This window comes from Callorhinchus milii, unplaced genomic scaffold (genome assembly GCF_018977255.1).
Source record: "Callorhinchus milii isolate IMCB2004 unplaced genomic scaffold, IMCB_Cmil_1.0 Scaffold2, whole genome shotgun sequence".
NCBI classification, from domain to species: Eukaryota; Metazoa; Chordata; class Chondrichthyes; order Chimaeriformes; family Callorhinchidae; genus Callorhinchus; species Callorhinchus milii.
In genome coordinates this window covers 43155903-43444260 of record NW_024704743.1, presented here as the reverse complement: position 1 = coordinate 43444260, position 288358 = coordinate 43155903, and the positions used below count along the sequence as shown (strand labels likewise).

The window sequence follows — 288358 nt, the reverse complement described above, 5'->3', positions numbered from 1 at the left end:
ATTGGGCATTCATGAGTAGGAGAGCAGTTATCACTGTGCTTTGGCAAAGCCGTCACAATCATTATTGTTTCTTGTCCTTTCCTACCATATTAGAATATGCAAATTAGCATACTTTGTAAAACAAATAGACTTTAAATAATATCAATTGGATCCTTGTATTAACTTTAAAATCTGAAATTAAAATTGGTCAGACAAGCCCTGGCATAATGTTCACTAAAGTACGCAATTAACTCAGTGGAACATTTTTAGTGAATGAACAAGTGCTTTTACAGCTATGTGATAGCCAGTTACAGTCCTATTATTGATCTCAGTATGACCTGAAACCAAATCAACATCAGCAGTCCATATTTACAATGTGAAACATTCTAAGCATTTAAATTATAATAACTTGGATGTTTGAATCCAGTGAAGCAGAGACTCCAGCAGAGAAGCCAAATCTATAGTTACCATAGACTGAAAGAGGTGTGAGGGTGATTCAAAACCTTCTACTGTTGCTCTATCCAGAATCACCACTAAGGAGACAATGTGAGCAGTGATGTCCTGGAGGTACACCCTTTGCTGCTTTTACTAGTTTAGATGATAGATTTCTCTGCAGCATTTCCATTGACTCCTGGAAAAAACAGCATAGCTGCGGTAATTGGCAGTGTTTGAAAAGGTACACTCTGCACATCACTAGTAATGCCGTCTGTCAATTTCTTTACATAGCCTTCAATTCCACTGGAGTTATGCAGCAAATGAATAGATCAGGAAAGTCTTTAACTAGCTGCTTTGCCAGGCATTGGCACAAGAATATTTTATTTATAAACAATATTTTATTTATAAACAATATTTTAAAAAATATTTGAAAAGTCATTCTAGTGGCTGGGAATGAAAAGATAGGAACCTTTTATTTATTTTAGAACGCAGCTCAAGATCACATTCTTATCACTACAGTACTTATCAATACAGCTTTACCTTTGGATTCATCTTAAGACTGTGCCACTTCTCTTCACCTCCTTGATAGCTCTCCTTGGCATGTAGACTATGTTTACCAGCTCTTTCCTGCAGTCCCAGCTCTTTCTTTTTGCTTGAGAAGATGCTCCCCACACAGTAACCTGAACAATCACTCGCTCCTGGCCATTACTGCAGGAATTCAGACCTGCTGAGCAACTTCAGAAAATCTACGCTTAGGATTTTGCTACCATTGCTGAAGCAAAATTCCTCCTTCCACATTTGTCAGTGCCCTGGTGCATTATATAAGGCCTGATCCTCTTGTTGAAACATTCATTATTGGTGTTTCTTAAAGCACTCCCCCTTTGGTATTTCTCTGGTATTTTAAGACCACCAAGATAAACTCAGTATTTCACTGCAATGCTGTTCTTTTGCTAAATTCTGTGTAGTTCTGCACTCACAAAAGCGTTCAGGTGCATTGACCTTTCTTTTGATTTTGCATCTTTGTTGCCTGGAATATGAATGGCTCCCATTTCCAAGTGCTCCCCTTAATGAACATAATCATTCCACCAACAAGAACAACAAAAAATGCCTTTAATACAACATAGACTTAATGTACTTATAAATCTGTCCTCTTTTTTCTATTAGATTAAGGTATTTGAGCAAATGCTGCAGTAAACAAACATTCCCATTAGCTGTCGTGTACCCTTAATTCTTCAGCCGTTAAATCTTGGAAATATTGATCAGGATAACATGGGTAATTCACCGATTTCCACTTAATATTTTGGATGAAATCCAATCATCCATATTAGGACATCCAAAGGTAGTAAACACGAGAATTACTGTGAGAACAGGGGGAGTGGGAGGCAGTTCAAGTTGTTTGGTCAGAATCAATGTTATGTTATAAACTGAAAGGCTCCTCGAGGCTGGTGAATAAAACATGGAACTAACTGAAAGGTTCTGTGGAATAAATCAGGTCAGTTGTTTGTGTGCAAAGAGCTGAGTGTGCAGTTAGCAAGGAATTGAGCAAAGTAAATGTTAAGGCACAAATGACTCATTGTTACTGGGTAACAGTTCCTTTAGGTTTGCAAAAGCCACAAGGAAACTTTGCTTTGTTTTTGAATCATAAGTTGAAAAGTTTAGTAAACTGATTATCGCAGCAACTTAGTAAAAAATATCACTGCATTTATTCCTCTCTTTTCATTAATTCCTTGTTTATTGTGCTTTGTTTGGTGGCACACGTAAACATGACTTAACTGCAGATTTTCTATGTTTCAGTTGTCCCCTTCATTGATTCATATCAGTATCTGAGGAGGGAGGGTTGTAGGAGATAATAACTTTTGCTATTAGTTATTATCCACTGTCCTTCAGGACCACATATTAAGACTGATAATAATAATCCCTGCATTTGATATAGCATCTTACCACATCTTCTAGACGTTTCAAAGCGCTTCACAGAATATACTGTAAAGTGAATTGACTGTATATTTTGTGGGCGAAACACGGCAGCCAATTGCGTACAGCAATGTCCCACAAACAGTCGTGATTGAGTGACCAAATTATTATTATTCTGTGAAACTCTGTTTAGTTTAGATACTCTAAAGCATGGTCATGTGTCAAACACTGGTTAACCAAAACAAAAAAAAATACCTCATGGGGTAGAGAATTCCACAAAAGGCTGTGGATGCTCAGTCCTTGAACATATTCAAAACTGAGGTTGATAGATTTCCAAAGGATAGAGGGCTTAAGGGATATGGCGATAGGGCAGATAAGTGGGATTAGGTTAGAAGATCAGCCATGATCTTATTAAATGATGGGGCAGGCTCGAAGGGCCAAATGGCCTACTCCTGCTCCCATGGTCTTATGGTCTTATATGGTCAAAGCAATACATGGTTCAATGCTAAGGCTCAAGTATCAATCTTTCAGTGATTCAAATTACTATACACTTTAAGCAAGATGACATCACTCTTCTAAAGTCAGATCAGAATTGATCAAATTCATATTCAGACACCACAACAAACCCTCCTTTATTGGGACAGTTGAAAGCTAAGCTGGTGCTGAATTTGGCTCTTCATACCAGCTTGCTGAATGTTCTCTGAAGCCATTAATATCTGAGATAATTGTGCGAAGAACCCCAAACAGGAAATTATTTCAATCCAATTCTGGTTTCAGATCAATGTACAAGAATGTTCTTCATCAAATCAAATTCCCCCAAGGAATTTTTTCAGAGGAACAGAATTCGAATGGAAAGTGGAAATCCTTCTGATGCCTATGAGTCATAAAAATTATGGATCTTCCGGGAGTATGTAAAATATGTGATCTCTGCCTCTCATGGGATTTGAAGAATGAGTCACATTCCCAGTGGTTGGACAGACTAAACACTTCATATGTACTACATGAATACATTTCAATCAATCTTAACCTCACATCCTCTCACCAAGAAAGCAACAACTTCATAAACATGAAGGAAAATCAGTGGTCTAATGATTAAAGTAGCAGAGAACAGAAACAAGTATCATTTGAAAATCTATACAAAGAAACAGAAGTTGCAATTTATTGATTCCAGTGATTAACAAATACTGTAGTTACGGTTGTAACAAAGTTGTCCTCAACACCCCTAGAAGAGGGAAAACATCATTGCTTCTGCTGCTAATCATTATTCAATGACCATGTAGGAAAGTATCTGTATCTACCAGCAGAAGTCACAGCTTTCGGGCGAGGAGAGAAGAACAAATATTGCTTTACACACAGTGAAAGGATTACACCTGACTCAAACAATAGTTCTATGGTTTACTTTAGAACTCAGAGCGGCACTGTGCATGGAAGAATCTAAAGCACCCAGTCCACACGCCAGTTTCACCCAGTTACAACAACAACAACGAATTACATCTGTATTACATCCCCCGCCCCAACCGCCCTACCATCGGTGGTCGGGCCTTCAGCCTCTCAGCCCCGAGACTCTGGAACTCCATCCCCCAGTGCCTTCGCCGCCTCCTCCCTTTCCTCCTTCAAGGCCGGTCTCAAGACCTTTCTCTTTGACCGTGCCTTCAGCTCCCCTCTCGACTCTCTACCCCCTCCTCGCTCCCTCCCTTCCCTCCCCTCACCCTGACCATTTCCCCCCTGCTCGGGTCCTGACCCAACTTTCCAGCGCCTTGGGACGTCCTCCCAACGTGAAAGGCGCTCTATAAATTAAATCTTGTTGTTGTTGTATAGCGCCTTTCACGTCGGGAGAACATCCCAAGGCACTGCACAGTCAAGGATTTGGACTCAAGCAGGGGCTTGGGATGGGGGTTGGTGGAGTGCTGGAGGGTAGGGGTGGGAGGGTAGCCGAATGCGTGGTCAAAGAGAAGGGTTTTGAGACGTGTTTTGAAGGAGGCAAGGGAGGGAGTGATACAAAGGGACTGTGGGATGGAGTTCCAAAGAATGGGGGAATAGGAGCTGAAGGCCTGACTGCTGATGGTTACATTCACCTCTTTGAGTTTCACAGCCTGAAGTCAGTGGAACGGGGGATGGTGTACAATCAACTATTCTTGTAAGCAGAATAAAAGGTTCTGAAGACTCTGTGTATATTAGTGATGAATTTATCTTTAAATACACATTAGACCCAATAACTAGGCCCACTAACTTTCCTATTCACTCGCTCTTATACCCTGTAGCGGATACCAGACACATCAACAACAACAACAACAACAACAACAACAACAACAACAACAAGATTCCATTTATAGAGCGCCTTTCACGTCAGGAGGACGTCCCAAGGCGCTGCACAGTTGGGTCATGACCCGAGCAGGGGGGAAATGGTCAGGGTGAGGGGAGGGAAGGGAGGGAGAGAGGAGGGGGAAATGGTCAGGGTGAGGGGAGGGAAGGGAGGGAGCGAGGAGGAGGAAGAGAGTCGAGAGGGGAGCTGAAGGCACGGTCAAAGAGAAAGGTTTTGAGACCGGCCTTGAAGGAGGAAAGGGAGGAAGCAAGGCGAAGGCACTGGGGGATGGAGTTCCAGAGCCTCGGGGCTGAGAGGCTGAAGGCCCGACCACCGATAGTAGGGCGGTTGGGGCGGGGGACGTGGAGCAGACCGGAGCCAGAGGAACGGAGGGTACGGGCAGGTAGGTAGGGGGATAGTAGGTTGGAGAGGTAGGAGGGAGCAAGGCCGTGAATGGCCTTGTAGGTGAGGATGAGGATCTTGAAATCAATCCTCTGGGGGATGGGGAGCCAGTGGAGGCGAGCGAGGGTGGGAGTGATGTGGTCCCGAAGCCTGGTGCGGGACAGTACACGAGCTGCAGAGTTCTGAATGACCTGCAGCTTGTGGAGGGAGGTGGCGGGAAGGCCGGCGAGGAGAGAGTTCCCATAGTCCAGCCTTGAGGTGACAAAGGCGTGAACCAGGGTTTCAGCAGCGTGAGGGGTGAGGTAGTGCCGTAATCTGGCGATATTCCGGAGGTGATGGAAGGCGGTGCCAGTTGTGGTGCGGATGTGAGGGAGAAAGGACAGCTCAGGGTCGAACAAAACGCCGAGGTTCCTGACTGGCTTTGAGAGGTGGAGAGTGCAGCCTTGGATGCTGATGGTGTCAGCGCCTGAGGTGCGGAGGCGCTGACGTGAGCCAATCAGGAGGGCCTCGGTTTTTTGCACGTTGAGCTGAAGAAAGTTGTCTCTCGTCCAGGACTCGATGTCGGACAGGCAGGCTGTCAGGACATCGGTGGTCGTGGAGTTGAGAGTAGAGGAGGAAAGGTAGAGTTGGGTGTCATCCGCATACATGTGGAAGTTAACCCCATGTTTGCGGATGATGTCACCAAGGGGGAGCATATAGAGGGTGAAGAGGAGGGGACCGAGGACAGAGCCCTGAGGGACACCACATGAGACAGTACGGGGGGTGGAGGAGAAGCCATTCGTTGAGACGAAGTGAAGACGGTGAGAAAGGTACGACCTAAACCATTCAAGGACAGTGCCTTGAAGGTTGAGGTGGGAGGACAAGCGGTGGAGTAGGATAGCGTGGTCGACCGTATCGAATGCTGCCGATAGGTCGAGGAGGACGAGGAGACAGAGGGAGCCCTGGTCACAGATGGTCAGGATATCATTGGTGACCTTGACCAGGGCAGTTTCTGTGCTATGAGCAGCACGGAAACCTGACTGAAGGGGTTCAAAAAGAGAATGGGTGGAGAGGAAAGAGCGCAGTTGGGAGGCGACAACTCTTTCCAAGACCTTGGAGAGAAAGGGGAGGTTGGAGATGGGCCGGTAGCTTGATAGCTGCGACGCATCAAGGGAGGGTTTTTTCAGGGTGGGCGTGATGATGGCAGTTTTTAATGGAATGGGGACAGAGCCAGAGGAGAGGGACAGGTTTATGATGTCAGTGATGTGTGGGCAAGAAAATGGAGCTGGGAGATAAGGAGTGGAGTGGGGATGGGGTCAAGGGAGCAGGTGGTTGGTTTTAGGGATAGGATGAGTTCAGTGACAGAGGGTGGGGAAACGGGTACGAAGGTGTGTAGGGGAGGATGGGTAGGAGTCGGAGTGTGGGAGGGAAGGGGTGGGTGGTGGGTGGAAGTTGGAGGGGAAGTGACCGCGGAGCGGATTCCCTTGATCTTGGATTCAAGGAAATCCAGCATCTCCTCGCAGTGAAGGTTGGAGGAGATGACCTGCGCGGGGTGGCGGGGGGGACGGAGGAGTCGGGATGTGGTGGAAAACAGTAGCCTGGGGTTGTTCTTCGCCTCCAGGATTATCCTGGAGTAGAAGGACGACTTGGCCGAGGCTAGAGTGGAGCGGTAAATTTTGAGGAGGTCCAGCCAGATTTGTCGGTGGACCGTTAAGCCGGATTTGACAAAGGTGCGCTCAGCAGCCCGCACCTGGCATTTCAGTGAGCGGAGGTGGGTGGTGTACCAGGGGGAGGAGCGGGAGTAGGAGACAGTGCGGGAAGTGATGGGGGCAAGAGTATCGAGTGTGGAGGAGAGGATATTGTGGAGGAGGGAGAGAGGAGAAGAGGGGTCGGTGAGGGTTGAAGGCCAGAGGGAGAGGAGTTCAGAGGACTCCAAGGCATCGGTTAGGGATTGTGGGGGTAACTTCTTCCAAGGGCGGTAGAAGATGGTGGTGGGTCTGGTGGAGGTGGGGAGGGGGTGGAGGTGGTGAAGGAGATGAAGTAGTGGTCGGAGATGGCCTTGTCGGTAATAGTGACATCCGAGACACTGAGGCCCCGGGTGATCACCAAATCGAGTGGGTGGCCGTGACTGTGAGTGGGGGAGTTTATGTGTAGGGAAAGGTTGAGTGAGGAGAGCAGGGAAGAGAAGTCTGTGGAGATGGAGCAGGAGGGGGTGAAGTGTAGGTTAAAGTCGCCCAGGATGATGAGGCGATCGGAGCAGAGGCAAAGAGATGTGAGGAGTGTTGAAATGTCAGAGATAAATCTATTAGTTCAACAACACATTGCCACATGTGTGAATTATTCCCATATTTAAAACAGTTTAATTTTCCACAAGAGCTGAACAAACCAGATCTTGTGCTTTCAAAAGCAATTCTATGTAATTTTAGCTGGTTAGACTTCAGCAATACCTCAATGCACACAAGCCTTGCTAACCTGTGCCAAATACTTTCGGAACTAGGTGAGTAATACAATATAAAAAATTACATTTGTACAGTGCTTTTCACATCAGGAGGATGTTCCAATGAGCAGGGTGCATCCCTCCAGGGAGAGAATGCACATTCCCTTCCAGTCACAGGGAAATTTCCGTTTATGGGCAGCATACATATGTGGAATTCTTAGTCTGGTTTAGATACTTGTAAGCATGATAATAGGTTTCTGCATGTGTCAGATACGGGAGATCAAAAAAAATCTTAATTCTTTAATCAAGCCATGAGCGCTCTGACAGTTATATAATAATAATAATAATAATCCTTGCATTTGCTATCGCGCTTTTCACGTCGGGAGGACGTCCCAAAGCACTGCACAGAACACACTGTAAAGTGAATTGACTGTATATTTGTGGGCGAACGCGGCAGCCAATTGCGCACAGCAATGTCCCACAAACAGTCGTGGATTGAAAATGACCAATTTATTATTGTTTTTGGAGGGATTATTATTAGGGTTGTGTGTGGAGTAAGAAAACTTGCCCAAGGTTTCGCCCTCTGCCTGGAATTGAACTCAGGTCTCTCGCTTGCAAAGCGAGTGCTCTAACCACTGAGCTACAGGACTCCAATATCCTACACTAATATCCTTGATTTATATGTTTCCTGTTTATTCATGCAGTGTCATGAGTTGAAATAGTGCATCCCAGAGCACACGTTCACTGTACCAGTTCCTTGTTTTGCATTTTGATTTAGTTCAAAACACCCTTTGTTCTGAAAAGAGCCCCTCAAATATTTTCTCGAGGATTATTTTCCAAATTCTGTATTTGGCTCATTTTGACAAAGAGCAATGTCTAGCTTCCTGTACCTAACATGCACATGCTAGAACTTAATCGTAATGACTTCCGTACTGTTCCACATGCAATCTTATGTTTTTCTAAGATTTCCTGCATCAAGAATCTGTGAAGGTTTTTGTTCATAACTGATTCATGTTGCTAGGATGACTTGACATTGCTTCCAGCAATGGAAGATTCGCAGTGTGAAGCAAGGTTTGAATTTTGAGCACCACAATTGTTCTCAAAGGGGCCTAAAGCAAGCTCTTAATCTTTTTTCCACACTTCTATTTCTCACTACTGTGCTGCTGTGGCAGCCATGGAGGCTATCACTGCACTGGTGCCTGGCTGTGGTGACTGATTGATTGATCCTTGCATTTGATATAGCACCTTTCATGCTGGGAACATGTATTATAGCAGATCACGGAATTTACTGTTTAAATTGTGACTCTGTCTTTCCAAATTATGTCATGGGTTGTTTAACGTTCACCTGAACAGGCAGTTGGGATCTTGGTTTAATGTCTCATCCAAAGAATAGCACCACCAAACGTGCAGTGCTCTCCCAGCACTGCATTCGATTGTCAGCATGGAATGTGAGGTCAAAGATTGCGTGGGGATTGAATCCAAAGCTGTCTGTCTCAGAGACGAGAGTGTTGCCCACTGAGCCAAGCTGACACCTGATGGTAGGATTGGCTAGAATGTTTGGTACTCAAAGTGTGCTTTTCCTTTCTGTCTCCAAGTCCTCCCCCTCCCCTTGAAATGCTGGGACTGATCCATCTGCTTCTGCTAATAAGGAACATTCTGTACGTATAATTATTGTGATCCACGGGAAACATTTCCCTTTGTTTATAATGCCCTTTGTAATCCAGTTCTGATTGCTGCATTTGTTTAATAAGAACATGTTTGACACATGGCTGAGCAAGAATGTTGCCTTTACAATTTCACACATGGGTACAGGCGTTTCTAATTACCATGGGCCTAGAGTGAAATCCAACATTGATGTCTCCAAAACCCAAGAGCACCTCCTGTCCGGAGATATCCAACATCTTGTCCTCATGGGCAGAAGGGCTCAGCTGCTTTCTCTTCTCGAAAGGACCTCCTCTTGTCATCCTCTTCTGGGCATTGTTTGCACATTTGGGCTTTGAATTGGTACAGGGAAGCCCATTTGTAGGAACTATAATAACAATGTTTCAAATGCTACAGCCAACTAGTCCACTCAGGTGTTTATACTCCACAAGAGCCCCTATCCCTACTCTCCCTTCCTATTCCCCTCTCCTGTACTCCTGTATTCCCTTCTCCCTCATGTGTGCGTTAAGTTTTCTCTTAAATGCATCAATGGCATATTTTGTAGTGTATTGTTTAGAGCACTTACCTCGCAAGAAAGAGGACCTGGGTTTGATTCCCGGGCAGGGTAAATCATTAGGCAAGTTTCCACATGCCAGTTTACCAGGCCATAAATTGGAACCTACTTGTCAGTTGATTGACGGATTGCTTTACGGGATAATAATCCCTTCAAAAAAAATGTTTTTTTAAAAATAATAATTTGGTCACTCAATTCACATCGACAAGACGGAATCCATACTCTTTGGCTCCGGTCAAAGTCTTCTTTCCTGCAGGTTCAAGTTCCTCAACCTCCCCGGGCTCTTCCTCAGACTCACCGAACCCGTGAGCAATTTAGGCATCAGGTCCGATCCACAGCTTTCCTTTCACCCCGACATCTGTTCCCTGACCAAGGCTACTTTTTTTCCACCTCCGCCACATTACCCACCTCCGCCCGTACCTCACACCGAAAGCAGCTGAAGCCCTCGTTCTCACTTCCCAGTTGGACTTTTCAATTGCCCTGCTCGCCAGTTTCCCCAGTTCCACCATACACAAAATTCAATTAATTCACAATGCCGCCACCCAGATAATAACCCGCACAAAAATCCGGACCCCCATCACACCAGTCGTCGCCAGGCTGCACTGGCTCCCAATTACTGAATGGCTTGACTTCAAGATCCTCCCACTCGTTTTCAAATCCCTTCATGCCCTCTCACCTTCCTACCTATCCGATTTGCTCACCCCACTCCACCACCTGCTGCCTCCTCTCGTCTGGCCCCGGCCTCCTGTTTGTCCCTCACCCCCTCCACTCCACCATCGGCAGTCGTGCCTTCAGCCACTACACCCCGAAGCTCTAGAACTGCCTCCCACAATCCCTCCACCTTGCCCCCTTTCTCCCCATTTTCAAATCCCACCCAAAGACCTTCCTTTTTGATCGTGCTTACGGTTACCTCCCCCCTCCCTCTCCGGCTGGCTCAGGGTCAAACTCCACCACTGTCAAGCACTCCGGGACACTGCCCCGCATGAAGGGCACTTTATAAATGTAAATTGTTACTGTTGTTAACTGTTTGTGGGACACTGCTGTTCGCAATTGGTGGCTATGTTTTGCCCGCATATGCAAGGATTATTATTATATATAAGTACAATACAAGAACTGTACCAGCAACGTGTTGCAGCTGTTCCCATTCTACATTGTCCAATATTTAATGTGTTTTTCTCAGTTACACACAGGATGCAAAATTCTGGATAATGGGATTCATACAATATAATCCCATAGCGCACAGAAATCATGACACTAACCTTGGCACTTTTTTCACTCATAAATAATGTGTCTGCCCATTTCTCCAGGCTTATGGATGATCTCTATGATGTGTCAGCTCTTGGCAGACCTTGGCCTAGTTTGATGGATGCATGGCATGCTGCCAATGCCAAAAAGCCATCCTTGACTTTTTAACAACACCTCTATCAGCACTTTAACTGCATTTTCAAAGGAGCCAATTTTTTTTTAGCAAAATGCACTGTATCTATACATTGTTATACGCCCGCTTGTTTCACGCTGGATTTATTCATTTTATCCCTGGCCTATTATTGTGAGCAGCTCAATGCTTTTTCTCCACCTGTGCATGTTAGATCCTAACGATCCAATGAAAATTAATCACCACCATCAAAACCACCTTATACCATTTTATTTATTCATACAAAGGGACACCATCAGATATGATGTGTGACTACATCTCCCGGTCCTGTTATCACGTGGATGAGCCACACAAAAACTGACACAAGGAAATAAATATAGTGGAATGCCACATTTGGCATAGCGCCTTTCACGTTGGGAGGATGCTTCATAAAGAGTTTCACAGGATAAACTGTAAAGTGCAGTGACTGCATCAGTTACCAGCATGAAGGATCATTTATTGCTTATAAATTGCTTAGAATGGAAAACGTAATAAGTTTAAAAATATATGCTTAGATTTTGTTTTGATTAAAATACAACTATTCAAACATATCTAAAACCACTATTAAGTAACCAAACACTGTGATATTTGCTGAAATTTATTGAAGAGTTACCTACTGAGAAAGATAATGTATGTTGTCAAGACAAAAGGCTCTAACCAAAGATTGCTTTATGACTTGATGCCCATGGTTGCATTGCACGAATCTTACAAAGAGACTGACACCTGGTAATTAATTTGAACGAATAATTGCAGCACATCATTCAACTTTTTCACCATCGTTGTTTAAAACTAAGACAAGCCAAAGCTGATTATTGATCCCCAGCCTATGTTCTCTGGAGGTGGACCAGCATATAATAAAATGGTTCTATTTGTAAAATGTTCATGTTAAACTAATTTTTACTACAACATATTATCATTGTTAGAATTTGTCAAGAGATCATAGTCTCCAGTAAATTGTATAAAAAAAACAACTTGGATTTATATAGCGCCCTCCATGCCAGACAACATCTCAGAGCGCTTAGACAGCGCTTGGGCAGAGTGCAAAAAATTTGGTGGAGTTTTGATCATCCCTTTTGCCAAGGGTTTTCTTGTAAATGGAATTAGTTCCTCTAAGAATTTATTGAGGCAAGAGCTCTGAGCACTCAAGCTGTGAAGACGGCAGAAGGTATGGGAGTACATCCACAGATAAATGTGGATGTACTCCCATACGTTCATCCCACAAATATGTGCAAGTACATCCCACAAATATGTTCAAGGTAGGTAAATATCTGGTGGTACATTTTGGCAAGGTAACATAGACTGGAAGTACAACAACAACAACAACAAAATTACATTTGTAAAGCATCTTTCACGTCGGGAGAACGTCCCAACTTGGGGAAGTATACCCCAAATGGCAACATTCTCAAAGTTGTGGGGCAGCAGCGGGGTCTGATGATGTGAGGTTACAGATATTTAAAAGAGCAATCGAACAACAACTTGCATTACATAGGGTAAACTCTCGATGCGGTGTTCAAAGAAGGAGTCAGACATAGAGCAAGGGAAAGGAAGCGAGGGAAGTGTGATAGACATGGTCGAAGAGGCAAGTTTTAATTTGGGATTTCCAGACAATAACAACAACAATAACAAATTGCAATTATACAACAGCTTTCACGTAGGGAGGATGTCCTCAGGCACCATAATGCCCTTTTTTCTGGTTCTGTAGATTCCTTTATAGAGTCTGGTCATTCTGATCCAATTCACCAGCATGTATGGTTTGGGGCTGTGCTGGGTCCAACAACAAGAGATGGGTTTTGTTCTGCAGCCTGTAAAACAACAACAGCAACAATAACAAAGACATTTGTATAGCGCCTTTCATGTAAGGAGGACATCCCAAGGCACTGGACAGTCAGGGATCCACACCTGACAGGTGGTTGGGACCAGAAAGGTGAAGGCCAAAGAGGGTAGGGATATTAGGGTGACAAAAGGCACAGTCAAAGGTGAGGATCTTGAGACAGGTGTTGAATGAGGCAAGGGAGGGAGAGAGGCAGAGGGACTGTGGGATGGAGTTCCAGAGGGTGGGGGCAGAGAGGCTGAAGGCCTGCCCATCAATGGTGGGGTGGGTAAGGCGGGGGAACGTGATGCAGGCCCTAGCCCACTGAGCAGAGGAAGCGGACAGGTTGGTAGGGGGTTAATAGATCACAGAGGTAGAGAGGAGCAAGGCTGTGGAAGGCTTTGAAGTTGAGGACCAGGATCTTCAACTGTATCTTCTAATTGATGGGAAGCCTTGGAGTTGGGCAAGGATGTGGGTGATAGGATCATGGAGCCTGGTTCACGAGAGGAAATGGGCTGCAAAGTTCTAGATGATCTGCAGCCTGTGGAGGGAGGAGTTGGGGAGGCCAACAAGCTGGAGTTTGCATAATCGAGCCTGGATGTGATGTACGTGTGTATGAGAGTCTCGCCATCCTATGGTGAAAGTCAGTGGCGAAGCAGACCAATGTTGTGTAGGTGGGGAAAGGTGGAGCGGGTCATAGCACAGATGTGGGTTAATGAAGGACGGTGAGGGTCGAACAGGATGCCAAGGTTCCGTATTGGCTCCATAACCGTTCACCAATAAGACACACAGTCACTACACCTCGCAGTAAATCCTGTGATGTGCTTTAAGAACTCTTCTCGACATAAAAGATGCTATACCAAATGTAAGGATGATTTATTACCATTATTATTATTGGGAGGAAATATGTTTCGTCGAACCCTGATTAACAGTAATCAGTGAGGTTCCACTAGTTTTTCAGCCATGTTTGCAACTGTGTTTTCCAGAATTTGGATGTGACTGAATGTTTTCAACTCCCTGTAGAGTAGAAGTGAATAAGCAACATCACAGTCAATCCTTCTTGACAGTTACTGACTTGGACTTCTCGGTACTAAATGGATCGCTTGTCATCCTACTGTCTGAATTGATTTGGCTCCTGCCTGCGTTACAAACTGAAAGCTAACAAATGTGTATATAACATTGTATTCTTCGGCAAGGCAAGCAACATCGGCTTCGATGACATCAGCTGGCCATTGATAAAGATGAGAATCAAAGTGGAGCTGACTGTAATATTCTGAAAAAGGCCAGCTCCAGAATTCACGTGTGACCCTGACAGTGCATCATTCTCACTCTGAGCAAGATAAAGGCAGAGTGGGTACCTACTAGGCATTAAGTGGGAAAGCACCACAAAGATCGGTAACTTCACAACAAGCGGAGAACAAGCTCCCCAACATCTTTCAACCTTTTTCTATGCATGTTTCTTTACTGTATAAATCAATATTCCGAGATGATGACTTGTACAAAAATGTTGTTCAGGGAGGAATTACATTTTTGAATTACTGTACAAACAAATTGACGTGCTTCAAAGCACGATAACAAGTTGACAACGTTCACTGAGTTGTGCAGGTGCTTGTCTTTCAGCTTTTCTGTAGTTCGGCTGGATCATGAGCAAATCATACGTATAGTTCAGAACGGGTCGTTGTGCTCATTTCAAACATTTTGGGATTGTTACATTAAACAAATATAATTATATAAACCCCAACACAGTGGATCATTCATTCAGCACCTCAATTTATACAAAAGAAAACTAAAGTTTTCTGTTCATAGCTTCTGATGTTTATAACAACATTAATAAGTCTTGCATTTCATAGAGTGCCTTTCACAGTGGGAAAATGTCTCAATAATTTTCACAGGATTTTACCATAAACTGTTGCGACTGTATATTTTTGCAGGCAAACGTGGTAGCCGGGAAAAATTCTGTTCTCTTTTCACGATGGGAGTTATATAAAAGTAACAATTGTGCTGGCATCTCCAGGTGGAAATAAGCAGTCCAATAACTCAATTCAATTCAACAGCAATATTAAAGATATGTACTATTGCCAGTAAATGCCAGTTCTGGTTACTATCGGCAAATTTGGTTTCAGGAGCAGCATAATGGAAAACTTGGTTACTTTTAACATTCTTCACACACATATATATATATTTTAAATCAGCTGCAGTTTTATCTTCCAACCATATAAGGCAAATGCCAGTTATTGACGTATTCATGGGCTGATGATTCTGATGCACTTTACTAACCCACTACCTCAGTGTGTTGTTCAATTCTAAATTGTTCTTTACACCACATATCCACAAGTGCCTTGACCCATTCAGCTTTTTCCCACCTTCACAACAGTGTTCAGCACCTTGGGATGTCCTTCCAACATGAAAGGCGTGATATAAATACAACGTATTATTGTTGTTGTCCATGTTTTACATGGGTTTTAAATCCTTCAGCAGCATTCATTTTTCAAGGGTTAAATAGCTGAATACTGAAGTGATTTTGGGGGGTTCAGCCAGGTGTCTGACACATGTGGAAACTATGAAATGATAAATTGAACATTTTTGAGAAAAGGACTTGAGAGGTGAATTTCCACTCCTGTCAACCTCACAATCAATATTGTCAATGTCTATCTGAACTCTACGCAAATGTTTGGGTCCAAAGCTACTTGAAGGGGCCATTGAGCAGAGCTGACCGAGGCACCATTAAACTTTCCAGGCCAGGGATATTTTATCTTATACAACTTCTGGAATCAAATATTGTCATATTTAAGGTAGGAAATGCTGAAAGGTAGATGAGCTACAAGTGAATCTCACACTCTGTCATAAATGGAATTTAAACACTATTGGTGCTGGGACTGAATTATGAAGTAAGCCTAATTTTTGACAACAGTGCAACTGGTTTAGAAATCAGTCTATTCCTTCTTTCAACTTCTTTGAGCTGTCCTGCTAACGTGAATGGCACGATATAAATGTAAATTGCAACCAAAATAATTGAGGGGATGAAGGGACTGGGCTATGAGGAGCGATCGATTTCTGTTACAAAATAATATCTTGGGATAAATATTTAGTTTTGGACATGACGTGTCAAGCGACTGCCAGGATGGTGGAAGGTGAACTGGATGGACCTTGTTCTTCTTTCGCCTCACAAATTCTTATGTGCTTATGTTCTTATGAGATAAGGTTGCTAATGCTAATTTTTGTGCACTGGACACCGACCACTGGGGACTATCCTTTAATGTGTTTTGTTCTGTAAAACAAACTACGACACCAGTATTGCTTTGTAGAACTGAAATAGTACAAATATGCAGGTTAATAACAATAGTAATCCTCACATTTGATATAGCACCTTATCACCTTGTTGAGACACGAGAAATAAGAACAGAAAATCTAAAACCTCTTCAAAAGAAGCAAATATTAATTTAAGTTTACCTATAATTCAGGGATCTGAGCCAGCTTCAGTGCTATAAGGACATATTTGGGGGAAAAAATAAGTATGAGCTGCCCAGAGACACTGAGAATAGCACAGTCTTAAATTATTTGGCAATGTACAATGAGTCACTAGGCTTTTTTGATTCCAATTTTCTGTATTGTACAAATGAATATGTAACACACATATTAAAAGGAGGAATTCAACACTCAAAAGTAGTTGCTAAAGATTCAATAGGGATTTGGTGGTGCAAACAAACCATGGATATTACTCACCTCATTATATCTAGTCATCAATAATCGGATCTCATGAGGACTTTTGTAGGATAATATTTTATTTCTTCATTAAAAGTAATAATTTCATCAGCATTCTGGAGTATTGTTTGCTCCAATCCTTAATAGGAAAGCTCAATAATGGCAGAAGCAAGTCTTGTAACAGAAATAAATCAATTCAAATGTCACTGACAATTAGAGCTTATGATCAATTCTGTCTTTTTCTGTTTTGGCTAAAATAATATTCATCATAACATTTCAAACCTGTCATCATTGCTCATTTTTAAAAATGTATTTTAGAATTTCTCATTGCACTTGTGTCTCTACCCACTTAGGGCTGAAACTATAACATATAAAAAGAAACAGTGGACCTCTGTTCATTGGGAACAATATGTTTCTTATGTATTCTTTAGCTATTCAATTGTCAGGCATATATAAAGAGAAAGTACAACAGTAATTAAACTAGAGGTTCTCACTGCTTGTTCAGGTGGTATCTGGAGATATTTTATTACAAATGAATCACTATGTCTCTTCTACATGTTACATTCAATATTATATTTCTCTGCAAACCACAGATGCACAAATAAAACATATACAGATGCTTTGGATCCTTTCAATTCCGTGTCAAGAGATTTTTACTGTTAGAATAGAGAGAATACTTATTCAACTTTGTTTTGACTTTGTCTCTGATGCTGAGTCAGATGGAACAGAAGAGGTAGAATAACATGCCCAGGGGAGTGGATCTGCTAGTCCACAATGATATTCCTGGACTAGTTTACCTCTGTGGTTCAAAGATACTTAAGAGAAATCGAGATTAGATGGTTTAGATACAGAGCTCTGGAGTGCAGCAGATAGATTCATATGAAGCAAGGTAACTAGTACTCACTTTGTTTGACGTGGACACTTCCTGAATAATAACTGGTGACGTCGAGGAGTAAGTCTTCTGTGATGAAGTGTATCAAGTAGGATAGCAATGTAATCACTGCTTCAATTCACAAAAAGGTGCATTACAAGAGCTTCCATTTGAATTATCTACAACAAAAGTGTTCCACATCCTGTGGTTTTCTCTCAGTGTTCTGGGAATAAGCAAATGCATCTATATTCTGTAAATCAGGGCATTCAGTAATAACAATAAAAAAAATTTTTGCATTTGATGTAGCACCATTTACTTTGGAAGGGCTTCTCAAACTGCTTCATAGGGTTTAATGTAAATTGTAGAGATTGTATATTTTGTAGGTGTGCATCAATTTGCACACAATAATGTCCCATACATAAGCATGAAGTGAATGACCAATTATTTTATCTAGGGACTGTTGGCCAGGACACCGAGAGAAATTCCCTTCTATTTCCAATAGTGCAACGGGATGTTTAATGTCCTCCTGAGCAGGAAGACGGGACCTTGGTTTAACATCTCACCCAAAGTTAAGCAACATATTCAATGGCAGCGTAAAGGTTGTCTCAGTTGCTAGTCCTCTCACCACTATGTTAGAATGCTGTAGGTTCAAGCTCCACAATGGAATTTGACCTGATAGTGTAGGCAAATGCTCCAGTCTGGTACTTTTTTATATACAATGATTGCACATAATCACAAGTATGATTGGAGATGATCCCACTGACTCAGGAGCAATTTTTATCCATTTATGTGAAACTACACTCCTGATCATATAAGTTGTCTTTCTTATGAAAACATTTTTTTCCTTTTTCCTAAGCTTCAATGAATCTCTGAACTAAGGTGACCTTGCACTCTTGTCCTGTAGTCTGTCTCATTAATCACTCACTGACCCATAGACACATAGCAAAAATCTTTAGAACATGTTAATAGCCTATTTATAAAAGGTGAGAACCGGCTGATGTGCAATCTATCCTCAATAGCATACACGTCTATAATGCGTTCCTAATGTGATGCCTGCCAGCCACCAATAATTTTTCCTTTCCTAAAGGTGCAATGATGTGTTGTAAAATAGAGCACCTATACTTAACTTTCCACTATACCCACATTACAGTTTATGTATATTACTGTTATGTGTCCAAGCATAAATGAATGCATAGCATCTTAAGTATTTAACTATCATCCACCTGCTTCTCTCTAGTTTACTTGCAAACATTTGAAACCGTTTTCATGTTTCGCAAATATTTGTCAATTATTTTACATAAATGGTTACTGGAGGATTAAGAAACATCATCAAACATCACCTCTATGCGCTAATGCAATCGTATTTATAGAAGAATGCACTACTTAGTTTTAGTAAAAATTAACAATAGCTCCCCTTGCAGGTTACGGTGTTAGACAACAGTATTGTGGAAAACTAATCAAATAGTGACATATGTCAAGAAATAAATAATTGACCTACACAATGTGTGAAGATTTTAATTAACTAAGCAATTTCAAGAGTACATTCAACAAATCCTATTAATTTTGAGGAAACGTTAGGAAAAATATCAATAAACAATAGGAGTGACACAGATTGCTTACTTGTTTCTAAGTGTGGTATTCATGGAAATATCTAATATTCTATGAACAATGCTTAATTTCAAGCAAAGATATTTTAGTTAGGAGCCATTCTAAACAAAAATCAACTTGCTATTAAGATTTGCCTGTTTGTCCTTGTTATTGGCCCCACAGTAGATCAAAGTAAATATTTTTAAAAGAAGTTTCTCTTTTATGGCAGAGATAGCTTCTATTCTTCAGAAAAATAATAATAAAAAATCTCTTTACATCAATGTATAAACTTGAGATTTTTTCACAACTTGTTCTTTGCTGCGAGGGTGAGTAAGACATATGAGGTATTTTTGGAAATGCTCTGGGCTTCCTGCCAAATCTAATCCTCGTCAATGTTCAGCAATGTATTCTCTGTCCTTGTGGGAGATGATCAGATTCTAAATCCACTCCAGTGTGTTTCAGGGACTGTGCCTTATCAGAAATCAATAACTACATTTCAGTTTCCACACAAAAGGACCTTCCCATTACTTGGAGATTATTGGTAATTAAATATTGCAAAATGCTGGAAAGATCATTTATAAAAGTAACCTTTTGAAACACTGCCTATTTTGAACTTATGTTTAACAGTCAGTAAATTATAGTACTCTATTCCAGTTTCATATTGCAATACATTGAACAATCTAAATATATAAATAGTCACTGCACCCACTATACCAAATAAAATAATTTTTAGTGTTATTTTTATCAGGGGCTGTCTCTATATGCCTTTAGCAGCTAAAGTTGTTCAGAGTGAGCCTAATCTGATTAGCCTTTTCAGTTTACTTCAATTCCTGTTGCTCTGATAATATGTGCGGGGGAGGGTGGCTTGGCCTGTTGCCACCATTTAATTTAAGAAGGTTTTGCTGACTGCAGGCCTGTTTATGTGTTGCTGATCCTTCTTCAAACCTTCCAAACCTAGCACAATGTGGACTCAACTTCACCTACTCCATTTATGCAAGTCCTGCATAAATATTCAGAGAGGGTATTAAATGTCCATGAAACTGGAAGTCGAGGCTAACACTATAATGCAGTACAGGGGTATTTCTGCATTGTCAGGTGTTGTCTTTCATATGTGACATTAAACCGGGGTCCAGTGAATAATCAAAACTTGAATTTATACAGTGCCCCTCACGCAGAGTAGCTTCCCAGAGCACTTGACAGTGATGGAGCACAACGCCGAGCAAGAGGGAGGTGACCGTAGGCACAGTCAAAGAGGAAAGTCTTCTACCCATTCAGGTGGATGTTAAACATCCATTAACTCTATTCGAAAACACAAGAAAGTTTATCTCTGAATTCTGGCCAACAATCCTCCAGATATTAAGGGTAAATCCTCAGAAGTACTTTGAGACATTTCAACGATGTGATAAGGCACTATTTTCCATGTACAAATTATTTACGGATAATTTAAGAACTCTTGTAAATCAAGGCAATACTGCAACACAAATGAAGTTGATCAATGAAACTTTAGGGTTTTACGGGCTTTCTGATTCATCACAGAAGAATAAGTGTAATTATTCAGGCCAACTGGCTCCATGATATAGTGCAGGTCAGATGTAGCTAAAAACAAAGTGAGGAAGATTTAAGCAGATGAAGGATAATGGCTTTGTAGGAATCCAGGCATTTTGCTAAATTCCTATGAAAAAAACAGAATTTGTCAACAGCATTTGCCAAAAACTGGCAAGTTAATTTTGTCTCATATGATTATTATTAATCTGGCTCATTTGGTAATACTCTCACCCCTGTGTCAGCTGATTGTGGATTCAAGACCCACTTTGGGACACTGAGATCACAACAGCAACAACACCAACTTGCATTTATATAACGCCCTTCACATGGGGTAGTGTCCTGGAGTGCTTTACAGTCTAAGCTGACATTCCACGGGATTGCTGCATTGTTGGAGGTGCTGTCCTTTGAAAGATGAGATATTAAACTGTGGCCCTATGTGACTGTTCAGTCAGCACAAATGAATAATAAAGAACCCATGGCATTATACAAAAAGAGAAGGGAATTTCTCCCAGTGTCCTGGCCAACAAACCACCCAATAGATTAATCATGGCTGTTTGTAGAACATTGCTATGCACAAATTGGCTGCCAAGTTTGCCCACAAATATACAGACACTATACTTTACAGCAACTAACTGTGAAGTGCTTTGAGATGTTTTGATGATAAAGGTACTATATCAAATGCAAGGATTAAAATTATTATTATTCCCAAAGGAATATGAATGATTATATGAACCTATTCTTTTAATCTCTAATAATCAATTATAAAGTGAGAGAAAGTTGTATCAAAGCATAGTAGCTCTGTTTCTTTTGGCATGTAATCTCTACCTTTTTTAATAAAAACAGTTTGCCAGCCCTGTGTGGTACTCCTGAGGAGGCCTGACATTTTGGGTCAAGTGGAGGTGCTGATTCTATCTCAAGTGATGTAAAAGATTGGCTGCCCTAAAAGAGTAGAGATCAGTCTCAACTTTCCTCCTTGAGTGTCTTAGTGAAGTGGACATTGATTAACTGAATTAGTGGCTGATATAGAAGAAGAAACATGTCAATCCCTGTTCTTAAGATCAGCCACTTTCTCATTCAGCTCACATTGATACCAATTAAATAAGAACTGAGACCTTTACTCGAATTGAAATGGCACTTGTTTCTCTGGTTACAGCACAGACACAAAAAAATCATATTCTCTCATAACAAGTGGGAGACTTTATAAGAGGCTTTGCTTTGGGAGCGTTGTTGCCTCTGAGTCAGAAGGTTGTGACTTCAAGCCACACGTTAAAACTTCAAACTCAGAGTCAAGGCTGACACTCCAGTACAATGAAGACCTAGGGGAGTGCTGCATTGTTTGTAGTGCTGTTCTTTGGATCAGACCTTAAATGAAGGTCTTGTCTGCCTGTTCAGGTGAATCTTAAAAATCCCATGGCACTACTAGAAAGAAAAGGAATTTCTCCCAGTGTCCTGGTCCAACAATTATGCTACATTATGCTATGATGTAGAGCACAGGTTACTTAAACAGGATAATTAAAGTAGCCATACATTTGGCCTTTGTATTCACATTGATATGAGAATTGATATATTTTCCAGTGGAATTTAGTTCATTACTTGCCTTTCTTTATACAAGTTCCTTCAATGGTGTGAAGCACTGTTAGGTTTTATAATGATTTCTCAGCATCAGTGTCACAATTACTTATGTAACAACACAAATAAAACTAGGCTCATAACAACGCTCACCTCCTGTGCTGCAAATTTATGTGTGAGGCAATTCCAGCAGGTAGGATACTATACAAATTTACATTTATTTCGCACCTTTCATGTCAGAAGGACGTCCCAATCACTTAATAATTTCTTGGCACTCGAGCTCATGATGGTAATTTAGGATGCTGGGAAAGAGAAAGGTGACTGAAAGATCAGTCAAAGTGTAGCCAAAGTGCAGTCAAGTCTTGAGACAGACCTTGAACGTGGTGAGTGAGGGAGCAATCTTCATAGGAGGTAAGACCTCTGAGTATCGTTTTATCTCTAGTCAATGGAGGACAACGTTCATGAGCGTCAGGGTGAAATGCGATCATTTTATGTGTTACCCTTCGAACATTTCAACGTGTCATTGTCCAAACTCTGACTTGATAATGACCAATTAAAGCTGTGTAAAGAGGCCCAGTTTGCTAGATTCCTCAAAGGGTAGGGCTGGTCACAGAAAGATATTACTTTCCTTGAACTGTGTGCCTTAGTGACAGTGGGTTGGCTGCTCATGAACCTACGCAAATGACTACAAAGTCAAATACGTAGGTTCATGAGCAGCCAAACCTGATGCAGAAATACTATCACACAGAGAGACTCAGTCCTTGGGCAGCTAACAGTGAGGTGCTTCAGAAATAGTGAATAAGAATTCAATGTATGTCTTTAATGACATGCAATGTGGAAAAGCTGACACAAACAGTCATTTCCCATAGGATCCATTCCAAATATTAGCAGTGGTCCTGAAAAGCACCGTCCCATCTCCAGACTCATGAAAAATTGGATGAGAAATATTTAATTAAATTTTTTAATGCTTGCATTTGATATAGCGCTTTTCATGTCGGGAGGACGTCCCAAAGGGCTTCACAGAACACACTGTAAAGTGAATTGACTGTATATTTGTGGGCGAACGCGGCAGCCAATTGCGCACAGCAATGTCCCACAAACAGTCGTAGATTGAAATTACCAATTTTATTATTGTTTTTGGTTTTAGAGGGATTATTATTAGGGTGTGGAGTAAGGAAACTTGCCCAAGGTTTCGCCCTGCCTGAAATTGATCTCAGGTCTCTCACTTGCAAAGCGAGTGCTCTAACCACTGAGCTACAGAACTCCACAGATTTCTTATCTGAAAAGACCAGTCACTGGCCCATGCATGAGGGATTCACATTGCAACGTTATACATTAACTCGATCTCAAGAGATAATACTTCCGACATGGTCTGGTGAACATCTCTGACACTTATGCCCACTGAATTGTTTCCCTTCACATCTCAGCGATCATTGGGACACGAGGAACGGTAACATTCAGGGCAACAGAATAAAGAACTTTGAAACGAATGATTAGAATGATAAATCAAGAATGTATTAAATAATGCTCCTTGTATTTGATATAGAGCCTTTCCTGTCAGTTGGATGTCTCAACCTCTTCACAGAATATACTGTAAAGTGGAGTGATGGTGTATTTTGTGGGCGAACGTGGCAGCCAATTTGTGCACAGGAATGTTTCACAAACAGCAAGGAAATGATTGATCTTTATTTTAATTTTGAGAGATTGTTGGCTAAGAGAAATTCCCTTCTCTTTCCAAATAACATTCACCTGAATAGGCAGATGGGATCTCGATTTAACATCCCATCCGAAGGACAGCATCTCCAACAACACAACTCATCCCCAGCAGTGCACTGTAGTGTCAGATCAGACCATATGAGTTTAGAGTCCAGATACGGGGCTTGAACGGGGTTTTCTGACTCAGAAGGCTATCAACTCAGCCAGGCTGACACACATCTCAGCCATTCCATTAAATTATTACTAAGCCACACCATTCCACTTTCCTACTTGTTTCCCAATACCTTGTAATAGTCCTCTGCTTCAAGCACCTATATAATTTGCCTTTAAAATAATTGATGGACTCTGCCTTTAACCAGCAGAAATTTCCACGTTCCAACCATTCTCTGCAAAAACAAGATTTTTCTAACCTCCCTTTTAATTCCTGTTGCAATCAGTTTAAGAGTTTAAATGTTTGCCCGCTCATTGCTAAGTTGCCAACCAGTGGAAATAACCTTGAAGTATTTACGTCATCATAATTTATCGTAAGCTTGCTGGTCTAAATTAGGCAATGATTGCCCATAGGCTCCCTAGTGTTGGTTCAAACAAGTAGGCACAGGATAAGGATAAGGTCCTCCAAATGTATGTGAAGATATTAAAAGTTTTATAACACTAATATATATGGGTCAGTATTTCCCACTGGTGGTGCTACTGGAGGCAGTATCTATAATGGTAAATCCATGTCACCAACAGGCAGGCACTTTTCTCTTAGTGCTGTTATTAGGATTCAGTCAACAGTGGGAGACTTTGCTTTGTCATTGGTGACAAAGATAAGGCCAGTGGGGGTTAGTCATGGCTCCGCCACTGCTAAACATTTCAGCTCTCAGTTGCTAGAACCATAATTATCGTCTGAAGTCCTCAACAAGATGCAAAATGTTTCATTACAAACCAAAATTTGTCGCACTGTTGAATAAATGTCCACATGCCTCCTGACATGAGACCAAATAAATGACACTATATTTAATTCCTGGGCAGTGTGACATCTTCCATGCTCAGTCTGCTCTCCTCTCGGCGTGGAGGAGGGCAAGGGGGGAAGGAGGATGACCAAAGGCAAAGAGAAGGGTCTGGGATGGGTCTTGAAGGAAATAAGGGAGGAAGCGAGGCGGAGGGACTGCGGGATGGAATTCCAGAGGGTGGGGGCAGAGTGGCTGAAGGCCTGCCCGCCAATGGTGGGGAAGGTGAGATGGGGGGCGTGAAGCAGGCCGGATCCCGCTGAGCGGAGGGAGTGGGCAAGTTGATAGGGGATTAGAGGTCACAGAAGTAAGGGGGAGCAAGGCCATGGAGGGCATTGAAGGTAAGAACCAGGATCTAGAACTGTATCCTCTGTGTGATGGGAAGCTATGGAGTCGAGCGAGGATAGGGGTGATAGGGTCACAGAGCCGGGTGCAGAAGAGGACACTGGCTGCAGAGTTCTGGATGATTTGCCCATGGAGGGAGGAGTTGGGGAAGACGTCAAGCAGAGAGTTTGCATGGTCGAGCCTGGATGTTATGAATGCGTGTACGAGGGATTTGGCGGCCTGTGATGTGAGACAGTGGAGGAGCCGCACAATGTTGCGGAGGTGGGGGAAGGCAGAGCAGATCATAACACAAATTTGGGGTAGAAAGGACAAGACAACCAGAAGACACCTGTTTGTTTTGCTCTTCCTTATAACACACAGTCTGAAATACTGGACTCAGACAATTGTATAGGAACAGGGTTTCTTTGTTGCTACCTTGCTCATCTAATATATCCATCATTATTTTAATGATTGTTTCAACCAAGAACAAATTATTGGATTAAATTGTGGGACTGAATCATTCATTTCCATAATTTAAAAATAAACATTCATGGCGACGTGAGAAAAGTCACCTTCACTATTTTTTTAAGGAATGGAGAATAATTACATCTGGCAGTAATAAGTTTTACATCACATTAATTTATATGATTAAGAAGATATCTGGACAGTATCCTGAGGAATTAATCAAAGTCTGAATTCAATCTTGCGAGCTAAATATTGACACTGAGGAGTGAATAATTACTCCATCTGTTCCATATGATTGTGCTTTAGCTGGGCTGTCTACTGTACTGAAGAAGCTTGTACAATTCCCAAGAGATTAGCCTATGATATGCTCTATGAAATAAATTGGCCCAGTGAGAGGAGATCTGGGTAGCAAGTCTTCTCAATCACAGGAGTAGGACGTGAACATAATGAATTATCTAAAGGTCAAGGCAGAGTCCTGTACGGGTTGTGGTTAAAACTCCTCTCACACAACTTTTGTCTTGAGTTTATACTCAATTACATTTAGATCTCTCCTGCTGGGTTATTGAAATAGATAATTAGGCCAATCATTGCGATAGAAGTTCACATCTTTTGAAGTTGTTTGTGGCTGGATTCATGTTACACAAATTAATAATTTAAATATTTAATAATCCTTGCATTTGATTTTTACACCATTAAAGCTGATAGAAGCTGCCAGAACAGGTTTCAGTCGCATTCCTTATCTATCACCTCATTAATGAAGAGACTAGAAATCTTCGGATCAATTTGCAATGTTTGGATAAGTTAATTAACACCTAGTTGTGATGATGGGTAAATACTACCCATAGTCAAATTGTTATTCGCCACGGTTTACATAAAGTGGTCCCATTTCTCTAACCTGGTGAGGATCATTTGTGAGGCAAAACTTGGAATATTGTGTTCAGTTTTGAGCTCCCTCTTTAAAAAGATATTGTTTTGAGAGGGGTCAGGCAGGGGTTCAGGAATTTAGACTTTCAGTTATGACGGGATTCATTGCATTTATGTTTTTCTCTTTGGCAAAAAGAAGATGGAATGCATCTGATTCTTGTCTGAAACCATGAGAGGACCGTCAAAAGACACAGATTAGAGCAATGGATATGAGTGCTCTTAGGTCACTTCACATGTTGATTTATCTTACACATAGGGTGGTGTGTAGGCTGTGATACACATGGGAATATCAGATATTCAGAATGGTAGGTTTCAACCGAGTATCTCACTGAGTCAAACAGCAACAAACTGTTTGGAGGCTCTGCAACCCACAGGACAAATTGGTTTGCTACTCCCTTCGCAACTTCAGGGCTCGCTGGTCAGTGGCATGCCTGTTGTGATGACAAATCCAAGTAACACATCATTTTGAAATGACAACAGAAACCACTCTGCCTTGTTATGAGATAGTGTAACATCTTAATGTCCTGCAAGTAGAGACATCCATCAGTGCCACCCATCACCTCACTGCTCTCTGATGAACTGGCTGTCGCATTTCCCTACAAAATACAGTTATTACATTTTACAGTATATCTTGTAAGTGTTTTTGAGATGTCCTAACATGAAAGATGCAATATCAAACACAAGAATTATTATTATTGTTGTTATTAATAATAATACTAATAATAGTAATAATGGAATGTGTATTATCTCTCTGGAGAAACAGTAGCCTCCTGATAGTCTCACCTGTGGTCATACAAAGTGAAGAGTTTGTCTAAAATCATCTTGGTTACTGTACTTATTTCAAACCTGTGCTGAAGAGTATCTTTAAGTTACAACAACAATAAAATTACATTTGTATATTGCCTTTCACATCAGGAGGACGTCCCAAGGCCCTGGACAGTCAGTGTTTTGGACTCAAGCTGGGGGTTGGGCTTGGGGAGGGTGGAGGGCGGGGGGGAAGCAAGGTGATCGAAAGCACGGCCGGTAGAAATGAGGAGTGATACATTTTCTAGACAAAAATGACTAATTTGATAAGTCTATTAGTTCTTCGACTACAGAAATTGGTCTTTTTTCCCAATCAAGTATTCAGCACGTTTCGGATAGTTTGAAACATTCACATTTTAGGTCTCTGAATTATATTCCCTCAGGATTCTGTGGTCAGTCAGATAAAGCTTTATATTAGAGTTTCATATCTTCATGGATGCAATTTATTGTGTTTTATCCTGGCTCAGTGGTACCATTCTTGCCTCTGAATCAGAAAGTTGTGGGTTCAAGCCCCGTATCTGGATTTGGAATCACACAGTCTAAGTTGACACTCCAATGCAGTGTTGGGTGGAAAGGTGCTGCCCTTCGTTAAACTCAAATTCCATCAGCCTGTTCAGGTGGATGTTAAAAATTCCATTGCACTAATCGAAAAGAGAAGGGAGTTTCTTCCATTGTCCTGGCCTATAAATCCCATAAATAAAATAAATTGGTCACTCACTCCATGTTTGTTTGTGGGACATTGCTGTGTGCAAATTTTCTGCCACATTTCACCCACAAATAGAGTCAATCCACTTTACAGTATATTCTGTGAAGCGCTTTGAGTCATCTTGATGTTGTGATAAGGTGCTATATCAAATTCAAGTATTATTATTATTTATTACAACCGGATCCTATGCAAACCCTCTGTAAATAGCTTTGCTGTGTAGCTATGAGTTTCCGAACTTTTCAGAAAATTGCTTAATTCTAAAAGTCCTTATCAGTAATGTCTCTGTAACCACATAAATCCAGTTAGATATAGTGTACTGGAGATGCCAGTATTATTACCTTGGTGCCTGGAGAGAGCCTGAGCTGTAGAAATTAATGGTTGCTGTCAACTTCATAGCCATGGTTAAGGCAGTTGCTTATCAGCACAGAGGATTAGTGAGCACATCACTACTGGGGCAAGAACAGCGCAGACACTGCTACTCATTACCTGTAGTGCCTTGTTGTTAGTGTTTGGTGTATGAGGTCACTGGAAAGTATAATCACTTCTCCCTCTGTTCTCTCTTGACTTCTGTAAGGTACTATTGACCAAAGTAAAGATTCCACTCATATGACATTGCTGAACTCAATATCAAGGTAGAAGAAATTAATTTTCAGCTTGGTGCCTTAACAGATTTCGATTTAAACTTGTGGAGCGTCACAACTTTGTATTGCAAGTTTGTCTGGCTTCAGCTTTACTTGAGTGATTTCCATAGACAGCTTTCTTTTAAAGTGAGCTATGATTTTCATCAGCAACCAGATGACTCCTCTTGAACCTGTTTGGAATGCACTGTTTTCCCACCAGTAAAATTGACAAGCCCAGAGCAGAGAAGTCACAAACAGGGATTTTGTTTCTCAATCTTATGTTTAGGAGATGCAAATTTCAATAGACTCACCACTTGGGCATTCCATCCCAATAAACATCTCTGGAATTTCCACGTATAGTTGATATGCATGGAATTCTCAGCTTGATTTGGATACTCTAAAGCATGGTGATGGGTTTCAGCATGCATCAGACGCCTAGTTGACCAAAAAAAACTCCAATTTAACCTCCACCTCTCCTAATCACCTCTCCTAATGTCTCCCCTCTTGTACCCCTTGACTCCTCTGTTCTTCGTGTAGATTTAGACTGATAAAATTCAAGAGTATCGACTTTTTACTCTAAGCGACGTTGCTTTTGTTTTCACTTTCTCTCTCTCTCTCTGGAACTTGCTGCATGAAGTGGGGCTGTTCCATTCCCTTACCAATCAAGCACTTGCAGTAGACAATTTTCACATGGTCAATCTTAACTCGTTCTTTGTAGGTAACAAACCATTCAAATTTAGGAGGCCTTTGTTCTGTGAACCTCAAGCTTATGAACTTTAAAAACCAATTTAATTTGTCAGAGGGTGGGTAGTGGACAACAATAAAAACTTGCATTTATATAATGCCTTCACATAGGACAATGTCTTGGAGCTCTTCACAGTGGCGGTTTGGAAACTGGATGGGGGAGGCAAGGTGACCATTGGTGCGATCGAGGGGAGGTTTTTAAGTAGAATTTAAAGATCAATAGAGAGTGGGGAAGGCAGAGGGATAGACGGGGAGTTCCAGAGGTTAGGGGCATAATAACTGAAGACTCGGCAACCGATGGTGCTGCAGAGGGGTTGGGGGACGTACAGCAGACCTGTGTTAGTGAGCAGTCAAAGCTATAGGGTGATATCACATTAGGGTGATAGGGAGGTGCTCGGATGGGAAGAGACCTGAGGGCAGGGCGAAACCTTGGGCAAGTTTCCTTACTCCACACGCCTAATAATAATCCCTCCAAAACCAAAAACAATAATAAAAATAATTGGTCATTTTCAATCTACGACTGTTTGTGGGACATTGCTGTGCGCAATTGGCTGCTGCGTTTGCCGACAAATATACAGTCAATTCACTTTACAGTGTGTTCTGTGAAGTGCTTTGGGACGTCCTCCCGACGTGAAAAGCGCTATATCAAATGCAAGTATTATTATTATTATGTGAGGATGAAGACCTTGAAGTCGATCCGTTTAAAGCAGGTAGCCAGTGAAGCCTGCTGAGGGTTGGGATGATGAATGTGCAGAGTTTGGTGCAGGGGAGTGGAGTTTGTAGTGTTTGGACCTTGTGGATGGTGGAACTGGAGAGCCAATGAGGATGCATTTGAGAAGTCAAGGCGAGAGATGACAAAAGTGTGATTCAGGTTTTCAGCGGCATTTGGTGTCAGGTAGCGGCTGAGGCAGGTAATGTGGTGAACGTGAAAGAAAGTAACCTTAGTGAGGGACCTAATGTGAGATAAGAAGGACTGTTTTTGTTGAAAATATATATTTATTTATAAATATAATATTTGTTACAACAGAAATCCCAAACAAACACAACGTACAACATTTTCTGTTACATTTTTTTCTCTTTCTCACCATACAAAAACATTCCGTTGTTTACGGTACATTCCTTCACTGCACACAGGCTGTGTACACATTTTTTGGGAGACTCCCTTTAAAACTGTCACTCCTGTGTGCATTACATCCATGTGCACGCTCACATACACCCTGATAAGCGCACTTTCCGCTTTCGGAATGCGCCCCGATGTGCACTGTACGCGCACATGTTTACCGTATATACATTTTCAGGACATGCTCTTTGTTTATATCTCGAGCGTCCTTCTGTATGTTTATACGGTTACCCTCACATTTATTTCAGCCCTAGTTTGGGATGCACTCGTGAGCTACCCAGTGAACGTGCCCTGAGTGCTTTGGGCAGGAGCGGTTCCTGGGAAAACCATTTTTAAAAAAAATATATGTATTTATTTATAAATATAATAGTTGGTACAACAGAAATCCAAATAAGAAGGACAGTTGAGAATCAAACTGGACCCTCATCACTTGACATTGTTTTTGACTACAGCCAAAATACTGTGATCACACTATTCCTGTTCACATCTTATTGTGAAAGGAACTTCAGAGATTGACCCTTTACATTTCAGCCTGAACATAGACAATTTGTTCCTTACCATTGTTCTTTTAGAGGTGTTTAAATAGTGTTTTAAATAGACATTTTTAAAAATCACCACAAATAACTCACTGCAAACAATAACTGGTTAGTTTAGTGTACTGCCATCCATCACCGAATAGTTGAGTTAATTGGTCTATTTTACTAATCCACTATGGCTATCTCTCATACAATGTGCAAAATGTCTAGAATACTGGAGATATGTTTGTTAACCATATTACACATAGAATTACATAAATTGTACGGCACAAAAACAGACCATTCAGCCCAATTTGTGTTTATAGTGTTTATACTTCACACAATGCCCCACTCCTCTTAATCCCCTCTGTTCCCTTCCCTTACATCTGGTGATTTGTTGAGACCCTTAAAAACAATGTTTTAGTAACAGCAAAATAATTATACAAGTGTAAGCTGTTAATGTTTGGTTACAATGTCATATATGGCAATTCTGGCCTATTTGTGTTATTTTTCCCGTGAAACCCCAGACATATTAACATCAAATAAACATCAAACACAGTTACAGTTACCAAAAAGCAGTTAATAAACAACATTCTTTAGAAATATGAAGCAAGGGAAGCAATGTTGATTTTTAGTGTTGAATTCAGCCTCCAGATGCTATTATAGTACACAACACTGGCAAAATCTACACTTTCAGAAATAAACAGGCTCAATATATAATGTGGGGCACTTTATCATTATTATAGCCTTATCATGAAGATTACAGTAGGTGATCTCTATTGATGAGCTGATTTACTATTGTAAAAAGCTTCCCTCAAGTTCATTTAATCATTTTGCTTAATGTCCTGTAGGAAGCAGAAATGACTGCCTAGCAAGTCTGCTCATACGAAAATCTTTTCCCTTCAGAGTGTGCAGCAAAACCCCTGGTTAAACGATAGAACTGCTGTCAGTTTTATCATGGCAGCCTATTAAAATCAATATTTTTTTTCAGAATACATCTAGCGCTAAACATGATGTTTCTGCACAAATAAATATTAGCCTCTGAGTGTGCTAAGTAGAGTTTCCTTGGCGCTGAGCTGGCTCCAAAAGTAATGTGCTTGGCAAAAGAATATCAGAATCGAGTCAATCCACTGTGGATGTCTCAGTAGTCTGTCTCCTGAGCTAGACAGGTTCGCAGTAATCCAGGGCACTGCTGAGGACAGACCAGCCAGCTGGGCTCATCAGCAGGGTTTAAAGGGGCAAATAGTCACTGGGAGCAGGGATTGTTCTCATTCAATTTATGTTAACCTTGTAAGCCAAAACCCTAATGGGTAAGGTGGTCCTAGTTGGACAAACTATTGTAGCTATGCAAATGTGGTTATTCACAATGCAATCTTAGCTGTAAAAGAGATCTCTCCGATAAGCTTTTAATAAAATAGTAACATGATATCCAGGGTGCAGCAGGATGAGTCTGCTTGTCTTCCGAACTCCCGGCTCCACAAGCTGCAGACTATTCAAAATTCTGCAGCTCGTGACCTCTCTCGCACTAGGCTCAGCTTTCCTTTTGCCTTCACTCGGCAGGCACTGGCCTGCTTCGAGTCTCTGACCCAGCTCATCCCACCATCGGTGATCGGGCTTTTAGTCTTTTTGCCCCAACTTTCTGGAACGCCATCCTGAATTGCTTTGCCTTGCCCCTTCCCTAGCCTCCTTCAAGGTACTTTTCAAGACCTTGCTCTTTGATCACACCTTTGGTCATCTTCCCACCTGCACCTTTACCTCCTTTGACCCCAATCCCATTGGCCCCCACCCATCTTGTATCCAACCCCCTGATTAGATGCACACCTTCAATTGTCCAACACCTTGGGAACTTCTCCTGACGTGAAAGGTGTTATATAAATGCAATTTGTTGTTGTTGTTATTATTGTTGTTGTTGTTAGGGTTTGTTAACCAATTCCCCATTAAGAAGGGCCTTGGATGGCACAGATCGTGGATTGAACTGAAGCTTACAGAAATGGAGATATTATTATTTATATTATTATTGTTTTTTTGAAAACCAATGGGTTTTCTGGTCATAGCCAAGGCTGCATTAGAAGCTAAATTGGACTCAGCATTCCTAAGGCAAGGGAGGTTAAAATCAGCTGGGTTTATTGGTCCTGGTCCCTCTCCAGGACCCACTACCAGTAAGTACATGTTTGTGGCAGCCGAACGAGGAGAGGTGAAGCTTGGCGATGACACTCTGCAGTCAAGTGGCTTGCCGACATTCACTTCTAAGGCTCACAGATAAACAAAGATCACTCGGGCTGGATACCACAGGGAATAAGGAACTCATGGATCTTCAACTCAGTGTAACTAGTAACAGAGGCATATTCCAATAGACACACATAAAAAAAGACCTTAGAAGGCTCCAATTAAATAACAAAGAAAGGCAGCTATCCATTTAACCAGCCCAACCCAGGGCTGTTAAAGAGCATTGGATTGGAGGGGAACTTGGAGGTGAGATGCTGGATAAAAACTTAGGAAGAGTTTGGCTTTACCAATTGTTGGATAAAATTATGTTGGACGGTTTTGTTATTTGTTATTGCTTTCTATCAAAGCTTCCTGAACTAAACAGCTTCAAAAACAGTCACCTTTAGACTTCCTTCTCTTCAGTCATCTTCAAGCCTGTTACAGCCAATAAATGTAAATGTTCATTGGTAATTTTACCAACCTTAGCAAGTTTACAATGAAAATTAGCCCATTCCACATTCACACCACTGAAGTTGGTAGATTTACTGGTCTGCAGTGAATAAAACTCTCTCCTGTCTATATATATATATATATATAAACATCCTCATGACATGAACGGTGCTAAATAAATGTAAATTGCATTGTATTGTATTATGCATCCCTTAGTAACGTGTTGCATTCAGGCTATTGTGTTTAATGATCGGGTTCAAAACATTTTCATGAAGATATATCAAAATAATGTTTTTATGTTAACTATTAGAATTATTTCATTCCCATTTTTAGTATTTTGGCTACAATACTATTTCATTCTTTAATAAATACGGTTTGACATGAATGGAAAGCATACGTATGAAATGTGTTTTGCCATTTGTACAGCCTATGTATTAAGTATTAAGTGTACCAGATCAAAAAGATAAGGAACCACTGTACAAGCTGCTACAAATTAAACTCAGCCAAATAGATTTTTTCTCATTTTAGGAAATATGCCTTTTTCATCAATTAGTATCAACGGGGAATAGATTTCATAGCTATTTTTCTAAGATATCTTGTGACGAATGCTCCTGCTGAGAAGTTTATCCATTGTAGAGTTATGTGAAGTTTCAGAGTTAATGGGAGCGATTACATGGCTGTAATTGTGTTGAAGGGTTTAAATGATCTCATAAACCACAGAGCAGTGCTTGAGCTGTGCATAACTATCATCTGAACCCTGAGATTGGATTACAACAGCATAATTATTTCTATTTAGCCATTACTTTTTCTAATGTGTACTGTGGAGTACAATTCAGGTTGCTTTATTCCAAAGTTGAACATATTTCTCTTGCTGGGAGAGCTTGTTATTGCCAGATGCTGGTGATGATGAGACTCTGAATCATTAATGGCCAAGGAAAGGGACACTAAACCTTAATGATTGTGATATAATCACTGCAAGGTTAGACTCTTGACCTCTGGAAGTAATTGCATGTTAATACAATTGTCAAATCAAATTGAAGAATGGCACACTAAACAAAAGATCAAGGACGCTCAGTTATTCTTCACAACAAGTAAATGTGGTAAAGGAGCTGGCCATAGTTGGGGGGGAAGAGGGGAACCTCCTCATGAGACAGCCATCAAGAACCCTTCCTTGTCAGCCTTCCCAACTCTTCCCTCCACAAGCTGCAGATCATCCAGAACTCTGCAGTTCGTGCCCTCTCGCGCACCAGGCTCCATGACCCTATCACCCCCAACTTCGCCCAGTTTCACTGGCTCCAGAGGATAGGTTCAAAATTATACATAGAATAATGTAGCACAGAAGGAGGCCATTCGGCCCATTGTGTCTGATTGTCTGTGTATTTGTGTGATTGTGAGTGTGTCTCTCTGTGTGTTTGTGAGTGCATATGTGTGTCTCTACGTGTGTGTGTATGTGCATGTCTCTATGTATATGTGAGTGTCTGAGACTGAGACTCAAGACTGAGATAGATTTCTTATTGCAAAAGGGATTAAGGGATATGGGGATAAGGAAGGGTCAGGTTATTAGCTGGAGTTAGATTAGAAGATCAGCCATGATTGAATGGCGGGGCAGGCTCGAAGGGCCGAATGGCCTACTCCTGCTCCTACATGTTATGCTATGTCTGTGTGAGCGTGTCTCTCTCTGTATGTGTGTCTGTTTGTGAGTGTCTCTGTGCGTGGCTGTGTGTCTCTCTCCTCTGTATGTATGTTTGTGAGTGTGTCTGCGTGTGTCTCCTATATGCATGTGTGTTTCTGAGTGTCTCTGTGTGTATGTGTGTCTCTCCCCTGTCTGTCTGTGTATGTATATCTCTGTGTCTATGAGCATCCACGTGTGTGTCTCGCTGAGAATGTGTGTCTCTCTCAGTGTCTGTGTGCGTCTCTCTCTCTCTCTGAGAATGTGTCTCTCTCTCTGGGTTTGTGTGGGGTGCCAGCCCTGAGAGGCAGGATGTGGTGAGCTCCTGTAGCCTCATTGGTGCCTCCCCACTGCACCAAAATAAAGGGCCACCCAGTTTATGTTAAAGAAGTCATTATTTTTTGCAACAATCTAATATGTGTTGTTTCCTTATGTTTAGCTTGTATAACTTAAGTGAAAAAATGTAGGTTGGCAGTAAAATGTACCTCAATAGCACCAATCAGCGCCACGCAATTTTCTGCAAAATTTGACAAACATTCCCATTAAATTTTCCATGAAATTGACAAATCTCCCCACAATTTTTGGCAAACATTTCTGCACTTTTCTGTTGGACCAGGTCATAAGGTTACTTACCATCAGGGCTTTGGCTTGCAGGAACAGAGTGAAGAATCCCTGCCGCCAGTGACTGGTCTGCCCCTCCAAATCCTGCAGATAAGCCAGGCTGGCTGGTCTGTCACTCAGTGCTCTGCAATACTGTGGACCTGTCTGGTTCAGGAACCGAGACCACCGAGACCACCACAGAAGTTAGATTTAATTTCAAAATTCCATTGCCAAGTACATCAGCTTGTGGTCAGTTCAGTTCCAGAGACCCTGCTTACCTCCTCTCCAAGCAGGGTAGTAACACAGTATTAAAGTAATGGGAGATCTCAATCAGTACTGATCTGAATGTCAAACCCTGTGTTTCCTCATGTCAGTAAATGTGTTTTATTCTGTCCTGAAGTAAACATCTGACAGTTAAGGTCTGACAGAATATTGGAAAACTGTCCTCAAAATGGCCTATGGGATTTGGGATTGTGATTTTATATTCACTTTAGGCAGAGAATACACATCTAACAGGACATACACCATCTATAGGGATACAACAACAACAACAAAATTACATTTGTATAGCGCCTTTCACGTTAGGAGGATGCCCCAAGGTGCTGGACAGTCAGTGCTTCGGACCTGAGCTGGGGGTCGGGGTGGGGGAGGGTGGAGGGCAGGGAGGGAAGCAGGGAGATTGAAAGCACGGTCGAAGAGGAGGGTCTTGAGATGGGTCTTGAAGGAGGTGAGGGAGGGGGCGAGGCAGAAGGATTGCGGGATGGAGTTCCAGAGGGTGGGGACAGAGTGGCTGAAGTCCTACCCTCCAATGGTGGGGCCAGCGAGGTGGCGGCCTTGAAGCAGGCCGGAGCCCACTGAGTGGAGGGAGCAGGCAGGATGGTAGGAGCTTAGGAGGTCGCAGAGGTAGGGGGGAACAATTCATGTCAAGCAAGAGCTACACCGCTAACAGGTGTCCACCTTCAGCAGAGAATACACAAATAAATGTACAGCAGGGTATACATAGCCAGGAGAGTATATACATTTAGCATGATATATACTTCTAGACTTTTTTCCTTGGGGTGGAGGTGGTGCGGGAGCAGTGTCTTCTTGGAGCTGAGCTGGCTGTAGACTGGCAAGGTGACATGCTTGGCAATGGAATGTCCAGATTGAGCAATCCTCTGTGGTGGTCTCAGTTGTCCTGTTCCTGGGCCAGGTTGGTCCACAATACTCCAGTGTTGCTAGAGTACACTGGTTAGTAGTAGTACAGTGGATACAGACTAGTACAGTAGTTATGTTGATGGAAGGAGGAGTCACAAAGCAAAATTAACTGCATGTTTCATACATATTTAGTTTTAATTGATTGCTTATCCTCCATTTTCAGTTGCAAAACTTCTTTATCTGAGTCACGTGCTTTTTTGAAATTTAAATCTCTTTGGAAAAGTAACATGAATTTGAAGAATATTGAAATTTTTAAAATATCTTGCAATTTACCTTTCACGTCCAGGTCATCGGGTTGCTGCTGACATTACTTCCAGCTTCTGCCAAAGACTAGCTGGCTTCCTGCACTTGTTCATGACATGCAACAGACTGGCCAGCCTATGTCAGAAACTGGAAATTAACTGTCCTTCTGGTAATCTCAGGACACAGGAGACCCATGTTATAAGCGATCTCACACTCTCACACGGCATCTTATATTGGGGTCAGCCATTTGAGCCAGCCAGCTGTACTCCTGCCCCAGAGATTTACTTTAATTTGCCACAATACTGGCTTGATTCAACATTAAAAGGCTGTGAATAAAGTGTAACTCCATACAACACGTGTCTACTACAAATACCATGAATAAACTAGGGATAAAGTATCCTATCAAAATCAATTTACCTCCATTTACTTCAGCCACAGTAGTGTGCATCAGGGATACTTTGGAGTAAAAGGTCCCAAGGCAAAAGAATTTACTTTTATTAAGCTTAGCCAAAACATCTGTATTAATAGGAAAATTCATAATTTTGAACTATGGCAATAATGCAGCGAGCCATGAATTCCTCAATGTATTCACTTTTAGAGTAAATGGGAAGCAAGAAGCCATTAACTGGTGCTTGAAGAATTATACAGTCTCCTGCAATTTATTGTAATCTCTCCTTACAATCCCTGCAGCCTCTCAAAGTTACATTAAAATGTTAACTTCACCAACAGATATGTGAAATTAAACATGAACTGAGGGACCCTCTGTGATGTTTTACTTGCTTGCACCTGTAAATGTACCTGGAATGCACAAGAAAATTGCACAATAGTCACAGACTGTAATTCAACCTTCCAAAAGATGGTTGCAGTGACTTTTCGAGAAAGTGTAACATTACAATGAGCACTGTAACCGAGAGACTAATTGAAAAGAAAAAGAAAATGTTGTTATAAAAATGCCATGCTACATGCACAATGGGAGAGACGTTTTAATGATCCACTTTTTTTTTGCAAACCAATCGTAATTCAACCCTTCTGTAAATCTAAGTGTAACTTTGAATTATTTTCGCATTACAAAGTTGCTGAGAGTGTAATAATGATAATAATACTTACAAGATACAGTGCCTTTCACGCCGAGAAGACATCTCAAAGCACTTTACAAGAAATACTGTAAAGTGGAGTGACTGTGTACCTGGTGAGATATTGCAAATCAGTAAGTATCTTTCGCCGTTTATTTTCCATTGAGGGAAACTGCACATGTTATGTTATCATTTTGCTACTTACACTAAACATGGTAACACAACTTGACTCAAGCACAAGTGGTTTCTAGACTGATCTGCCATTTCTCTAAAATGTCACCCACACTCAAAACATAGCTTGAGTAATGGTGACAGACTTTGGATAGTTCAGGGAAGGGCACAAATACAGCCTGACACAAAAATTGCATTTGATGATTTGCAACAAATAATCATTGTACTTCTGAGCTGGAATAATGTCTTCACAGACCAAACAAAATTAAATCGAATACAATACAATCAAAACCGACTGGGTGTATTCAAATGAAAGCTACTTAAATAAATCATGAGAGGAATTCTATGACATAAAAATCATCATACATGAGTATCAAAAGGGTGATGACCTGTATTGAAAGTTGCAACTGACTTCATTGTATCTTAGATAGATGGATCATAATAAATTTCCTCCAGTGAGGGAGGAACCGCAGTCTTAAAATGCCAGAGAAGTGAATAATGCATGTATTGAACATCATTCCATGACATCTTATATAATTTCCTTTCCATTATGCTGATTAATATTTCATGCATTTCAAAAATAATTTGTCATTTGAACTAGCTGTCTGAAACTGAACAGTCCATGTGTTCAGCTTTATTGTCTGGTTGAATCCCAATTTTATTGTCCAGGGTATGCAGACAGGATGTGTTGCATAAAGGATATCTTGTTGATGATGGTGAATTGCAGCCGTCTATCCGATGCATCATTAACATTGCAGTGACAAGTAATCTTTTGACAGACTTAGAAAACAAATTGGGTTAAATAGTCAGTGGTGAGATATTCTCATTATTTTAGGGCTCTGACATATGACACAACCTTAATTACATTTCTGACCGACAAATGTTATTTCCTACAAAACAACACTTTGATTGTCACATATGTGTAATGACAATTCTTTGGGCAGTGAAATTGACAGTCACTTAAATACAATCAGATTCTAATGTCAAATGTACCTACGTCATGTCTAAACCTCTTCAGTTCTTTTTGACCATGAATTTGTAATATTTTAAATGGTTGATATGTAGTTTGATAAATCAGACATTTCACGAGACGGGTAAAGTGCAGTATTATGAGTTTCTTGACTTTATGGCTACACTCCATGCTGCCAAGTCCATATGTGTTCACTTGATTGATCTCCAGACAATGTAGCATCACTTTTGTTTCACGTCCATAGCTGACAGGAATCTACGCCCGACTGATGAAAAACAGTCAGTCTGATTGGTAAACACAGCAAAATTAAATTCCTTTTATGTTTTTTTAACTTTTACTGTCCTTTGAAAAAAATTCCAAGAATAACATGGTGCAGAGCTGTAATGTAATGAAACCATGCTCAAGTCTTTGCAGCTGGGGGAGGAACTCAATATGGCCAAGACTGCAATCCCCAAGGTAGTGATTAGATAGAACATAAATGTTTTGCTGCAAAACTGGAGCTTCGGGGCTTTGTGAGAACAAAAATTAATCTGCCCAAAGCCAACAGCTCCATGAGGTCCACAGGCTATTGCTGTCATCTTTTGCACTGTTTGTGAAACCTTCTGTATCAAAAGAAAACACTGCTTTTCTTTTCAATTCTGCTCCGATTTCAATGGACATCTGGACAAAGTTTGGTGAATGGAAGGTGTATATTACAGAAAGTAACAGATAGATAACATAAAGCATTGCCTCTAATTTGCCCAAAGTTAGGATTCTCACAATTTACTTGCACAATATGTGCTTTACAAAATAACAAAATACTTTACAAAGTAACAAAATACTTTTACAGTATTACATTTGTAATATTTTCTCAATCCAAACTTTAGTCACTATCTTGGAGTGGTGCCAAGTGGAAGCAGGATAAAATATATATATTTTTGCAAGCTGAGTGCTGCTTTATACAATATATTCTACATATAAAATATTGGATGCATCATCTTGACTCAGTGGATTGCACTTTCACCAGTCAAGTGGCTTGATTTCAAGTCCAGTTTCAGGACTTGAACTTAAATAGTCTAAACTGACACTCCAGTACAGGGCTGGGATGTTTTGCATGTTGGAGGTGTCTTTTGGATGAGATGTCCTTTCTGCCTGTTCAAGTGGACTCCATGGCTGTTTGTGAGACATTGCTGTGCACAATTGGGCTACCACGTTCGCCTACCAATAAACAGTCACCGCACTTCACAGTAAAGTCCGTGAAGTACTTTGAGATTCCTTCCAATGTGATATCAAAACGATATACAAAATACAAAAATATTATTACAACACCAACATCAAGATTACATTTGTATAGCGCCTTTCACTTCGGGAGGACATCCCATGGTCAAAGAGGAGGGTCTTGAGGTGGGACTTGAAGGAAACTAAGGAGGGGGTGAGGCAGAGTGATTGGGGGATGGAATTCCAGAGGTTGGGGGCAGAGTGGCTGAAGGCTCTCCCACCAATGGTGGGGCGGGTGGGTCGGGGGACGTGGAGCAGGCCAGAGCCGGCTGAGCGGAGGAATCGAGTGGGTTGGTAGGGGGTTAGGAGGTCACAGAGGTAGGGTGGGGTGATGCCATGGAGTGCTTTGTAGGTGAGGACCAGGATTTTGAACTGGATCCTCTGAAGGATAGGGAGCCAATGGAGTCGGGCGAGAGTGGGGGAGATGCGGTCACGGAGTTTGATGCGGGAGAGGACACGGGCTGCAGAGTTCTGGATTATCTGCAGCCTGTGGAGGGAGGAGTTGGGAAAGCCGCAAGCAGGACGTTTGCATAGTTGAGCCTGGAGGTGATGAAGGGTGAACAAGAGTTTCAGTGGCCTGAGGGGTGAAGTAGTGGCGGAGTCAGGCGATGTTATGGAGGTGAGGGAGGCAGAGCAGGTCATGGCTTGAATGTGGGGGAGAAAAGACAGTTGAGGGTCGAACAAGACACCTCGGTTCCTGACTGGTTTGGTGAGTTGAAGTGCAACCATGGAGGTTGATGTTGCCACAGCCTGAGGTGCTGAGGCGCTGGCGCGAGCCAATCAGGAGGGCCTCAGTCTTGTTCACATTCAACTGTAGGAAATTTGCCCTCATCCAGGGTATTATTACTAATATTAGTTGATGTTAGCCAATAAACTATTGGTAGATACTTAAATGCAGCATCCTCTGTGTTTAAGTGAACAGAAAACTGCACTGTGTTTCAGCTGGAGGACTGTTAAGACCTGAAATCAGTCAATAATTGTCGATTATAGTGCCACAGTTTCTTAATGCCTCTGTTTCTGTGTGACTCAATTCAAATCTTTTATGAAAGATCACATTTTTACATTTCCAGAGATCTAAATGGTCCTATTGATCACAATTGTTTTGTGTAATGAACATTGTTTTTCACATGTTTCACTTATATTATGAATCTGGACCCAAGGAGGAGATAGTCTGGGTACAGACTACCAGGATGGATAAAGAAATTGCAATTAAAATGCAACAGAAAAAGGAGGCTTATGATAAATGACACAGTAGAGAATCAAATAAAATACAGAAAGCGCAGAGGAAAACTGAAAAATGGAATAAGAGAATCAAAGAGAGCGTATGATAAAAGATTAGCGGATAACATAAATGGAACACTAAGGATTTTTATAAACATATTAAGAGTAAAAGGATGATCAAAGGAAAGGTGGGGCCGATTATGGACTAAAATAGAAAGCTTATTCCGGAGGCAGGGGGCATGGCCGAGGTACTGAATGAGCTGCCAATATCACAGTAAAGGAGGAGGGGTACTGAAATTGGATAGGATAAAAATAGATAGAGGAGGTACTGAAAAGTGCTCAATGGAGAAAAGTCACCCAGTCTGGATAGTGAGGGAAGTTAGGGTGGAAATAACGGAAGCTCTGGCCACAATCTTTCAATCCTCTTTGGATATGGGAGTGGTGTTCAAAAAAGGGGAGAGGGATAAACCTGTTAACTACAGGACAGTCAGCCTAACATCAGTGGTAGGGAAACTTCTAGAGACCATTACCTGGGACAAAATTAATTTTCACTTGGAAAAATGTGTTAATAAAAGACAGCCAATGTGGATTTGTTAAAGGCAAATCGTGTCTAATTAACTTGATTGAGTTTTTCAATGAAATATTAGAGAGAGTTGAAGGCAGTGCAGCTGATATTGTGTATATGGACTTTCAAAAGGTGTTTTATAAAAAATGTCACATAATAGACTAGTTAGCAAAATTGAAGCCCATGAGATGAAGGGGACAGTAGCAGCATGGATCCAAAATTGGCTGGTAGACAGAAAGCAGAGGGTAGTGTTGAACGGTCGTTTTTCAGACCGGAAGGAAGTATATAGTAGTGTTCCTTAGCGGTCAGTATTAAAGCCACTTCTCTTTTGATATACATAAATGACTTGGACTTGGATATAGGGAACAACTTTTAAAATTTGCAGATGACACAAAACTTGGAAATGTAGTAAACAGTGAGGAGGATGGTAGCAAACTGTAGGAGGACATAAACAGACTGGTCAAATAGGCAGACACATGGCAGATGGAATTTAATGCAGAGAAGTGTGAAGTAATGCAATTTGGAAGGAGGAATGAGGAAAGGCAATATACAATAAATGGTACAATTTTAAATAATAATAATAATAATAATAATAATCCTTGCATTTGATATAGCGCTTTTCACGTCAGGAGGACGTCCCAAAGCGCTTCACAGAACACACTGTAAAGTGAATTGACTGTATATTTGTGGGCGAACGCGGCAGCCAATTGCGCACAGCAATGTCCCACAAACAGTCGTAGATTGAAAATGACCAATTTAATTATTGTTTTTGGTTTTTTGGAGGGATTATTATTAGGCGTGTGGAGTAAGGAAACTTGCCCAAGGTTTCGCCCTGCCTGGAATTGAACTCAGGTCTCTCACTTGCAAAGCTGGGGTGCAGAAGCAGAGAGACCTGGGGTTCACATGCACAAATCTTTGCAGGTGGCAGGAAAAGTTGACAAAGCAGTTAAAAAAGCAGATGGGATTCTTGGTTTTATAAATAGAGGCATAGAGTATAAGGGCAAGGAAGTTATGTTAATAATAATAATAATCTTTGCATTTGATGCAGCGCCTTATCACATTGTTGAGACGTCTCAAAATATTGAACCTTTAGAAATTGCTGGTTAGGCCTCAGCGAGAGTATTGTATCCCATTCTGGGCACCACACTTTAGGAAGGATATTAGAACTGGTGTAATGGGGGTATGGAGTTTAGTGCATGAGAGTATGCAGGCGGCAGAATCCCTGCCATAAGTCAGTCAGCTTTGGATCAGCTGGATCATGCTGATGGTGGAGTTGGGGAGATCGGCAATGAGGCTATTTGCTATCAAGATTGAAGCATTTTGAAACACCCACAATCTGGCAAATTGTTGCCGTCAATCTTAACTCTGAAGTTGGTTTTCTGTAGGTCTGAAAAGAACTTACAGAAAACCAGCTTCAAATTTAAGGCTGTATTTAAGAATTTAAGACGTTATCCAATCTTGGACTTATCTGCTATCAAGACTAGAATGATTCCCTTTCTGTAATATAGAGTAAATATATTAGAGAAATAAAACAAGTGTCATTGGAAGATGGCTCAAGTAAACTGAGAATCAGAGGCTGTTAGTCCTATGGTTCACAGGATTATAAAACATCTATGAATTAAATAGTATCTCTCTAAGAAAAACAGCTTCATCCAATTTAGGTGCACAGAGGGCTGCATGCAAACAATCAATTACTCCCAGTGCGGAAGAGAAGAGCCTTCCTTCAGATGTGTTATCTAGATCTTTGCATGAACGTAGCTGCTGCATGACTTGACGAAAAGATTTAGATCTGGAAGACTGACTTATGGCAGGGATGTTATCTGATGGACTCCAAAATAGTAACATTTACCTCAACAGAAAAAGCCTTGTTTCTGGTTCTCGAGAACTCCAGATCCTCAGATTAAACTGCCTATATATTGGGGTTCTAGAGGGCAGGGGCAGACTCGGTATATGGGAAATTGGAACATTTCTAAGTGCCCCTGTGAATGTCTTGGGATATTCAATCCTTGGGACATCCACACGATGTGAAAGGCTCTATACAAATGTAAAATGTTGTTATTGTGAATTCCTACCAATACTTATCATCCCATGGAGCCTAGTTTAGAAGTTTTCTAAGTTCATTTATAAATGCACGGATGTTTTACACTGTTGGTGCCCCCCATGAATCGATACCCCCACAAAACTACACCCACATTTTATTTGACAATGCCATGCCGTTTCCGGGAGCCAGTCTGCCACTGCAAGAGGTTTGAAATTAGAGCCAAACTGGAGACATGTCAAGCCTCTGCCACTTCTGTATTGCTTCAACATTATTACTATTATTATTTCTGGAATGCACTGTCAGTAATGCATGCTCAAACATCTGACTTCATTGCATAGGTAGTGTGATGCCATGTGCATGTTCAGAATCAGTAACATTGATTTTGAGATCTCTGCTACCCAAATAATGCTCACAGAGCTCAGGTGATGCACTTCAATGTGTGGCTTTTCCCCCTAGTTCTTCAAGATTTACTTGAGTAGCAGATGTTGCGAAAATACATTTCTAGCAGTTTTGTGAACACATAACGAATATCATCCAACTACTAGAATGATGGTGTCATTCATTCACATGTGTTGAACATACTTGGGTTTGATTTCTCTGGTGTTAACCTTTTCATTACAGAGTTGAATCCTTGTGTGTGGAGTCAAAGGGAGATCCAATTCCATAAAAGAGTTTTCCTAATTTTAGCACACAGAGAATCATCATATGTGGTGTCTTCAGAAACAGGCTGCCTCTGTATGCAATCTTGTAATACATCAGTGGGTGCCTTTCTCCTTAGCCTCATGACATTCTGTGATCTCATACAAATCCACAACCTGTCTCACACATTCATAGAATCATCGAATCTTACAGCATAGAAGGAGGCTATTCGGCCCATTGCGCCTGTGCCCGTTCTTTGAAAGAGCTATCCAACTAGTCCCATTCCCCCACTCTTACTCCATAGCCCTGTAATTGTTTTTATTTTTAAGTACCTATATCCAATTCCCATTCCTTATGATAACGGAAGCCTCAACAGTTCCTTCCTGATCAAACCATGAACCTCCAATGCATGTGATACACTTCCAGTGACTACCAGAAGCACCACCTTAAGAGCCATTGAAATCAGTGAGATCCTTCTGCAGTTCCCGGTCTCTATAGCTATCTGTTGATCAAGATTATGGTTAAAACATGTGCTCCTGACAGGGTTAGAAAAGTTAACCCTGTCTTCCTTTTGGTGCAATAAAAGTGCCCATCAGGTTAAGGACACATCTTCCACTTCTTCCCTTTGTAAGTGTCAGAGCTATATTGACAAATGTGACTGCGATATTGACAAATGTGACTGTGCACATAAATTGCCTTTTATTTCTTTTGTGATACCACACCAAAAATAAATTTAAAGCATTCCACTTGGGAAGAAAAGTATTTTGAAAACACTGCACATAGCAGTATGTGTGTAGGTCACATTGAGATAAAGCACTGGAAAAGATTTGTGTAAGCTATTCTTGTAATTCTTGTATGTTATTCTTGTAATTCCTACAAAATACACAAAAGAAGATGGCAAGCTTGACTTGTACCAAGGAAGCAGAAATTCTATTGTGGAGAGAGTATATTCTTTGTAATTGGAAGTCCTCTGTGTATAACTAAGAAAAATAAGACACTCAGACTTAACATTTCAGAACATTTAATCAGTCAGATTTAATTGCCTAATTTTCTGCTATTTGAATTTCACAGAGTACATAATTAGAAAGAGTGAAATCCTCAGTTTATTCCAGAAGTGAAGTCATTCTATCCCATCCTCAGTGGTGAAATTAACGGATTTAGGAAGATTTTCCAGAAGCATTAAATAAAATGAGTATTCCACCACATTTACCATGTGCATTTCTATTATACCAGATGTATGACCGTTCTTAAAATAAAATAGTTTATTTACAATAAAATGGTTCTTTCTGGAGTCATTGTTTCTATCAGAGCTCATCTTGGGTAGAAAGAGGAATTGATGCTTCCACTGAGGTCTACAATCGGGTTTGTGATTTGTGAATGTTATATTTTATCTTTATGCCACCTTATTTGGACTCACCAGCTAGTGGAAACAGTCTATCAACATCTACCTTATCAAATCCTTTCATAATCATATGTTCCGCTCTCCACTTTAGAATGAGAAGATAAATTGGAAAAGCCAATTGGAGCCTTATGTGGAGTACAAATGCTGAAATGGACACGTGAGGAATATTTTGTTTCTGTGATGCATTATTCTATGTAATTCTATGTTTTAAGTAGTCTATTATTGCAAATATTTAATTAAAAAATTACTAAATCAATATGAAAGATAGAATGAATAGCACCATGAAGATGTGAAAGAAAGCAAACACTGTAAAAATTGTACACTTTGATATTTAGGATTAGTAACCCAATTTACAGACTTACAGGTAGTGTGTTACAGTTTACCAAATTCCTCAACATGTATTGACCAATATCAAAGAAGAAGGAAAGGTATAACAACAAAAACAAGCAGAGAGAGCCAAAGAGTGTCTGGGTTGTTTGGGTTATCAGACAGACACTCTTCGCCTCTCTCTGGTGGGTTGTCTGTTCTGCACTATTAACATCTCTTCTCCCCAGTTTTGTTTCAACACCCACCCCACACCCACCCCTTTTGTTGTACAACCCCCCTTGTGTTTACGCCATTATTACCTCTTTAACCCATCAACTAACACATTATAATAATAATAATAATAATAATCCTTGCATTTGATATAGCGCTTTTCACGTCGGGAGGACATCCCAAAGCGCTTCACAGAACACACTGTAAAGTGAATTGACTGTATATTTGTGGGCGAACGCGGCAGCCAATTGCGCACAGCAATGTCCCACAAACAGTCGTAGATTGAAAATGACCAATTTAATTATTGTTTTTTTTTTTTTGAGGGATTATTATTAGGCGTGTGGAGTAAGGAAACTTGCCCAAGGTTTCGCCCTGCCTGGAATTGAACTCAGGTCTCTCACTTGCAAAGCGAGTGCTCTAACCACTGAGCTACAGGACTCCACAATTCTCTACATTGGCTTTTTTGTCTTCTTTATCATCCTTGTCCTGCCCCCCCCCTCTCAACTTGTCCTTAAAAGCCTCTCCCTCCCAACATACCCTAGTTCTGACGAAGGGCCGTGGACCTGAAACGTTGACTTACTTTCCTTTCTCCGTAGATGCTGCCTGACCTGTTGAGTTTTCCCAGCTCTCTCTGTTTTTGTTTCAGATTCCAGCATCTGCAGTATTTTATGTCTCNTTTTTTTGCATTTACATAGCACCCCTCATGCAGGGTAGCGTCCCAGAGTGCTTGACAGTGGCGAGCATGACGCCGAGCAGTGGAGAGAGGATGTGGGAGGGGGAGGGGTGGCCGTAGGCACAGTTGAAGAGAAAGGTCTTCAGGCATGACCTAAAGATGGGGAAGGAGGGCGCAAGGTGGAGGGATATTGGAAGAATGTTCCTGAGTTTCAGTGTGTAATGGCTGAAAGTACGGGCACTAATGGTGGAATGGAGGACACAAGACACTGGCAGGAGGCCGGAGCCAGTTGAGTGGCGGCATTGGCCAGTGGAGTGGGGATTAAGCAGGTCAGAGAAATTAATATGAAATTACAGAATCGATTGAGGATTAATTTCAAGATCCTCACACCCATCTTCAAATCTCCTCAGGGCTTGAAGGCATTTGAAGATGAATGTGAGATTCTTGAAATCGATCCTGGATCAATCCTATACTTTCATAGAATGTAAAATACTTTTGCCCTGTTGTGAATTTAAAACAATAGTTTAGAACTGTTCCACCTTGTAAAACTTTGGCTAATCTTAGCATTGAGGTCAGATAAACCCATCATTTTAGTTCCTTCCAGGAGGGAGCTACTCTGCTGATATCAGGTATAAATTCAGTCGTGCATGTAAGAAATAAAAATAGGAGCCACATGTACTGCATGGAAAGGACAGAATTTGCCAAGGGAGGGAAAGTGAAAAAGACCCAGGGGTATTAGTTGATTCATCGCTCATTGTGTTTAAACAGTTTTAGGCAGCAGTAAACAAGGAAAACAGGATGCTGAGCTATTTTGCTAAATCTATTGAATTCAGATTTCCAGAAGTCATGCTCAGGTCACATCTGGAGTAATGGATATATTTCTTGTGATTCCAGTATGAAGTATTGCCCAAGCCATAACTGCAGTGCAGAGGAGAGCAATGAGGATGATCCCAGTATTATTATTGGCACACTGCACCTTACTAAATCAGCACGGAAACTTGGTGTTTTATTCAACTCTCAATTGTTCTTTAAACCACATATCCATGCCTTGACCTGTTTAGCTTTTCTCCACTTTTGCAACATTTCCCACCTCTGCCATTGCCTCTCCCCTAGGGCAGCTGAGACCCTTATCAATGGTTTAACAACTTCAGGCTGGATTATGCTCGTTGGTCTTCTCATTATTTCCTTCCACAAGCTGCAGACTATTCAAAATTCTGCTGCTGCATCCTCTACCATGCCAGGGTTTGTGAGCCTATCATCCTCATCCTTGTCTGAATACACTGGCTCCCATCCTCCAAAGGATTGAGTTTAAGTTTCTTGTCCTCACTTTTAAAGCCCTCCATTGCCCCACCTTTCTTTCTGACCTTCTAAAACCTTACCAACCCACCCTTTCCCTCTGCTTTGTAGGCAATGGCCTGCTTCACATCCCCCAGGATGCCTGTCCCAATATCAGTGGTCGTGCCTTTAGCCTTTATGTCCCCATCCTCTGGAACTCCATCCCTGAATCCCTTCACCTTGTCCCTTCTCCAGCCTCCTTCAAGGTCCATCATCTCAAGACCGCACCCCTCTTTGACCACACCACCGTTGGCCCCCACACTTCTTGTATCCAGCCCCCAGGCGAGTGAAAACCCTTGATTCTCCAGTGCCTTAAGAGTAGGCTCCAAACGTTCCTCCAATTGCCTTGTGGATAACCCTCATGCCCTGTACCATTAAACCCTAAGAACAGAAAGATGCAGATTTGCTCCCCAATTGGTGATGAATTAGCTGATTTCCACAGACAACAGTTGAATCAATTGGAACACTGCAAATGGCCTTCATACTCTTACACCACAAAGGAAAGAGAAAATAGCTTGGTTGCTACTCCTTTTTATTATCTTTCTGGAAAGCATATATGTTTTTGTGGCAGTCTAGAGGGAACAGTATCAATTATGATATGCACCCGCCCCTACGATGGTAATATCACACTTGTCCCTAGCCTGACCCTTTAATAGAGACCATTTAGCCAAGGGTCTGGAGTGATGCTGGTGTCAGTGGACACTTCCCTATTTGGTGTCCACAGGAGAGGAGAAAGGAGGAACCGGCAGAAGAATTAGAAATAACACATTGTTAAACATTTAAAATTAGAGACTAATTAAAAAAATAATGAATTACATTAATCAATTAATTTAACATTGATTATAAATACAATACAATTTGCATTTATGTAATGCCTTTCACAAGGGAGGACATCTGAAAGAGCTCCAAACCGCTAAATTTACCAAATTGAACATATTAGAGTTTTGCCCACATCAATGAAATAAACATTGAGCACAGAGCAGAATAAGCCTTTAGAACTCCCTTTATTTGCCGCTGTTGTTATCCAAGCGAGTGAGTTTCCCTCCTCCGACTTTATTCGCAATTGAATGACACATTAATTTTGTATGGAATTATTATACATACCTAGTGAACTGTACACATTCCCTGCAAAGCATTATAACTTACACAGGTGTCATTCCTTTTTATAGCAACTCAGTTGCCTGCTGTCATTATTTCTTTTTGTGGAAAGAGGGATACTTAATGAGACAACGCTCTTGAAAGCAACAGAATAGATGATTGCATTGCAGTATGAATATAAGATACTTAACCTTCACTGTGATCCTTAAAGTAGTTCTAACCCAAAAGCTCACCTGATCCAGCACCTCAGGAAGTACTCCTGACATGAAAGGCACTATATAAATGCAATTTGTTGTTGTTGGATACAATGCATTTGCATACTGTGCCGCAAACTACACAATACAATATGATTTATGTTTATATAACACCTTTCAGTTGGAAGAATGTTCCAGAGAACATTTACCATGCTGGATGGGCAACCAAACTAAAGGTGGGAGCCGAGGGGAAGGGAAAGATGACCAAAAGAGTGGTCAGAGAGATATGGTTTAAAATCCCAACCACTGGTTGATGTGCACAATACCAAGGTAATGTAAAATGTCCAGTGAACAGGTGAGTGGGGAGGCTTCCACAAGTTTGAATTCTCTTCACACCAATTGATCACATAGCAGCACTGGTCAATAATCCGAGATCCCTAAGCACTTACTCTCTCACCTTGATCTTAAAACAGAAGGTTATTTTCTTCTATCATATTTGTAAGGCGACTCTAAACTCCTGCTGTTTATTTGAATTCCCATTGAATTAAACGTATATCCATCACCCAACATAAGAAATCACTAAGCAATTATAGCATTTTGATATGACACATCGCAGGTTTTGTATTGCCTAGAAATATAGCAGATAGAAGGTACTTCATGAAATTGGAAAATAAGAGTTTCAAAATACTGTATCATGCAACGTCTATGCTATTGCCTTTTGTTGCCAGAGTTGTAAAATTTGTTTGCTGATTTTACGATGTCCATTCCTTCTAAGGGATTTTTAAAAAAAAAAAATCTTCAAATATTACAGATACATGTTATTATCATCACAAAGGAATGTCAGGGAAACTCTGTTTGAATATGCTGAATACATACCAGACAAAAATAAAGAAAATTGCAAAAATATATGTAAAGATTGTACTCTAGCCCAAAGCATTTAGCAATAAATAAGTAATAAATAATCCTTGTATACGATTGAGTACCTGGAATGTTGAAAACCTTCAAAGTGATTCACAGGGAATTGTTTTCAAGTGTGGTCACTGTATTTGTTGGCAAATGCAACAGCTAATTTATTTAGTCTCAACCAGACCATGGAACATGAGTATTCAATACTCAGTATAAAATGTTTTTTTAAAAGGAAATCTAATGGAAGTTCCAATGAACTGCACATATGGGCTGGAGATTGCTACAAATGACTTTTTTTTCAATTCGATCCTCTGAGGGATGGGGAGACAGTGAAGCAGGACAAGAATGTGGGTGATAGGGTCACGGAACTTGGTGTGGGAAAGGACATGAGCTGCAGAGTTCTGAGTAATATGTAGTTTGTGAAGGAAAGAGTTGGGAAGTTCGGAGAGCAGGGCGTTAGCGTAGTCAAGCCTGCATGAATGAGCCTAATAATAATAATAATAATAACCCTTGCATTTGATATAGCGCTTTTCACGTCTTCTAGACGTCTCAAAGCACTTCGCAGAATATACTGTAAAGTGAATTGACTGTAAATTTGTGGGCGAAATTCGGCAGCCAAATGCGCACAGCAGTGTCCCACAAACAGTCGTGGTTTGAAGTGACCAATTTATTATTTTTTTATTTTCTTGAGGGATTATTATCAGGCGTGTGGAGTAAGAAAACTTGCCCAAGGTTTCACCCTGCCGGGAATCAAACCCAGGTCTCTCGCTTGCAAAGCGAGTGCTCTCACCACTGAGTCACAGAACTCCGGGAAGGACTAAGGGTAGCGGCAGTGGTGGAGGTGGGCATAGGAACATAGGAAAAGGAGGAGGCCATTCAGCCCTTCGAGCCTGTTCCGCCATTTAATTAGATTATGGCTGATCTGTACCTCAACTAATCCTTTCAATTCTAATTTCTCGCTTTCTCCCCATATCCCTTAATACTCTGATCTACCAAAAATCTATCAACCTCACTCTTGAAGGTGTGGATGAATCCAGCATCTATGGGCTTTTAGGGGAGAGAATTCCAGATTTCTATCACCCTTTGAGTGAAAAAATGCTTCCTGATTTCACTCTTAAATGGCCTGGTTCTAATTTTAAGACTCTGTCCTCTTGTTCTGGATTCCCCCATCAAAGGTAATAGCTTCTCTGTATCTATCCCATCAAACCCCTTAAATCTTAAATACCTCAATCAAATCACCCCTCAACCTTCGAAACTCAAGGCAATACAATCCAAGTTTACGCAGCCTTTTCTCGTAATTTAACCCTTTTAGGTCTGGTAACATTCTGGTGAACCTGCGCTGCATCCCCTCCGGGGCTAATATATCTTTCCTGGGGTGTGGTACCCAAAACTGAACGCAGTACTGCAGATAGGGTCTGACTAATGCTCTGTACAGGCAATGCTGTGATGGTTGGGAGAAGGTAGAATGAGACATGGCATGGATGCAGGGTTTAAAGTACAGTTGAGGGTCGAACAGGGGACACAAATGATCCATACTGGCTTGGTGAGGTGACAATTGCATCCATGAATAGTGATGCTGTCAGCACCTGAGGTGAGGAGGCGCTGATGGGACCCAAGCAGGAAGACCTCCTTCTTGTCGACGTTCAACTGGAGGAGGTTGATGCCCTAATTGGGACTTTAATTTTGAACTTACAACATTCGTTAACAAGTTTGTGAAAACATTTCAAAGAAATTATGATTATAAATGTGGACAAAGTATGTATTATCTTAAAGATTAAACAAGTTAATTATCATTGGGTATTTGCACTTGTAAACCAGAACAGATTGTAGATTGGATTGCCTGAAATTTCAGTCATAAATTGGAAGTTGCAAAGAACACAGTAATTTACAATTTGGGAATGCAAATTATGAACAATAATTATCACACAAATGTCTTTCTCCTCATCGGTGATCTGTACAAGGAACAAATCATTTCTTTTAACTAAAGAATAAAAATTGTTAAGAGCAGAAAATTGGAAATAAAACAAAGTCAACCAAATAAAGAAGCAAAGAGATGATAGAAGTAATAAAATATGTAAATAAAGATTTTCTTTTACTTGAGCAAAATATATTTATTATATTACTGAGAGAATAAATATAGCCTTCAGCTCTGTACCGTATTTTGAAATGTGTTTATTACAACAATCTGCAGCTGAATGATTATTATATATCTTTGTAAATAAAGTGCTAATTTATAACACCCCATGTGAGCCTGACCAGCTAACTGAAAACTATTGGAGTCAGTTCAGATCATTCAGCTGTAACTGAATCCAACTTGCCGTATATTTTTTAAAAGTTTAATCAACCACAATGTCATTACAAGTAATTCTTCTCATTATGTATGCTGCACCTTCTGGTGAGGGAAGTGGTGCAGGGGGTAGGTTTTGGTACAGCTTTGCATGGATGCATCGAAATTGTAAGTTCTGGTCACTCAAAGATTTCCACTATAAAGATGATAAGTGGATAAAAACTCAGAATATAAATCATGTTTGATATAAAGCACAATAATGGCTGTTTGTGGGACACTATGGTGTACAAATTAGCTGCCAGAAAATACAGTAAAATCACTTTACAGTAAATCCTGTGAAGCACTTTAAATCACCTCAGCGACATGATAAGGCACTCTATCAGATGCAAGGATTATTACTATTATGATCAGTATAATTTACACCGGGCAAGCATTAATCACTAAGAGTGGAGAAATAGAAATACATATTTGGCTTAGATGTGGTGAAAATTAGGTTTTTGGGAGCAACAATGTGGAAACTTTTCAGAGTATCCTAGCGTTAAAAATGATATCTGTCACTGTCAATGAAAAGTAGCATTCTATCAGTCAAGCATATTTTGAGTCACATAGTGTTGTGGACATTTATCCATGTAACAGCATTTCAGCCATTGCTTGTTATTTTCCTTGACTTGCTATAAATTTCAGCATGCTTCATTTCCTTATTCAGCTGACATTTCATCTTCATTTAAGTAAAGTATTGAACGGTCATAGCAAGGACAGTCTCTGAGGGAATATCTTGTCTTCCTTGCCAAGCGAGAGTGAGGAAGCTTTGAACAAGTACGTCAGTCAGCAAAAAAACATAATGTCTAGTCAGTGAAAGTGGCAGGTTACAACAAACATGACCTTTCACTAGTAACTCTCCAGTGCCACACTGTCACCTTCAGGGAGAAGTTTCCACGATAAAAAATGGAAGGCCTCTGATACAGCAGGAGAGCATCAGAATGTTGTCTGGAACATGTAAAATTGTTAGACTTTGCAAATCAGATCCATTCACAGTTCCATTATGGCACTTTGATAAATAGTGTCTCATGTTTATGGCAGTGATCAAATGTGATAACGTCTTTTTATAAAGAAATATAGGATCCCAAGGGTACTTAGATTTCAAAAGAGTGTTATCTGTAGTAAAATAGGACATATATTTTCCACTGACATTTGAAAGCCTTCTGTGACTTGTATCTTCATATTCAATCTAACTAACAGCATAGAGATATCAGCAAGCCAGGCAATTTCAAGGTTTAACTGAGCCTAGAATAAACCAAGGTTTTACGGTAACAAATTTATAACCACAAATAGAGCCAAACCATTCAACAAGAACAGAACGATGAATCTTTGTAATTGAGAGGTTACTGATGAGGAGAATGATGACAATGAAGAAGTTGAGACGAAAGATCAGATCTCGCCAACAGGGTGTTCCCCTGTGGATTTCACTTGCCTTGTTGTACTTTCCTGTCTGCTCCAAGATGTCCTTTCATTGCGGGAAAGATGTACAAATTTATTTGGATTATATGTAATAATAATAATAATCCTTGCATTTGATATAGCGCTTTTCACGTCGGGAGGACGTCCCAAAGCGCTTCACAGAACACACTGTAAAGTGAATTGACTGTATATTTGTGGGCGAACGCGGCAGCCAATTGCGCACAGCAATGTCCCACAAACAGTCGTACATTGAAAATGACCAATTTATTATTGTTTTGGGTTTTTGGAGGGATTATTATTAGGCGTGTGGAGTAAGGAAACTTGCCCAAGGTTTCGAGCTGCCTGAAATTGATCTCAGGTCTCTGACTTGCAAAGCGAGTGCTCTAACCATTGAACTACAGGACTCCACTGGATCCATAAGTATTTGAAATCTTGGGATCAATTTAGTGTTACAGTCAATGTTCAGATATACTGGAGAAAGACGTTGATGTGGATTGGCTGCTGATTAACGGAGTATCAGCATGCCACTAAACAAACACTCAAAGAATCTGCCAATTCTCTCACTAGCGCTAAATTATTTGGTGCCGCAGATACGGCCATAAAGTGAATGGTCAATTTTTTGTTGGCCAGGACACAAGCAGAAACTTCCTTCTCTTTTCAAATAGTGCAATAAGATCTTTTAACATCTGCCTGAATAGGCAGATGGGACCCCAGTTTAACATCTCATCCGAAGGAAGGCACCTCCAACAATGCAATGCTTTCTGAGTACTGCATCAGTGTGTCAGCCTAGACAGTGAGTTCAAAGTATTGACTTGAGGCTTGAACTCACAACCAACCTTCTGACTCAGGACAACACCTTGTTCTTGATTTTGAGTCTGGCAGCATCTAAAGGGATATGTTGCTGAAGTCCATTGCTCTATCAGTTCTATGGCAGTGTTGCAGAGTTGGCATTCTCAGCAGTGTTGTTGAGACTCACTGAGTGGAGGTCAGGTCATTCCCACTGGACAGATGAGGCAATCTTAGCCAAAGTCACCCGGGAAGACTCTCTTGATCACCTCCTGGTGATTAACTCAAAAAGCTGTGGCAGAGGCTCAGGAGCAGGATGTTTGAAGTTGTGGAGCAAAAGAAGGAGTCTGGTACTTCGGAGTCACTAACCCTCACCTTTTCATTTGTACCCTGCCACGTTTGCAGTAATTACAGATTTTATGTCAGTTCAACAGAGGATCTATATAGTACAGCTGTGAATGAGAAGAAGGCAAACAGCTGTTTATTGTTGCAGTGGAGGGTGAACTTTAATATTCGGGCTTTGTGTAAGGATGTTGAGCTGCTGGTTCAATGTCCCAAATGAGTGGGGTGCAGGTACTGGACACACTGCTGTTACTGTGCTCTCGGAGCTGCTCTCTGCAGTTAGTCTTGTTGTCTTGAACTGACAGTTTCAGGTACATGGAGGAGTTGCGGAATGCCTTCCTGTGAACATTTTTAGTGTTTTACTTGATGAATCAGGAGTGAAACAAAAAAGATATGAATGAGGAGCCACTGACCATCCAGGTTATCACACTTATCACTTCTGTTTGACTTTAGAAATCTACATGTATAATTTGCATCATTTTTGTAAACTCAGAAAAGTGAAGAAAACCATCAACAGGCTGTCAGGTGGTATCAGTAAGTCACAGTGAGACAGTAACTATGGGAACCTAAGCAAGTGATCCTGCACTTGCCAGTGGACACTGCTGTGATAAACTGAGGTAATTAACAGGCAATTACGCAAATGTATGTTTGTCATGCTTCTCATATGGAAGCCAGTCGTTGGCTGTCTATTTAATGACTCCGAATATGAGGCTAATTCGCATATCTTAGATGTACCTGGTTTAGCAGGTTTAATATGTGACATTGCTGCAATGTAAAATTCATCAAAATAAGAAGTTGGGATGTTGCGTTAACAGCAATGCGAGAGAGGTCTCCTTGCTGATATCAGCGGGTCACATGGTGTTCTTGACCATTTACACTTAGGGGAGGAAGCGTGGAAGCGATCATAGTTTATTTGGGTGTAATTAGAAGTAAATCTGTCTTAATGGATATAAAGTAATAGATGCTGAGAAGACACAGAGGCATGGCTCCAGAGGAAAGGTGATTGACTGCTGGCAGTGATACTGTTGTACATTAAATAAGACACTTTTTCTCTGACAAACAATACTCCTAGGCTCTGGAGAAGTTGAAGTGGTGTTTGGCGATATACGTACCACTGCAAACCTGGGATAGCAGTGACAGAGGGATGCCACAATAAGGTTGGGCAGAGCCGGGACTAGCCCGCCCGTGCAACTGCTCCCTGTAGAAAAAGTGAACAGAACCTCGGCAGGGATCCTGAGGTGACGGGGTGGGAACTGGTTGGGTATGCAGTGTATGTATATGGGTTTGCGTTTGCGAGGTTTCCACATGTATTTTTCGATAAACGTGCGCGTACGGTGCACATCGGGGCTCTGTCCGAAGTCAGCAAGTGTGCCTTATCAGGGTGTGCGTGGGCGCACACATGGATGCTGTGCACACAGGGATGATTCCCAACTGTCTTAAAGGGAGCGTCCCAAAAAAAACGTGTGGACAACCTGTGTGTTGTGAACCTGTCCACGCTCCCCACGAAGAGGGAGGGTTAGGGAGGGGTTTACAAGACCCCATTTGTAACTGCAAAGGATTGGCAGAACCGTGAAGCAGGAAAGCCTTGGTCCCTTCACCAAAGTGGAGTGTGCAGAGACATCACCCCCTCCCCGCCATCGCCACGAGGGCCGGGTCTGTTGCATTCGGTAACATGTTGAGTTTTCTTTTCCGTAACGGGTTTGATACTGTCTAAAGGGTGCATAAATATTATCCTTTGGGTAGATGCATGTTCCACACTGGAGACCTAAGGAAATTAGGACTACATTGTGACTACTGGTAATAACACACAAACAAATTCCATTTATGCAGCACATTTCACATCAGGAGAACATCCCAATCTGCTGGACAGTGAAGGGCTTGCACCCGAGCTGGGGGTTGGATGCGGGGGTCAAGTAGGTGGGGTGGGAAGATGACCAATAGTGCAGTCAAAGAGGAAGGTCTTCAAACGGACCTCGAAAGAGGCAATGTGCGAGGGATAGAGTGGGGGCAGAAAGGCTAAAGGCCCGGCCACCGATAGTGGGTGGGGGACACAAAGCAGAGGTTGACAGGAAGATCAGAACCAGAATGTCATCTGATAATCATAACAAATAATAGAATCTTTACATTTGATATTGTAGCTATAATGTAAAAATGTCTTAACATATTTCACAGGGAATTTCTGTAAAATATAGTGACTGTTTACTTGTAGACAAAAATGGCAGCCAATTTGTGTGCAGCAATGTCGTAAAGTGAATGATCAATTTTATCAGGAGGATTGTTGCCCAGGACAGGGGGAGAAAGTCTCTTCTCTTTTCAAATAATGTCATTGGATCTTTAATGTCCACCTTAGCAATCAGACTGGAACTTAGTTTAACATCTCATCTTATGTTTTGGTTTCTCTCGGGTTCCAGCTTGGAGCACATGTGCATGAAATGGATGATGTCATTATATGGTACACACAGTGGCATGAAGATGTCACTATAGCCACATGAGTGAAACAGAAGCTGGGAATATTGTAAATGTTGGGGTGGTACTTAGAAGGGTGGCCTATTTCCAGTCCCTCAACTCATGTGGCATTCTTCCTTCTACTGCATGTGCAAGCTGAGTTGGAAGAACTCAGAGAAATGCCCACAGTAGATGATAATAATAAGAATAATATATAGAATCCTTGCATTTAATATAGCACCTTATCATGTCTTCGAGACATTTCAAAGTGGTTCACAGAATATACTGTAAAGTGAATTGACTGTTTATTTTGTGGATGAAACGCGGCAGCCAATTGTGCACAGCAATGTCCCACAAATAGTTTGGAGTTAGCGACAAAATTACTATTTATTTTAAAAAAATTTGAAGGAATTATTACCCCCAGAAAAGCGATCTGCCAATTGACTAACAACCGACTTCCAACTTCCTACTTATTACTGCTAGGTAAACAGAGGCGTGTGGAGTAAGGAAACTTGCCTAATGTTTCGCCCTGCCTGGGAATTAAACCTAGGTCCTCTTGCTTGCGAGGGGAGTGCTCTAACCAACACATAATAGGACTCAATAGGATTCTGTTTATGGTAATCACGATACCATAATTAGATGTATGACAAGTCTATTCAGTGCTCAAGCAACTCAAGGGGTTAATGTTCAGTGCTGTTCTTCCAAATTATTGTGCAAAATGTTAACATAATGTAAATTTAGAAATTGTGTAAATACCACAACAGCTATCTTTTGTGTTATTCAACACGAGACCATGTTTTAATGAAGGGTTCGCAGGAATTTCAAATCAGAATAACAAGCAAAACCGATTGTTTTAATTATTTCTACTCTCCTGCCTCTCATCGCAAACCACCACCCCCCACCTCCAGTAAATTGTCAATTCCGTGCTTTTGTTATTTCAGTTTTCATTGTAACTGGAGTGAAACCACAGAGCATCTATCACCAAGGGCAGCAGTGACAGCTGCTGCAAAACAGGGGAAATTGCTTAAACTGGAGAGCACACATAAACTATATAAAAGGGTACATAGAAAGAGCAGGGATTGGAATTGGAGTAGTTAGCTCCAGTGGAGTTGCTGCTAGCACTAGGACAGATTTGATGGGGTGCATAGTCTCCTTCTGTGCTGTGTTATCCATGATTCTAGATACACATTGATAGATAAGATAAAGCACCCACTAAAATCTCCCAGAATGGTTTACTGGCAATCCATCAGTCAACTGCCCCAAACCATCATAAATGCAAATCTGTTTGCTTTTCCTTTGTTCCTTTATTGCTGTGCTCTTAAAAGTGGCCTATTCACTTATCTTCAGAGTTGACTGACAGCCTGGCTCAGTTGGTAGCATTCTTGACCCTGAGTCAAAAGGTTGCGAAATCAAGTGGTATTATCAGGACTTCATCAGGAGCTCATAATCTGGGCTGACACTTCAATGCAGTGCTGGGGATATGCTGCATTGTCAGAGATGCTGTGGTTTGGATGAGAAATTAAACTGAGGTCTCATCTGACAATTCTGGTGAGAATTAAATATCCCATGGCTAATTTTAAAAGAGAAGGGAATTCTCTTAGTGTCCTTATCAAAATTGATCATTCACTTCATGGCTGTTTGTGGGCCATTGCTGTGCACAAATTGGCTGCCTCCTTCAACTACAATTACAGTCACTACACTTTACAGTAAATTATGTGAAGCACTTTGACAACATGATAAGGCGCTATACAGAAATAAAGAATTATTGTGCTTTTGGTTTCTAATGTTTTGGTTTCTTTCACCAGCTATAAGCAGACATTGGAGCTCTATGGTTTTTATATTTGTGGTTTATTTGATCATGTTACCATGTTATGAAAAAACTGAAGAACTACTGTAAAAACAACTTTTTTCCCCAATAGCTGTTTTAAATACAGTATTGAGATCCTCAGTATTGTTCGAATGTAATGATTAGGATGTGAAATCTATTTATGTGCATTGAACCTTGTGAAACATGCAGCAGCGGTCTGATAGATTTTATCCTTTGAAACATAATAAATAATAATAACTTGCATTTGATATAGCGCTTTTCACGTCCTCTAGACGTCTCAATGCGCTTCACAGAATATGCTGTAAAGTGAATTGACTGTATATTTGTGGGCGAAACGCGGCAGCCAATTGTGCACAGCAGTGACCCATAAACAGTTGTGGATTGAGAATGACCAATATATTATTGTTTTTGGTTTTGGAGGGATTATTATGAGGCGTGTGGAGTAAGGAAACTTGCCCAAGGTTTCGCCCTGCTTGGAATTGAACCCAGGTCTCTCGCTTGCAAAGCGAGTGCTCTAACCACTGAGCTACAGGACTCCACATGAGTCTGGTAAGAGCATTGTTAGTATTTAGCAGCGATGTTCTAAAAGGTTATATGCCTGCCACCTGTGGAGGTACAATAGTGATACAAGTAAGATGGAGTAATAAATTAAGAGTATTACACATTTGCAAAGTTACAACATTGAAGTCTATTTGCTTAAATGTAATTTCTTATTGATACAAACATCCAGAAAAAAACCTAGAGAGGAAGATGGAACAGAAACATATGCCTGCGAGTTCCCTGTCTCAGCAAAACTCTGTTCGAAAATATCAAAAAAAAACTTATTAGAACACTGGAAACAAAATCAGTCTGACTTACCTAATTATACCAAGTGCATTTTGTTTCAAAACTACATTTTTATTTGTGTTTAAAATTGCTTTGCAAATTCATTCCGAACCATGTCTGATAGAGACCAGAAGGATACTACCAACAAGTTAAAACTGTGCAATACAATGCTGCTCTTACCTTCTCTCTTTCTACAATTTGTAACTTTTATTCATTGACCTGAATACCAGTGTTAGTTGCATCAAATGGCCAATGTGAGGGAATTGTGCATCTGTCTTTTGTGCACGACATTAATAGCCCAAGGCAGATTGCTGGGCTGTATTTTCAATCCCCAAATGCTCAAACTGTTGGCTCTCAGTGCAAACCCATATGAACTGTACCGAATGGTATGACTGGAAGAGAGAAATTGGTGCGTATTTTACTTTAGTGGCTTCAGGTGACATGCAGATTAAATTATAGCTCGATACTCATTTACTGCCACTTTTCGGTTTCATAATATGTACTTCAGATTCAATAAAATGAGAACAATGCTAATTCAAGTTAATAGCAGTGCTGGAATTATATTGACTGAAGATGAGAGGCTTTTGTGGTGTCAGCAAACCTGAGTAGTATTGAAGCGTGACTCACTGCAGGCTGTGACAAGTAGATTATTTTTCATTTGTGACCATAAATAGATCACTCTTCAAACACTAATAACACTGTGGTTTGGCTATTGTAATGTTGTTCCCCTTGGTATACTCTGAAATTTGTAATCATTCCCTTTGTGTGCTTTAATTCTCAGTTTTAAACATTAATCAGCACTTGTTGCATTTTATGCATTGTGTTATTTCTGATCTATTGTTCTAATGGGAGTAATGAACTGAAAGCTCATACATTTAGACTGGCTAGACTAGGCTCATACCCAAACAGTCCCTAACGTAGTAAAAACCTTTTATGTACGCACATTTTGTTCATTAATGCTTAATATGTAAGGAAATTATGAATATGTGATCTGATAGAGATCTTTGAAATTATGAGGGGTTTTGACAGAGTCAATAGGGTGCCTTGCCAGGCTCCACTGGTTCCTATTGCAGAACAGATCGACTTCAAGATCCTCACACTTACTTACAAATCAATTCATAGCGTAGCATCTCCAAATCACTCTGGCCTGCTTACATTCTACGCCACTACCCGTCCCCTTCTCTTAGCTGGCTCCAGCCTTCTACACCCCATGCCTCCGCTCCATCATCTGCAGCTGTTCTTTCAGCCACTATGCCCCGAGACTCTGGAACTCTCAATCCCTCTGGCTTGCCCCCTCCTTGCTCACCTTCAGATCACACCTGAAGACCTTCCTCTTTGAATGTGCTTATGGTCTCCTACCCGACTTCCCGACTTTGGATTAAACTCTGCCATGGGAAAGTGCTCCAAGAAGCATGAAGGGTGCGAGACAAATGCAAGTTGCAATTGTTGTATGAATCAATTATTTCCAATGGTGAGTGAGTCAGTAACCAAGGGGCATCAATTTAAGACAGTTAGTAAACAAGGACCTGCTTGGGGTGCCCTTACTATTCATAGAACATGCAGAGATTGATGTTGATAGCCCGATTCATTGTAACTAAAACTTTAGGAATTATTGGTACAGGTTTATTATTCTTACTGAATATCTGCAATTAGTTTCCTTTTTTTAACATAGAAAATGCAGTTGGGTAACACATGGAGATGCAGAAAAGCACAGAGAAGACGGATTATACATATTGCTTTATTTTGGAAATTATATTTAATCAAAATGTGGATTGGTGTATGCCTTTAATCATGCTTTGTGTCATCGGTCCCAAGAGCTTCAATAATATATTTTAAAATAAAACTCAAGATGGCTGCATGTAATGGCACATAAATTTGAGATGTCAGTCTATAAATTAAACAGAATGATGTGGTGTTCTGCATATCTACTGATTAATGATATTGCATCCATCTGGCTTCAACTGTAATTCCACAGAGGAGGGAAGAAGGGTTTGAATTGTAATTTATCGATATTATTTCCTGCACTTATTGAATGGCTCTTAGATTTTTCAACCATAACGGGAGGTGGGGGTAGCAGTGGGACATCAATGGAACTTTCATAAGCTTGTTTGGTTTGCTGATCAACTGACCAGACCTCAAGGCAAAATCCTTCATTATAGGAAGACAATTCTGAGATATTTTACTGTCATTTAGCCAGATGGAAAACAATCAGTCAGTGGTACAATGTGTCAAATATAAGTGAGGACCTCATTAAGTGTTCAGTCTGTGATACTTGCTAGTTTGAAAGTTTATTTATTGATCAATCCATTGTTGGACGTTAAGCTGCCAGGTTAAAGTGATATAAACAATTCAGCAACAATGGAATAAAAATTTGCAATGTCTCTTGTGTTAAAAATTGCTAATTTGTTCCTTAATTTATGTCAGAGTTAACATGCCCTTTGTAATTAGAGACTGATCGCAGCCTTTGTACGCTCTGCCTCATTTCCTTCAGCATCTTGCTTAAAAAATCTAGAGAAAACCAAATTAATATCATTGATTTTTGATTGTAGGATATTAAAATACCAATATTAACTGTAAAACCACAGTGTTAACTTTGGATTCCCTTCGACTCAACTATTGTGCTGAGACTGTAGAGAGAGTCTCCCCACCCCATCCCCATTCTTGCATGTAGTACATTGCTAGAGTCCTGAGTAAAAATCAAGAGCCAGAAAACTCACGACATAAAGTTACTTTACTTTTCTAGAAATTCAAGGAACCATAACTCTCATGTGTGAAAATTCAACAAAAGCCTTTTGAAAAGTGAAGCATATAACTGGAGCCGACAGCCTCTGTTCGGGTATATTACAGCTGTATTTTAAGCTGGTCTTCCACCCACAGCGACCCTGACGCCTAAGTTGCGCACGGGTTCAGAGACTTTTAAGGACAGATCAAGTAGGGCGCTATATAAATGCAAGTTGTTGTACTTAATGCATTTACAAGTTATGCCACTCATTTTATTTAACGAAACTCTGGAACACTGTTCCTCAACCCCTCTGCCTTGTCCTTTCCTTCCCTATCTTCAGCTCACGTCTGAACACCTTCCTATTGGACCGTGCTTATGATCACCCTCTGGCTCAGCATCGTGCTCCACCACTATCAATCATTCTGGGATGCTACCTTGTGTGAGGGGCATTACAAAAATGCAAGTTGTTGTTGTTGATATGATTTACAATGGAAAATCCCACTACAAGTGGATATTGAAAGATTTTTTTCAATTAATAAATGGAACTGAATAATTCTTTGGCTCCTTCAATATTGTGATGTTTTTAAACCAAACCAGAACAGCTACAAGCATAAAATGACACCTTAGATGACATGTGCTATGCTTAAGCTATTTACAATTGGATATTTTATTTTATGGTAATATATATATGATTCCACTCTACTAAGAAAGGCCCATTATGTTAGAAATTGAATAGCTGAGTAAAGTTGAAACTGCATTTTCTTTCAGTGAAACTACTTCACAAGCTCAATTTTACAACTGGCATGAATTGCAGTATTTCACGTTCAGCACAATCACGTCTGCAATTATAGGCAATAGAGGTGACAGACATTGTTTCTATTCCAGATTGCTCAGGATACAGTGGTCCATTGTATTGATTCTTCCTAAAATTTCATTATAACGGCATCACAGTGTGAACTGAGATACTCTGTGTTCATGTCATGATTGTCTAATCCCATTAAGGAATTATCTGCACCTGTCAATGAAGCAATAAGTATCCCCGCCCCCTTCTATTGAAATAAACAACCACCAGTGAACCATGAAGAGACCTAATAGTATTGTGAGCACCATCTATTAACACCCTAGGGAAATTGGTGATTCTGACAATAACCTGCTATCTTACACATCGATTAGGTAAGGTTGTATTGAAGCAAATGAATTATGTGCTTCAGCCTAAGTCACCTTAGAGTAGAGGACAATCTCCTGACCAGTACCCTTGGCCACAGAGCCAAGACACCAGTTGGGATCTGAAAGGTCTTAGTGGACATTTGATGTACTGTTGAAACCCTTTACAGGTATTTGATGTAGTTTAGCATATTTATAGACAAACACTGTGACTTATTGTACCTAATCATACCTAGAAATGTCCTGCAAACAAGCTTGAAGTCAATGATCAATTTATCTGGAGAATTGCTGACCAATATACCAGGAGAAACTCCCTTCTCTTTTCAAAAAAATGTGCAATTGGATCTTTAACATCCATTGGAACAGGTGAACTGGACTTTGGTTTTATATTTTATCTAAAAGCATCTCCAACAATGTAAAACTCCTCCAAAACTGCACTGGAATGTCCGATTATACATGTCCTCAAAGGAGGACATTTTCTTTGAGGTTACTTTGAGGTTTCGTCCGACAGCTTTCTGACACAGAAGTGAAATTTCTACCAACATTGATGCCAGGCTTACACCTAATAAGTACAAGGCAGCAATCTCCCTTCGGAATGACTATTTGGTTGGTGGATCTCGGCTCTGGGATCTGATACTGTTTGACATAATGTCCTGATTCTTCTGTGAGATTGAGATGTAATGGCCCTTTTCCAGCTAGGCCCAAGGCCTTCAACTCAATTGAGATTTAATGCAACTTTCTGGATGTGGATTTTAAACTTTAACATGACTCATTGCTTTGAAACTCAAAATTGTCATTTGCTTTTGTTCTCTGAATCTTCTTCAATGCTTCACAAAAACAACTTGCTTTTATAGGGACCCTTAACATAGGAAAATGTCTCAGAGCGCTATACACTGGCGGAGCCGAACACCTAGTAAAGGTGAAATGAGAGAGGTGATCAAAGAGGGAGATTTTCAAGTGGGATTTAAAGGTAGATAAAGAAAGAGTGAGTTGGAGTTCCAGAAACTAGGGGCACAGTAGTTGAAAGCACGGCTACCTTTATGGTATCATTAACTATGATTGTCCTTTTGAAGGTAGAGTGCAAAAAACATATTCTATATTCAAAATGTGGCCTCTTCAGCGATCTATAAAGATTAGAATACATTAAAATATACAGCACAGAAACAGCCCATTGAGCCCAACTGGTCTATGCCGGTGTTTATGCTCCACATGAGTCTCCTCCTGCCCTTCCTCAACTAAGCCTTCAAGCATAACCTTCTATTCCTTTCTCCCTCATGTACCTATCTAGCTTCTCTTAAATACATCTTTGCCTCAATAACACCTTGTGGTAGTATGTTTCAAATTCCCATTACTCTTGGTGTGAAGAACTTTCTTCTAACTTCCCTATTTGATCTATTTGTGACTATTTTATATTGATGGCCCCTGGTTTTGGTCTCCTCCACAAGTGGAAACATCTCCCCTATGTCTACCCTATCAAAATCATCATTTTAAATACCACTAACAGGTCACCCCTTACCCTCCTTAGAATATAACTTATTTTGATATACAACCCAGTATTTTATTAAATTGTTGGCAGTAGCTTTAGATTGACTAGAAATCTTCAGTGAAGGATCAATAATCACATGCAAATTATTTCGCTTCCCACCTTCAGTGATGCTGAACTATTAAATTAAGACGCAAGTCAATTAAGATCATTAATTGACTTGTGTAGCAAAAGTGTGACAAATTATGAATGGAGGGAGGAATTTTATAATTGTACAATAATGGAAATTAACTTAAGCAGTATGTTATTTTTAGAACATGAAAGTGATTTTAAAAGGCATTGGAGATTCTATTGAATGCTTTGCTGGTAAGCCTGGCTGATATTAAGAATGCTCCTGGTTGAAAATAAACTTATATTTTTATTGTGTGTTACCAGTAGACAATGAGCTCAATCCCCGGTGTGGGGTTTGAACCCACAATCTGGAGCATGACCAATTGAGCCAAGTTGAATGAACATGTAGTTTACAAATTGAGCTAGTCCTCTCTTAGTGTGTTGTTACTAGTCCTCATTCCCTGTTACCCCACCCATCCCACTTCACACTATCCACTCCCTTCCCTATCAAATAGTAATTCACAACCTTAAGCTGATTTATGAAACTGGCCTTCTATTTTGGATTAATAAAATTCCTAGATGTATTCCAATAGAAGAAATACTTTACAGTTACACACAAAATTTACATGTTCGACTGGATACATGACATAAATAACAAATGTAATTAATTGATGCAAAATAGGAATTAATATATATATTGGTAGTTTAGATATGCAGCAAAATTAATCTGAATGCAACTGTTTTGGTCTATTTCACTCTACATCAACCTGTTCCTGAATGATGGAAGAAGTTGCATTTTAACAGTGTCCTATCATTTCAAAAGGTCTCAAAGTACTTACAGTAATTACTGTCAAGTGGTTTGGAGAGAAACATGAAAGCTATTCCACATTCAACAACTCCCACAAACATCAATAAGATAAATGATCCATATCATATAAGGAGAATTGTTGACCAGGACACAGGAAAGATGCACTTCTCATTTGTATTGCGACCAGGGCTCCCTCTGCCTCCTCGTCCTTCTTAATCTCTCTGCTGCCTTCGATACTGTTGACCACTCTATCCTTCTCCACTGCCTCTCCTCTCACCTCAACCTTCATAGTTCTGTCCTTGACTAGTTCAGATCGTACCTCTCACAACATCTCCACTTCATCTCCACAAACAGCATCTCCTCTAGCCCCCGCACCATCTCGTGCAAAGTTCCTCAGGACTCTGTCCTTGGTCCCCTCCTCTTCAATATCTATATGCTCCCTCTTGGTGACATCATCCACAGACATGGGGTCAACTTCCACATGTATGCGGATGACACTCAACTGTACCTCTCTGCCTCCACCCTTGACTCAAGGACCACTGAATGCCTGTTGGACATTAAATCCTGGATGAGAGCTAATTTTCTTCAGTTGAACGTCAACAAGATCGAGGCTCTCCTGATTGGCTCCCGTCAGCGCCAATCATCTGATCTGAAGTGTGAGCCTGGACCATAAACTCAAAAGAGATGAAGTATTATGCTGTGGCCCAGAAAGTTGTAAAGAGGGAATCAATAGGGATATTTAGAAAGAGTGACAAGATACTTGTATAGTGGATGTATAAAGAGGTAATTTAGTTCAAGATCCTGGTCCTCACCTATAAAGCCCTCCATGGCCTCGCCTCACCCTACCTCTGCGACCTCCTAACCCCCTACCAACCCGCCCACTCCCTCCGCTCAGCCGGCTCTGGCCTGCTCCACGTCCCCCGACCCACCCGCCCCACCATTGGCAGGAGAGCCTTCAGCCACTCTGCCCCCAACCTCTGGAATTCCATCCCCCAGTCACTCCGCCTCGCCCCCTCTTTAGCCTCCTTCAAGTCCCGCCTCAAGGCCCTCCTCTTCGACCATGCCATCGGCCACCCCGCTTCCCCTCCCCTCCCTTCTCCCCCCCGACCCCAGACCTCAAGTCTGAAATGCTGTACACTGTCCAGCACCTTGGGACATCCTCCCAACGTGAAAGGCACTATACAAATGTAATCTTGTTGTTGTTGTAATGGTGAAAGAGCAGAGCATTGGGATAAAAATAATCTGCCAAGAACTAATATGCTGGTGGAAAAGGATTGATGACTGAATGGCCTACTCCTGTTCTTGTTTTCCTATGTTTCTATGAATTATCGTATAACAATCAATTCCATGCCGATAACTTTCCTATTGAATGAAAAATAAACACCAAGATAAGTAAATGAATCGCTCATTGAAGAATGAATTTCTAACAGCCTTGAAAGTTGACTTCACATCATTAAAAAACATGGAAAGTTCTTCTTTATAATGCAGTGTCCACATGAAGACTAATCTGTGTTTATTTATCATATACATAATTACATTTAATTCCATTCCATTAACATGGTTGATAACAATAGTTTGTAATAGCAGTGTGTATCCTGTTTGAGACTTGTAGCCATCTTTACTGTCACAAGCAAGGCTGTAATTGCAATGACGTTGTTCTTTTCTATCATAGGAAACATTAAAATTTACATTTCTCAGGTCTTGGCATAATACAAATTTAACGTTCAGCAAAACATTAAATTGTATGTCCTTACATCATGGTAAACATTACACAAGAAGGTATATACTTCATGGTAAACATTATATAGTACCTACACCTAGGTAGTAAGGTGTAGGTACCTTAATTGATTTTACAATGTTGTGTATAATAGGGCATTATAGCTAGTTATTAGAACATAATTAGGTTGATTGGGTTTGGAAGGGAGTTTTGATTGCAGCAAATTATGTTCCCTGTGGTGGTCAGAGAGCTGTAAGTGTTGGGAATTTTGTTACTCTACACCTTTGTGGTTACAGGTAGAAGAGGCTCTTGAAGGTCAGAGTGGAGCAAACTTCACCAACCCACAAATTACAATTATCCAAAGGAGGAGGGAATCACCAAAGGTCGTCTCCAACAGCAGAACTATGGCATTTAAGAACCTGTAAATTTTGAACTGACTCGTACCTGCCTATTATATTTAGAAAATAAAGTGAAATGGCTTCTGAAAAATCAATTGGTATTTGCAATTGGATTGTTGAACAAAATTAATTTGTGATCGTTCCGAGGCTGCGAGAAGAAAAATCTGTGAAGATTAGAGGATGGGCTGAGTCAGTAGCATAGAGAGAGAAATAATTTATTTTCACATAGTCTCTCCATTCAGTCAACAGATTATTACCTGTCTGTAGTTCTTAAATTTTTTACAGTTAAGGAAGCAATGATCATGGTGAAGGGCAAGGTGGCAAAGATCATTTATACATATTGACTGATAAGTTGATTTATTGAAGTTAAGTATTATATCTAATTGGTGTGAATATTGTGTGGGCATTTTAGTTGTTCTGGCACAGTTACCAATAAAACACACAGATTTCACTTTACACTCTCCCATTAAAACCAAGCTATCAAATCAAATAATTGGTTTCGCCAGTGTAAGAGTCAGACATAAAGTTTCAGAACTGTATGCACTTATGTCTAATAATAGCAGTAGTATACTAATGCAAAATTCACATGTTTACCACATTGGTAAAGCCTGTGTATTATGTGAGGAAGACTGAAGGAGGTAAGGAACTTAGCAATCTTAGCCAAGGATCTATTTGGAACTTGCATGAAAAAGGAGGAAAGCTCGGAGATGATGAAGTAAATCCTCAATGTATTAAGTAAAGATTTGTGGTGGGTGTAACCTCCCCCCCTCTCCCTCCTCTGACTGTAATACATTTGATATAGTCGGGGGGGGGGGGGAGGGAGGATTACACCTATCACCCAATGCAGCCGAGACCCTCACCACACTTTTGTTACCTCCCACTTTGATTATTCGAATGCCCTCCTCGCCAGTTTCCTCAGCTCCTCTATCCACAAAATCGAATTGATTCAGAACTCCCTCCACTTGTATACTCACCTGCTCTAAACTTTGACCCCTATCAAACCATCCTCGCCAGGCTCCACCAGCTTCCTATCATAGAATGAATCAACTTCAAGATCCTCTCACTCATCTACAAATCCCTTCATGCCCTGGCATGTCCTGACATTTCAACACTACCATTGGTGTTGATGATCATGGAGTTTCAGGGTCACTTCATAAGATACCAGTTTAACTTAAATCATATCTTACAGCAATTTGAATTCTTCCTTGTTCCTTTATGTGCATAGCTTGCCTGAAATCATGCACCATGAATTGTAAGTACTCTACATGTTTTATTTCCAAAATGATAGAAGACAAATTGAACAAAAAGAAAGAAATCTCCCAAACCACAGAGCTCGGCTGACCTCTGATCAACACTAAACAAATTTTGCAGCTGCTGAAATAAAGCTAGTTTCAGGAGAGTCTAATAACTCCAGCAGATGAGCACTTGACTCCCAACCAGGAGGCTGCAACCTTGAGTCCCTTTGCTGCCTGCTTACATCTGTTTGAGAAATATGAGACTGAGCATTACATGAGCTGCTAGTAATTTCAAATACAACCTTCTGTTCACATTTATTTTGTGAAGAGGGTCTTAAAGTTTTCAATCACATGAGCAAAACAGTAGTGTTATGCAAACAATACAGGATTTGGGGTTTAGCTAGTTTTTTTTTCTTTTGGTTTATGTATTAGGTCATTTGTGACAGAGTAGAGTTGTAAGCAACTGTAAGGGCATATGACTTCTACGTTTGATCTTTGTAGTTGCTGACAGAAGAGTACGTACAATTCTGGTCAACATGGTATAAGAGGGCTGCCCAGGCACCAGAGACTGCACAGAAGAAAGCAACCAGTGTTACCAGCATTGATTAGACAAGCTAGGGCTCTTGAGAGAATATAATGCCACAGAATTTTATGAGCTAGAGAAAATCGTAAGTGGGGAGTTTGGTGCTGTGCATAAATGTGTCAAGCGTCTGGATGGCTATCTCTATGCCATTAAACAATTGAAAAGACCTCTGTCTGGGTCAACTGATGAACAGACAGTGCTCCGTGAAGCCATCTTTGTGCAATGCTCTCAGGAAAGACTCGAGCCTGATGAACCAGCTTACTCCAATCCCTCCAAAACCCAAAACAATAATAAATTGGTAATTTCCAATCAGTGACTGTTTGTGGGACACTGCTGTGCGCAATTGGCTACCACGTTTTCAAGAAGACATGAGAAGCACTGTATCAAATGCAAGGATTATTATTATTATTATTTATTATTATTATAATAATATTAATAATAATCCTTGCATTTGATATGGCGCCTTATCACATCTTCAAGATGTCTCAAAGTGCTTCACAGAATATACCATTAAGCAAATTGACTGTATATTTTGTGGGCTGAATGTGGCAGCCAATTGGGCACAGCAGTGTCCCACAAACAGTCGCAGATTGAGAGACCAATTTTTTTTAAGGGATTAATATCCCCGGAAAGTGATCAGTTAATCGACTAACAACCAGGTTCCTACTTACTGCTAGGTAAACAGAGGCATGCGGAGTAAGAAAACTTGCCCAACGTTTCACCCTGCCTGGGAATCAAACCCAGTTCCTCTCGCTTGCAAGGCGAGTGCTCTAACCAATACACTACAGGACTCCAGGAATTACACACAATGCATTCCAGGGCTTATACACAATACATTTGAGGCATTATGTGTAGAAAAAATGACTTAAAGGGAACCAAATAGAGGTGTATTAAAATTTTAAATTAAGTTTGAAAAAGTAAAATCAGACCAACAGGATGCACCAAGATCAAGGTTTGGGCAATTGCAGGGCAGAATTGCAGCAAGTTTTGCTTTATCAGCAGGAAATCAACAACATCCCAGTTTCCAGGAGAGGCCAGGACACTGGACTCATTTAAAAAGCTGTTTAATTCAGTGGGTGTTCTGGAGGAATGACATCGGATGGGTCTTGCATTTGATAAGGTACTTTTCTTGTCAGGAGGATGTCTCAATGAACTTCACAGAATATACTATGAAGTGTAGTGATTGTATTTTGCAGACAAACATCATCAAACATCATCAAACGTCATCCTGTAGAGTGGAGTCCAATACCAAATTGGATAGAGAGTCCTTCGCAAGTGAGAGGACCCGGGTTCAATTCCCGAGCAGGGCAAAACTTCAGACATGTTTCCTTACTCCATACGCTTCTGTTTATCTAGTAGTAAATAGGAACCTGATTGTTAGTCGATTGGCAGATTGCTTTCTGAGGTAATAATCCCTATAAATAAAATAAAAAATAATTTGGTCACACTGTTTGTGGGACACTGCTGTGTGCAATTGGCTGCCATGTTTCACTCACAAAATACACAATCAATTCACTTTACAGTATATTTTGTAAAGCGCTTTGAAACGCCTCAATGACATGATAAGGCGCTATATGAAATGCAAGGATTATTCTATTATTATTATTATCAATGCATGCTCTAAGTGGAAAAGGGTTGAATTCATCAACTTGATTCCATTATGCACCCATGCATTCACCAAATTTCTAAAGTTAAATGAGACGCATGGGTGAAAATTCATTAAGCGTTACACGAACGTCTTTGGTAATATTAGTCACTGATGGGAATTCCCATTCTAGTCACACAGCACTCAGTGGGATTTTTACACCACCATTTTTTATTTAAGCACAATTTTAAATTTAATAATATTACACTGTTAATTTTGAAACCTGCCAGAAGAGCCAAAGGATGTTAAGCATGGATTGAAACAATTAATGGTAATTTCATACATTAACAGACAGAAACTCTTCCTTGTAATATATTACATTGAGATTTTTCAAACCTTTCATGTGAATAATATATCTAAATATTACATCTTTATAGGTACATTACAGCACTTTGCATATTTATGGAGTTCATACTTGTCATTTCTTTCATTCCATAATTCTAAATGAATGATTTCAAACCTTTGTTTTTCAAAGACTTTGAACGTTTCTCATTTCTAGGTATCCTGCATAGTCTGTAGGTAATGTCCTTGACTTGAACTTGTTTTCTTGCACTGTGAACAGCTGGATATATCATTGTGAATGGCAGAGCACTATCTGAATGAGGTGCCAAAATTACCATTATTATACTCTTCACAACCATGAGCTGTCTGAATAATTAATAGCAAATCCGAGTAGTTGACCGACGTTAAGCTGAAGCAGAACACCTCTTAGCACGATTTCCTTTCACCTGCTATAATTTCCAAGCTGCCGCTGTAATGTGAGTCAATGTGATGTTGCACAAATTGTCCCATTGAGACAGTGGATGAGATTACTATCTAAACACAATATAAATTATATTCTAAGGAGAGGAACACTCCCCTCCCCTCTCCAATAAAATCATCAATTACAATCTCATACGTGAGAAGAGATTTTCTGGAAATTTTGAACAGACATATTTGTTTTGTTTCTGAGAGCTTTCATTCCAGTTTTATTTGGGTCATTGGCTCCCATCAATTCAGATCACTGTGATATTCAGAATAGAGAATCTAACAGATTCTATGGTGTGATTGACCTTCCACACAAATTCTGTGATGTGAAAACCCGAAACAATAATTCATGCAGGTGAAATAATACTAAAGATTTCTCAATTTTACCTTTAAGTTCCCCAGGAGTTGCACACCAACAGAAATAAGAGAATACCTCATTGGCGTTTGTGAATTACAGTAATTCTTGCACGTACTTATATACAAAAGAATTACAACTCATTCAGCCCTGTATCAATTCATATTGTGGAGAAGCTATCTGACTTAAAATACGTTCATTGTAACAGCATTGAATTCACTCCTTAAAATTGCAAATGTGCAATGTAAATGCCTTCTGAATAGAGGTAACAAGTGATTTACCACAGTACTTCACCATTGGGACCTTGGATCATACTGAACTCAGGCAAACAGGATAAAAGGCTCCTTTCACTCATGGCTAGTAGGGATAATAAGTAAAATTAGTTTGGGCAGCATCACCTGATTATCTGCAGGTTTACATTTACAGCACAAAATGTTTGTTAGAATTAACAACACAAACATAAGCTTGATTGGAGAATGCAGAAAGATTACAAGAAAAATAGGAAACAAAGAGCATATAGGATGGTGTGTGCTATTCTATTGCTGCAGTTTAGTGACCTTGTCAAGGTAGTATAAGGAATATTGCAATGCACCTGATATATCCTCAGGTGACCTTGATACTATCAATAGTGGCACCGTTTCCCTTTTGCAGTTGAGAAGAAAATTAAAATTAAAATTATAAGAGCATAACAACAACAACAAAATGACACTTATAGAGCGCCTTTCACATCGGGAGGACATCCCAAAGCACTGAACAGTCAGGGCCCGAGCATGGGGAAGGGGTGGTAGGGTTGAGGGAAGGCAGAGAGGTTGAGGAGGACAAGGAGGCAGAGGGAGCCCTGGTCACACATAGTCAGGATGTCGTTCGTGATCTTGTCCAGAGCAGTTTCTGTGCTGTGGGCAGCATGGAAACCCGATTGGAGGGGATCATGGAGGGAGTGAGAGGAGAGGAAAGAGCGAAGCTGGAAAGCAACGGCTCTCTCAAGGACCTTGGAAAGAAAAGGGGAGATTTGAGATGGGCCAGTAGCTGGATAGCTGTGATGGGTCGAGGGAAGGTTTCTTCAAGGTAGGGGTGATAGTGGCTGTTTTGAAGGGGGAAGGAACAGTGTCAGATGACAGGGAGAGGTTAATGATGTCGGCAAGTAGTGGGGCAAGGAGGTGGAGCTGGGATTTAAGGAGAGGAGTGGAGATGGGGTCGAGTAAGAATGGTATGAGAAAATACCATTTGGTACGCCAAGCTGGCTCAGTCCTCAGGCATAGAAAATCTGTTCCTATAAGGACTCCAATCACTCTGTCTTCTGGGGAAAGTATTATGTGGATTCCAAAGATAATGGATCATGCCTTCAGTAATCTTTCCCTTCTCCCTCCCCCTCGGCTCCCACCCCTATTTTGGATGCCAAGGCAGGATTGTCAAGTGCCTTGTGACATCCTCCCAAAACGAAAACCAGTGTGTAAATGTAAATTTGCATTGTTATTGTATAATCATGCAACAGCTACAAAATATTAACTTACCCCCACCTCCCCTAAATTTAACCCTGATTTCAATGGGCCAAATGGTTTATGTCTGCTTCTATATACCTTTTTTTCCACTGGCAACCTTCCCGTCACAGAGCAGAGCAGGATTTGTGTTCCATATGCAGTATTTGTTCACTTAAATTTGTAGATATCTATGATAATTTAAAGGGAGGGAGGTTCATTGATACATGAACTGTTTTTGCACAGAGTGTATTTTACATTAATGTGTGTAGGTGGGGGCAGGGAGTAGAGGGGGTAAGAAGTGACTTCCTTCAAACTGATTCATTCTAAATCTATATGTTAAGTATAACAATCTGTTCATTCACTCACAGTGACCCAAATGAAGAACTGATGTGTCTGTAACATAAATCAACTTTTGCATTCAATGTACATGCACAGTCATTACACTTTACAGTAAAATCCTGTGAAGCATTTTGAGACGTCCTCCTGATCTAAAAAGTGTTTTACCAAACGCAAAGATTATTTTATGTTGTGTTATTGTGCTAGGAAGCCATAAATTATCAAGTTCTGCAATGTTTCTGCCTTCCTCATGTTCATAGCTGGAAGAAAAATTAAACCTCAAATTCCAAAATGTTTGAAACATTCAGGAACATAGGAATTTACAGGACCCAATAAAGATTGTGGTGTCCATATGGCCAAAGTCAAAGTTAGAAATGCATTTCTCAGGATACCAGTGTTGCTTAAAAACACACTATCATTTATTAGTTAAGCTTTACAGTATAAGATTGTCTTGTACATAATTTAATTTAAATGGTTAACTTGTCCAAAAACTATTTACATTACTTATTTATGTGTATCAGCCTGGCTCAGTCACTAGCATTCTTGCCTCTAAGTCAGAAGATTGCGGGTTCAGTACCCATATCGGGATTTGGAATCACATCGTCTCGGCTGATACTCCAATGCAGTGCTGCAGATGTGTTGTAATCTCGGAGATGCCGTTTTCAGATTAGATGTTAAACCGAGGTCCCATTTGCCTGATCAGGTGGATGTTAAAGATCCTATGAATCTATTCAAAGAGTGGAGGGAGTTTCTCCCTGTCCTGGCCAGCAATCATCCAAATAAATAAAATTGGTCACTCACTCCATGGCTGTTTGTGGGTCATTGCTGTGCGCAACTGGCTGCTGAGTTTTGACCACAAAATACGATCAATCCACTTCACAGTATATTCTGTGAAGCAGTTTGAGATGTCTCAATGTCATGATAAGGTGCTATATCAAATGCAAGGATTGTTATTATTATTATTTAATTTTTAAGTAAGTAAGATTCATGTAAAAGAAAAATGAACAAACAAACAATGAGCCAAAATATCATCCTTTGTATTCCTCTCACTTCCCCTGACATCATATTCTCAAAGGACACAATAAAGATAAGTTACTTCCTCTGGCAGGGGTTGTGGTAAATATGGTCTTTGTCAAGTGAAGGCAGATGGCCTTTGGAATATTTTTTTACTGCTTACTTACTCACAGTTAAAAAAAAATGGATTTGGACAGTAATTGCATTTAATTCAAACTACAGTGTAATCTGGTCTGATGTTTGTTCAGCAGCACAGTGGGTGTAGACTTAATTTTAACGGATTGTAGTTCCAATAGGATTAATCACAACCATCTCAAATGAAGCAACTTACCTCCAACAATGAGCCTAGCATGACAAAGGCAGAGATCGGTTATGCACAAGGTTACTGTCAAAAACTATAATACTGCACTACACTGCTCACAAAGGCATATCAAAGGAAACACTTTGTATCATCCATCATGAATTAGTTGTACATACTTTTCATATTTGATGGTAACATCATCATATCACACGGCTAGAACTTTGCTTTGAAAAATCAAACAATTGCATTTAAACTGACAAAAGCAATTATATTTTCAGTTGTGAATCCCATTGAAAGAAATCATAGTAATTAAACAAAGTCATTGGAACCAGAATACAATAAAATCAATTTTTTACATCTCATATAAATATATAACATATGAAAATGATTCAAATTAATCTACTGTGCTTCTGTTTCCAAGCTTCTCACAGCATGCCTCAGTTGATAGCACTCTTGCTCTTGAATCAGAGATTGTGGATTGAACCACTACATCAGGACTTAAATAAATGTAAATAATCGTTCCATTTGGTACAAACTCCTTTCACATTGGGAGGATGTGTCAAAGTACTTTGCAGGATAAACCTTAAAGCGCAACGCCTGTATTTTGCAGGCGAATAACATGATCTCATATTCCAAGCCAACACTCCAGTCCAGCATTGGGGGAGGCTGCATTGTCAGTCAGCTGTGCTGGCTTTAGATGAGATGTTAAACAGAGGTCCCAACTGCTTGTTTACTTGGAGGTGAAACATTGAATTATAAGACAACTGCAGTAAAAAGACAGACATCCAAGTATTCCAGAACAGGGCATCAGTTGTTATTTAATGCAATACATATGGTGCCTTGGACAATTTCTAATATTGCCAAAATAATCTCTTTTCCACAACAAAATGAGATGGATTAATCACGACTTCAGTTCACATTTATAACATCTGTGCTTAATTCACTGAAACAACTTAAATCCAACTCTTCAACCCATTGTGGCAGTGAAGAAAGCGGTTCCTTACTTTGAAGTCTGGAGCTCAAGGCTGTCATTTATCTTCAAGCCTGAGTTTTACGAATTGTGGAAAGCTTTTGGTATAGAAAATGATTTAATTTACATGAAACAACAGCACTATCCAAAAGTATGAAGTACAACCGGATTCCTAAGGGGTCACTACCTCAAAGCCATAAACATGTTATTCCATTAATTCTATTTTTAATGTGAAAAACTGCTGACACTAACACACTACTCAAGAAATGTCTGCGCATAGCCTTTCTTAAGAACAGGATCTACATGATAGAGCTAAAAATAACAATTGGGGATTATTTCTGCAATCATGCTCTAGGCTAATTTCTTCTGCATTATATTGATAACTGTGATGGTGCTGTTTCCTGCTCCCACTTACATCTGAAATATTCAATGACCGAGCTCCACATTTCTACCCATCCCCTATTCATCTTGATTTAGAATGTTATAGTATGGATACAGCCATCATGGCTGAGTTGGTGATTTTCTCCATACAAATCTTCTAGTCTAATCCCATCTTCCTGTTAAATCTGTATAACCAGACATTTGTTACATCTCTGACACTTCCTTCATTTTTCTAGGTTTTCTCTTCTTGATCTCAGGCAATAAACAAACAAACCATCAGATTCCAAAATCGTTTTTCCTTCCACCCTTTTCTGTCTGTTCTTCTGAAACACTATCCTGCATAAAGTTGTTGTTCCTCTATCTCTTGTTTACAAAAACAGTCATTACACTCGACAGTTACTGAATAGAATCATTGTAAGAAGTTTGTAATTTTCACCATCTAGAAATATTAGTTTTGGGCTCGGTTATTGACCCTGCACTGCAGTATTCAGATAATTTCCCAGGAACATTGAGTAGTTGCCTTCAATTGCAAGCATGCAAATTCCCAATATCTTTTCATAGAGCAATTTATCTGTTGAGTAAAACTGGGCAGCTATCAGTTTACTTTAACACCAGGTACTAAAAGAATTCAGCCTTTCTACCTGTTCCTTTTTGATCTGATAAAAATGCTTTTGTTTTATGAAAGATGTCAGGCTGACAGCTTATTGAAAAACTTTCAGCTTGAACACTTCTTTTCTAATACTTGCATGTGTCAGGGATATTGTGGACACTTCCAATTCGTGAAAGAAAAGGCAACGAGACAAATACGTGGAGAGTGATAACAAAGAGACTTTTCCCTGAGTTCTGTTAACAACTCACCTTCGACAATTATACAATGGACTAAAAGTGATTGAAAGGAAATGAATATATCACCGAATGGTCTTCAGTAAAGCTCTCAATGAAAGAGGAAAACTATAACTACAATTGAGAGCATTAAAAACAGTCACTACACTAGACAGTCATTACTTGTGAAGTGCTTTGAGTTTTTTCGAAGATTTAAGGCATGATAAAATTGCAGGATTTTATAGTTCTTATTAATCCATGAAACACTGTGGAAAAGCACTCTCTTTGATAATGATAATAATCCTTACATTTGATATAGCACTTTTCACGTCTTCCAGACATCTCAAAGCGCTTCACAGAATATACTGTAAAGTGAATTGACTGTAAACTTGTGGGCGAAATGCGGCAGCCAATTGCACACAACAATGTCCCACAAATAGTCGTGGATTGTGTGACCAAATTATTATTTTTTTTTATTTGTAGGGATTATTACCTCAGAAAGCAATCTGCCAATCGAATAACAATCAGTGATTATTATCAGGCATGTGGAGTAAGGAAACTTGCCCAAGGTTTCGTCCTTCTGGGATAATAAAACTTGTGGAGGGAAGGTGAATTTTGACAGTTTATTTCATTTTCATGATTCTTTCACTGATTTAGTTGTCATTAGGAAATGACTGGCAAAAGATTATGCTGGGGTTGATGAAGCAGAAATTCACTAACAGCAATTCAGAGTTGCTGATGGAGAATCCTGCTGATGGTGAAAACTGGCAGTAAAATAAAAATACAGTAATAATGCAGTTGATATAGTACCTATAACACTGGAATATCTCAGTTGTTCACAGGGAGTTGCTGTCAACTTAACGACCAAATAATTTTAGGACATCCCGGCAAACAAAATGCACACAGTGATGTCCCACACACGCAGCCATGATGTGAATGACCAATTAATCTGGAGCATTGTTAGTCAGGACACCAGGAAAAAAGTTCTGCTTTCAAATAGTGTCATAGGATTCTTAACATAAATCACAGCAGGACCTTATAATAATAATAATAATCCTTGTATTTGATATAGCGCCTAATCACGTCTTTGAGACATCTCAAAGTGCTTCACAGAATATACTGTAAAGTGAATTGACTATATTTTGTGGGCTAAACACGGCAACCAATTGCACACAACAGTGTCCCACAAATAGTCGTGGATGGAGTGACCAATTTTTTTTCGAAGGTATTATTAACCCCAGAAAACCAATCCGCCAATTGAGTAACAACCAGGTTCCACCTGGAGTAAGGAAACTTGCCCAACATTTTGCCCTGCCGGGAATTGAACCCAGATCTCTCGCTTGCGAGACGAGTGCTCTAACCACTGAGGTAGAGGATTCCACCTTGCTTTAACCTCTCATCTGAAGGACAGTGCCGCAATCCTGCACTGGAGTGCCAGCCTGGACTCCAAGCTCAATACCAATGTGGAGGCTTCAACCCACAAACATGTGACCCAGAGGTAAAAATACTAGCAACAACAACTTGCATTTGTATAACGCCCTCCATGCAGGGTAGCATCACAGAGCGCTTCACAGCGGTGGAGCCTGACTCCGAGCCTGGGTGGGGGGTGACCGTAAGCACGGTTGAAAAAGAAGGTTTTCAGGCGGGTGCCAGGGAGTGAAGGGATTTGAACACAAGTGTGAGGATCTTGAAGTTGATCCATTCGGTGATGGGGAGCCAGTGGAGCCTGGGCAGAACTGGTGAGATGGAGGTACAGAGTTTGGTCCGGGTGAGTGTACGAGCAGCAGAGTTCTGAGACAAGCTGACACTTTGGCTGATATCATAGGCCACTTGTGGGATCCTCACAATGTCCTTCAGGCACTTCAGAGCAGTTACATACTGCGCGGGTACAGGCAGGGCTTCCATTTGTCCATCTGGGCCTTTGCCAGTAAATGTTTATTGAGAAACCACTGCTTTATCAATCCCATCAGTAAGACTGATATGGTACAATTTAACTATCTGAGTTTAGTTGATATCCCATGAAGCAGTGTTCAAATGCCACCAGCTTTGTGTCCATCCATCATGTCAAGGTCAGGGGAAAGGGTCACATCTTTAGTTATTGACTGGCTTGGCAGCAATTTTTGACAGATTGATAATTATCACCCAATATATAAAGCTGAGTACAGGTAGACTTTGTATAGCACATGTATTCTCCAGTAGTTTGCTAACACTGACTAATATTGCTGAAGTGGATGAATGTTTGTCTTTATTGATATCTATAACCATCCTATCTGTTGGGACTTTGGCTCCAGTTCAGCTCCAAGGAGATACCCCTTAACTTCCACCAAGGTGGATAGTCACTAATTGTTTATTTGACATTCAACAAGCACAGGTTTGAGCCCTCAGATGGATGGTAGGTACCAGGAACTCACAGCAAGTTTCCCGGTGGGTAACACAACTCAGCATGAAATGCATGAGAGCATTGGCATCATCTTGGAGTCCTGTAGCTCAGAGGTTAGAGCACTCGCTTTGCAAGTGAGAGACCTGAGTTCAATTCCAGGCAGGGCGAAACCTTGGGCAAGTTTCCTTACTCCACACAGAGCCTAATAATAATCCCTCCAAAAAAAAACAATAATTAAATTGGTCATTTTCAATCTACGACTGTTTGTGGGACATTGCTGTGCGCAATTGGCTGCCGCGTTCGCCCACAAATATACAGTCAATTCACTTTACAGTGTGTTCTGTGAAGCGCTTTGGGACGTCCTCCCGACGTGAAAAGCGCTATATCAAATGCAAGGATTATTATTATTATTTATTATCTTCATAATGGGTTCGATTCCCGGCAGGGCAAAATGTTGGGCAAATTTCCTTACTCCACACCCCTCTGTTTACTTAGCAGTAAGTTAGGAACCCAGTTGTTAGTCGATTGACGGATCGCTTTTCCGGGGGTAATAATTCCTTCAAAAAAAAAAAAAAATTGGTCACTTGGATTCATGACTGTTTGTGGGACACTTCTGTGTGCAATTGACTGCTGCATTTCACCCACAAAAATACAGTCAATTCACTTTACAATATATTCTGTGAAGTGCTTTGAAACGTCTCGAAGGCACAATATCAAATGCAAGGATTATTATTATCTTCCTGTCTGAAGCTCATGCACATGTCCCTTCCCATTGAACAATGATGGATTCCAGGTGCTGGATGATATACAAATGCGTGTTCACAATTTCGGACTCCAGGTAACTCTTTCCAGCAGTTGTCGCCCAACTCTTGAGTCTTGAGGCAACAACTGATGGAAGGCATTACCTGGAGTCTGAGTTTGTAAACACAATCCATATGTGCTAGCCATCTACAGACCCTACACTGGGGAGATCCACACTGTACACACTCTACAGATTCAAGAATTCAATGTTCACTACTCTCAAACTCTCAACACTCTCAAACTACAGTAGAATTCAACGGTTGCTAACACTGCTCTCAAATCAAAAGAATTCTTGTCTGCTGCCTACAAACTTTGATATTGTCACCATGGTGACATATACTAAGTATTAATGTGAAAATATTTATGTCTGACTCTGTAAGCATGATGCTGCCTATCATTTATAATCTGTCTCTGACTCAACAACAACAACAACAACAAGATTCCATTTATAGAGCGCCTTTCACGTCGGGAGGACGTCCCAAGGCGCTGTACAGTTGGGTCAGGACCCGAGCAGGGGGGAAATGGTCAGGGTGAGTGGAGGGAAGGGAGGGAGCGAGGAGGGGGTAGAGAGTCGAGAGGGGAGCTGAAGGCACAGTCAAAGAGAAAGGTCTTGAGACCGGCCTTGAAGGAGGAGAGGAAGGAGGCGGCGAAGGCACTGGGGGATAGAGTTCCAGAGCCTCGGGGCTGAGAGGCTGAAGGCCCGACCACCGATGGTAGGGCGGTTGGGGCGGGGGATGTGGAGCAGACCGGAGCCAGAGGAACGGAGGAGGGTACGGGCAGGTAGGTAGGGGGATAGTAGGTCGGAGAGAGCAAGGCCGTGAATGGCCTTGTAGGTGAGGATGAGGATCTTGAAATCAATCCTCTGGGGGATGGGGAGCCAGTGGAGGCGAGCGAGGGTGGGAGTGATGTGGTCCCGAAGCCTGGTGCGGGACAGTACACGAGCTGCAGAGTTCAGTAACAAATGAGTTGTTAAGCATAAAATACAAGTGGTTTAGGGTATTCTTTTCTCAGGTTCCCAACTCCATACTTTGGCTTAACAGTGTAGCTGGTTCCACTCTGGTTGCACCTCAGTGACAATGCTTCACAGAATGGTTAGTTCTACTCTGGCCAATACTCAGGCCTTGAGAGGTGAGATCAATTCTGGCCATCCTTTATTCCAACATCTGAACCCATCGTCATGATTAAGAACATCCAAACCACAGAATTCCACATATTTATCCATGTAACTTTCCTCATTTCTGGTAAAGAATGCACACTCCCTCCTCTCCCTGGAGAGAAGCACACCACTTACTCATTTCTGGCACGTATTGGGAGGAGACAGTATTGGTATACTATAACTCCAGTAAAAAGGCCAATGGTACTAATGGCAGACATAAGGGAGATGAAAAGGTTGTTTAATTTCTGTGTGGATTGTTGGCTCACATTCAGACAACAGCTTCCAACAGTAACCCAAAACGTTTGGCAGATTCATATACACAGAGAATACATAATTTATTTGATGTAAAAGGTAATAGCGAAATCCAGGAGACACACTTGTGTTAAAAAAAAGCCATTTGAGTGTCATGAATATGATATAGTGGCTGCTCAACTGTTACACAATGCACATTCTGGTTGTAATGTAAAAAAACATTTTATTAAAGTTACATTTAAAAAAGAACAAGTCATTTTCCTCAAAGAATTGGATAATGTGGAAGCACTTTAAATGCTCCTCCCCTCACATAAATACACACACACACACACACATCTTTTGATTTTCCCTGCTCACGTGCACATGAAAGCACACAATGGCTGCATTATATTTCGAGCGCATGTTGATTTTTATTATTAAAAAAAGAGAAAAATTGTACCGGCAGCCAAGCACCTGCATTTAAATTTACGATCACAATTGAGTAAAACAGGAATCATTCACCTGGTAAAATTCAGCCAACAGCCTTCAGTCTTTAATGGTGAAACAGAAATAAATTCTGAGAACTTTTTTTTAAAAAACACACTTCAATAAATCATGGATATTTATCGGCTCACCGTTCAACTGGATTATTAATCATACAGGCTCAAGAATTATGGTGATGAGACTAATATTTTCCAGCATACCGTTTGAATACTGTATGCATAATCAAACAGTGCACAGCTCGTTGGCTACATCTATACTCTGTAGATTTTTTGTCCAGCACCAACTTAATCATGCTCATAGCTCTTAATAGTTTCTTATAGATTTTTGAACTACGGAGATTCAATGTTAATTAAGGAAGGTATTTGTTTCAGTTTCAAGTACCACAGGATCAGAATTCCAGTAGCTGAGCTTTACAAACCTAAAAGCTTGTTTGCTAATTTACTCTTGAGGTGTGGCACAGCTATATTCTGTCCGTTAGCAGCATATTTTACTGAATGTAGCATTCAGCAAATGGCTAGTGGTTAGAATCAGGAGGTTAGAAGCCAGCGTCCTATAATTATATACATATACATCTAAACAAGCTACTTAGCCATAGCAAACATACCAAAGGAGAGTGGCACATCGAGTGAGCTGAAACATCAAGCAGGCACAGGAAAGCCCACTTTAAGTTGTCACTGCCGTGCCTCCAATGCATCCAAGAAATGTGCCCCGACTACGCAAAATACTGTACCATCTTAAAGGCCACTGAATTCATTGAGATTCTTCCTGTGAGATTCTTCTAGAGTATCCTTCTTGTGGACAAATACCACAATTACACTCTGGAACACTGTGTGTGCCTCCGACAGAATCCTATTAGGAGGATAACAGCTCCAAGGCAACTTGACAGTTCCTGGAATTGATCTGTCAGACTTTTGCCATGCTCCATCCCCTTCCCCTGAGCAACTGGTCAATACCTCCAGCCAATTCTTCCATCCTTCATGTAGATGGATGTTTACTATGGCCTGTTGGGTCAAATACCAATTTAGCATAATGCTTAATTCCAGACTACAAGGACACTTTGTGGGTCTGTTATATAGCACAGCACATCATTTCCCGCTTCATTTCCCTAATAATATTCCCAACCTCATGATGTGTTTGATCATAAACTATCTTTCCAGCAGTCCTAGCTTGCTCCACAGAAGCTTTTAGTATCATCTTTAAAGGCCTTCTGCTTTAACCAATAGCTCTCCTTTCCTTTACAGTTAACTTGACAGCATTCTGTTTCATGGATGAGTGACTTGCAGGCTGTAGTTTCAGTTTACTTAGAACCTGAGCTGCATAAGCAAGAAAGATAGTACCCACATCGTTTGTCATCAAGTTCACACTGTCAGCCGATCAGTACCCAGGCTTCATGGTCAGCAATATTAATCCTTATGCATTTGATATAGCACCTTTCACATTAGAAGGACATCTCAAAGCTCTTCACAGGATTCACGGTATATTTTTGTGGACAATAACTCTCATGTGGCTGATCACCTTGGCACAATTACTGGTAGCACAAGGGGCATCAGCCCAATATGTCCAAGGCCTGAGACCTGGCTTTCATGGCCTGGGATGTGTCACAGCAGTTCGAAATGTTCAAGATATCCATTTCTATTACACTCAGCTTTAGCTACATATTCTTTAATGCAGCTTTCACTACAGTCTTTCTTCTTCATGCAGCAAAGTAGGAACAATACTAAAATGTCTCCTTCCTTTGTTTTTGATTGCTTGTTTTCTGCTTTCCTATCCCTACCCTCCCTGACCTCCACCCCTCCTGATCCCAACCCCCAGCTCGGGTCAAAATCCTTGACTATACAAATGTAATGTGTTGTTGTTGTTACAGGGCAACTCAACCTTCACTTGATTAACTGCAATAAAGAGTTTGTAGATAGGGAATATGTCACACCTATCTTGTATTTGTACAGTGCATCTCACCTCACCTCAGCGAGACAGTATGCTGGACCAGGGGCATCACCTATGTAGCTCCTGAGTCTCCTGCAGATGAACACCATAAAACACATAATAATAATAATCCTTGCATTTGATATAGCGCTTTTCACGTCGGGAGGATGTCCCAAAGCGCTTAACAGAACACACTGTAAAGTGAATTGACTGTATATTTGTGGGCGAATGCAGCAGCCAATTGCGCACAGCAATGTCCCACAAACAGTCGTAGATTGAAAATGACCAATTTATTATTGTTTTTGGAGGGATTATTATTAGGGTTGTGTGTGGAGTAAGAAAACTTGCCCAAGGTTTCGCCCTCTGCCTGGAATTGAACTCAGGTCTCTCGCTTGCAAAGCGAGTGCTCTAACCACTGAGCTACAGGACTCCTCAAACATGGGTTGGGAGGAATCTAGTTACACTATTGCCATCAATGACAAACAATCATCTGCAATACAGTGTTTGAGCATTGACAATATGACGCTTTGGGAGCCTCAAATAAGCTGGTCTAATTTTAAGAGTAAACTTGTGAAGCCATCGCAAAATTACTCTTCAAATTAAACGTGTCACTCCATCAGTATTACAAAAGAAAGTGGAGCCCCTATTTCTGATGTAAGAAACCTTATGAAAACCTTTTCTTTACATATAGAACTAAATCATCTTCTTTGCACATCTAGCAAGTTAAAAGATAGAGCAAAAACAATGAGATCAAATTTACAGTGTTTCATTTCATGTGTGAATTAACACAAGGAATGTGTTAAGAAATGCAAAACACTTTACCTCATGTCTTCGTTTGGTTAAAAGAGCAAGTTGGTATATATGTATTTTACATCAAAGTATCCCTCTGTCTTGCCCCTCTTTATCTATCTTTAAATATCCAAAATACACAGTAACTCCACTTTACAGTATATCCTGTGAAGCGCTTTGAGGTGTCTCCACGATGTGATAAGGCGCTATATCAAATGCAAGGTTTATTTTTGTTATTATTATTACACTTATCTCAGTGCCCTGAGCTATGGAGTACCCACTCCACATCATTATCCATGACCCTCTTCTGAAAAATGTTTATTAACATTCAGTAGGACTGGATTGGCATGGTAAGGAGGAAGGATGCCACCTCGGCCCAAGGCTAATTTCAGTACAGTTGATCTCACTTTGCAATACGTCTAACCTTCTGGAGTTGAGAGAAGAAAAATCAGCCAAGATTCACTCTTTCTAAATGCTATGCAGTGATCTCTGCTGGAAAGTGTACATGTGGTGTCCTCAATGGTCAAACAATCTGTGAATGTCTGCAAACCATTGCAAAAAGCCATATGGACAAGATAGCTGGGGCCACCGCATGTACACAGAGGTATCTCAACAAGAACATAATATCATTAATGACAATGTCATGGATAAGAAGATGTCATGGAATAATTCTACCTCAGCTCAGCCTAGAACATTGATTTCCCCCAACATGCCATTAAAATATGTTTTGAATAATCCCATTGCTTTGCGTCAATTACCTTGCTTGGGAGAATATATCAAACATATTTCACTTTTAAAAAGATTTTCCTTACATCTGTTATACATTTACATCTTATGAGTTTCCTTTGATGCCCTCTGGTTCCATTTTCTTGACTGACTTTGAAGTGGTAGTTTGGGTTTACCTTTTTAAAAAAATTATACACTGTACTTTGGTTAGGTCCCCTTAACCACTACTTTATTTTCAAACTGCAATAATAATCCTTGCATTTGATACAGCACCTTATTATATCATTGAAACGTCTCAAAGCTTTCTACAAAATATATTGTAAAGTGGATTGACTGTGTATTTGGTGGGCGAAATAGGAAGCCAATTGCGCACAGCAGCGTCCCACAAACAGTAGTGGAATGAATAAGGAATTATTACCCCCAGAAAGCAATCCACCAATTGCCTAATTTAAGTTTCTCTGGTCTTACTTCGATAAGGTAATCATATAAAAGAAAATAACATATTACTTTTCCAATAAGTTGGGATAATAAAGATACGCTTGAGATACAGGCTACAGCTGGTATCATTCATGCCTTTGAGTCAAAAAGTTGTGAGTTTAAGTGGCATGTCAGGACTTTGAACTCACAGACTAGACTGACGTTCCAATACAGTGCTAGGAGTGTGCTGCACTGTCAGCGGTGCTGCCTTTTGGATGAGTTGGTAAACTGGATTCTATTTGCCTATTAAGTGAATGTGAAGATCTTACGGCACTATTCGAAACAATGTTTTTTTCTGGTGTCCTGGCCAGCAATCACCCAAATGAAATTGGTTGCTTATTTCATTGCTGTCTGTGGACATTACTGTGTGCAAATTGGCTGCTGTTGCTTCAAATATAGTCATTACACTTTACAGTAAATTCCGTGAAGCTTGTTGAGGCATCTTGATGGAGGGATAAAGTAGTATAACAAAATGCAAGGATTATAATTACAGGCAAAAGATGTGTGAGTTAAACTAAGTAATTATGGGAGTTCCAAGTGGCCAAAAGGATTGTTAATGTCCAGATGGCGAGTGAAACGTATCATTGTATGGAACTTGGAAGCTGAATAATTACCAGCTGATTAGAAGAGAACTGAAAGGAAGTGTGGCATTGGATAGAGATTAAGTTCAGCTGAAAAACACCAGGCACTAGTTTAATGCATTAATATTTTCTTTGTTTGGACAATATGAATGATTTTTAGGATATAATTTTTCGAATATAAAGAGCAATAGTACCCACAAATTTAGTTACTCTCCCCTTTTTATTAATTTGCTACTCATTTGTTTACTATTTTCTTATGTTTTGAATGTAACTTCCCACAGAGAATACTTAGGTGACAGGAATAACTACACTGGATAGACTTAAGATGTGTCAGAGAGAATGCTAAGGATTTTATCTTCAAGCATACGTTTTGCAGGAACTCAATGGTAATCTGTTGTCGTTGTTATTATTATTGTATTCTGTTCACTGACACAAATCTATAAATTTGGATCTACACATTGATGGATCTTTAATTTATATTATGATCTGGCTACTTGTCATTGTACTTGTCATTGGGGCAGATTGTCCTGGTAACACTTCATGCTGTTTTCTGCCAACTATGAATATTAAAAAGTTAAGAATTCTGCACTGCACTGCAGGATTAACCTGGAATAGAAGGACAATTTGGCCGAGGCGAGAGTGGAGCGGTAGGTCTTGATGAGGACCAGCCAGATGTGGCAGTGGACCATTAGGCCGGATTTGAGCCAAGTGCGTTCAGCAGCCTGCACCTGGCCCTTAAGCAAGCGGAGGTGGCTGATGAATCAGGGTGAGGATCGGGAATAGGAGGCAGTTCTGGAGGTGAGGAGGGCAAGGGCGCCAAGTGTGATGGAGAAGGTGCTGTGGAGAAGATTAAGCACAGCGAGTGGGTTGATGCGAGACATGGGCCAGAGGGTAAGGAGTTCGGAGAACTCCAGGGCAGCGGAGAGGGACTGCGGGAAAATCTTCTTCCATGGGCGATAGAAGATGGTTGTAGGTTTGGAGGCAGTGGGGAGAGGGATATAGGAGTTAAGGGAGATGAAATGGTGGTCAGAGATGGCCTTGTCGGTGATGCTGACATCCGAGATGCTGAGGCCCCGGGTGATCACCAGGTCGAACGGGTGGCCATGAACGTGGGTAGAGGAGTGGATGTGGAGGGAGAGGTTGAGAGAGGAGAGAAGAGAGGAGAAGTCTGAGGAGATGGAGCAGGAGGGGGTGAAGTGGAGGTTGAAGTCGCCTAGGATGATGAGGTGGTCGGAGCAGAAGCAGAGGGAGGCTAGGAAGGTGGAGGTGTCAGAGACGAAGGTGGGGGAGGATTTTGGGGGAGATGGTAAATTAAGAGGATTTTTAGAGAGAGATAGGAGAGATGGCTAAGAGTAAGGTGTTCGAAAGAGGGAATGAGCCGGTGGAGTAGGGGATAGGACAAGTGACACCCTGGAGATAAGGGCCACACTACCGTCACGGCGGTTGAGTCGTGGGGCATGGTGGTAGGTGTAGCCAGGTGGTGTGGCCTCAGTGAGGGGGACGGAGTCACCTGGGGTGATCCAGGTTTCCGTGAGGGCAATGATGTCAATATTTTCATCGAGGATGAGTTCATTGACGGACAGATCTTGTTGGAGAGGGAGCGGATGTTTTGAAGGGGCATTGGCTTTTCTGTAAGGGTTTTGGCTTGCAGGATTAACACAAGCTGAGAGGGAAGAGTTCCTGCCCCCAGTGACTGGTCTCTTCAAGTTCTGCCAGTCTGGCTGGACTGGCTTCAGCAGTGCCCTGGAGTTACTGACCTGCCTGGGTCAGGAACAGGATAGACCAAGAGACAGAGGGTCGTCATAGAGGGTTTACTCGATTCTGACATTATGTTGCCTATTATGGAGCCACTTCAGCTTTAAGGAGACTTTGCTTACACCCCCCTCCCCCAGGAGGATAGTTCAAAGGCCATAAATCAGGGTTGAAGCAGCACAAATCATACTGGAGTCCTACAGGAGGTGGATTCAGGAATGGTTCAGTTCAGCCGCTCAGTTCAAAGGAGACTTCATAAATCACAAGGGACCTTTTCAATGTTATTTAAGAGCTGCTGTGCAACACTCTAGAATGGGGTTTTAGCTTTTAATGACCTGGATGTTATACGTGTGGATTAGAAAGTATAAATCAGGCTTCCTGCTGTTCCGCTGGGAGCAAGCTTGATTTGTTGAAGTCTAAACACAGGAATGTAATAAACGACACATTGAGTTTTTAATTTAATTGAATGACGATACAGGAAGGAGGAAGAGCATGCGGGATGATGTCCTGGCCAACAATCTCCCGAGTATAAGAGTAGGGAAGTCTTGCTGGAACTATACAGGGCCCTGGTGAGACCACACCTGGAATACTGTGTCCAGTTTTGGTCTCCTTATTTAAGGAAGGATGTACTTGCCTTGGAGGAGGTGCAGCGTAGATTTACCAGGTTAATACCAGGGATGAAGGGGATGAGTTACGAGGATAGGCTGTCCAATTTGGGCCTATATTCTCTAGAATATAGAAGAATTAGAGGGGATGTTATAGAAACCTATAAGATCATCAAAGGGCATGATAGAGCAGATAATGGGAGATTGTTTCCCCTGGTTGGAGAAACTAAAACCAGGGGTCACAACCTTAAATCAGTGGCCAGCCCTTTCGCACTGAGTTGAGGAAGAACGTCTTCACTTAAAGGGTGGTGAATGTATGGAACTCACTACCTCAAAGGGCTGTTGACGCTCAGTCCTTGAACATATTCAAGACTGAGATAGATAGATATCTTATTGCACAAGAGATTAAGGGATATGGGGATAAGGCAGGGTTAGGTTATTAACTGGAGTTAGATTAGAAGATCAGCCATGATTGAATGGCGGGGCAGGCTTGAAGGGCCGAATGGCCTACTCCTGCTCCTACATGTCATGTTATGTTATGAGTAAAATTGGTCATTTTAAAATTTGTGTAACATTGCTGTGCGCAACTGGTTGCCGCGTTTGCCACAAAATACACAGTCAATTCACTTTAAAGTATATCCTGTGAAGCACTTTGAGACACCTTGATGATGTAATAAGGCACTGTATAAAATGCAAGGATTATTATTATTATGAACAGTTACAGTATATAGAAGAACAATCTTCATGTGAGTCGTGTTCAACGGTTTTGTTGCTCTCAGTAAATCAAGGCTGTTGTCACCAGCGACAACAACAACAATTTGCATTTATATTGCGCCCTTCACATGAGATAGCGACCCGGAGCGCTTGACAATGGTGGCGTATGACCCTGAGCCAGGGGTAGAGGGAGGTGGGATTTGGCAGAATTTGGGGAGTGGGGAGGGAGGGAGCAAAGCACGAGCCTATGCTATAAAGTCATTTACATTTAAAGAACAGCTTTTTTAATAATTAGACATGAACATAAGTAATTTATTTATCTTGAATTGGAGTTGCAGGCTAAGAGGACATGAACACAAAAAGTCATCCTCAAGTAAAGAAAGAGATTAGAAAGAAGCATTTCTTCACGCCATATTTGGATACAACCTGATAATTCGGGGGCATAGTCTTCTTGGGAATACCATGTGTACGTTTTTACGTTGCAACTAGTCAGGAATATTTTTTAGAGAAACCGATAACCTGATTTTTTAAATCTTAATTCTTTTCAGGATATATTCTTTGTTTTCCATCTGAAGGAAAAGAATTGATTGACAATTTTGACAGCCCATCTCTTGGTCCGCGATCATGTAGCAAATCACAAGACTCATATCCCAGGTCTCCTTAGGGAAGGTGTTAATGAGCTCGGATCAGTTGTATGAGACTAATTAAAATTGTTTTGTTCCAATCCATTTCCATCCAAACATGGGTCTTGTTCCTAAACCCTTGCATGGACAGTAATTCAATTTGGGTGTAGATTTGCTCTGTTAACGTAATATGTCAGAGAGTGCAGAAATTGGCAAATTCTTGAATTCAGTTGTATAACCATGAAATCTGTTTTCTGTACTTCTTAAAATAAGTTTTACAGAAAACCAGCTTCAAAAGACTGTATTTAAGAATTGGACAAATTCTGGATGCTCTGAAACATTACGTGAATAAACATAGAAGTTTCTACCCAACAATTTGTTAAGAATTTAAAATACCAGTGGGAAATGGACCTCCCTTTGATCTTGCTCAACACATTTTGTGGAAAAATAATTGGATTTTTTCTAAGCAAACACTGGACCAAGAAGAGAAGTCCAGGATGAGACATTTATGTTCAAAAACCTTCTTACAGTTATAGAAATAAATGTATGCAAATTTAGGTTTGGACTGAACTGGCACCAAGTTTGGCAGTGGAATACTGGAACACAGTCAATCCTTTGTGGCAGTTTCAGTCATTCAGTTCTCAAGTCAGGCAGGCTGCAGCAATCTCATTTATATCACTAGTTACAACAACAACAACTTACATTTATATAGTTCCCTTCACACAGGGTAGCGTCCCAGAGCGCTAGTTAATCAAATGCAAGGATTATTATTAGTTTTCATCTGATTTTTTCAAAAGACTGGATCTTAGTTGGTGAGATTAATGTAACTGAGGTGTGAAAATACCATTAATAATAATAATAATAATCCTAATATTTGATATAGAATCTTATATCATCAAAACATCTCAAAGCTCTCCACAGGACATACACTAAAGTTTAGTGACTGTGTAATTGTAGGTGGTTGAGGCAGCTAATATGCACACACCAGTGTCCCATGGAGTGAATGAACATTTTTTATTTTGGATTGTTAGTCAGATCACCACACCCCCTCGTTTATCCCTTTCAATCCCACCCGAAAACTTTTTTGACTACGGCTATAGTCATCTTCCGTTCCCTCATTCAATGTCCCACCCCGCCACTGTACAGTGCTCAGAGACCCTAGCCTGCATGAAGGGAGCTATATAAATGCAACTTGTTGTTGGTGGTGTTGCTAACGTTCCATAAAAAGACTGAGGAGCAAAGAACCTGAAGCTGTAAATTGAGACAAAATAAATACCCGACAACAACATAATGCATTAATACAGTGGGTCATCCTTTCTTATATCATGTCAACATTCAATCTTTATACTGTTGCACAAAGCACAACATCTCCCCCTAGTGCCCAGATTGTACTTTTTTTTTTTAGCTTTCCCGAGTTTTTCTGCATTTGAAATTTCATAGACGGAATCAAAGTTGGCCTGTGAGCAGGAGCTGGAGGGGCAGATTCTCTCCACTCAGTGAACAGTGACCTGATTTATGTCTCCCACCATTGGCGGATGAGCATTCTTCCAGAATTTGCCTAAAATTCTAGGTGTGTCAGTCTGGCTCAGTGGTAGCACTCTGGCCTCTGGGGTCAGAAAGTTGTGGGTTCAAGTCCCACATCGGGACTTGGAAACCATATAGTCTAAGAAGACACTCCAGTGCAGTATTTCCGCCCTTTGGGACGTCGTCCCAATGTGAAAGGCGCTCCATAAATGTAATTTTATTGTTGTTGTCGCTGCATTGTCAAAGTGCCATACATCAGATGGAATTTTAAATCAAGGTCCCATCTGCCGGTTTAGGTGAACGTTACAGATACCATGGAACTATTCAAAAACAGAAGGGAGTTTCTCCTGGTGTCCTGGCCAACACATCCCTCAAATAAAATTGATCACTCACTCCATGGCTCTTTGTGGGACATTGATGTGGGTAAATCGGCTGCCTGCATTCGTCCACAAAGCACACAGTCATTGCACTTTATAGTATATCCTGTGAGGAGCTTTCGATTGTCATCCAGATGTGAAAGGTGCTATATCAAATGTAAGGATGATATTTTCTCATTGGTTTAAGATATCAGTAACTAATATCACAATGATCATTAGGTCTTATGTAATATGTATACCAACAATCCTTAAAGTATTTAATTGGTACTGCATTCTGGAACTGAATTGTATAGCTTACATTTTACACACCATCTGTGGTCCAAAGTACATAGTGAAAATTTCCTCCGCAAGGGAATCTCTCAAATCTTCTTCGTCTTCTATGTTTGTATAGTATATGCAGGGAAGATGGGGAAGCTGAGTAGAGTGACGGCAAACCTGGCAATGCGAAATATATTGCAGCCCCAAACACATACATTCGGAGTTTCACATTGTTTGCTATGCTGTCGGACATTGGAGGATTCCACTCCTAAAGCTGAACACTTCAAATCTGCAATCTCTGAATGCATCAAATACACCCGAGCCCTCCAACAGAAGCATTTTGATATCACAGCCACAAAGCTTCCAGATAGTGATGTTTTCAAACAGACTGCACTGACCTATTCCTTACTACACCGTTTGATGCGGTGATAAGGCACTATATCAAATACAAAGGATTATTTTATTATGTTATATAAGTGTGTGACCTGTGTGTCAGCTTGGCTCAGACAATAACACTCTCACCTCTAAGTCAGATGGTTGTGAGGGCCACACGTTTAGATATGGAACTCCTATAGGGACTTGGAACTCGTGAAACAAGTTGGGACTTGGAAGTCATGGAGTCCTGTAGCTTAGTCATTAGAGCACTTACCTCGCAAATGAGAGACCTGGGTTTGATTCGCGGCAGTGCAAACCGTTGGGCAAGTTTCCTTACTCCACACACCTCTATTTACCTATCAGTAAGTAGAAACCTGGTTGCGAGTCGATTGGCAGATCTCTTTTCCAGGGGTAACAATTCCTTCAAAATAAATAAAATAATTTGTTCACTCAAACCACGACTGTTTGTGGGACACTGCTGTGCGTAATTGGCTGCTGTACTTTGTCCACAAATATATAAAATTCACTAAAGTATAAACAATTGTAACTCAACAACACAGTGCTTTTGCTGGGCAGTCTCATTGTAAAGCACATTGCCAGTAATGAATAGCCATCTTCTGAAAGTGATGTCTTTGCCCTGGCTGATGTGGACCTTAATCTTCGAGGCATTATGAGGCATTATCTACTGCTCTGTGGTAACCATGGAGTTTGGTTGAATTATATTGCATGTGGTGAACTGGTGCAGTGCAAAGCATCATGCTGGAACAGAGCAAGACATGGAAGAAGAGCAGTGCATTTGATAGCTCAAAGTGGTTGCAAACTTATCAATGCTTGAGTCATTATCTGATTCAGAGCTACAAGTTCCAACCCCAGAATAATGTGTAGCATAAACCTGACACTAGATATCTACAGCATATACACAGTGAAACCAGACAACAAAGCAGGCTTCAAAAATCAACATGTCTCTTAGGAACAGAAATACATAATCCGAGAGCTCAGGCCCTGAGGAAGACTTGAACAGGTTCTCAAAACAACATGAAGAATTCCTGTCCAGCAATAAAGCAGAAACTCATCTAATCTATTTCACATCCTATAAATGCACAAAAAAATTGGTCCATCCCTCATCCTATCAGATAAGATCCATATTAATGATTACTTTAGAACTACATTGGTTTTGTGTATGAGCATTCCAAAACATCTTGAATATTTAAACTCGAACAGCTGGTTTTCTGTCATGCATGCACTACAATAAAGCACCACTGAATTATAAATGTTGCTTTACCAGCTTCACCTCCAACAATAAATGGATGGCAGTCTTAAAATAACTTGAAAATGGTCTGTGTGTCACACCCACCTGATGAACAACTGGGAATGATTTTCTCTCTGTTACACGCCACATCACTTTAATTGCAAGACTGCTTCCCTATTGTTCCAAACTTTTGATCTTTTCTTAGGTAACCCATTCACTTGTATCATCTAAGAATCGTAACACAGTCACAGCAGCATTGCCACTCAAACATTACCTGGTAGTTTTGCTTGGTGAGTATCATATTCAACAGGTCACTGAGACACGTCCACTTGTACTGGGGTGAAGACCGATGTATCAATCTTTATTGGTCAATTACCTCTCATTTGCCTGAGACAAATGGTTTTGGTCTCTCATTTCCCAGATGTTCCTCAATTAATCCTCCAGTGTTTCAATAATTTATCTCAGTGCTAGTGATACAGCTTATCAAGAAAGATTGGTCAGGTTGAGCATCTGTCTCTAGAGATATGATGATTAACAGGAGTCCTGATATGATAGAGATGCTTTTAGATGACAGCCTGACATGTTTGGTAGCACATTTGCCTCTGAACCAGAAGGTTGTGGGTTCAAGTTCTACAATGGGACTTTGAACTCATATAGTTTAGGCATACGTCCTTCATATGAGATGCTAAATCAATGTTGGCTTGTTCAGATGTTAAAGATCCCAAGCCTTTATTCAAAAGAGAAGTGAGTTTCCTGGTCAACAATTCCCCCAAAATAAATTGGTAATTCACTACATGCTGTGTGTGGTTCATTCCACTGCACAAATTGGCTGCCTTGTTTACCTGCAAAATAGTCACTACATTTTACTCTATAAACCTGAGAAGCACTTTGAGATGTCTCAACGATGTGACAAAGTGCTATATCAAATGCAACTATTATTATTATAAAATAATGAACTGATTCAAAAAGGGTAATGAGCTGTTTCCCCTTTTTAGTGAGTCCAAAACAAACATAAACATAAAGTAGCTCGCAGCAGATCTAAAACACAGTTTAAGAGGAAATTCTTTACACACAGAATGTAGAATGCCAAAAGCTGTGATTATACCAGAAAGCATCAACGCAATCAAGAAGAAACATGATGCAAACATGAGGGAGAAGGGAATAAAGAGGTATGGGAGAGGTGATCAGGAAAAGTGGAGACTCATGTGGCTTGGATTATTTGAGCTAAATGGCGTGTTTTTGTTCTGCATCCCTAACACCCCTGTTCTCATCGGGCTCCATTGGCTCCCTGATGCAGACTGGGTGCATTTCAAATCCTCACACTCACCTATAAATAATTCCATGCCCTAGCACCTCCCTACCTCATCAAGCTACTTACACTCCACTCCTGTACCCTCCCCCACCCTCAGTGGCTCAGGCCTTCTACATGTCCCTCATCCCCTCCGCTCCATCATTGGCATCCGTGCTTTCAGCCACTATCCCCTGAAACTTTGGAATTCCCAGCCTCAATCTCTCCACCTTGCCTTCTCTTTGCCCATCTTCAGATCACATCTGAAAACTCTCCTTTCTCCCTGGCTTGGCATCAAACGACACCAGTGTTTAGCACTCCTGAGACACTACTCCACATGAAGGGTGACATATATATTCAAGTTGTTATTGTATCCTGTGAAAATCTTTGAGGTGTTCTCCCCGAGCAAAAATGTAAGGATTATTATTATTGTTATTATCAAGTGTAAGGATTATTATTGTTGTTTATTATCAGATGTAAGCCGTTTTGCCCACAAAATATACAGTCAATTCGCTTTACAGTATATTCTGTGAAGCGCTTTGAGACGTCTAGAAGACGTGATAAGGCACTATATCAAATGCAAGGATTATTATTATTATTAGGCACAGGTCGGCAAGAGCCAAGGCTTGGGTACCCCAGTGTGTGTGTTGGAGTACTGCTGGAGTCTAACCGGCTAAGACCGCATATCATTGATATTGCTGTCCGGCAAGCTTTCCTGCTGCTTGTCCAGCTAGGAGCAGTACCACTGTCCCTTTTATCCCGTGGACTTCAATTTTGCTAACTAGTCTATTCTGTGCCACCTTATCAAATGCCTTCTGAAAGTCCATATACACTATATCAACTGCACTACCTTCATCAATCATCTCCGTTATATCATCAAAGAACTCAATACATTTGTCTGACACAATTTGTCTTTAATAAATCCGTATTGACTCTCATTGACTAGCTTATGTTTTTCTAAGTGAAAATTAATTCTGTCCAGGCTTATGGTCTCCAGAAGATTCCCCACTATCAACGTTAGGTTGACTGGCCTGTAGTTACCAGGTTTATCCCTCTCCCCTTTTTTGAACAGGGGAGTAACATTTGCAACCCTCCTATTGTGTCAAAGTAATTGTAAAGAGCTTCTCTTTTATAAAGATAACTACAAACACCTCAAATACTGTGAAATATTGATTGCCAATATCTGATAAATGGCTTTAGATCAGGATAGTAGAACTTTTGCGTGCTGGGAAAGGTCTCCATGTTAAAAAAAATACTTGTTCAAAGCTGGTAGGTAAATTTTCATTACTTTGGAATGACAGATGGAAGAAATGCTTAAAAGGAAATCGGGTTACCTTCCAGTCCACAGCAACAACAACAAAATTACATTTGTATTGCGCCTTTCACATTGGGAGGACATTCCAAGACGCTGGACAATTAGTGATTTGGACCTGAGCTGGGAGTCAGGACTGGGGAAGGTGGAGGGCAGGGAAGGAAGGAGGGTGACCGAAGGCATGGTCGAAGAGGAGGGTCTTGAGACGGGACTTGAAGGAAGCAAGGGAGGGGGCAATTTGGAGGGACTGCGGGATGGAGTTCCAGAGGGTGGGAGCAGAGTGGCTGAAGGCTGCCCACTAATAGTGGGGCGAGCGAGGCGGGGGACATGAAACAGGCCGGAGCCCGCTAAACGGAGGGAGCGGGCAGTTTAGTAGGTGGTTAGGAGGTCACAGAGGTAGAGGGAAGCATCTTGAACTGTATACTCTGTGGGATGGGAAGCCAGTGGAGTCGGGCGAGGATGGGGGTGATGAAGTCGCAGAGCCTGGTAGGGGGAAAGGACATAGGCTACAGAGTTTTGGATAATTTTTAACCTATGGAGGCAGGAGTTGGGGAGGACGATGAGCAGGGAGTTTGTGTAATCGAGTCTGGATATTATGAATGCGTGTATGAGGATCTCAGCAGCCAGAGGTCTGAGACAGCATGAGGTTCCAACCTGCTTCACATCCCCCGCTTTGCCCACCCCACCATTGGCAAACAGGTTTTCAGCCATTCTGGAACTCCATCCCACAGTCTCTCTGCCTTACCCCCTCCCTTACCTCCTTCAAGATCTGTCTCAAGACCCTCCTCTTCGACTGTGCCTTTGATCACCCTCCTTCTGCCTGCTCTCCAGTCTCCCGATCCAGACCCTCAGCTCGGGTCCGAAACACTGGCAGTCCAGCGCCTTGGGACGTCCTCCTGAAATGGAAGGCGCTATACAAATGTAATTTTGTTGTTGTTGTTGTAATTATGCTGCTGAGGAATCTAGATGAACCGAAGCTCTGCAATGGTACAAGGTTGGTGGTAAAGCAGTTGATGCCACATGTTATAGAAGCAACTATTCTGACTGGTCAGTTCAAAGGGGAAGATGTATTCATTCCTCACATCCCACTGCTCCCAAGTGACTAACCGTTTGAGTTCAAATGGCTCCAATTCCCTGTTCAAATGTGCTTTGCGACGTCAGTTAACAAGGCACAGTGGCAGAGCTTAACCGTTGCTGGCCTTTTCGTGAATACACCCTGCTTTTCCCATGGACAATTCTATGTTAAATACTCACGTGTAAGTTCATGCAAAACCTGTTCACCATGGCCGAAGGAGGAAAAACAGCAAATGTCATCTACACGAAGCCTTGCAATAACTCGAGCACCTGCCGGATCACACAGTAAACCGCTTCGGTTAGCGTAGCTTTGATAAGATCTTCTATCGTTCATGACCTATGACCTAAACAAGCTCATCACACATGTATGGCAGTTTTGCTTAAGGTGTACATTCATTGGACTCTGGCTGGCCCACCCCATCACTCCATCCCAACCCATCCCCGCCCTGCCCGGCTCACCCTGCCATGCCCACCCTGCCACGCCCCACCCCTGCTACGCCTGCCCTGCCATGCCCCACCTCAGCCCAGCCCCATCTAACCACGCCCCACCCATGCCTCATTCTCCATGTGGCAGTAGTTGTGATGTTCAGATTTCAGATTTGGTTCATATATTTACTAATTTAGGTTTTAAAATCAGGGAATTTCAGGTTGTCTGAGCAGTGGCTTGGAAAAAGCTTAAAGTTCTGGTAAAAGTTCTGGTTCCTATTTTAGGGCATTGAAGAGGGTGCAATGGAGGTTTACCAGGATGGTACCAGGAATGAAGGACCTTAGTTATGAGGAGAAGTTAGCGAAACTAGGATTATTCTCCCTAGAGCAGAGAAGGTTAAGAGGGGATTTAATAGAGGTTTTCAAGATCATGACAGGATTTGATAGGTTGAACCAGAAAAAAGTAACCTGAGGACACAGATTTAAGATAGTTGTTAAAAGAAACAGGGGGGAGGTTAGGAAAAAAAATTTCACCCAGCAAGTTGTTCAGATTTGGAATGCATTACCGGAAAGAGTAGTGGAGGCCAATTCAATAACAACTTTTAAGAGAAGTAGATGGGTATTTGGGGAGGACAGGATTGCAGGGCTATGGAGAGAAAGCGGGCCAGGGGGATTGAGCTGGATTGCACTTTTAGGAGCCGGCGCAGACGCGATGGGCTGAATGGCCTCTTGCTGTGCTGTATGATTCTATGATTCTATGAAATATGGTAAATGTAGAAGTTCTTGTCAAACACAGATCAGAAAAAGGAGACTATACCTGTAAGTGAACATTGATGCTACTTTTGAAAATATTCTTGCCTCTTTAACTAAAGCTTTGAAAAATAGCTTCTAGATTAAGGATGAAGTGAAGATTTTTCCAAAATTTACACAATCTTCTAGGACTTTCTAAGAATTCTCAAGAATAAAATCATGGGCAAGTTTTGACTTCAGCTGGTCTCCCAGAACCTACGTAAATGAAAGAACCCATAGTTTTGCCACAAGACTTTTATTAATGAGCTCTTGCAAGTGGTGTTCAGGCGTTTGCTGCACTCGAAAAAGCTACACAACAAAGTTCAACTCAGGCAGAGAATTAATAATGATGTGGAACTCCAATTACCAAAATAAAAAGGTCAAGAAATCACAGTAAGGATTCAAGATTGATGATCACAAGAACATATGCAAAGGCAATCTCATAAATTCATGAGAATACTTACATGATTGAGTTAGCTGCATAGTGCAGCTCCACTTTAATCAGAAAACAACAGGTCCACAACATCATCACATGTAGGCTGGAAATGTTGAAAGGTTTTAAACCTATACCTGCATTAAGTATATTGCTTTTCCCATGAAGTTTACAAAATTACATTTTTTATTCTCAATCCATACTAAGTAGTTTGAGTTGAACAGGCAGACACTTGTATTGTGGTCTTTGTACAGGGCAAATACTAAGCTGAGTAACCTGGAGTTCAGAAAGCTGAGGGGTGATTCAATTGAGGTTGAAAATAATTAAGGGATTTGATAAATAGTGAACAAATTTACTTTCATAGGAAAACCCAGAACAAAGGGGCATAACCATCAAGTTGGAGCTAAGGAAGTGAAACGCAAGACTCCCCAAAATCTCTTTACACATTGAATTGTGAGAATATGGAAAAGGTTCCCTGAAATGCAGAGGCATTCAGAAGATGGACAGATAGATATTTGTTAAGTAAAGATATTAAGAAATGGAACAAAGGCAGCGAAATTTAAATAGAGTGTTGCCAACAGGGCAGGCTTAATGGATCGAATGGCCTACTCCTCTCCCAATTTAAACACCAATTCAGTGACATAAAGCATCCTTGATCAATTGCATTATCTGATAAGATAATAATCCTTGCATTTGATTTAGAGCCTTATCACGTCATTGAGATGTCGCAAAACATTCCACAGAATATACTGTGAAGTGAATTGACTGTATCCATCCTGATTGCAAATCCATTTCAGAGGGCTGTACAGTAAAAGTGGAATAGTGATTGAGTGAAATCTATCAGCAAGGGGAAAATATTGAAAAGGGTCTGATTATCTAGATAAAGAGAGGCACCCATAATTTTTCTAAATCTAGGATTCTCAGATTGAATTGCAAATTCCAATGCAAATGATACATTTTTGTATCTTTGTGGTTGAAAGAATAATAAATGTAGCACTATAATATTGTAGAGTTTAGATTTGTGTAAATACAGCATAGGATAGTTTACATTCCCAATTCACAGCTACTAAAGTAAATTGAGTGCCAGACTGTGGTTCAAAATATCAGGAGCAAGCAGATAAAGAGAGGCACCCACAGAGATAGTTTTTTTATAAAAATCTAGGAATGTAAAATTGAATTATAACTGAAAATGATAATTTCCTGCATGTTGTGAATTATTGTATTTTTGAAATAGCTAATTTAAAAATAAACGGTTGGGAGAGATCACCCTCTAGTGAATGACTTGTGTCAAAACTTGCAGAAACAAATCTGTTCACCAGTATTGTAACAAAAACAGCAATTTGCACTTTCATATCAACAGCCATTCATGTCGCAGAAACATCTCAATGCACTTTACAAAGAGGGAGTAGGAGCTTGAGTTGGGAGGGAGATGGGGTGTTTAAGGGGTTAGTGGTCAAAGATATAGCTGAAGGAATAGATCTTTAAATAGGGTCTTGAAACTAGAGAGGATGATTTTTGAATGAAAGTTCCTAAGTGCAGGAGCAAAGTGACTGAAGGCTCATCCATTGATTGTGGGGCAGAGATGGGGGAGAGAGTGTGAACCAGGGCAGAGTTAATGAAGCAGAGGGAGTAAATGGGGATAGGGTTGCAGGAGAACACAGCGGTAGTATTTGTCAAGGCAATGAAGACCTTTGAAGGTGTACCTGAAGGTAAAGCTGTATTGTTGACCACTACCTTCTTAATCAGTATCCCCTTATCCCTTTCCCTAATCTCCCTAAATTCCCACTCCAACAAGAAGGAACTTGTTGATTCGCTGGGGATATAGAGTCAGGCAAGAATGGTTGTGATGGGTTCACAGAGCATTGTAAGGAAGAGAACACGGGCTGTGGAGAAAGATCTGCTTTCTGAATGAGCTGGAGTTGGGAAGTCCGGCAAGCAGAGCATTGGGAGAAGTTGAGTCGGAAGATAACAAAGATGTTCCTCCTTTGGAGGTGAGGAAGTGGACAATGTTGTGGAGATGGAGGAAAACAGACTACAGCATGGCCAGATAAAAGCGTAAAGGAGAATTGAGAGGTTGAACAATTGCTGAGGTTCTGCACATTTGTTGGGGTGAACAAATGGGAAGGTTAATATGGTCCATGTCTAAGGAGAAGATGTGCTGGCAGGAGATGAAAAGGATGGTCTCAATTTTGTTGGCGTTGAGATGAAGAAAGTTAGGGCTCAGTGGAGGTAGTTGAGCTGATCTTGTTGATTATTATTAGCGCTTCTAGTTTTGAGACAGCCATATTATTTGCATTTATATAGTGGCCTTCATGTAGAATAAAGTCTCATAGTGCTTACAATTAAGGCAAATTGTTCGATTGTTGCTATTATTTTACCCAAGGTGTTGTATTTTTACGTCCATTAGCAAGACGTAGGCTAATTTATAATTTGGATAAGTAAAGTAAATAAATATTTAGATAGCAATCTGCACCACTGGTACAAATGTCACCATAAGATCATCTTAGTTAATATTTCCCTTGCCACTTATTCATATTATCCAAAATTAAGGAGTAAGAGATGGGAACCTGGCCTGAGGATGGAGTATATTTGGGCATTTTGGTACACTAGGGGCCAAAATCTTGAGGCGATTTTGTATATCTCAGGGATTCAGAGGTGGAGATAAGAGAGAAGATGGGGAGAAGGTTAATCAATAAATAGGGCCAACGATAATCTTCCATGCATATATGACATGCAAATGTGGAACTCTGTCTAATTCAGATACTTTTAAGCACAGTGATGGACTTCCACATTTCAGACACACAACTAACCAAACAAAAAAGTTTGAAAAAATCCTGGCAAGCAAAATGCTGTTGGGGCTATAGAAAGAGATATTGTAACAACAACTTGCATTCACATCGCGCTCTTCGCACAGGGTAGTGTCTCAGGGTGCTTACAAATGGTGGAACTTGACACCAAGCTGGAAGAAGAGGGGGGAGGTGACCCCATGAATGGTTGAAGGGAACGGTCTTCAGATAATAATAATAATAATAATAATAATAATCCTGGCATTTGATATAGCGCCTTATCTCGTCTTCAAGGTGTTTCAAAGCGTTTCACAGAATATACTGTAAAGTGAATTGACTGTATATTTTGCAGGCAAAACGTAGCAACCAATTGTGCACGGAAGTGTCCCACAAACAATCGTGGATTGTGATTTGAAGATAGGTAAGGAGGGGGCAAGGCAGATTCCTGGGATGTAGTTGCTGAAAGTTGATGGCAAGATTCAATCGTGCAGTGAACACTATCTGAATAAATATTATTCTGATAAATTGGTCACTCACCTTATGACTTTGATGCATGCAAAACAGCTGTTGTATTTGCCCACAAACATCCACTACACCTCATAAAAATTACTAAAGCACTTTGAAAGATTCCAAAATGATATAGAGCTATAAAAATGGAAGTTATTTTTCTTCTTTATACTGTTGCAAAAATACTAAAACAATGTGGATCCAAAATAATGTAATTTTGTCTGAATATATCATTCCATGAATACATTGCATTCCACACTACAGTAGCTGGGAAAATGTTTCCCAATAGATTTGGTTTCTAAACCTATTCAATTCCGAGTTCTATTTAATAAAATGTTCCATTGGGATTTGCAGTTTGGCTTTAATTATGCTGTCACTGCAATTTTGATAAATGTTTATGTTGGTAGTTTAATGTTCTCTAGTGAAGCTGAAAGGCATGTTCAGTGTATTGAGTACATCTATTTAGGTCACTTGCTGAGCAAGGTCTGAATTCATTTACTTATTCAAAGTGTGAACATGTAATCTGAAAATTAAAAATAATATTAAGTAAAAAATCATTAGATTGATAATGAAAAATCAATAGCTGAGTAATATTAGATACATCACAACAAATTAACAAAAATAATTTGTATTTATACAGCCCCCCTTCATGTAGCATAACATCTCGGAGTGCAGTGTACATCCTGTGAAGTGCTTGAGATATCCTCCTAATGTGAAAGGTTATATGTCAGATGCAAGGATTATTATTAGGATTAAAGTATAAACAATAAAAGTAATAAACTATTAACTCCCATAAACAAAACCATTGGTTAATTTATGGCAATGAGGATTGTCAATAAAGTGTGGTTAGCTAAAAGTCAGAGAGGTTATTTGTGGGATGTACTACGTGGGGAGGTGCAACAGGTTCTACAGCCTCCCAGTTAATTCCAGGCCGAGCCTGACCTGTTCATTGATACTGCTTTTATTTTTACTACTATTATTATTAGTAGTATTAGAATCCTTACATACTATATGGTGCCTGTGATATTAAAAGCATCTTACGGTGCTTCAAAGGTAATTACTGTTCAGCATAGTCATTGTATAGTTGAAAGCAAACATAGCAGCTATTTTGTCCACAGCAGATTCTACAAACAGCCTTAAGTCTATAATAAATTTATCTGGAAGATTATTGGCCAAGACACAAGGAGAAACACTTTTTTAAAAAAGATTTATGGAATCTTTGATGTCCACCAAAACAGGCAATAGAACTGGAGAACACAGACAATTTATTTTTCATACATACACTGTTCCTTCCCCTCTTTAGGTCCTGCTCCCCCATCACCCATAGACCTTGCCAGGCTCCACCGGCTCCCTCTTGCAAAATGGATCAATTTCAAGATCCTCACACTTACATACAAATGACTTCATGCCCTGGCACCTCCCTACCCCTCTGACATACTTATAGCCCATTGTATGGTGACATCATCTGCAGACATGGGGTCAACTTCCACATGTATGCGGATGACACCCAACTCTATCTCTCTGCCTCCACCCTCGACTCCAGGACCACTGCTGTGCTGACAGAATGTCTGTCTGACATTAAGTCCTGGATGAGAGCAAACTTTCTACAGCTGAATGTCACGAAACCAAGGTCATCCTGATTGGCTCGCACCAGCGCCTCAGCACCTCAGGCATTGGCAGCATCAGCATCCACGGTTGCACACTCCACCTCACCAAGCCAGTCAGGAACCTGAGCATCTTGTTTGACCCTCAACTGTCCTTTCTCCCCCACATCTGTGCCATGACCCGCTCTGCCTTCCCCCACCTCCACAACATTGCCCAACTCTGCCACTGCCTCACCCCTCAGGCTGCCGAAACCCTCATACATGTCTTCATTACATCTAGGCTCGACTATGCCAATGCCCTGCTTGTCAGCCTTCACAACTCTTCCTTCCACAAGCTGCAGATCATCCAGAACTCTGGGACGTCCCCCTGGAGTGAAAGGCACTATACAAATGTAATGTTGTTGCTGTTGTTGTTCAGATTACACCTGAAGGCCTTCCTCTTTGACCTACCTATGGTCACCTCCCCTCTCTCCCAGTCTTGGCATCAAGCCACTGTCACTGTTAAGCACTCCAAGATGCTACCCCACATGAAAGGAGATATAGTTGTTGAACCGACCTCACTGAAATATTACAGCTTCATTTATGTGCTAATAATCTCCTTTGCTTCCTATGTTCTATTTGCACTTGAGAGAAGGATTATATGACAGCAAGCAGGAAGTGTATAAAGTAACCCTGCCTTGCATTTTGCTAGAACCGGTAATTGCAGTCAGGATCACATTACCCACTCCACGATGAATTTAGATCAAAATAAAAATACAAGTTTAAAGGTTAAAATAGACGTTTAATTAAATTCATTTTCTCAAATAACGGGCTGTGACTTCTCCATTTTTTTCTATCTGTAATCATTTTCACTTGCTGATTTGGGAACAATTAAGCTGCTGCTGTTTTTTTTCTTTAATTAGAATAAATTCCACATTGCATAAATTGAATTTTCCATCAGGTTTCACAATGCCTGCATTTCCAGAGCTGCTATTACTAATGGGGAAGTAATACATAGGTTTTGTTTACCCACATAGTCAAAATTTAGCTTCTAATTGACTTGGATGTTGGTCCACTGCGATCTGCTTTGGCCTAAATTAATAATAATCCTATTTAATTCTCGTATTTAATGTATGTCATTAAGACATCTCAAAGTGCTCATGGGATATATTGTAAAGTGATGTGGCTGGGTATTTAGTCGGTGAATCCTTCTGCCACTGACTTGACTGCTGCTGGTTGTTTTCTAAATATTTTTTAAATGTTATGGTTCCATTGCAATAACAGAAAGACATAATTCGCATAACTGGGAAGCTTCCCAATTTGCCATAATTTAAACAGCAGTTGAGTATTACCAAACTTGTCGTTGTGGTAATACTCACGAGTGAAGTACACATTAAATTAGGGAACTTGCACTCATAGAAAGGGATCGAACACAGAGGCCACCTAGTACACTCTGCAAGACTTGGTGAGATACACATCACGGGTATACAAAAGGGGTGAGACACGACACACTTATGTGAACTATGTGAAGCCACTCTACACTGTTTTTCATAACTTTGTGAGTCTCCTCCACGCTCAGCACAATACGACCAAACCATTGACTGCAAGGCCAGTCTAGAGACAGGGGTTTTGGAAGTTGTTCCGATTGAGAGTCCTCGGGGTTCAGTTCCACAGAGCAGCGTTTTCCTTTTGTGGAGCAGAAAAGCAATTTATTGTGCGAGGCAAGTCTGCAGTACTCCAAGGCACTGTTGACCAATCTGCATGGCTCATCAAATAGGGACGTGATGGGGTGAGACACAATACAATTTACATTTATATAGCACCTTTCACAGCAGGAAATCCCAAACCACTTGACATTTCACGCTGTCCACTGAAGCTGAGGGGATAAGGAGGGGACTGAAAACACGGACACAGAGGTACTTTTTGAGGTGGACCTTGAAAGATGGGAGGGAACAAGTCGCAGGGAACTGGAAATGGAGTTCAAGGCAGTGGATGCCATAGCTGAAAGCCCGCTTGCCGATGGTGGGGCAGAGAGAGGGTGGGGCAAGGAGTAGGCCAGTGTCGGCCAAGAAAATGGAATAGCCACATTGGTATGCAGAGGTAGGTAGTGTGGGTTGAGACTGTGAGAGATTTAAACATGCGAATGAGGACCTTGAACTCGATGTGTTGGGGAATGGGAAGCCAGTGGAGCTGAATGAAGGTCGGGATGATGTTAAACATGTTAAAATGAATTTGCAGGCCTGTGCAGTGACAAAATGCGAGGATTCTGAAAGAATGATCAGTTCACAGATCTTCATCTCCTTCTTGTAACCCCGTTGACTCTTGTTCTTTTTATTCTGCTCCAAAGTTCACATTGACTGCACTAGGTGGCAGTCTAGTCCATAAGTTAGCAGCTAACAAAGTCGCTACAGTACTTATTAAGTGATATTTCACTCCAGGATTTTTTTTTCAGATTGGAAATTCTCCTAAACCATCAGCTCAAACACATCCTTCCAGATCTACCCAATGGATTCCATTGATAAACAAAAGCAATTATAGCAATGGTTTACCAGAGTTCTTTTCAAATGAACATCACCAAATTGTGTTTATATCGCATTTTCACATTGGGAAGTTGGCCCAAGGGGCTGGGCAGTCAAGGGTTTGCACCTGAGCTGGGGATTGGATCTGAGAGGTGAAGAGCAAGGAGATAAGATGGGAGGATGACCGAACGGCCTGTCAAAAATGACGTCTTGAGACGCTCCCTCTTGACAAATGATATTCTGTCCATCTGCAACCTCTGCCTCCTCGTCTTCCTTGACCACTGCTGCCTTTGATTCAATTGACCACTCTATCCTCCTCCACCGCCTCTCCTCTCACCTCAACTTTCCAGGCTCTGTCCTTGAATGGTTCAGATCCTCCCTCTCACACTGTCTCCACTTCAGCTACACAAACGGTTTCTCCTCTAGCCAATTGCGTCTTGTGCTGCGTTCCTCAGGGATCTGTCCTTGGTCCCCTCCTTCCATATGTATGCAGATGACACCCAACTCTCTTTGCCTCCACTCTTGACTCCAGGACCACTGCTGTCCTGACAGAATGTCTGTCAGACATTAAGTCCTGGATGAGAGCTAACTTGCTTCAGTTGAAAGTCAGCAAGGCTGAGGCTCTCCTGATTGGTTCCCGTTTGCGCCTCCGCACCTCAGGCGCTGACAGCATCACTATCCAAGGATGCGCACTCCACCTTACTAAGCCAGAACCCTGGGATCTTGTTTGACCCTCAACTATGTTGTGGACTTTGGAAAAAGCTGAACGGGTCAAGGCGCGGATGTGGGGTTTAAAAGACAATTGAGAGTCGCACAAGACACCGTGAGATGGAGTGTGCATCTGTGAAGATTGATGCTGTCAACACCTGAGGTGAAAAGGCACTGATGGGAGTTAATTAGAAGAGCTTCTGTCTTTTTGGCATTCAACTGGAGAAAGTTAACTTTCATTCAGGACTTGACAGGCAATATGTCAGGACAGCAGTGGTCTTGGAATCAAGGGCAGAGCAAGAGATGTTTGAATACATGTGGAAGCTAATCCCAAGCACGTGGATGACATTACCAAGTGGGAGCATGTAAAGATTAAATAGAGGACTGAGGATGGAGCCCTGAGATTTGTCGCATATGACAGTGCTGCGCTGGAGGAGAAGCCTTTGACAGATATTAAGTGGAGACGATGGGAGAGGTAAGAATTAAACCATTTGAAGGTTGAGCTGAGATTCCCCAGCTCCAGTCCAAATCCCTAACTGTCATGCCCCTTGGGACATCCTACCAACATTAAAAGCGCTATACAAATGTAATTTGTTGTTGTTGAGAGAAAAGGTGGTGGAAAAGAATGGTCAACAGTATCAAAGGCGGCAGAGAGGTCAAAAAGGACCAGGAGGCAGAGAGAGCCTGGTCACAGGTAGAAAGAATGTCATTTGTGACATTGGCTAAAGCAGTTCTCGGTACTCCGGGCAACTCGGAATCCAGATTGGAGAGGTTCATCCAAAGAGTTCTGGGAAAGGAAAGAGCAAAGCTGGAGAGCAACAACTCGTTCCACTACCTTGGAGAGGAAAAGGAGGTTGGAGATGGAATGGTAATTAAGGATAACAACATTCATTATTTTCTGAAACATCTTCATATTCTTGATATGGTTCAATACAAGACGCGCAGTATGAATATAAGACTTCAGTGTGACACAACCACCCTGCTTCCCACACCACAGTTAAATAGCCGAATGCTGCTCACTATCTGGGTACACACGAGGAGACACAGGTAATGTACTGGAAATAAACAAACATCCTTCAAACTGTAGGACAGCAGGGATAAGTGTCTTCAAGAGATGAAATGCAGCTGTTTGACTACAAAATATAGTGACTATACATTACGGTAAATCCTATGGAAGCACTTTGAGACGTCTTTCCAGCGTGAAAGAACGCTCTATCAAATGCAAGTATAATTCTTTATTTTATCAGTCTGAACTGGATTGAAACTATATCTAAAGTGTGCAGTCTAAATCTTGTTGTTGTTATTGTAAACGATATCTGAGTGCTACCATAATAAAATTAAAATAATTCTTGCATTTGATACAGCGTCTTATCATATCATCGGGACCCCTCAAAGCACTTTGTGAATATACTGTAAAGTGATTTGATAGTGTATTTGTTGGCATAACATGGCAAGCCAGTTGCGCACAGTCATGTTCCACAAACAGCCATGGACTGAGTGATCAATTTTATTTGGGGATTGTTGGCCCAGGACACTAGGAGAAACTCTTCCCTTTTTGAATAGAGGAATGGCATCTTTAATGATTGCCTGAACAGACCTCAGTCCGAAGGAATATCTCGTCCGAAAGAAATAACATAAAGCCTTATCCTATCTCCTAATTATGCCAGGTTAAGAACGTTTGGTTTTGCAAACCAAAACTCAAAAATAAAAACCTTTAGAGTTTTACTTCTCATGAAAACCAAACACGCAGGTTTGTTTAAATTGTAGATTTATTTTAAACAAAATTGTATTAACATATCTGCTCGTGTATCCTTTGTAATATAATTTTTTTTGTTTCCTGGTGATAACATCGACACAGTCATGCTGTTGAGCAGCAGAAGACATGAAGAGAGAAATTCAAGTGTGACAACAGGCCAGCTGACAAAAAAACAGTCCTTGAACAAACCATAGCCAGGCAGTTTTCACACTGAGTAATCCCATCACTCATCAACTTCTTGAAGACGACAAGGAAAATAAAACCTTTTAAATGCTTTTCCAGATAAAGACTGCTCGGGAACTTTGTGTTGACTCTCATCATTATACAACATTCAAACTATTTACAATAATTTCTGAAATCAGCTGTTCTCTCAGAGAAGATTAGTAAATATCAGTGACTAGGTCACATTAATGAGTTTGCAACTCCTAGGAGTTAGTCTTTAATGTCTACAAATCTCTATGACAGTCGCTTTTTTTTGGAAAAAAAGCCATGATTTTAGCAAGACCACATTTATATCATGAACTACAATCAATCATTCTTAATACTTATGCTTCTCTGTTTTCTAACGAATGCTCGATGGTTTAAGAAAAATCTGCCTCTCCACGCGATACACTAAACCATTGTCTTACAGAAATGATATGCTCTAGCAAAACTGATACTAATCCATTATTTAGTTCTTAAAACGGTTAAATCAGTAACAACAGAACAAAGTGATGATTTCTTTTTAAAAAAAACTCACAAAGAATGGCTGCTCATGTCAGTGTGTGTAACTGGGGAGGAGCGGGGTAAAGTGAGACGGGGAGAAAGATTAGGAACGGGGACGAGATCTCACAAAACCTGTCCAGTCTCTGTTGAAAAGTAAGATGCTTTGAGCTCCTAAGGCTCAAGGTCAGTGAAAATAATAGTTTCGCTCCTGGTCATAGAGGTGTATCATAGCAATCTGGGAGCTGCTCCAGCTGATACTGTCTCTGCTGCTGCTCCTGATGCTGTTTCATTATCTCCTTCACTTCCTCCTCTAGTTCTGGTGGGATTATGAACTGGTCGTCAGGGTCCGGCTGGGCGGGGGCAGCGAAGTAGCCTCCGCCCTTCTTCAGGGGGGGATCTGCCGCCACCTCGATTAAATTGTGGCTCTTCTCTGGTGGGGCAACAGATCCGTTTCCCCGCCTGCGTCCGATGGTTCCCGTGGCAGAGGCCTCCGCTTGCTGGCTGTCGCTTTCCTCGTGGGCCTTCAGCACCGCCTTCTCCGAGCTCTCGTCCTCGTTGGCGCTGATGACGATCCCCTCGTCGCAGGTTTCGGAGGCCGAGTGCAGCACCATCTTCTCCGTCTGCTTGGCCCGGGTGCAGTGGATGTCGGCCTCCACCTCCACTCGGCTCCCGTTGGAAAAGACGCCCTCGATGGGCTCCTCATCCTCGCTGTCCAGCCCGTTGTCCGAGAAGGCGCTAGAGAAAGTGGCGCTGGAGAGCTGGCGCTGGAAGGAGTTGGTCAGGCACACGGGGTGCAGCATGCAGCGCTGCTCGCCGTGAAACACCGATCCCCCCTCAGCCAGCGTCACCTGGGGGGGCTCGTCGGAGGCCGTGGAGCCCACTTCGCTGCTCATTTCCGAGGTGGAGATTTCACTGCTGATCTCCGAGGCCACCCCGCTGCTGGAAGATGGCATCCCCAGAGTATCCGTGGGCCGGTCCTTTATCACCTCGCTCACTGAAGGAGGGAAAATGCCTGGACTTGGAGGCGGGACACCATTCATATCGCAAAGGCAAAAGCAGTCTTCGCTGACATTGAGCTGCACCACCACCGCACTGATGCTGTCGTTGCAGCCGTAGCTCTGGGCCAGACTACACAGCTTCTTGGCAGCAGCCAGAGCGTCAGGCACATTCCTCACGGACTCCACAGCTTCCACATAGGAGATACTGTCCCACAGACCCTTGCTGCCCAGGATGAAGAATTCGTCTTGCGGCGTGAGGGTGACGGACTGAACGTGAGGCCGAGGAACAACGTAGGGATGGAGGAACGTGTAGCCCAAGATCCTCGTGGAATCTGTCACCCCATTGACTTTATTGTCCTGTAACACACACAATCAAACAGGACTTTTAGAAGAACTTCGATTTTTAACAGTGCCTGGTACGATGAGGCATCTCATTGCACCCTTCCTTACAGCAGACGGTTTGGTTGAGGAAGGCCCTCCAGCCCATTTGGTCTCATCCATCCAGAACACCCTCCCAACAGCCCTCCCCATCAAAACATCAGTCCAGCCTCCTAGCCTCAATAACAACAAGTGGCAAGTCAAGTGTGAAAATTTCCTAGATTCATTCCTGAAATGAAATACTCTTGTATGAAAACACAGAAATCAGCTCGGTTATACCTGCTGTATCTTTCATCCTTTAATTTGTACACACAGGAGGCACATTTTAAAATCTAGTCACATGAGAGTTATTACAAGATGTGCCCATAAGGAATATATGATCTAATAGTTAACCCATAGCATTAAAGGATGTCAAATAAATTCATTAGAAATTTGGCCATTTGGCAATTGGTCCATAGTACAAATTAATTTCATGGGGCAACAATTACTGGTTATTTTACCTCAGTGACCATGGCTTTGTGACGTTTAATCCGCTGCAGTTCTTCTTCACAGCGCACAGTATACAGCTTTGAAAGAGGCAGGGGTTTGCCATCTCTGCACAGGATAGCTTGGCACTTCCCAACATTGGCTGCGGTCAGTGTGAAACAACCAGAGGGATCCATGGGATCATGTTTAATGTGGCAAAGCACAGCGGAGCCGCCCAGCTTCTGTCCAGCAGTTCCAAGTTTCCTAAAAAGATTTACAAAAAGAAAATTAGTGTCAGAATACCTAAACGGCAAAGAGAGCGGTCAGTGAATGGTTAAGGGTTGGAAATAATCTGTTTTTAAATAATAAATACAAGATATAATACACAACAAGATCCACAGATATAGGTGCAGATTTTAAAACCGTGGTCTTTCTTCGTGAAATATCTGGCTTCAGTGGTTTCTAGTCAAGGCCAATCCACCCATTCTTAGCCTGTAAGAGTATTTTATCATAAAATTTAACATTGTGCAACATTGTTTAAAATTCTTAAACTAAGCTTTAATTTTGCTCACAAAATATACAGTCAATTCACTTTACAGTATATTCCGTAAAGCGCTTTGAGACTTCTGAACGACGTGATAAGGCCCAAACGCAAGGATTATTATTAATTTGGAAGTCAGTTTTCTGCAGTTCTTGAACAGAACCGGCGTACAATTAACTCTAAATTTAAGAATTCTCTAGAATTCTGCACAATCTTAAAAATTGTAAGACTGTCTTACAGGCTAAGGCTAAGATAGAATTTCAGAGATCAGGAGTCTGAATGCAAACCATCTGTGATGTTCTACGTTACCACAAGGTGTTTCGCTGCATCTTTGACACTTAAATTTAGTGTTAATTTGTGAATCGTTTCTCTTTAAAAACTGCAAGAAGTCTCAGAGAGTTAAAGAATTCTTTAATTTGACTTTGAAATTGAAGTTTAATTTAATAATTCAACAATATTGCACAATGTTACGTTCTGACAAATCAACATCCACTGGAATTGGCAAATCTCATATCTGGCTTTTAACACTCGGGGGAATTTCCAGGATTCACAAACATTGAATCCTGCAGGTATCCAGAGCTGATTTTCACTCCCACATGCCAGAGGTCCACTCAAACAGCAATCTCCTGCTGGGAGCTTCCTTTAGCTGAATCCAACATTTCAGAAGTCAGTTACGAGATTGGTATCCGAGCAGAGTTCTGGGCGACTGTGAAACATCGATACCTTCCGGATTTGATATTTGCAGGTACTTTTATACAATACCCACTATTCACCTACATAGTTTAATATCTTCCATTAACAACATGGATAACAGTGAAAGGTGAACAGCAATTAACATCTGCTTGTTGGTTCTTCTCCGAACAAACACAAATCCTGGAAACTGTTATTTCATTATGGCAGAGAAAGACTCCTGAAGTCTTTACCGGGTCAACAACGACAAGATTACATTTGTATAGTTGGGCGTTGGGCGGATGTCCCAAGGCCCTGGACAGTGCACAGCATTTCAGACCCGAGCTAGGGTCAGGGGGGGGAAAAAAGAGGGAAGGGGAAGGGGTATGGCCAATGGCATGGTCGGTCGAAGAGGAGGGTCTTGAGGCGGGACTTGAAGGAGGCTAAGGAAGGGGCGAGGCGGAGTGATTGGGGCATGGAATTCCAGAGGTTGGGGGCAGAGTGGCTGAAGGCTCTCCCGCCAATGGTGGGGCGGGTGGGTCGGGGGACATGGAGCAGGCCAGAACCGGCTAAGCGGAAAGAACGGGCGGGTTGGTAGGGGATTAGGAGGTCGCAGAGGTAGGGTGCGGCGAGGCCATGGAGGGCTTTGTATGTGAGGACCAGGATCTTGAACTGGATCCTCTGAAGGATAGGGAGCCAGTGGAGTCGGGCGAGAGTGGGGGAGATGGGGTCACGGATTGTAGGTTTTGATTGTACAATCGAATGATTGTAGCTCAACTCAAATACAACTGCAGATGTCCTGTGCATTACATGAGCTTGGAACTGGAATAAGCTGGAATAGCACAGGGCAAATTGAAAGGTCTAAGTTTGTCAAATGTTCCTTCGTATTCTCGTTTTAGCTCAAATGTACACAGGCATTTTCATTATTGAAGCTGCGCTGAAGGATCCCAAGGTTTTATGCTAGATATTAAAAATTGCCATGGTGCTGTTGACCAATCTGAAACTTCATTTGGTGAAGTCAAAATACCCTGGGAAAGCTGCCAGGAACATGCACTCAATCAGAGTAACAATTGACTAGCCAACTTTCACTACTCAGAGATTCAAGTGCCTGAGCATATAAAATATTTTTTTCCTTCTTTGAGTGCACACTTAGAACTTGCTTCAATTGCTGCCTTTACTTTTTTTTAAAAAACATGAATAAAGAATGGAATGAGCTGTCCAGATAGCTGCTGGGATGTCGTAGCGAGGAGTTACAGACAGGTACAAAATCACTTAGCGGGTGAGTTGGAAGGGGTTTAGTAGGTCGCAGAAGTAGGGTGAGGCAAGATCGTGGATGAATTTAAAAGTAAGGACAAGGATCTTGAACTCAATCCTCTGGAGAATGGGGAGCCAGTGAGGGTAGGGTTGATAGTGAGCTGGGTGAAGGTAATAATAATAATAATAATCCTTGCATTTGATATAGCGCTTTTCACGTCGGGAGGACATTCCAAAGCGCTTCACAGAACATGCTGTAAAATGAATTGACTGTATATTTGTGGGCGAACGTGGCAGCCAATTGCACACAGCAATGTCCCACAAACAGTCGTAGATTGAAAATGACCAATTTATTATTGTTTTTGGTTTTGGAGGGATTATTATTAGGTGTGTGGAGTAAGGAAACTTGCCCAAGGTTTCGCCCTGTCTGGAATTGAACTCAGGTCTCTCGCTTGCAAAGCGAGTGCTCTAACCACTGAGCTACAGGACTCCACAAGGTTGATAAAGTAAGGTTGATAGTGAGCTGAGTGAGGGTAAGATTGATAGTGAGCTGGGTGAGGGTAAGGTTGATAGTGAGCTGGGTGAGGGTAGGGTTGATAGTGAGCTGGGTGAGGGTAGGGTTGATAGTGAGCTGGGTGAGGGTAGGGTTGATAGTGAGCTGGGTGAGGGTAGGGTTGATAGGCTCACAAAGCCTGGTATAGGGGAGGACAAAAGCTGCAGAGTTCTGAATAATTTGTATCTTGTGGAGGGAAGTGTTGGGAAGCCCGGCGAGCAGCAGTTGGCATAGTCATAGTCATAATAAAAGCAAGAATGAGGCTCTCAGGGCCTGAGGGGAGAGGTAATGGTGGAGAAGGGCAATGTTTCGGAGATTACAGTTGATTACTCAATTACAGTTGAGTGTCGTTCAAGACACTGAGTTTGTGCACTTGCTCCACGAGGCGGAGTGTGGATTTATCTCTGTAGATTGATGCTGTTAGCACCTGAGGTGAGAAGGCGCTGATGCGAGCCGGGCAGACTGTTGACATTCAACTAGAAAAAGGCAGAGGGAGACTGGTCACAGACGGAGAGAATGTCATTTTGTAACTCTGACCAGGGTAGTCTCTGTACAATGGTCAGCACAGAATCCAGATCGGAGGGGTTCATGCAGGGAGACAAAAGAGCGAAGCTGGGAAGCAACAACTTGTTCCAGTACCTTACGGAGGAAAGAGGGGTTGGAGATGGGATGGTACTTAGGGAACAGGGAATGGGTTGAGCGCTTTTTGTGCGCTCAGACATGTGTCATCATGGTGCTGACGTGACATGACACACGCTGAGTGTACAGGGGTGACCAGATCTCAAGTGCGACTCACATTGCTAAAGGCAGCCAGTTTTCTGTAGTGATCATAATAATAATAATCCTTGGATTTGATATATAGCGCCTTTCACATCGTCGAGACATCTCAGAGCACTTCACAGGATATAGAAACATAGAAACAGGCATAGGCTATTCAGCCCCTCGAGCCTGTTCCGCCATTTGATAAGATCATGGCTGATATGCAACTCAACTCTAGTTACCCGCCTTTGCCCCATATCCCTTAATATCCTGACCTAACAAATATCTATCCACCTCAGTCTTGAAGATGTGAATGGATCCAGCACCCACAACATTTTGGGGGAGAGAATTCCAGATTTTCACTACCTTTTGGGTGAAAAACTGCCTCCTAATTTCACTCATAAATGGCCTAGCTATAATTTTAAGATTATGCCCTCTTGTTCTGGAATCCCCACCAGAGGAAATAGTTTACCTGTATCTATCCTATACTGTAAAGAGGCTTGACTGTTTATTTTATGGGCCAAACGCAGCAGCCAATTGTGCACAGCAGTGTCCCACAAACAGCCATGGAGTGAGTGACCGATTTTATTTGGGGGATTGTTGGCCAGGAAACCAGGAGGGAGAAAGACGGGCTAGGATTATTGGGCACCTCGCAACCTCCGCCTTCTAATACATCATCAGTCAAAGTAATTGCAAGGCCATGGCTACCACCAGGGCAAGTGCACTGCGTGCTAATTTCTTTACGAGTTTGCTCACCTCTGCATGACCAGGAAGGTGTTGGTCATGTATTCCTCGTCGGTCTTTGACTTCTGCAATTCCTCTGCCAACACGTCGCTCATGGTGCACTGCAGGAGGTAGGGCACCTCCACATTCCGATCACCGTCAAATACTCCGTACAAAGCCTCTCTGTTGTCACAGAAGTTATTCACCGATAAGGCGGCTACACACAACCTGGAATTAAAATTAATTATTCAGTCATTTAAAAAAAATCATAGCTATTATCAAAAGAACGTACATTTATTTTGGTGTTTGATTTAGTAAATACATAAGAGTTTTAAACCATAGCCCCCACCCCCCCGCTGAATATTACACAATTTAGTTTAACAGAAACACATGCACTTTTTCAAACTGCACTCCACTGTTACAACTTTACTGAACAAACTGCTTGTCAGTATTTATACTCCACAAGAGTCACCATCCACTCCTTACTCCCTCCCATACCCTTCTATTCTTCTCTCCCGCATGCATATATCTATCTTCCTATTGAATGCATCTACACTATCTACTCCAACCACTGCTTCAGGCAGTGAGTTCCACAATCTCACTATCCTCTGCCGGAAAGTAGCTCCTCCTATATTCGCTTTTAGATCCCTTTGTTGTTATCTATACTTGTGTCCCTGGTTATGACCTCCCCAATGCAGCTTTAGCAAATTTTAGGAAAGGCTGTGTTTGGCTCCATGTTTGATTACACTTTCAATTTCTTCAAAGCAGCCGACTATTAAAAGTAGTGAAACAGTAAAGAGATACAGGCAGGAATGGATCATTAGTCCACCTGGCCTTTCCCTTTCCATCCGCTGAAGATGCCGCCACACATCAATTTCACCATCTAATTACACTGAATTATCTTAGTATTCAAAAACCTGTCTGGTGTTGTTACGGGGGTCCATACAGTCACTCCAGTCTTCCTCACCCTGAACCCACCTCACCTCAGCCCACCTCACCCTGGCCCACAGCACTGTTCCTGTTTTTTTTGCAGTCGCTGAGGCCCTGCGCTGTGACTCAAATAATTCCATTAGGTTTGAAGCAGTCCATTTAGAAATGACTGTGGTGAACAAAAATCTATTCTGCAGCTTGAATTCCTTTGAATATTCCTTTTCTGAAGCGACTCTCGTTTCTCCTTTTCAATCCCTCTGTAAACTTGTTTCAGTGGAGGATAAAGAAGCCTTTCAATTTCCAAGGATCCATTAAAGCACTAGCTCTTTACTTCTGGAGACACAGGAATCTCATATAGATGTAACGTGTCAGTTATTTCTGCATCCCAGCAACCGCAGAAACAAAGGGAACAATCTTCCACCAGCTCATGACAAACAAAATGTGACTTTCCAGTATTCAATGTACAAATATCTCCAGCCAATTTTCACGTGAGAAATTCTGACGAGACAGAAGATGTGCGTTTTAATTCCTTAAACGCAACATACCTGTTTTTCACTCCTGAGGCTTCTGTGTATCCATGACTCCACACAGCTGGGGCACCAGACGCCTCACCAACTGCAAAGGATGTGGCCGACTGGTCTATCTTGAAGCAACGGATGTTACTGGGATAAAAACAAAGAGAAATTAATTATGTTAAATAAATAATCCTTACATTTGACATAGCGCCTTGCCATGTCGTTGAGATGTCTCAAAGCTCTTCACAGAACACAGTGTAAAGTGAATTGACGGTATATGTTGTGGGCGAATTACTGCCTAAGGTCCTTCAGCCAAGGTTTCATTATTCATGCTTCATCCTTGGTAATGAGCGTCAGGCAGGCTGTTCGACACTAGGGGACGCCACAGCCGAGGACAAACAATGTCCTCAACCAACATCTACACGCACACACTGCTCTATCACTGGATGGAGATTAGGAACAGGAATCAGAAGGAAGCTGCAGGAAGAGGGGAACCATGGCTGATTTTCCTCTCCTTAACCTGGGGTATTAAAGCCAATTATACCATCTCTCTACAGCTGCCCTGGCTGAGATCAGCTTACTCTGCACAGTGTAAAACCTCAGACGTTCCCCAACATGTAATGGGGTCTCTTAAGGGCAAAGTGCATTGGTGCAGGCAATATTAAAAACAGCCAAATATTCTGCATCATTATAACAAATGTTTGATTTATTTAGTGTCAGCCTGGCGCAGTGGTAGGATTCTCACCTCAGAGACAGAAGGCCAAGCCCCACATCAGGAATTTGATCTCATAGCCTAGGCTGACACTCCAATGCAGTTGGGAGCAGTAAACTGTCAGACATGCAGTTTGATGACATTAAACTAAGGTCCAAAGAGAAGGGAGTTTCTCCTGGTTTTCTGGCCAACAATGCCTCAGATGAAATTGGTCAGTCACCTCATGGCTGCTTATGGGGTATTGCTGTACACAACTTGGCTGTCGCTTTTGCCTACGAATACACAGCCACTACACTTTACACAAAGAAATGTTTTGGCAGAGCTATAATAATGCAAACAGTATTTTAATTATTCAGTAATATATTCATGGAAAGCTGTATGAGAGTCCTGTAGCTCAGTGGTTAGAGCACTCGCTTTGCAAGCGAGAGACCTGAGTTCAATTCCAGGCAGAGGGCGAAACCTTGGGCAAGTTTCCTTACTCCACACGCCTAATAATAATCCCTCCAAAATCAAAAACAATAATATAATTGGTCATTTTCAATCTACGACTGTTTGTGGGACATTGCTGTGCGCAATTGGCTGCCGCGTTGGCCCACAAATATACAGTCAATTCACTTTACAGTGTGTTCTGTGAAGCGCTTTGGAACGTCCTCCCGACGTGAAAAGCGCTATATCAAATGCAAGGATTATCATTATTATTATATTGAAGTGAACGATTTGATATTAATGCACACTTTTTTTGTTACAGAGTCAGGGGCATCAAATCATTCTGATTATTATGCATAATGCCACATAAACTGTTAACAGTGAAATACATTTCATTCTAGATGCTTGTCATATTTGCTAAGCACTTTTCCTTCAAAGATTGGTTGCATGTAACAAATGAACATTGTTATACAACAAGTCACAAAAAGAATTGCATTTTTAAAAAATCTATACGTTTTTATTTTATTTCCATAACACACAGGAACTGCTGCTAAACAGACAGCTTGTTCCTAAGTCTCCAACTATGCAGCTTGAGTCAGCGTTCAGGAGGTAACTCTTTCCCAAGAACTCTGTGCATTTCAATCAATACTAATTAAGTTTGCCAACCAAAACAAGTAATAATTGGTCATTCACTTTGTGGAATATTGCTGTGCACAAATTGGCTGCTGCGTTCGCCTATAAAATACACAATAACTGCACTTTAAAGTAAATCCTGTGAAGTGCTTTGAGAGATCCTGACGTGAAAGGTGGAATACCAAATGTAAGGATTATTATTTTAACAACAGGAAGTGAAGTGATACCAGGGATCGATTCCAATGAATGTTAAGATACTTCATTAAAATCCTTAAGATTTTCTGCAGCTGTTTTCTGAGGTTTATTTTGTGGGCGAAACATGGCAGCCAATTGCGCTCAGCAGTGTCCCACAAAAGCCGCATGGTTATCAAAAGCGTTATTATCAAAAACCTTCTGAGAATCAATGTGTACCACATCCATATCTTCATTATTATCAACATTATCTTCCTCAGTTCTCTCAGTTACTTCAAAGAACTCTTATTAGATTAATCAAAGTAAGAATCGCTGGTGAGTTCAAAGGCAACACTACCCTCAGGCTAAAGGAAGAGAACAAGATTTGGGCTAAAGCAGTGTTAAGTGGGAAATGCAATTGCTTACTTCAGCAGCTCCAGAGTTTTGTGATCCAGAACTAGCCTGGGGTTTCCAGTCAGGTCTAGTTCCTGTAGTTTCAGTGGCAGATTTTCGGGCAACGTGATCTCGTTCAGCTCATTACAGCTCAGGTCAACGCACTGTGGAAACAAGCAAACAGGCACTATGGATTGGGCTGGCTTCCAGCTCATCGGCATCGTGTGTCCATACTCAAGAGTTATGTAAGATCTGTTAGTGCTCCTTTCAGTTCAAGCTTTTGATTGATTTTACTTACTTTCTTTCCCTTCCCTGCAACCCCCCCGAATCCAGAACAGGGTTCTCAATATCGGGTTCCGAAATGCTTTCCTGGGTGAAGGACCCCACATAAATACAAGTTGTTGCTATCTAATATGCGCCGATTCCTTAATAGGATTCTTTAAGAAGAAAATGGGAGCTGCGTCATACCGGCCGATCTGCGGGGATCTTTAACCCAATGCAATCTGCTTTCGGAGCTCCCACTGCTTGGGTTAGCGTTAAAAGCTCCACTTTATTTCTTTAGTAAGAAATCCCATAGAGAAATGACCACCTATCACAGGGGCAGTGCCATCCTATCATGACCTTTCCATAGCTATCTTCTACACAACTACTCCAGTAGCAGCTGGACTGATAGTAAGTCCTGACCCCACAATATGCACTTTGCAACCAGAAGCGTGGCTTAGCCTGGGGAGGATTAGACAAAAGTCCTTTGCAAAATTAAAATAAACACAGAAATTAAAATAAAACACTTCTTGTTGGAAAAGATAGCAAAACAACCACCATCATAAATCTGACCTTACATTGAATTTCCCCCCCCACCCAAACAGCATTTCTTTGTTTAAACGGATATCCCATTCCAATGAAACATGACACGATTAATGGTTTTCCTGATTTATCAAAAAATAATGTTTTTTTTTAAACAACAGCTGGTTTTATTTCATTCGGAATATGCAAAGCTCTGTGTCTAATCCAATGTGCTGACCTACATCTGCATCAACTGAGGTTAATATTGCTGGATACAGAGATTATGGAGGAGTTTGTCCAAAAAAAAGCTTTACCCTGCAAAAGTCTATAATATTATGAGCCATTAGCAATGAACATAGGTTTTTTTAAACTTTTAAATATGCAACGCATTAAAAACACAGCTCAACAAGCTTGCTCCAGTAACAAAGCTTGGTTAATCACTTGGTTACTGGGGATGCAGGAACTGATGTTTAAATGTACAACTTGTGACACGGTTTGGTTGTCAAAATTCATTATACTGAGACCTGGCATCATAATCCAGGCTCAGTACCTGGAAGGGCAGATAGAATTGAGCTGCCTCAGTTTATAGTGTATAAACTGTTAGACAGGGAAGTGTAGACATGTAAGAGTATGTTTGCTGCAAGCCTGCATTGCTGCACTGACGGGGCCCAAACTGATTTTTTCTTTCTTTCACATCCGTCTAAACTGGAAAGCAAAAACAGCAGTGCACAAAACAGGCGTGGTCAGATAACTCTCCTGCGGGGGTTGGGGGGGGGGGGGGGGGGGGAGGTAAAAATGAAGGTAAGAAAATTATAGCAGCCACAAATTTCAGCGAAACTTGCAAACATACCCAAATTAAACCCACCCACATTGACTGGTTAACACAGAGACCGTACAGCATACATATTATTTTGGCTTGGCCGCTGGGTGATTGCTAGTCACACCAACCTCTGAATTTACAGGATAAATCAGTGTTAGATAGACTGACTGGCCTTCATAACAACAAATCATCCACAATCTATTTGTCAGGAGGTCGTTAACCAAACCATGTCACCCTCATATATTTTGTGACAATATATTGAATGAGGATTTGGTTTCTGGAGATAGTGTGCTTTCCGGATAGCTTTTCTTTGGTACCTTAATTTCTAAGAGCTGCATGACTTCAGGAAAGACTTCGATACAGTTGGAATGTGCAATGACTGTGTGCAGACGCCTGCAGTTCATGATAGTGGTAGGAATGGCCTTCAGTTTGTTCCCGCTGAGATCCATTTCTTCCAACTCTTCCAGCTTTGCCATTTTACTGAAAAAGTGAAGCGAGAGAGTTTCACACAAACCACCACATGGAAACTACAGATGCTGATGTAAAAGCAGAAGGATTGTTGTTGCCTGGAAGAAGGACAACAATAACAGGTTGCATTTGTATCGGGCCTTTCACAACAGGAGGACGTCCCTAAGCGCTGGTTAGTCAAGGATGAGGAGAAAAAATGGTGGCGGTGATGGGGCGTTAACCAGATTTCTGCATCTGTGAATATGCTAGGTATTCAGCAAGAGTCAACCATGTGCAGATCAAATAGAGTTCAAGTCAATAAGAGGTGTCTTACAAAGCACTTGTGTACTGCGTCCAGCACCACTCAGTGCAATCGCATCTTACAAGCCACAACCTTCCTCATACTCTTCATTTGTCAACTCTCCATTGTGGCAATCAGTGCTCACAGTGATTGTCACATCAGTTAGCAATGCAAACTCCCTTTGCAGGAATCACCAACAGAACTGTAGAAAAGCAGCTTTCCCCAACAAACGTCCGGTAGAGAGTTACGAAGAGGATGTGTTTGAAAAGGCCATCTTACCTGGCTGGAAAGCTCTGGAGCCGGTTGTAAGCGAGGTGCAGGACTTTAAGATAAGTGTGACCGGTCAGTAGTGGCACACATTTATCCGTGAGAGAATTATTGCTGAGATACAGCTCTTGTAGTACACTGTGGCTCTCCTCAGACAGGCAGGAGGGAGGAAGCATTTCTAATTTATTTGCTGAAACGTTCAGACATCGCAAGCTGTTAGAGGAAGATGACAAAAAATAAGGTCACATTTCTAATTGTCAGCAGGTTTTGTAAAATCTATAGTTAACAGCACACATTTAACAGCTGGACCTGATCTGCTCATTTGGGATCACTATTGGAGGAGGGAAATGACATTCATGGAATTGTTTTGGAGGGAATGATCCTGCCTCTTGCACACTGGAAGCATTAGCAATGCTGGACATACATTTTTCTTTTGCTTATAGAGAAAGGCAGCCAAGCACCTACACGGTTAGCTCAGAGCATATCCGTGGGTAGCACGATATTTGATGCTCAAGCGTTGGGATAATTGTGCCTGTCCCGGCTAACATCTCCTGTGGTTTAATTTGGTTCTCAATGTTCTGTCCAGCTATCAAAATTGGCCACAAAGTAGAATAAAGGGCAGTCTTTCTGCACCAATGTATGATAGTTTGTCAAGTCAAAAGGACAGCAAGACATGCTTCTAAGGCAGACGAAGGTCACTTTTTCCGATACTATGAATTCATTTTACGGATGTGAATAATAATAATAGAAACAGCATCGTTAGGAAACGTCTCAATTACCCGTCAGCTTTCAGGAAAAGGTTAGAGGGCAACTCGGTTAATTGATTGTGCTGGATGTCGAGGACCTCCACCTGCGTCCGCTCAAGTCGTTCCGGAAGTTTCCGGAGTTGGTTGTGACCTGCCAGTAGTTTGCGCAAGCTCCCGTTACAGAACAACCTTTGAAAGGAAACATACAACACTGAGTCCTCTGCTCCTCGGCACAAAAGTACTTTGAGCTGTCCTGAGCTGCTCTACTGAGTGTGGAGAAACTCACAGAAATACACCCTCAGTCTCCAGCTGTAACAAACAGACCAGAGATGAGAGAGCTTCACAGTGTTAGCCATGAGAACATTGTTTTTTTAAGATCATGCAACACACTTGAAAATTATTAAAATCAGTCTTCAATTGGAAGTGCTTGAGCTTATGGAGTTCTTAAAAAGGCCTGCGGGAAATAAAACAGCTTCCAAATTAAGAACAAATTTAAGAGCTTTTGAAATTTCTGCACAATCTTGCAATCTTAAAGGTAAGTTGTCTTAAGGCTAAGAATGTGAGAAATTTCAGCAAGCACAAAGGCAGCAGGCATGACATCTGCAAACTGTCTTTGTATCCGCTTAAACCGATTGCTTGTGTTGCAAAACACACACAAATAATGATCTGGCACCATCAGTAATATGATTAAAACTGTTCATGTTGGAGATCTGAAATTAAATCAGGGAGTAATAGAAATCCATAGTGGGTCAATCAGAAGCTGAAATGAAAAATGGGTTAAGCTTGCGAGCATGAGCCATCAGCAGAACTTGCATTATTACAGTTAAGTAAGCTGCCAAAATCAAGGTTATATTTTAAGAGATCGTAAATAATAATAAGAATCCTGCATTTGATATAGAGCCTCTTGCGTCAGAACGACATCTGAAAATGCTTCACAGGATTCATTGTAAAGTGTAGTGACTATGTTGAGGAACCTTAGTTTATCTTGTCATTTCTACAAGTTGGGCACCCTGTTTTAAATGAAGCTTTTGTGGTTACTGAATCTGTATACGTGTATTTTGTAGGCAAACAAAATACTTTCATATAAGTCACAATCTTTTTTTGGTGACAAGAATAAAACTTTTAAAAAGCATTTCTGCACTGCACCAGTGTACAATCAGTACTTTTTCTGGAGTTTTTTTAGGCCTTGTCTCGACATAAAGAAGAATAACACATTTGAGATGCAATCACATGGCTGTACCACAGTCACAGATAACAAGCTTTCACGCAGTTAAATATAAATTATATGGAAACTGGTTCCAGGAAGATGGTTTCCTTGAACGTCGATCAAATTTCATATCTACAAAAAACTCATTACTATCCTGTCATCCATCATATATATTATATAAATAAAATAAAAACAATTGCAATGTGTCTGCCATCTGGTCCCCACTTTTGCGATGTATTGTTAAATGTCTGGAATCATCCCCTCAGTTAACCTCTGTCCTTCCAACCATCATCATATTACAAACATCACTCTATGGGCTTCCCAACATCTGTCTTGACTGTTCAATCGGATTAACCACAAGCAACCCTGCTAGTCACTGTAACACATATAACACATCAGCAGGCCAATGTCATTAAGCATGCACATTAATTAGTTGCACAACAACAAATTGAATTGATATGGCATCTTTAACGTTAGGAGGATGCAACTATAGGCAACCAAATACAAATGCAATTTAATGTGCGATAGCACCAAACACCAAAACTCAATTTATTAATAAAGGCAATGTAGTGTCCTTTTTCTATCAAATATTCCTCCTAACAGAGGAGAAATGGAATTAGAGGTCCAGTGGAATAGATGCCACAAGCCAAATGGACTCTCCTTTGTGCTGAATTTTCTATGACTCTTACAAAGCACTTCCTTGCAGCCCTTTCATTTTCACAAATACTTTCATCCAGGACACATAGGTTGTGCTCCTTGTGAAAGAATCAAATAATTGTGCTTTGCTCTCCCAGGTTACAGGGTTGCCTAAACCCTGGGATTACACTAGTGCTGTACAATTCACTCAGATGTAGTGGGTATCAATTCTATGGTGGGATTCACATGAAAGAGGTTTTATATTTCAGAGTAAGGCATAAAACTGTTTTTTGTGATTTCGGTTGTCATAATACCATTGATGACAGGCAACTTCAAATAATGAAAACTCCAATATCCTCTACAAATACACGCAATCTTGTCCACAGATCCCAGGTTTATCATAATTCTTTGGAAACTGGAATACGGAAACCATACAATATTTTTTAAAATATTCATTTTTTAAAAAAAGCAACATTCAAACCAGAGCCCAACTTCTAGACATGACTAGATAAGCTAGAGCTCTTCAAGAGATGTCTCAGGAAGTGGTGGCGGTGGGGGCAGGGAAATGGAGAGGTGAAGGAAAGGAGAAGAGAATCTCCCAGAAGTATTGGAAGCTGAATGGGATTGAGAATATGCACACTAAACTATACTCTCAGATCCAAGACAACTGGACAATAGGGCAGATTGATGGTTGCAAAAGACAACTCCAGGACAGACACCAGGAAGTATTTATTTTACACAGAGAGTAATTAACAACTGGAACAGGTTGCCAAGTAGGGTTAGGACACCAGATCGATTCAATTAAACAACAGCCTGACACTGTAAAGGACAATAGAGTGGGGTATTTTTAAACAACAAATTTACAAATACATTGCACCTTTCACATCATGAGGACATCCCAAGGCGCTGGAAAGATGAGATACAGGTCAAAGAATTTCTATATCTGAATCTCTATTAAAATCTCAGACTACCAAGGTATTCCTCTGTTGTTTGTCACCCAGAAGCAGAAGCCCAAAGCCTTTGCTGTAAAATGTTTCTGTTCCAAGTTTGGCTTTTTAGCAACATCACCAACCTAATGATTAAATGGGCTGCTGTCAAGGTTCAGCCAATTGCTGATTTTAACATTAGTGCATTAGTGCAGCCTCAATTCAAACAATAAATTTCTTGGCCAGTCAGTCGCAGCAAGTAAGTCAGGATTCATCAGCAGACCATGGTGGGGGGGGGGGGGCGTTCTTGCTGAGTATTGCCTGCCACTGCAGACACCAAACACAAGCTCAGTTACTTACTTTCCAGGCAGCTCGCAGATCCGATTGTGGCCCACATCCAAGACTTCCAGCTTTTTACTGTCACAAACCCAATCGGGTAAGAGGTCCAGTCGGTTCCTACATAGGAAACGTGACCAAAATGTTACATTCCTATACATAGCAAGATCATAAGCAACCACAAAGCGAGAAAAGCCAACTCAGCCCATTACTTACAAATAGCTCTGCTCCACCCATTTCATCTCCAGAGTGAAACATCCCGTATAAATACTCTCAAAGACAATCAAACAAAATAATCTTCGGCATTCATCCATCCTCACTTCTTCAATATTAAGCCCAGAACTGCTACCTCTTGCCCAGCCCAGCAGAAGAGGAAATACAGTGTCCTGTGAAACATTCCTTCAGTTTGATCTCATCCCATTCCCAACCAAATCCTCATCCAACTCCCTTTCCATAGAATCATGGAATCATAGAATCTTACAGCAGAGAAAGAGGCCATTCGACCCACCATGCCTGTGCCGGCTCTTTGAAAGAGCTATCTAACTAGTCCCACTCCACTGCTCTTAACCTAATAGCTTTTGAAGAAGTTAATCGACTCAACCTCTTTTGCTGGAGGCTATTTTGCATATCCACTATTCTGTGGGAAGAAATAATTCCTCTAGCATTCAGATGTTCAAAGATGATGTCTGTGGCCCTGGTTATTGTCCTGCCATCCTTTGTGTCACCATTGATTACATCATCGTTTTTTACCTAACTTGCATATTGACAAGCCAACAGTTGACAATTACCTACCTTGATACATCCATGAAGGTAAGGTTGTTGGGGACTGGATAAACATCAATGTACACAAGGCCTGAAAGAATGAAAGTACAATTCAGTTTTTAGACAGCGTCTAGCAATAGTGTAAAAGGAACATCTGCCACAAGTTTTATATCTGTTGGCGGGTTTTCATTGAAGGACATTATTCCCCCAATGTCTCTGCTTCTCTGTGAGCGGTGCAACTCCTACAACAACAACAACTTGCACTTTTATAGCGCCCTCCACGCAGGGTAGTGTGTCTGCTATGGGTGAACACTTATTAGGCCTCCGAATGCACCACTCTGGCCTGGTCACCATAAAGTGCACAGTAGTGTAGCGGCTATTCCTCTAGTTCACTGCCAGTCAAACTACGGTCGTGGATCAGTTCTGGTCCAAGGTGCCGTCAAGAAGTGCCCCCCACCGCCCCCAACACTTGCACGAGTCTAGGTAAGTCCGAATTCCATCAGTACTGTGTTTCCAGGTTTTTCTTGGCTGAATATTTCGTGATTTATAGCAGTTTGCTGCCGACCCAAAAAGATTGTCCATCATTTCTCTAGTTTTCCCTGGCTCACCACCTCCGCTCACAAATTATATCACTAGGTGCTGAGGAACCACAGCACCACCCATTCCAGTCTAATTCCACAGCATGAGTCTGACTTGTGGCTTTCCTGCTCATGTTAATTACTGCTTGCCAAATCTAACTAAAGTCAAATTAATTAATTTGTTTAAACTGATTGACTTTCCAGGCGCAAAATATTTCCATTCAACTCCATTCCCCGAGTTAGCATCCTAAACTGAGTTAGGTGAGAGTTTTCCCCTTTTCTAGTCAATTTTCTTTCAATCAATGGCCAGGCCAATGTGTTCTCAACAAACAACAACAAGAACAAGATTACATTTGTATAGCACCTTGCATGTCGGGAGAACGTCCCAAGGCGCTGGACAGTGAACAGCATTTCAGACCCGAGCTGGGATCAGGGGGGGAGAAGGAAGGGGAGGGGAAGGGGGGTGGCCGATGGCATGGTCGAAGAGGAAGGTCTTGAGGCAGGACTTGAAGGAGGTCACCTCGCCCCTCCTTAGCCTCCAAACAATACATTTGTACAACGCCGTTCACGTTGGGAGGACATCCCAAAGCGCTCAAAAGGTAAGATGACAGAAAAGGAGCAAATAGAGTACAAACATAAACTAATAAGGAAGGTGAGACTCCAGACTTACTATTTGTAGCAGCAAATAGATTCTTCAGCAGATACCCACTGACTTTAAGGCTGGACAGTTGATTTCGTTCACAGTGCAAAACCTCAATGTTGCCAAACACAGAGGCATCAAGGTCAGTCAATTTGTTGTCCCGCAGATCTAGATGCGTAACATATGGCAAGATATCCATATCCGCAGTATCCAGCTTGGTGATGCAATTGAGTCTAAATATAAAAATCAACAACATTTCCAATATGACTTGTAATAAAGAAACACATACCTAGCCCTCAAAATCTGGAGATGTACAAGTAAGGGATTCTGCACAAGATCTTTACTGTGGACCTGCGCAATAGTGTAAAATAATGTACACTATTGCGCATAGAATTTATAGCTCAGAACAAGACTCATTGTGTCTGTGCTCGCTCTTTCAAACAGCAATTCTTTCAGTAAGACAAGAGGGTACTGGTTCAGAATTGAAAGAGTAAGTTCAGGACAGACACCAGGAAGCATTTCTTTGCTCAGAGGGCAGTCAACAGCAGGAATGGTGGTTCAGGCCATGAGGGAGTGCTCACAAGAGAAACAGCTTAATGCCCTGATGGGAGGATGTGGGGTGGGGTGGAAATACTCCAAAAAAGGATGAGAAATTAGCCAAAAGGCCTTTTTCACCCAAATCACTCTTGTGATCTTGTTAGTTGTGACGAGAGAATTGCTTCATTGTGAACCAACTCATTTACATCTCTTCCCTCCCCCGCATTGAATTTTGTACAAATACCTACATTATTATCTACCTTAAATCTACTTGTTTGATGTGTGGCATCCTGCCCACCTTCTGCAGGCTCAGGGTCTCCAGGCCATTGCCGGACATGCACAGCTTCTCCACAGTGGTTAGTTTCTCCAGCACGGCTGGAATGTGTGTGAATTGGTTAAAGGACAGGCTCAGGTACGTCAGCTGCTGCAGATTTGCCAGCTCTGGGGCGAGAAACTGCAGGGAGTTGCCGTCCAGCAAAAAAGTCTGCAAGCTGCATTTCAGAAGAAGAGAGAAAGAGTGAGTTAAAACACAAGAGTTAACATCAGCTGTTCTGTCGCTTTTCTGCGGGCTCTGCTATTCCGAGACAGACTCTGCTCTCAACGCGGCTACTTACTTATTCATGTTGCCGACTGCCGGTGGGATCGATCGGAGGGCGTTGCAGGAAAGGTTGAGCTCCGAAAGCGTTGGAATATCACAGAGAGCGAGAGGAAACTCTCCCATGTGATTATTGGACAAATTCAGACTTCTCAACTTCATGAACCTGAAGTGAAAATTTACAGAGGGATGACGAGAGACAGAGAATAAAATAAGTTCATTCAATAAAATGAAATATCCTGCATATTTGTTCTCTTTGTAGTTATTTTGTAATACTCCCTCTCCCACTCCCCTTTCCTCATTTTAATAATAATAATCCTTGCATTCAATATAGCCTCCTATCAACAACAACAATAACTTGCACTTATATAGAGTCCCCATGCAAGGTAGTGTCTCAGAGCGCTTATCACATCGTTGAGACGTTTCAAGGCGCTTCACAGTATTTTTTGAGCAAAACATGGCAGCCAATTGCCCACAGGTAATTTACACATCGGTCTGCATTACTCTCATCAGCATTCTTTTTGAGGTGGGATAACAGGAGCGAGAAGGCAACAGAGAAGCGGTTCCTGGCATCCACTCCACGCCTTCCCCGAAACTCGGGTAAAAACAACAACAAATGATACTTGTATAGCACCCTTCACGACGGAAAGACCTCCTATGGTGCTGCACAGAGCCTAGAACAGCACAGAGAACAGAGAAATAGATAGTAGAGGCCCCACAGACTGGAGGTATGTATTGCATCAGCCCACCCTGCCAGGGCAACACTTGGTGTGCTGCATTTAACCCCAATGCTCTTGGTTTAGAGGCGAAAACCAGTCAATGTTCCCAGTGCTACTGTCTGCCAAGCAGCCAACACCCTAATTTTTTTGCACCACATTTTATTGATTTAAATAATACAATTTACACCTATATAGCATCCTTCACATCAGGAGGAAGTCTCACAGTGCTTTACACAGTTGATTGGACACCGAAGCCGGTGGATGGGGGGAGCGGTGGAGAGGAGAGAAGAGGGGGGAGCGGTGGAGAGGAGAGAAGAGGGGGGAGCTGAAGAGGGTGGAGAGACGAAGAGCTGCAACCAGGATGGAGTTCCAGGAATCAGGAGTAGAATGACAAAGCTGACCCACTGTTGGTGGGGGACATGAAGCAGGCCAGTGTTCACTGAGTGAAGGGAGCGGGCTGGTCGGTAGGGTTGGGCGATTGGCACTAACGTAACATGTAGAGTACAAATTGCACCATAAAATGCATTATCTGATCAAAATATTCCATAGAGGAAAAGTGGAGGGAGGACAAAACACATTGGGCTATACATCTTATGCGCCTACACTCTGCCCACGAGATTACTTCAATGAAATACTCAGCAAATAAAATTGTATCGCATTAATCACCAATTCTAGGATTTTGTTTGATATGTTCCAAAACAGCCAAAAATATCCTGCCAAGATAGAGGAACTCTGGCAGCTGTTCTTTTGATGTACAAATATGAAGCTCTAGCAGTTCGGACTTAAAGCTGAAAGATGTACTGAAATGCATTCATTCATATTCCTATTATTGCCTAACTCAGCAAAGATCAGAAATTGAATCATAACTATCCTTCTTCTGCATGATTCAGAGTCACCCATTGCTCATTAAGCCATGGGTGGGGGCCAAGAGAAGGAGAGTTAACTGCTGTGCGACATGTCCAGGGAAATTCCTTTCAGCACCAAAACGGACACTGTCTCTGTCACTGGACAGGACTGATCAGTGTTCCTCCCCCCCACCCTCTTAAATATGTACCAAGTAATATAATAATCTGCATGCGATGTAGCACCTTATCACGTAGTTGAGTTGAAGTGTCTCCAAGTGCTTCGCAGTATATACTGTAAAGTGAATTGAATTTATATTTTGTCGGCGAAGTGACAGCCAATTGCATGAGAATTTCATGAGATTCTCTCGACATGAGAGGCACTGCAAGAAATGCAAAGCTTATTAGGATAATTCATCTGTTTGTTTCTAAATCACCTTTTCTTTACTAATAATACTTGCATATAATATAATGCTTTATCACATCATGGAGACGTCCCAAAGCCTTTCACAGAATATATTGTAAAGTGAATTGACAGTGTATTTTATGTGCGAAATACGGCACCCAATTGCGCAGAGGAGTGTCCCAGAAATGGTTGTGGATTGAGTGACCAAACCAGGTTCTATTTATTGCTAGGTAAACATAGATGTGTGGAGCAAAGAAATTTGTCTAAGGTTTCAACCTACCCAATACTCAAACACGGGTGTTCTCGCTTGCGAAGCGAGCATGCTAACCACTTTAAATAGATAGGAAGACTGGGAGGTGCAGCCGGTTTGGACACCTAGTGTGTTGGTGTATATATTTAGGGAAAACAGATGCTCTTCTGCAAAGTGGAGTCAGTCAGTTATCACTGAGATAGGAGCTCCTTTTGTGAAACATATGTGCATGAGGCCCGGAACAGTAGATACGGGTAAACAAAAATGAAAAAAAAATCTATTGTAAAATGAAACCTTTCCAAAATGCTAGAAGCCGTTTTATTTTCTAGGCACAAAACAAATAAATCTACTCATGGATTTCAATCCATAAAAAATGGATGTACACTCCCTTGACCTGCCTGAAGAGAACAGCTGACGCACGTAGCTTGAGCCTATACAGCACTGACAACCTTGTCAGTTGAGGCTGAAGCAGTAAAGCAATAACCATTCCTGAACAAATTACACTGAAACCAATGATCTCTTTGTGCAAGCCAGAGGAAACCCAACACAGGCTCCTGTGAACACAAGCCTGCTAACCCAGCAACTGTGGATTATTCTCAATTTGGGGAACAGTTAATACTGGGATGTGCGTCAAATTGTGAGAGAGCAAATTGACCTCAGAGAACGCACATCCCTCAAGACCTTCACATAAACAGTGATACTGTAACATTTGCCTACAAATCAGCAAGACTCTAAAATGCCAGTCGTGGGATATATTCAGTTTATGGGCAAATTGTAGGCATTCCCGCCTGGTAGCTGCCAATTCTAACTGGCTCAATTTCTGCATTGGTTGCAAATTAAGTACGTCATTTGCGAGCCATATCCAGGATAAGTGAGTGGTGATTCTTTTATTTAATTGGCAGTTCAGCAATGATGATATATTATGATGCACACACAAACTCGCATACACACAAGAGATGCCAGCGCCCAACACGCCAACAAAATAAAGGAGGATGTTTTCTTTTGAATATAAGCAAAATATATTAGCCACAATCTTCTGAGTTCAGAAATGCTCGCACTTCCTGAATACAGGAGATCCACACATTACGATGCCCCGAAGACAGGAAGACACTGAAGTGAATACCTGAAGCCGATGTTCTTTCCTCGTCTCCTCAAAACAAATAAACATGCAGCTATCAGCATGTTGAGAGACCCTGCATTGTACTCTCCTTGAGTCAGTAGTTTAGCAAAGTTTACTAAAACAAACAACTCAACAGCTCTTGTTTAGATAAGACTAATAAATAAAAGGAGCTCTTCACCAGCAGTTAACTGTATGGCAGTGCTCTCTCTCTCCAACTACAAATCCTCAATAACCAGGTGGAAATCCACAGTAGAAGATGAAATTGAATCCACCCACACAGATTTCGGTGCAAAGGGTCACTACACATTTTCAAAATGTTAACCAAGCTAACCACAGCAAAACGGAGTTTTTCATTTTGCAAGCTATATCTCTATAGTTTCCTTCCACTTATTACATACAAATGGACTCCAGAAAATGCTGCAATCCTGGTTGAATTAAATGTCTATTAGTTCTGGTTAGATTAAAAAGCTGGCAACGGGCTGTAAGAAGCGGCTTGTCAAGAACCGAGCATCAAAATGTGGTCGCCAATGATGCTTTGATCAGATCAAAAGTAAATTTACTTTCATTTCAGTGCTGGGTTTGTTCCTTTGTGCATGTCAGTCATTAGTTGTGTTTTTGATGTTTTTCCTTGTCGAAAATGTGTGAGAAAATTATTTTAATTGGATTCAAATGAATGCGAGCGCCTCCCTCACGGGGAGCGAGCTCCATCCCAGAGCACAACTGCACAGAGTCTATATAGCTGAGATCAACGAAGAGAAAGCAATAAGGTTATAGCAATCGTATAACCGTATGTAAATAAGCCTTTCAGTAAAACCATTGGAATTATTCAATATGGAAACGGCTAATAACTATCCTTCATTAGAAATCCCCTGGGAGCGAAAACAACAAACTCAGCTGGGGAGCAGCTATGCACAGTAACTGGAGAGCATGATAGATTAGACAAATGTCAGAGATCAAATGCACGGGGAAAGAAAGTCTTAAAAAACAGACTGAAATTGCTTCCACTGCTGAACGGATTCTGACGTTTCTGCATCCGTGTGAAAGCAGTGTTTGAAACTGCAATCTCTCCCCACCAACCCCCCAACCCACTGTTGGACTGTAACGCTGACAATCACTAAAAGGGCAACAAAACCTGAAGTGCACACAAAGGCACGTGGATAAACACAGGTAACATACAAACACACCTGCACATTCACACGCACACAAGCGAGGAAACAGGTGCGCCCTAAAATAAACAAAACACTGTTGATTTAATCAGATTTGAGTTGTGAAGAATGATCCACCACTGCATAATCCAATTACTGCTTTTCCCTCAATCTTTCCCTCCTTCAAACCTTCCCACAACTCTTCTCCCTCCTCCCAAACAATGTTACATGGGATATCTATTGCTCTGTGCGGTCGGTACCACTCCAGGGACTCTGCTCCACTTGTTGTGCCAAATGCATATATATGAGACTTCACAAAAACGTTTTGTAAACAAAGATAATTCAATCACTAAACGTAACTGCCGAGGAGATCGTGGATAAACTCACAGGCGGGTGCAACCCTGAGCCACACAGCCTATAACAGAGGACAAGGGTCACTGAGAGTAGCCAGGCAACAAGAGCAGTGTCTCTGTGAATCCCTCGATAGTCCTTTACGAGGGAAAAGGGGAGTTTGTCGTGAATTTATCAACAAGAAAATGCACTTCCATGAGGAGGCTTTAGCAGATCAGTCCTGTGCAAACTGGTGGCAACGAGGTGGGCTCAGCTGGACATTGGCAGCTCATGGGTCAGTTAAGGAGGTTCCAACTTACTGGAAAAACATTATTTTCTATTTTTTTAAAAAAAACATTATAGGCTTCAAGCGCATGAAACATTTTTTGGAAAGAATAAAATTTGACTCTTTTGAGAGGCCGGCCACCTGCTATTTGTCTCAGACTCCTACACCAATCCAAGCTAGTAGTAGGGTATGTAGCAATGCAGTTGATAGTCTACTGTACTCAAGTTATCCACCGGATAAGCATTAGAGCAATTCACCACTCGCCCGAGAAACAAACATTCCCATTCATAAAGTCGCTGCCTTTTTGTTACACTCACTGCCCATAAGCGAATCTAATTCATTAAAAAATAGCTTTCAAAAGGGAATTGGATATTTACTTGAAAAGAAAAAATTGCAGGGCTACAGGGGACTGGGGCTAGTTGGTAGCTCTTTCAAACATGATTAACCGAATGGCCTCCTTCTGTGCTGTTGGGATTCTATGACTCTGTGAAAGTGAATCTAGTGCAATGCTGGACACTCTTCGACAGCACATTCACCACCTGGACACAACTAAGACCACTGCAATTTGAAAATCGACAGTGAAAATATTATAGCTACTATAAAAACTGTGGATTTATTGGGCATATTTCAATGCGGAAAATCACATCTCTCTCTTTAGTCTTTCTCTGTCACTTTCTTTCTCCATCCCCCCCCCACCCCCGCCCACAACAGCAAACCTAACTTCTCCAGGGATTTTTTAAAAATTTTTAAGAGAAATGGGCTTCTCGAGTCCAAAGACCCACAGCCCAAGATGCTGTGGTTTAAGCACAGGTAGTTAGTATGGCTGTTACCTCTGAAGGTCGCTCAGACCTCCACTTGCTCCAAGACACGGTTTCAGCCGAAGGAAGTTCTGTTTCAGGTTCAGGTGAGTCAAGTCCTGACTGTAAAAGAGATTACTTGGCAGCGCCTCCAAACTGCAGCACGATAGGTCCACGGAGCTGATTCTCTGGGAAACAATCTGAAAAAGACAAAAATCCCCTCACATGAAATTTTTCCCAATGCACTCCTTCGCACCCCCACTCAATTTTGAACCAAACACCTGGCCTCTATGAACAGAGCAGGAGAATTTTTCAAGTTGTGTTAATAAACCTTGCATTTGATAGGCACTTATCAGGAATTACTGTAAAATGCAGTGAATGTATATTTCATAGGCAAAATAACAGAGAATTGATGAAGATAAGGATGTAGATGTGGTACATGTGGACTGTCAGAAGGCTTTTGATATGAGCCACACAGAAGACATGCTATTAATGGAATGGTGGAGATGAGATAAATTCTTAAGGATAGAAAACAGGGTGGATATAATTATTATTCAGAATAGAGAGATGTAAATAGTATGATTTGTAGACAAAATCAGCATCAAATTCACGCAGAGCAATGTCCCAACAATCAGCCATGATGTGAATGACCAATTAAATGTGGTGAATTGCTGGCCAGGACACAAGGAGAAATTCCTTCTCTTTTCAAAAAATGCCACGGAATCTTTAACATCCACCTGAACAGGCAGACAGGACCTCGGTTTGACGTCTTATCCAAAGGTTGGCACCTCTTACAATATAATACCAAATTACATTTGCATTGCACCTTCCCCGTCGGGAGTATGTCCCACGGCACTGGACAGTCAGGTGGGGGGATGGGGTTTGGGAATCAAAAGGGGTGGAGGGCAGGTAGAGTAGGATGTCAAAGGCACGGTCGAAGAGGAGGGTCTTGAGACGCCCCTTGAAGGGGGCAAGGGAGGAAGCAAGGCGAAGGGAGAGCGGGATGGAGTTCCAAAGGGTGGGAGCAGAGAGGGTGAAGGTCTGACCGCGGATGATGGGGCGTGGAGCAGGACGGAGTTGCTGAGCAGAGGGAGCAGAAAAGGTTGATAAGGGGTTAGCCGGTCACAGAAGTAGGAAGGGGCAAGGCCATGGAGGGCCTTGAAGGTGAGGATGAGAATTTTGAACTCTATTCTCTGAGGGACGGGAAGCCAGTGGAGCCGGGCGAGGGTGGGAAGATGGGGTCACGTAGTGGTGATGAGATAAGAGGGTTCGAAGATGTGGATGAAGTGATGTGTAGGAGCCGGGGTGTGAGGGGGAGATGGGGACGTGGTAGTAGTTGGCAGGGCAGAGGCAGCTGAGTGGATCCCCTCGATTTTGGTCTCGAGGAAGTCCAGCATCACCTCACAGTTGGTGTTGGAGGAGAGGATGGGCGAGGCTTGACAGGGTGGACAGAAGAGCCGGTTGGTGGCGAAGAAGAGTAACAACAACAACAACTTGGATTTATATAGTGCCCTCCACGTCGGATGGCGTCTCAGAGCGCTTGGGGTTGTCTTTGGCCTCCAAGATTGTCTTGGAGAAGAACGCCGATTTAGCAGAGGTGAAGGCGGAGCAGTAAGTTTTGATGTTGTCCAGCCAGATCTGCCAATGGACAGTTAGATTTGAGACAGGTGCGTTCAGCGGCACTCACCTGTGCCTTGAGGAAGCAGAGGTGGCTAGTGTACCAGGGTAACTTCCATGAGTAGGAGGTGGTTCGGAAGTTGAGAGGGGCAAGGGCATTGAGACTGATGGAGAGGGAGCTGTGGAGGAGAGTGAGCGTGGAGGATAAGTCAGGGGAGAGGAAGCCCGGAGAGGTTGGAGTTCAGATGACTCCAGGGCAGCGGAGAGGGAGTGGGGGTCGCTTTTTTTTCACAGGGGTGGTGCATATCAAATGGACACACCCAGAATCGCACAGGAGCCCCAGCCTAGATTGTGAGTTCAAAGTCACCATGTAGGGCTTGAACCCACAACCTTTTGACTCATCAGAGGTGAGAGTGCTCTCAAGTGAGCCAGGAGGATCCTCGTAAATTGGGAGAAAAATTGTGACAAGTAGAGATTAAAAGGGAGCCTTTAACAGCAGTCTAGGGAGCAGGTAGTAAAACTGAACACAGAGCTTCACATTCAACTTTAATTACCAAGTAATCCAACTTCTTTCCCTGGGGCTTGAAATAAAAGCTTGAAATTTGTTAAGCACGTGTTGGTGAACAGACGTCATAGAACAAGTTTGCCACTTTCATTGCTGCCCCAGTGAGCTAATCGCTCAGGGAGATTCTGTAAATCTACCTGAGATACAAGTAAGCCCTTCCTTTATGATCTCTCAAAATGGACAGGATAAGTAAACGCCACAAAAAACTGTGCTGGTGTTAAATAAAGAAGTGGAAGAATCAGACCTAGTGACTGAATCTTTTTGTAAGTTTTCCTTTAATGTAAACAGGTGAACAAACAGTGGTCCATCCATTCGACTTCTAGGCTTACATATGATGAATGAGCACGTGGGCGAGGTGCTGGCGGGCAACGCAATCAGGAGTCAGGTGGGGGAAAGGGGAAATAGAGAATCAAAAGGCTTGAGCCAGGACAACAAGGCGCCAGATTGTCCCCTCTTCCAATCACAAAAAAAACAGCACCACATACATAGACAGCAAAATAATAATAATAATAATATTCCTTACATTTGATATAGCGCTTCATCACGTCTTCGAGACGTTTCAAAGCGCTTCACGGAATATACTGTAAAGTGAATTGACTGAAGATTTTGTGGGCGAAATGCGGCAGCCAATTGCACCCAGCAGCGTCCCCACAAACAGTCATGGATTGAAGAGACCAATTTATTCTTTTTTTTAAACAAAACTGAAGGAATTATTACCCTTGGAAAAGCGATCCGCCGATCGACTAACAACCGGAATCCTACTTTCAACAACAACAACTTGATTTATATAGCGGCCTCCACGCCGGACGGCGTTTCAGAGCGCTTTACTTACTGCTAGGTAAACAGAGGCATGTGGAGTAAGGAAACTTGCCCAACATTTTGCTCTGCTGGGAATCAAACCCAGGTCTCTCGCTTGCGAGGCGAATGCTCTAACCACTGAGCTACAGGACTCCACAGTATATATAGTTAGCTCACTTTACAGTATATTCTGTGAATTGCTTTGAGACGTCTCAACAACAAAGCACATAGCGATACTGCACTATATCAAATGCAAGGATTATTAAGGATTATTATAAAGAGCTAGAATACAGGGTGAGCCCATAACTGCAGATTTAATCCAGGATAAGGAAAAGGATTAAGAAAAGTTCACCAACACAGTCCTGAATTTAGAGTAGATTAGAAAGAAACAAAAGGCTGCAGTTCTATTCTTGAAGAAGGAGGTGGATTCATAAAGCTAAAGGTCAATTAGACTACAAATGCACAACTCAAGAACACTTCGGAGGTTTCGCTTTGTTTTGGAGGGACCTTCTTGTGGTTCACTGCAAACAAGGTGCAGCCAGCAATGAGAACTGGAATGAGCACAGCTCTGCTCCACACAGCTCCTACATCAGACGTGTGTTCCAAAATAAGCAAAGGACAAATACACGAAGGAAAGCAAGCAAAAGGACATAATACGCAGATTGCTGATCTGATACTCAGAAGGACTACCTCCAGAGTATTCATGGGAGCTGGAGTCAACACTTCCCCTCACACCAAGCACCAAAGAAGCCTCATTAGAACTGTGCCAGTCTGACGTTCCTCTCTCTCATTCCCCCTTCTCCTCCACACTTTTAAAGATTTCTCCTGAAAGGCACTTCTCTCACTGAAAGGCTTGTGTTTTCCAAAGCCAGTCCTTCCTTGCACATCGCACTTCAGAAACATTTTTTTAAAGACACAAAATAGAATTCCTGATTGAGACGTTCACGAATCGTAAACACCAGATAAATGTTGCGTTGGCTTTCAAAAATCGTCAACCACATCCCAAGAGGATTTTAAGCCAGCAAATCTCCATAGAGGCACTAAAATTGACCACACGGTCCTGAACACAAGCCAGAGCCTCCTCTTCCTGGGCCCCGGGTGAGGATAGGATCAAACTAGGCTATTGGCTCCTACAGTAGAGTTGAATAGCCCGCAAGACTTGCTATCCAGCCTCACTGTGAAGAATGATCTTTTGGCTGAGGTGTCGGAGGCTTCCTGCCAAGCAGGACGACAGTCATTCCTGACCAGAATCAGGAAAGGAAAAAAATTAGCAAAGAGAAAAATCAATGAAATCAATTTCAGGATTTCCATAAATGATAAAAATGAATCAGCTTGATATTCATAGAATATGTTTCAAAAAGGTTCTCCTACAGTTCTGAGGCCTGAACATCTTTTCAATCATCTTTCATTCAGATCTCAGCCTGGTTCAGTGAAAGCACTCTCACCTTGGAGTCAGAAGTTTGTGGGATCAAGCCCTATGTTAGGACTTTGAACTCACATAGGCTAGAACTGACACCCCAATGTGGGGTTGGGGGATTGCTTCATTGTCAGAGGTGCATCCTTTAGATAAGATGTTAAACCGACATCCCATCGGCCTATCCAGGTGGACGTTAAAGATCCCATGGCTCTATTCGAAAAGAGAAGTCAGTTTCTCTTGGTGTCTTGGCCAAGGATCCTCCAGATAAAATTGGGAGCATTCACTTCAGTGCTGTTTTCGTTCACACTGTTGTGTGAAAATTGTCTGCTAAATTTTGCCTATAAAGTACACAGTCACTCCGCTTTACATCAAATCCTGTGAAGCGTTTTGATCACGGTATAAAGCACTGTGTATAAGGTCAGGATTTGTTTCAGTATGACACCATACTCAGCTAAGACGAGGGAGCTGTTCTGTCGTTTTAAAAGGTTCTTTAAATAAGCAAACTGTGTATAAACACTTCTTTATTAATCTCGTTTAATCTCATTACGATTTCATTCTTACCTGATCGGAATACGTGCCCCTAACACCCCCTTCCCTCTGGAATTTCATGCACAATAAAACAAAACCAGGCTGAAGTACTATTTTGCTCACAATACTGGGCACCAATGTTCATAATTTGGTATTTAAGAAGGAAATTTTGGCAGTGCTCACCAGTCGGGAACAATAGCTTTATTAAATCTGTTGGCAGAGTGAAATGCCAGAGTTTGTTCTGTGTGGGAGTTTTAAAAGCAAACAAAGTCAAGGAATGGATCTGCCCCACGTAGACAGCAGGATAAAACCGTTTCTCTGTACCCCTCTGCTCTCTCCCAATCCCCTCCGCACAGCTGATTAACTCAGGCGCGCGGAACCGAACAAAAGCTCCCTCAACACCAGCTCTGACATTACACGGGCATGAACAAGCTGCGTACAATACAGGCCCTCATGAATGCAACCTTCCTAAATTGAAGGAGTTTCTCACGGAAACACTACTGAAGGTAGAAACAAAAGTTTGTGGTAAGTATCAAGTTGCAGAAATCAGCAGCTTTCACCTTTCCAACCATTTGAACTAGCATTAGCAAGTCTGTTGTACTGCAGAGAGCAAGGCTCTACACCTCACCTACAAAATCATAAGACTCAACATTGGTGGCAGCTGTTAAACAGAGAATTAGGTTTCTTCTTCTAGACCCCTGTTCACTTCCCAACCCAACCACCCATAGAGTAAAAACGACTGTTTGTGGGACACTGCTGTGCGCAATTGGCAGCCGCGTTTCACCCACAAAATATTCAGTCAATTCACTTTACAGAATATTCTGTGCAGCGCTTTGAGATGTCTCAACAATGTGATAAGACGCTATATCAAATGTAAGGATTATTATTACAACCACAACTTGCACTTATATAGTGCTCTCCACCCAGGGTAACGTCTCACAGCGCTTAATAGTGGCGGAGACTGACTCCAAGCCGAGGTGGTGGGGGCAGGTGGCTGTAAGCACGGTCAAAAAGAAAGGTTTTCAGGCAGGACACAAAAAAGGGGAGAGAGGGAGGGCAAGGCGGAGGGATTGAGGGAGAGTGTTCCAGAGTTTCGGGGCGTAGTGGGTGAAAGCGCAATCTCTGATGGTGGGGCGGAGAGTGTGAGGGACAAGCAGGAGGCCAGAGCCAGTCGAGTGGAGGCACCAGGTGTGGATTGGAGAGTGAGGAGGTCAGAGAGGTAGGGAGGTGCCAGGGAGTGAATGGATTTGAACGAGTGTGAAGATCTTGAAGTTGATGCGTTCGGTGATGGGGAGCCAGTGGAGCCTGGCCAGAACTAGTGAGAATGGGGGGACGGAGTTTGGTCCGGGTCAGTACTATTACTGCAAGAACAAACTCTGCCTGAGCCAGACAGAAGATACCTGGGCCAAATTAGCTATGGTGGCAGGTGGGGGGGCGCAAATTCCTAATTTGAAAAATAAGGAAGAAAAGGTGGAAAACATGCCGCAAAACCATCATAATTTGGGGAACAAAAATCTTATAGTTGCAACTTAATCGTCATACGTGTGTCAAGGGTCTTTGGAGAGAAAAGCCCAACTTGTACTACAATGCTTCAAACAAGTGGTGGAACAGGTTAGTGCTGCAAAGCCTTTTGTTACAGTGAAGCCTGAGGACTGTCTGCTCTCCTCAGACAAACAGCCACCAAACATGGGACTGGGGGTAAAAACAGTCACTACAACAACAACAAATTAAATTTGTTGCACCTGGGTCTAGGGGAGTGGAAGGTTAGAACAGACACCCAGCACACATAGACCCACCTTTGAAGCCTGTCGAAGCCAGCGTAAATATTCTGGGAAGCTATCAAAGCTGACATAGTAGGTTTGACTCTGTGGTCCCGATGACATGAAAGCCAAACAGTGCTGATGCTTCTTCACTTCCTCCACCTACACAAGACAGAAAGGATCCGATTACATAAACCAAAAGAAAACATTGTGGCTCACTTTAACCAAAAAACACAAGTGTGAGATCAGGTCCACTCAAGCTCGGCCTGCGAAATTCAGAAATATGTTAGGAGCATTAACATTATCCCTTGAAACGCTGCCGGCATAATAATCCTTTCCTTTGATAGCTCGTTTGATGTTGGGAGAACATCTCAAAGCGTTTTACAGGATTTAGTAAAGCTGAGTGACTGTGTATTTCTAGGCAAACATAAATTAAAACACAAATACAGCAATTAATTTGCACAAGTGACCAATTTTATTCGGTGGATTATTGGCCAAGACACCAGAAACTCCCTTCTCTTTCCAATGGTACCATGGGATCTATAATGTCCACCTGAATGGGGTGATTTGAAGCACGGCACCTCTGGTAATGCAGCACCTTCCCCAGCACTGCATTGGAATGTCAGCCTAAACTTCAAATTCAAAGTCCTGTGGTTGGGCTTGAACCCACAAACTTCTGACTCAGAGCAAGACTGTTATAAACTGAGCCAGGCTCACACTTTGAATGTGCAGTTACATTTTGGGGTGGGGGTGTGAAAAGAAGTGAGTAACAGTGAGTAGGCAGTGTGCAGTTAGAGGGAGAAACGTTCCCATAATAATACGGTAACGTCATGAGCATTGATTTGTCATTTTGGAGGCAAACACAGCAGCTATTTGTATCAGCAAAATCCCACAAACAGCCACGAGGCAAATGATCAATTAATCTGTAGGATTAGGGACCAGGACGTTGGGAGAAACTCCCTTCTCTTTTCAAATAGTCTCACAGGATCTTGAACACAAATCCGAAGAACAGGCGGAGGGGGCCTCATTATAACATCTCGTTGGAAGGAGCGCTCCCTACAAAGAAGCGCTCCCCCAGCACTATATTGAAGTGTAAGACTCTGAGCTCAAGTCCCTATATGTGGGGCACAAACTCAATCTTCTGACCCAGAAACGATTTGAAATGATTTTTGTATTATGTTGACAGCCTGGGGTTAATATTACAGTAATTAAGCTATCAGCATGAGAGCTCTATTACTGTAATTAGTATTTTTTTAGCGTGTGGGAACTGAAAACACTCAGTGCCCACAGATTGAAGTCTTTGCAGATCTGCAGGCAGTCTGAGGATTACAAAAGAAAAATAGCTTCCAATAAATGAACTCAACATTTTAAAACCATCCTAAAAGGAAAGTTCTCCCCACCTCATTCCGCGCACTCAATGGACAATCCAATGGCAAGCTAAGTGGTTTTAACTGGTCAGACTTCAGCAGTACTCCAACACACACTCTGGGGTCCCCAAGCCTTGGCTCTTGCCAACTTGTGCCTAATACTTTCTGAAATTAGGTAAGCATGAACCGTCCCTCCAGATAAAGAGTGCGCATTCCATTCCAATAATCTATCTCTAAGATTTCCACGTGTAGTTGGGATGTATGGAAATGTTAGCCTCATTTGGATACTCTCAAGCATGACGACAGGTCATGTGTCAGAAACCCAGCCGACCCCCCCCACTCCCGCCCCACTCCAAAAAAGACCTATCCTGCAATCGATTAGCTCAACTGTACCTTTCCCCCGATCAATGGTAGCACGTGCATTTTCCCCGAGTGGCTGTCCTTCACAGAGGAAACTATCAAGCAGGTTCCACACAGGATGACCTGGCGTTTGGTCCATTTGTGAAGCTGCATCTTCCCTTTCCGAACGTTGAACAGCCCGGACAGCTGGATCCGCTCCAGATGATCAATGCTGGAAGGTTTCCCTGAAACAAGCAAGGAGGGGAGAAAAGGACAATGAATCAATCAGAAATCACTCAGCACTCTACACTATCTGTACCCATAGGAGAAGAATTCAAGTCTATGCGCGTACTCATAAAAGACTACACACACTGTACTGTAAGACTGTACAGAGCTCTCGGCACAGGTTGTTCATATATCACAGAAATTATGCAATTGTCCACAAGAACTGTATCTACATTTGTTCATTCATATCGACCAACTTGAAGCTTACATTAAAAATAACAGGATGGCTCTGTGGCTCTGATACTTGAGAAAAAGCACAGTGGATGGTGGAACTTTAACATGGACAATGAAATTCCTGCTTACCATTACTCCTTGAAAATTATTATTTTTTAAATTGGTCACTCAATACATGACTGTTTGTGAGACGCTGCTGTGCGCAATTGGCTGCTGCATTTCGCCCAGAAAATATAGTCAATTCATTTTACAGTATATTCTGTGAAGCGCTTTGAGATGTTTCGAAGATGTGATAAAGCGCTATATCAAATGCAAGGATTATTATTGTTACCATTACATTTGGGTTTCAAATGCAAAAGAGGAGCAAAATATTTTTCCAAACATAGATTTCAGTACTTTACTCACACATTAAAATCCCTTGCCTCAAGTTCCTGAGCAGTCAGCTGCCGTGTCGTGCAAAACATTCCCAATGTTAACCTATGACCTGGGAGGACATCAATTCGTTCAGAACGTGCTGGCTACTACTTCAGGCACGTCAAGACTCGGTGTAGCTCAGATCATTTACAACTTTTCTTTACGCTCACAATTCTTGCTCGAGGTGCCCTTCCCTCCGGAGCTTGTACCTCAAAACCCTAAACTCTCATGTCTGGTTGTCACCCAGATAATCTAGCATTTGCTTTAGCTGTCTTGTTGCCTCTCCTTGGAAAACTGGTTAACATTGTGGCAGAAGTTTTTCCCAGGTATTATCGGAACTTCGTAACAATTAAAATTAAGAGGTTGCAGTTGAGAGACGTTGTTCAACGTACCTGTTTGTGCAGGTTTCTGTCTCAGCCCAGAGGGCCAATCTATTGTTCGAGTTCAGACAATAAGCATCTCAGCAGATTGTTCTACTGAATGAGGGGATCACAACAACAACTTGGATTTATATAGCACCGTCCCCGCCGGATGGCGTCTCAGAGCACTTAACCTGGCTAAGTCTGATCAACTCCCACACTGGGAACTAGACAGATACGTGGTTGGCAGGAGTAAACAGATCAGCTTCAGCTGTGAAAGATCTCCCTCGGACAGTAGAACAGTATGACTCTCTGGGGTAATCTGGCTAGGGTTACCAGAGGGGCAACTCTGAATCAATATCAGGGGGAGGGGGAGGAAAGAATACTGAGGACAGAGAGTGGTACTTCTCTTGTCTACAGTGCTTAGCTTCCTCATCCCCAACTGGTTTCCACTTCTGCACTGTTTATGCAGCCTCAGACATTAAATTAAGACTGATACACAGAGTCTGATGCACATAACAATTACACCAATAATAGCAGGTACCAGACCCATATATCCAAAACATCATCATATCTTTTTTAAATCTAGCTTTCCCCTTTTTTTTTCCTGTTTTTGCTCCTGGTCTGATCTCCTCTCCCGGGGTGTGGCTTCAGACACTGGTTGCCTTCCAATACTTTGCTCAAGTGGACACTGACAGATTGGTGAGTCCTGCCAGTGATGGCTGACCTCTCCCAAACCAGCTACCACACACGCGCACAACCAGTAGAGGGTGCTCTAGAGAGACTGGGAGTCAGAGTCCTTGCTGGACTCCTTCACCCTGGGAAGACTGTGGTCAATTTGACCTTCCCAGTCAACCCTGGCTGACACCAAACTTAGCACTAACTGGGATACAAACCAGCGAGTTTCTATAACTTATATAACTTCAACAATAATAACTTATTATTATAGTATTACTTGCATTTGTATAATATTAATCCTTGCATTTGATATAGCACCTTATCACGCCGTTGAGACGTCTTAAAGCGTTTCACAGAATATACTGTAAAGTGAATTGACTGTATATTTTGTGGGAGAAATGCGGCAGCCAATTGCACACAAACAGTCGTGAGTTGAGTGACCAATTTATTATTTTTTGGGGGGGAAAATGAATCATCACCCTCAGCAAAGCAGTCCCCCAATCGACTAACAACCGGGTTCTTACTCACTACTAGGTAAATAGAGGCATGTGGAGTAAAGAAACTTGCCCAACGTTTTGCCCTGCTAGGAATCAAACCCAGGTCTCTCGCCTGTCAGGCCGAGGACTCTAACCACTGAGGTACAGGACTCCACAATATAGCGCCCCTCATGCAGGGTAGCATCTCAGATTGCTTACTTCTACTCCTATCATAATTTTTTTTTTGGGGGGAAGAGAAGAAAACCAGCAATTTGGAGCCCTGCTGTGATAAAAATCACAGACAAAACTGCCACTGTAAAATTTGTCTTCTCACTTGTTTTTGGTAGAGTGCTCTAACCACTAAGCTTCAGGATTCCGTATACTACGCTCCAGTTACACACCACCTCAGCTGTCTGATAATAATAATAATCCATACATTTGATATAGCGCCTTATTGTGTTGTTGAGACATCTCAAACTGCTTCCTGGATATACTGTAAATCAGCGTGACTGTGTGCTCACACACATTCCCCGGTCGATCGAGTTTCATACTTTGTATTTTTTCTCTCTCCAATGAATAAAAGCCGAAGGATCAAACCTCTGTCAAAGATTCTCTGACCTGCAGTGCATTCCCCTCCAGATGCCACATAAACAGGAAGCCTGGAGTGTTTGAACTTCGGAGTTTATCATACATGACGTGGGGGAGGGAGATATAGAAGATGCAAGAAGAATAAAAGACCATTGACATTAATGTTGTCTCATTTTCCCTTCTACTGTATTTGACTATCTCTGATAACCCTTTCCTCCCCAACTCCCTTTCAATCATTCCCATTGCGCTCCATGCCTCTCTGCTCCGCGTCTCCCATTGCGTGCTGCTCTGCTGACTGATACCATTTTCATGGAAAGATTCCTGGGAACAGTGCTAGGACATGGAATTGTCCCAATGCTTTGAAGCCTAATGCATTCTCAATGTGGAGCAGATCACCCCACATCCGATAGGCCTCCCACCCCCAAATAAACACACCTCACGCTCCCAGAGACACACACTTCACACTCCCACAGACACACACCTCACACTCCCACAGACACACACCTCACACCCCCACCGACACACACCTCCCACCCCCACGGACACACACCTCACACTCCCACAGACACACACCTCCCACCCCCACCGACACACACCTCCCACCCCCACGGACACACACCTCCCACTCCCACAGACACACACCTCACACCCCCACCGACACACACCTCCCACCCCCACGGACACACACCTCCCACCCCCACGGACACACACCTCCCACTCCCACAGACACACACCTCCCAGCCCCACAGACACACACCTCACACTGCCAGAGACGGTTTAAAAGATAATTAGGAGTCATCAAGACCCCAAGGTTCTGCACCAGCTCCTCGAGGTGGACTGTGCATCCATGTTGATCGATGCTGTCAGCACCTGAGGTGAGAAGACGCTGATGGGAGCCAAGCAGGAGAGCTTCGGTTTTTCCAATATTCAACTGTAGAAAGACAGCTCTCGTCCAGGATTTGATGTCTGACAGACAATCAGTCAGAACAGGTCCTGGAGTCGAGGGTGGAGGCAGAGAGGTAGAGTTGGGTGAAGAGACCCAACCCACTTTCTGGACTCTCAAATTAGATACTGGTGAACAACGCACAGATTCTCTTTGTAGAGCTCACACAAAGAATGAATTAGCACTGGGGCCAAGTATTGAGCTGGGAGGGACCATTCATGTGGAATTCTTCCCCAGTATCTCCGGGAATGAGAGGGAGAAAGAAAGACAATTGGAGCCAAAGGGGACTCCAAGAAGAAGGAAATGTGGTTTATTTAATTTCTTTTTGATGTGGTTTCCTGAACTGGATAATGTTGACGTACTGCTTTTCTTTACTCTATAATTGGCTTCACATTGGCTTCACATTAAAACAATAAAGATTTCATCTGCACATCTCATCTTAATCGTTTCCAACGCAGCAAGCTCTAAAGATAATGCCCTCCTCTGCTCCTTCCCCACTTTACTGCTACACTTACAGAAGAGGACCCATTTGGGCACCATTGCTATGTGTTTTTCTGAACCCATATAGAAACTTAGAAATGAAGCACTTTTCTGATCAGACAGCTGGCGGGGTTTTATACACAGAAACATACGATTTGACAGCTGGAGAAGTGGGAATCCTAAGCTTCTGCAAATGTAGTAGTTTCCAATCTTCACACTGCAAATGTGAAAACACCACTGGAGCTTTTAAACTTTTAGGTGGATCCACTTTTTTTGATCCATCTGCACTACAATTTGAGTGCCAGAGAGTCTCGTAATACAAGGACACAGCCGACTCACTTAGTGGGGCTTTATAGCTGTTTCGGAGCTGGTGACAGGATATATAATTCTATGTAAAATTCTAAGTTTCCCCACGTGTCAAATTCCTTAGATGTCCAAAACAAAACTGAACACATATACGTACATACAGACGTAGCAAAATTCCAGCACACTACACACTTCAGTGCTAACTCCACACAAACCCCTCAAGTTGTGAACTGACATCACATGCACTTGCTGTGCTCTTTACTCTCACTGAAATGCCTCAGGAAGTCTGTCAGAGGAAGCTTCCCCTGCTCCAGCATAAGGGGGAAACCACTCCGCTATTTCAAAATGGAGAAGTAATTTCCCCGCCAACAAATCATCAACGCATACAGGAGAATCATGGATCTGCAAATCGAGCAAAAGCAAACAGGAAACTCTGCTCAAAAGAGAACACTGGGACAAATAACATCCCAGAATCAAACCACAAGACACAAAACCTGCACTGTGCGCATTATCTGCGACACACAAAGTGCAAGCCGCTGTGAGGAAGGCGTGGTTGCCCACTAACAGATGTCGATTATTTCCTTCCCGCGTTGCACTGCATTAAATGACAGGAAAGTCCTTTGCATCCTCTCCCTGTCCGCAGTGCTGAGAGCAAGAACGAGGAGATAAACAATATCAGCTGTCAGCACGCCCACAACTCTGCCCAGAACAGATAGGAGGAGGCTCATCAAGTGTTAGGCAACAGCCCGGCTCAGATGGTAATAGTCTTGCCTCTGGGTCCAAAATTATGGATTCAAGCTCCACCATGGAAACCCGAGTTCACAATCTTACAATAATAATCCTTACATTTCATATGGTCTCTTTCAGGTCAGGAGAACATCCCAAAGCACTTCACAGGATATACCGTAGAGTGTAGTGACTGTATTTTGTAGGTAAACAAAATAAACCTACAAAACTGGTCTAACTGCAATGTAACACTGAAGAGGTGCTGCATTACCAGGGCCGACACTCAAACAAGGTGTTGTCAGCCAATATTCCTTCAGATCAATTTGCATTTCACATTGTGCGTCTGCCACATTTGCCCACAAAAATATAGACAGCAATTACAGTAGGAGCACGTGGGGCACCGATGAAATGAGGGGCTTTAAAAGTGCATGGTCTTATTATTTATTTATTACCACAGTTTCAATGTTGAACAAATTGGCAGCCAACAGGAGTGCGTGGAGAGATAGCTGACTGTGAGGATAGGTGACTATCCAACTTTCTTTCAAGTTGGTTTGTACACAGACCAGATTCACTGCATGTGTTTTTTTTAAAACTTCCATCTCACCTTCAACCTAGTAGCATCACCTCTTCTGCTAAAATGCACTCGCACTGATGGTGACACAATTTGAGCTGAATCCACAGTGACTGGCTGTGCTGCTAAGATGGGACATTGTTCTGGAAAGCACCACTGCATTTAAGGAACTGCTGCTTCTTCTTTCTTTTAAGGCACATTCCTGCACATGTGCCAGTGGAAACTCACCAATTGAACTGGAAACAGTTCAATGGACTGGCCTTTTCTGCCACTATTTTGAGCTGAGTTCATGCACTTTGTATTTATGGATTTCATTTGAATGAACTAAACCACCAATGGTGGGCAGGCTTTCAGACATTCGCTATCTGGACCTCCAGCCCTCCGGCTTGCTGCTTCCCTCCCTCTCTCCCTCCATCCGCTCACCCACCACTAAGCAATACAGGAAATAATGATCTACCACCACGAGGAAGCACTGGAGCTTTGCTTAATATCCTCCCACTGCATCACAATGTGCGATCAGCTCATATAAGAACAGCAGTTGAACTCATCACCCAGCTCTCTGGTGGCGTGTTGGGTTTTCAATTACATTGGGTCATACAAAAGTTGTATTTCTGCCAGTAGGTTGTAAATTTCTGTTAGTTTAGTAAGTGAGAGGCTTACCATGTTGACCCCACTTCTATCAACTTTTCCCTCCACAGCCTCTTCGCCCCCCCCCCCTGCTCCCCCATTCAAAAGCTCCATGAACTGCTTTACACCAATACAAGAGGAAAAGCGGCGGACAAAGAAAATAGAAACAGAAGATGTGGTAAAGGTAGGGCAGGTCAGTCACCTCAGGGAACATCTCAACTCTGGCTCCTTCTGACAAAGAGTCAGTGTACTGGTACCACTAACCTAGCATTTATTTGTATTGTATTGTACTTCTTTCTCAGACTGAATTAATTAACAGTAATATTTTTTAAAAATTATATTTTTGATATAAAATTGAAGTCTTTTTAAAAAATGTTTCCCCCTTCTTTCCCCATCCCACCACCCCCGCCACCCCACCACTATCTCATGTTGGATCTTCATTCTATTCACAGATGAAGAAGTCCATAACTTGTTATTATTGGATTATTATAACCTTTGCTTACATAGCCCTGAGGAACGGTGGAGGGAAGCAGTTGTGGTAGGTGCATTGGCTCACACCTTGACAAGTAACACCGTCAACACCTAAATATCAAGAAAGGTTAAATGACTCACATCTTAAATTAATAAATTTGAACCAGAAAGGCTGGTAACTACGGAGGCCATTGCAAGACTAGGATAGGAAGTGAATACCCACTCAAACAGCCAAGGAACCTAGCATTAAAAAAAAACTGATTTCTCTGGCAATAGAATTTCTATTTGCCCAATCAATCTAATAATGCTTGCATTCGGTATAAAGCCTTATCGCAAGTTAATGAACCACAGAAAATTTAACCAAGACATGTGGGACTTGTTATAATAATACGTAAAAGTTTAGCAAGGCGCATTTCGGTGTCAAAAGTCTCAAAGTGCTCATGCCTGAGGTGGGTTCATGCTGTCCTGCAAGCAAATATGCACCAGGATTTCTCAGGAGGAAAGCAGCTCATCTCATCTGGTCATTAGGGGAAGCTGCTAAAAGAGTGGTCAAGCCCCCACGCCAGGTCTTTATCTTATCGCCCAGGTCAACACTCCAACGCAGTGCTGAGGGCTGGCACTGCTGTACTGTCAGAGGTGCAATTCTATGGACAAGATGTTAAGTCCCACCTGCCTGTTCAGGTAGACGTTAAAGATCCCATGGCACGACTCGAAAAGAGGAGGGAGTTTCTCTTGGTGTCTTGGGCAACAATCAGTTATTTGCAGCACTTACTGGGAGCAAAATTAGCTGTGGTGTTTGCCCATAGTTGTCAATAAATTATCGGATAGAGCTTGGCAACATTTCAATGTGGACACGTCAGGGTCTTTCTTCACTGAAGAAAATTTGGGACAGGAAAGGAGAAATCTCACATGAATCACCTTAAAAGACAGTTAAAGAATGGGGAAAGCTTCTCTCCTCTGCGGGGATCGAGCACCAAACACAAAAGACTATAAATACATTGGAATCTGGTTCATTTTAAGCTCTATGGTAAAATGGCTTAAAAAGGCTTGTACAGAGTGAGTGTTTGACGGATGCTGAGTAACTCTCTGAACTTAAGCATTTGCCAAATTCCCACACGATTACATCATGCATTATAAAGACAAAGGTACTGAGGTGCAAGACCTGGTGGGATATGTTTGCCTAAGCGTCACACAGCGAGCAGTCGAACAAATATTACATACAAGTGAAAGTGCACAGCTGTTGGAGGAGTCTATTCTGTCTGCTTTGCTCGCGTGAACTGCAGCTCAGTGTCTGAAATTATTAGCCACAATGGGAGCAGTTCTGGAATATTTTGGGCCAATTATTCCCACCGATCAAGCAGCTCAAGATAAAAACGTGCCACCACAGGATCAAGCAGTGTACGTTCTAAGAGCAGCATGTCCCAGCATTTTGAGACGTCCTCCAACTCGAAAGGTGCTATACAAATGTAATAATTTAATGAGGCTGTAGCGAGAGGCTCCAGGTGGCTTAGACATGGCCACCTCAGCTCTGCTTTTCACACACACACAGACAACTGTCTGCTGGAGGCCGTCTGTAAAAGACATGAACAAGAACATTCAGTCGGAGGACAATACTCTGCGTAGAGAGAGAGGGGGAAGAGGGTGAGGAGTGTGCTGGGACAGGCCTGGACAAGTCAATTCATGAGAACTCCTGTTACTCATCACTTGTCCAATATAAAGACCTCAGGCTCCTATCGTTTAACATTAATGAAGTATATTTAGCTGTAAACATTGCAATCTCTGCAAGGAGTAACAGAACAAAAGGGCAACACGACCAATCCCAAACTGCTTGTAGGACAGTGCTGTGCGCAATTGGACAAAATACACAGTCAATTCACTTTACAATATATTCTGTGAAGCGCTTTGAGACATCTCAATGATGTGATAAGGCGCTATATTAAATGCAAGGATTATTATCGATATTATTTTTTATAATACATTAAAATGCAAGGCTGGCACCACCAGAAAGCCTCAAGTTGAATATTTAAATAGAGAATAAGATGCACCACCCAGTGCGGTACTGAACCACAACGATCAAGGCGATCCCAGGATAACGCTTGAACTATGCTGACCTCAACTGCAGAGACGAGGGAGGGAGGGGTGTGTGTGTGAGAGCGAGAGAGGGGGGGGTGGAAGAGGGAAAGAGAGGGGGGAGGGGAAAAGAGAGAGGGGAGGGGGAAAGCGAGGTGGGGAGGGGGAAAGAGAGAGGGGAAGGTGGAAAGAGAGAGGGGAACGGGGAAGGAGAGAGAGGGGAACGGGGAAGGAGAGGGGGAGATGGAAAGAGAGAGGGGAAGGGGGAAGGAGAGGGGGAGGTAGAAAGAGAGAGGGGAAGGGGGAAGGAGAGGGGGAGGTGGAAAGAGAGAGGGGGAGGTGGAAAAAGAGAGGGAGGGGGAAAGAGAGTTGGGGCTTGTGTGTGTGTGCAAGTGAGCGGGGGAGAGAGGGAGGGAGGGAGGGAGGGAGGGAGTGAGAGAAGCAAGAGAGAGGGAGAAAAGTGAGCGAAAGTAGCGAGGAAGAGAGAGAAGCAAGAGAAAGAGACAGTGTTAGAGGAAAGAAGAGAGAATGCAGGAGAAAGTGGAAACTATTCACAATAAAGTTAACTTTTGGCATTGACTGAACTCTTGCAAAACTTTTCTTACAATTCTATGATTCTATGATTTCTCTTCAATTTCCTAAAATGTGTTATTGACTGACCTGGCCTGGTCTTAAACGGTAGCTAAAGAGACTGAATCAAGTGGTTTTGATTTTTGGAAATGGGACATTTATGTACATCTGCACTTAAAATGGTAGTTAAAGCATTTAATTGTAAGGCAAATACCTGGCCTTAATTATAGTCATTTGTGCCAATTGTCTCCTCTCGCTCATCTTGTGAAAACACGTACCTTCGACTGCAGCACAGTTTGACACTAACTCGCTTAAGTGGCCATTCTTCAGGTATGACGCTTGACATGAACACCATCAGGAATATTTTACTGCATTGCATGAGAGACACCACACGTCCCTACTGTCCTCGCCAATATCCACACATAAACTTTCCTGCAGAAGTTGCTGGATAGCGATCAGCAGCAGGAACCCTGGCTGGATTTTATCTTCTCTGGTTCAGGTCACAAAGGCAAACACTTGTCCAGCTGACATCAGATAACAGATTGGGAATTAAACCCCCAAACTTTTCGTCCTTATGACTTTCTGCTAGTTGGGAACTCAATGGCCTTATCCACAGGACCATCGAGGAAGTAATTTGTAAATTTGTCGGTAAGTGACGGTGAGGACACCCTAAAGTACACCAGTGTGCTGTACTGAATACAGTCTTGGCAATTTACAGATTTGCTTCCTTTCTATGGGGTTTTCAGACACATCAATGGCACAGGATAAGACAACGCAGGTTACATGTTCCCTGGGTTAAGCCAAATCCAAGAAATTCATCTATAAAAATTGTTTCCATTCTGGATTAAACACAGAGATGGTTACAAAGCCAGGCTTCAGTGAGGAGAGCAAGCCCTGTTGCCGATAAACTGAACACAAGCTATTGCACACTTCAGTTGGCCTTAGATGTTGCTGGATCATCTTGCTCACAGGGTGTTCCTGGTAGCTGCTATCTGCTTGGTGCATAAATGAGTTATTTGAAAGCCACTGACCTTGGGTGCAGCAGAATTAATATAGCGCTCCATATAGTTCCAATTGACCTCCATATCTAAGAGAACCCAGTGACAAATTACCTACTGCATTGACACACTACTAATCTTTCTTTCGTACCTTCCTTTCTTTCATTCCTCTCGAAAAATAAATCAAATAGCCCACAGTTGCTTAGAGAGTGTGGAAAGGGGGGGCTGGGGGGTGGGAGAGGGAGATTGAGAATCGTCTGAGCAACCTGACCTTGTAAGAACTTCATGTTCACCTGATGACCCTCTCCCCACACACACACACTCGGATCTGCGCAAATCCTGAATTCCTCTGACTGGAAACCACAAGTGTAGAGGACAAGCAGTCTCAACACACACAAAAGTATCAAACAGTTTTTTTTGTAATTCAGATGCTGGTTTCGATTTGAAAAATGAGATTGATTACACTTAATGTCAATGATCCATTATCATACCCTATCCTAAAACGTCTATCTAGTACAGTCTCTATTGTAAGGCTACTAGGTTTTCCACATATTATACCTCGTATGCGTCATTGAAAATAAGTCATGACCTTGTCTTCCCCTCCCTGTGTGGGTGGCAGCATTAGAACGAAGGTGACTCTTTGCATGAGACAAGGCCAAATTGGTACACAAAGGGTTAAACGGTGGCTCTTCAACCCACATAAATGAATCAAAAGCCTTACTCCTGTAAACAGGCTCCACAAGACTGCCTTATCAGCAACTACAACCATGGGCTTTGGCGAGGTATCTCTGAGGAGCGTGTGCTGTACAGATGTAAATGACATCAAGGATATTAGTCACAAAATTCGGGTGTGAGCACTTGCCGAATAACTCAAATATTGTACTTGCAGGGGCTTTTTTGAAATCTCAACCTTGTTTAGAGATTAGTCTACAATATTTTATTGTTAATTTGATACATACACTCAGACTAACTGATGAGAGAAACAGATACATACACAGCGGGAGGCGCACACACACGCACACACAGATACACACGATAGAGACAAACACACACAGAGCAAAAGAAAGTGAGACACACGTACACACAGCAAGAGAGAAAAAGATACACATTGAGAGAGAGAGAGACAGACACACACACACACACGGCAAGAGAAAGCGAGAGAGACACACACGCACATATAGTGGGTGTGAGAGAGATGGAGACACACACACATACGATGAGAAACACACAGAGCGAGACGGAGAGGCAGAACAATACAGTATGTAAGTGGAATGCTGTATATGTTCAAGCTCTGACTGAACCCTACATACCTTTAAATTAAGTCACCACGATGGTTAGTGTTTGTGGGAGCCTGGATTACAGTGAAGCCACTGCCGAGTATATATTCATGTGGGTGCGGTGAAAGAATATGAATTTCATCATAATGTGTCCCAAATGGTTGAGTACATTAGTAACCAATATACAATGTGGTGGGGGTGAGAGTTAAACAGAAGGTTTTCAGTGCAGAAAGAAGCCATTTGGCCCAAAGTATCTGAGCTGGTGCCAGCTCCCCAACTGCTTGGTGAACAGAGATCGCTACACAGCAAAGTCACCCTCTCAGCCAGGACCTCCTCCGGCTGCGGAGAAAAAAGGCCGATTACGGTGCACAACTATTTATTTTGGTCAGCCGGGTGTCTGCCACACACGGAAACCCATCACCATGCTCAAGACTATCCAAACCAAGCTGAGGTTTCCATGCATCCCACCTACACATGGAAATCCCAGAGACAGATTGTTGGAATGCAATGCGCAATCTCTCCCTGGAGGGACACATCCTGCTTACCTAATTCCAGACAGTATGAGGCGAAGGTTGGCAAAAGCCAACTCCATTCAAAAGAACAATAAACAGAATTTGCGTTGCAATTTAAAGGCTGGGTTCCGAAGATCACTTCATCTTCTGAAACTTAGGGCACAGCAACCAAACGAGCATTTTTTCCAAGACAGATAAGATTTCAATGTACGAGGTAAAACAGGCTCAGATATAGTGGGAAATCATTAGAACAAATTAAATTAAAGTGTAATGGCTGAACGTAAGAGCACTGCAGAAGACCCAAACCCTGTCGTTGTTTCCTCTACCAGGGGCTTCAACAAAACCGACCTACCCAAGGCCCTTCGTCTTTATGTGTGCTTTTAGCCACCTTCCCTGACCCGGGCTCTCCAAACTCTCTCTCCAAGTTCTGCCTTGCCCTCTCCATGTTCAAAACCTGCCTTTAGACCACTTCTGTGTGCAATTGCCTGCCGCATTTTGCCCACAAAATATAGTCAATTCACTTCTGTGAAGCACTTTGAGACATCTCAAAGACGTGATAAGGCGCTATATAAAATGCAAGGATTATTAATATCCTCTTCATTCACGCTTTTGGCCATCTTCCCTTTCTCTCCCACGCCCCCTGCTTGATGTCCCTGTTAGTTGTGAAAATACTTTGAGAGGTCCCCACCCCAACCCAACATGGAAACTGTGCTACAAGTGTCAATTGTTGTTTCTTGCCTGTGCCTCATCGCATTTTTCCTTCTCAAGACACATATCCAAGGGCTCCGAGACGCTACCTGCATAAAGGACGCTGTATCAATGCAAGTTATTGTATCGAGTTATCTGATTTCTCTCTTGGCTACAGATGATGCACAGCCCAGGAGTGTGAAAGAACTTGTTCTTCACGTGTTGAAATGGCTCCCAAGAGCTTCACATGCAATTACTGTCAAGTGTAGCGACTCGCTATTTTGTAGGCAAACACAGCAGCCATTTGCACCAGTGAGGCCCCACAAATAGCCATGTGGTGAATGAACAAATAATCAAGAGGATTGTGGGCCAGGAGTGGAAATAATAATAATCATTCTTGCGTTTGATACAGCGACGTATCACGTCGTCAAGATGTCTCAAAGCGCTTCACAGAATATACTGTAAAATGAATTGACTGTATAGTTTGTGGAAAGTATAAGAAGGTTGAATGGGAGGAGGATGGGGGAGGGAGAGAAAAGGAAAGAGAAAAAAATCCAGGAAGAAAGGAGCATAGATTTATTTAAGTAAATTAATGTAATGCATTAATTTAAAATGCTGAGAGTTTAGTAATGAATAATTTACATTCATGAACGTAAAGTACACAATTTTTGGAAAGCATGGATATTGGACACACCTAAATGTTTGAATGGAGAACAAAAATAAATTTAGCTTTGTTGCTTCAGTCCTGTAAAGCATCAACAACTACCCACACACCCCGAGATGGTGAATGTTACATGAATTTCCTCTGCATGTAGCTGGGTTCTAAATGTTGATGACTTTTTTTTGTCAATATGACTTGAATTTTAAGAGCGAGAACTCCGGGTGGGGGTAGAGAGAAAGAGAAGATAAACAGCAACCCCTGAAGCGGTGTTGAAGATCTTCACAATTTCTGCACTAATAATCCTTACATTTGATATAGCGCCTTATCAAATCAGGAGGAAGTCTCAAACACTGAAGTGTAGTGACTGTGTATTTTGCACCCAATTTTCACACAGCAATGTCCCACAAACAGCCTTGTGTCTCAGCCTGGCGCAGTGGTAGCACTCTCGCCTCGGAGTCAGAAGGTTGTGGGTTCAAGCCCTACATAGGGAATTGGAATCACATAGCCTAAGATAATACTAATGCAGTGTTGGGGGTGTGATACATTGTTAGAGGTGTCGTCCTTCGGATGAGAGGTTAAACCAAGGTTCTATCTCCCTGTTCAGGTTGTTGTTAAAGATCCCCTGGTACTATTCAAAAAGTCTAATGCAATTTGTTGTTTAGAAACTAAGAGATCCAAGTGCTTAGGATTGAGGAATGGACCTGGTCAGTTTGGGGCTTGAACCCACAACCTCCTGACTCACAGGTAAGAGTGATACCGAGTATCGGAGGAAGCAGCGTTGAAAACCACGAATGCTGCACAGTAATTATAGGCAAGACTAATTTTTGAAAAAAAATTTGCTGCAACACATTTATTCCTTTAATATACAACCGTCCTGTCCTTATTTACCTTAAGTGGGATTTCACATGCATTTTGAATAAAATTGGTATTTCACTAATGAAGCAGTAAAACCACCACCAAACATTGCTCATTTGTTAGCTGACTTCTGCCGTAATCACTTTTGTGATCGACCACAGCAGGTTTCTGTGCCTTTGACTTTTGAACTGACCAGGTCCAATCTTCAATCGTAAGCACTTGGAACTTTTTGTTTCTAAGCAAATGAAAATGAGTTGTGGCCAACAACGTCAGATAAATTAGTCCTTTATGGGACTTTTCTGTACACAGAATGACTGTAGTTTCACCCAGCTCGGGTGCAAACCTTGTTCAGCGCCTTGGGACATCCTTCCGACCTGAAAGGCACTATATAAATGTAAATTTGTACAGTATTGTACAAAAGCAGTCACTATACGTGATATTGCATCCAAACAAGTCAACACACGAGACTGTCTAAAAACGGTCACCATGCAACACTGCCTACAAAAAGCAGCTACCACATGTGACCGTAATTATTACATAGAGAAATGCAAGTTCTTGCATTTCTGCAAATAGTTCAACAATATACACTTATATAGCAACTTCAACAACAACAACTTGCACTTATACAGAGCCCTTCACACAGGGTAGTGTCTCAAAGCGCTTAACAGTTGGCGAAGCCTGACTCCGAGCCGGGGGAGGGGGAAGTTGGCCATAAGCACGGCCGAAGAGGAAAGTTTTCAGGCGGGACTTGAAAGAGGGGAGAGAGGGGGCAAGGCGGAGGGATTGAGGGAGAGTGATCCAGAGTTTTGGGGCATAGTGGCTGACAGCGCGACCTCCAATGGTGGGGCGGAGGGTGCGAGGGAAGAGCAGGAGGCCGGTGCCAGTTGAGCGGAGGTACCAGGTGTTGGATTGGGGAGTGAGGAGGTGGGAGAGGTAAGGAGGTGCCAGGGAATGAAGGGATTTGAACACGAATGTGAGGATCTTGAAGTCGATCTGTTCAGTGATGGGGAGCCAGTGGAGCCTGGCCAGGACAGGTGAGATGTGGGTAGAGTTTGGTCCGGGTCACTATGCGGGTGGCAGAGTTTTGAATGAGCTAGATCTTGTGAATGGTGGAGCTGGGGAGACCAGCGAGGAATGCATTGGTATAATCCAAGCAGGAAGTGGTAAACGCATACACGAGGGTTTCAGCTGTATTTTGGGGAAAGGTACGGTCGGAGCCTGGCAATGTGGTGGAAGTGGAGGAAGGCTGTCTTGGTCAGGGACCGGATGCGGGGGAGGAAGGACAGCTGGAGGTCGAACCAGATGCCTAGATTGCGTACTGATTCGGTGAGTCTGAGGGAGAGCCCAGGGAGGTTGAGGAGTTTAATCCGCAGGAGTGAAGACGTCGACGGGAGCCAAGGAGTATGGGCATCCGTCTTGTCCATATTCAGCTACAGGAACTTTACACTCATCCAGGCCTTGATGTCTGCCAAACAAGCTGATAGAACATTGGCGGACCTGGAGTTGGTACTGGAGGAGGCAAAGTAGATTTGTGTGTCATCCGTAAACATGCGGAAGTTTACCCCGTGTCTGCAGATGACATCATCCAGAGGGAGCATATAGATAAGGAATCTTTCACAGAGAATAACACCTCAACACCCTCTACAGAGTTAATGTGCCTTGAAAGATTGTTATGGTCTATGAAGAGAATCTATCTATAGTATTTTATGTAGTTCTGCTTCTCAATCTATTCTACTAGGTAGAGGATCACACCTTTTCAGTAAAAATTAGCGCATAAAATACAGTCATTTGTCTTAAAAGCAAATTCTGTCAAGCACTTTAAGTCGTTCTCCCGATGTGAAAGCCACTATACCTAAAGTTGGGATTATTATTACTAGTAATGATAAAAATATTGCCTGAAGCTTATTTTACATATTGATAGATGCATCATCCTATAATTATACTGTGCAACAATTTACATTTATATAGTGCCCTTCTCAGAAGTTAAACTTGCATTTGATATAAGCGTATTATCACATTATAGAGACATCTTAATGAAAAATATATTATTGTATTATGTATTCGGTGCAGGCAGCGTGTGATGGTAGTGAGCATTTGCAGTATTATCTGAGAAGTTTAAGGTGTCACAGTTTTATAGTACCAAAGAAGAATGGAAGAATGGATTCACCCTGAATTCAGGCAACGCTTTTCACACTATTAAGCCTCTGATTTAGGATTTCCGAACTGGCATCCATTGGGTAAGGACTCACATTACTGCCAAATTAGACGCCTGCCAGGATGAACTGGCAAAAGGATTCAATCGTACTATTGGAAAAGAAAAGTTTCTCCCCAAATAAACTAGTCGTTCATGGATGTTGGCCATATGTAAAATCCCTGCCTCATTTCCCTGCAATAATAATCAGCAGGCATCACAATAATTACTATAAAACACTTTCAGACTTTATTGGTGCTTTAAAAATGCCTTCAGGTGGTTGAATGGTGGGAACTGTGGTGGGGAAGCAAGAAAGGGAAGAGATCGACAGGTGTAACCCAAACCCCACCACTGCACAGTACGTCTCACTGATATGTTGCACTACCATTGTCACGCTGAACAACTCACTTCAACCATGCTTTACTGTGAGCTGAAAGTTCTGTGGCAGTTTGCTGTAGCTCTGATGCCTGCACATCACCATTTATAGTCTCTCCCATTAGTACTTAATTTAACGCAACTCAAAGAATTTTTGTTTTAAAAAAGCACATTCATTTTTTAACAGGCTTTTGAAACAAAGTTCACATCAAAATTACAGAAGGGACAAAAATGTCACCTGGGTCTAGACTTATTCTAGTTGCTTAGCATTTCAAAGTGTCCAAAATCTCTTAAACACAGATTTAGCTAAGAAGCCGGTTTCTATCATAGGTCCTTTTAAGATCCACATGAAAACAGGTTTCAAAGTCGAGACTGAATTCAACAATTTTCCAAATTCTGCAAGCCCTGAAATGCTTATATAGAGTAAAGGCATACCCAGGTGGGATTCCTCTCTCCGAACCCCCTCCCCCCCAGCATAGTTCAATATGAATTCACGCTATCCAACCATTCCCAACAATGGCTTTAACTTGTTGCTGTATCAGACACAACTGGATTTGGCGGGAAAATGGCTCTGTCAGAGCAGAACTGCTGAGGGCTGGTGGGTGATGGATTTTGCACTGAAAGCCCTGATCTCAGTAACAGGAGAAGCTCCAATTGATATTTTCAGCCAGAGGGCTCTAATGAGCCTTTTATACTGAACCACAGGGTTCCACGGTTCTCATGCAAAATAAAACCACTGCCATCAGAAGTGAAGTCATACTCTCGAAAGAAAGAAAAAAAATGAGGGAAAAAGAAGGGGCACTGTCAGGTCTGGACAAAGGATATTGCTTCTAACCAACAGAGTCAGTCAAGCATTTGATAATGAGCCTCTGAGCAGCTCATTCGCAATTGTCAAAATGGATTAGTTATGTTAATGTTGAACCCGGCACATTATGTAAACTCTGCGGTTCCCGGAATGTACATTGCTCATTCCTTTCTCTTTTTTTAATGAATAGTTTAAGAGGGTGGTGGGGGAAAAGAATGCAAATCAGATTCTTCTTTCTTCTCTCCCCGCCTCCCAACACACACAAAAATTTTATTTTGAATCTAGTAACCACTGAGTTATGACGCAAAACGCTCAAAGCGATTGAGCCCCAGACATCTGGGCACTAAGTTGCTAACATGACAACCAGTATTATTGAGCACAAATCAGATATTTCCAAAGTGATTTCCGGCGGTTTATTCATTAAATAGCGCATTAAAAAGTGATTCAGAAAAAAAAACACACTTGAATTCCATGCAGTTTTACCAAATAAATTAGTTCAAAGTAAATGCTCTTGACTTCAATGTTCTGCAAACACATTTCTTCAACTGTCTCTCATCTCTTCCCCCCCACCCCTCCCCCTACACATTATCAGCATCATCTCTACAAACCACCTACCCTATAATCACCAAACTGAAGGCTCCAACTTGAGTGCCCAGTCAGTATTGTTAAAGCCCTCTTTTGGGACAACCTTCCAATGTGAAACGCGTAATATATATATATATATATATATATATATATAGGTATTCTATTGTAATTTGTATTGTTTTCCTTATTACAAAAGAGTGAGAAAATTAATTCATTTTAATGTTGCACTGAAGACCAAAGAATGCATGAGCCATTCGCCAACAAACTAACTTTCCACAAGAGAAAGTGATGTACTGTCAACTCACAGACCATTTGCTGGGCAAAAGAGGTTATTTTCTAATGAACATTACTAGGAAAAATTGCTGGCTCCTCCAATGACATAACACGCCTCCCACACTGTCAGTAATTATATTGTTGCACAGGGCAGTAATCCAGGCAGCAATTTTAGAGAATCAATGATTTGTAAAGTCACGTCACAAAGAGCAGCTCAATGCCCTGTACGGCAGGCATGCATTGAAAACAGCCCTCAGCTATTAACTGAAAGGTTCCATATGGCTCTACAGATGCAACAGCACAGCAGCCAGTTTGGTGGATGACTGTGTGCTCCTGTTGTGTGAGTAGCCTCAGTTAGCAAGAAAAAAATGGTCCGCGCGCATATTTTCACGCATTTCATGCTCAAGGCAAAATATACAGGTAATTTACTTGACAGTATATTCTGTGCAGCTCTTTGAGACGTCTCGAGTATCAAATGCAAGGATTATTATTACAGTATTACTATTAAGGCATTGCTCTTTGTCCCTAAATGGTGGCTGCCGCAGACATATTCACTTGGGGGGAGGTGGACATGTTTTTGGTAACACCACAACTACATCCAAGGCAGCACCAACTTATTAATTATTTTGTGATTTTCACTTGTAAGAAAGGAATGTGTGTTTTTATAGTGTCTCATGTTGAAATAGAAACACAGGAAAACAGGAGCAAGCCATTCAGCCCATCGCACCAGTTCCACCAGTTTATTAGATTTTGGCAGATCTTTTAATCCCAATGCCCTTTCTCAACCCCACCTCTTTTATATCTCCACCATCCCAAGCATCAGTTTCTCTCCCTCTCTTAAACACCCTATTGGTTCCACCTGTACAGCTTCCTGGGGGAGAGTAATCCACATCTTCACAAGCTACTAGATGAAGGGAAGCTTCCTAACCTCAATTCTAATTGTTCTAATTCTAAGTGCTTCACGGGTAATTATTGTTAATTGCAGTAGCGACCACATCACTCCCACCCTCGCTCGCCTCCACTGGCTCCCCATCCCCCAGAGGATCGATTTCAAGATCCTCATCCTTACCTAAAAGGCCATTCACGGCCTCGCTCCCTCCTACCTCTCCGACCTACAATCCCCCTACTTACCTGCCCGTACCCTCCGTTCCTCTGGCTCCGGTCTGCTCCACATCCCCCGCCCCAACCACCCTACCATCGGTGGCCGGGCCTTCAGCCTCTCAGCCCCGAGGCTCTGGAACTCCATCCCCCAGTGCCTTCGCCGCCTCCTCCCTCTCCTCCTTCAAGGCCGGTCTCAAGACCTTTCTCTTTGACCGTGCCTTCAGCTCCCCTCTTGACTCTCTACCCCATCCTCGCACCCTCCCTTCCTTCCCCTTACCCTGATCATTTCCCCCCTGCTCGGGTCCTGACCCAACTGTCCAGCACCTTGGGACGTCCTCCCGACGTGAAAGGCGCTTTATAAATGGAATCTTGTTGTTGTTGTTGTTGTAGCTTGCTTTTTATAGGCAAACGTGTCAGCCCATTTCCATCATGAATGTCCCACAAACAGCCATGACGTCAACGATCAATTTTAATTGGAGGGGTGTTGGCCACGACACCGGAGAAACTCCTCTTTTTCGAATATGCGATTCGATCTTTAACGTCCACAAAATATATTCACTTTACAGTATATTCTGTGAAGCACTTTGAGACGTCTCGAAGACGTGATAAGGCACTGTATCAAATGCAAGGATTATTATTATTATTAAGATCTTGGTTAAAAGTTTTCAACTGAGAGACTCCGCAGCACTACACTGAAGGGTCAACCTAGACTGTGAGCTCAAGTTCTGACGTGGGTGGACCTTGAACACTCAACCTCCTCACCAAGAGGGGTTAATGCCTCCAACTGAGCTGATACTACAAGTTCCTTCGTTTTTATTATCTGCCTGGCTATCATAGCTAAGACCATCCTAGCTGTTCGGACTTTGTTCGGAGGATTAACAAGTTCCTTTTTAATATACTATACACATAATACAGAAAATATATCATATATTTTGGCAGGCAATATGGAATATAAATAATATGCACGCACAGTATATATTTTAGTATTATGGTCCAGGTATTATAACTCTTTCTCACTTGATTGTGCTCACTTCCTCTGGATGAAACTTTTGCATGTTCAATTGCTGTCCATTAAAGAAACCTGGATAATCTTAAAATGTGTCATTCTACAAGCAAAGGCATTGTGGACAATCCCCCCCCCACCCCCGCAAACAAGTTGTGGCAGATTTCGTTACTCCGCATGCATCTGTTTATCGAGCAGTAAGTAGGAACCTGGTCGTTAGTCAATTGGGGGATCGCTTTTCCGGGGGTAATAATCCCTTCAAAAATATATAAATAAATAATTTGGTCACTCAATCCACGACTGTTTGTGGGACGCTGTTGTGCGCAATTGGCTGCTGCATTTCACCCACAAAATATACAACAACAACAACAACAACAAGATTCCATTTATAGAGCGCCTTTCACGTCAGGAGGACGTCCCAAGGCGCTGCACAGTTGGGTCATGACCCGAGCAGGGGGGAAATGGTCAGGGTGAGGGGAGGGAAGGGAGGGAGAGAGGAGGGGGAAATGGTCAGGGTGAGGGGAGGGAAGGGAGGGAGCGAGGAGGAGGAAGAGGAGGAAGAGAGTCGAGAGGGGAGCTGAAGGCACGGTCAAAGAGAACGGTCATACAGTCAATTCACTTTACAGTATATTCTGTGAAGCGCTTTGAGACATCTTGAAAACGTGATAGGCACTATATCAAATGCAAGGATTATTATTAATATATATATATAACAAATTTCATATGGTACAAATGGTGAAATGTCAAACACTAACTTTAAAAGTGGCTAAAAGCTGAACATCCTACAAGCACATGACTTCTATTGGTGAATATTATCGACTTGTGACGGTTTTCAAAGGAACAATTTTTTTTGAAAACCACAGCTCTTTATCCAGGCTTCTTTATGGGGCAAAAATGGGTAATATTCGCTTTGAGTGAAGCGCTTTTGGACATCTAGAAGACATGAAAGTGCTATATCCAATGCAAGGATTATTATTATTATAATAATATTCAAAGATTCCATCCAGAAGAAATGAGCACAGTCTTAAAATAAAAGTCTTGAACAACAATACTAAGCCCTGACAGTCAACAGCATCAACAAACTTGCACCAAAATAGGCAAGACCTTGATTGTGCATATCCGCAAGTTCCTTTGAATTGCATCATGTAACTTGCCCTACCCTTCAACTCCAGAAAGCCTGCGAATGTTGCACAGCTCTGTTTAAATTAAATCTCAAAATATGTAATTTCCCAAGCGAAGGCCATGTGGGTCAACTTCTCCCCTGAACTAATAGTAACTGTGCTCCCACGCACAGTTACTTCCCCAACTCACAGTTCTGAAGTGGTTGCATTACGTACTCTTCGATAGTGCTGTAATGACCCCAAGTGAAGCATGCCATTTGCTCACTTGCACAGCGCTACTATCAGGCTTGTCAACCGGCACCAAGCAATGCATTTTATTCAGGTGAAAATCTGATTACCCAAGCACTTTTCCCTGCTCCCCTCACACACACACCCTTTCTTTAAAAAAAACGTACATGCTGCACACTTTGGCAAAGTTTCAAATACAAGTCAGACAGATGAAGTAGAGGAGAATTTGAGTGAAATCATTTTCACTCGACTTGGTGTCTGCAACGATGGTCAAATATTAGCCACAGCATTCCTCACCAGACGCGGGGCACACCTCTCCTTCTCCACCCACGCCCATCGCCACATTGCACCAACCTGGGCAAAGTGTTGGGACAAAATGAATCACTTTCAGCAATGAGCAACAGGAGCAGGTTCAAACTGCTGCTTAATTGCCAGTGGCCTTTGCCCTTTTCACAGCGGTTGCCAAGGTAGCCATTTTATTGATTTCTCCATATCAAGTCCCAAGTCACCTTCAGGAGCAAATAACTTCTGCAATTTATACAAACCGTGGCTTTAAACGCAGCTCGATCCTGGATACTGGGAGACACAGACGTTTGGAGATTAGGGGGTATGGAGGAGAAAGGAAGAGGTACCAGAGATATGAACTGATCATATCATCAAAATCAAAGGAACAATGAAGACAGATGGAGCTGAAAGTTTGTTTGCCGATTAACTTCATCCCTCTCCACAACCCTATGGAAAGGGAAGGCGGGAAGAAAGAGAAAGGATGGCAAAATACAATCATCACAACCCTATCCGACAAGGCTGAAAACACTCAGTGGGTAAACTTACTCACCCATCGGAAAAGCTCAGCAACCTATTTTTCATTGAGGAAGAACGCATGAGGAGGAATATACACCCTTATAGAAGGAAATGGGAGGGGGGAGGGAGTGTGGGGGGGGGGGGGGGTTGACTAGTGTGGAATATAACCACCAGCACAGGCCCAGAATGTCTTGCTTCCGTGCTGTGCAATCTATGTAAGCACACCAAATACAGTCACTACTTTTTACAGTATATTCTGTGAAGTGCTTTGAGATGTCTAAAAAATGTGATACGGTGCTATAGGAAATGCAAAGAGATTATTATGATTATTATAATTAAGCAGCACAGGGCTCGGTTCACAATTCCAAAAATGTGCCACAACACTGAGAAAGATGTGTTCAGTTCTGTTTAGTCATGGTGTGATATTAGCATGAGAATTCTCATCAAACTCCAGTCTGGATCTAAGACAGGAACGTGTGATGAGGAATGTGATGGTCAATTATAAATAGATAGCACTAAATTCAAACACGTTCATTTGGGCAAGTGGGGGGTGGTGCAGGGGGCGGGGGAGGTGAAGGAATGGTAGTGGGAGAATAAGAAGAGGGTGAAAAAGGAAAGGAGAAAGTGAACGGAGACGGTGGAATGGGGAAGGAGAGAGAAAGGAAGGAAGGAAGAGAGAGAGAGGAAGGAAGGAAGGAAGGAGAGGTGGGGGGGAGAACATAAGAACATAAGAAATGCTAGATGAAAAAAGACTAAGGCCCATCTAGTTCGCCTTCCACCTTGCTGGCAGTCGCATGCACATACGTCCCAAACTTCCTATGTACCAGCTCCCATAATGTTATTTCATAAAAGAAAACTACCTAATCTGCATTTGAAAGAATCAACGCTTCCTGCTTCAACAGGTTCACTCTTCACTCACTGAAATAGTGAGCTAGAAAGAGGAAAGAAAATCTTAATGTATGAAAATGTATAAAACTAGTGGTGAGAACCACTTTGTGTGTGGAGCTGAAGTTGCTCTGAGGTGCTACCCTGCATGGGGGCATTATATACACATGCAAGTTGTTGTTGTTCAGCCCTGCAGGCTGATCACAAGACTCCTCCCCAATTGTAGGAGTCCTGCAGCTCAGTGGTTAGATCACTTGCCTTGCAAGCGAGACACCTGGGTTCAATTCCAGGCAGGGCGAAACCTTGGGCAAGTTTCCTTACTCCACACGCCTAATAATAATCCCTCCAAGATAAAACAATAATACATTGGTCATTTTCAATCCTCGACTGTTTGTGGGACACTGCTGTGCGCAATTGGCTGCTGCGTTTCGCCCACAAATATACAGTCAAGTCACTTTATAGTCTATTCTGTGAAGCGCTTTGAGACGTCTAGAAGATGTGAAAAGTGCAATATCAAATGCAAGGATTATTATTATTATTATCCTGCCACTGACTGGCGGGGCTAGGAGTGAACATCACAGTTCCTTGCGAGTTCAGATTGTGCTGACAAAAAAAACTTTGCAAAGTGGGGTCCTATTTGCACAGAAAGTCACTTCCTCTCCAAACACACTTCCCTCCACTTTTCAAAAAAATGCTTACCAGCTTCAAAACCTCTTCCCCTGCACTACAACTTCCAGCTGAGTCTTCACTTAGTTGGATTGTGGCACGGCTCCTAACAGTGGGACGTACAGGGTGATGTACAGTAATGGGCAACAAGAAGCCAGGATATTTATAGCACACAGGGTGTTCAACTGTGACCGCTGTGTACCCCAGCAGTACAGTAAGCACTTTCAGTGTAAGGAATACTACTGCAATAGACGTGGTCCTTAGTCAGCTTTTCTAGCCTCGGCAGCACTGACCTCAGTCCTGACGCAGGATTCCCATGATAGCCACTATCGAGAGATCTCCGCTGGAAAGTTACACATGTGTTTGGATAGTGAGGAAAGGCACGATCAGACTCTGCTGTGGTTCTTCCTCCCCCCCACCACACACAAACACACATCCCAGGATTACTGTTCCGTGCAGTTTGCATATCTTTAAGCAAGTCAGCCTCCCCTTCGCTCACTCCCTCTTTCCTCTACCCTCCTCTCGCTCCCTCTCTCCCTCTTTCCTTCCATTTTCTCCCACTTTTTCTCTGCCTTCCACTAACTCACTCTTTCCCTCTGTTCACTCATTCTGTCCTTGTGTTCCTCCCTCTACTTTCAGTTTAAGAGTCCCAATTACATCCACACTGGGTGACAATTTGCAATATTCACAAGAGGGATTCCAAGTACCAATGATTTGCAAATATCAAGATTTGATTTAATTTGCAATTTGAAATGGCCTCTTACATGCATTCTAGCACTTGATTAATCTTTATAATATAATAATCCTTGCATTTGATACAGTATCTTACGTTGCTGGGTCTCAAAGTGCTTCGCAGCATTTAGTATGAAGTGGAGTGACTATTTGTGAGCGAAGGCGGAAGCCAATTTGCATACAGTATTGTTCCACAAACAGCCCTGAATGAATGACCAATTTCCCATCAAAGTTTCACACTAACTTGGTCTCTTTCACTGAACTGTCCATAATCACGTACAAACGCTTTTCTCTACTTTCATTACTGGAAATCTCCTTTGTTGGTTCCAAAATGGATTTCTCTTACATTCATCCAAATTAAAATCCATCTGCTACCCCTTAATTAACCCATCGATGTTAATTTTTCCCTTTCAATGCCATTAATGCTCGCGACCCTGCTTTCCATGCCAACTTGCTGTGTGCAACTCATTTGCTAACAAGTAGCGTCCTCCACCTGCACATTTTATGAACAAAGTAAACAACAGAACCTCCTGAGCACATGCCTCGGCAGAGCTCTGCTGGTCACCGCCTGCACAGAGGCAATAGACAATTTCTTACATTTTATAAAAGGCCATTCATGTCAGGAGGATGTCTTAAAGGGAGATAGATACTGTAAAGAAAATGTTGTGAATATGTATTTGCTGCCTGCTCGAATGCCCTCAGGACTTGCAGAGGATTTTCGCTGGTTTTTATTCACTTTTTTTCTGGTCTTACCGCTGTGTTAATCATTTTCAGGAAAATGAAGTACGTTTTCAGGAATGTTCACAAGGCTGGATTTGCAGCAAGGAACGGATTCAGACGTTCAGAATGGCATTTTCTCATTTCATGCTTCTTCACAATGGTTTTGTTAACATCCCTCATACTGCTCCTTACCAGAACACACTGAATAAAGGCAGTTGAAAAAAATCATAAACCTCATCTTCTCCATAGAAATTAATCTCTAAACTTTATAAAAATTGATAAAATTAATCAACCTGAACTTCTTACAGAAGGTCGACACTTGTAATCAGACAGGAGGCTTCAAAAGTAAGATGGTTACACTAATTAATGAATTAATAAGGACATAATATTAATAATAATCCTTGTATTTTATATAGTGCCTTATCACATTGTTAAGATGTCTCAAAAGGCTTCACAGAATATATGTAAAGTAAATTCACTGTGTATTTTGTGAGACTAGCCAATTGCGCACAGCAGTGTCTCACAAATTAAGTCATTAATTAAGTAAGGAAACTTGCCTCGGATTTTGCCCTGCCCGAGAATCCAACCGGGTCCTACCGCTTACGAGGCGAACGCTCTAACCAATTCGCTACAGGACTCCACGATGGGGTAGGGGCAGAGATAAGGTTCAAACAAGCTGATAAGTACAAGAATATAGAAGGAAAATACTGCCCAAACTACAAGTGGATTTTGAACCTCCAATGTTATGGCTGGTGTCTGTTGTCCACAATGAGCCACCTAGTCTAATCTCTCCCCATAACAATTCCTTTTTTTACAAGCATCTAACTAATGCCCCTTTTAAAGAGAATTTACAGACTCTGCTTCACATACCTTAGAAATATTTTATCAGCGGGGTGAACAATATGGATACAAAGCAAGCGGGAGTGAAAACTCACAATGCAGGCTTTACAAAGCGAATTGCACTCAAGGAAAACAAGTTACAAAAGCCTGGGTTTAATTCACTCTCAGAATGGTGCTGTGTGAACAGGCAGCTAGCTGAAGCAGCATCATCCTTAGGTCACTGTGCTGAAGTTTCTGGATTGCAGTCTAATCCACCATCTAGACTCGTTGCTAGCTTCTTCCCCTTCCCTCTTAGTTTTGATGGATTTTTCTTGAAGTAAAAACTTGCATTTACAAAGCGGGCTGCACGTAGGGTAAAGTCTCACAGCTTTTCGTAACAGGATTAGACCCTGAGGGTTACGGTGGTTGGGGGTCTACAGTAAGTAGAAAAGGTACAGTGGAGCTGACAGATAAAACAAATAAAACAAATTCCTCCTCACCTGAATTCAAAATAAAAAATAATTCAAGACAGTACTCTGTGGGTCTCAGTTACTCCACATGCAGAATTGACCTGAACCTTACCATCTAACATACACATTTTCCCTTCCCAAACCAAATCACTGTCGAGCTATAAAGAGAGAGCAAAACTGGGAAAGCATCCTTGCTCATTAAATTAGTGGTTAAAGCACTCGCCTCACAAATGAGAGGACCTGGGTTTGATTCCTGGGCAGGGAGAAACATTGGGCAAGTTTCCTTACTCCACATTCCACTGTTTACCTAGCAGTAAGTAGGAACCTGGTTGTTAAGTCGATTAGCGGACCACTTTTCCAAGGGTAATAATCATTAAAAAAAAAAGTTCACTCAATCCACCACTGTTTGTGGGACACTGCTGTGCACAATTGTCTGCCGCGTTTCGCCCACAAAATACACAGTCAATTCACTTTACAGTATATTCTGTGAAGCGCTTTGAGACGTCTCAAACACGTGATAAGGCTCTATATCAAATGCAGGGATTATTATCATTAGAGATCAGTAATGTTCCGCTATAAATGCAAGCAAGGGCACTCGGACACCAAATGAAGGCTTCAAAGGCAATTACACGCCTAACACTAGACCAGTGTGAACCAATTCGACCATGCCGTCTTCAGTAATACAGTATTAATAAAAACTGATGTTGCTGGCTACTGCGACACCTCATATCTGATTAATAATTTATTGTGAAATGCAGTGAGAGTTTGGTTTTGAAGTGCTGTGCGTTGACTGGAATTACAGTAGTTTATGAAAAAATGACAACCTCTGTCCACCCCCCAGCAAAAGAAGCCAGCTTCAAACAGAGAGCAACTCCTGCAATAAACAGCTTCTTCTGATGTCAAAGAGGCTCATGAAGGCTTCTGGTTAGATTATGGAGCTTTGATTGGCTATAGTCAATGGCGGAAAGGGAGGAAATGGGACATTTAACACACCCCCTCCCCCTACTCCGTTTTCTTCTTAAAGTTCACTGGCTGGAGATCACAAAACTATACAGCAGTTTTAATGGTTCTTCAACAAATCAATAGAAAAAGCTGCTTTTTAAAAAAATTCTTACAGCCTTAAAGGGACCTCCCTAGTAAATTAAAATTCAGATTTCTTTGTCAGACACTGGATCATCCGATTGAAGACTAACAAAAAAAATTGGACAGCGTAAAAGAAGCTCTCAACAGAGAGGGCTATGATCAATCTCCCTCTCACACACACTCTCAGTTGAGCAGCAATGCGGTAGGAGGGCTCTGTTTGCCAGAATTGCAATTTCAAGCGCTCTGAGATGCTACTCTGCATGAAGGGTGCAAAAAATGTAAGTTGTTTGTATTGTTATTGCAGCTAGATAAAGATCTTCCAAATATTAGAGTAAAGCAGAACAAAGGCTTTTGCCTAAAATGGGTGTGGCAAATAATTCCCCCTAATGTCCAAGTGTGGGCTTTTAACTTTGTCCAGTGAAGTGGATCTCACAGTATAGGAATCGTATCTTAACTGGCGTTTCAATATAACAAAGTAAAGCCCCCTTTTTTTAGATTCCTGTGAAAACCCAGCATAAAATGAATTTTGCAGATTAAGATACTCACAGCTCTGCTCCCCCCCAAATTGTAATCACCCACATCTGTTTCCATAAAACTACAATCACGCACACATCTGTCCCCACACAATACAATCTCAACCATACTAAACTCCCAGGAATTACATTCAGCCACAGGTAATATATCAATTAGGTATTACTTGGATGTATTAGAGGTGTCGGGATCTGTGCACAATCACTGAATGAGGCAAGTCAACCTCACCTAATATAATGGAGCCCACTGCCCTAACATTTTTAAAAGGCGATTCTCTGTTGCTATTAAAATAACCAGTTCGAACAGATCTTTGAACAGAGAGGCACCACATTTCCTGAAATGCACAACCTTTCTCTTCACATCTCAGCAAATCCCCACGCTCCACCTCTCCTGGGTGGTGGTGGTGCTAAACAAATGATAAATTAACAGCTACATTTGCTTCCCTAGAGTGAGATTGTGTCTGTTCATGTCTGGAAATTCTGTACAATACACGACTGCCGGGTTCCTAAAATACATCATCTTGTATCCTCAATAGCTGATCAAAACTCCCTCCATCAGTCATCAAGCCTTCAGCAAATACAAACCCATTCTTTGGAACCATCTCAAAAACCCTTGTTCCCTTCTCCCTGACTTGAAACCCCTCTTAAAAACATTCCTCTTTGACAGTGCCTTTGGTCAAGTTCTCAAACTCCTATTTTTATCACTGCTCAGTGGTAGGCTGCTGCCTCTCTATTAATTGAGACATTTGTCCTATAGAAGGCATGTCTTTCTTCAATTAAACACAAACGCTTCACAGTCTGCGACCCAAGGGGATCTGCAACCCAAGGCAGATTGGAGACCGCCTCAAATATAATAACAGTCCTTACATTTGATACAGTGCCTTTCATCCACAAAACGTACAGTCAATTCACTTTACAGTATATTCTGTGAACCACTTTGAGACGTCTCTGTCCCCGATATCAAATGCAAAGATTATTATTAGTATTATTTCATAGCAGGAGGATATCTCAAAATATTCACAGGATAAACTATAATGTGGAGTGACTGTATTTTATAGGAGAATGTGAAGTGACTATGTATTTTGTGGATTGCAGACACCCACAGCTGGAGAGATTGAGCAATGCTAAGAATTATTGCTCCAGTCACAGCTCATTGAAACGGAACTGGGACATTTTTTTATCCAAGACAGCTAGTATCTTCTGAATAATTTATTAATCACTGCTCCATTACTCCAAGCTGTCACATTTGAGTCAATAGATCCTGCATCCAATTTCAAAGCTAGTAATTTACCAAATCCCACAAATTCAACTCCTCAAATAGAGCCAAGCCTTTGGTTTACTGGCATTTCGAAACATTTTTCATCCTCCCCAGATTTGGTAAAATAATCACAACAAGTTGCATTTACATGGCATAAAATTATTATTTGGTACTGTATAAACTAAAATGTTTTGTGAGCTATTCGATAGATGAATAAATAAAATACATATTATTTTAAAAATCAATCAATGCTTACACAAGATTGCGTGTGTGTCTGTGTGTGAGAGTAAATAAGGGAGTGCGAAAGGGAGAGAATAGGATGTATTTGGCTCCATTGTATGGGTGAAATGAGTCTCTTGACATTTCACTGCTACTCATTGCAATGCTGCCATACAGTTCTGAGGTCCAAAGACCACACACTGCAATAAGAACAAAGGGAGCAGCGATCCGGTTCCAGTGCATGCAAGTTAACCGCCGTATCTCACGGGAACTGGTAGCTCTTTACAGAATATATGGGATGCATGGAACTTACAGGAAGGCTACAGCATCATGCATTGTATTCTCATCCTACCCCAATGAAAGAAAGGGGTGATCTTCTGTTTCAGTAAGCTCTGAGGGCTTGCTGTGTTAACATCTACAATATTTTCTGCATACCAGGTGGCATTTTTTTTTTTTTTGAAATCAAATGCATTTCTGTGCTTTCCCCTCCCACCTCCACCCAATCCATCTCCTCTCTCCCTCCCGGGAATATCTGTCCCCTCCACCGAAGCAGTTGGACTCCTTTTTCTTTCTAATTATAGTGAAGATCCACAGTTCTCCCTCAAGTATCACGTGTCTATGATTCATCCCCGAGTCTCAATAGTGAGTACTGGCAGGTTGGATGACCACAAATAACCTTCGCCTCACTTGACCTCTACACGCCTTCCAACTGAAGACTGATCGGCAGAAGGAACCCAGGTAATGCCAAATACATTTGAAATAACAGCTCAGTGTTGTGATGGGAAGACAGTACAGTGCCTTTTCTTAAAGAATGAGATCAAACAGATTAAAGGGCCTTCTTCACCCAAACCCCTTCCTCTTGTGGGATCTTGTGATTTTCGCCCACAAAATATACATTCAATTCACTTCACAGTATATTCTGTGAAGCGCTTTGAAACATCTCGAAGACGTGATAGGGCAATACATCAAATGCAAGCATTATTATTATTATTTTCAGGGTGTGACCGACCAAACCGCTGTCCTGGCTGAAATTAGCCAACTCAGCACTGACTGCCACTTGAACCTGCTGGGCTGTGCTGGGCCGGGCGGCTTTTCTCCTACACAATGAGAGGGGAGGTGACTATGTGACTATGTGCAAATATTGCTGTGTGAACAAAGGCTCATCACCTGCTGGTTTCTCCCTTTCCAAAATATTCAAATAATAGGGTTGGATTTAATGCACTCTGACGGTCTCGTTTCGATGCAAGAACAGTCTGGACTCAGGAACCCTCCCCCCATATCCCAACGGAGCCCCCACAGAACATATTGACCACCCCCACCCCATCCCATTTCCCAATCCCAGACTCACAAAAATTGTAGATTAAAAAATACCTTTATGCAACATTTGGCAAATGCTAAACGTTTGCATTGTTCAATAGATCCATCAACCATGATACACCACAGACGTTAAGCTCTTCAATCCGAGACAGAAATTGTAATCCTGAACCATCCAGAGAAGTAATTTTTTTTGAAGGAAATGAATCAATACAACTGTTGAGGAGACTGGCCAGGACGACAAAAATAGCAGTTGTGAACTGCTACAAATAGATTTCTGAATCATCTGTACTTTATATTCGAGGAGCAGAGAGCAAGCAGACACATGCTATTCTGACAGGTTGTCATCAGCGGTATGCCAGAGACACACATTAGTTCTAACAAGCACTACCCACTCCCATCTTAGAAAATGAACTGGTATTGATTTATGTCTTAACCTTTTCACCTTTTTTTCATTTCTAAGCAGAAAAAAAAGCAAATTGAACACTCCCCAACAGCACCCCCCACCACCCACCCACATACATACACACACTTGCACCACACACAATAAAGATGTTAAATCTGATCCGATGAACCACTTCCCCCNAAAAAATTATTAATTAAGTTTGATTATGGGAAGGAAGGATGACCAGGTAAGATTGGTCATTCACTTCTTGCTTGTTTATAGGACATTGCTGTGCACAAATCAGTTGGTGTATTTGCCTACAAAATACACAGTCACTACACTGCATTTTGAAGATGAATACACCATATCAAATGCAAAGAAGTTTATTGTGTTCCACATTGTCTAAGGACCATTGGGACATCCTCAGCACTCCCAGGAATGGCACAGCAACTCACAGGCACCCAGTGCATAGTCAGTCTCCGAACAGACAGCTACTCGGTGAGAAACAGCCACAAAAATACTCAGCAGAAGGGCGGCAATACTTATCTTTTGTATAAATTTTGATAAACACTTGTGAGGCAAGATTAGATAAACTGGGGCTGTTCACACGAGCAGAGAGGGTTGAGAGCAGAGAAGGTTATGAGGAGACCCGGAATGGGTATTCAACATTCACAGAGTTTTGATAATAAACAGTAACTAGAGGTTGTATATTTAAGTTAGTCACCCAAAAAAAGCCAAAGGGAGATAGATGGATAGTTTTCAAAAAAAAACTTTGGCAAAAAGATAAACGATACACTGTAGAAGTCCTAAGGTGCAGCCCAACAAATGCCAAATGACTTGTGTGATCAGGTCAGATCACGGTTTCTCTGATGCTCAGCCAGAAAATCATTCACAGGAACTACTGCCTTTCACAGGGGAACAAGAAGAATCCCGGAAATGGGTTTTATTTCAAGCCAGAGGATTTTTTAATTTAAAATTGTGCACAATTTCCTGGCTACTTTCCTGGCTGCTGCATTTCACCCACAAAATATACAGTCAACTCTCTTTTCAGGATATTCTGTGAAGTGTGTTGAGATGTCTTAAAAGACATGATAAGGCACTATATGAAATGCAAGGATTATTATATTAAGGATTATTATAACAAAGATGATTTNAAAAAAGATACTTTGTGCCATGTCTGTCATGATAGCACTGTTAATGCTACCACATTTGAAATGCTTGGCGATCACTAAATGCCACCCCCCCCCCCCCCCCCACCATCCAAAGGTGTAACGTGAGGTTTGTGTGGAAACCCGGCATCACAGCAGGATACTTCAATGAGAAGTAAAAACAGTTATCAGAAGATATTCCTCGCAACCATCTCTTTGACTGTGCTTTGACAATCCCACTCCCTCCCCACCCCCAAAACAAATTCCATCCCCAGCTCAGTAATCCACGATGTCGCTGTGAAGTGCTCTGAGATGTCACCCAATGTGCGAGCCATAATATCAGTACAAGATGTTGTTGTACAGCAGCCAGCTTACCACCGACAGACAAGAACGGGGACGGATTGTGTTAGCACAGTTTAAAAATATCTTGTGCCAGGAGTACGTATTAGGGTTTGGATCAGTGATTGAATATGGGTATTTTTTTTCCTTTAGTCAATCTGAGGTTACAAGAAACTAAAATCAGACTCTGTCATTAATCCTGAATGGCTTTGCATTTTGTTTGGAACGAATGTGCTTGCCCGCAAACGGTCAAGTTATTTTTTGTGTGTGAACAAAGCCGAAGCTTTATCTCCGAAACCGAAAGCCCAGGGCGTCCCGCGATAGGTAATGCACATGACCTGGCAGATTCTCACAATCTGAGGGAGCTGCTATAGGAGTGTCAGTGAAAACGTAATTAAAATGGCACTCTATCTTTGGAGTCCAACAGTGCGGGATGATTCAGAGCCATATGTCAAGTGGCTGTAAGTGAAGTAATTAAATGCATTATTGGAGGAATGATTCTGCCATGATTCTTCCGAGTTTGAAGATGGAAAATAAAGGCCGCTATTCTTTACAGGAGGTAATCCCCCAACAGCGCACTTGTTAGTAGGAAAATCCACAGGCACTGAGAGGATGTGATCCTTGCTGCCGAGTGCTGATAGATGCGCAATTAAATTGGTCAAGAAAGGTTATTCTCGGACGAGGGTTTGCATTTATTAAGGCTCGACTGTGCAGCTCAACGTGCGCAAAGTAGTTTTGCCTTTACTGATTCGGAAGAAACAATTACCATCATGTACCCTGGAGAAATCACTGGGCTCTGATTTAACATTTTTAATATGGTCGGGGATTAAGCAGAGCTCCTGGAAGATGATCCATCCTCTCCAAATCTTTTATCTTCGGTCCAGCTGTTCTCAGCTCAGATCAGCACTTTGGTATTAAAGAAAAAAAATCCATTTCACTGCGGTGCCCAAGAACACTAATGGGAACAGGGGAGACTTTATCAAAGCAAGCGGCTCTAAATATGGCCCACTGCATCCGCTGACAATTTGAGGCCAGCTTGTAACTCAAGACTTTGAATTTTTACCAGCAATTTGTAAATCTGTCCAGACGTCTAGTGCAACAGCTGTACAGCAAGCTTCGACTATCAATGGATCTACAAAATGTTTGCCTACAAAATACAGTTATTATACCTTGCACTCTTACAGTATAGTGTAAGGTAAGCTATGTGGTAAGTATGAGGCTCGGGTTGACAAGAGCCAAGGCTTGGGGACCCCAACGCACACTCTGGAGTCCCCAAACCTTGGCTCTTGCCAACCTGCGCCTAATACTTTCCAGAATTAGGTAAGCAGGATGTGTCCCTCCAGGGAGAGAGTGCACATTCCATTCAAACAATCTATCTCTGGGATCTCCATGTGTAGGTGGGATGCATGGAAACCTCAGTTCACAGTAGATCCTGTGAAGTGCTCTGGAGACATCCTCCTGATGTGAAACGCGCTGTATCAAATGCGAAGATTATTATCATTATATCTACATGCAGCAGAAACACTACTCGTTTCCCCAAATACTGGAGGCTGTTTTAAATTTGCAATTTGAGAACAAGGCAGAATATTGTACAACAATAATCCTTACATTTGATATAGCACCTTTCATGTCAGGAGGACATCTCAAAGCACTTGACAGGATATACGGTAATTAGGAAACTGTGTGTTTATGTGTGAGCCCATCAGCTAATGTTGCACACAGCAATGTCCCACAAACAGCTGTGGAATGAATGACCAATTTTATTTGGGGGATTGATGGCCAGGAAACCGGAAGAAATACCCATCTCTAAACATTCATCACCGACCTTTCCTGACCTGCTGTTCATTGGTTCAGGCCAACGTGCAGTAAAATATCTTTCGCAACATCTGTAGTTTTAACCTGCCTTACTATTTCATTGCTCCTGTTTGCTACGAAACATTCACAGAAAGGGAAGACAGCTTTCAAAATACAAAAAAAAAAATTCTGTAAAAACAAAAAAATACTTTTCCTTTAAACAAAAAATGGGTTTCCTTAAAAATATACTATTTATTCACCTCCCAACCACAACATTATGAGGGAACGTGTGGATCATACTGATTCAGCTGCTTATATCTACCAACAACATTGCTTCCAGTTGGGGGTTAATGAAGATGCAAATGAAAGGAGTGGGTGTCTTGGTGACTGGGTTCACTCACCTCCTGTTGTTAAAGGCCTCCTTTTGTTATAGCCTTATTCTGTATAAAATAGGAAATCCCAGAGGTTTGTGTGCTGGACAGGCGCTACGTGCTACAAAACATTTTTCTTCCAAACCGAACGGATGTGAGGTGAATTCTCACATTACATGTCATTAATGCTCTGGAGCACTGAACCGCTTTCCTGATTTTCAGAATGAAGGGCAATTTCAGGGCAGGCACCTGAATTATTTCTTTCACAGCGGATATGAAATTGTGAAATTTTCAATAATGAATACAAAATGAAAGGTACAGTAAACTGACAATCTCCCAAATAAATGGGTTATTCACTCCACAGCTGTTGTGAGACATTGCTGTGTGCAAATTGGCTGCTATATTAAACAACAACAAATTACATTTCTAGAGCACCTTTCACATCAGGAGAACGTCCCAAGGTCCTGGACAGTCAGGATTCTGCACCCGAGCTGGTGGTTGGGATCAGGAGGGGTGGAGGGCGGGAAGGGTAGGGGTCGGAGGGTGACTGAAGGCATGGTCGAAGAGGAGGGTCTTGAGATGGGTTTTGAAGGAGGCAAGCATGGGGGTGAGGTGGAGGGACTGTGGGATGGATTCCAGGTTAAAGGCCCGCCCGCCCGCCAATGGTGGGGCAGGCAGGTGGGGAACGTGAAGCAGGCCAGAGCCTGCTGATCGGAGGGAGTGGACAGTTTGGTAGGGGGTTAGGAGTTCACAGAGGTAGGGAGGAGCAAGGCCATGGAGGGCTTTGAAGGTGAGGACCAGGATCTTGAACTGTTTCCTCTGTGTAATGGGAAGCCAGTGGAGTCGGGTGAGGATGGGGGTGATAGGGTCACCGAGCCTAGTGCAGGAGAGGACACGGGCTGCTGAGTTCTAGATGATCTGTAGCCTGCGGAGAGAGGAGTCGGGGAAGCTGACAAGCAGGGAGTTTGCGTAGTCGAGCCTGGATGTGATAAACGCATGGATGAGGTGGCCCTCGGTGAGAGACAGTGGCGGAGCCAGGCAATGTTGCAGAGGTGGGTAAAAGCGGAGCAGGTCATGGCATGGGGATGTGGGGGATGAGGACAGTTGAGGGCTAAACAGGACCCTGGGGTTCACGAAGGGTGATGCTGTCAGCACCTGAGGTACGGAGGCGCTGACGGGAGCTATGCAGGAGGGCATCAGTCTTGTTGACATTCAACTAGAGAAAGTTAGCTCTCATCCAGGACTTGATGTTCGACAGGCAGTCTATATCCTGTGAAGCACTTTCAGACATCACTGAGGGTTGATAAGGTGCCACATCAAATGCAAGGATTATTATATTATTTTAGGAAATTCTGGTATTAAGCAGGCCGGCCGTAATTCAACCACTTGGTTGTGTTGTAAACCCCCCATTCATTTTACACTAACTAGTGACCCTGTACACTCTACTCAGCACCAAATATAAGCTTGTACAAACCAAAACACCACATGCATTGGAGAGCTTTTGTGTAAAGACTCCTGTATGGATTGTAAATCATGAGTGAGTAGGGAAAGAGCAGATTGGAAAAGGGGTGTTTTTGCCAGTTGCACTTCGGAGTAAGGAAACTACCGTCATAATTGACTGTATTTATAGCATCATGGAGATGACAGATCTTCAGCCCATTATGAGTCTGAGATCAGAAGATGATCAAAGAAAAGCGGGCACAGAGAGCAAACAGAGTGGAACTGAGGAACTCTCCAGACCAGTGTGTGTAATAGCACTGGCTTCACAGGAGACTGCACTACACTGGAACAGATTAGCATGAGACATGACATCTCCATTGTCTATTTGGTGTTTGCACCCACTGACTGCAACCTGTGTCCTGCGTCACTGTCAGACGGATACAGCGGTATTCACAGTGGTGCTGAGAGCGATTTTATGGCTACTGTTCATTCAGGAAGGTGGAACATCCGTTTCAGGGCCAAAGTGTTTCAGCTTCAGTCACTCTCCTTTGTTGGTGTTTTCAGAAATCAGCTGATGGTATCTTGACACACCAGTTCAGCACAGAATGATTCATGGCTTTGATATGGCTTTCATCAGTAGTTTTACGGGTTTCCCATTTTGCAGTGTGGCATCAATAAAAGCTTTTGGTGACTAAAATACAAACAGCTCACTTAAACAGCAAGGTCATTCATTCTGTAAGGAAGCAAATAGGATCCAGTGCTAATTAGTGCACATATACATGTTCAGAATGTGGTTTATTGCAAAAACCACAAGACAAATGTAGATATCATCATATATGGGGGGGGTGGGGCAGAAAATACAATAACAAAAATCAACAAGATTACACTTGTATAAGGCTTTCACGTCAGGAAGATGTCCCAAGGCGCTGGACATTCAGTTTCGGTCCTGAGCTGGAGGTCAGGACCGGGGAGAATGGAGGGCAGGGGGGAAGCAGGGTGATCAAAAGCACAGCCGAAGAGGAGGGTCTTGAGATGAGTCTTGAAGGAGACAAGGGAGGGGGTGAAGGGAGGGATTGCGGGTTGGAGTTCCAGAGAGTGGGAGCAGAGTGGGCAGAAGGCCCGCCCGCCAATGGTGGGGCAGGCAAAGTGGGGAACGTGAAGCAGGCCGGAGCCCCCTGAGCAGAGGGAGAGGTCAGGATGGTAGTGGGTAAGAGGTCGCTGAGGTAGGGAGGGCTTTGAAGGTGAGGACCAGGATATTGAACTGTATCCTCTGTGTGATGGAAACCCAGTGGAGTCGGGAGAGCGTGGGGTGATAGGGTCACAGAGCCTGGTGCGGGAACAGGCATGGGATGATTTGCAGTCTATGGAGGGAGGAGTTGGAGAGACTGACAAGCAATGAGTTTGCATAGTCAAGCCTCCTTGTCATGAATGTTTGGATGAGGGTTTCGGTGGCCTGCGGTGTGAGACAGTGGCGGAGCCGGGCAATATTTCGGAGGTGGGGGAAGGCAGAGCGGGACATGGCACGGATGTGGGGTAGAAAGGATAGTTGAGGGTCAAACAAGACCCCAATGTTCCAGACTGGCTTAGTAAGGTGGAGTGTGCAACCATGGATGGGGATACTGTCAGCGCCTGAGGTGAGGAGACGCTGACGGGAGCCAATCAGGAGAGCCTCAGTCTTATTGACGTTCAACTGAAGAAAGTTAGCTCTCATCCAGGACTTGATGTCTGACAGACATTCTGTCAGGACAGCAGTGGTCCTGGTGTCGAGGGTGGAGGCAGAGAGATAGAGTTTGGTGTCATCCGCATACATGTGGAAGTTGACCCCACATCTGCGGATGATGTCACCAAGAGGGAGCATATAGATATTGAAGAGGAGGGACCAAGGACAGAGCCCTGAGGAACACCACACGAGACAATGTGGGGGCTAGAGGAGAAACCGCTTGTGGAGATGAAGTGGAGACTGTGTGAGAGGTACGATTTGAACCAGTCAAGGACAGAGCCGTGAATGTTGAGGTGAGAGGAAAGGCGATAGAGTGGTCAACGGTGTCAAAAGCAGCAGAGAGATCAAGGAGGACGAGGAGGCAGAGGGAGCCCTGGTCGCAGATGGACAGAATGTCATTTGTCACTTTGACCAGAGCTGTTTCTGTGCTGTGGGTGGCACGGAAACCCAATTGGAGGGGTTTGTGAAGGGAGTGGCAGGTGAGGAAGAAGCAAAGATGGGAAGCAACAACTTGTTCCAGAACCTTGGAGAGGAAAGGGAGGTTGGAGATGAAACAGTAGTTTGAGAGCACAGATGAGTCCAGGGAGGGTTTTTTGAGGATAGGAGTGATGACGGCTATTCTTAATGGGGTGGGAACAGTACCAGTGGACAGGGAGAGGTTTATGATGTCTGTGAGTAGAGGGGCAAGGAGGTGGAGCTGGGAGATAAGGAGAGGGGTAGGGATGTGGTCGAAGTGGAAAGAGAAGGGAAATCTGTTTCACAGCTCTCTTTCTCCAGCTTTGGGCTGAGATGTAAAGATTATTATTATAATTTATATTATAGTTTGTTGTGTCTGCAGCACCACATCATTGGGCTGATTGGACAATAATAATCCTTGCATTTGATATAGCGCCTTATCACATCTTTGAGATGCCTCAAAGCTCTTCACAGAATATACTGTAAAGTGAATTGACTGTATATATTTTGAGGGCAAAACGCAGCAGTCAATTGCGCACAGCAGTGTCCCACAAACAGTTGTGGACTGAGTGACAAATATTTTTTTGAAGGAATTATTACCCTGGAAAAGCGATCCACCAATCGGTTAACAACTGGGTTCCTAATTACTGCTAGGTAAACAGAGGCGTAAGGAAAGTAAGGAAACTCGCTTGTGAGTCGAGTGCTCTAACCACTGAGCTACAGGACTCCACAAGTGTGAAAGTTGCAAAGGTTAACAGAGAGTTGTTGGGATGTGGAATGCCCTGACAAGGCGGTAGAGGCGGAGTCCATTGTGGGTTTCATGAAGGAAGTAGGTGGGTAGGTATGTGAAGGATAGAGGCTTGAAGAGGTAATGGATATAGGGCAGTACGATTGAAAGTACAGCTCTCGCCTCCTTCTGCGTTATAAATTTCTATGATTCTGTAACATTTGTTTGCTTTCTGTGGCAATGGTGACCACATTTGCAGGTTCACTGACCATTTGCATGAGAATCTGGACTCATTTAACTGCATGTTACTTTTGTAAAAATCAACAAAGCAGTGTCTAATGCGATGTTGGGCGTGTGCCGCATTGTTGGAGGTGCCTTCCTTTGTACGAGATATTAAACCGAGGTCCCATATACCTGTTTGGGTGGACATTAAAGGACCTGTGACACTATTTGTAAAAAGAAACATTTCTCTCGATGTCCTGGCCAACATTCCCCAGATTAAATTGGTCATTCACCTCCTGGCTGTTTGTAAGATATTACTGTGCACAAATTGGCTGCTGCTTTTGCTACAAATACAGCCACTACTCTAAAGTACTACTACTCTACAGTAATTACTCTAAAGTGCTTTGAGATTTTGACATTGGACAGAACACAAAATGAAAGGATTATTTGACAAATGTGACAGTGAGGTTCTCTCTCTTAACACACCTCCCGTCAGACGAGTCTAATATGTTCACTGGCATAATATATGCCTACAGGAGCCTAATCAGAAAAGTGATGGAATAAAAGTGTATCGTAAATGCACTGTCTTGCAAATTTACACTATTTTCCTCCCTCCCTCCCAGACCTAACTTGTTAGGCTACATTCCAAGACTGACTCCAATATTTCATCCAAATAGTATTTCTCTATGTGTGAGCCCAGAGGATGCTGACAGGCTATTTGATAATGTGGGGTAGTTGAGCCCGATCCTATGTCTCTTATCCAATGTCCGTGGATGCACTCCCAGCACAGTTCTCTGGTCTGTGATCAGAAATCTGCTCGACTTTATCAGACGATACAAAAAATGACTTAAAAGCTCATTCTGCATTTTAGAGAGCAACAGTTAATTCCACGATCCACAGTCTGAATCCCTGGAGGTCACAAGCATGTAAGTGAAGTTGATTTGAAAAAGTACAAAGAATAAGAGCAAAGATGCACATATCAATCTAAACCTTGCTATTAGGATGGAACTGAATTATACATGAGTTATATATCAAAAATATTCTCACCGTGCTCTTGCTGTTGTAAAAAAAATGCTGCAAATTAAGAAGTGCTGATGTCAAAGAGACTTGTGCATTACAGCAGGTACCGAGGCACTCAAAATATTGTCACAACCTGTGCCCAATTCGATAGTGAGTTGTCCAAGTGTCTGTGTGAAACTATAACAGCATGCCTGTATAAGCATATGCATGTGTATATCAGCAATGTGCCTTTGGATCAGCATTTGTGCGGATTTGAAAAGTAATAAGATACTGGAATATTTGTGAGATTTTACGATTCACACCAACCAGCACTCTCCAGTGGTCGGGTGAGTTTGTTCCACAGGGATACAAAACACATATAATTATAATAATATAAACAAAACACATGTTTAGTTCTTAAGTGACTGAAGTCAATAGTGAGTCTTCACGTCTGGAGTTGACCCTGTTCGCAGGCCTGAACAGAACTCTGTTTTTGCTGTGATTTTACCCAACTACCAAAAGGAACAGAAACTGCTGAGTGCAGAGGATGACGTGCCCAGGACTAGTCACACCCACTCTTTCTCTGCTCCTAGATGGAGTCTTGCAAATTGCAGACTAATAAAAGTCAAAGTCAATAAATGATAAAGCAACAACCTGCCAGCTCACAGGACCTGCTGCAGCTGCTGGAGTGGGGGACAAAGTTGTACTTTTTTTCAAAAAAAGGATTAAATAGTACGTCAAACAAAAAATCCCTTCGGCACTTGAGGGAGATTAAATGACCTCTACACCTCTCAAGTATCGTCAGTCACTGCTTGGGGGTAGATCTGAAGGTGATCTTCATTGAAAGAGTGCACATTATTTTAATTAGAGAATAGCACGATTAAACAAAAGCACGATTAAACAAAGAGTTCCACCTCAGCACCATTTGTTTTGGGACATGGGACTCTCAATGGGAGAAGTAAATGTAACAGGGTTTCAAAAAGGCAATGAGATGAGAGGACGTTCTGAGTAATTGTAATCCAGCTGCTCTTTCTACCTTAAAAACAAATCACCAAAGTTCAAAAGGAGCTGAATCAGACAGGAGTTTTTGAGGTTTTCTGTGAGGTTGGCTGCTTGGGTCACCGTAGTTTTAAAGGGGTAATTCAGAAACGCCTTTTCAGAATCAAACAGATTACCAAATTTCCTATAAAATCTGAGAAAGTTTGCATTTTTATGACCAGTTTATGATTTTTTTTGAAGGGATTATTACCCCCGGAAAAGCGATCCATCAATCAACTAACAATTGGGTTCCTACTTACTGCTAAGTAAACAGAGGAGTATGGAGTAAGGAAACTTGCCTAACATTTTGCCCAGACTGGGAAGCAAACCCAGGTCCTCTCGCTTGCGAGGCGAGTGGTCTAACCGAAACGCTAAAGGATTCCACAAATATTACAGGCCCTTTCCTAATTTTTCTCATGTAAAACACACCACGTGACCTGCACAGTGAGTACAAGACTAACATTCAAAGCTGGGAACTCAGCACTTGGCCCATCCAGAGAGACTCACCAACATACAGAATGGGGAAATGTCATTTTATTTAAGAAACAAAAGGAAGGCAGAAGGGTTTGAGTCGACTCCAGATCGCTAACAAAATTCTGAAACTGTTTTCACAGACACTAATAAACCCTGGTTTCCACCAAAGTTTTGCAGGAGGGGCACTGCTCAAAAGCCTTCAGGATTATCTTTGTTGAAGTGCAAATAAAAACAAGGTACATGAACGAGAGGCAGAGAAGGTCATGCACAGTGCAGTAGCTTTATTATGGTTTATTAAAGGTTCTGCTGATAAGGACACGGCTGAATCACTTGGCTGCGCTCGTTTAAATTTTAACAGTGTCCAAAAGCCACGAGTGGGTGGAAAAGGGGTGGAGGCAGCTTTATCACATGAATAAAACATGTGAATCTTACACAGCCTAGCCTTGATCAAAAGAGCTAATTTTCTTCAGTTGAATATCAGCAAGACCGAGTCATTCCTGATTGGCGCCTATCAGCACCTCCTCACCTAAGCGCTGACAGCATCACCATCCATGGATGCACACTTCACTTTACTAAGCCAGTCCAGAACCTTGGCATCTTGTTTGACCTTCAACTATCCTTTCTACCCCACATCTGCGCCATGACCCACTCTGCCTTGCCCCACCTCCACAACATTGTCCGACTCCACCACTGTCTCACAACGCAAGATCCTGGTCCTCACCTTCAAAGTCGTCCATGGCCCTGCTCCCCCCTACCTCTGCAACCTTCTAACCCTCTACCAACGTGCCCGCTCCCTCCGTTCAGTGGGCCTGTTTCATGTCTCCAGCCTCGCCTGCCCCACCATTGGCGGGTGGGCCTTCAGCCACTCTGCCCCCACCCTCTGGAACTCCATCCCGCAGTCCTTCCACCTCGCCCCCTGCCTTGCCTCCTTCAAGACCTTCTCAAGACCCATGCCTTCGATTACCCTTGTTCACCCCGTCCTCCACCCTCCCTGATCCTAACCCCCAGCTCGGGGTCAAAAAACTGATTGTCCAGGGCCTTGGGATGTCCTCCCGATGTGAAAGGCACTATACAAATGTAATTTTATTGTTGTTGCTCAGGGAGAACACTGGGTTTTAAAATTGACTCTTGTGGAGAAAAAAAACGAGGAAAATGTTAAAATAAAAATAATTAGCTGTTGCAATAAATTCACTGAACATCTCTCCCAACTCCACCCCCCAATGAGCTTTTATTCCAATTTTAATCTGTTTTCAATGTCACTGAAAATACCCTGAAATAGTACTGGCTCGCTGCAAATCAGCAAAGCTACAAATCGTGGGAAAATTAAGTTTACATCCTTCCCCCACCCACCAAAAAAAATAATTTGTTGACTCAATCCACAGTTGTGACACTCTAAGCAACGATCAAATAAAAAATTCTGTTCAGTTGGGGAAAATATGGGGGAGGAAGAAGAGTGTGGAAGAGGAGGGAGTAAATTGGTCAGGGTTCCCACTCCTGATCACCACCCATTGACCATCGCTGGAAAGTGGGGTCGCTGACACATGGAGAAATGGCCATTTGTAAGAACCACAGGATTAGAAGGTGACCATTCAGCCCATTGAGAAAAGATCTTGCCAAATATATAATCTCAATGCCCTGCCCATTCAACATGCCCCTGAAAGCCTCTTACTACCCAAGTACCCGTCTATCTAAACTACAGTAAATCCCGTAAAGCAACTTTGAGGCGCCTCAACAACATGGTAAAGCCCTATATCAAATCCAAGGGTTATTATTTTTCCTATTTTAAGCATCCCTATTGATTCATCTTTCTGGGGTACAGAATTCCACATTTTCACAACCTTGTGAAGAAATAATAATCTTAGAATTTGATATAGCATCGTTGAGATGTCTCAAATCGCTTCACAGAATATACTGTGAAGTGAATTGACTGTATATTCTGTGGCTGAAATGCTTCCTAATCTCAGTTCCGACTCTCTTAATTGTGATCTTAAGCCTATGGCCGCTTCTAATGGAACCTCTACCAAAAGGAAGCGTCATCCACTATCTAAACTGTCAATTCCTATCATTAATTAATATACCTCAATCAAATCACCCTTAACCTCCTCTAAGGAATATAACCACTATTTAGCCAGCCTCTCATCACCAGCCCCTTCACAAAAATTGCTAGATGAAAGAAGACCAAGGTCCATCCAGTTCGCCTTCCACCAAACTAGCAACCATGTCCCAAACCATATACTGTAACCCAAGATATTATTCCCTAAAAGAAATCTATCTAATTTGCTTTTGAACAAATCCACATTTTCTGCTTACATTTACTACCGCTCATTGAAATAGTGATTCCGCAGATTTGTTTTGAATTTACCGCCCTTCAATCGCAGGCCAGGTCCTCTGGTTCTACTGTTCAGGAGAAGATAAACAGCTTTAGATCAGATAATAACCTAGTGAACCATTGCTGTACACCCTCCAAGGCAATATAGAACATAGATACAGAAAATAAAACATAGATAGGCCTGACTAGTCAGTGTAGGAAGCTGTACTCGAACTAACCTTTTGTGTGGAAAGACATCTAATTTCTATGCTCAAGGGAAACTGTACAAGTAAAAGGCATTGCCTTTTAAGGGGAGTGGGAAGTGGCTACGAAACACTAAAAGAAAATGCAAGGCATATTCCACAAGGGATAGCTGAAAATAATCACGGGTAGCTATGAAGAGAAGTATAAGGTAAAAGCCACAGCAGTTCTGACAAAGAAAATGCTATTAACCTGATGTTGAAACTCAGAGCCTACTTGTACACAACATAAAACTGTAAGCTAAATGGCTCGCTGCATGGAGAATCACAGCAGAAAGTGCTGTTCTCAGCAGAAAAGACGAGTTATAATAAGTCATAGCTGTACAGATCCAATTCTGCACGCTTCACTGCAAGCCAATCCTGTTGGACTATTTCACATCATGCCACAGCTAACTCTCCAGAACGACGAGCTTCTGCAGCACACTGACCCTTTGAAATTCTTACACAACCACTCAATCCAAATGGCAAGGGAACAAACTATTGGCAAGCATTTCTGCTTGCTGTTAAATACCCTTTACCAAGCCAGCCCTACCATTTCCCAAAATAGTGGCATTAAGTATGGATACAATAATCTTTACATGTGATCTTGCACCTTTCACATCAGGAGGACATCTCAAAAGACTTCACAGGGAGACAGAGAGACTGACAGAGTGCAGTGACTATGTATTTTGCAGCTGTGTTTAATGATCAATGCATGTACAGTACATTAGAGGCAAAGAGATTATTGCTGCTATAAAATCCTGGCACACAGACAACTACTGCAGCACATTTCCCTACACATACAATCACACACACACACACACTATTACAACTGACTTAAATTCAGTACAGGCAGAGAAAATCCTTTCTGACGCATACATCTCATTTCAACAGTAACTCAATGTTCGGGGCACTGATTAAACGAGTTGATCATCACTTGATGAAGCACGAGACTGGAGTGTGAATTGCTATTGGAATAAACCTATAGGAAAATTGATTGTCTTGTGATGCACCACAAAATTTATCCAAATTGTTTGTGTGCCAATAATCACAAAGGTCAGGTCTAATAAATCTCCTCACAAGGTAGAGGACCCGGGTTCGATTCCCGGCAGAGCGAAACCTTAAGCAAGTTTTCTTACTCCACATACCTCTGTTTACCTAGCGATAAGTAGGAACTCGATTTTTAATCAATTGGCAGATCACTTTCCGGGAGTAATAATCCCTCAAAAAAAAACTGGTCACTCAATCCACAACTGTTTGTTGGACATTGCTGTGGGAAATTGGCTGCTGTATGTCGCCCACAAAATACGCTTTATAATATATTCTGTGAAACATTTTGGGACGCCTTAACAACGTGAAAAGGCACTATATCAAATGCAAGGTTTATTATTAATAATAGACATCTTTCCTCATCACTGCAGTCTCCTACTTTGCTAGACCAGTGACAGCATATGGTTTTAATACACTGCTTCACTGCTGCAGCCGGTAAGTGCATGGGGTGACAGGTTGTATCCCTCGCTTGTTTCAAACGAAAGAAACACTGTGCATGCGAACTTCAATGAAGTCAGTAAGTGCACCTGCGGTGACGGATCAAACACTGTGTGTGACTCAGAGATGCGAACAGTACGAACTGAGCCAGACTGACACTAAACCTATACCTCATAGCTAATACTTCAATTTGTTTTTTATTGTTAATTTCCATTATTTTTTCCCAAGGATGTTGGGACTGTGGCTGAATCAGCAACAAACGAGGAAATCGTTTGTAGGAAATGCCACTTTCAGACAGTGAAAGGCTAACTAGAAACAATGAAGCTTGTTATGAACAAGCAGAATCCACTGAACCGATTAACCACACATTTCACAAAACTTTACTCCATCCGATGAAGGCTAGAAGGGCACGATGTGGGAACTGCTTGTAACAGTGTATAAAAAGGGCCTGTGACAACTTCCCCTGTGGATACGTTCACAAAAACCACAACCTAAAATGAAACTCAAGCCACTCGGGGCAGAAACATCTTTGGGGCCGTTTCCATCCTTGTTCTGTGTAGACTGAGGGGATTCCAAATCAGGTTCTACCAATTGGTCTCCGCATCTCCAGGTCACCGCAGCCCTCACTGGACCAGAACACTCCTGTAGCCAAGATGATGGGCAAGCTATATGAGGCCTCGCCAAGGGAAGGCACCCCAGCTAGCTGTTTGGTGGTGCCGGGTTAGTGCCATCCAGGGTCAATCGTCCCCTCTTACTCCCTCCATCGCCCACAAGCAAGCTGAGCATCTGAATTCTACTTCATGCCCTCCCACCAAAGAACCCAATCTCCCCCATCCCCACCAAAAAAAAACAGTAGAGGTCAGTACTGCATCTGTCCACTCCATGTGCCCGCACCGCATGTTACCTACCTATCTGCTTACCCACTGGTCCCATCAGTGTTCATACTTTCAGCCACTATTCCCCAAAACTCTGTAACTCTCTTCCTCAATCCCTCCGCGTTGCCCCCTTCCTCGCCACTTCAAATCCCTCCAGGGCAAAACCTTGGGCAAGTTTCCTTACTCCACACGCCTAATAATAATCTCTCCAAAAAACAATAATAAATTGGTCATTTTCAATCCACGACTGTTTGTGAGACACTGCTGTACGCAATTGGCTGCCGCATTTTGCCCACAAATATACAGTCAATTCAGTTTACAGCATATACTGTGAAGCGCTTTGAGACGTCTAGAAGATGTGAAAAGCGCTATATCAAATGCAAGGATTATTATTATTATGACCTTCCTTTTTCATCGTGCTTGAGATTACCGCCCCCTTCCCTCTCCCCCTGACTCGTTGTCAGTCTCCGCCATTGTCAAGCTCTCCGGGACTCTACCCCACCTGAAGTGTGCTACATAAATGCAAGTTGTTGTAGGAACTGATCAGACCAGGTTCCTGCAAACCCACCCATAATAGTTACTTAGGTGTCGCGTATCAAAAAGGCGGTTAGCAAGTTAATAGGAAATGTCCTGATGCTGTGCCGTAAGGGAATAAAATCTTGATCAGTCCATTTAAGCAATCACTAGTTATGATCCCACAAAGACACCAAATGATTTCCACAAAGAAATTCTTTTAGAAATCCGAACAAGAATTGATTTTCAGAATTGCAATTACAAACATTTCATTACAAATTTCAAGGCAGAATTCTCTGGTCCTAATCAGAGAAAAACATACTTGGGACCATAAGGTTCAACCTTGGAACGCCAGTGGGTTAGCTCAGCTCTTCACTAGTTTAAGATCAATAAAATGAGTGTTATATCTTAATAAATATGTTCCAGGGTGGGTGGGGGGAGGGGGTAGAGACAGACCTGAGATGCGTCTGAAAGGGCTGACACACATTTACAATAACCCTTGCCATCTAGTGCCTTATCATGTCGCTTGAAACGTCTCAAAGCACTTCACAGAATGTATTGCAAAGTGGATTGATTGTGTATTTTGTGGGTGAAACGCGGCAGCATACAGCATACATACGTACAGTCATGGTTTGAGTGGCTCAATTTTTTTTAGGGATTATTACCCCCGAAAAGCAAACCTCAATCAACAATCGGGTTCCTACTTACTCCTAGGTAAACAAAAACATGTGGAGGAAGGAAACTTGCCCAAGATTTCGCCCCACCCAGGAATCAAACCCAGGTCCCCTCGCTTGAAAAGCATGTGCTCTTATCAATATTCTACAGGATTCCACATTGGAATGGGCAAGGCAAGTCTGTAGCAGGATAAGGGAGATATGGAAGTGTAGATGTGTCCTTAACCCTGCAAGCCAAAGCCCTACTGAGTAGGAAGGTACTAGCTGGACAAGTATGGGACAGTTAAATCAGACAAAACAATGTTGCAAGAATATTCAAAACAGGAAAGGAAAAAGAAAAAAAGGCCAGTAAGTCAAGAAGTTAAATCTAGATTTGAACTCCTCGGCATTTCTGCTCAATAATAGATTAACATTTTGGTTAAGTTAGAGACCGGAAATATCATAGATGTCACAGTCCCCACATTCCAACAAAGCTCTAACCAGTGGCCCTCATGTACTGCACATTCCTGAGCTGCATCCAGCATGTTCTTCAGGGAAGGACATGAGGGTTTAAAATAAGTAACATTATCAGTCCGTCGGGATCTCTGTCTACTCTGCATATCATGCCTGTTGCTTGCAAGCAGTCAAAGAAACTGAAATAGAATGAAAACCAGAGAGCATTTTAGTGTTGGATGGGATTGTTTTGAAATTGAATGTAAAATAATTAGTAAAGATATTCTTTGATACCAGCAGTTAATAATAATTGCAAAGCCTGTATAATCTCTTCAGTCACACACACCTGATAAAAACGGTTGGTGCATAGTCTACTCAGGGTAGGGTGACAGCATTTCATACAATAAAATTGGTCATTCACTCTATGGCTTTTCGTGGGACAATGTTGTGCAATCTTGGCTTGTTTCTACACTTTATAGTATATCTTGTGAAGTGCTTTGAACCTCCTCTCTTGGGAAAGCTGCTATACCACATATAAGGATTATTATTATCATGGCACAATGGTTCTGCTTTGCTTCTTAGAATCACAGATCCTTCCCTTCTTAAACTTCAATTCTATTGCCTGGGTTCCTTTGCCGTGCGCTTGTTGTAGAGAGCGTAGGTTTTTCCAAGTCTCCTTTCCCCTCATTTTACCTAAACTTGCACTGGCACCCCCACCATCATTGCTATTATTACAAAAAGAAACCTGGGTTCACTTCGTTGTTGGGCAAGTTTCCTTACTCCACACGTCTCGGTTTACCTAGCAGTAAATAGGAACCCGGTAGTTAGCCAACTGGCAGATTGCTTTTTCGGGGTAATAATCCCTTCAAAAAAATAATAAATAAATTAATCACTCAATCCATGACTGTTTGTGGGACACTGCTGTACACAATTGGCTGCTGTGTTACTCCCAGAGTCAAATCACTTTACAGTATATTCTGTGAAGTGCTTTGAGACGTCTGGCAAGCGTGATAAGGCGCTATATCAAATGCAAGGATTATTATTATTTTGATCCATATTATTTTGATACTCAACTCATATCTCTGCTGGACCAAGAATTGATTGAGCTTCCCCTTTGAATGATTAAACCGAGACAATATTTACAACACCAGGTGGTATCTGTTCCAAACCAACTCCTCCAGGAATAAGAAAATGATTTAAGTTAACTGCAGCTTGTGGCTTTTTATCATACAAGCATGTCCTCTGGGTCTCCTATTGCTTTACATTCGTAGAGCCTGCCTCCACACATCAATCAATACCTTTTACCCCTTTCAAAACTTGGAAACATTTAATCTTCCCCTCCCAATCTGCCATGAAAATAGTTTTCTTAGCCTTCATCCAGAGCAAATATCTTTGTGGTTTCTCTCTCCGAGACCTGTCGGCTCCTATCCTTTCTTGCTAAAGGCAGTGACCGTAACAGTACAGTTTAATTTGAGTGCTTTGCCATTTCGCAACTGAGCTTGGACTCAGGAGAGTAAGAGATGGCCAAGAAGAAATGCTTGTAAGCTACAAAGGTATATTAGTTACGACTTTGCTAATTTTACTCCAAATGGTGCTTGAAAGAAAAATATAATAATCCTTGCATTTGATACAGAACCTTATGAATTCTCCAAGACGTATCAAAGCTCTTTACAGAAAATGACTGTATATTTTGTGGGAGAAACCTCCTCCAAACTGTTATAAACGTGTCAGTATGATGCTCTTGAGCCACACAGATCAGGAAGCTGGATTGTTAGTCTATGTGAAGTTAATCAGGTAAAGATTGAAGCACTTTCAAGAAAAGATGAGCTGCAAAAAAGGGAGAAAATTTAAGCGTTTTTGCAAAATTACTAACATTTTTTAATTAAAAAATCCATGTATTTTTTACATGAGTAAGAATAGATAATAATAAGATTCAGCTTTAGACTTTTTTTGGACACAGTGAACACATGCAAATATTTTAAAGCTGAAAATGGATATATGTATAATAAAAGGCACATGAAGGGTTAGTTAAATATTTGGTGGCAGCAGTCCTGAAATTTTGGCTACCGATAAGCTTAGCGAGCAAATATGTTATTTTCCATTGACAGATGGACAGTGCCCGAGTGAGTGATAAATCTAGAGCAAGCAAATTTGTGTACACGAATACTAGATATGGACTTTCTTCAAACCACAAACCGTGCCAATCAATACCCTGTGCATCAGGAGCCACCCATATTGATCATAATACTGAGTGGGCAGACTCCTATCCCCATGGGATTCATGAATTCTGGAGAGAGAAACCTAGGGTTAGGTCTCAGGTGCGACCCTTTACCAGTGCAACATAAAACTCCAACCCTTCTCTCTCTCTCTCTTTGCATTTCTAGCAATTTCACATTTCTGCAAACCGCTTGTAGTTTGTTATTTTTGTTTTAAAAAATCCTTATTTATAATAATCATAAGAATAAATGCCAGAAACAAACATTCCTGGTATTTTAACCCCGATGGCTAGAAATGCTAGACTGCAAAAATAAAAAGAAAGCTGTGGCCTTATAGTAACATTAGAGAACATGAAGGATTGCATCTCAGTGCATGTTGTCAACTCAGCACATGGCTGTGAACAGATGCCTGCAGGCAGTTGTACGTTGGTGTAGTTTTACATTCCAGCGAATCATAGTACTGTACTTCAATCTCTGGGAATTGGAAAGATTAGATTTTCACGTGGGAATAAAAACATGAAATGGCTGGTTAATGCACATCAAGCAAAACAAAAAGCTGAAATTAAAAAAAAAATCGATCCTCCTCCAATTATAGGAAGTAGCATAATACAGGGGAAGAACGATTGGGGAGGGAGGGGGAAAATCCAATTAAATCCTGTATAGTTTACTGAAGAGACCACCACAGTTCAACCTTATATACATTTATATCACTGTTGCAACTAAAGTACAACAACAACAAAATTATATTTATAGAGCGCCTTTCACCTCGGGAGGACATCCCAAAGCGCTGGAAGTGTAACTACTAATCCAATTTGCTCTATCGATAAACAAATGCTAGCACACACACATATATTTTTAGAATTCCAAGATACTGGCTTTATTAATCTGTGAAAAACAAGTTATGTATATATACACACACACACATCTTTATTTAAAAAGAAATACACCCATACAAGTGGAATACATTATTGAGAAAACCCGAGAAATTCAGACAGATTCTTGTCAGCTTTTTCGAATTCCATTGAATCACATTTGTACAGGAGTTTACTGAAATCCATTTTGCAGGCATCACGCAGAACGGAAAGAATGGATACTGCAAAATTGCACTGCATATTCTCCATTGCTCAAACAGCAAAGTACACAGCATGGCACCTACCCACTGAGGAGAAGAACAGGAGTTTCTTCTTTTTTTCCCCCGGAGGTGGGGAGGTAAGGAATAATTAGATGAGAGGATCTTGCTGTATAGTTGCCCACAAACATAATAAAATTTCAACCCTTTTATTAAATGCAAATTTCTACATAAATGTTTTCAGTCAAAAAAGGCATCAGAATGATTTTTCTTTAAATGTTGAATACAGATTTTAAAGATTTAGAAAAGGGCAAGTAACTCTGGCAGCTACGAGCTGAAACATTGTGACTTAACGCCTTTCATTCGGGAATGGAAGGAAGGTGTGCTCTTCAAACCTCAGACAGTCCCCCAGGCAATTCACCAACCGAGCACTATGCAGTGGGTCGGTGCGTATCAAATAATAATCTTTTCATTTAATATCACTTCACTGAAATGTCTCAAAGCGCTTCACAGAATATACTGTAAAGTGAATTGACTGCATATTTTGTGGGTGAAACGCGACAGCCAATTGCGCACAGCAGTGTCCCACAAACATGGATTGAAATGACCAATTTTTTTTTAAAAAAATGATCATTTACCACCGGAAAGCTTCAGTAGAGGGACAAAAGCTGTGTTCCAATTCCCTATTGACACTTAATTCATATAAGCTTTCACTGTATCGTCAATCAATAATGACACCCATTTATTTTGAGATGTAACAGTGGGTTTATGGGAATGTACAATAAACCTCCCACTCCAAAATACAGATCATCCCACCGCATCCAGATTTTTGAGCATTTATTTAGTTACACTTTGTGGGATGCTCCTCGTACAGATCTGTTGATGCATCTGACTAGGCAAGTCACTGTACAAAAATGCTTCAAGACGTAATAAAACACTTCGTACATCATATCCAGGCATCGGCAATGTTATTGCGCTTAAAAAAAACACAGCTATCAATCTGTTCATTCACACAACCTGAAAAAATGCCAAACGTGAAATTCTAGCTACAGAATGATCCCATTATGAATCAATAGTTGGGATGCATAAAATACCAGTCGCTTTATAATGGGGCGCAATCAAGAGTGGCAATTGATCAGCGCTTACGCACTGCTACGTCACCCATTCGTGTAGCCAGTCACGTACCTTCACGTGCGCGCAGAAAGCCAGCTAGCTCCAGCAACGTGCATCGCCCTTCAAAACCCGAGGTCACACCTAAAATCGCACCTTCACACCGACCAGACTGGAAGTGCAGTGATGGATTTCTGTCTCTCTGAACATCTTGTTCTAACTGGACTAATAATTAGTCCAGTTAAAAACAAAATGACCATTCATGTCACAGCCATTTGTTGGACACTGTTGTGCATAAATAATGCAAGGATTATTATGATTATGTTACTTTATTATATAATTTGGGTGCCGCAGTCACCTACAAATGCAGTCACTGCACTTTACAGAAAACTTTATAATGCACTTTAAGATGTTTGAATGTGATAATGGGTTGTATCAAAATGCAAGGATTATTATCCGCTTCTTCTTATGAGGGAAAGGTAGTTTTAGTATTCCACACACATTAAACCCCAATCTTCAAATCTGCTGCTTGGTTCTCTTTTCTGCTGATTTTTCAGTATGACTGACCAAATTTCAGGCTCGTCTCAATTTCCGTCAGTGTCAACTGAAAAAAAGTTACCGTATCTTACACTGACGCAGGATAGATAGAAAATATCCCAAACAGTTTTTTTCAAACAAAAGCACTTCAGCTCAGCGCTATAGCTAAATGAGACGGAGAGGCATTGCAACAACAAAATTACATTTGTATAGCGCCTTTCACGTCAGGAGGACGTCCCAAGGCATGAGACAGTCAGTGTTTCGTACCCAAGCTGGGAGTCAGGATTGGGAGAGATGGAGGGCGGTGGGGGGGGGGGGGGGGGGGGAGGAGGGCGATCGAAGGCACGGTCGAAGAGGAGGGTCTTGAGATGGGTCTTGAAAGGAGACAAGGGCGGAGGGACCACGGGATATGTATTGCTTGAACAAAGATAGTTAGGGTTACTTGTTCTTTAAACTGGAGAAGTGTTAATACACTCCAGAGCACTAATGTACACCATGTTTATTCTGCGCTCTTCACCACAATACAAAAGACACCGGTATAAATTCAGTATGGAATACTTGATCTCAAAATGAGGAACTTTGGAACATGACTGAAAATCACAGAGAAAAACTATTGTATTTCACTAAGAATTCAATTTGCATAACACATTACCAGTGAAGAGCTGCCTGTAATTAGACTAAATACAGACAGTGTACAATTGCTGCAGGCTGTAATAATACTTGCATTTGATATAGTGCCTTATCACTTCATTGAGACATCTCAAAGCACTTCACAGGATATACTGTAAAGTTGACTGACTGTACTTTGTGGGCGAAATACGACAGCCAATTACACACAACAGTGTCCCACAAACAGTCATTGATTGAGTGACCAATTTATTTATTTGTTTAAGGAATTGTTTCCCCCAGAAAATCAATACACCAATCAACTATCAACCAGGTTCCGATTTAAACAAAGGCGTGTGGAGTAAGGAAACTTGTCCAACGTTTCGCCCTGCCAGGAATCGAAACCAGGTCTCTCGCTTGCGAGGCAAGTGCTAACTGAGTGCTCACTGGGCTCCAGGATTCCACAATGAGCCAAATGGCCTCCTTCTATGCTGTAAGACTCCATGAAAGATGTTGGGCATGTTTTGTTTCAGGGGATGTGACCCACACCCTCCGATAAGCAGCCCACTGAAACTTGCCTAATGTCTCGCCCGGCACAGAGCAAATTAATTCTGCAATTGCAAGGACCTTAAAAACTTTTAGCTTGTTCAGTGGATCCTTTTGAATGTCTGAATCAGTTGCCAACTCTTTAAGAATACTAAAAGGTAAACAGGGTTCAGCACAGGTTAACAAAGGAATATAGATAAATTTGATGGAGACAAGTACTTGAAAATGTCACAGCTAAAAACAAGCTATCCAATTGGATTTTTTCTTTAATCCAAAAAGAAGTTCTCCCCTGACACTAGTGTTGAACTGTTTCAGGAAACTAAGTGCCAGAAAAGGACAGAATCTATTAACTCTGGCTCTCATACACATCTATCAGTACTGCCAGGTAATCGAGCATAGAATGTACTCACAAGGTTGTCAAAATATGCTGGATACTTACAGGGGAAACCTGATTTATTTATTTTTTTAACCTTGTAACAATGCTTGTACACCAATGTGATGTGACCTTTGTGTGTTGGATGTACAATAGTAAGTAATAATGCCACCTGTACTATAACTACCAAGTGTCAGCTTGGCTCAATTGGCTGTACTCTCACCTCTAGCTTAGAGGGCTATGGGTTCAGGCCTCCAGATCAGGTATCAAATTCAGACCAGGTTAACACTGCAATGTCAGGCTACACTGATGGAGAATGCAACAATGCCGAAGGTGCTATCCTTAAGATGAAATGTTAAACCGAGGTGCCTGTTCTTCAGGCAGACGTTAAAAGATTCCGTGCCATCATTCGTAATGAGAAGGGAGCATCTCCTCATGTGCTGGCCAACAATCCCGCTGATAAATAAACATCCCTTTGTGGCTGTTGTAGGAAGTTACTGGTGCAAACAGTTGCTGTGTTTGCCTACAAAAAAAGGCCTTACCTGCGAAGTACTTTGAGATATGTTGATGTGATAAGCGCTCTGAGATGCTACCTCACATGAAGGCTCTAAATAAATGCAAGTTGTTATTGTTGATAATTGCAATACAAAAACACAAGTTTTATTCTTTCTCTATTACTATTAATAAGGACATCCTGATCCAACTGAACCAGAGAATGAATACAGTACAGTCCAAGCAAGAGAGCTACTTCCATCTATGGAGTACTCAGGGAGGGAAAGAAAAGATAAAACAAAAATTGGCTGAAGTTGATATCGCTCGTTCCAGTTCTACTTGCCTAAAAGCGGCTTCTCAGTATCTCTTTCAGATAGTTAGGCATCATTTTATGTTTTTATTTCAGATTTCCACTTTCATTTTTAAAAAAATCTGACATTGGCGTCAAGTCGATATGTGAGTTCAATATCAACAACAATTTACATTTCTGTAGCCCCTTTCATGTCAGGATGGCATCTCAATGTGCTTCACACAACTGACTGGGAACCGAGCTGGGCAGGGGGCGTGGGGGGGCGGTTGTTGAGGAAGGGGTTCTTCATCAGCCACTGGGTTGGGGAGAGGGAGAGTAAGAGAGGACACATTAGTGTTCCATTGTACAGTTAAATCTGACAACACTTAATAAGTACAATTCTACTAATTATCTGGAACACTCTAGTCAGTGCATAAGCACAAACCACAGTCACCATTTTTCATAGTACAGTACACATTTTTTAAAAACTTGTAATAGAAAACAGACTTATCTGCTTCCAAAAACAATTTTTTTTTAAAAATCCTCCTCTCTAGCAAGCCAAAAAAAAGGTTGTGTAAAGCCTAAGGGTTTTGTTTTGTACGAGTACATTTGTTTTTGTCAAGCAGATTATGAGATTTAACTGATGTCAAACAGTAATTCTAAGGCTGGATGCCCGTTGTACTCTGGGAACACACAAAAAGACGAGTTGATAAAATGATGTTTTGCTGCTGTACTGTGAAGTACAATTAAAAAAGACAAATTGTTAAGTTTTCCCTTTTCCTTAGCTCTACACCTGAGTATCTAAAATAAATCATTACATCCAGGTGATTTCCAAAGATCATGCACGAGCTGGCTGCAATGCCTACATTTTCACATTCTGCATTCTTCAGGTTCAACCTCTCCTCTGTAACTTGCAGTAAAAAACATGAAGATTTTAGAAATATCTCCCAGACCTTGTTACGTCAGGTAGACGTTAAAGATACAGTAGTACTATTTTGAATTTAAGCAACACAACAATTTTACATTTAAATAGCTCCTCTCATGTCAGGAGAACGTCTCAAAGCACCTGAAAACAGTTCTCCCCCCCACCCCCCACCATGTACTGATTATCCTTCCTTCATCCAAATCCACAAAAAATAAATTGCTGTTTGCGGGGGCATTGCTGGTTTTCACAAATAATAAGAACAGTTACTACACTCCAAATCATGTGAAGTGTTTTGAGATGGTTTGACATTATAAGTCACTATATTAACTGTAAATGTTATTATGGCATCTTCAGCACTTGGAGAAACGACACTGTCGTACATTTAGCTGCAGTTCAAGATTCTTTATAAATTGATGGTGACATATTTATGAATTGATGATGGAGTTTTGTATCTTCCGATAAGTGGCCCAATTATGTCCAACAAAGATCACAGCAGCTATTGATCCAGATCAAATAAAACATTTGGTATGTACAAAAAAAAACACACAAGCAATATAAATACTATTTTGGTCACAGATTAATTATTCTTCCTGATAATGCTACATTGGAGTCCTGTAGCTCAGTGGTTAGAGCACTCGCTTTGCAAGCGAGAGACCCAAGTTCAATTCCAGGCAGGGTGAAACCTTGGGCAAGTTTCCTTACTCCACACAGAGCCTAATAATAATCCCTCCAAAACAAAAAATAATAAATTGGTCATTTTCAATCTACGACTGTTTGTGGGACATTGCTGTGCGCAATTGGCTGCTGCGTTCGCCCACAAATATACAGTCAATTCACTTTACAGTGTGTTCTGTGAAGCACTTTGGGATGTTCTCCCGACGTGAAAAGCGCTATATCAAATGCAAGGATTATTATTATTATTACACATCAGAGACAAATCTGACTCGACATTGATGAAGAAGCAAAATGACAATGGCGGGGACCAAATGTTTTCGGTTAAACATAAGGAGAACGTAACCATTCCTATTTCTAAACAAGGAAACTAGGGGACAAAAGAGTGGTTACATTTTGTGCGAGTTCAATTGAATGAAAAGAACCTGTATTTTTAATAGCGCTGTATTTAGTAGTCAAAACGTGTCAAAGGCTTCACAGATAATGATTGTCAAGTGTGAAGATTTTTTTTAGTTGGCAAATCCACCAGCTATTTTACGCGCAGGAGGATCCTTCAAATAACCAGGAGATGAATGACCAGTTTGTCTCAATGGCCTTTAGGTGGAAGCAGAGAAGGTAGTCGGCTCAGACAGCACACATTTCTCTTGTCACATTTGTTCAGCTGATGGCACTCTTGCCTTCCAATCAGAAGATTGTGGGTTCAACCTTCATAGTCAGACTTGAGCCTACAGTCTAGACTGACACTCCAATCACACTGGAGTGATGTCCTTCAGATAAGACATTAAAATTGAGATCATGTCTGTTTTTGTGTGGATGTTAAAGATCCTACGGGACCATTCGAAACCAGGAGGGAGCTTCTCCCACGTCTCCTGGCCAACAACGCTCCAGATTCATTGGTCTTTCGCCTCATCAGCAGGACCTGAAAGGTCAGACCAGTGACTGATGGCAAGGACTCTTCCCACTCAGCTCCTGTTAACCCTGCAAGCTAAAGACCTAACAGGTAAGGTGGTCCTAGCTGGACAGCAGTAGGAAAGCTTGCCAGGCAGTGCTCTCAACAGTAAACTATGCGGTTCGGCTGATCAGACTCCAGCAGTTACCCCATCACACAGGCTGGGGTCCCCAAGCCTTGGCTCTTGCCAACCTACGCCTAATACTTTCCAAAATTAGGTTAGCAGGATGGACCCTTCCAGGGTGAGAATGAGCATTCCATTCCAATAAACATTTCATGAATTTCTATGTTTGATGGGATGCATGAAACTCTTCAGTTTGGGTTTGGATACTCTTAAGCATGGTGATGGGTTTTGGCTGACAAAAGAAAATCACAAGCATCTTCTCCTTTTGGCACCTTAAGTCCAATATTGGACACTAGGAGATGTAAACTGTGCTGGCAGCCAAAGCATGGGCTATTGGTTGCAAACTCATCTTAGAGTTCATGGCCAGCATTTATAAAGGTTAAGCACACAGCTATGAAGTAAATGGTCAGGACCAAAGGTTAACGTGATGTGAAGTCCAGATCAGTTTCTGGAAGATGTCAACAATCAAAGGCAGCATAATTCTTACTGAGTACAGAGTGTTTGCTAGCCAGTCAACATCAAGTGGACAAGGGGATGCTTGCATGGATCAGCAAGAGTGATGAAACAAAATACAGTGAACCCTCTTTCTGACACTGTTTCAGGGAGGAAGGGTAAATGTGCAAGAGTAAAGGGTTATTATTTATTAGTAATGGAATCCAGATGCAATTTGTATTTTAATGAAAGGTTGTGAGGTATCTGAGTGTTATATTAGGCGATTATTGTATTACATTTTTTTCTGGCTTTAAATACATTACAAAATGTTCATTCTTCAGAGGGTAAATGGCTACGCATTCAATGAAACGTAGCTGAAAACATTTTGGCAGTGCTGCACAATGTGCCTAGTGTGACATTATAAGTGCAGGCTTTCAGATGAAGCAGTCATTATGTGTGGTTATAAAAATAGAAAGATGCATAAGGAAACATTTGGAGAAAATAAATGTGGTCTGTCATGCAACAATGCCAGATATTTTGAAAGGAGGTAGCTACAGGAAGCCAGATCAAAGTAGTTTAATGGAGAGTTACTTTGAGTAGAAGGATAAGCCTGTGGTCATTTTGATTCAGTGGACTGTATTAAAATTCTTCACCAACAGTCTGTACATCACTTAACCCCCCTCAGTACAATTTAGTTATACGTGGTTACCTCCAATGCTTGGACTGAAAGGCCATACGTGATACTGTGGTCCCTCCTCCAGTACTGCTTCATGTTATGTTATGTTCATGGCCAGCGGTGGACATGTTGAGAGAGAGATGGAGATGAGGGTGACCGCAAAATGAAGCAACTGACCATTTTGCCCAAATGGTAAGCTGCCTTCACCTCTGCACTCTACCCGTCTGGTTGGTCTGACTCCAATTCCCAACTCACCACCTGAGGTACAAGCATCACGCCAAGGATTTAAACCTGCTTTGTAGCACTGTACACATCAGCCACCAACCATCCTCTAATTGCCAATTTACCCGACAAGAAACTAAAGCTATTTTGGAGTACACAGTGAATTATGAAAGAAAGCGGGAGGGGGAAGGAAATTAATTTGAGCTGATCCTTCCTGTCGTTGTTTCCCAAGCTCTAGAGCTATACAGGCTGACCTTCCTCCCCGCTGCCTCTAATTTGTTCACTTTGTGACTGATGCCAAGTTGTACTTGTGCTTTCACTGCGTTGCTCGCACTGCTGACCCGAGTAGGCGAAACATCCATTGGCAACGAGAGCATTCGTTATCCACATAGCAGCAATCAGGATCCTTCTGATCCCAAGCTGGAAAGTGAGTAGCACAGATGCATTAGATTGAAAAATAAGTCTCCAAACGCCACCTGGTTTACTAGTGTGGAATTGGGACAAATTTGGACATGGAACGTTTAAGGCTGTGTGGGAGTTAAAGCACATTGTTGGAGAACAGTAAAATAAATTTTTCTCCCCCCCTCCACCCCCCCCCCAAGAAAAGATTGGGATGAAGTGCTTGAGTCACTACCCCACGTGAAGGGCGCTATATAAATGCAAATTGTTGTTGTTGAGTCTATTTGATTTTAATAATCGTGGCTCATCCTATACTGAGTGCAAGCACAAGGTGAAAAAAAGAACAATTTCCACACACGCCTCATCTACACAAGCACAATGAGTACGCAACCTGTATAGAACAAAATGAAAAAGGTAATTCTCCACCGATTGGCCACAGAATAGGTAGTAACAATAACAATAATCATTGCATTTAATATAGCTGAGAATGGAGTAAAAGTGCTCCTGTATCTACCTTCAGATTGTGTTTTGCAAGGTAGGGTACAAAGGTGCATTAAACCAAGTCGTTTGAGGTAGAAAATGAGAGTACCTGACTATGCCAGGCCAGAGTGCCTAACGCTGACATGGCATGAGAAAGTGGAAAAATGTTCCTTTTCTCAGAAAGAACATCCTTCATCTTGATCAAAGAGCCATCTAACAAAGAATCCGTGTTTCTCAGTCCATGGCATAGCACATCAATGTGCAATCAACAGTGTACAACGAGGTAGAAATTTGTACCTGACCTCAAGAGAATATGACAGTAGAGATCAGCTGAACTGATGTCTGGGGATTCTGTGGTAGCTGAGGGAGTTCTGTAGCTCAGTGGTTAGAGCGCTCGCCTTGCAAGCAAGAGACCTCGATTACCGGCAGGGTGAAATCTTGGGCAAGTTTTCTTACTCCACACGCCTGATAATAATCTCTCAAAAAAAATTGGTAACTTCAATTGACAACTGTGTGTGGGACACTGCTGTGCGCAATTGGCTGCCGCGTTTTGCCCACAAATATACAGTCAATACACTTTACAGTATATTCTGTGAAGCACTTTGAGACGTCTAGAAGACGTGAAAAGGGCTATATCAAATGCAAGGAAGATTAGTATTAGTAGTATTATTAATTGTGGAGTCCTGTAGCTCAGTGGTTAGAGCACTTGCTTTGCAAGCAAGACACCTGGGTTCAATTCCAGGCAGGGCGAAACCTTGGGCAAGTTTCCTTACTCCACACGCCTAATAATAATCCCTCCAAAAAAACCCAAAACAATAATAAATTGGTCATTTTCAATCTACGACTGTTTGTGGGACATTGCTGTGCGCAATTGGCTGCCGCGTTCGCCCACAAATATACAGTCAATTCACTTTACAGTGTGTTCTGTGAAGCGCTTTGGGACGTCCTCCCGACGTGAAAAGCGCTATATCAAATGCAAGGATTATTATTATTATTATTATTATTATTATAACTGGGACTCCAGAAATCAACAGTTCAATTGGTTGTGAAACATTGTCATGCCAATCATTTAGAAAAACAAATAGATTACATTCAGACCACCCATCCTATTAGTTAACGTTTTAGGACCATCTTTAGGTTGATGTGGAGACTCCAGTGAAATTTGCGCCGAGCGTCATTGAATAAAGGCTTTATCCACATTAAGGTTGAGTTTATTTGTGTTTCCAATGCAGGGATCAAAGCTGCATTAAAGCATGTCAAAGTGGCCTCTGTATCACCAAGTTGCTTATTTAAATGAGTCTCAAAAAAGTTCACACTGTGTAGATCAACAACCAGAAAAGCAGGACAATTTAAAAAGCTACCAGCCTATTGTGGATAGGTAAATAGGAATTGCGTTTTCATAGAAAGCATCTAATTCGGTGCCCCCAAACCATACCTTCCCCACCGCCACATTTGTCATAATAATAATACTTGCATATGGTATTGCCCTTTATGTCATTGAGACATCTCAAAGCACTTCACAGAATATTCTGTAAAATGAATGACTGCATATTTTGTGAGTGAAATATTTGGAAATGTTTAATTTAAACTAAAAAAAATTGCTGACAAATCCACAGTCACTCCACTTGACGGTCACAAGTTCCAAGTGAGCAAACTCTGCCAATTAGGTAGAATGGGCAATAATGAAATACTGTATCTGTAACTCAGGATTCCTCTGCTGGGGAGATTTACTTCTCTACTACAGGAACCAACAGGCAAGCCAGAACAGGGAGAATTTAATTAGGACAACAGATTTTCTGCTCCATTCTATGCCCCAGAGTCCATTTTGCCGAATTGTCTCTGTATAACCACATGTAAAGTATAACATTACTGCAAGAAACAAACTGCAATCTATTGAACTAGCAAATAGGATTAGAAACATTTCAATGTTGTAGCTTAGCTTATACAGCATATTGGTGCCAAATCACTACAGGGAGAGAAAGAGAAAAAAAACACAATTAAATCAATGTTGTACTGACACATTTCTTGTGTGATATTTCTAATTCATCACCTTCCCCCAGCACCACAACCACTCCACCAGTGATGGATCTGCAACCACTATTATAACATTATGCAGCTCAAAATGCTCAAGTCCCACATCACGACTTGAGCTCACAGTGCTGAGTGGTCTAATTCCCCTGTGCACTATTGGGGGAGTGTGTTTGGATGAGACATTAAATTGATGTCCCGTACACCTGTTCCGGTGGACATTAAAGATCCCATGATGCTATTTGAACAGCGAAGGGAATTTCCACTGGTGTCCTGGCCAACAATCCTCCAGATAAAATTTATTATTCACTTCTGTGAAATTTGCACAAAACACCTCCCACATTTGCCTATATATCCACAGCCACTCCACTTACCAGCAATTGTTTTATTCAATCATGGATTATTTATTATAATTATTATTAGATGATGCAGCTGGGTGTTATTCACTCTTCGAGTTGACATGGACCAAAATTCCTCACGTCTCTGAAGTGTGACTGTGACAAAAATTCAGATAGTTAACATTTCACTTTACTAACCTTTATGACATAACCAGATTTCATATCTTACATCTTTTTATTACAAGTGCCCTTCACAAGCAAAGGAAAGCTATCCCACACCAATATTTTCCAGAGAGCTGTATGCATGGATCTCTGCATGTAGAAACTAAAACATGTACATTTGTATCTTCTGTTGAGTGGTAATGATTTTTAGATCAACTCCAGAACTTGTACTTGTGGAACAGAATGGGGGAGGGGAGGGAAAAAATGTGGGGAAAAAAATAGAAGCATCATTGGAGCGATAACAACATCAACAAACACTGGACCTAAATTGAATGGACACTTCTAAGGGAAGCCCCTCTGTATTGCTGGAGGTGCCAATGATTGGTGGAGATGCTAAAAAAAACTGCCAGTTTTTTAGTCTGCCAGTTTGCCAGTTTCCTGGTATCATAGAGCAAGGAGTTCTCCTGCTGTTTACATCAATACTCCTTATTTTTCAAATTAACCCAAATGGAACAGATAGTTTATTATGTACCGAGTTTGCAAGTCCCTACTGGTGCAGACTGGCTGCTGTATTTATGAACGGAAGTCAACACACTTTAAAATAACCAATATTGTGAAGCATCTTAGTATGTTTTGATATGATTAAGGTGCTACACTACATAGGAACAGGAGTAAGCCATTCAGCTCTTCGAGCATGTTCGGCCATTTAATTAGATCATGGCTGACCTGTACTTCAATTAATCCTTCAGTACATTGAATGAATTTAGTTAACTGGAAAATCAATGCAAACGGGAGATACTGTGCGTCCTAATTAATATCAGTATTAAAGGCAATGCTGTAGAACTGACTTTTTTTTTAAAAAAAAGACATGACCACAAGATGAACTGTATAAAGTGTATTAGTGCAGCACTGCATTTAATGCAAAAATCGACTGTGGTTATTCAGCTGCACATGAAGGCAGGCTCTGATACACAGTGATCAGGCTCCAGGTACTGCTGGTATGAAACAGTTTGTGCTTTGAAACATTCTCTCAATGCGAAAGATGCTATATAACATAATTTGTATTGTAAAAGTACCATGATAAAAAACATTTCTTTAATTTTTTTTGTCAGCCGGGTGTCTGACACGTGCAGAAACTCATCACCATGCTTAAGAGTATCCAAACCAAGCTGAGATTTCCATGCATCCCAACTACAAATCCCAGAAATAGATTGTTGGAATAGAATGTGCCCTCTCTCCCTGAAAGTAGCAATTCAAATACTGAGGATGGGGGGGATGTTAAGAGAAGATGTCCTTACTGTCTGCTCACAAATGAATTTAAAGCAATCTAGTCAGAGTGCAGATGACCTTCATTAACTGCTCGAGCACAGTGGCAAACCATCATCATTTGTCTACAAGATAAGCTTTGAACTCTTAGGGCAGCACTAAGCAGCAATAAAAGGACAATATATTACATCCCAATCCCAGGCATAAAGGAAATGGCACACATCATCTGCATCTCTATCCTTTGAAAAATTTCATTTCTGAAAATGTCACATCTTAAGCACATGCAGATGGATAGCGATCTTGGGGGTGCAAATGTGAATCATCTTTAAGGATTTTTTAAAATTAAATTGCTCCGTTCTTCCAAGTAATCATAAGTCAAGAAATGGGAGTTCGAGCAAAATACTAAAGGGAAAGGATGTGATCATAAAAATATAAGTTAACAGGCATCCATGTGCCAACTTTGGTTTAACAACCAATATGAGACCTAGTAACTAGGAAATGATTAACCTTTAAAAGTGCGGCTATACTGCAAACTGTAGAATAAAATGGGAAGAAAATCAACAAGTCAGTCAGTCTGCCCCCCATTATTACATTTATTCCAATGCACTCCCTGAACGTTTACAACCTCACATAATTTTTAGCTAATTTTTAGAATCTAAACAATTTAAACACATTTCTATTTCCCCTTTGAAGCATTAAAAAACATTTACATAAAATATACAGTGCAGGGAACTAATAAGGTGGTGGAATTTATAACCTCAAACTGATGTAAATGTACACAATATGAAAAAAATTCAATCCCTACTAAAATGCCAGAATATTTCTACACAATCATCTTAAAAACCGAACCAGTAAATCTGAAACAACTAACTCTGAATCTCCATCATCTCGGATGATATAACATATATATACATTTATTTAACTGTTTTCTGGTACCACTATACTAAGAAGCAGCAGACAAACCATTTGGCCTTTTGTTTCTCCCCTTTGTAAAGCACAAAAACATAGAATTTACATGGAACCTGCAACACTAAAACAGGTCATTCGGCCCAACTATTCATTAATGTTATAATATACTCCCCATGAGCTTCCATCCATCCTAATTTCACCCCTCTAACATCCTCTCATATCCCACTATTCCCTTCTTCTCTCCCAAGTGGATTCCCTCCTCTCTCTCTTCTTTTACACATGTGCTCTGTTTCAGTCTCTCCCTCTCTCTCTGTGGCACCCTCGTGCATTTGTTCTATTCACTCTCATGTAACACATTGAACCTACATAGAGTCTTTGAAAGTATTATATTAAACTGCCCTGGAATTATACATTATTGCTTGCGGTCACCTTGTAAATTCCACTGTAAAACTAAAGTGTGTTCTTATTTAAAAAATAAAGACAAGTCATACAAACGTCATCTCTGGCGAAGCATTGCTAGTGGTTAGTTATCCTTCAGTTAAACAGATGCTCGTGAAAGCAGCAGTTTATCAAAGTCAAAAACATCTCTGGATTGATTGAAATGCTGTACAGTAGATTGAAAAAGTTAATATAGTTCCACTCAGTAACTGTGTAATAGAAATTACAGAATCATAGAAACTGCAGCGCACAGAAGGGAGGCTATTCAGTCCATTTAGCCATTCTCTTTTTAAATGGCGTTATGTTCCCAACCTCAATAGTTATTTCCTCTTTGTATGGTCACGTTAAATCAGTTGACTTGGAACCACTATATAACAGTTGATCTCTTGTCACAAGCAAGCAGGAATCAAATTGAAACTGTGTGCCAGTAATTGCGTGAATAAATAACCATGCAACCACAGTGAAGATGGATTTGCCTTTAAAAAGTAAAAATGTTCAGTTTTTTTGGTCAGCCTGGTGTCTGACACATGTAGAAACCCATCACAATACTTATCATGAGTATCCAAACCCAGCTGACAATTCCAAGCATCCTATCTACACATATAAATCAATTACAGGTTGTTGGGATGGAATACAGCACTTGGGGGTATGACAATTGGTGTGAGAGTCACTGGGTTAGGGAGGAAGCGAAGAGAAACAGATAGTCAAGGTTTCCCCGTCACCTCCCCTTCTCCCTTGCTCAGCATCCAACTCCCCACCACACCCCACACACACTGCAACAGCACTGGAGCAGATGTTATCCTGCATGAAGAGTATTGTTAATAGCTACCCATGTACGTGACCACGTGCAAGGAGGTTGTCCACACGACACTCTTCCATCACAGAGACTTTCATTTTAGTCACCAGTTGCTAGAATTGGGTCTGGATTTTGCTCCTCCAAAGAGGAAAAGCTTGCATTACATTTTTCCCAGGCTTCCGATTGGGGCCAAGAGGGAGAGGAGGGGGAGGGCACTGGTGTGAAGGAGGCCACCTTTGGCAACAGGCGAGATGCTTATTTTTGATTATAAATTCAGCCGAACCTCACTATAAGGAACTCGATTTATAACAAACCCCCGGTTTTAACGATCCCAAAAGCAATCCTGGAGGTCAAAGTGGAGGTGCACCTCTTTGACAACCAGACTGTAGTATAGTGAACATCCTCCTATAACAATCTGCTCTGCCGGTCCCAGGAGGGGGGTGGGGGGTGGGGGGGGGGGGGGGAGAATTGCAGTAGTGAGGTTCGACTATAGTCACATTCTTCTTTACAGCACCTATAGTGCTGAAACGCTGCCACACTAGTGCTTCACAGAGTAATCGCTGTAAACTTAAAATACTATTTTGTAGGTGAACTTGATGTGGGTACAGCAATGTCCCATAAACAGCCATGAAAGAGAGAAATACTGTCACCGCATTCACTTCATTTTTTTCCTTCCCCACACCACATACCATGGCCTAATCAGACAGCCCAGCTGCTCCCGAGCCTTGTGCCAATACCAACCTCCACACACGCAGAAGTAGCCGCACTGGAGAGCAAGTGCTGCTGCTGTTATTTTTAGTTCCCTTTGCAGGAGGTGAATAATGAGTTTCAGATGTCATGCTGTCACGTGGTCTGATAAATTTCCGATCACAGAGCATCGATTTATCCTCCGCACCAGATGCACAATTAGATATATAGACCCAACAAAACGATAATTCCTCAGTGAGGAGTGTTGTACTTCCACCAAAAAATCACATTCTTTCTACGATTTTCATCCAATGTGGAGAGATGGCTAAATAACCAGCAAGTCTCATTGCTTGAGCCTCTGAAATCCAGAAAGAGGGGGGAGTTGGCTGAATTTGGAGGTGCAACATGTAACACGAGTACGATTTGTATGCTGATACTGCACTGTGCAAAATAAACATACATGTGATAAGTCATAGCTCCCAGCTTTGCACTGGTGAAACAGCAAAAAATCATCCCACGCTTCTTTAAGTTAACTTTGAGTTGTCCAAAGCTAAGCACAGCCAGAAACTTTGCAAAATTAAACACTGCAGTGGTGATGCTACTCTGGTAAATGCTGTCCCAAGATACTTTGCGCAATTAATTCTTCACGCTTAATTTATACTTTTTTTTAAAAATCAGCCAAATATAAAAATACATACATTAGGTGTCAGGCCCCAAATCTGGACGACTTTGAACTTGCACAATCTAAGTTGATAGTCCAATGCAACAACAACAAAATTACATTTGTAAAGCGCCTTTCACGTCGGGAGGACGCCCCAAGGCGCTGAACAGTCAGAGATCAGGACCCGAGCATGGGAGGCAGGGTTGGGATGAGGGAAGGCAGAGGGGCTAGGAGGGCAGTCCTTATCAGAGGTAGTAATAATAATAATTCTTGCATTTGATACTTTCCTTTGGGTGAAATGTTAAACTGAGGTCTCAGCTGCCCATTCAGGTAGATGTTAAAGATCCCATGGACTACTGGAACATCAAAGGTAGTTATTCCCAGTGTTCTGGCTGACAATCCCCCAAATACATCTGTGGGACATTGTCGTGTGCAAGCTGGTTGCTGCATTTGCCTGTAAAATTTTGGTGTCCTATAGCTCAGTGGTTAAAGCATTCGCCTCTCAAGTGAGAGACCTGGGTTCAATTCCCGGCAGGGCAAAGCCTTGGGCAAGTTTCCTTACTCCACACGCCTGACGATAATCCCTCAAGATAAAAAACTAATAAATTGGTTACTTCAATCCACGACTGTTTGTGGGACACTGCTGTGCGCAATTGGCTGCCGCGTTTCGCCCACAAATATACAGTCAATTCACTTTACATTATATTCTGTGAAACGCTTTGAGAGGTCTAGAAGACTTGATAAGGCGCTACATCAAATGCAAGGATTATTATTATAATAGTCACTATACTTTACAGTAAATCCTGGGAAGCATTTTCAGCCATCCTCCTGATGTGAAAACACCTCATCAAATGCAAGGATTATTATACAAAGAACAATGCAACCAGACACACTCATCCTTTATTTCTAAAGCTGACTGCATGTTCCTGATGCATTTTTTTTCCAAAAAGGGTAAATTAAATGTCACTTAATAAATTATCCAGGTATGAAACATTCACTCTGCACAGAATGCCACTCCTAGGCTGAAGTGCTCACATCTACAATAAACAGACTAGACAAGTTTTCAGGCCTCCATCTGTGACATGACCAATTCAGCCATTGCATTGTTTATATTATACCAACATTTATGTACAGGATGTGGACTGGATGTCAAGTTCAAGACAGAGATCAAAGGGTGGTAGAGGCACTGAACTAAAAGGCAGCTGGACAGGAGGACCCCAGAATGTATCTTGGGAAAGCTGAGATCAAATGAACCCAAGGGCGCCTTTGTTCAATCCCCGGTTTTGGATGAATTTTAAAAAATTATTTGCTATTGTAGGAACTGGGGGAAAGCTTTTTTTAAAAAAATTAATATCGAGTGTTCAGAAATCTTTTTAAGAGTTTTTTTGTGTCTGGTCTCTTGTTATCCAACTACTTTTCCTCGACAATTTAATAATATTAATTCTTGCATTTGATATATTGCTTGTAATGTGAGAACATCTCAAAGTCCCTCACATGGTTTCTGTGAATTGTAAGGACTGTACATTTGTAGACAAAGGCAGCAATGTTGGACAGCCAGCCATGTGGTGAATGGCCAATTTTATCTAAGGGACTGTTGGCCAGGACACTGGGTAAAACTCATTCCCCTTTCCAAATACACCATGGTATCTTCATATGGAGTCCTGTAGCTCAGTGGTTAGAGCACTCGCTTTGCAAGTGAGAGACCTGAGTTCAATTCCAGGCAGAGCGAAACCTTGGGCAAGTTTCCTTACTCCACACACCTAATAATAATCTCCAAAAAAACAAAAAACAATAATTAAATTGGTCATTTTCAATCTACGACTGTTTGTGGGACATTGCTGTACGCAATTGGCTGCCGCGTTCGCCCACAAATATAGTCAATTCACTTTACAGTGTGTTCTGTGAAGCGCTTTGGGACGTCCTCCCGACGTGAAAAGCGCTATGTCAAATGCAAGGATTATTATTATTATTATATGAACAAGCAGATGAGATATTGGTTAATGTCTCATCTGAAGGATGGCACCTCCGACAACACAGTGCTCCCAGCACTACACTGAAGTGTCAGCTTACGCTTCAAGGTCCTGACGGGGCTTGAATCCACAACCTTCTGACTCATAGGCCAGAATCCCAGCAACTGAACTAGACTGGCACTTTTAACTCTCAGAAACAGGGATGGCACAGTGGATCACACAATAGCACTTGTTTCTGTGTACTGGGTTCCAGTCCAGCCATACTGGAAGCATAATAGTCGGTCTACTGCCTGTAGAGGACTTAAGATGAAAAGAGTTCAGGCGTCGTCTACACAGTTTGTCACAACAATTAAGAGTTAGGAGGGTTGAGGAAAATAACATGCACCTTTGAAAGATTTTGTGCTTCCTTTAAGAAAGTTTTTTTGTAATCTTTGTGATCATAATAAAGATCAAAGAAAATGACACAGCCTGGCCAGGCTAGTTTGCCTGATGTAGTTTTAAATGCTACAACACAGTTTCCATCGTGCACTTGACCAGAACTCTCATAAAGATGATATGACAGCAGGTAAATCAAAACTTTAAGCCTTCGGGGATTTGACCATTTGATCTGCTTTGCCTCACAACCCTTTTTAAACCACAATTTGCCAATGTTATTTCAAACAGACTTCTCTGGGCCCAATTAGGACACCTTCACATGAAGATCAAGTGCAGCACCACTGGCAGCTGCTCAGTGTCTGCTTAAACAGATTTCCAGAGCAACTGACAATTTCATCTGTGAGAGAAGATACATTCAAAGCTCAAAAAAATGCCCATTTTACGCCCGTGCAATGGCTGAAATTGGGTGGGGGATGTCAGGTGGAGGGAAAATGAAGAGTGATTCTGTCAAGTTCACATTTCATCCTATCGATGTCGTATTTTTACTCAGGTCAACTTCGTTCAAGCTGTTTATTAAGACGTTTATCAGTAGCTGCCCCTTGTTTTAAAGATATCCAATTCATTACAAAAATATTTCAGCTCGGATAACCATGACGACTGAATACTGCGACCCATACTCATTGGCTTGCAACACTACCCAGCCCAATTTTCATGCGAAACCTTTCACTCACATCAACATAGGACTCAAAGCAGAGTCAGGCCACCTTAGCAACTATATTCATAACACAGTTGTCATGTTACGTGAACAGATCGGAGGTCAATAAGTGCAGCAAACTCTCAACTAGGATCTTTTTCAGAAATAAGCCGGATGCTCTTGGAGGCACCAGCATGCTTTTCCCTCAGCTCTGCGGCTCTTTATTTTTCTCAATGAATGTGAGAACTTCCTGCATTCACTGCCTTGTGAATAGACTTTGGCAATAAGTCAGGAAGCCAGTGTTGAGCTCTGAATGCTTTAAATTCAAGCCCTGTGCTTGCACTAAATTACGGGAAATCACATATTCAACAGTGTCCAAGTTACTGAATGGATTCTGCTTTTTATCATGTTACAACAAACAACATCCGGAAGAAACTCGTTCCAAGTAACAGTGGCTGGGTCATACAGTTAGGATCCTAACTTGGTCTTACTGGCTGCATTTCACACAGTTCTGTTTGTTTTCCCTCTTACACAGAGACCAACAGCTCAATCCCACTGGCGGTGAAAACGTCTTCCAATCCTCACTCCACTCCTTCGCTGTCCCCCTCCCCCCATCTCATTTGTTTTCACCTCAGTCTTTACGGTGGTTACTATGGGAACACTTTACACCGCTCCGCTATGTTACTTTGGCATCAATGTTTTTCAGGGGCCTTCCATTCTCTTATTAAGCAATATGTTTTGCGTGGGCTTTCAGGACCAAGGTGGAGTAAAGATCTAAGACCTTTTTTTGTTCTGCATTTGACGCATTAAGGATTTTCAGTTCATTACAGTAATTGAATTTGCAGTTTGAACAGAAGCTGCTTTCTCTTTCCCTAGTTAACTTTTATATGAATCCAAAAGCTATGACAAGCTGCTCTAGATGTATAGCTGTGTGTTTGGTGTTAACCTACGCTTATGCTCCATCCCCAGCAATGATGCAGGAAGTAGAATTGTCTTTGACCATTTCAATAGAATAGTAATACTTGCATTTGTGGAGTCCTGCAGCTCAGTGGTTAGAGCACTCGCTTTGCAAGCGAGAGACCTGAGTTCAATTCCAGGCACAGGGCGAAACCTTGGGCAAGTTTCCTTACTCCACACAGAGCCTAATAATAATCCCTCCAAAACCAAAAACAATAATAAATTGGTCATTTTCAATCTACGACTGTTTGTGGGACATTGCTGTGCGCAATTGGCTGCCGCGTTCGCCCACAAATACACAGTCAATTCACTTTACAGTGTGTTCTGTGAAGCGCTTTGGGACGTCCTCCCGACGTGAAAAGCGCTATATCAAATGCAAGGATTATTATTATTATTATTATTTGAATATAGTACCTTATCACGTCGTTGAGATGTTGCAAAGCACTTCACAGGATACATTGCAAAGTGGACTAACTTTTTTTTGAGTGAAACGGGACAGCCAGTTGGTCACAGCAGTGTCCCACAAACAGACATGAAGTGAGTGACCAATTTTATTTGGGGGAGTGTTGGCCTGGACACCGGTGCAACGGGAGCTTTAATATTTGTGGAGGATTTTCAAAGTAAAGACTCGGTCTATATTGACATAGTGGCTTGTGGTTCAAGTTGTTCATGCCTCTTTAACATCAACCAATAGCACGATTAGCTACAGAGGCTGTATGGTTAACTTTAGTACATCAGAGATGTGGTAATATAAGAATGACTGCACTCAAACCCGAGAAATATTCTAAATTGCAGTACCTGAAATAATAGCGTCTACCCTGAACACTAATAGATTATCGCACTGTGTAACACATTTGGTGTTGTAGGGCAGACTGCAGAGATTATGCAACAACATAGCTTCTTAATCTGCTCCAAGTACTGTCCCTAAGAATCCCTTACAAGTAAAAGGAAAGCCAAAACAAATTACTGTTCTGTCTCAGCATTTAAATGGCAAATGCATTTCAATGTAGAAAAAAGTGTGAGGTGGTACATTTTAGTAGAAGGAATAAGGAAGTCACATACATCTTGGAAAATAAAAACCTAAATGGGGTAGAGGAGCAAAGGGATCTTGGGGTACACTTACACAATTCACTAAAAGTAGCAACACAGGTTAATAAGGCCATAAAAAAAAACAGACATTGGAGTTCATTTCTACAGGGATAGAAATGAAAAGCAGGGAAGTTATGATAAACCTCTATAAAACCGTGGTAAGACCACACTTAAAATACTGTGTGCAGTTCTGGTCCCCACATTATGGAGAGGGCGCAAAGGAGATTGACGAGGATGATCCCAGAACTGAGAGGTTATACCTATTGGGAAAGGCTGAACATGCTTGGACTCTTTTCTCTTGAAAAGAGGAGGGTAAGGGGTGACCTGATTAAATTTTTGAAGGATAGGGAAGATAGACATAGGGAAGATGTTTCTACTTGTGGGGGAGACCAAAACCAGGGACCATCAATACAAAACAGTCACAAATAGATCAAATTGGGAAGTTAGAAGAAATTTCTTCACACAAAGAGTACTGGGAATGTGGAACATGCTACCACAAGGAGTTATTGAGGCAAATAGCATAGATGTATTTAAGGGAAAGCAAGATAGGAACATGTGGGAGAAAAGAATGGGAGGTTATGCTTGAAGGCTTAGTTAAGGAAGGGAAGGAGAAGGCTTGTGCGGAGCATAAACACCGGCATAGACCAGTTGGGCCAAATGGCCTTTTTCTGTGCTGCATATTCTAAAGTACTTTAATGTATTCTAAAGAGCAAATTTCTGGCTCCCAAAAGCTCAGCAAGGTTATTCAGTGAGCCACACAGAGCAGGAAGTTACATTGTCTATACATTGTCTAGGTGGACTTCCTCAATATTAATGGGTGTGGGATGAGGGAGTAGGGCAAATGGAATTGAATGGCTTCAGTAAAGGAGCCAGCACCAAACCACTAGGGCCAAATGACCTCCCTGCTGTGCATTCTGTAATTCCATGTTGTGGATTGTGGATTGGATAGCAATCAGGAATGGGAACCATGACTGGTTTTACCGCTCCCTGGCCAATTGTGCTGATACCTCTCAGCTGAGATCACAAATTAAACATTTTAAATGCAAGAGCGCGCACCTTAATGAGATTATTTTGGTATTCTTCTACTAACAGTACAACTATTGCAAGAAGGCAAGGAATGACACTATCTGCAAGAGCTCTACTGTTCCCATCAATGGAAGGATACTAAAATAATCAGAGTAAGGCTGTTGCAATTAACATGTTTAATTTGTGTTGTGTTTTAATGCTGTACCCATGAATGAGGTACAGCATTAAAACACAACAGTAGTGTCATTTCCCATCCTGGGAATAAACTCACGTTGGCTTGGGGATAGTTTAAATTCTGTTGCAAAACTATAGTACATAGGATTTCTCTGTTACATTTTAGTCAGAAAAACAGTACAGTACTGCCATTGTTTATTCAAAAACAAGCAAACAGAGAAAGGAACTGCAAGACAGCACGTGCATTGCAGGGAAGCAAGCACCAGAATCTGCATTTCACTTCAAATCTAATCAGTTCCACTTCACAACAGGAGGTGCATGAAAATCATCCACATTCCACTTTCTTTGTGCATCTCCTAGTGTTTCTGCTACTGAAATGTCTTTTCAGATTTCAAACAATTGGTTTCAATGAAAAAAAATCTGACAGGTTGTCATGCTGAATATAATAGCGTAGAATTATGTAGAGCATTTTATAAAATACAGACTATTTCTTGTTTTCCAAGATTGCTAAAATTATCCTCATATGTGTTCAACCATTAACATCTTCCCCCACTTTACAGGTTGGACTGCAGTATGCACTTTAATAATACTTGCATTTGAAAGCGCCTTATCACGTCTTCGAGCCATCTCAAAGCGCTTCACAGAATATACTATAAAGTGAATCGATTGTATATTTTGTGGGTGAAACACAGCAACCAATTGCACACAGCAGTGTCCCACAACCAGTCATGGATTGAGTGATCATTTTTAAAAAAAAATTTGAAGGAATTATTACCCCCGGAAAGGCGATCTGCCAATCAACTAACGACCCAGTAAACAGAGGTGTGTGGAGTAAGGTAACCTATCTAAATTTTTGTTTCGCCCTTACGGGAATCGAACCCGGATCTCTCACTTGCAAAGCGAGTGCTCTAGCCACTGAGCTACAGGACTCCACCTTCCCTAATAAACAGTAACCACAGCAATTTAACTCACTATTTTTCCTGCTCTACATGCGAGAACGGAGTACAGCATTTGTCTCCCTTCACCCACCAACAGTCAGACTGATATATAGAACCTGCTACCCAAGATCTTGTTGCAACTTTTTATTGCTACAGTCCTTAATGTGATTTGAGATGATTTACTTTATGAACTGCAACACAAGGCTTCACCTGCCTTTATTTCACTTCTACTGTGTGAATGAACACAATAAACGTGCGACCACTGATGGCCAAAAAGACAGAAGACTTGTAATCCGTTCAAATGAAGGTTGCACTTTAATTCAGAAAATCAGGATTGTTGCGAGATTATCACGGAGAGGAAGTGAGAAAAGACAGGGAACCGCATGACCAATTGTCATGGACTCTTACAATCGGGGCGTGGGGGAAAAGTGAAAGAAAGCCACACAGTGGAATATGTAACTGGATTAAAGGAAGTGGCCAAAGAACATTTCTGTCCCCAAGATCATTACAGATTTCACAAGGGGCAAAGCCACTCTGGCCACAGGCTGCTTTGGCGACATTTAAAATCAAGAAGGATTGAGCTCTCAAGATGAATGAGTGACTCTGGCCAATTAGTTTGAAAAATGGCAAGCTTCTCGCAGACTTAATTAGCCAGGGGTAGTGGGGGTCAAACTGGTATTGACTAAAGTTATCCAAAGGAGAACCAAGATGTTGTGCTCTGTGAATTACAGTGTTGACGACAGAAAGCATTTTAACTAACACCTTAGTCAACAAAGAGGAACTAGTGTAGTTAATACAGTACAGGTATTGTGAATTACATTTTATAAGGTTGGGGTACAATTAACTTCAGCGAAGAAGTTCTTTTCTCTACTTACACTATCATAATATTTGGTACAGTAAAGCAAATTATGTAGGTAATCTCACAGTCAGAAGAGGGTTGCATTTAATACATTTAAAAGCTAGTAGCATCATTTCCTGTTTTAGGGCAGTACTTTGTAAGGATTTGTATTTTAAATTGTACATATGCGTCCAGGAAAGGATTCAACAAGGACAAATACACTCATCTTTGGTTATCGCAGGGATAATGCGCATAGAGAATACCATCCTTATTCAAATACTGCAAAAAAACACCAAAAATGTGTTGGTTATAGACTTTATTTTTAAAAAAATCTCCTTAGACAACAATGCATCAATAAATATTCCTAGCACTTGATTATAGTGTTAACAAGCATCAAAGCGTCTCCAAGTACTTCACAAAGAGTTGTAGTGACAGTATTTGTAAGACAAGTGGCAGCCATTTTGCGCACAAGTGTTTATCTCGTCCACATTTAACCAGAGTGAGAAACTCAAACAGTATCATGGGATCTTCACAATTCACATTAACAGGCAGACTGAACCTCAATTGCCTGAATTTAACATGTCATCTGAAGGACTGCACCTCTAACGATGCAATGCTCCCCCCCTACCCCCCAGTACTGCACTGGACTATCAGCCCAAACCGTGAGCTCACTATGAGGCACCATCGTTTGAAGAAGGCATCAAAGCAGAGTTCCTGTCTGTCCGTTCAAGTGGACATTAAAAATTCAGTGAATGAGTGATTGATTTTTGTTATAATTTAAGATTTTTGAAGCAATCATCAAGATCTCAGTTGGCTTACATTTCAGACTATATCAGGAACTAAAATCCTCGATGTGTCACAAGTCCAATGGATTTTCTCATTCACTCATTTTACAAATTATTTTTATAGCCCTCAGTTTAATAGTAGTCTACAAACTTCTAACGAATTGGAAATTACTGTAATGTATGTCCCATATGTATTACATCACCTGAAGAAAATAAGCTAGGATTACTCACCGATCATTAATTAATTTGTGTTTTCAGTGGTGTTAACTACAGTCGCCGTACTAATGGAAGAACAAACACCGGGTTCCCAGAACGTTCCTGCGATTTTAATAACAATCCTATTTAAAAATGTGATCCTTGCAAATTAAAAACTGATCTCTTCATTTACTTTGTCAAATGGACGACATGTGGGGATTTTTTAGTTTAATACGTTCAATAGTTACTGTTTGAGAATGTCAGAAATCGTTCAGAGGTAAGGACACTTGATCTCATTCCATCCATTTAGAATAGGCTTTTAATGCAGAACATCTCTGGCCATATTCAAGACCGGATTTTAATGCAGGGCAATGTTAGGCTGCACCAGGAGCCATTCAAACAAAACATGCAGCCATTCTGAGAAGCTTCTTCAGCTCTGGTTTCTACAAGATTTCTCTGCCTGAAAAGGGTATGCGCGGTGAATCACAGGCCTTAATCGTTGTCATAGGAACCATGGACAGACCGTAGGACGTGTTGCTACACTTCCAAACATGTATTTTTTTTTAAAAAAGTTCCTTCAAGTTGTTAGAATCATTGCTCCTGGTGGCCAAATGGCAAGATTACATAAAAATATCAATCGTTAACTTTACCTTATTCAAACCATTTTTTAATGCACAGTTCAAACCCAAAAGACTTAGTCAAACTAGTAGCACTTGTTATTAAAATATATCAGTATATTCACACACACACACACACGATTTCTGAAACCATCATGTGCAAAAAGCCAGAAATATTCACACAATTCATTTTGTTGCAGTACAGAAGTTAATTTTGTGCACAGCAACTTCATTTGTATGGCAGCTTTACTGTGGGATAAGATCTCAGAAGGCTTAACAGTGGGTCAGACATCATATAAGGAAGAATCATAACATTGCTAATGTGAATCTGTAGGGCAGTGCTAAAACACTACAAAGCTTTAAGATGGAAAATGTTGTTGAACATTGTGCCTATTATTGTTGAATTTATATTAGTATACTCAGCTGAGTGTATAGCCTACGTCTCGTGTGTGTGTGTGCGTGTGGGGTGGGGGGGGGGGGGGTGAAACAGTTAAAAGGAGGAGGTAAGTGGGGTCTCCTTGGGGCTGAGCTGTCTCTAGGGGCATTGCTGATGACAGACTCGCTGCCCTGGCTCATCAGGAGGACTTGGAGGGGAAGAGCAGTCAGTGAGGAAAAATTTCTTCACAGTCAAGAAATTATATAATACAGCCTGCCCCCACTACAAAGTGTTCAGTTAATACCTGCTACTCTGCATTTCAAGATATACCAAGTATAATATCTAAAAGTACATGGTTCCCAAGGACTGCACTGAGAACACNTTTTTTTAAGAACAGAAGTACTGATAACGGAGTACCGAACAAGTGCGATACCAATACGACCATTAAAATGATGCCATGATGGTTTTCAGCTTTGTTGTTTATATTAGTAGCTAACTGCATTTTATACACTGCCTCTAATGATCTCTCGATTCAGCAGCTTGGTGTTAAAGTTGTTCCAGGGCATCAATAATTCAGAAGAAAATAATTCAAATTTGCACCACTGGTGACCACTTGGAGTCAAAACAAAATAGCTGCAATGTTCAACAGAAGTGCTAGGAGTAAGAAAATGGATCAGAGGTAGTTAGAAACAAGCAGAAATCTAGAGGGAAAGAAAAAACAACATGTGTTTTTGTTTCACAATTTAGCTGGAAAGACCAGTCGGCAAAATTGGTTTCTTTATTTTACACTTCAATTCCATCATCAAAATGAATCCAAACTAACATGGCAGAAATTGTAAATGATAAGCATTTATTTACTTGTATTCAATAATTACACAATTTATCATTCTTAATAATAACCTGTGCAACTCAGAAGCTATGATTGCAAGTTTCGCCCACAAATATACAGTCAATTCACTTCACAGTATATTCTGTGAAGCACTTTGAGATGTCTAGAAGACGTGAAAAGCGCTATATTAATTGCAACGATTATTACTATCATATTATAGCACACCATATGCTAGTTTTTTAAATTTAATTTGACTAGTTTTATATTTTAACATTGGTCTTGATTTCTTTAAATTTTTACACCAACTTGCATTTTATATTGTGGCCTTCACACAGAATAGCATCTTAGTGTACTACACAGTGGCGTGATTGGACTCTAAGCAAGAGAAAAGGAGGAGATGACCAGAGACTCAGGTCTTAAAATGGGATTTAAACACTAAAAAAGAGGTTAAACAGAGACATTGAGAGAGGGAAATCCAGAGGTTTGAGGCAGAGGACTAAATACACAGCCATCAATGGTGGCGGGAAAGGTTCAGGGACTCGTAGTAGACCAGTAACAGATGAACGCAGGTCAGAGGAGAGGGGTGCGAGTCGGTCAGAGAGGTATGGAGGTGCTAGGACATAATGGGATTTGCATGTGAGACAAGGAGCCAGCGGAACCCAGCAAGGATTGGGATGACAGGCTTGTGGAATTTGGTATGACTGAGGATGTGGATGGCAGAGTTTTGTATGAGTTGGACCTTGTGGAACTATAGAGTTCAGTGAGTGCATTTGAGACGTCAAGGTAGGAAGTAACTCAGGCATGGATATGGGTTTCACCAGCATTTGGGGGTGAGATAGGGTCTGAGGCATGCAATGCAGTGAAGGTGGAGGAAAGCAGTGTGGGTCAGGGTAGGAAGGACAACCGAACACTGAGGTTGCGCACAGGTTTGGTGAATGAGGAACCTTTGGTAGTTCAAAATGATTTTTTTTTTTTAAAAAGTTAAATGATTGTAACTGGTTTTCCTTGATTTACAGAAAATTTAGCAGCCTGAATGTCAGCAAATTTTACCGATTAAAATTAGAAATCTGCAAGCTTAATCAAATGCTGTAAACTGTACATATGACAGACACAAATATCACACTTCTGAAATTGTGGTGTATTGAGTTGCACCGGTCAAGGAGAATGCAATGTGTCACTATCACATATGGTGTATGACACAAGCAACATTCACTCACTGACAGTATCAGTTATCAGAAACAAAATTATGAATGGCATTCAGCGAACAAAGTAATGGTCGTGCTTCAACTGTTTTGTGGGCTCCATGCAATGCTGGGTGAAATTCCTGTCTCAGTGTAATCTATGGAAGCGTGCAAGCGCAGATGTATATCAGGTCCAGCAACTCACAAACCAATTACCAATACACCTTTTTCAAAGAGGTCTATAATAATCTTTACGTTCACCCACAAAATATATAATGTCAATGCATTTTACAGTATATTCTGTGAAGCTCTTTGAGACGTCTCAATGATGTGATAAGGCACAATAACAAATGCAAGGATTATTATCATTAGTACATTTGACATAGAGCCTTCCACATTGGATGAATACTGCAGACTGCAAACTGCAGTGGCTGTTTTGGGGCATCTTGTACCTTCCAGCAAAGGAAACAAAAAAAATGCGCAAGTGTGGTTAACATTCTTATTGTCATTAGGATGTACGTATTGGTTCAGCAGATTCATTGTACTTCACTATCTTTACTATATAGTCCTTTTGGTACATTTACAGGTGGCACTGATTCTGCAACTTCTTTAAGTCCTGCTAACAACTAAATCCTGGCTATCTCAACAGTATCCAGCCAAATACATCAGATTTTGGTAAGTCTGGCAACTGTTGCAGAACATATGTACCAGGTGAGTCAGAAATAGCTTGTGCTTAAATCTACAGTACTAGTCCTGGAGTCCTGTAGCTCAGTGGTTAGAGCACTCGCCTCGCAAGCAAGAGACGTGGGTTTGATTCCCAGCATGGCAAAACCTTGGGCAAATTTCCTTACTCCACACATCTGATAATAATGCCCCAACAAAAAAAATAATAAATAAATTGGTCACTTCAATCCACGACTGTTTGTTGGACACTGCTGTGCGCAATTGGCTGCTGCGTTTCGCCCACAAATGTTCAGTCAATTCACTTCACAGTATATTCTGTGAAGCGCTTTGAGACGTCGAGAAGACGTGAAAAAGCACGATATCAAATGCAAGGATTATTATTATCAGAATAAAGTACATTTTAGTACTTGCATGTTTTCATCAGAAACAAAAGCACTGCTGATCCATTGGGTGAAAGTGCTATATTCATTCCTCGGTAACACAATAAACTTGCAGTGATAAATCCCATATAACACATAATGTAGGTAGCTCAATACAGCACCAGAATCTTTTGTACAACACATTCTGGAAGAGAGTCAAGCAACTCAAGTGCATTATTAACAGCAGTACAATTATGCACTTCAATGCAAATACACTGGAAACCAGGCTAAATGTTAATCCAACTCCAGGAAGTATAGTCAGAGTAATCCAAAATATAATGGAAATAGTACCACAGACCAATGATGGGTGTAATTATTCAGAGGCTGACAGATACTTGTGCCTACATCAAGTGCTTTGTATGAAACCGGCAATGCAGTCTGAGGTATTACATTCCATACTTAGCAAAATATGGGCTAATGGTGTTTGGGCAGCATTTTATTCATGTAACTCAAGCAGCTCATGTGGCACTCACAATATGTTAAACGAGTATTAAATCATATTTAAAAATATGTACCCAGCAACAACATTCCCATCTTTCGAAGGCTCCAGGATCACAATAGCATTATCTCCAATAATGCTTGCAGTACAGTATTATCAAAACATTTGTCTGGCTGTGGTAACACTCAATTTCATCCCCCCCCCCCCTCCAAAAAAAAAAGCAGCAACTTCATTGAAGAACGTGCTCAATCCTAAGCATTTCCACAAAACAACTTGACCGGAATTTTCCTAAATTTTGAAACGGACATGATTATTTTTTTCAAATCAAAGAAAAACACAAATCAGCTGTTGCCCAATGAGCACAACCCAACCACCTTACCTGCATAAAATCGTATTAGACAGCCAATCTCAACATCCATGCCTTCTTCCTGCACCCTGCAAGGATCTTTAAATCCCAGTTTAAAAAGGTACTCGTTTTGTATTTTAAGGGGATTTTCATGCGGCTCCAGTCTCCTGGCAGTTTCACCGTGAAGTTGAACGTACAGCATAGATGTGAACGTGACGTCTGTTGGCCCCATTCCTGAAATACAGGTGTCGTCAGGCTTTGCCCTGACATTCCCGCTGACCGCCAGCTCCTGTTTGCTGGAAAGAATGTCTCGCCTCACCTCGGCTCTGGAGTAATAGTCCAGAGACTCCGCTTTGACAACCGCACCACTTGTCGCATCGCCGTTTGCGTGCTCGCTTTTCGTTACGCTGCTGTCCAGCGACGGTCTGCGCCCGGCAGCGGCGCGGTCTACCGTCGCCAACTTGACAGTGGCACTGTTTGGTGATCCAACTCTCGCGGAACCATTGTCCAACCTGAGCCCAGAAGTATCAGAGTTTGGTCCCTCTCCGACAGTGGTTATAAAAGCGTTCCCCTGTCTGGCACTTGCAGGATTCATGTGTGTGGCAATGCCCTGTGTGGCACTGTCGGTGTGCAGTGACAGCCCCAGCCTTGTAAAAGCAGCATTCCCGTGCCTGTGTCTGGCAGTATCAGTATTTGACTGCTGCCCTGCAGTGCCCAGTGGCCTCAGCTTCCCATTAGCAGTGACCTGCCTGGGAGCAGCAATGCCTGAGGAAGCTCCTGGCCTGGCACGAGCAGCGTCTGCCTGGCCTGACCCGCCCAGCAAAGCCGACCCAGACCCGGACCCGGACCCGGACCCAGACCCGGACCCGGCACCAACAGTCCTCATTGCCCCGATCCTCCCTCCAACAATGCTGTCCAACGATCCCAGTTTGGCCGCTCCGACACCGTCCCTCGGGGCCGCCCTCCCCCCCCCCGGGTGGCCGGGGTGGGGGAGCAGTCTGGCGGCCACTTCGGACGCTGTGGTCTGCAGTGTGCACAGGAGCGGCCGCAGGTAAGAAGACATGTGCCTGTCGTACAGGTGCAGACAACCCCTCTGCGAGTCCGCCCTCACCCACTCCCTGTCCGCCAGGGTCAGCAGCCTGTGCTTCAAGCCCACCATGTTCTTACGGTCCAGGCTGCGGGTGCTGCCGGAGGAAGAGGCGCCTCCCGCCGCCGCCGCCGCTGTGGTGGTGGTGGTGGTGGTGGTGGAGAGGTTCCTCCTGAGTCGTCTCCTCAGGAGCAAGGAATTGGAATCGCTGTTCCAACTGTTGCCGCCGCCGGTGTGGCTCAGGGGGTTGGGGAGCGGAGAGGAGGAGGAGGACGAGGAGGAAACGTGTGCAGCAGCAGCACCGAGGCTGACTCTGGAGGAATCCAGGCGCCTCGCTGCCCCTGTCCCTGCCCCTGAGGTGCAGCCCCGCGGCGGGTGCGGGTGTGGGTGCGGGGCCGCCGGCCGCTGCCCTCTGCTCGGCTCCCACACCATCGCCGCGGGCGCGGGGGGGGGCGCGGGGGGGGGGAGGGGGGCGGCGGTGGAACGCGGGCAGACAATCGGAGACAAGAGGATGGAACGCGGGCCCGGGGGCGCCGAACGCTCGCCCATTATCGGGGGTGGAACGTCGCGGGCCGCCGCCTTCCAGCGCCGCCGCCGCCGCCTTCTGTCGCCATCATGGGAACTGCGCGAGGAGCGGAGAGAGAGAGAGACAGAGAGGGGGAGTCACACACAGGCGGTGTGTGGGGCGGCCGGAGATCAGAATCATCCGTTTGGTAGCCCAATTGCGAGCCCAAAAGTAGCCCCAATGGTTCACTGCGTTGGTGGTGATGATGATGATGATGGTGGTGGTGATGATTGGGGTGGATGTGTTGGGGGGGGCGGGCCGGGCCGGGCCACGCAGATGCTTCTCTCTTTATATAAAAAAAATGGTCCCTCAAAAGGAGATGGTTTTACGAGAAAAAAAAACCTTAACTTTGGGGGAAAAATTAAAAAAGGACTTTACTTATTCTTATGTCCCCGCCCACACCCCCCCCCGCTCACCGTGCAATACAGAAACACGCCCAATTGGGGCGTTAACCCGCCCGATCTGCCCACATTGGTTGGTCGCAGGGCCGGGAGGCGCTACTCCCACCACAGGATGAATAATTGACGCGCTCACGTGTGTTCTTATCCGCCGTATTAACAAAAAAAAAGGCTGTGCTCTCTATAAATATTCATTAACCGTATCACTTCCCTCCCGCCTCCGCCCCTCCACCCCCTATAATAGCTTCGGAAACGCAGAAATACACACGTTGCGACGGCTGCAGCAACGATCCCTGAACACACAGTGTAAGCGGAGGGCGGGAGGGGCGGCCTCCGCAGGTTCCCGGTGGTTAAGAGTGAGTTGGCGGTAAAGGTACGTTTCCCTTCGTTGACGGATCAGACGAGAGTTAAAGGTCGATCCAAAAATAAGAAGCTCCACTTACGTCGCAGCTTTGACGTGAAATAAAGGTCCCGGAGGTCTTGAGAGAGAGAGAAAACAAATGATTGGATACTACTAATACTAATAATACTGCTCCTTGCATTCGATTCACTGCAACGGAAGGCAACGTTGCGGGGGCTTCGTGTCAGTTTGTGGGGATTTGCTGTGTGGGGGGTGGGGTTCGCCCACAGAGCGGCGGTCCCCCCCCCACGTGTGTGTGTGAGAGGTGCCCTGAGCTGATGGAGTGAAAGGTGGTGATGGTGAAAGGCGCCGCATCCCCCGTGAGCTCTGCTGTCGGGGTTCATCCTACACGCGGGTTGTCTCGATGTCTTTTTATTTGTGAGAGCGGAGTGCCGCGCCCCGCCTGGCAGTGCCCGGGCTGCCCCGCCCTGCCCGCCTGGCAGTGCCCGGGCTGCTCTGCCCGCCTGGCAGTGCCCGCCCTGCGCTGCCCGCCTGGCAGTGCCCGGGCTGCCCTGCCCTGCCCGCCTGGCAGTGCCCGCCCCGCCCTGCCCGCCTGGCAGTGCCCGGGCTGCCCCGCCCTGCCCTGCCCGCCTGGCAGTGCCCGCCCTGCCCTGCCCGCCTGGCAGTGCCCGGGCTGCCGGAGCCGCCCTCTGACCCGGTCATTACACGGGCGCGGCTCCGCGGGCTTCCCGCTGCTTCTGTGACGGCGGGCGGGCGGGCGCGCGGGGCATGCCGGGACCTGTAGTCACGGCCATATGCCCTCCGTCCACACGAGCGGGAAGGGGAGGGGGCAATAAGCGACTACAGTTCCCAGCGTGCCTCGCGGTCGCGGTGCATGCGCAGCCCGCGGGGCGGAGGATGGGGGTGAACTGCAATTCCCGGCGGGCTTCAGTGTCCGCGCATGCGCGGCGCTGCTCGCCTCGCCTCGCCCCCTGCTGGCCGCTGTGCAGAGCACACCATGCTGTGCCCCCCCCCCCCCCCCAGGGGCTCTGATCTGGTCTCTGATTTATTGTGTAAAGACTTGTGCCCCTTGTTTTCATTCGCTGGTGAATGCAACTGGCGAGATGCAAAAGGGGACTTCAAATCACGGCCACCACTGATCTGCTTGCGCGTCTGACCCGATTAAAGAGAGGAAACGAATTAAAATTGCATAACAACAACGAATAACATGTTTTGGGGGGTTTGAAACTCCGAAAGCTTTGATTGCTTGGTCGGGTCAATTTGTTTCTCTACGGATCCAACACATGGAGAGTTTTGTCCAGCTTTACCTATAATTCCGTGTGGCCGGGGATGGACTTTGGACGATATCCTGAGGGCACGTTTAAATTTTATTTTCTCGTGAAGTTGTGATTCACTTTTCAATGGGATGTATATAAGGTGCAAAGCGCACCAGTTTTGCACCTTGTATATCAGGTTGAAGCTCACAAACTATACAGTCAATTCCCTTTACAGTACACAAAATACTGCAGATGCTGGCAATCTGAAACAAAAACAGAAGTCGCTGGGAACACTCAGCAGATCAGGCGGCATCTATAAAGAAAGGAAAGTGAGTCAACAAATCGGGGCATGTTGGGAGGGAGAGGCTTTTAAGGGCTACAGGGAGGGGGTAGGCAGGGCAAGGAAGACAAAGGTGAAAAGGGGTAGAGGACAGGGGATGATGGGTTAAAGAGGAGATAATGATGCAAAACAAAGGGTAAAACCTCGAACAGCAGCCCAACCAGTCTCCATCCGCCATCACCCTCCTCCGCCAGGCTAAACATGTTCTGATAATGAACAACTTCACCTTCAACTTCAACCACTTTCTCCAAGTAAAAGGTGTCACTATGGGAACCCGCATGGGTAGGTCCCAGCTACGCCTGCCTGTTTGTTGGCCACCGGGAACACTCTTTGTTCCGGGCCTACTCAGGTCCGCTCCCTGACCTGTTCCTCAGATACATCGATGACTGTGTTGAGGCTACTTTCTGCTCTTGCAGTGAAATGGAAAAATTCACCAATTTCACTTCCACCTTCCACCTCTCCATAACATTCACATGGTCCAGCTCCAACTCTTCCCTTCCTCACCATTTCCATCTCGGGGCATAGATTATCTACAGATATCTTTTACAAGTCCACCAACTCCCACCGCTACCTTGACTACACCTTCTCCCACCCCACCTCCTGTAAAGACTCCACTCCCTTTTCCCAGTTCCTCTGCCTCCACCGCATCTGCTCTGATGATGTCACCTTTCACGTCAGAGCAGCTGAAATATCTTCCTTTTTCCTCGACCGAGGATTCCCAACCACTGTAGTAAGCAGGGCCCTTGATCGTGTGCGCCCTATTTTGCGCAACTCTGCCCTCACCCCTTCCCCCTCTTCCCAGAATCGTGGTAGGGTCCCCCTAGTCCTTACTTTCCACCCCACCAGCCTCAACATCCCAAAAATAATTCTCTGCCATTTCCGGCATCTCCACAACAACAAGATTCCGTTTATAGAGCGCCTTTCACGTCGGGAGGACGTCCCAAGGCACTGTACAGTTGGGTCAGGACTCCAGTGTGATCCAACCACTCAACATATCTTTCCCTCCACTCCCCTCTCAGCATTCCGAAGGGACCGTTCCCTCCATGACTCCCTGGTTAATTCCTCCATCACCGTCAACAGTTCTTCTCCTCCCCCTGGCACCTTCCCATGCCAGTGCAGCAGATCCAATACCTGCCCTTTCACCTCCTCCCATACCACTGTCCAGGGCCCCAGATTTCAAGTGAGACAGTGATTTACAAGCAATACCACCAATGTAGTTTACTGCATTCGCTGCTCACGATGCGATCTCCTCTACATTGGGGAGACGAAACGCAGATTGGGCGACTGATTTGCTGAACACCTCCATTCTGTCCGAAAGCACAACCCCGAGCTTCCGGTTTCTTGCCACTTCAACTCTCCCACCCACTCGCACTCTGAACTCTCCATCCACGGACTCTTATGCTGTTCCAATGAGCCACAGCGCAAGCTCGAGGAACAGCACCTCGTGTATCTGCTTAGGGACCTTACAGCCCTCTGGCCTCAGTATTAATTAAAAAAAAATTCAGACCATAACAGCTCACATTCTCCCCCCTCCCCTTCTTCTGTGACCATTACCACATCATGTTGGTCCCAGACACACCTTTTCTCTCTCTGGTCTGCCTGCTTTGTTGCAATCCCTCCTTTGTTTTACATCATTAACACCTCTTTAATCCATCATCCCCTGTCCTCTACCCCATTTTCTCCTTTGTCTTCCTTGTCCTGCCTCCCCCTCTCTGTTAGCTCTTAAAAGCCTCTCAACCCCAAAATGGCCCAGTTCTGACGAAGGGTCATGGACCCGAAACTTTGACTCACTTTCCTTTCTCCATAGATGCTGCCTGACCTGCCGAGTGTTCAGCGACTTCTGTTTTTGTTTCACTTTACAGTATATTCTGTGAAGCGCTTTGAGATGGTTTGAAGACATGATAAGGCGCTATATCAAATACAAGGATTATTATTATTATAAGATCTTATATTCATGCAAATAACTTGTCAAACTCCAATCTAACTTTACTTGTGAAAACTCAGCTACAATAATAACACACTGCCTAATCTGGGTGGATCTGCTTTATAAAATGCTACTTTATTATGATTATTGACTGCAGGGAAATACCCATGAAATCCTTGACAATCCAAGCTCTGAAACCTGTCAGCCATCCAACTTCTTGTCAGCCCTTTAATAGTTTATTTTGTAACTCCTAAAGGAGCAAAAGCTGCATACGAAAAACCGCTACATTATTAAAACATTAAAGAATATGCTTTACCTCGAGTCCACAAATACTACTTGAGGACGTATTTGGACTGTGATTAGCAGTATGAGACAGAAAGCCGCCTGAAGGTCTATTTTCTCCTTATCTCCACAATGGACTATTTTAAGAATTACTGTTCTATGTGCATCTGAAATCAAAGAGGTGAGGAGTTGCCTTCTGAAACACTGGCGATGGAACAGACAGGAATAAACCATGAGCGACTTTAAATAACCCCTTTTTTCCGATTTATGAGCATTCCCAGTACAGTAATGAATTGCTGTGGCTCAGGATGTCAGTGGAAGCAGCAAGCAGAGGCAAGCGGACTGCTGTCAGTGGGGAGAAAATTCAGCAGGCAAGCAATTGCTCATCGCTCCTACTCACCACACAATTGTTCATTAATTCAGTCTTTGCACACCCCGAGATATAGGTTTCATAGTTGCTGTGCTCGGGATATTGTGCATCATTGGATGCTGTAAATTTAGGTAAAAGGCAAATAAAGGCATGGCTTAAATTCCTTCTAAAGATGCTAGGTTTTTAATTACAGCAATGTCAACAACAATAAAACTTTTTTTTAACGCAACTGCAGATGCTGGAAATCTGAAACAAAAGTTGCTGGAAACACAAAACGGTGTTCTGATGAAGGGTCATGGATCTGAAACGTTGACTCACTTTCCTTTCTCCATAGATGCTGTCTGACCTGCTGAGTGTTCCCAGCAATTCTGTTTTTGTTTAAAAGTTTTGTTTTGGTCAGTCAGGTGTCTGACATGTGCAGAAACCCAACATTGTGCTTAAGAGTATCCAAATCAGGGAGATCAGACAAGAGTCTATGCCACCTGCCCATGGAAATTTCCCTGGAGCTGGAATACAATGCTGACTCTCACTGGAGGGTTGCTTACCTAATTCCGAGGTGTATAAGACGAATTGGCAAGAGCCAAAGCTTGGGGACCCAGAGTGTGTGTGGGTCAAGATACTGCTGAAGTTTAATCAACATAAACCACATAGCTTGCCTTGAGAGTTTCTGTTGAGCTCCTGCTGCTTGTCCAGCTAGGACCACTCTACCCATTAGGGCATTGACTTGCAGGTTTAATAAGTTAACAGAAGTGGGAACTTCTGTTAACTTATTAACCCTGCACCAGCCATCATGATTAGTTTGCCCCTCCCAAGTCTCCCTGAGAAGCCAGGCTGGCTGGTCTGTCATCAGCAGTGCCCTGGAATACTGTAGACCCATTTGTCTCAGGAACTGGACTACTGATACCACCACAAAGGGTTTGACTCAATTCTAGCATTTGGTTGCCAAGCATGTCACCCTGGAGCCAGTTCAGCTCAAAGGAAACCCTACTTACCACCTCCCTTCCAATACATTTATAGGAACAGGAATAGGCCATTCAGCTGTTCGAGCCTATTCCACATGATGGCTGATCTGTACATCACCTACAATTACACGTCCTTGCCCCCTATCCCTTGATTCTTTAAATACTCTGGGACACTATCCTGCATGAGGGCCACTATATAAATGTAAGTTGTTGTTGTTCCCTTACCTAACAGAAATCTATCCACTTCAGCCTTCGAAAATTTGAATGGATCCAGCATTCAGCGCCTTTTGGGGGAGAGAGATTTCTGCTACTATGTGTCTGAAAAATTGCCTCCTGATTTCACTCCTAAATGCCCTAGCTCTAATTCTAAGACTCTATCCCCTTGTTCTGGATTCCCCTACCAGAGGAAATAGTTTCTCTATATTCCAAGGAAGGTAGCCAATGAGATTTTTAAATTTTTTAAAAAAACACCTAAGTAGAGCCAGAAGCTGAGCGGGGAGGGAGAGAGACATGTCTTCTAGATGTCTTAAAGCGCTTCACAGAATATACTGTGAAGTGAATTGATTGTATATTTGTGGGCAAAACACAGCAGCCAATTGAGCACAGCAGTATCCCACAAACAGTCGTGGATTGAGTGACCAAATTATTATTGTTTATTTTTTTTCTTGAGGGAGGGATTATTATCAGGCATGTCAAGCAAGGAAACCTGCCGAAAGTTTTGCCCTGCCAGGAATCAAACCCAGGTCTCTCGTTTGTGAGGCAAGTGCTATAACCACTGAGCTACAGGACTCCACGTCCTGGCACGATCCATCACATTCTGCAGATAAAGGGCATTCAGCGCTTGATTGATCTCCCCCATTCAAGTTGATACCTCTGCTATAAAACGCTCAAACACTGGACGGCATTTAGAGTAGACCACCCGATAGAAAATACATCATACCTGACTTGGATTTAGTTCCTGTAATTTTCAAGGATATGGCTGGGTAAACTTTTCGTATGAAATGCTTTACAGTTGATGTCAATTTGTCATCAGATATAATTAACATTTATATCCGAAGGAACTCACCATGAAGCGACAATCATTTCTAACTTCCACATTTTGATAGGTTCTTCTCCGTAGCAGGTCTGAGAAATGACAAAAATAGATGAAAATGTATCCCACTTTTTAAAAGGAAAGAAAACCTAACAGTTGGAAATAACTGGAAATGATGGGAGGGTAAATTATTATAGTATGAATAATAGCTGTAGAAAGCACTTACATTTTTATTGTGTATTATCATTAAAGGTAAATCATATTAGATTGTGATTATGTCATTGTAGATGAACATGGCAGCGCATTTGTGCACAATATTCTACAAGAATCCAGGAGGTGAATGATCAATTTTATCTGGAGGATTGTTTGGCTGGGACACTAGGAGAGACCCACTCCTCATTTTGAATAGTGCCATGGGATCTTTAATGTCCCCCTGAACAGACAGAAGAAATCTTGGTTCCACGTCACATCCAACTAATGCAAGCTCTAATAATACAGCGTTGCCCCAATTTTCTTTCCATAGAGCACAGTTCCTGCATTCGTAAATCAAGTGGAGCCTAGACCATGTCAACACTGACCTAAACAGGTGGCATGACTTTGGTTTTAAAGTTTAGTGGTTAGAGCACTCGCCTCGCAAGCGAGAGGACTTGGGTTTTATTCTCAGCAGGGCGAAACATTGGGTAAGTTTCCTTACTCTACACGCCTCTGTCACCTAGCAGTAAGCAGGAAAACAGCTGTTAGTCGATTGGAGGATCACTTTTCCAGGGGTAATTCTCCCTTCAAATAAATAATAATTTGATCACTCAATCCACGACTGTTTGTGGGACACTGCAGTGCATGATTTGTTGCCGCGTTTCTCCCACAAAATATAGTCAATTCACTTCACAATGTATTCTGTGAAGAGCTTTGTGACGTCTCGAAGATGTGATAAGGAGCTTTATCAAATGCAACGATTATTATTATCAAGTGCAAGGATTATTTGATTATTATTATATGTACTTAGATTGCCGCGCACAGCAATGTATATACAATTCATATAGGGTCCAGTATAGATCCCACAAAATATACAATCAATTCACTTTACAGTATATTCTGTGAAGATCATTGAGATGTCTTGAAGACATGATAAGGTGCGATATCAAATACAAGGATTATATTATAGTGCAACAACAGCAACTTGCACTTACATAGTGCCCTCCACGCAGGGTAGTATCTCAGAGCGCTTTATCTGTGGAGTCCACGCTTTATCTATGGAGTACACCATGGGTATCCATGTCTCCTTAAAATAACCATTAGTTTAGACAAATAGAGATTAACTTTAGCTAAGAAAATGGATTCCCTGTTTAAAATGCAGTTATTGTGTTTGCTTTGAATCCAGTCTTTTTTGACACACACATAGAAACATAGAAACAGGAGTAGGCCATTCACCACCTCAAGCCTGTTCCGACATTTTGTAAGATCATGGCTGATGATCATCTGTACCTCAACTCCAATTACTGACCTTTGCCTTGTATCCCTTGAATCCCTGACATAACAAATATCTACGCATCTCAGTCTTGAAAATGTGCATGCACCTAGCTGGAGTTGATGTCTGGAGCACACAATACAATACAAAATTACATTTGTAAAGCGCCTTTCACGTAGGGAGGACATCCCAAGGTGCTGAACAGTCAGGAATTAAGACCTGAGACGGAGTGGTTGGGATCAGGGAGGGTGGAGGGCAGTGAGGGTAGGAGGGTGACAGAAGGCACGGTCGAAGAAGAGGGTCTTGAGTCGTGCCCTGAAGGAGGCCAGGGAGGGAGTGAGGTGAAGGGAATGTAGGGTGGAGTTCCAGAGGGTGGGGGCAAAGAGGCTGAAGACCCAACTGCCGATGGTGGGGCGGACCAGGCAGGGGACTTGGAGCAGGCCAGAGCCTGCTGAGCAGAGGGAGCGGGCAGGTTGATAAGGGGTTGGCAGGTCGGAGAGGTAGGAGGGGGCAAGGCCATGGAGGGCCTTGAAGGTGAGGATGAGGATTTGGACCAAATGGTAACTAATTTATTTCCTTCAAGGTTGCTCTCCTGTGAACCCTGGTGGATAACATCTGGATTTTGGGCAAAGTTAGGATTGGATTTGGCAGAGATACTATATAGTTTAGTTGAATAGGGGTTTGCTAGAAGTACAACCTCTTGGGTGAAGTAGTTGAGACACTAGTTCTTTAAACTCTCAGTTTCACCCACAAAATATACAGCCAATTCACTTACAGTATATTCTGTGAAGTGCTTTGAGACGTCTTGAATACGTGATAAGGTGCTATATCAAATGCAAGGATTATAATTATTGTATTTCCACCTCCGGAAAATACATGTTGCCCATAAGTTGATACTCACAAGATTAATCAATTCAGAACAGGAAACTTGCGAGTGTGTGTGATGCCATGTCCCCCCCAACCCCCTCCCCACTCCTTTATTTGCTTTCATTTTCTGTTCCTCTCCAGTTTACAAGGATTGACCTCTTAAGGAATGTGGGGCTTTTCAATCCTTAGAATGAAGTAGTTTAAAAAACACACAAATTAGTCTTAGGTTGCTAATATAGACACAGCTTTTTATCCTAAAAGGAATCTCTTGATAACATTTTACAGAAGCACTGCGGTTCTAGTCCTGGGGAAAAATACATCTTGTGATGTTATTTGCAAGTATAATTTATCATTTTTGTCAAATAATTTTAAGGCAGTAAACATGTGAAAACAGGCTCAGGGTACATCTTCCCAGCTACTGAACATACAGTACTATCAACCACAACAATGGTATGAACTTTAACACCATACTTTTCAACCTCACTGAAAGCCACTGGCCCCTGGTACGTTGAAGGCTGGATAAGTGCATACATTTGAGTTCATTATTGCTTGAATAGAACTTAAGTGTTTGGATTAATGGTTCTTCTGTTTATTTTCCTTTGCTGCCAGTCATCCTTCTGAACTTCACAGTAGTAGCTACAGCATACAACAGTCAGAGGCTCAGAAGAGCTATGAAACTCAGTGTTTGCAATGGTCTTTGGTTACTCAGAGCTCTTACTTAAATTGGACCATAATAATAATAATCCTTGCATTTGATATAGCGCCTGATCACCTCATTTGAGATGTCTCAAAGTGCTTCACAGAATACATTGTAAAATGAATTGAATGTAAGTTTTGTGGGTGAAACGCAGCAGCCAATTGCTCACAGCAGTGTCCAACAAACAACAACAACAAGATTGCATTTATACGTCGGGAGGACGTCCCAAGGCTCTGGACAGATGGGTCGGGACCTGAGCAGGAGGGAAATGGTCAGGGTGAGGGGAGGGAAGGGAGGGAGCGAGGAGGGGCTAGAGAATTGAGAGGGGACCTGAAGACACGGTCGAAGAGAAAGGTCTTGAGACCGGCCTTGAAGGAGGAAAGGGAGGAGGCGGCGCAGGCACTGGGGGATGGAGTTCCAGAGCCTACGGGCTGAGAGACTGAAAGCCCGGCCACCGATGGTAGGGCGGTTAGGGCGGGGGATGTGGAGCAGACCGGAGCCAGAGGAACGGAGGGTACGGGCAGGTAGGTAGGGGGATAGTAGGTAGGAGGGAGCAAGACCATGAATGACCAAATTATTGATTTTTTTATTTTATTTGTTTTGAAGGGATTTTTACCCCTGGAAAGCAATCCGCCAATCAACTAACAACTGGGATCCTACTTACTGCTAGGTAAACAGAGGTGTGTGGATTAAGGAAACTTGCCTAACAACTCGCGCTACCCGGGAATCGAACCCGGGTCCTCTCGCTTACGAGGTCAGTGTTCTTACCGCTGGGATAACGTAAACATCAGGTAAAGCACAACCCTGGAACCTCAGTCACTCAGGCAGACACTGCACTTAATGCAATAATCTCTTGTCACATGTAATCTCACAGAAGCGTTTGCCGTACGTGCAGTGCAATAATTTGGTGACACTTTAATATTCTCAGACCACTGCATTTTATCCACAAGCTGGTTACCTAAACTTCATTGCTGTTCAAGCAATAGAAGCCAATGGCAAAGGAATGACATGCCCTTTTGAAGAAGTCTTCCATAAGCCATTTGTCATGATATAACTGGAGTAATTGGATCCAAGGTGCAGGCTAAAGTGATAATCAGGCAAACAAGATAAATCTGGCAGCTTTTACAAAAGCTTTTTCTTAGTGTGCTGTGCCCGTGAGGATAGGCAAACTGAGGAAGGGCCATCGGGAATCTCTTTGCCTGGCCTCCTTCAATGCCCATCTTAAGATCTTCCTACTCTTTAACTGTGGCTTTGGTCATCCCCCCACCCCTTTGTGTTCCACCTTTCTTGACTCCCACCCACAGCTCGGGTGCAAATCCTTGACTGTCCAGTACTTTGGGACGTCTTCCCGACATGAAAGGTACCAATATAAATGCAATTTGTTATTGTTTAATGTCCAGGCAGACAAGACCTCAGCGTAACGCCTATTCAAAGGAAGGTACTGCTCCCCCAGCACTGCATTGGAGGGTCAGCATAGACTGTAATTTAAAAATCCTGATGTGGGGTTATATCCCAGTGATGGCAGGAATAACAATCTATGTATACTTCCCTGTGAGATTCCATTTCTGACATTGCTGCCCACGGTAATGTAATCGCAATTAAAGCTTTTTTTGTTACTATGGTGGAATATTGCTTTGACACAATATTGATCAGTCCATGATAGATCTTAATATAACAGACCATAATCCTTGTATTTGACAACGGCACCTTATCACGTCATTGAAACGTTGGAAAAAGCTTCACAGGATGTATCGTAAAGTGGTGTGACTGTATATTTTGGTGGTGAATATAATAGTGATCAGTGGATGACAGAAGTTAATAGTGATCAGTGCATGACAGATCCAATAGTGGACAGCAATGCTAACACAGTGATGTGACCACTGTATCACTGGTGTGATAATCCAATTATTACCTTGCAACCACTGATCGCTGGGAGTTTATACCTGGAAGCATGGCACTGCTGGCTGAAAAAGATTTGTCCTTATTCAAACCATCTAATGAGTATTTTCGTGTCCATTCCCTCAGAATTTCGCACGTATCATTCTGTTAAGAAAAATTCTTCAAACCAGGCCTGAGATGCAGTCTGGCACTTTGCACCAGTCGGCAGTGGTCTTTCACTGTTCCTGGGAATAGTGTAAGTCGCATTATGCATGCAGCATATGCATGCAAATTAAATAACATATATTAAAAATTAAGAAATCATGAGATCTAAATTAAAATACTCAGAGCCAAGTTTTTATAAAGGTTTTGGCCATGTTTGGACAGAGTTAAAATTTGTACTGCAGTTAGAATGCTGTCGCTTTCACTCTGACGCCTGGATTCTTGAGCAAAATGTTGGGCAAGTTTGCATAAAAAAGGCCCCTCTGAATTTAAGGACTTGTAGATGTGTTCATAGGGGAGTTAAAAATCATAAATCTAATCCAGCACCTATGTCGTATCACTTTATACATTTGTTCAGAAATTCTGTTATAAAATAATACAAATGATTGAGATCGTAATAAAGCAATTGAGATTGTGAACTTTGTTTTACCCTTTTTGAGAATTTGATTTAATCTTTTCTTACTTTCCAGGTGATTTATGTGAGCCTTGGGCACTTAGGTATTTTTGGGTGAAAGGAATTGAGCTGAAGAGCCCCTTGAGTTGATTCACTTTCCTTTGTGTGACTGCGCTGTTCTGACAGAATCATTGTAGTAATCCTTTCAACCCAATTTTTCACTGTTGAGAATGACAACGATGCAGTGTTTGTGCAAGGCTCATTTTACAGTATAAATATGGGTCATTCGACTGCTTGTGTAGTGATGAATACAAATTACTTCTGCAGCTTTGTGCAGTGGAGCTCCACAGCAGGGAGATATCCAAGTTCCATCCCCCTCACAGCTAAGTTTCAAGTCTCAGCAATAGTGCTTTGGGAATAAATACCGTGTGTGTTTGTGAGCCTGTGTGCTCACTGGGGGAATTACGGAAATCTGTTCCCAGGTTATTCTTGCATTTCTCTTACAGCTACATTTGAGGCTGGCTATCTAAACTCTCGGATATCGGTGCAGTGGGGAATTGGGGAGAAAATAAAGAGATTTTAACTCCTTCACAATAAAAGGACCTGCAAATTGTTTAAGATTTCAGATTCACCCAATAAGGTAATCTTTATCAAGTTATTTTTACGACGACAACTTTCATTTGTACAGCAAGTTCTCCGAGACGCTACCCCATGTGACGAACGCAATAAATGCAAGTTGTTGTTGTTGCTGGGTTTTTTTTAAACACAGAAGTCACTCGTAAAACTATTTTTGAAAAATATCTCTTTTGCTCCAAATTATACCACACTTAATAAAAACTACAAAGGTAGAAAATAATGATTGACTTTTTGATTTATTGCCTAAAAATGATCAGTTTTATAAATTAGCACTCATTTAGTTCAATAGGTCCTGTGGAGTCCTGTAGTGTATTATTATTACAAGTCAATTCCTCAAATTCTGTTCTCATCTAATATTTATAATAATCCTTGCATTTGATATAGCGCCTTAGCACATCGTCGAGTCTTCTCAAAGCGCTTCACAGAATACACTGTAAATTGAATTGACTATATTTTGTGGGAGAAATGCAGCAGCCAATTGCACACAGCAGTGTCCCACAGTTGTGGATTGAGTGACCAGATTTTAAAAACATTTGGGGATTATTTCCCCCAGAAAGAGATCTATCTGCCAATCGACTAACGGGGATCCTACTTACAACAACAACAAGATTGCATTTATAGAGCGCCTTTTACGTCGGAGGACATCCCAAGGCGCTGATACTTACTGATAGGTAAATAGAAGCGTGTGGAGTAAGGAAACATGCCTAATGTTTTGCCCTAAGGTTGAAATCCAGGTCAGCACTATTTGGCCAAGTGCTGCTTTAAGCTGATGATGTTAAATGGGTTAGAAGTTGAGACCCTACAGGTGATCTCAGCGTTTCTCATGTAAGGAGGAAGAAATGAATCTGGATTCTCTCTCTTGGGATCTGAAATTTCTCGTGTTCCTAGGCATAAGAACATCACCTGGAAATTTATGATGGTGCAGAATTTGCAAATATGTCTTAATTTAGAAACCAGTTTTCTGGTTATCAGCCCCCACCCACCAAAAGTAATCCTGCAGAAATTTGGTAATGGCCTTAAATCTAATAACATGAGAAATTTCAGGCTCCTGGTTGCTAAACAGCGCCCCCTGCGGGCAAAGTGCACATGGTGGATATGGGGTGAGGATCGTTATTCTCACAAATGAAAAATAGTCCCTCGTATGCCAGAGAGTGCCCATGGAACACTACCCCAAAAAGACTAGAGCCAAATACCTTCCGGGGAGGAATAACTCACGAGAAAGAAAAAGTGACATCTAAAAGTACAGCTGGGAACTAACCAGTCATGCTTCATAAATATCAGACCAGTCTGGGAGTATCTTGAGTTCCAAGTTGTAGTTTTTTGACATGGCGTGGTTGGCAATAAAAGGGACCCTCCCACTCAGGGCCTCCATGCATGGTTGAGGTCTGGGCCAGGCAGCACGTTGCCCTCGGGCCGGCTGCAGAGGCCAGGAGACAGGGACCACCTCTGCCTGGAGTGTTGTTTGGCAAAGGCTGTTTGGAAACAGATGGAATGGATTCTCTCGCGGTTCTTCCCTGGGACCCGCTGTCACGGCACTCGGTGACTGTTCCCGAGCGCTCACAGAGAAACCCACATCAAGTGTGCCTGGAGGATCATAAACTCAGGCCCTTTATCTTGCAAGCGAGACACCTGGGTTCAATTCCAGACAGGGCGAAACCTTGGGCAAGTTTCCTTACTCCACACGCCTGATAATAATCCCTCCAAAAAAAAAATTGGTCACTTCAGTCCAGGACTGTTTGTGGGACACTGCTGTGCACAATTGGCTGCCGTGTTTCGCCCACAAATATACAGTGAATTCACTTTACAGTCTATTCTGTGAAGCACTTTGAGACGTGTTAAAGGGAACGTCCCAAAAAACGTGTGCACAACCTATGTGCGGGGAAGGAATGCACTGTAAACAACGGAATGTGTTTTTTGTCGGGAGAAAAGGAAAAAATTGTAAGAGATGTGTTTGTTTTGGATTTCTGTTGTACTAAACATTCTTTTTATAAATAAATATATATTTTCAAAAAAAGTTTCTTGCTTTCCCAAGGTTATTGTTACCCCCAGCTGACATTTGACATATATGCAACCAGCGAATATTACTGTTGAGAGCAAAAACTTAACTAAACAATTCCACATCTCACTGATTTTGTAAGTTATTTCCCCCCTTTTTGCCATCTGCCATTATCCGAGACTAAAAGGCTGGGATAGGATTTTCTCCCATTGAAACTTTTGGGGTTAGGATGTGTGCGAGGTTAGTGTTAACGGACTCTTATTTTTCCTCATTAAGGGGAAAGTGCTCGTCCCTGTTCTGTGGCCGTGGTGTGACCCCAACTGTGATTAGTTAACAACACAGAAAAGGGATCAAACTTGCTTTTTAATCATAGAAGGTATCGCTCAGCTATTCACTGAGCCATCAGAGGAGCCATACTCCTCACTTACACATATACCAGATGGTGGTTAGCTGTGTATTGGAAGATAACCACAAACATATGTACTCAGTATCTGATTATATAAAGGTCCATTTGACATGAACAGAAGTGACATTCTAATCAGCAGGGAAGCTGCTAATATGACTTAATAAAGCTGTTTGAAGAATACGCATTGATTGTAGTTATCTGGCTGTTTCACAGAGTCGATAATCGCTTGCCAACTAATCCGAAACAGTTTTTGTTTATAGTAAGCCTTGGAGTAATGCTTACTACAATTAAGCAGATTTTTTTAAAAAAAAATAAATCTATGGAAAGAACGGAAATATACAGGCTGAATTGATGTTTACAGCTCTGGGAGCGTTAGTGCTTGCAGATTGTTTCTTTGTTTGATGAATTTGTAATTAGGCTTAAGCTTCAGCTTTTCATACAATTTGGATCAAATTCAAATACTTGGGAGTTTCTAATGATTCAAATGTTGGTTTGAAGCAATGGATAAAACACCAAATCTATCTCATTAGAAGTTCACATGACTGTAGGAACCTTCAGAACTTCATATAGTGGGCACAAACTGAAGCCAGTCTGGCCTAAATACCACTTTCTTGTACCACACAAAGCTCCTGAAATTCTTTAAAAACTGCGGCTAAAAAGTAGAAGTTAACAAAAGGAAAACATTGTGTGTTGGCACATAAGCTACATCTGGTTCAGAAGGTGTGGGCTCAGGTTCCACATTAGGACTTTGAACTCATAATAATAATCCTTGCATTTGATATAGCACTTTTCACGTCTTCAAGACTTCTCAAAGCGCTTCACAGAATATACTGTAAATTGAATTGACTGTATATTTGTGGGCGAAATGTGGCAGCCAATTGCGCACAACAGTGTCCCACAAACAGTCGTGGATTGAAGTGACCAATTTATTATTGTTTTTTTCTCTTGAGGAATTATTGTCAGGCGTGTGGAGTAAGGAAACTTGCCCAAGGTTTCACCCTGCCGGGAACTGAATCCAGGTCTCTCGCTTGCAAGGCGAGTGCTCTAACCACTGAGCTACAGAGATTGACTCCAGTGCAGTGCTGCAGGAACTTGATATCAATTTCACGATCCTCACCTACAAATCCGCTCACACTCTTGCACTCCCCCATCGATGTGACCTTCTCTTACCCTACTCTTCCGTTTGCCCTGGCAGCTCAGCTCACTCGGACTTTTGCATGTCCTGTACTCCACCATCGGTGGGCGGGCAGCAGAGCCTTCAGCTACCTCTGAAACTCTCACCCTTTGATCTTTAAATCCTGCCTAAAAACATACCTGTTCAACTGCACTTACCTACCCTCCCCCATTGCTCAGATCTGACCCCATCCTTGCTTCGAGGTATTAACCTACATGAAGGAAAGTGCATTTGAAATAGCGCTTTAAATGCAAGTGAGACAAACCAAGACGCCATCTGCTGTTCACGACCCATGATACTGTTTAAAAAGTCCTGGTGTCCAAGCCAATAATCACCCAGAGAAATTTGTCATTCACTTCATGGCAGTTTGTGGGACATTGCTGTGCACATATTGGCTGCTTTGTCTACCTACAACCACTAACTTTACTGAAATTCTGTGAAGATCTATGAGATATTTCAACATCCACTCAGATGTGAGGTAGACCAAATGGAGAAAGGCAGAACGAAAGAGGAGTCTAATTCTGTTCTCATCTAATATTTATAATAATAATAATCCTTGCATTTGATATAGCACCTTTCACGTCTTCGAGACGTCTCAAAGCGCTTCACAGACTATACTGTAAAGTGAATTGACTGTATATATTGTGGGCGAATTGAGGCAGCCAATTGCGCACAGCAGCGTCCCGCAAACAGTCATGCATCAAGTGATCAAATTATGATTTTTTTAACAAAAGGAATTATTACCCTCAGAAAATCCGCCAATCAATTAACAACCAGGTTCCTACTAACTGCTAAGTAAACAGAGGCATGTAGAATAAGGAAACTTGCCTAAGGTTTCTCCCTGTCTGGGAAAACTCAGGTCCTCTCGCTTGCGATGCGAGTCCTCTAACCACTGAGCTACAGGATTTCAAATAATAAATGGACTTTCCAGCAGGAAATCACTGAATAGCAATCAGGGAGCCCAGATTAATTTTTCCTTCCCTAGCCCAGGGCCACTGTGGACCAGCTACCTCAGCAGAGACCTGAAACCAAACCACAAGATCTTAAAAGAAAACACCCCTCAATAAAGTGACTTCAGAGGCCATTTGCTGATTTAAAAAATGGTACAAATTTCTAAAAAGGAAATACCAAACAGTGAAAAATCAGGTAGGCATACATGTAAACTACAACAGACCATACTGCAAGTATTTGGGTTGAAGGGGTTGGTTGGTGAAGAATTTAGATGTCTTAAAATCAGTTAACGTCCTCCCGACGTGAGAGGCGCTATACAAATGTAATATTGTTGTTGTTGTTAACCGCATATGAGTTGGAAATTGTCTTATTCTGTGGCTACAGCTATGAAGAAATACAAAATTACCCATTTTGCTGAGCAACAGATTTTATAAAGAGATTCAGCAACAGGTAGCAAGCACTGGGGGATTTTTCGTGGTCCTTTGCCAAGTTCAATAGTGGATTGTATTAATAATGTTATTATTATTATAGCAGTAAGTTTGATGATATGGCACCTAGGACATTCCAAACGTTCTAAATTTAAGACCAATGTAGTCTAAGGCAAGATTTGAGAATTTGTTTCAAAGCAGATCACGTAACCAATTATGCATTATAATCCCTACATAGTTCGGGACAACATAATAATTCCCGCACCCCTACTCCAACCTGGCTCATTTGGGTAGCACTCTCTCCTCTGAGTCAAGCTCTGCCGTTGTTAACTGCTCCGAGACATCATCCCGTGTGAAGGCCACTACATAAATCCATGTTTTTGTTGAGTCAGAAGGTTGTGGGTTCAGTGTTAAACTGACACTTCAAATGCAGGGCTGGAAGTGCCTTCCTTGGGATGAGTCATTAAACTGAGGCCCTGTCACTCATTCGTCACCTCAAGACTTGACCACGGAAACTCCCTCCTTGTCGGCCTCCCCAACTCTTCCCTCCACAAGCTGCAGATCATGCAGAATTCTGCAGCTCGTGTCCTCTCCCGCACCAGGCTCCGTGACCCCATCACCCCCACCCTCGCCCGGCTCCACTGCCTCCCCATCCCTTAGAGGATAGAATTCAAAATCCTCGTCCTGCCCCCTCCTACATCTCTAACCTGCTGACCCCCGATCAACCTGTCCGCTCCCTCTGTTCAGCAGGCTCCAGCCTGCTCCATGTCTCCCGTCCGACCCGCCTTACCATCAGCGGCCGGGCTTTGAGCCTCTCTGCCCCCATCCTTTGGAACTCCATCCCACATTCCCTTCACCTCACTCCCTCTCTTGCCTCCTTCAAGGCACGACTCAAGATCCTACTTTTTGACCGTGCCTTCAGCCGCCCTCCTACCCCCTCTGCCCTCCCTCATCCCAACCCTGGCGCCCCACGCTCAGGTCCTGATCCCTGACTGTTCAGCGCCTTGGGATGTCCTCCCGACATGAAAGGCTGTTCACAAATGTCATTTTGTTGTTGTCTGCCTGTTCAGGTGGTCAATAAAAATCCCATGGTACTAATCAAAAAGAGGTGTTTCTCCTGGTATCCTGACCAACAATCCCCCAAAGTAAAATTGGTCGTTAATTTCATGGTTGTTTGTGGGACATTGCTGTGTACGGCTGGGCTGCTGCGTTTGCTTACAATTACACAGTAATAATAATAATAATAATAATAATAATCCTTGCATTTGATATAGCGCTTTTCACATCGGGAGGACGTCCCAAAGCGCTTCACAGAACACACTGTAAAGTGAATTGACTGTATATATTTGTGGGCGAACGCGGCAACCAATTGCGCACAGCAATGTCCCACAAACAGTCGTAGATTGAAAATGACCAATTTATTATTGGTTTTGGTTTTGGAGGGATTATTATTAGGCGTGTGGAGTAAGGAAACTTGCCCAAGGTTTCGCCCTGCCTGGAATTGAACTCAGGTCTCTCACTTGCAAAGCGAGTGCTCTAACCACTGAGCTACAGGACTCCACGTAAATCCTGTGAAGCATTTTGACACGTCCTCCTGATGTGAGAGATGCTCTACTAAATGCAACAATTATTATTACTACAAGACTCTTCATTTTTTCCCAGCACAAACCACTGCGGCTATTCTGGTCTTTTTAATATATATTCTTTTAATTCTCATCCTCATAACAAAGAATATAAAATGGAGATGCCCTGCCAGAGAATGACATTTCCAATTATATTTCCTCAGGAGGCTCCCCTCCATCCCCCGATTCCTTGCCTTTCTGCCTTGTGGGCCAACTTCTCTCAGTGCCAAAATCTAAGTATTGGAAATGTTCATCTGTACGTTATTGCTTTCACAAATTCTAGACTCGTCCCACAAATCTCCCACCCATTAAATCCCTCTAAATTCTGTTTCTCTACGAGTTTCTTTATTCCTTGGGATGCTATCCAATATGTTCTCAACAAGTCACCAGTCTTTGAGTTCCCAAGCCCCTCTTTTTGTAAATTGGTGGTCCTTCATTCATCAGGCATCACACTCCTGTTATTAAAATAATCCTTGCATTTGATATACCCTTAATAGTGAAACATTTCAGAGCATCTCACAGGTAATTGCCAAACTGCAACGCTTATCATCTAAAGCATGGCAGTAAGAATAAAGGAAGACCTTTTAATAGTGCCTTATCACATTGAAATGTCTAAATTGTTTTACTGTAATTGCTGTCAAATGTAATAACACCATTTGTGGGCAAACTCAGCAGCCGATTTGTTCCCAGCAGGTTTCCACAATACAAGATCTTAAATATGCCTGCAAGAACATGATAATTTGTTAGCCACCTCAAGTACGTTTAGTAGAATCTGAATAACTAGTGAAGTTTATGGTAGACTTCACTCATACCACAAGGTACTGTCTCACTGCATTAATATAAAAGGGTAGTGACTATCCTTGGCGGGAGGTAAGCCGGTTCTCCTTGAACTGGCTCCAAGGTGACATGCCTGGCAACGGAATATCGGAATCGAGCCAACTCTCTGTGCCTGTCTCGGTAGTCTGGAGGTTCCTGAGCCAATCGGGTCCGCAGTATTTCAGGGCACTGATGATGACAGCACGGCCGGCCTGGTTCATCGGCAAGACTTGGACGGGCAGATCAGTTCCTGGGGGCAGGGAATCTTCCCACACAGCCCTTGTTAACCCCCTGAAAACCAAAGCCCTAATGGATAGAATGGTCCTAGCTAGACAAGCAGCAGGAAAGCTTGCCAGACAGTGCTATCGATGGCAAGTTATGCATTTTCATTTGGTTAGACTCCAGCGGTATGCCAATGCACACTCTGGGGTCCCCGAAGCCTTGGCTCCTGCCAACCTACGCCTAATACTTTCCAGAATTGGGTATACAGGATACGTCCCTCCAGGGAATGAGTGTGAATTCCATTCCAACAACCTACCTCTGGATGCGGCAGTATAAAAATAGTGCAGCATTCATGGTAAGACAAATCAGCATCAGAATGTACATACAAGCATGCATGTGGCTAAGAGATGGTTTACTTAAAAAAGGATATAGAAAGTGACATGTGAAGAAAATGGCGTGCATCTAATTTGCACAAACTACGTACCCATTAGTCTTTTACTGAAGGCATTGTACTGTGACGTCACTATTAAGGTAATTCTCTAATTGGATCTGTAGTAGACAGACTAAATCTGGAGCACCAGAATAAAATTAGCAAAACTCCCCTCCCAGGCAGGTCATCTTGAAAGTTAACTAAATCTGACATTTGATTACTGGAGCTTTCAACCTGATTTTGGTGAGATATTGGCATTTAAAATGAGAGGAAACTAATGAAAAGGTTTGTATAATTTTTATTGCTGTTAATTCAGGGGGAAAAAACTTGCATAAAATCCAAAATTTCTTCTAGAAATATAAGTGACCTTTCCAGTACATAACATCTTGAATATCAAAGAATACAGTAAACATATGTATGAACTGAAGGTACCAGTGTACCTCCTATATACAGTACAGTTTTCAACCATAAAATTAGTTCAAATACAATCGTCAGGTTATTTACAACACATTGTCTTACAGGCTCGTGTGGTTCACCAACTTACGTCTATTTAACTAAGTAGCACAATTGTACTGAGACACCTGTTTTGTATACAACTGGTCACCCCAAAAACATGGTAAAGGAAATGCGCTTTAAGGAAAATAAATGCCACTCTTAAAGCTTTGTCCTCCAAACGTTTGAAAGTAACTGAATTCTTACGATTCATATAGGAGGCATTGAAGGCCTATTTATTGTCAGCAAGAATTTCTTACACACAATAAGAAAATGTTGTCAACTCATACAAATTCCCAGCTAGTCAGAAAGCAGCTCATTTGGATTAATGATCAACAGGTAGAATCTGCTGCAATTTTTACATTTTTTTTTAAACTTTTTTGATAACTCAAGGGCTTTTAAGACAGACAAAGGCTTTTGAACGCCTAAAAACAAAATGACAGTCACTTCTTTTCAAGTCAACAAAATACATTAACCAACTCGAGGCAGGACTGTACACATTTACAGATGCAGACTGCTGCTTGCCAATAACACAGCTCCATATATTCCCAGTATAAGGAATGTCAAGGGTTAAGACTAGACAGCACTAATTCAGTCACCCTATGCTGTAGAATGCAACACACTCCAAACTGCCATCATCTTGTGAATAACCTCAGTGCGCTTTTAGGAAAGAAATATACCTGGAAGCAAAAATAGTGCATATCGGCTTTTTTTAAAAAAAAGCAGCAGCATAAATTAGTGATAGCGCTGACATGATTAATACCATCTAGATATCAGGCGTCAGTCTTCACATTATAGTAGTGGCAAATAGTTGTGAATTGGTGAATTCACTACCAGGTCAAATCTACAGAAATTACCCTACATATAATAAATATCTAACTGAACAGGTTTTTCATCATGGAGCCCCATAACCTTTGCGAACAGCTACACGAGTAAAATAAACTTGCTTCACATTCTAAAACACATGTAACCACTGCCATAATTGCAGTTTGAGCTTAGAAGTTTTTTTTAAAAAAACAAAATCAAGTAGTTTCCAATGCAAGTTTATTTAAAGGTTTAAAGATGGTTGACAGAAATGGCTGTGACTACTCATCAATGTTTTTCTTCAAAGACAAAAATAAAATACACATTCTTCAAATTTAAACTTCCATTATAAATATTGGTGTCAAAATTATAGTAACCAAGATAATCAGCTGCTCTAAAGAAAATATTTGAATACTCTTCTCTTAAGGTCTACAGAAATCTAACCAGTCTAATCTTTCTGAACTTTTTTTTTTCTCTGCCACTTTTCATCTAGGTTAATACAGGCACTCAAATTTTACGAAGTTTTTTTTCCCCCCAATCCATGAGAAGGAATTACTTTCTAAATGTACCCTTCAGCTCTTTAAAGAAAATGAATGGACTACTGTATGCCAAACAGAAATATTTTAACTTCATGTAATTACTTGTTCCAATGGTTACAACACCAACCAAGGGAAAATGGGGAGAATGGCAGCAGTTTAAAATAAAGGACAAAATGATGTAGTTTGGGATATGAGTTGTACCATGATGTGTGATGTAGCATTTTTATTCGGCAGCAAGTCTGCTCATTCCAGCCCAGCGTGTCCTTATTAGATGTGATGGTTCTCAAACTCTCCCATGTGTTATAAACAGCAAACATTGCACATGCCACTTGGAACAGTACATTCATCAGTGCAAAACTAGAGGACACAAATTGTAAGCATTTCCACATCACAGGACTTCTCCGTTTGCATCATGAACACTGCAGACAAACAATGTCAGACACATTCCTAAATGAAACAAAATGCCACAAAAAGTTCAAGACAACCCAGACTACAGTGAACATGTACTAATCCCAATCGACTGGAGAAAACCATTTTGCAGGAGAAACAGAGCATCAAGTACAATGGGTCGGGTCAGACCCACACATTCAGGCTCATTGCTAAGTTGACATTTTCCTAGCTTAGTCTGCTGAGTCCAAACCATCATGAGGTGGAGCAAATTTTAGTTTGAAGGCACCTGAAAACGAAAACAAAATTTTTAGCAAGAGACAACTACAAACAGCATACAAACTCATCGCAAGATACCTGCCCTGAAAGAACATTTCAAAAGCCACAACATTCCACCTGGAGCAGATGTAGTCTCATTGCATGGTTTACATCTTGTTGCAGTTGACCAATGTATACAGCATCTGAATAATAATTTTGGTAGAGAGGAGAGGGAGAGGAGAACAGAGACGGAAGGAAGAGGGAGAGAAGAAAAGGCAAGGTGGGGGAACAGGTGAGTGAGTGAGTGAGTATGATCATTAAAATGAGAAAGCTACAAGCCAGAGGAAGGTGAGTGTCACCTTCTGGTCGTACAGTAAATGTGCAAAATGTTGGTGACAGAATGCAAAAGAGGGAACGCGAGTGTGAGAGAAAGGAATGGGAAAGAGCAAATGAGTGGGAGACAATTTCCAAGATAAAGATGGAGGGGAAACCTCAAGAGAAACACTGATAAGAGACACAGAATGATGTAAAGCATCAGTCAAAGCAGAGTGAGACACAAAGAGAACAAACCCACAGGGAAACTGAATGAGAGCAACAGTATAATATAACACTGGGAGTCTAAGGGAGAATTCAGGAGAAACTCAGAGGGTAGTGAGTTTGTACAACTCGCTACCTAAAGCAGTGGTTGAATCAGATAGTACAGATGTATTCAAGAGAAAGCTAGATCTTCAAAATCTACACTCAATTATTCAAACAATACCAACAACAACTCGCATTTATATAGGGCTCATCACACAGGGTAGCGTCCTGGAGCGCTTCACAGTGGCGGAGTCTGACAATGAGCCAGTGGAAGAGTGAGGGGGGTGGTTACTGTAAACAATAAAACCATTTAATATAATAATAATCCTTGTATTTGATATAGGGCCTTTCTCGCATTTTAAAAGCTATATATTTTATTGGGGGAGGGAAAGAAGGAAAAAGAAAAAAAGTTGATAAATCTCTGTTTCTATTGGACTTTGAGGCGAAAAAAAAAATCCCCACTCCTTTTTAAAATGAGGCAGGTTATTACAGGCAAAATTATTGCTGATAGTTCAAATTTTGCATCAGCAGATGGCAGTATTACACACTTTAACAATCTAGGAAATTGATTCAGCAATTGTCCTGCATTCCTGTACCGAGAAGGGTTTTACCGCATCACTTTTAATCGCAAAAGTTCCAAGTTACTGGTTCAATATTCACAATTATACCAAATATGCTGTGGATCCAGCAGGCAACTCGTCAGGTTAATGATGAAACAGAAATATAGCAAAGAGCTCCCAAGAAGTCAGCCACTCGACTCATCCTTATTCTACCGCATAACACTTACGCCACCGTGAGTCTCACAAGTTCTCTCCTGCAAGAACTTCTAACGATAACTTGGTTACTTTCTACAATTCTGCACCTAATGTGGACAAAGCATTGGGTAAGTTTCAATCTGTTCCCAAATTAGTAAATACTGATCCATTAATTCCTCTGATTGCTTCACTCATTCCTTTTATACAAAAGTGCGTCTTAAATTGTCCAGTTTAAATTATGAAAACGAGCAGGAGTAATGACTTTCTAAAACTGAACAATAAAATTCACCAACCCATTCAAAGAGAATACTCCAATTGAAAACAAAGCCACAACGCATGCTAAAAGTCAAAGCAACCAAGACACGACTTTCTTTAAACTGAGTACAAGTCTGTTCAGCACCATAAAAGGTCAATTGATGTGTCAAGTTTAGTTCCTACCACTGCTTGTTGCAAAATTTGATCAATTCTTGGTTGGGCCACCAGGAGGAACCTACCAACAAGAATGTTCTCTTCCATAAAAGGCCTGTCTGACTTTCCTCAATTGAAAGCTAAATGACATGGTAGTTTGGTTTTTGTTTGGGAGAGGTCCATGTCCCACAAGTTACAATGCCCGCTGGGTGTCACCCACAAAATATACAGTCAATTCACTTTACAGTATATTCTGGGAAGTGCTTTGAGACGTCTCAATGATGTGATAAGGCGCTTCATCAAATGCAAGGATTATTATTATTATTAATGCATTGCCACTTTCCAAAGTGAGAGAGGCCGTGAACATCCGGTTTAAAAAAGGTTCAAAAACAACGTAAAAGAAGAATCACTGCAACTCAGACCGGAAATTCGAAAGGGAATCACGCAGACTGTTGCCGTTTTTTTTCAGAGGGGGGGGGTTTGGTCGCTGGCCTGGTGATTTTTAAAAATATCCTAGGATATTACACAATATGCTGTGCATAATTCAAAGGATGTTGTGTGGTGACAGCGGAATAAATCAAGGAACAAGATGAGGATATCGGAATCACCGTTTGAGATTCTGTGGCACAGCTGTAAATCCTAGCCTTGAGGAATGTGAAAATTGACTGCTCTCAAACCACCACCACCCTCCCCCCTCCCCACTCCCAACAAGAATATAGATTAATTGCAACGGGCCTTTGTAGCCCCAGAGGAATGGTTAGCAAATTCTTGATATTATGTTCTGTTCCAGCTTCATTATTATAAAATAAAAAAGACCAGCATTAAAATACACTGCAATTAAAACCAAAACACAAGGTTCTAAAAAGCCACACGAAGCCAGGATACTGAATTTCAAATGTGTCACTTATCAAGGAAATGGAAACGGTGATTGCACATTTTCATTCCTGGATTTTAGATTACAGCCGTTGAGATAACAAGCTAAGTGTTAAATACAGCAGCGAGAAAATGTCAACTCTAAGGAAAATCTATGGGTATAGGAAAAAGGCAGGTAAATAGGACTGAATGGCTTGTTCTTTCAAAGAGTCAGCACAGGCACAATGGGCTAAAACACCTTTTTCTGCGCTGTAAAGTTCTACGGTCAGGTTGCAATTTTTGTTCCAATTGGTTAACTTCACCTGAAAATGCTATAACTGCCCAGCGGGTAAACTGGCAGTTCATGTTTTAGTATTCTAACATGAACATTAGCTGTTACAAATGAAGGAAACAAAAGGTTTGAGAAAATGTAATCAAAACAATTTTTTTGAAAAAACAATCTTCTCACAAGTGCCCCCCACATTTGTACAATTTCTCAACAAAACAATAAAGACATGGATAAAACAGGATAATCCCACCACCTCACAACATTCCTGACTGCTGCCATAAGCACAAGGGAGAAGTAATGCCTTGATGCAGAGCATCTTAATACTAATAGTAACACCTGCATTTGAGATGTCACATTTGATATTTGCCTTATCATGTCTTGAGACGTCTCAAAAGCGCTTCATAGAATATACTGCAAAGTATTTTGTGGGTGAAACCCATCAGATAATTGCGCACAGCAATGTCCCACAAACAGCCGTGGATTGACTAACCAAATTATTTATTAATTTGTTTGTTTATTTTGATGGGATTATTACCCCTGGAAAAAGCAATTTGCCAATCGCCTAGCAAGTGGGTTCCTACTTATTGCAAGGTAAACAGAGGCGTGTGGATTAAGGAAACTTGCCAAGGTTTCGCCCTGCCCGGGAATCGAACCCAGGTCCTTTCGCTTGCGAGGCGAGTGCTCTAAATACTATGCTACAGGACTACATCTTAACAGACGACTCAATAGGGATAACCATGCACTAGTAAGGGAAGGAAGAGATTGAGAACAAGGGAAGGGGCAAAAAAGCACACTGCTGGTTTTCAATACAATAAATCCCAAGATTCAAAGTGCCTATGTACACCAAAACAAGTGCATAGTACCTTTGAACCCTGGGAGATAAATAGGGAAAATTTACTTAGGGAGTGACGCCTACTCTAGTCAGGCACAAACATTGCTGGGTAAAACAGCATATCCTACAGTGGACATTTGAACATAAGAACATAAGAAATAGGAGCAGGAGTAGGCCATTCTGCCCCTCGGAGCTGCCCCGCCATTTAATACGATCATGGCTGATCTTCTAACCTAATTCCATTTACCCGCCCTATCCCCATATCCCTTAATCCCATTAGTTTTTAAAAATCTATTGATCTCAATCTTGAATATGTTCAATGACTGAGCATTCACAGCCTTCTGGGGTAGAAAATTCCATAAATTCCCTGCCCTCTGAGTGAAGAAATGTTCTCAACTCAGTTCTAAAGGGATGACCTTTAATCCTGAGACTATTACTTCTACTTTTAGATTCTCCAACCATGAGAAACAGTCTCACACCATCTACCCTGTCAAGATCCTTAAGAATCTTATAAGATCACCTCTACTTCTCTATTCTAGAGAATATAGGCCTAGTCTACTCAACCTCTCCTCGTAGATCAACCCCCTCATCCCAGGAACCAACCTAGTGAACCTACGTTGCCACCCCTTCTAAGGCGAGACCAAGGATAAGGAGACCAAAACTGCACACAATATTCCGGGTGCAGTCTCACCAAGGCCTATACAATTGCAAGTTTTCCCTATTCTTGTACTCTAATCCCTTTCCAATAAACGCTAACATTGTTATTAACCTTCCTAATTCCTTGCTGTACCTGCATACTAACTTTGTGTGATTGGTGTACAATGACACCTAAATCCCTCTGAATACTAACACTATCTAGTCTCTCCCCCTCTAGAAAGTAATCTGCTTTTCTATTTTTTCTATCTAGGCGAATAACTTCACACTTCCCACATTATACTCCATCTGCCACCTTCTTGCCCACTCACTTAACCTATCTATATCCCTTTGCATCCTCCTTGTGTTCTCCTCACAGCTTACTTTCCCACCTAGCTTTGTATCAACCGTAAATTTAGATATATTAAGCTCTATTTCCTCATCTAAGTCACTGATGTAGACTGTAAACGGTTGAGGTCCAAGCACTGATCCTTGCGGCACTCCACTAGTCACAACCTGGCAATCTGAGAAGGACCCGTTTATCCCTCCTCTCTGCTTTCTGCCTGTTAACCACTCTTCGATCCACGCTAATATATTACCCTTAATTCGATGAGCCCTAATCTTATATAACAACCTTTTTTATTTTATGTGGCATCTTGTCGAATGCTTTCTGAAAATCTAAGTACGCTATATCCACTGGTTCCCCCTATCTAACCTGCTAGTTACATCTTCAAAAAACTCTACAAGATTTGTTAAACACGATTTTTAGTCCCTTCAATTTCTCTAATATATTACTTCACTGATATTAATTTCTTTAAGTTACTCACTAACATTAGTCTCTTGGTTCCGCACTATTTTTGGTAAGTTTTAGTATCTTCCAAAATGAAGACAGAGGTATTTGCTTAGTGACTCTTCCATTTCTTTATTCCCAATTATAATTTCTCCTGTCTCTGCTTGTAAGGAACCCACATTTACTTTGAGAGGGGAACCCTACTAAAAGAATGCTGTGACTACTCAGGCTGTAAACAGATACCCATTGACTGTTTAAATCACTTGGGAGTCACACTGTCAGATCCATTCATAAAATACTGATTACTTTCAACAGTTTCATAACATTCTGGTTCACGGGCTTTCTTTCATTGTAGTGTTGGCACTTGGTTGGTGTTAAAATTCTTCTTCAAATCTTGAAATTGGGTAACATCACAGCCTAACTGAGCAAAAAGTGCAATTTCTAGAATTCTGGAAGAACATGATTGCTGTAAACCAATCACAATGTTGGTTCTCATGAAATACTCACACCGCTTACCTGGCTGACTGGCCTCCATGGATGGCTGTTTGCAGTCCTGCGCATAGTGTCCACCTACACCACAATTGTAACAGGATACGTTTCCGTTCTTTTTAGGTCCCAATCCATTTACATTTGTGACCATATTGGCCACGTGGTACATCAGCGGAAGCCCTCTGACGAATCCTGGTATTTGTTGCATCCCGTAGCTGGTCTGATTTCCCATGGGATCGTGCATTAGTGCACTGGGGTAAGGGTTCGGATAAAAGGACATCTGTGTTGCACTGTTTTGATGTGCTTGGTTGAGGTAGCTACCATTACAAAGAGAGGTGAAAGGGATAAAAGGAACTCTGAATAGCTGGCTATGAATGGTGCTAGGGTAGTAGTAACTCATCGGAGGGTTACTATTGGTCCCACAGCTTCCTCGGCATCCACAGGAAGTACAAGTCCCACAGCCAAGTTGAGGGGCGGTCTGAATGGTCCCATTAGTGCTACTGTTTCCTATTGTATTTATATAAGAGCTGCTTTCACTCTGAGCAGTGCTGTGTGTTAACGCAGTGTTGGGGCTCGGTACAGGGCCTGGGGTATGGGTGGGAACTGAGGATCCCGTGTTGTGAATCGGGGCTACAGGAGGTGGAGTGGCTGCAGCACCCTGCAAAGGCATAACACTGGCTGGATTCCCACTTAAGTTATATGAGCCAGGAGGTGGTGGCAGACCACCAGCATGAAGCATAACTTTTACACTGGCAGGCTGAGGTACAATTCCTGTGTTTCCTTCGGTCTGAGGCACGATGGGATTTAGTCCTACTACACTCGGCGTCGCAGTTTTCGAACCCGGGTCCAGAACAACAGCTACTGGAAGTTTTCCCGACTGAGATGGACTGTGAACGGGGATGAAAGCGGTGTTGGCTGATCCGATGTTTACAGTACCAGTCGGCTGCTGTGGTCCAGGAATAAGGCCATTTTCTAAACTCATTTGTGGTGCAGTCATTTTATGTCGATGTGCCATGGGATGCAGGGCAGGACTAGCAGTCTGCACGAAGAAACGAGTCTGTGCTGACATAGGCGAGGGCATTAGGTCCAGTCTCTTTTCTTCAACAGCACCAATTGGAGTTACATTTGAAGAATCTCTAAGAGAAACAGCAGTGGGAGGGACAGTCACAATCATCCCAACAGATTTACCGTCTACAGGAGCAACGCAGTCCACTTTCTTTCCACCATTTTGCATCATGTAATGCATGGGAGGCATGCAAGGAATGTGTGGAAGCATTGGAGTTGATGGAATGTCTTGAATGTTGCCACTCGCATTCTGCACTGGAGCTACTTGAGCAGTAGGCCTATTGGTAACTCCGTGGCCAACAGAACTACAGGAAGACCTCACTTTCGGCTTTTCTTTCCCCGAATCCTCAGAAGTGCTATCAGAATCTGCACAAGAAGAGACACATTGGAGTCAGTTTATTTCCAAGCTGAAACAGAGCCTTATCATTTAATTCTGCCAAAAGAACAATTCAGTCGGGCTCCACAAAACTGAATCTGAACTGTGGGTGGGATCTGTAGATGCAAATGAGAAACTGGTGTATTTACCACATAATATAACCAACTGCTTTTAAATCATGGATATAATGTTATGTGTTTTGTGGCAAGGGCAAATTAACAATGCAAATCTGACAGTGTTGAGGAAGGTTAAGTTTAGTCAAGTTATGTTCAAATTTAATATTCAAAATTGGGAAATTCCCTTTGATGTATAAACGTGTTCATGGATGTGGCAAATAAAGATTTTACATATTCAAAGTCAAATTCTCACCAGTTATCAAACTTTAGTTATACTGATTTTTAGATAATAAATTGGGAATCCAGTATTTGTTAATATAACTTGCAAGAAAATGCCCTGCTAAAGAAGTAGGAATGAAACACTGATCTGAACGCAAATTAGACAAACACGGCAATATAGTATGTTAGTTTACAATTACGCACCAACTCCAAATGGAAGTTTCAGCTGGAATGGAAAAAACAACTATGTTTCTGATCAACTCTCAAAATAATTCTGACTATTTTACAAGTCACATAATTTCCTCTGCCAACACTGGCAGTGGAAAAATGTTTTCAAAGCCAAAAATGCTGATAAAAATCAAAACGGTTTGGCATTTTGAAATCCTGCAGTAAAGTCCGAGATAAAACTCCACCGCGTTGAAAGGCACCAAAACGTTTGCATCCAATTTTGCAGTCACTACCTAAATAAAACATGCCAGAATACAGAACTAATATTCTTAAAATTCTATTACAAGTGGTTTACAAAATAAACTGCCCCTTCGAACAGATTACAGAACACTCCCCTGTCCATTAGTACATTTAGCAGCTCAGTTTCCAGCTCTGATACCACTTGTGTAATTATTTCAGCTGCACAATTACTTACTTACTTGAGGTGGAACTATTCCACAACAAAACATTACTGACCAAAATCCTCCATCTTAGGCTTCAGGCTTAAATATTTTGGCATCTCCAATTAAGCTATTCAGCACTCTATTTGCCCATCAAGTTTGAACAATTCCAGTTGCTAAAACCAATAGACAAATTGAGAGGCACTTTAGAGATTCTGAATAACTCACCTTTGTCCTTCTCATCTTCACTTTCACAGCTTTCCCTCCCATCATGCCTTGGGCTGGAAGGAGAACTGTAACTTTCTGAAGAACTGTCTCCACATGGCTCTGGACCACAGCCAACTTCCAACCTCAGTTCTAAAACACACGTAGGTGCCGTTGAGTAATAAAATAAAGCCAAATGATTTTTTTTTTTTGTTCAAAACCCATTACCTGAAGTCCTTTCTTTTTTGTAACACTTTACTCTTAACTTCCTACACCCTCCCCAACCGGCATACCATTTTTTTTTAAAGACAATCGTACATGAAAACCTGGGTGTAACTTCCTTGGTCACCAATCCCCTTTCACAATTGGTCAAATAGCAACGTATACCAGTGCAAAGGGAGATCCTACACTGCTGTTATGCAACTAGTTCTCAATGCTGCAACTGGTCTACCAATAGACAATCCTTCTTCCTTGGGATGGAAATAAAGACTCTCTCAAAAGCTACAAAGTGGTTATTTTATAAGACACCTGCAAGATACGTCTATATAAACACACTTTTAAAAACTAGCTGAAACGATGTTCAAGTGTGAACAATGGAAAGTAAAAGTTAGTAATACAGTAAACACCTGTTAGAGCAGCAGGAACTCACAGCTGGGAGGGGAATGTAACAGCAGGCATGATTTCATAATCATATAATGGTTATATTAATTAATACAACAACAACAAAATTACATTCGTATAGCGCCTTTCACGAAGGGGGGAGGACGTCCCAGACATTGGACAGTCAGAGTTTCAGACCCGAGCTGGGGGTCGGAATGGAGGAGGGTGGAGGGCAGGGGAGGAAGCAGAGTGATCGAAAGCACAGTTGAAGAGGAGGATCTTGAGATGGGTCTTGAAGGAGGCAAGGCAGGGGGCGAGACAAAAGGACTGCGGGATGGAGTTCCAGAGGGTGGAGGCAGAGTGGCACAAGGTCGCACACCAATGGTGGGGCGGGCAATGCAGGGAACATGAAGGAGGCCATAGCCTGCTGAGCGGAGGGAGAAGCAGGATGGTAAGGGGTTAGGAAGTCGCAGAGGTAGGGGGGAGGGCTTTGAAGGTGAGGACCAGATCTTGAACTGTATCCTCTGTGTGATGGGAAGCCAGTGGCGTCGGGTGAGGATGGGGGTAATAGGGTCATGGTGCCAGGTGCAGGAGAGGACACAGGCTGTAGAGTTCTGGATGATCTGCAGCCTGTGGAGGGAGGAGTTGGGGAGGCCGACAAGCAGGGAGTTTGCATAGTCAAGTCTCAATGTAATGAAGGCGTGTATGAGGGTCTCAGCGACCTGAGGTGTGAGACAGTGGCGGAGCCGGGCGATGCTGTGGAGGTGGGGGAAGGCAGAGTGGGTCATGGCACAGATGTCGGGTAGAAAGGATAGTTGAGGGCCGAACAAGACACCAAGGATTTTGGACTGGCTTAGTAAGACTGGCTTATTTATTATTATTAATGAATAAAAATAATAATCTTTATGTTTGATATAGTACCTTATCACATCATTCAGATGCCTCAATTGTAAAGAATATATTGTAAAGTGAATTGATTGTGTATTTTGTGGGTAAAACTAATGTTAGGTCTGATTTTATGGACATAAACCACCATGTTACAATGGGGTTCAGCTATAGCTAGCTCCAGAATAAGAGGCGAGCACCTCTTTCTCTTCAAACATCTCTAAACTATTAGGATTTAAGAGTATCGAGGAGAGACAGCCCCTTCTCTTCCTTTGCTTCCAAGCAGGTAGAGAACTTTAAAATAAAAATCAAAGGAAGGAAAACTTTGAACACATTATGCTGCTTGGTAATTCCATAAATGAGCGATTCAGAGCAGGGTGCAAATCTTCAAAAGTATGCGGGTTCACATTCTGATATTCTGCAGTCTACACCACTTACTGTAAAGGCAAATAAATAATTTTGGTGCTGGAGGGGGGAATGGAAGAAAAATAGACTAACTGCTTTGGATTGGATTAAGTGACCTTGAAATGATCTTTCAACAGTAAACTGTATCTGTAGCTCTATTGGTTTACTGCAAAACAGAGTAATTCCCTAAGGTCTGTTGTTTCGGTTGCTGGTAAGCACTGACGTTACTGATTCTGACTTCATTCACTTGCCAATTAGCTGCAGCAATGGAAGAACACCAACTTTTTAATCATGTTTCCCTGTTTCAAGCTTGAAGCTAGTCACTGTAGTACTAATTCCATTCTGCAGGGATCTGACTATTACAATTGTGGTGAAGTTATCATTTGAAATGATGGCCCAAATTATTGCAATTCCTTTGGAAAAAGGAATTTGTTTTTCTTCAAAATCGGTTATTTACAATAGGATGTCTGAAGACCCAATACAGCCTAAGAAAAATTGCAACCCAATGTTTGTAATCCAATACTGATAATAATCCTTGCATTTGATGTAGCGCTTTTCACGTCTTCTAGATGTCTCAGAGCGCTTCACAGAACAGATTGTAAAGTGTATTGACCGTATATTTGTGGGCGAAATGTGGCAGCCAATTGCGCACAGCAGTATCCCCTAAATAGTCGTGGATTGAAGTGACCAATTTATTATTGTTTTTTTTCTAGAGGGATTATTATCAGACGTGTGGGGTAAGGAAACTTGCCCAAGATTTTGCCCTGCTGGGAATCGAACCCAGGTCTCTCGCTTGTGAGGTGAGTGTTCTAACCACTGAGCTACAGGACTCCTGTTGATACTTATATAACATTCAGTTTCAGTTCATAATGAATTTCGTTTTTTAAAGCACTTAAGAGGTTTATTTTATATAAAAAGCACTAAATAATGCAAGTTATTAGTATTATGTTATCAATTCTCAACTTCATCTTTGTAGAGTAATTTCTACCAAAAAATACATGTCCACCCGAACATACAGCTTGGCTGTAGAAACTTACAATTCTACACTTTAATCAAATACATTTTGGCACGACTATTCTTTCCTATCATAGGGAGTGGTGAAGTGATGAGCAACACTGGTGATATCAGGAAAGTATTAAAATAAAGGGCCTTGATCCAGGAATGCCAAACGTTCAGTTCACCAGCATGAGCACTCACTCAGATTATACTTATTTTTCTAACCAGCTGACAAGTTTTGACCTACATTCCCAAGAGTATGTAAATTTGAGTATAAAACATTATCAATATTGTTAAACAAATTGCATAACTGAAATTGTTACATTAAAAGAGGGTGTTAGCTATTAGCAAAACCAAATACTGCACCTTTTCCTGTTCTGGTCCATAAGGGTTGTACGGGAGGGATTCGGAGAATGCCATTACTTATGGGTGCCCTGTGGCTTACTCGATCTACCTTCTTTTTATCCCTGTTAAAAAGAATGACAGATCTGTGCTTAGGGATGGTGGCACAGAAACATTTCCAATCAAATAAACACATCACTTTGAACGTCATACCAGCTGAATACCTACTCTTCTCCCTTCTGTCCAAAGTTAATATTTATTGCCCATGCAGATAACCCTAAACTAAAACAATGCATCAACTCCAAACAGAAACTGGTTATAATCTACCATGAAGTTGATTGCATGGATTGCAAACACTGAAGTAGATGAAGTGACATTTCTACAAGTACACGCCTCTAAAAACAAAATAGTGTCCTTCACTCAGGGTAGGAGCATTGAGTGCTTGACAGTGATGGAGTCTGACCTCGAGCCGGGAGAGAGGTAAGGGGGAGGTGACTGAAAGCACGAGCAAAAAAGGAAGGTCTTTAGGCGGGATTTGAAAGTGGGGAGGGAAGGGGCAAGGCAGAGGGATTGAGGGAGAGAGTTTGGGGGCGTAGAGGGTCAAGGCACAGCCTTCAAATAAACTACCAAATAAACTATATGTGGACTCTCTGCATTGCCTCAATTTATTTTTAAAAAATGGCATTAAAGTTTTCAGTTAACTAAATTTTAGTGCACTTAACAATTTCTTGAACTGCAACTGGTCTACTCCAAAAACTTCAGTGAAGCTAGTTAAACTTCGGCATAGTAATGATAGGGAGCTCATTCAGTACAAAGTAAATATGCTGTGCATTTGTATCCTGTTTAATGATTAGATTATCTGCATCACCGATCATCAGCATGTTTATTCTGAAAAAAGGTCGCCAAGAAACCACTTAACCCTTTCCCACCATTTGTGCTAATACGTACATGTCAGTGTGAATGTTCAGCTTCTTGCTACTGGATGGATCCCTTTTATCTTCTGTCAAACACTGCAACAGATGAAAGAAAAAGCACATTTCAACACAAGTCACCTCTCATATCTAAAGACACCTTAAAAGGATTAAGATTACTCACTTGATGGAAGACAAATGTGCATTGAGCCAGTTAGACGAGACCCATTACACAGAGGAACATAGGGCATGTGAGGTGTTCTGCCTACAATGTAAACACTGATATACAGAAACGCAAATCCTCGATGTGCAGATTCAAACGTACAGGAAAAGTATTCCACAGATGTTGGATAAAATAAGACCAATTTTTTTTCAAAAAAACTGTACTCGGTTTATATTACCACACCATACTATGTGCATAAAATCCCACAACAAGTTAAAGTGCACATGAACTAAGTTTGTATGATTGAGCAATGAATGACTTGGTGTAATATTATAACTGCACTGTTGAGAGGACAGAGTATTTTGATTTGGATTTAATAATGATAATACTTGCATTTCATATAGCATCTGATCACATCTACGCGACATACCATAGTGCTTCACAGGATATATCACAAAGTGGTGTGACAATTTGTGCGCAGCATTGTCCCATAAACAGCCATGACCACAGAATGACCCATTTTATTTGGGGGATTGTTGGCCAGGACACTGGAATAAACTCCCTTCTCTTTTCGATTAGTACCATAGAATCTTTAATGGCTACCTGTCTAGGAAGAAGGGACTTGGGGTTAACTTATCGCCCTAAGGACAACTACTCCGACAATGCAGCACATCCTTAGATAGACAGTATAGACTATATGGGTTCCAAGTCCCGCCGTGGAGTTTGAACCCACAACCTTCTGACTCAGAGGTGAGAGCAGAACGAACTGATACAAGCTGACAAACAAATATAGTGCAATCGCATAACATGACATCTTCAAAGGCTTTGAAGCCTCACAACTCACAGCAAAATTGACATTCAAAAGAGCACCTCCAATCTCACATCCTCAGATTCCCAATACTTAACTATTTTAGTGCAGATTCAGTTTAATGAATATAGGCAATTACTGTGCATGCTTGAATGTTGGAAATATTAATTCTTAGGTTCACTAAAGGAAAAGATAAATGGGGGAGGGGAAAAGAAGAGAAAGGAATATAAGTTTTGAAAACAACATAAGTCTCTAATGAGTAATATGCATTCTTTGTCTTGGACCCTACAATTCCAAGGCAGGAAACAATAGTCAATGGTTAATAAAGAAACTATTCATAGATCCTGAGGGCCTGTAGGTAACACCATCTTAAAAGCTCCTCCTTCTACTGGGCACAGAGCTTTAGTTGTTTAACAAGATAGGAAATTCAAAGAAGGGGGAAAATATAGCCTGCCCTCCCCCAGAACGTACGTCTCCCAGACAAACATCTTTTATTTGTTGGCTGTCTTGTGTATCAATGGCTAGATAATAGAGCGAGGTCCTTTACACATGGCATACATTCTACGACACCAGGCAATAATACTGCATGCAAAGTTTGGTAACACGTGAATTTAACATAAACTTGTTGAACATTGAACAGACAAACTCTTCAACAAACAAAGTTGGTCAAGCAACATTTCACACCAACCTGTTCCATCACAGCTGAGCAGTGCTCGGTGTTACGTTTTGTATTGCAGCCCCTTTTCCTCCAGTCCAGTACACCATTCTGATCGGAGTGCTGTAAACCCACACTCTCCCCCAGAGATTTCACACCAGTGATACTACAAAGGGAAAATATGCCGAAAAATTCAGTATGCGGATCATTTTCAGAGGAATAGTCTACAGTAGCAAGGAGTAGCCACTGTTATAGAAACTGTTCAAAAGAGTTTCAATCCTGTCATGCAAACGTCTTGGCAGCACAATTCAGGTCAAGTTTCTTTTATGCCCTCTAAAATTCAAACATTGATAACATTAGTTTTTTTCCCCCTGCTCGATTTAATTATATTTAAATACAGTAGTATCCTAATTAAATAGGCTCCTTGATGCTTATTTAACAATTTCAAGTGAGTTTCAATCACCTCCAATTAAATATAAGGTTAAACATTCTCTTCAACAACAGTTGAATTGTTTCAAGGATGAAAAGAAACACAAAATCCCCCAACAGTGAGCCTACTCTGTAGAGACTGGAATTTAAACCTGGGACCTCCTTGCTTGTATAATACAAATTTACATAGCTCCTTTCATGTCAGGAGGATGTTTAACAGGCATAGTTTAGCATGCGAGCTGGGGGTGGGAGCCAGAGTATCTGTGTGCACTTTATCCCACAGGTACTCAGAGGAGCCGTGATATTTTTGATAAAAAAATAATTTGGGAGTTAAATGGGGAAGATGGGAGGGTAGGAATAAGCAAAAGACATGATGTCCAGATCTTCAAAATGCTTGAAATGTTCAATTTTAGAACTTACACTGCAAGCAAAGAACTAAGAAAAAAACAAATCCAACAAATGCCTCAAGTAAGATCTTGTTCGAAAAAGCACCTCCCCAACACTCTCAGCAAAATTAGTCAATGTCATGTCAACTTTACTTGTTGCATTCTCTCTTCAGAAGGATGATGAGAAATATTTAAAGAACCTTTCCTCAGATGAAATACATTTGAAGGCAGCCACAGGGCAAACAACATCTGTATATGAAGAAGCAGGTGTCCTGGGCCAAAGGCTTTCTACCTTTCTGATAGATTTATAGTGAATTAACATTTCAAATGATATTCATTAAGATTGATAGACAGAATACTCATTAGGATTGACAGACATAAACTTCTATAATAAGCAGCTGTTAACCATTGATATGTACCATCAATATCTGCTTTTAGGTGCAAAGCGACAGCAAACACCCTACTCTTCCAATTTGTTTCTGGTTACCATACAATACATAGAACTCAAGCTTCAGGAAAACAGGACTGCATATTATTTAGCAAAAATGATTTTTAAATTCACGAGTAAGGAGCCTAATTCTGTTAATGGGTTGCTCTAAAATTATAACCCTCATGTTTCATAAGAAATTATAAACAAGTTTATGCTGCAAACAAATTTGCCTTTCTATTCTCTGGTTTCAAGATTGTTTCTTTACTTATGCAACTTGCTAAATAATGTACACCCACAGCTCAGAAATCTGCATTTGATCTGATTAAGAGAGCAATAAGGAAAAGGGGACACTGACAGCCAAAACATTTTCAAACAAATGAAAAAGTTCAGAGGAAAACTCAGAGAAAATAGTTTTTCCACCCTAATGTTTTTTATTTGAATAGTAGTTGTATTAAAATAATTTTAAAGTGTATAAGATGTGTGTATATATGTGCATACAATTATAAAAATATTCCACATATAGAGTAAATCACTGCTCTAGGAAAACTACAAGAACACACCCAAAAATCTTCAAAAGAGTGAACAAATGCAAAAAATAAACTTTAATCAATTCAACCTTTTGAAATGTGAAATTACCAAAGGATCAGTCGCATACACTGGAGTAACTAGCAATGCACAGCACAGCTGAGATAAACTAAGGTTGTTGCACTTACCTACATCCAATAGTTTTCCCAGTACTTTTCTTATGATGAATTACTTGCTGCTGGGCATCTAGGAAGATTACACATTGATTTACTAATGAGTGCTTCCATTCAAGAATAGAAGAATCTTACACCTTGAAGCAGGAGATTCGGTTGAGCACCCAGATAAGAGTTGTGAAAGATAAGCTTCCCTCTACAGACTTCCCTCTTCTACTTGCTAAAAAACAAGCAGTCTTGACTCACATTAGTAGCTAGATACCCTCAATGATAAAGCCAAGACAGATTTAGCTGGTGGCTGGACAGACTAACTCGGTCGCAGGAACAAAAAAAGGTGATATGGAGTAGAAAGCAAGGAGGGAAAAGACCCATCTTTGGACATTTTCTGCAGTGATCAAGATCACTGAGAAATATTGGACTACCAGAGGGCAAACAAAAAATACCATAGCTAGAAAAATTGCCTTATCCTCAGATACATATCAAAATGACACTATATTCAACTTGTAAACACATAACCCTTTTCAGTGAGTATTACCCACAGAGGTCTAATGTAATAAGCCAAATGAAAGTGAAAAATTATGTAAAGCTGCGTACCTTCCTCCTGGCTGGAAGCCTCAGAACTATCCTCTTTGAAGTGCTCTGTAGACTTAAGCAACTTTAGCGAATTCTGTAAATTTGCTGCAGAGCAAAATAGAGTGTGTTTTTTTTTAAAAGATACACTTCATTGAGTTTACGATACTTCAGGTGAAACAAAGACTGCATCACTATTATTTAGGGAAAGCAAATTGGTTCTTTCCAAATCATAAAAATAATGTTTTGAAATGATTTTACTCTACTATAGAGTTAGTTGAACTGCATTCAACAATGATCCTAAACAGAAGATAAATTCTTCACCTATTCCACTTATATACTTAACAATTCCCTGAGTAATGTCACTTACTATGGCTCTGACTGTGATCCGATGACTTCCCAAGAAAGAATTCACGCACATGTTCACTTTTCAAGAAAGCTTGTGATGGAGACAAAACCAGTTGCCTAAAGAAGACAGATTACTGTAAACAGCCAACACTAACAAACAACAACCACTTGCGCCCATCACCCGTGGTAGCATCTCAGAGCGCTTCAATTTAAATAGAATTTTTAAAAAATTAAGATTAGGGACATTTCATACATAAAGCGAAATTCAATAACTACTAAATCATGGTATAACTGGTCAGTTTTACGCAATACTTTTAGCAATATGAAAGCACCCTAGTTCACCTGTTGAGCAATTCTCATTGTTGTATGCTGGCAATAATGATACCTAAGTTGACCTCAAAAGAACGATTCCCTCTGATGGTGGAAGCACTTGACCCGCTTCTATCTGACTGGTAAAGTGCAACAGAATCATAGAAATTTACAGCCTAGAATAAGGCCATTCAAACCAGCATATCTGTGCTGGATCTTTTAAAGACCAATCCTTTTCCTGTTGTTTATCTATCAATGTATCCAGGTAGATAGCTCTCCACCACTGCTCCCGGCAGGGCATTCTATATCCTAACAATGGGGTGTCAAAAAATGCCTAATTTTCACATTTGCTACCTATCATAAATTGATGCCTTGTAGTCACTTACTCATCGTCCAGTGGAAATAGTGTCTGCCTATCGACCATCAAAAACACCTCACCCTATTGTTTTAAAAATGCTAGTTAATAAGAGTATAAATATGTCAATCCTAATCAAAGCCCGCAATGCACTGGCTGTGCCAATGTAGTTTCACATACAGATTTAACCCATCTTAACTGCCGTGTGGTGAGACTGATCGTATCAGTACATAAATTGCCCTTGTGGATTTATAGGTCCCTAAGAAAGATACTTTAATGTAAACGTAGGTATTAATAATGCATTGCAACAGATGTGTCAACTTTCAGCCAAACTACCTTGTTCTCTGGAGCTGTATTCTGGACCTCCTCCGCCTTACTCCCTCTTCCCTCTCAAATCCACTCATCTCTTTGACTGTGCTTTGAGCTATTTCTTCTCCCTTCCCCTCAGCTTTCGCCCCCCCACCCTTCAGTTTGAGAATGCAGTCAGTTGTGGGAAGTGCTTTGAGATGTCCTACTGACTTGAAATGTGATATGTAATTGTAAATGTTTTGTTGTGTCCCTTGACGCTTACATAATTTCAACTATTTAAAATGAAGCACATTTTAAACAGAAACACCTGGCCATCCATCTGATTTAACTGCTGCAAGATCAGCAGCAATTTGGATTCAATACCATCGGCTTTAGGGAAGGCACAGTGCAGCAACATGGGTATGTATGAGAGAATATTGCAAGATGGCATACAAGTCAGTAATAATGGTCAGGATGTCTTTTCCAGTCAACTCCCACAAGTAATTTGCAATTCCTAATTTACAATAGTTACCTTATAGTCGATTCCAGATCAGCGTGCCACCTGTCCTCTCTAGTCTGAGAGACGTGACTTAATGCCCATAGTGCAGTCTTTCCAGAATTATCAATACAAAGGTCCTTAGGAAGCTGTTCAGAAAAGAAAAATCAGTACAATTTACTTTTAGATCACCTAATCCACTTTCTCTCTCCCCCTCTCCCCCCAAAAGGCCCTGCAATGCTTATTATCTGTGAAACAAGAGTACAGACCTCTTCTTCCAAGCAACTTTATCAGCAGTAACTATAAATGTTAAGGCAATGGGCTATTAACCCTTGCAATGGCAGCTACATCTAGGGGCAGCGGTGCAGGATTTGAGGATTTCGCAAGATTTTCTGTATTACAGCATTCACGTCAGGGATCCTCTTTTTTGTTCACTATCAACCAGACTGATGGCCACTCTCCTTCCTGTTGTAGGCAGGACTTTTCACACAGATAGATAGTGTGTTACTTCAGGTAGAATCACCACCACCACTAACCTCAGTTGCAAAGTCATTGATCAGATATCCTAGTGTCTTGGAGCAGATGACAAGACTATTTTTTTTAAACCCGCACAAACAACACAAATCAATGTCTGATACTTTAAATCACTACCAAACATTATCTTCCCTTCTCAGCCAGATGACACTATGTAATACCAGCCTTCTTTCGCTAAAGACAAACAAATGTATTGGTGGTATTCAAAATACAAAGCATTAAACCAAACCTCATCCCCTATAGAGCAACAACCTCCATCCAACCTAAATATATGGAATCACACTTACAGGATGAACATACAGTATAAACATTTCATTGTCTTATATACCCATTTACATTCTCCCCCCGACTCCCCCTCCCCCCAAAACAAGCTATTATTTAAACCAAACTTACTTTAGTTACAAAATCATGTAACTCCTGGGCAGTTTTCCTCACAGTACACACGGACAGGTCAGATTGTAAGACCTTAAAAACATTTGAAAACACCGTAAGCAAATATATAAATGATACAATAAGCAATTTGCAACATCTCCCCTAAGATGGGTGCTTCCCTCCAAAATCTGGGAGTAGTTAAGTACTTACCTCCCATACACACACATTCTACAATACAACACAATTTATACATATAGCACCTTTCAGGGTGAGGACTGAAACTTCTAGCCAGGATTACTTGTTCTGTACTTCTGCAACATCTCCCGACTCCGCCTCTCCCCTCAGGCCGTTGAAACCCTCATCCAACGCATTTAATACATCAAGGTTCGACTACACCAACTCCCTGCTTGTCGGCCTTCCCAACTCTTCCCTCCACAAGCTGCAGACCATCCAGAACTCTGCAGCTCATGTCCTCTCCCGCTCCAGGCTCCTTGACCCTATCACCCCAACCCTCGCCCGGCTCCACTGGCTTCCCAACCCCCAGAGGACAGAGTTCAAAATCCTCGCCCTCACTTCAAGGCCCTCCATGGCCTTGCTCCTTTCTATCTCTGTGACCTGCTCACCCCATATCAACCTCTTCGCTCTGGGCCTACAGCCTCTCTACCCCCACCCTTTGGAACTCCATCCCACAGTCCCTTCTTCTTGCTCCCTCCCTTGCCTCCTTCAACTCACATCTCAAGACCTTCCTCTTCGACCGGACGTTTGGCCACCCACCTACCTCTACTCTCCCTGCCCTCCACCCCTCCTGATCCCAAGCCCTGCTTGGGTCCAAATCCCTCACTGTCCAGAGCCTTGGGACATCCTCCCGACGTGAAAGGCGCTATACAAATGTAAACTGTTGTTGTGTACTTTCCACCAGGGTCACCAGACAGCATCAGGAGTAATAATAATAATAATCATTGCATTTGATTCAGTGTTTTATCACATCTTCGAGACCCCTCAAAGCGCTACACAGAATATACTGTAAAGTGAACCGACTGTATATTTCGTGGGCGAAACGATTCCCAGTCTGATTTTTCTGAGCTCAGGGGTATTGAAGCCAATTTTAACATTTTTGCTGGAATATCTTCATTAAGCAGTAAATTTAGCACGGTCAAATAGCTATGAGATATGAGAGTGTGTGTGTGAGGGGGGTGGGGGGGGGGTGGAGACGGGGAGAGAGTGCAATGAGATTCAGTGACTCCAAATGCTCAATTACACAGTTAATTTGATTATATTACAGTTCGGCAGCAATGAAGAATATACAGTGGGAAAATGGCCAATTGGTATAAGTACCATTGAAAAAGCCGACTGTGATACTCTAATCTATCTTCAGAAAAAAAACGTTTCAATCCCAGATCGCTCTATAAATCTTTTCTAAAGTGCTCTTGAGGGGTTAGTGACCTGTCAAAAAGCGAAAATGTCTACCTCAGACTTTAATTATCTCCAAGTACCAAGGAGAATACTAGAATCAGTGGCCCTCTGAGTGGAATGTGGTCCTCGACCAGAAGATACGGCTTTCCCCTAAATCATCAATTACTTTCAAGGATATCATCAAATTTTCTGACATTTGGAATGAAACTATGTGGACAGTTCAGTTCAATCACTTAGTGGCTAGTAGTTTGAACAAAATACTTTTCACTTAATTACATGTATCGCACATCATTCAACTAAACGTTTAGACTTCACATTTTTAAGATGGAAATAAAAGCTGGGAGGGAGGACAGGGGGAATCAACATTCAGATTATACCTAGATTTAGTTTGCATACCTGGATGGGTAAGAGGGAATAAAGGAGAGAAAGAAAGACAATGCTGGAAAGAGGACAATGAAAGTGAGAACTTCTAGACAGGATAACTTGTTCTGTACCTGCAGTAAACTTAGACAGATATGCTAAACAGAATTCTGAATATATGAAGAACACTTTCGCAAAACATCTTAGATCGTTTGAATATTCAAATGAGATTTACCAAAGAAAATACATCGGAATAAATTGAAACATCATGCCTTCCAGCCATTTTAGAAGGCTTCCTTAAGCGGTGACATTTTTAGTCCATGTGATATTTATCGTATTGAATGGGTCAGAAGCATACCACCATCCTACAATTATCATTGGTGAAGTCTGCAAACACACATCATTGACATTATATGTAATGGGAGTAAATTTTCTAAGATCCGTGTCCATTTAAAATGCAGAGTGCAGAATCATGCAGGAAATTCTTTGGAGGAACATATTTGCTAAATTAACAAGCACTAGGTCTATTTTCCACACCATGTCAGAGCAGACTGCAAATGCAGCTACTGAATCCAAAATTAAATATCACCGTGCTCCTTGGAGCCTAGTCATTCAGTGGCCCTGGATTATAGGAACATTTTTTCTGAGACCACTGTGAGCAAACCCACTACCAAAAAAATTGTGCAAAATCTAATTATCTAAATCTAAAGTCAGATTTTCGCCATGAATAAAGAAAAACTAGAATGACTTGCACTCAATTTCTCCACTAGAATTCTACAATCAGATTTGTCACAACAAGAGATATAAGCATTTAAAAAAGTCATAGACCTAAACATTTGGAAATGTATTGCAAACATTTGTGTTCAAAATTAATAAAAAACATAGAATAGCAGGACTTACATCAAAGGTACATTCCCAATACTTGTCCGGTCTCTTTTTTGACACATTTTTGAAGGTAATATTTTCAATCTGTACTGCTGAAAAATCAGAACAAAAATCTTGGTTCAAAAGCATTAAAACAACTGGAAATATCTCCTGTTCATCAGCACTCACTTATTACAGTTAATAAGTTTAACTGCTACAAGTAATAGAAAGCAACAGGTAACCTGATTAAAGATAAATGGTTCATCGATTTTGTAAGAATCAAAAGAATAACACTTTAAAATTTACAGCAATTTCTGTCCTAATTGTAACTTCTATATTTGTATCAAAAAGGTTTGCAATGAACACTTTAGAGTCTCCTGAACTAACCAGTATTTCAACTGAGATCTTAAGTCACAGCATTACAGACACACAATAAAGTCAACACGAGAGGAAGAAAGCTTAACACCCAGAGGTTTCCCTCAGGCCTATTCAATGCGTTAGTCACAATAGCATTTCAATAATAAATTGCATCTAACATAATAATAATAATATAATAATAATATAACATAATAATAAATTGCAGCTAACAATGGTGAAGAGTTTCATACCAATTACAGAACAGTAATGTTGTTGGCAGCACATTTGAAGAGCATTTATATTTTTCCTCAAAACGGAGACATGGTGAATTCCATCTAGTTATCATAGTTCTTGCAGCTAAGGCACTTTTTATTGCTTTAAATGGTAAAATATACAACAGTAATTGCCAAATACAGCACAACATGATGGGGCATTATTATTTTATTTCCAGCAGTTTTTGATGGACGCCTCACATACACTCACCTGTAGCTCCACTCTTTAACCTCCCTGACTATCCCTCAAACCTACTGAACCTGCACACAACTTGGGCTTCAGGTTCAATCCCGAGGTGTCCTTCCCACCCCGCATCCGGTCTAACAAGGAGCACTTTCCAACACATCTCCGCCTCTGACCATACCTTACACCCAATGCAGCTGAAAACTGTATCCACAAATTCATCGTCTCCCACCTCAATTTTTCCCATGCCCTCCTCCCAGTCTCCCCAGCTCTACCGTGGATAAAATCCAATTAATTCAAAACTCCATCCCATCCTTTCCAGGTTCCGCATTGCAGAACGGATCAATTTCAAGATCCTTACACTCATGTACAAATCACTTCATGCCCTGGCACTTCCAATACTTGCTTACACCCCAGTCAACTGCGCTTATCATCACGTCCCCTCTTTCCCTAGCTCTGCCACTGATAAGCACTCTGAGATACTACCCTGTGTGAAGGCCGCTGCATAAATACATGATGATGTTTTTGCCTTCAGCATATTTATTGCAGGTTTTTGTGTTAGGTTTTGTTTTCCTGGAAAATGTAATTTGATAAGATTGTTACAGGATACATAGAAGAGACATCAAAAGGATCATTTAGTTTTTGTTTACTATGTGAATGCGGTGCAATCCTCTGCCAGCAAATGAATAGTTCACATATGGACAATGATCAACAATGCCAGCAACTTGAGGCACTAACATTGGCAAATACAGTACTACAGCAAAACTTACAAAAGTCGTATCAGTTGGGGCCATTACATTTAATACGACTTTACGTGAATCTGAGTCACAGGCAAAGTGTATAACTTGTATAAAATCAGATTTAATCAATAATCTACACTGCGCATGCATAATTCAATGCCGCCAGTTAAGTGCACATGATGTGCTTCATCACTGCAGCTGGTAAGGACACATGGGGCGACGGGTCAAGACTACATTTCCTATGATTCACTGGTCTCGACCTGTACCCACATGTTGTCTCTTGCACACAACAACAACAACAACAACAAGATTCCATTTATAGAGCGCCTTTCACGTGGGAGGACGTCCCAAGGTGCTGGACAGTTGGATCAGGACCCGAGCAGGGGAGAAATGGTCAGGGTGAGGGAAGGGAAGGGAGGGAGCGAGGAGGGGGTAGAGAGTCGAGAGGGGAGCTGAAGGCACGGTCAAAGAGAAAGGTCTTGAGACCGGCCTTGAAGGAGGAAAGGGAGGAAGCGGCGAAGGCACTGGGGGCTGAGAGGCTGAAGGCCCGGCCACCGATGGTAGGGCGGTTGGGGCGGGGGATGTGGAGCATCCTTTTCATCTTGGAGTCACATTGATGTGAAACTATGCATCAAGCTTTTCAGCTCCTTGGGACACAGAAACAATGATATTCAGTCTATGTGAATGATTACATTTGAACTGTAATTATGAATCAATAACAAAATAAATTAATGCACATTGACATGTCAGAATAACTGCTTAATTCACCAGCTATTCAAAAAATAAAGTGTGAATTTCAATGTTTCAACCAATCAGTCTGTAACAATTTAACAGCCTTGATCTAGCTGCATATAAAGAAACTTAATGACACTATGCCTAGAGTTGAACTCGTTTCAAGAAATCAAGGAGACTTCACCCACCATATATTCCCTGACAAACCACTCTTCCTTCCGTTTACCGCCCATCAAGAAATAAGAGAATTTTAAACTTAAGTGACAAGTTACTTCAAGTTATAGAACTTACCTGCTCGACGAGTGACTGCTTCTGCTCCTTCATGAGGTGATGACTGAATTCTTTCATAGAAGTTATTCTCATTTCCTAATGAATATCCTTTCCTGGAGACGTGTTCCTTCACAGAACACAAAAACAAAGTTATCCAATGTAATTTCCAAACCCAAACAAGGCTAACCCTCTTCAAATAAGAGGAAAATTGTACCCATGCTACAATCAAACAACTCAAAACACTGAGCGGAGACATTGGGGATCCTGAACACGGAGAAAAGGATGGAATATTTACAGCACAGTTGAAGAGAACAATTTTAAAACTTTTGAAAGTAAGAAGGCAAAGAGATTTTTGGAGAAAGTGCACACCGACTGAATGACATCGATGGCAGAATGGAGGGCGCGAGGAATGAGCAGTAGACCCAGAAACAGAAGAACATTATGGGCAGGAGAAAATTGCACAATGTATGGAAGGAGAAGAACATTGAATTATTTGAAGGTCAACACGTGGCCTTCAAGTTGATTTAGGATTTTGTGCATTTCGCCCACAAAATATAGTATATTCTGTGAAGTGCTTTGAAACATCTCGAAGAGTGATAAGGCGCTAGATCGCGTGGAGTCCTGTAGCTCAATGGTTAGAGCACTCGCCTCGCAAGCAAAAGGACCTGGGCTCGATTCCCGGGCGGGACAGGGCAAAACCTTAGGCAAGTTTCCTTACTGCACACACACGCCTGTTTGCCGAGCAGTAAGTAGGAACCCGTTCGTTAATCGATTGGCAGATCACTTTTCAGGGATAATATCTCCAAAATAATAATAATATGGTCACTCAATCCATGACTGTAATCCTCCAGACAAATTGGTCTTCACTCATGACTGTGTGAGATCTTAGAAAACAGTTACTACACTTGACAATAATTACTGCAAATCACTTTGAAAGCTTCAGCATGATAAAGCTCTATGTTTTTTTTCATTAACCCCAACCATGGAAATGTAAAGGCCCCTAAGCACAGCTGACAGCTTCCTGGAATTTGTGCCAAACTGAACTGTTCAGTGCTGTGAGCAACAGGATTGAGTTTGCTCAATAGGATCTTTAATGCCAACAGAGTGGAAACTTTCATTCCATCATTGTGTTTTGGACTTCATCCCAGAAGTGAAAGGACACTGCCATTCAGCATAAATGTCTCTTGCCTCACTTCACTGCCCCTTCGTCAACACAACCTTCAACATCACGACGACTGGTCAAGAGTAAAGAAATTCTAGTTTTCCAGTTAAAAGGAAAGTTCAACATTATAATAATTCTTGAATTTGATATAGCTCCTTATCACGTTAATGCATTTCAAACACTTCACAGGAATTACTGCAAAGTACATTGTAACGACTTAGACCATAAGACCATAAGACGTAGGAGCAGGAGATGTTATACTGGCCATTCGGCCCCTCAAGCCTGCCCCGCCATTTAATAAAATCATTCTAACCTAATTCCATTTACCCGCCCTATCCCATATCGCTTAATCCCTCTATCCTTTAGAAATCTAATCCTCTATCCTTTAGAAATCTTGTGTATTTGTAGCCACACACAGTCAATTCACACACAAAAATGTCCCACAAACAGTAATGAAGGGAATGGCCAAGTTTATTTGGGGGATTGTTGGCCAGGACACTGAGAGAACCTTCACTTTTCGAAACGTGCAAAAGGGATCTTTACAGTCCATCTGAACAGGCAGACGGGACCCAGGTTTAACATCTCATTTGAAGGAAGGTATCTCTGACAATGCAATGCCCCCCCACCGCCCTTTTTTTGGTCAGCCTTGAGGAAACCCATCACCATTATGCTTAAGAGTATTCAAACTAAACAGAGTTCTGCATATGTATGAAAATTTCCAATTATATGGAATGGAGTGCCTACACTCTTCCCTAAAGGGACATATCCTGCTCACGTAATCCCAGAAAGTTTTAAATCAGGTAGGAAAAAGCCATTTGTAGTTTTGGCAGAAGATGCTGAAAGCAGGAAAGAGCAAACAATTGGTACTCATTCTGTGTAACTAGACAGTGGACCAAGACTTGACATCCGACCAAGACTAGGAAAAGAGTAAATAGTCTAAGAACCAAATACTCATTAGGAGTTATGTTGTATTGTGAGACCTTCTTTGCCCAACCGCGTACAGAAAATTCATTTCTAATTTGCTGTTAGGCTTCCTGATTATTTTAAGATTTGATGTTTTTCCCTCCTACATAAATTGAGAGAGATCCATTGATCCACACCTCTAAAACTAGGCAGAGATGTGGAGCAGGCGCCTTTAAGACAAACAAAAAAAATTGCTTTTGAAAAGGAAAAAGCCCTATCCAAGTCCTTACTGATCGCCCTTCATGAGGGGGATGGGGGAATTGTCCTAACACAAGCAGGTCTTGTGGGATCGTTACCCTTACTTACTGAATGCCGACACTAGTTATTTTGAAATGGAATGGAATAAATCTTGAACAGCCGTGGCGTTTCACTTGCTGTAGTTCATTTCAGAGTCCAATGGAGAGCTAAATCATCAAACACTATTAAGACATGATTGGGACAAGGCACTCCACATAAAGAAATATTGTATTCACTTCAACCAGCTCTGATCCTGCAAATATCTTTATAATGGATACAGATTAGTTATCATTTCCAATGACATATTGTGTCAAATATTTTAAGGCATTTATTTATGCAAGAAAAATGAAAGATATTGTCAATGTTTCTATTAAATTACAAATAATAAAAACAGCAGAAGAGACCAGCGGCATCCCTCTTATATTCCTAGACAGCTCAACCAATGATGATTGTAGTTCATTAACTTCATGATGAGTGACCGTGAAAGTAACATTCATTTCCCCAAATTCCTTCAAATCGAGCATAGATCTCAGGAAAATCCATGCCAATCGAGGGCCTTTTCCACGTGAAGCAAGAGATTCTCACTTGGCCTTTTCCACTTATTACTGTTCTACTTATTAAAAAGATAGAAAAAGAAGTGCGTCACTGTATTATTCTAAGTGCCTCCTATAGATGAGGTTAATCCAATCGAGTAAATTAATTTGAAGATTTGTAAATCTGTAGTGTACTTTTTTTTAAAGAATTCAGAATGCCTTAATTTACCTCATCACAAATCCAATTGACTTTCTGTGAGCATTTTGTGTTTTAAGGAAAGTGCATACCCCAATTGCGTTCTAAATAAATCTGTGTTATCAGGTTTCTGCCACTAAGCCCCAAAACTCTGGAACACTCTCCCTCAATCCCTCCGCCTTGTCCCCTCTCTGCCCCTTTCCAAGTCCCGCCTGAAAACCTTCCTCTTCGACCGTGCTTACGGCCACCTCCTCCCCGCCAGAGTCAAGCTCCGCGCTATGAGATGCTGTTCTGCATAGAAGATGCAATATAAATGCAAGCTGTTGTTGCTGTAACAGGGTTCTACCGTAGTTCCTGATTTATTATTTTTCCTATGATAATTTAAGATATTTACCCAACAACAATCCAGAATAAGACTCAAAATCTCCCACCTACTCATCAAAATTGCTAACTTTCTGCAGTTTCCTTGTTTGGCCATTGACAGGCATCATCATTCCATTTAAGTCTTGATTCAACATCTGATTTGGTAGACCTAATATAGTTTCTCTGCTGCTACCAATATCGTTTCCTTAATCATACTCAATCCCCCAAAAATGTCTCTACATTGTTGAGATTCTCATCTTTTAGAAGTTGAAATCACCTCACTGGAATTGCAACCACTCTTGATGGAAGATGCAGTGGTTTCAAATAACTTTGTTGATGGAGATCAATTATATTATTTCACTACTTATGCTGTTTAAGGGCCAATTCACCTTCAAGTTCAAAATCTCTGGCCAACACAATGTTTCACTCAAGCAGCACCTTTGTGAATAACTTTGGTACTGTCAATCAAAATAGCATTAATTCACCTTTCTGATCTTACAAAGATGTCCAAACCGCTAAATCTCTTCCAAATAACAATACAAATTATTCCTAAATCTACTATATGGTCATCGCTGACAAAAATGTAAAAGGTCTTTAATCCCAAAGGTTAGATTTACTACAAATTAATTTTCTTTAAATATACTGTTTGAGCATCTTCTCGTTCTTACACAATATAGCTTACAAACAAACAACCATCCTCATTAAACAATATATTTCTCAAATGTGCTTTGCAGCTTGTCTCTACATATAGGTTTGATATGAATTGGTATTAAAAGTTGGAGCTTTCCCTGTATGAACAACATAAATTCACTTGTTTTTGTTGATATTCGGCTTGAGTAAATTAGCCTCATCCAGGAATTTATGACTGACACTCTGTCAGGACAGCAGTGGTGGTGGAGTCGAGGGTGGAGGCATAGAGTTCGGTATTATCCGCATACATGTGGAACCATGTTTATGAATGATATCTCCGAGCGGGAGCATGTAGATATTACAAAGAAGAGGGTCAAGGACAGATCCCTGGGGAATGCAGCACTTGCCGACCGTTGGTGAAAACAAATTGTAGACAATGGAAAAAATAGGAACAAGACGAGGAAGGACAGGACCATGAAAACCGAGCTGAGAGGATAGGCGGAAGAGAAGAATAGAGTGGCTGACAATATCGAAGGCGGTGGAGAGATCGAGAAGGATGAGGAGTCACAAATGGACAGAATGTTATTTGTAACTTTGAGTAAGGCCGACTCCATAATTATGGGCACCATGGAAACCCAACGGAGGCGTTCATACATGGGAGTGGCAGGAGACGCAGCAAAGCAACGACTCGTTCTAGGACCCTGGAGAGAAACGGGAGGTTAAAAATGAGATTGCAGTTAGAGACGAGAGATGGGTTAAAGGAAGGTTTCTTGAGGTGGGGGCGATGACAGCGTTTTTTAAGGGGGTGGAATAGTGCCAGTGGACAGGCACTCACACAACTGTGCCCTCTCATACACACACCGTGCCCTCTCACACACATTCACCCTCACACGCACACCATAAACCCATGCCCGTGCAGACAACCCGCAACCTCTCACGCGCGCGCGCACAACCCGCACCCTCTCACGCGCGCGCGCACAACCCGCACCCTCTCACGCGCGTGCAGATGACCTGCGCCCTCTCACGTGTGCAAGCAGAAAACCTGCATCCTCTCACGCGTGCGCAGACAACTTGCGCCCTCTCACGTGTGCAGGCAGACAACCCACGTCCTCTCACGCGTGCGCAGACAACCCGCGCCCTCTCATGCATGCAGACAACCCGAGCCCTCTCACGAGTGCGCAGACAACCTGCACCCTCGCTCGCAAGCGTGCACGCAGACGACCCTCGCCCTCTTGCGGGTGCGCTCACAACCTGCGTCCTCTCACTCGTGCAGGCAGACAACCCGCGTCCTCTCACACGCACGCACACAACCCTCGCCCTCCCAAGGGCGCGCTCACAACCCTCGCCCTCCCACGGGCGCACTCACAACCCGCGCCCTCTCACGCGTGCAGGCAGACAACCCACGGCCTCTGACACCCACTGTGCCCCCATTTTCTCACAAATATAGTACACTGTGCCCTCACACACACACTGTGCCCTCTCTCACTCACAGACAGTGCCCTCTTTCGCTCACACACACTGTGCCCTCTCTCGCTCACACACACTGTGCCCTCTCTCGCTCACACACACTGTGCCCTCTCTCGCTCACACACACTGAGGCCTCACTCACACACTGTGCCATCTCTCTCTCTCACACACACACACACACACACACTGTGCCCTCTCTCACACGCACACACATTGTGCCATCTCTCTCTTACACACACACAGTGCCATTGCTCTCTCTCATGTACACATATTGTGCCATTTCTCTCTCACACACACTGTGCCATCTCTCTCTCGCACACACACACACTGTGCCATCTCTCTCTCGCACACACAATGTGCCATCTCTCTCGCACACACACACTGTGCCATCTCTCACACACACACACTGTGCCATCTCTCTCGCACACACACACACTGTGCCATCTCTCTCTCCCACACACACACTGTGCCATCTCTCTCTCCCACACACACACTGTGCCATCTCTCTCTCCCACACGCAGAGCCATCTCTCTCTCGCACACGCACACACTGTGCCATCTCTCTCTCGCACACACACACTGTGCCATCTCTCTCGCACACACACACACTGTGCCATCTCTCTCACACACACACACTGTGCCATCTCTCTCTCGCACACACACAGTGCCATCTCTCTCTCGCACACACACTGTGCCATCTCTCTCACACACACTGTGCCATCTCTCACACACACACACTGTGCCATCTCTCACACACACACTGTGCCATCTCTCACACACACACTGTGCCATCTCTCACACACACACTGTGCCATCTCTCACACACACAGTGCCATCTCTCACACACACACTGTGCCATCTCACACACACACACTGTGCCATCTCACACACACACACTGTGCCATCTCTCTCACACACACACACAATGTGCCATCTCACACACACACACACTGTGCCATCTCTCTCACACACACTGTGCCATCTCTCTCACACACACTGTGCCATCTCACACACACACTGTGCCATCTCACACACACACACTGTGCCATCTCACACACACACACTGTGCCATCTCACACACACACTGTGCCATCTCTCTCACACACACTGTGCCATCTCACACACACACACTGTGCCATCTCTCTCACACACACACAGTGCCATCTCTCACACACACACACATACTGTGCCATCTCTCACTCACACACTGTGCCATCTCTCACTCACACACTGTGCCATCTCTCTCACTCACACACTGTGCCATCTCTCACACACACACACTGTGCCATCTCTCGCACACACTGTGCCATCTCTCACACACACTGTGCCATCTCTCGCACACACACACAGTGCCATCTCTCTCTCGCACACACACTGTGCCATCTCTCACACACACACACACTGTGCCATCTCTCTCTCGCGCACACACACAGTGCCATCTCTCACACACACACACACTGTGCCATCTCTCACTCACACACTGTGCCATCTCTCTCACACACACTGTGCCATCTCACACACACACTGTGCCATCTCTCACTCACACACTGTGCCATCTCTCACACACTGTGCCATCTCTCTCACTCACACACTGTGCCATCTCTCTCACTCACACACTGTGCCATCTCTCACACACACACACACTGTGCCATCTCTCACTCACACACACTGTGCCATCTCTCACACACACACACTGTGCCATCTCTCACACACACTGTGCCATCTCTCGCACACACACTGTGCCATCTCTCTCTCGCACACACACACACTGTGCCATCTCTCGCACACACACTGTGCCATCTCTCTCTCGCACACACACACTGTGCCATCTCTCTCTCGCACACACACACACTGTGCCATCTCTCACACACACTGTGCCATCTCTCACACACTGTGCCATCTCTCACACACACACACAGTGCCATCTCTCTCACACACACTGTGCCATCTCTCACACACACAGTGCCATCTCTCACACACACACTGTGCCATCTCTCACACACAGTGCCATCTCTCTCTCGCACACAAACACACTGTGCCATCTCTCACACACACTGTGCCATCTCTCACACACAGTGCCATCTCTCTCTCTCGCACACACACACACTGTGCCATCTCTCTCTCGCACACACACTGTGCCATCTCTCTCGCACACAAACACACTGTGCCATCTCTCTCGCACACACACACACTGTGCCATCTCTCTCGCACACACACACACTGTGCCATCTCTCTCTCGCACACACACTGTGCCATCTCTCTCACACACAAACACACTATGCCATCTCTCTCTCGCACACACACACTGTGCCATCTCTCTCTCGCACACACACACACTGTGCCATCTCTCTCTCGCACACACACACACTGTGCCATCTCCATCTCACACACACACACACAGTGCCATCTCACACACACACACTGTGCCATCTCACACACACACTGTGCCATCTCTCTCACACACACTGTGCCATCTCTCTCACACACACTGTGCCATCTCTCACACACACACAGTGCCATCTCTCACACACACACACACTGTGCCATCTCTCTCACACACACACTGTGCCATCTCTCACACACTGTGCCATCTCTCTCACACACACACACTGTGCCATCTCACACACACACTGTGCCATCTCTCACACACACAATGTGCCATCTCTCTCTCACACACACACTGTGCCATCTCTCTCACACACACACACACTGTGCCATCTCTCTCACACACACACTGTGCCATCTCTCACACACTGTGCCATCTCTCTCACACACACACACTGTGCCATCTCACACACACACTGTGCCATCTCTCTCACACACACACACTGTGCCATCTCTCTCACACACACACACTGTGCCATCTCTCACACACACAGTGCCATCTCTCTCACACACACACACTGTGCCATCTCTCTCACACACACACTGTGCCATCTCTCACACACACACAGTGCCATCTCACACACACACACTGTGCCATCTCTCACACACACACACTGTGCCATCTCACACACACACACACTGTGCCATCTCTCACACACACACTGTGCCATCTCTCTCCCACACACACACTGTGCCATCTCACACACACACACTGTGCCATCTCTCTCACACACACTGTGCCATCTCTCACACACACACACTGTGCCATCTCACACACACACACTGTGCCATCTCTCACACACACACTGTGCCATCTCTCACGCACACTGTGCCATCTCTCTCTCTCACTCACACACTGTGCCATCTCTCACTCACACACTGTGCCATCTCTCTCTCACTCACACTGTGCCATCTCTCACACACACACACACACTGTGCCATCTCTCACACTCACACTGTGCCATCTCTCACACACAGTGCCATCTCTCTCACACACACACACTGTGCCATCTCTCTCACACACACACACTGTGCCATCTCTCTCACACACACACACTGTGCCATCTCTCACACACACAGTGCCATCTCTCTCACACACACACACTGTGCCATCTCTCACACACACACTGTGCCATCTCTCACACACACACACACTGTGCCATCTCACACACACACACAGTGCCATCTCTCTCACACA

General features: G+C 42.1%; 2 protein-coding genes across 3 annotated transcripts; both read right to left on the bottom strand.

Annotated features, from left to right (window-relative positions):
• Nucleotides 1-111996: 111996 nt before the first annotated feature.
• LOC103179960 (PH domain leucine-rich repeat-containing protein phosphatase 1) lies at nt 111997-231095 on the bottom strand. The gene is made up of 17 exons (XM_007895524.2): nt 229610-231095; nt 146748-146938; nt 145024-145149; nt 138336-138502; nt 132427-132573; nt 132073-132303; nt 131306-131508; nt 130088-130148; nt 129320-129415; nt 126224-126379; nt 125457-125657; nt 124747-124909; nt 122860-122990; nt 120522-120638; nt 119080-119274; nt 114583-114811; nt 111997-114061 (listed from the first exon to the last, which is right to left on the bottom strand). The coding sequence occupies exons 1-17, from the start codon at nt 231093-231095 to the stop codon at nt 112919-112921; spliced, it is 5043 nt and encodes a 1680-aa protein (XP_007893715.2). The 3' UTR covers nt 111997-112918.
• A 4876-nt stretch (nt 231096-235971) lies between these two features.
• On the bottom strand, nt 235972-279533 carry LOC103179938 (zinc finger CCHC domain-containing protein 2). Of its 2 annotated transcripts, XM_042331739.1 has the most exons (14): nt 279247-279533; nt 276707-276783; nt 274055-274126; nt 273164-273276; nt 271702-271796; nt 271356-271439; nt 270777-270834; nt 268852-268984; nt 267230-267291; nt 266306-266406; nt 263078-263206; nt 260493-261896; nt 238188-238246; nt 235972-236278 (listed from the first exon to the last, which is right to left on the bottom strand). In XM_042331739.1, exons 1-14 carry the CDS (start codon nt 279479-279481, stop codon nt 236204-236206), a joined length of 2697 nt encoding a protein of 898 aa, XP_042187673.1. In that variant the 5' UTR covers nt 279482-279533; the 3' UTR covers nt 235972-236203. The 2 variants fall into 2 exon arrangements, with proteins under 2 accessions (XP_042187673.1, XP_007893664.1); XM_007895473.2 differs by lacking the exons at nt 235972-236278; nt 238188-238246 and adding an exon at nt 253878-254869 and having other exon boundaries at nt 279247-279532.
• Nucleotides 279534-288358: the final 8825 nt, after the last annotated feature.

Bases quoted from the DNA above. Each gene is read 5' to 3' on its own strand.
- LOC103179960 (XM_007895524.2), bottom strand. From the start codon at position 231,095: ATGGTGTGGGAGCCGAGCAGAGGGCAGCGGCCGGCGGCCCCGCACCCA. The intron at 129,416-130,087 runs GTAGGTAATTGT...TTTCCTATGTAG, and splicing joins ACCTTCATGGATGTATCAAG to GAACCGACTGGACCTCTTAC. The intron at 114,812-119,079 runs GTGAGCAAACTC...AAATCTTTTTAG, and splicing joins ACCTTCCTGGTCATGCAGAG to GAAACTTGGAACTGCTGGAC.
- LOC103179938 (XM_042331739.1), bottom strand. From the start codon at position 279,481: ATGTCTCCGCTCAGTGTTTTGAGTTGTTTGATTGTAGCATGGGTACAA. The intron at 266,407-267,229 runs GTACGTATTAGC...TCTTTTTAACAG, and splicing joins CTGAACATTCACACTGACAT to GGATAAAAAGAAGGTAGATC. The intron at 238,247-260,492 runs GTAAGCGGTGTG...GTCATTTCTCAG, and splicing joins CATGGAGGCCAGTCAGCCAG to ACCTGCTACGGAGAAGAACC.